General features: G+C 53.1%; 2 protein-coding genes and 1 long non-coding RNA gene across 7 annotated transcripts; 1 reads left to right on the top strand and 2 right to left on the bottom strand.

Moving 5' to 3' along the window:
* Positions 1-45,310: 45,310 nt before the first annotated feature.
* On the top strand, positions 45,311-238,275 carry CNKSR2 (connector enhancer of kinase suppressor of Ras 2). Of its 4 annotated transcripts, none has more exons than XM_061570244.1 (25): positions 45,311-46,440; positions 81,793-81,956; positions 123,982-124,343; positions 125,446-125,533; positions 140,318-140,362; positions 144,615-144,734; positions 157,990-158,049; positions 164,401-164,469; positions 173,331-173,477; positions 175,728-175,861; positions 176,329-176,585; positions 188,871-188,957; positions 195,632-196,020; positions 202,389-202,426; positions 214,304-214,352; positions 220,782-220,841; positions 227,018-227,054; positions 228,856-229,055; positions 230,197-230,270; positions 232,169-232,240; positions 233,685-233,746; positions 234,229-234,314; positions 235,944-236,679; positions 237,348-237,577; positions 238,125-238,275. In XM_061570244.1, exons 1-25 carry the CDS (start codon positions 46,389-46,391, stop codon positions 238,257-238,259), a joined length of 3,753 nt encoding a protein of 1,250 aa, XP_061426228.1. In that variant the 5' UTR covers positions 45,311-46,388; the 3' UTR covers positions 238,260-238,275. The 4 variants fall into 4 exon arrangements, with proteins under 4 accessions (XP_061426228.1, XP_061426225.1, XP_061426246.1 ...); XM_061570241.1 differs by having other exon boundaries at positions 228,853-229,055; XM_061570262.1 differs by lacking the exon at positions 188,871-188,957 and having other exon boundaries at positions 228,853-229,055.
* Positions 238,276-256,934: 18,659 nt separating this feature from the next.
* C6HXorf58 (chromosome 6 CXorf58 homolog) lies at positions 256,935-266,886 on the bottom strand. 2 transcript variants are annotated; one of them, XM_061570499.1, is made up of 8 exons: positions 265,865-266,886; positions 264,956-265,050; positions 264,226-264,337; positions 263,559-263,690; positions 262,524-262,711; positions 261,997-262,153; positions 261,690-261,850; positions 256,935-260,006 (listed from the first exon to the last, which is right to left on the bottom strand). In XM_061570499.1, the coding sequence occupies exons 2-8, from the start codon at positions 264,976-264,978 to the stop codon at positions 259,826-259,828; spliced, it is 954 nt and encodes a 317-aa protein (XP_061426483.1). In that variant the 5' UTR covers positions 264,979-265,050; positions 265,865-266,886; the 3' UTR covers positions 256,935-259,825. The 2 variants fall into 2 exon arrangements, with proteins under 2 accessions (XP_061426483.1, XP_061426493.1); XM_061570509.1 differs by having other exon boundaries at positions 261,783-261,850; positions 265,865-266,885.
* Positions 266,887-266,910: 24 nt separating this feature from the next.
* Positions 266,911-269,490, bottom strand: LOC133354034 (uncharacterized). The gene is made up of 3 exons (XR_009756532.1): positions 269,362-269,490; positions 267,937-268,099; positions 266,911-267,242 (listed from the first exon to the last, which is right to left on the bottom strand). It is a non-coding gene; the product is annotated as an uncharacterized LOC133354034 (long non-coding RNA).
* Positions 269,491-288,358: the final 18,868 nt, after the last annotated feature.

The following is a 288,358-nucleotide window of genomic DNA, read 5'->3' as shown; positions in this document are numbered from 1 at the left end:
GCGTACCGACGTCGCGACACACGAACTCGTGCGTGTGTGGGTACGTGTGCGTGCGCGTTTATAGGTGCTCGCTAACAGCACTTGCCCCTGCAGTCTGTTAAGGCTATACGGGGGACCTTTGTCTTCGTGTGTGTGTGTGCGTGCGTCCGTTTTTCTATGTTTGTGTGAATGTGCGTGTGTGCGTGTGGGGAGCGGTAGTGTAGTGGTTAGCTCGATTCTAGCTCACGATCAATAACAGTAACGATTGTTTGAACTGGTCCTGGTCCTCCTCCGGGTCGACTCAGCCTCAAATGAGTACTTGGTGCGATGCGTAAACATCGCCACTTAAGAGACAAAGGCGGCCGCGCGTGGTGCTGGCCACCCACCCCCTCGTGTGCTGTGCCGGCCTTCATAGGTGCTCGCTAACAGCACTTGCCCCAACAGTCTGTTAAGGCTACACGGGGGGTCTTTGTAGTTGGTGAAGAGAGACCGGCGGACATCAATGGAGATGTCTCCCATTAATTATCAACATTAAAGACCGCCTTCGTCGTATCGATTGGTGTTGTATCAGACCTCGATGGGCCTTGGGGTGAGAGGAAGGGGGGGAGGAGGGAGAGATGAGGGAACGAGAGGGGGGAGGAGGGGGGTAATGAGGAGGAGGAGGATGAGGATGAGATAGAGGTCGTTTAACATCAAAAGATATCGATCACGAGTTTTTGATCTGACAAAAGATGCGTGGAACGGCGCGGAGAGTGAACGGACAATCACACACACACACAAACATACGCGCGCATACACAGATACACAAATCCCCCGTGTCGCCTTTAACAGACTGTTGGGGCAAGTGCTGTTAGCGAGCACCTATGAAGATGCCGCAACAGCACACGCAGGGAGTGGTGTGGCCGCAACCACACCGCGCCAGGTACAAAGTTGTTTTTATTTATTACGGCTGAGTCAACCTCGGGCGGGCAGTAGACCAATTCGTATTTTCGCCACTGTTATTGGCCGCGAGTGAGAATCTCTGGGTTACTAGCGGAGTACCCTAGCCACTGGACTACCGCTTCCCACACAACAACAACAACAACCTTCGTTCACCACCAAGTTGGCCGTGATGTTACCCAGAGCTTGTGCCAGGCTTGGTTCAGTTTGATGCCACGTGAAGTGAACAAGGCTCGCTTCTGACCGAAGATAACGGAAGAGACCCAGGTGCCGTGGCTGACTGACAGAGGCGGCTGACAAATTCGCCACCTGTGCCACCCACTTTGCCAACAAGCAACGTTTTAGTCGCCCTGCGCTGCGCTCGTTGTTGTGAGCGTCGCTTCCGTGATTTCCGTTTGTTGCTGGAGGGCGACTACCCCCACTCTGCCCAGTAGCGTCCTTTGCGAGCCTCCTCCACATTGACCGATCTTGATACCGCTGGTACCGTTCATCTGCACGTCCACCCAGCTCCACATCCTTCTGTGCCGCACCAGCCCGATCTCTTGGCATTTGATCCTGAGTCTTCCTATGAATGAAAAAAATCCCAACAACTTCGAACAGACTCAGAAAACACTCACTTATCATTACCATAAACGTATATCCTGAAACATGTAACGATCATTCCTGGTAGTAATGTAATAACCTAAACGAATACACTTTTTTATTTGACCAGATAAGGCCCACTGAATTAAATGTAGCTCTTTTTAAATCATTTATAGTAAGTTCGCTTGCTTGCTTGCTTAGGACCGTGCAAATATTTCGGTCGTTTTTTAACCCACTTTCCGTGATCCAATCGAGCTGACATTTTGCACACAGACTCGTTGTGCGTGACAATGAATTTTCGTGAATTTTTTTTCTCCAAAATTTTACACTTTTTAGGGAATTTTTTAAAAATATTTATTTACCAATTGGTTAATGCTGGCACACAATCATCTGACCCATAGGTAGCAGCCATCTCAAGCCAGAGGACGAGAGGACTCTAGCCGCCCCGATGCCACGCATATAAAGGATTTATAGTGAAAAACTTTGTTTTTACGGGTTATTTTTTTCAGAAGCGACCTGGCCACACAATGATAGATCAATGAAATGGTTCATCACGTGCAAACGTATAGCAGCAAAACATGCTCTGAACGCGTGTTGTTGATTCTAAATGTCAAGGAAAAAATTGGAGGACCCGGAGAAAAATCCACGCGACCACGGGGAGAGAGAGAGAGACGTGCAAACTCCAAAGAGACGGCAGGCATCGTCAGGGTCGGGGTCGAACCCAGGTTTGTGCACCACTGCCAACGCAGCATCAGCAAGCGGCCTCGCCTAAAAAAATACTAAATATCGATTAGATATTTAAGCAAAAACTATCGACGATTATTGAGGAATTTGCAACGATTAAGCACTCGGTATTGCTTGATTGGCCGCACAATCGAGACTCCGTGTTGAATAGCGGCGTCTAACAGAGAGACAAATTGTGGTAACCTTGTGAGTTTAGAAAATAGGAAATTCGCAAAACCCAGACTGATGTTGTGTTATTGTTTACGGTGGCCCTGTATTCATGGCCATTTGTTTTAATCTGGCAGACGCGCGTTTGTGTGTGTGCGTGTCTTTGTCTTTGTGGCCTCAAGGTGCACATGGCCTGGCACAAGCGTCGTGGATGACGTCACCGCCACTTAGTGGCGAATGGCGGTTGTTGTTGTCTTTGTCTTTGTGTGCAGCGTGGCCTTGAGCGCGCTGTGCTACGAAACCCGGTGACTCGAGTTCGATTCCCGCTCACACGGCCAACACCGGTGACGATTATCTGAACCGGTCCAGAGCCTCCCCTAGGTTCGACTCAGCTTCAAATGAGTACCTGGTGCGGTGTGTAAATATCGCTACTGGGGAGACAAAGGAGGTCGGGCGTAGTGCTGCCCATCCACCCCCTCGCGTGCTGTGCCGACCTTCGTAGGTGCTCGCCAACAGCACTTGCCCCAACAGTTTGTTAAGGCTATACGGGGGATCTTTGTCTTTGTATACGTCTCTTGGAATCGTAGTTCGTCCCGCTTTGACGGCTGGCAGACAACATCAAAGCATTCCACAATTACAGATGCCTAAAAAACAACTTAGCAATAGCAATTATGTTGTAAAATTACGTCCACACTTAAACTCGAGTGATTTTAAGAGACAGAGTCGGTTTAACACGTGTAGGCTTTCGCGACCAATATTATTCATCATAAAGTTTTAGGGTTAGATCGCGTTATTTATAAAAGACAAATAGTTCACCAGCATCATCGGGCAATTCGCCAGAATTGTCAACGTGACACTTTTTTGCTGATTGGCCGTGTCGGGTGGTGGAGGGTTACGACACATTTATAAATAACGCGATCTAACCCAAAAACATTTATTATGAAAGACAGAGTCGTTTTTTTTATGAGGATAGTGATGGTGCATTGGCAAAGCTGTCAACCCCTTATCAGTCCCTAACTTATCACAGACTAATTCAGACCTTACTGGTCACGCTGCGCCCTTGTAAATATCAACGTTCATCATTAAAAGTCCCATCACCTTACATGGGAGAAACACAGAGAGAGAGACAATCACCACTGGTACACTCACCACTACACGCACCACTACACGCACCACTAAATAGCTTTCAAATCCCGATCAGTGCCTACGTTATTAAAGACCAATTCAAACATTATTGGTCACCCTATACCCTTATACATCTCAACGTTCATCCTACAAAATCTCATCACAAGGGAAACACGCAAACAAATAGAGAAAAACATCGTGTTTGCCCGTATTGAAACGGCTGTACGCTGTATGGACCTGAAAACTCAATTTTCCAGGACAATAATACGAGGAAAACCGTGTGGGCCGACACGGTATGCAGTGGAGATGCCAAGAGACTAAACCAGGGTGGTTCCAACATTGCCACAGCAGCAGCAGCAACGTTAAATGCTTTTTTGGTCCAAAATTGCCGTGCGAAATCTTGGAACTTTGAAGAGACACAAACCATTTACACTATGAGACCTCCTTTACCAGTGGCAAAATATAGTAATAGGTTTTTACCCTTTCGACTGGTACGCCTTTTGGCGTCATCTGGTCCAACACCAATGGAGACTAGGCTCTAAGAAAATCTGTCTCGGGTGTGGACCAATCAACTTCAGGGACAGTGCATATCATTATCATCATCAGAGTTGTTTTCTTTTTGTTTGCATTTTGACTGCTTGTGTTGTGGTTATTGCAAACATGATGCCTTGTATAAAGGTGTCAGTTTTTGTACCAGTTGAAAGGGTAAGAACCTATTACTACGAGACACAAACCAGTCGCAAGTCGATTGTCCGACAGTAATATTAATCCCAATTAGGTCAGACAAAACAGAGAGACATTTATACTGGCAAAAAAGTCAAATTTTGTAGCCACTCACTATAAATGATCTGATAGTGGCATTGTCTTGGTACTGTTCGCTTTTTGGCGTTCTCTGGCGTGACACTTGTGAGAGTGGGCCCTGAAGAAGGCTGCCGTCTCTGGTGCAGGCCGATCGAGTGTCAAAGACGATGCCCACACACTGTGAGAGCACGTTTGTTTGCATGTTCGCGACAAAGTGCGTGTGGTTAATGCTGCAGACACGATTCCTTGCAAAAGGTTTCGATTTGGTGTTTGGACATATTAACACCTCCTGTGTTATTGTCAGAAAGGAGTCAAAGCTATTCTTATTTTTTTTCATAAATGGACAGCATTGTCTACGGACAATAGTCTTGTAAATGAGAATAGCCCTGCTGTGAAAACAATAACTATTATCAATAAAATCCACTACTGGATGAAGCAGCCCCACACTCCGCTGGACGGTAGTGCGGGTTTGGTCAAAGGGTGGCCCACAAGCGGGTTAGACACGTACGGCATGAAATAAGTCCAAACGCACGTACACATATATATACACACATATATATGTGACTCGCAACTGATGTTAGACGTGCCAGAAGCGAGAAAGAGAGAGAGTGGCGAGATGGGAAGGAGAGTGGAGAGAGAGTGGAGGGGGTAGAGAGTGGGAGACGGGAGGGAGAGTGGAGAGAGAGTGGAGGGAGTAGAGAGTGGAGGGAGATGGGAGGGAGAGTAAAGAGAGAGTGGAGGGGGTAGAGAGTGGGGAGATGGGAGGGAGAGTGGAGAGAGAGTGGAGGGGGTAGAGAGTGGGAGATGGGAAGGAGAGTGGAGAGAGAGTGGAGGGGGTAGAGAGTGGGGAGATGGGAGGGAGAGTGAAGAGAGAGTGGAAGGGGTAGAGAGTGGGGAGATGGGAGGGAGAGTGAAGAGAGAGTGGAAGGGGTAGAGAGTGGGGAGATGGGAGGGAGAGTGGATAGAGAGTGGAGGGAGTAGAGAGTGGGAGACGGGAGGGAGAGTGGAGAGAGAGTGGAGGGAGTAGAGAGTGGGAGACGGGAGGGAGAGTGGAGAGAGAGTGGAGGGAGTGGAGAGTGGAGGGAGATGGGAGGGAGAGTAAAGAGAGAGTGGAGGGGGTAGAGAGTGGAGGGAGATGGGAGGGAGAGTAAAGAGAGAGTGGAGGGGGTAGAGAGTGGGGAGATGGGAGGGAGAGTGGAGAGAGAGTGGAGGGGGTAGAGAGTGGGAGATGGGAAGGAGAGTGGAGAGAGAGTGGAGGGGGTAGAGAGTGGGGAGATGGGAGGGAGAGTGAAGAGAGAGTGGAAGGGGTAGAGAGTGGGGAGATGGGAGAAAGAGTGAAGAGAGAGTGGAAGGGGTAGAGAGTGGGGAGATGGGAGGGAGAGTGGATAGAGAGTGGAGGGAGTAGAGAGTGGGGAGAGGAGAGGGAGAGTTAAGAGATAATGGAGGGGGTAGAGAGTGGGGAGATGGGAGGGAGAGTGGAGAGAGAGTGGAGGGGGTAGAGAGTGGGGAGATGGGAGGGAGAGTGGAGAAGGGAGAGTAAAGAAAGAGTGGAGGGGGTAGAGAGTGGGGAGATGGGAGGGAGAGTGGAGAGAGAGTGGATGGGATAGACAGTGGGGAGATGGGAGAGAGAGTGGAGGGAGTGAAGAGTGGGGAGACGGGAGGGAGAGTTAAGAGAGAGTGGAGGGGTAGAGAATGGGAGACGGGAGGAAGAGTGGAGATTTTTGATATTTAAACAACTTTTATTGCCGCCGGAAGCAAAAGCACTGGAGGCGATTTCAATATGGAATACACAAAGTCACCAGCAAACAAATAAAAACAAACGCTACAAATCGACGCGCTGTGGCGCTGAAAGCTCCGCGCACAATACAAAATAAAAGTCACGTGGTGGTGGTGGTGGTCATCGCGCACGCCACGGTGACGAGCGAGCGCTTCAGAAGGTGAACACGAGGGTGCCGTCCACGCTGGTACAGAGAGGGGCTTGTCTGGCTCCCCAGTGTTCGAAGAAGACGTGCACATCACCGACATGTGTGTGGTACGCGTGCTCGAGCCGGAGCCGCGCCTTGAGCAGGCCTCTGAACACTGGAAGCACAGAGCAGCCGTCAGTGTCACCTTGCAGCATATTTTTTCTCGTTCTATACACCGCCAACTTCGCCTGAGCACAGGCGAAGTTGGCGAGGTCATGGCGCTTGTTAGCCAGGTAAGGCACCACCCCATATACGAAGCTGCTGTTGTAGAAGGGTACCTTCAGTTTCCTGAAGATGTCCCCCAAAAGGCGGAACATTGGTTTGAGCCGCTGGCAGTGTAAGTACTGGTGGGGCAGGTCCTCCCTGGCACCGCAGGAAATGCACAAGTCTGTTACCCCCTGGCGAGATTCGGCTGAGCCACACGGCCGATGGCAACGTGCAGTGTACCAACCTCCACTGGAGGTCACCGCAGCGTTTTGCAACGGAAGACTTGTACATTTGTTTCCGCTGAGGGTGCGGCCAGAATGAGGGGAGAGAAATTGTCTCTCCATTTTGTGTCCGGTAGGTCGGCCAGGTCCCGGGGAATGCAGAGAGAGAGCGACGCACAGAGAGAGTGAGAGGTGGGAGTAGAGAGCGCGACAGAGGACGGAGAGAAAGACCGGCAAGACCAATAATTACAGGAGAGCGAGTGGATCTAGAAGGGATGCAGAATGGGTGGAGTAGAGATGAGAAGATGGTGACAACGCAGGCAGACAAAATGATAAATATTTGATGTGAAAGTGATGATGTCGATGGCGGCGATGATGATGATGATGACGATAACATTGATTCTGATGATGGCGATCATGACCCTGATGATGATGATGATGGTGGTGGTAGTGATGGTGGTGGAGGTCGCTGCTTTGTGCGTGTCTCTCCCCCATCCCACCCCCTCCCCCCCGGCATGAGCGAGTGAGTGGGTGAGCGACACGCAGCAGAAAGAATAAGTGTTACCAGGGCTGCCGATCTCGAGGTTCCGCGAGGCCTTGAGATTTTCATTTTAATGAAATTTACGGCACAATGAGAGGCACGGGGGGGGGGGGGGATGGGGAATGCGTTGGATGGAGGATGGAGGGGGGATACAAAGGCGGACGGGGATGGAGCGGGGTGGGTGGAGGCGGGAGTGGTAACAATAATGGCACGGCTGCTGGAGGGAAATTGATGAATAGAGGACGCGGCGCAGGTAAGCGTTAAATGGGGTGCCGTTTAAATACCGCTCACATTATCGCCGAGTCCCATTCAGGACGGAGGCGGCATTGACTTGCGATTTGAGAGACTGTGTGTGTGTGCTGTGTCATCGTGTGTGTGTGTGTGTGTATTATGGGGAGCGGTAGTGTAGGGGTTAGCGCTACGTCGTGCCATGAACCCTGCGTCCCGAGTTCGATTCCCGCTCACGGCTACCAACACTGGTGACGATTATCTGAACCGGTCCTGGGCCTCCCCTAGGTCGACTCAGCCTATAATTACTACCTGATGCGATGCGTAAATATTGTCACTTGGGAGACAAAAGGCGGTCGGGCGTGGTGCTGGCCACCAACCCCCTCGTGTGCCGTGCCGGCCTTTGTAGGTGTTCGCTAACAGCACTTGCCCCAACAGTCTGTTTAGGCTATACGGGGGATCTTTATCTGTTTTTATTGTGGGGAGCGGTCGTGGCAACGGTCAGCACGATGCGCTACGAACCCGGCGGCCCGAGTTCGATTCTCGCTCACGGCCAACACCATTGACGATTACCTGAATCGGTCCCGTGCCTCCCCTAGGTTGACTCAGCCTCAAATGAGTAACCTCGTGTGCAAACATCGCCGCTGGGGAGACAAAAACGGCCGGGCGTGGTGCTGGCTACCCACCCCCTGCTCGCGAACAGCACTTTCCCCAACAGTCTGTTTAGGCTACACGGGGACTCTTTGTATTGTTTGTATGTGTGTGGTGCTAGCCACGCATCACCCACTCGTCTGTCGTGTTGGCCTACATGTGTGCTAAGTGCAGTTGGCTCAACATCCTATAGGGCTACAGGAGGGTTCTTTGTCCTGTGTACGTGTATACGTGTACGTGTGTATATGTGCGTGTGCTCTGCTACAGCAGAGGTGTAGGGAATTCCAACAAGAGCTACGTCTCTGCTGCATTGACCTATTCAAGGTCAATGATACCATCAATGGGCAGTTCTTCGTGCTTTTGGCGTCCCTGACTCTGCTCACAATCATCGAGGGCCTTCGTGATGGTGAGAGGGCCTGGGTAAAGCTACATGGCCGGAGTAGGAGCCATTCCCTGTTCACCTTGGGTTGCGACGGGGATGTTCTCTGGCTCCCACATTATTTAACATCATCTTTGACCTCGTAGTTCGAGAAGCCTTCCATCGCTGTACCGGAGGAATTTCCATTTGGTACAGATACAACCGGTGGCTGATCGATGCCCGGATGCAGTCGAGGGATCGCTACTTATTGGTCAACCACGTTATGTATGCCGATGATCTGGTGATTGCTGCTCACTCAGAGGAAGAGTTGTAGGCGCTGCTGCTGAACCTGGAGTGTGCCTCTTGGAGGTGGGGCCCCCTCAGCTCCCCATTGGTGATGGAGCAGTTGTGGAGAGAGTGGAGATTTTCCTATACCTGGGCAGTGTGATTATGACCAGCTCCGGTTTGACAGCAGAGGTCTCACTCCGAATCAGTGGGGCGGCATTATCTCTTCACCGGCTGCGCAATGCTGTCTGGAACCTACCTGGTCTGTCGCTCCACACGACGATTCGGGTCTTCTCGGCCACAGTCATGCGCTCCCTTCTCCATGCTTGCGAAACGTGGACCCCCCTAATGGAACATCTGCGCCGGTTAGATACATTAAGGCTGGCATGCCTACGATCCATCCTGGGTTTAACCAGGCTAGATTGTGTGAGGAGCTCACAAATCCTTGAAAAATCTGGACACATTCCCGTCAGATGAGCTCCTCCGGCAGGCAAGACTGCGTTGGCTGGGTCATGTAGCCCGCATGCCCAGCCACCGCATGCCCAAGCAGCTTCTGTTTGGCCCGCATAGAGGGGGCTAAACAGGCACGACATGGGCTGGAGAAGAGATGGAGCTGATGCGGTACGGGATGATGTGGAGCTGAGTGGACTTGCCGACGACTGGTACCAGCGGTGTTAAGATCAGCCTCTATGGAGGCTCGTGAAGGATGCTGCTACTGGGCAGTTTGGAGGCAGTCGCCCTCCAGCAGCAACGGAGGGCGGAGGAGCGATGCTCACAACAATGAGCGGAGCGCCGGGCGGTTAACATGCAGCAAGGTGGCACAGGTGCTCGCAAACAGCACTTGCCCCAACAGTATGTTCGAGCTATACGGGATAGCTTTGTCTTTGTATGTCTACGACCGGGGGTGGTATTGGCCACCCACCCCCTTGTGCGCAGTGCCAGCCTTAATTGGTACTCGCAAACAGCACTTGTCCCAACAGAATGCCCAAGCTATACGGGGTAGCTTTGTCTTTGTATGTCTACGGCCCGGGCGTGGTGTTGGCTACCCCACCCCCTTGTGCGCCGTGCCGGCCTTCATTGGTGCTCGCAAACAGCACTTGCCCCAACAATATGCCCAGGCTATCCTGGAGGGCGACTCTTTGTCTTTGTCTTGAGTGCGAGGGCTCTGCTTGTTACATGATGGAACCGCAGACACTCACACACAATTGAACCCCACATCATTACGAGTTAAAAGGTTCAAATGACAATCTTTTTTTTTCCTCCCCCGGGGCTCGCGTCATCGCGGCTGCCACAAGGACTCTCTTGCCAGGGGTACTCTCGACTCTGAGTGCAACGCCGCTGGCTTCTGGGCTAGCAGCAGGAGGATAAAGAATAAGACAAACTAAAATAATAATAATGAACCGTTAACTTACGAGAGAGAATAACAGCGCGTCGTGTCCATTGTTCAACAATACTCGTGGAAGATTTATCAAATTTTGGATGTTTAACATTGTTGTTGTTGTTGTTTTGATTTAAAGCTTTCGTGACTGCAGGGATTCATATTCTTGGTTCTTTCGGTAAAGTCACGTAGACGGGAAATAATAAAGTAATAAAAACATAAAATAATCAATATATTGTAAAGCCAGGTAGAAGAGAAATAATAAAATAATAAAAATATAAAACAATATATTTATTGTTTTATGTTTTTATTATTATATTATTTATTTACTGAAAGAACCAAGAATATTGTTGTTGTTGTTGTTTTGGCGAATACACACACTGTGGGTTGTTTATTGTTGTTGAAGATATTAAATTGACAAATGGAATGTGAATGAACGAATGGATTGAGTCAGAAAGAGGCGAGGATGTGCGCGTGTCCGTCATCCAGCAGTGGATTGATCGAGGCTGCTGACGGTTAATGATGGATGATTAATGATTAATGATGGATGGTTGAATATGGATGATTAATGATTAATGATGGATGATTGATTAATAATGGTTGATTAATAGTGGATGATTGATAATGGATGATTTATTAATGATGGATGATTAATTATGGATGATTAATAATTAATGATGGATGATTGATTAATAATGGTTGATTAATGATGGATAATTAATAATGGATTATTAATGATGGATGATTGATTAATGATGGATGATTAATTATGGATGATTAATGATTAATGATAGATGATTGATTAATAATGGTTGATTAATGATGGATAATTAATAATGGATTATTAATGATGGATGATTGATTAATGATGGATGATTAATTATGGATGATTAATGATTAATGATGGATGATTGATTAATACTGGTTGATTAATGATGGATGATTGATTAATGATGGATGATTGATTAATACTGGTTGATTAATGATGGATGATTGATTAATGATGGATGATTAATGGTGGATGATTAATGGTGGATGATTGATGATGATTAATGATTAATGATTGATTAATAATGGATGATTAATGATGGATGATTGATAATGATGGATGATTAATGGTGGATGATTTATTAATGATGGATTCTTAATTATGGATGATTGATTAATGGCGTATGATTAATGATGGATGATTAATGATGATTGATTCATTATGGATTATTAATGATGGATGATTAATGATGGATGATTAATGATGGATGGATGACTGAATGGAGAGGTTCAGCAGAATTTCGCGCGAGGAATGTTCTGTGAACCCGGCCGATCTGAGTTAGATTCCCGGCTACGGCTAACGTCAGTGGCGAGTTATATCTGATTCCAGTTTTTATTCTCATTATTATACACAACGCTTTTGGGAAGATCATTTGGACAAATGTAATACTGTACGGAGTGGTGTGGGTGGGGTGGGGGGAGGCGGTGGTTAGAGCGGTGGTGCAGCAGTTAGCACACTGCGCTGGGAACCAGGGTCACATGAGTTCGATTCACACCAGCGATGGTGAAGTATGGTGAAAGGAACCCCCACTTTAGAATGTTTATGCCACGTAAGCGGGTGTCATTAACATTTTTTTTTATTAATTTCGCCCCCACCCTCCTCCCCCTCTCGCCCCCCACACTCCCCCCCTCGCCCCCACCCTCCCCACTCTCGACTTCTCACCAGTGACCGCTGTACCCCATAGAAATCTGCGGAAGCACGAATGCATTGAACGTGCACTCGAATCGAGCTCGTAGGATCCAGAGCATTTGGATTCATGTCAATTATATAATATAATAATAATAGTTCAATTTGTAACGCGCGCAAATTTGCAGACGTAGTGGCCGCAACTCAGAGGCGCGGAGCCAAGCTCAGAGTCGCTCAAAAGCATGATTGTAGAGGTGAGTTTTTAAGTCTCTCTTGAAGGAGGCGATTGAGGTGATGCTGCGAATGTGCAGAGGGATATCGTTCCAGACTGTTGGGGCTGCCACCGAGAAGCGGCGCATAGACACGATGACCATCCTGGATCTTGGTATCAAGAGGAGGTCGTGAGTCGCGCTGCGCAGGCATCTGCCGTGTGCTGAGCTGCAAGTTGTCAATAATGAAGAAAGGTACGGCGGGCAGGCGGATATGCACCATGATATGCTCATTATACACAATTTATACAAATGATACTCCTCCCGTTCCTACCGACGATTTGAATATCGCGGCATCAAGCGAGCCCATCACGTACACCACGTACGACTCTGGAAGGAGAGAGAGAAGAGAAAAAAGAACACGCACATACACACATATCGACAGCTTACAAATCGATAGCAAATCGATGCATCGATCCGTTGTTGTTTTGGTTGCCAAACTGCTTTTTTGGTGTTTAGTTTGCTGCCCGTGCACCGCACCTCCGATTGGGGCACGGTTGACTACGCACGGTGCGAAAGAAGTTCAACATACATACACACACGTGCGTTACGCCACTAATTGAGAAGCCTACGCGGATTTTTTTTCCGTCTTCCCTGATGATGAGCTTCCGCGGATTTCCAAACACGGGCTGCCCCGTGTTTGGAAAAGTTGACAGCCGCACCACGTGGTGAGTCTCACGGGCTCCACTTTGAACTTCACGCCGCGTGTGAGAGACGCAGAGGGGGGAGAGTGGGAGAGTTGGAGAGTGGGAGAGAGAGTTGGAGAGTGGGAGAGAGAGTTGGAGAGTTGGAGAGTGGGTGAGAGAGAGAGAGTGGGAGAGTGAGAGAGTTGGAGAGTGAGAGAGTTGGAGAGTGGGTGAGTGAGAGAGTGGGAGAGTTGGAGAGTGGGTGAGTGAGAGAGTGGGAGAGTTGGAGAGTGGGTGAGTGAGAGAGTGGGAGAGTTGGAGAGTGGGTGAGTGAGAGAGTGGGAGAGTTGGAGAGTGGGAGAGTGGGAGAGTTGGAGAGTGGGTGTTAGAGAGAGTGGGTGAGTGAGAGAATGGGAGAGTGAGAGAGTTGGAGAGTGGGAGAGTGAGAGAGAGAGAGTGGGAGAATGAGAGAGTTGGAGAGTGGGAGAGTTGGAGAGTGGGTGAGTGAGAGGGAAAGTTGGAGAGTGGGTGAGTGAGATAATGGGAGAGTGGGAGAGTTGGAGAGTGGGTGAGTGAGAGAGCGAGTGGGAGAGTTGTAGAGTGGGTGAGTGAGAGAGAGAGTTGGAGAGTGGGAGAGTGAGAGAGTTGGAGAGTGGGTGAGTGAGACTTGACTTTTAAACAACTTTTATTGCCGCCAGCAGCAACAGCACAGGAGGCGATTTCGAATCGAAATACACAAAGTCACCAGCAAACAAATGAAAACAAACGCTACAAATCGACGCGCTGTGGCGCTAAAAACCCGCGCACAATACAAAAGAAAAGCCACGTGGTTGTGGTGGTCATCGCGCACGCCACGGTGACGAGCGAGCGCTTCAGAAGGTGAACACGAGGGTGCCGTCCACGCTGGTACAGAGGGCTTTCCGGCTCCCCAGCGTTCGAAGAAGACGCGCACATCACCGACATGTGTGTGGTACATGGCGTGCTCCAGCATGAGCCGCGCCTTGAGCAGGCCTCTGAACACTGGAAGCACAGAGCAGCCGTCAGTGTCACCTTGCAGCATCTTTTTTCTCGTTCTGTACACCGCCATCTTCACCTGAGCACAGGCGAAGTTGGCGAGGTCATGGCGCTTGTTAGCCAGGTAAGGCACCCCATATACGAAGCTGCTGTTGTAGAAGGGCACCCCCAGTTTCCTGAAGATGTCCCCCAAAAGGCGGAACATTGGTTTGAGCCGCTTGCAGTGTAAGTACTGGTGGGGCAGATCCTCTCTGGCACCGCAGTAAATGCACAAGTCTGTTACCCCTGGCGAGATTCGGCTGAGCCACACGGCCGATGGCAACGTGCAGTGTGCCAACCTCCACTGGAGGTCACCGCAGAGAGAGAGCGCGCTAGAGAGTGGGTGAGTGTGAGAGGGCGACAGAGTGAGAAAGTGAGTTGGGTGAGAGCAATGGAAGGAGAATGAGTGAGATTGATGGAGAGAGTGAGAAAGTCGGAGAGTGACAGTAATAGTTATTTTATTTTATTTCTAATTATTTTAATATATATATTTAAAAAAATTGTAAATTATAATAATTATTTTATTTCTATTATTTCTTATACTATTTTTATTATTATTATTTTTATTATTATTATTTTCCCACGTGACTTTACCGAAAAGACCTAAGAGTATGAATCCTTGCAGTCACGAATGCTTCAAATCTAGAATGAGAGTAATAGTTTGAGAATGTGTGTTTTCTTTAAGAGAGTGGGGAGAGCGAGAGTCGTAGATAAAGCGAGAGCGTGAGGGAGTGTGCGAGAGGGAGAGTGAGAGGGCGAATTTGTATTCGAGTGAGAAAAAGAAAGTTTGGCGGAGTGAGAGAGTAGGGGGGGGGGAGAGTGAGAGCGAAAGTGAGAGGATAGCCACCCGCTGCAACCTATAGCACCTGTTTATGCACGGAGGATAGGGTTAAGGACTTGGAGATTGGGATGAGGTAGTGATGGGTGGGACACGTGGTGTGTAGGCTGGAGGGGGAGGGTCGGCCACCGAGACCGGCATTGGAAGGGCACCCAGAGGTCAGCGACTTTGGGGAAGAGAAGACCGAGAGCCAGACGGTGGTGGTGGTGATGGTGGTGGTGGTAGTGGTGGTGATGGTGGCGTTGAAGATGGTGGTGGTGGTGATGATGGTGATGGTGGTGAAGGTGGTGATGTTGGTGGTGGTGATAGTGGCGATAAAGATGGCGGTGGTGGTGATGGTGGTGATGTTGGTGGTGGTGATGGTGGCGATGAAGATGGTGGTGGTGGTGGTGAAGGTAGTGATGTTGGTGGTGGTGATAGTGGCGATGAAGATGGCGGTGGTGGTGATGGTGGTGTTGGTGATGGTGGTGATGTTGGTGGTGGTGATGATGGCGATGAAGATGGTGATGATGGTGGTGGTGAAGGTGGTGATGTTGGTGGTGAAGATGGTGGTGATGGTGATGATGATGGTGGTGATGATGGTGGTGGTGGCGATGAAGATGGTAGTGTTGGTGATGGTGGTGATGATGGTGGTGATGATGATGAGAACGTGAGAGCGGTCTTTCAAGGACACGCTGACTGATGCCGAGGTGCGTGAGCGTGTGCCAATGATAGGGTGAAATGTAACGGCGTTTTAGTTCGGTTTCCCAGGTGAGAACTCCAGCAGAGAGAAGTGACCTGGGGGCATTTATCATATCGAGGCACAGCTGTTGGTGACCTGAGCCCGACAATAATTCGCACTCGATAAGTATCCGTCTCAACAAAGCCCACACTGCCTCTGAAAGCCGATCCCAACACGCGCTAATTTGTCTCTTTCCCAAAGAGATTCGTTTTTCTGCCCACCCCTCCCCTCTACCCCCATCCCTCCCCCCTCGCCCCCCCCCCCGAAAAAAAACAAACGCCCTTTCTCTTTCACTGTTCTATTTAATTTTGCAACTCGTAACGCGCACAGAGACACTGCTCAAGATGTGCTGGGAAGCCAGTGGTGGCAGCCACGTGGTGAGCGGACGCCAAATTCCACCGACTGCCCCAACTCCCCATAAGCTCTGCGGTCCTCTATATATTAAGGTGGTATAGGGCCAATATATGCGTGTGTGTGTGTATATATAAGTTTTGTTTGCTCGGAAACAATGGAAGGAAGCGGAACGAGAGGAAGACCTAACGGAGAGTGGCTTGAGGAGGACATGATAAGAGATTGGTACCAGTGAGATGTGGCCCACGACTTGAGCATTAGTGGCTCAAAACAGAGAGGAAAGTGGAAACAAATGACGAAATGTGCATTGGAAAACTACGGCAGCTATCTGCTCGTGGATCGTGATGACGATACGCGTGGGAGGAAGCCGCAGCACCCGGAGAAAACTCACACGTGCGAGGGGGAAACACTCTATCCTTGTAAAGATGGAACAGGTGGCGTCCACGTTTGACTTCACAGCATTCGATACAGGGCACGGCGCTTCCTCGACGCTACACGTGGAAGGGAGTTTCACAACAACATCCGTGTGGTGATACACCGACCCTCCCTGCTGCTGCTGCTGCTGCCTCCACAGCGGTGGATTCCAGGCAGCAGCGTGCGCAGCCACCACCGCCATCATCAGCATCACCAAAAGACAAAGATCCCCCGTACAGCCTTAACAGACTGTTGGGGCAAGTGCTGTTAGCGAGCACCTATGAAGACCGCAACAGTGCACGAGGGGGTGGGTGACCAGCACCACGCTCGGCCGCCGTTGTCTCCCTCGTGGCGATGTTTACACACCGCACCAGGTACTCGTTTTAGGCTGAGTGGACCTAGGGAAGGCCCAGAGCCGGTTCAGATAATCGTCACTGAGTTCGTAGCGCAGCGCGCTAACCGCTGCGCCACCAATCCCACATCACCACCATCACCGCCATCACCATAAACGGTAGAGCAATTTTCCAAATCGATGTGGTGTGTTTCGACCGCGTCGCTCCTGGGCCCGACAACACGTCACGGTTCCCGCATCCTGCTATGAAGAAGGGCAAACGCCCGAAACGTCGCGCATTATATACATCGCGTGTCCACTGCTCCGTGAGCTCGATATGAGGTTAGCAGCAGACTGCTCCCGTCTGTAACGGGATCTGCACAGACGCTACCAAGCACTGCGCCACCAGTCTCCCCCTCCCCCCCCCGCCCTCTGGCCGGCCACTGAAATAATGAATGAAAGGAAAAGTGAAAAATAAAGTGAGTTCCACACGGGGGCTGTAACGTCCATTAGCGTCCCACCTGCCAGTACGAGCCCTCATTAAGACTGCGATTAGTCCGCCTAACGAAGGTCGTGATGTCAAAACTGTGGTTGGAGAGAAGTAGCATGCTTCTCCCTTACTCTCTCTTACTCTCTCTCTTACTCTCCCTCGTGCAGCATGCTTCTCCCTTACTCTCTCTTACTCTCTCACTTACTCTCCCTCGTGCAGCATGCTTCTCCCTTACTCTCTCTTACTCTCTCACTTACTCTCCCTCGTGCAGCATGCTTCTCCCTTACTCTCTCTTACTCTCTCACTTACTCTCCCTCGTGTAGCATGCCCCTCGCTTATTCTCTATTTCCCTCTCTCACTTACTCTGTCCCTTACTCTCCAGCATATAGCATGCTCCTCTCGCAGTCTCTGCCTCTCTCTCTCCCTTTCTTACTCTCTCTTACTCTCGTGTAGCATGCGGCTCTCAGTCTGTGTGTATCTCTCCCTTACTCTCCTTGTAGCTCTCTTATTCTGTTCATCTCCCTTCGTAGCACCTACTCTCCCTTCCTCCGTGTGATCCTCGATCTTACCATATCTTGAATATGCATCGATCTCTCCACTTATTTTCCTATCACTTTATTCAAGTGTTCAGGGGCCTGCTTAAGACGCGGCTCCGGCTGGAGCACGCGTACCACACACATGTCGGTGATGTGCACGTCTTCTTCGAACGCTGGGGAGCCGGAAAAGCCCCTCTCTGTACCAGCGTGGACGGCACCCTCGTGTTCACCTTCTGAAGCGCTCGCTCGTCACCGTGGCGTGCGCGATGACCACCACCACCACCACGTGACTTTTATTTCGTGTTGTGCGTGGTGCATTTAGCGCCACAGCGCGTGGATTTATAGCGTTTATTTATTTGTTTGCTGGTGACTTTGTGTATTTCATATCGGAATCGCCTCCAGTGCTGTTGCTGCTGGCGGCAATAAAAGTAGTTTAAAAGTCAAAAGTCTCCTTCTCTGGGTGCTGCACGCATGTGACGTATGATGGAACTAGCGCACACGGACTGACGACACCACGTGGACCAGGCCTCCATCCAACAGTGGTGTGGCAATTAAAGGGGCTGTACATATGCATCCTTGAAGAACAACAACATTTAATAACGTGAAGCCTTTTTTTGGTGCCAGCATCAAAGTCTGAAAACGTAAGAAGAGGTTTAAGCCTTTGTAAGAAAGCATGTCTGGATTAACCACGTGGAATTGTGGTGAACATGCAAACAAAAACATGCTCTGGTTATAATATTTGCATTGTCTTTGAAACTGATTGCTCTACACCAGAGACCACAACTTCATTATTTCGAATTTTTATTTATTTAATTTTCTATCTACATGACTTTACCGAAAGAACCAAGAATATGAATTCCTGCAGTCACGAAAGTTTTAAGTTAAAATGTAATGTTTTCAAACAACATTTAATGTTCAAAAAATGTATTCCCAAATAGTTTTTTTGTGGAATTCTTTGAAACGATCTCCTCCCACGTGGATGTGTCAACAAGTTTGTTTGTATACGTGACCTTTTCCATAACCTCAGGTCGCCCCCCCCTCCCGCGCATCGAAATAAATAAATAAATAAGTGCCCCACGTGGTTCAGTTTGGGTAAACGAGTCCAGTGGTTACCGAGACATGGGCGGAATTTCTATCCAGCAGTGGATAGATGAAAGTTTGACCCTTTACAAAACACAGTAAGGGACTTTTAAATCAGTCTCACGGCTGACACAAAGACAAAGACCCCCCCCCCCCACCCCCGTATAGCTCGAACAGACTGTAGGGGCAAGTGCTGTGAGCGAGCACCTATGAAGGCCGGCACGGCACACGAGGGGGTGGGTGGCCAACACCACGCCCGGCCGCCTTTGTCTCCCTAGCGGCGATCTTTACACATCACACCAGGTACTCATTTGAGGCTGAGTAGACCTAGGGGAGGCCCATGGCCGGTTCAGATGATCGTCACCGGTGTTCGCCGTGAGCGGGAATCGAACTCGGGTTGCCAGGTTTGTAGCGCAGCGTAGCGCTAACCGCTACACTACCGCTCCCCAACACTCACACACACTGACACACACACACTGACACACACACACTGACACACACACACTGATACACACACATTGACACACACACACATTGACACACACACACACACTGACACACACACTGACACGCACACACTGACACACGCGCACACACTGACACACACTGACACACACACTGACACGCACACACTGACACACGCGCACACACTGACACACACTGACACACACACACCCACACGCTTGGTGGTATCCATTTGAGGCTGAGTCGACCTAAGTCGAGACACTGACACGCGGACACTGCAACGCCTTCCCCGTCGGCACCCCCCGCGTCACTAAGTGTGGTGAGGCTCGAACGTCACACCGACTGCTGCTGTGCTCCCCACTGCGTCGCCTCGTGTCTCCGGCGCGGGCTTCCTTCCTTTACACTAATCCTTCTGTAGAAATCTTCCCACTACATCCCCTCCCTGCCCTTCCCCCCACCCCAGCCGCCTCTACCCCCTATCCCTCAACACCCACGGCCCACAGCCACCCTCTTGTTCCTGAACTCACCACCATGCTCACTCGCTCGCTCACCCAAGCACACAGCACGCCCTGCGCAAATCCTCGACCGTTCATCCACCACACCGCCCCACTCACACACACACACTCGCTCGCCTACCCACCAACTTGCTCACCGACTGAATCACTAACTTGACCAAGTCACTCACTCGCCCACTCACTCATTCGCATACTCACCAACCCACTCACTCATTCACCCTCCAACCCACTCACCTACCCACCAACCCAATCACTAACCCCACCAAACCACTGACCTACCCCACCAACCGACAATCACTCACTTGCCCACTCACTCACATACTCACCAACCCACTCACTCATCCACCCTCCAAGCCACTCACCTACTCACCAACCCACTCACTAACCCTCGAACCCACTCACCTACCTGCTCACCACTCCATCCATCCAGTCGATCTGTTCCCCTCCACGTCGTCCAGGCGCGACCTGTCTGTACGAGATGCGTTTCATCATCAATACTCATGAGTCATGGTCTATCAACTGCTGGATGAAGCTCTTTCCATTGCATATGTCTACCTCGGCTCATCCATAGATCCGCATCGGTTGATCCTCATTAGCACGCATCGGTGAATTAGATCTGTCATTGCCCAGCGCTGTCGTAAGTGCTTTCCAGAGTTATGTTGACCGCAGGCTAAGCATTGGGAGAAAGAAAAAAAAAACACTAAATCAGGCACTTTCTTGTGTTAATGAGGCAAGCCAATAGCCAAGGCGACATGCTGATGACTGCTACTCAGGGCGAAACCGCAGTGCATTTTTGCTTGGATGCCCTTGCTGTGGCCGAGCTGTACAAACAATGAATCCGCGTCCTCAGCCTCTGCGAGGTGGTGGTCGTCACGGAGCCGTGTGCCCAGAGTCAGCGCCAGAATTGAAATGTCATCTTGACGTGCAATGCATGCTGGTGTTCCACTTGTATACAAGGGCCATTGTTCGAAACGTTGCCTATTGTTTTTTTAATTCCTTTTTAAGACCACTCAGTGCTGTTGACGAATGTGTCGGGGATTTTTATTTTTTTGACGAATTTTCATAATTATCATTTGGTTTTCATCATCATCAGCCATACTCTTTGGTTCTTTCGCTAAAGTTACGTAGATATAAAATAAAATAAATCACGACGTTTCGGGCGCAACACAAGCGTCCGTCATCAGGTGGGAAAGCCTTTTTTTATTTTCTACCTACGTGACTTTACCGAAATAACCAAAGAGTATGGATTCCTGCAGTCACGAAAGCTTCAAATTATCATCAGCCATGTTCTATCCACTGCTGGATGAAGGCCTCCGTCACGGTCCTGCCATCATCCACCTCGCTCCTCCAGCCCGAGGAGATCTCCCCTTGCTCCGCCATCTCCCCGGTTTTCGTCCGGGCAATACATTCACGACGTGGAGCGGTGGTGCAGCGGTTAGCAGCGCACTGCGCTGTGAAACCCGGCACAAGCAGAGTTCGATTCCCGCTCACGGCTGCCATCAGTGGCGATTGATATTAGAACCGCCGCCCCTCCCCCGCCTTCACCAGCCCAGACTGAGCGAGACGGTGAAGTATGATTTAAAACAAAGACAGAAAAATCTTCTGTCCCCATTCCCAACGATGTATGGGGGGGGGGGGGGCGTTCATCCAGCGGTGGATTGAGAATGGCTGGAGCATGTTTTTTTAAATTTATTATATAAATAAAAAAGCAAAGAAATAAACTACTTCCGTTCCGTGTCTGCGCATCAATAAAACTGGACACATTGTTTAATCCACCGGCCCATGGGCCTGCTTTATCAATGGCTATTGTTGTCAAGAGCACTCCCTCCTCGCTCGACGACGGAACACAACAACAGCAGCAGCACCTCCTCGGGCTCCTAGAGACGCAGGGAGGATGCGAGCCCTGAACCGGAGAGGAAATAGAAATTCATTTTCTCTTCAAATTTCCTCTCTTCCTCCACAGCATCCTCCATCCTCCCCCCTGTACCCCCCCTGTCCATCCCCCTCCCACGCAACCCCCCCATGGGCCATCCTTCACTTCGTCCGGACGCTCACAATGGGTGACTGTCAGACCCCCGTCTCGTCTTGTTCGCTTGACAGTGGGCGACAAAACCATCGCAAGGACCCGGGACAGGATCCCAACAAGAAGGGGGTGGGCGGTGGCGGTGGCGGTGGTCGGAAGAAGGGCGGATGATTGTGATAATTTACTCCTCACCGGGACAAGGGAGATAGTGACACGGCGTGAACACGTGGTGGGGATTGACGCACGCACACAACAAACGGACGGACACCCACTATAGCCGTGTTGGGAGAAGTGAGTGTTGAAGGGTCGGCCACGGTCCACTAAACTTAAACTATTATAAGTTATTTTTTTTTATCAGGTCAGGCCCACTGGGCGATGTCGCTTTTTTCTTTCTTTCATTCTTTCAGAAGCGACCGTGCCATCAGCAAATGATAGCTCAAGGAAGTGGCTTATCACGTGGAAATGTACAGCATCCACAGGCTCTAAACGCGTGACGTTGATTCTTAGTGTGGAGGGAAAACCCGTAGAACCCAGAAAAAAATCTACGCGACCACCGGCAGAGAGAGACGCGCACACTCCATATATCAAGGCGTCAGGGTCGGGATCGAAGCTACGACCTCCTGTATACCGGGCGAGGTAGTTAACATCTCACTATGGGGAAGAAAGAGAGAGAGACGCAAACTCCAAATATACAGCAGCAGGCGTCAGGGTCGGGGTCCACCCCACGACCTCCTTTATACCAGGCGAGGTAGTTGACATCTCACCATGGGGAAGAGAGAGAGACACACACACACAAACTCCAAATATACAGCAGCAGGCGTCAGGATCGGGGTTCACCCCACGACCTCCTGTATACCAGGCGAGGTAGTTACCGTCTCACCATGGGGAAGAGAGAGAGACACACACACACACAAATTCCAAATATACAGCAGCAGGCGTCAGGGTCGGGGTCGACCCCACGACCTCCTGTATACCAGGCGAGGTAGTTCACATCTCACCATGGGGAAGAGAGACATACACACAAACTCAAAATATACAGCAGCAGGCGTCAGGGTCAGGATCGACCACCACGACTTCCTGTATACCAGGCGAGGTAGTTAACGTCTCACTATGGGGAAGAGAGAGAGACACACACACAAACTCCAAATATACAGCAGCAGGCGTCAGGGTCGGGGTCGACCCCACGACCTCCTGTATACCAGGCGAGGTAGTTAACATCTCACCATGGGGAAGAGAGAGAGACACACACACACAAACTCCAAATATACAGCAGCAGGCGTCAGGTTCGGGATCGAAACCAAGGCCTCCTGTATACCAGGCGAGGTAGTTAACATCTCCTAGCCACCGTGGTGATGATGACAGAGAGAGAAAGAGACGCCGCAAACTCCAGCTATACAGCAGCAGGTGTCAGGGTCGGAATCGAACCCACGACCTCCTGTATACCAGGCGAGGTAGTTAACATCTCACCATGGGGAAGAGAGAGAGAGAGACACACACAAACTCCAAATATACAGCAGCAGGCGTCAGGGTCGGGGTCGACCCCACGACCTCCTGTATACCAGGCGAGGTAGTTAACATCTCACCACGGGGAGAGAGAGATACACACACAAACTCCAAATATACAGCAGCAGACGTCAGGGTCGGGATCGACCCCACGACCTCCTGTATACCAGGCGAGGTAGTTAACATCTCACCATGGGGAAGAGAGACACACACACACACTCCAAATATACAGCAGCAGGCGTCAGGGTCGGGGTCGACCCCACGACCTCCTGTATACCAGGCGAGGTAGTTGACATCTCACCATGGGGAAGAGAGACACACACACACTCCAAATATACAGCAGCAGGCGTCAGGGTCGGGGTCGACCCCACGACCTCCTGTATACCAGGCGAGGTAGTTAACATCTCACCACTGTGGCGCCCCACACAACTCCGTCCATGCGATCGTGGTGTGACCAGAATCACGCCCGGCCGTCATTGTATCTCTCCCCAACACTGGCGGTTACATCCACAACGCGAGGCACTCCGATTTAAGGCCGAGTCTACCTAGGAGAGGCGCAGCACCGCCTCGGATAACCACTCGTGCCACTGGCGTCAGCCGTGACGAGGTAACATCGGCGGAGACAGGTGGGCCGGGTACCGTATCGCGACGCGCTAACCGCTGCGCCACCGCTCCCCGCGAAACGGACGCGCATTCAACTCAGATGACACGCGCGCGTGCCGCGGAGGATGCCGGCGCGTCAATCAGACGGACGCAACGCAGCAGCAACAATGACGACCACAAACAACGATCACACCAAAAACAACAACAACAATAGCGATCGTGACATGAGCACAGAGCGAGCGGGAAAGATCCCCGGGGGAATGGAACGCGGCTCCCCGCCGACTCCGAGACGGAGGCCGCGTTCCGCAAATGCTCGCGTCGCCTGCACACTCCGCGTGATTAAACCTGAGACGTCTAACGCAGTGTGAGATATTGTTGTTCTTGTGGTGGTGGTGGTGGTGGTCGTCGGTGGTGTTGCGGAGCTGCGTGCGCTCGGCATTGTGTGTTGGAGGAGTCTCTCATTCCTAGCGAGCCATGGATGACAGGGCCACACGGCGTTCATTGAGTAGGGGGGTTGTAGTAGGGAAAGGTGGCAGGCGGATGATGATGATGATGATGGGTGAATGAGTGGATGGGTGAGTGAGCGAGTAGATACGTCTGTGAGTGGATGAGTGCGTGGGTGAGCGAGTGGATGAGCGAGTGGATACGTCTGTGAGTTGATAAGGGGGTGAGCGAGTCGGTTAGCGAGTGAGTTAGTAGATAACTTCCCGTGTGGATGAATGAGTGGGTGAGCGGGTAGATACGTCTGTGAGCGTATGAGTTGGTGAGCGAGTCAAAAGAGTGAGTGCGTAAATGAGTGGGAGAGTGAGTAGATAAATTTCGATTTAAAGCTTTCGTGACTGCAGGGATTCATCTTCTTGGTTATTTCGGTAAAGTCACGTAGAAAGTGAGTAGATACATCTGTGAATGGGTGCATGTATGACTAGGTAGGTCTATAAGTGTGTGCGTGGATGAGTTGGTGAGCGAGTGGGTGGGTGAATGAGTGAATAGATAAGTTTGTGAATGGGTAAATCGCATCTCAGTCGTTGCTGAGTTGGAACCACAGACCAACAATTGCTCTGCAATTCTCTATTTATTAAGATGTTTCCAGGCCAATTAGGAGCGAGTGTTTGTGGCGACATGTTTGAGAAAACCCGAGCGCCCGGAGAAAACTGACGCGTGCGAGGGGGCAACGCTCGATCCCATCATTTAGAAGGGACACGTGACATCAGTCCACGCTTTGCTGCACTGCATTCTGACGGCGAGCCAAGGGTGTTTGACAGCCATCTCTGTGTGATCCACCAACCATCGCTGCTGGATTAACAGGCCACGCGCACAGGCACCACGTGCGTCCAGTATGCACCCACTACCTGAGTTCATGTCGAGGTTCGACCCATCCCGTCAGTAACATCAACTTGTGTTACGCGTCGGGTTATTTTGTGCCACTGTGTGTGAAGGCAACATTGGTTTGTCGTACCGAGCTGGATATATTTATTGTCATCTCTCTGACCATCATCATCACACCCACCACTCGCATACTCGTCATTGTCCTTATCATCTCTGTCATAATCATCATCGTTGCAATTATTGGTATCATCCATAACTACCGACATCGTCATCACTGCCATCATCGTAATTGATCATAATTCTTATCAACATCATTGGCTCCACCATCATGCACCATTAACATCACTGTATTTAGTACCATCATAAATGACGTCCTCATCGTCATCATCGTGAAGACGTCATCATGGTGATGGTGACATATCCCTGCGGTGGCGAGGAGATGTTAACTAACTCGCCTGGTATACTGGAGGTCTTGGGTTCGATCCCGACCCTGACGCCTGCTGCTGTATATCTGGAGTTTGCGGCGTCTCTCTCTCTCTGTCATCATCACCACGGTGGCTTCGAGATGTTAACTACCTCGCCTGGTATACAGGAGGTCGTGGGTTCGATCCCGACCATGACGCCTGCTGCTGTATATCTGGAGTTTGCGTGTCATCCCAGTGGTCGCTTTTCCTTCCAGATTTAGAACTATGCGTTTAGGGTATTTCGCTGCTGTAAATTTCCACCCGATGATAAGCAACTTCGTTGATCTATCATTTGTGATGTCCAGGTCGCTTCTGAAAAAGAGCTACATAGCTCAGTGGGCCTTACCTGGTAAAAAATTAACCCGTAAAAACAAAGTTTTTCACTATAAATACTTTATATGCGTGGCATCGGTTTTATTTTATTATTCATTTCTGTTTTTCTTGAGTAAGAGTTTCATTTTTTATCACATTGGTATTTTAAATTAAATATAATTACTTTTCCTAAAAAGTGGAAAATTTAGGATTTTTTTTCAGGAAAATAAATTGTCTCGCACAACGAGTCTGTGTGCAAAATGTCAGCTCGATTGGATCACGGGAAGTGGGTTAAAAAACGACCGAAAGATTTGCACGGTCGTAAGCGCGCAAGCAAGTGAACTTAATATAAAGGATTTTAAAAAAAAATAGGTTAGTTTATCGCCATCGTTATCATAATCACCATTAACATTTTCTTATTCTTTGGGTTTTTCGGTAAATCCACATAAATAGATCTCTCCCGCGATATTTCTCACCTGATGACGATTGCTTGTGTTGCGATCGAATCGTCGTGATATTGTTATTATTTTTAATTATGTTTTATTATTTTATTTATCTACGTGGCTTTACCGAAAGACCCAACGAATATGAATTCGTGCAGTCACGAAAGCTCTAAGTCAAGATTTAACCATTAACGATCTCGTTTTTGTCGCATTCATCATTACCACCACCACCACCATCATCACCATCATCACCCTCATCCCATCAATACCAGCCAAACAATCATCTGCCACTTAATGCGAAATCACCAGCCGTCCGTCTTTTGAAAACCCTGACCTCTGGCATAGTAATGTGGAATTCCCCCTCCCTCCCTCTCACCCACCCACCGGGCCCCCACCACAATGCACTGACACGCCCTCTGTATCCCTGACGCGCCAGGCATGTTGGAATTCGGTGCAAAAGACGAAATAAAACAACAATTGGACGCGAAGAATTTGATTTTGTCCGTGGAAGGAAGTTGACGGGAGCCATCTCTCGGCCTGCCCCCCCCCCCCTCTCTTTCGCCGTGGCTGAAAGAAACCAGCTGCGTGCTGGGCTTCCCCTGCCTCTCCGCCCCGCTCTCCTCGTCTTCCCCCCGTCTCTCTCTCTCTCTCTTCAGTCTCTTCTTCTCTCGCAGTGGCGGACACATGCCAATCATTCCTTTGGCTACTGGAGCGGCGTGTCCGGAGGATGGAGGAGGTGGTGGTGGCGCTGCTGCTGCTTCTGCTGCTGCTACTGCTGCTGGTGGTGGTTGGTTGGCACATTCCGATCCACGTTTGTTTCACTTTGCTCCGGGTCGAGATGCGAGGGTTTGGCGGGGGGGGGGGGGCGCGTGCAGGAGGGGGTCGGGGAGGGGGGTTGATCATGACGGCAGCTGGAAACACCGCGGTGCAACTGGGTTAGCACCAACAACCAACAATCACAGCCACAACCACAAATACTACCACCGCCAATACTACTACAACTATCAAGCACCGTGTCGTCTCGACCAGGCTGTTGGGGCAAGTGCAGTAAGCGAGTAGCAAGCATCTACATGAGGGCCGGCACGGCACGCGAGAGGGTGGATGGCCAGCACCATGCCCGGCCGCCTTTGTCTCCCCATTGCTAATCACTGCGCCACCGCTTCCCACATACAAAGACAAAGATCCCCCGTATAGCCTTAACAGACTGTTGGGGCAAGTGCTGTTAGCGAGCATCTACGAAAGCCGGCACGGCACACGAGGGGGGTGGGTGGCCAGCAACTACGCCCGGCCGCCTTTGTCTCCCCAGTGGCGATGTTTACACGCAGCACCGGGTACACATTTGAGGCCGAGTCGACCTAGGGGAGGCCCAGGACCGGTTCAGATAATCGTCATCGGTGTTGGCCGTGTGAGCGGGAATCGAACTCGAGTCACCGGGTTTCGTAGCGCAGCGTAGCGCTAACCACTATACCACCGCTCCCCGCAATACACAACACTACCGCTCCCCACGCAGACACATCACACACACACACACCTCCGTCAATACCAGCAATACCTGTAGCACTGGGGAGACAAAGGCGGCCGGGTGTGGTGCTGACCACCAAACCCCCTCGTGTACCGGCATGGCCTTAATAGGTGCTCGCTAACAGCCCTTGGCCACAAAGTTCATGCGGCTAAATGGGGCTCTTTGTACTGTACCGTGTCAGTGCGTGCGCACGTGCTCGCCGTGAATGTGTGTGTGTCGTTGTGTGTGTGTCTGTGTGTGTGTGCGTGTGTGTGTCTTTATGTGTGTGTCTTTGTGTGTGTGTCCGTGTGTGTGCGTATTTGTGTGTCTGTGTGTGTGTCTTTGTGTGTGTGTCTGTGTGTGTGTCTGCGTGTGTCCGTGTGTGTGTCTTGGTGTGTGTGTCTGCGTGTGTCCGTGTGTGTGTCTTTGTGTGTGTGTCTTTGTGTGTATGAACCTGGCGACCCGGATTCGATTCCCGCTCACGGCCAACACCAGTGACGATTATCTGAATCGGTCCTCGGCCTCACCTAGGTTGACTCAGCCTCGAATGAGTACCCGATGCGGTGTGTAAACATCGCCACTGGGGAGACAAAGGCGGCCGGACGTGGTTGCTGGCCACCCACCCCCTCGTGTGCCGTGCCTGCCTTCATAGGTGCTCGCTTACAGCACTTTCCCCAACAATCTGTGACTGCTACACGGGGGATCTTTGTCTTTGTATGCGTCTCCACGTGTCCGTGCATGTGGGCCCCCTCTGTGGAGAGCGGTGGCTCAGTGGTTCGCAGGCTGCACTACGAACCCGGTCAAACCGAGTTCGATTCCCGCTCACGGTCATCAACACCGATGACGATTGCCCGAACCGGTCCTGGGCCTCCCGTTGGCCGACTCAGCCTGAAATGAGTACCTGGCGCGGTGTGTAAACATCGCCACTGGGGAGACAAAGGCGGCCGGGCGTGGTTGCTGGCCACCCACCCCATCGTGTGCCGTGCCGGCCTTCATAGGTGCTCGCAAGCGGCGCTTGCCCCAACAGGCCGTTTGAGGCTACACGGGGGATCTTTGTCTTTTGTTCTCGCGTGTGTGTGTGCGTGCGTGCGCGCGCGTGTGTGTGAGTACACGTGCGTGAGTGTGTGAACCGCGCTGTTACTGCTGTCGCTGCTGTAGCTGCTGCTGCTGCTGTTACTGCTGCAGAGAGTGTGAATGCGAGCCAGTGTGCTCCGAGGCGAGCCACCTGTCACGAGGGCTATCATCGCCACGCACGGCTCTCTCCATACACAACACCCCCAACTCAACACCCCCCCCCCCCTTGCCACCCCCCCCCCCGCCCGCCTTGTGTGTGTAGGGGGGAGACAAAGGCGGCCGGGCGTGGTGTTGTACACCCACCCTCTCGTGTGCCATGCCGGCTCTCATTCGGAGTTCGTGAGCAGCACTTGCCCCAACAGTCCGTTTAGGCTATATGGGGGATCTTTATCTTTGTCGTGCGCCATTGCGGCCTCTATATTTTCCGGCACATTAATAGGCGCTCGCTAACTGCAATGGTCCTAGGCTGCTACACGGGGCATCTCGGGGGCCTGCGAGGTGAAGGCGCATCGATTAATCGACGAACGTCGATTATTTAAATTCACCATCATTAATCGATTCGTGTTTCTGATGAACCACGTTATTCAATTAATGTTCAATGTGTTTCGCGCAATGCAAAAAAACCCTCGACACATTCATCAGCCCGACTGTCTTAAGATGATATACAATCAGCAGAGCCGTCCCTAGGGTGTGCCTGCGAATCGGGGCGACTGCCCTGGGCCCCGCGCTTTGGGGGGCCCTGCACTTTGACGTCACGGTGTCAGATGTAATACTGCCGGTTTATTTTGAAGGCGTTGGCCCCCCACAAGGTGGGGTTTTCCTCGGGCCCCGCAACCACCCCCCCCCAACCCCTCCGCTATGGACGGCCCTATGGAATGTGACGTTTCGGGCACTAGCCCTTCATAGCACATAATTTACACAGACTCGCCTAATAATCAGTTGCACGTCGTGGGCTTGCGTGGCCACCCTCTGCAGCCACTGGAGGCGCTACGCTTACTATTCCAGTCAACGTACCAACGTTGCAGCAACGTTGGCATGTGGTTGAAAACGTTGGACAAACGTTTCCTCGGATCATGTACAAAACTATTTATTTGAAATTGTTTCTCAAGAGCTACTATTTGTGTATATTCATAAGCCTTTTCAACCAAACAGTTAATCAGAATTGTCTCTGTAATTCTCATCAGACCCACGCGGTGAAGTCTCACAACCCATCATTGCCCACTGTGTCTCTCTACTGACCTCGACATTTACGTGGTGTAAGGGAGGGTCATTGCCCCGAAACGTCGCGCATTTGTATCTTCAGGCCGCAGTTGATATGACTGACGAAAGTGTTGCGTTTGTTTTTGTTGTTGCAATTCGTCATTGTGCACTGCTGCCAACACAAACAGCAGAATTGCTAGATAATTAAAGTTCAAGTTAATTTATTTGGTATAGCCCTGTGAGCCTTTCGGCTCTTGAATCGGGTGCAACCGCAACAAACAAAAAACAAAAACATGAACAAGAAAACATCTTAAAGTGAATATGTGACTAAGTGTAAACAGAAAATCCAAGAAAAGACAGCAAAATATTGCAGAAAAACCACCGTACACCAACGCTGTGTGCAAAAATCTCAGTGGGATGCAAGTCAAACAACAACAACCACAAGACAACTTAGATTAAGGCCATCAGTCGTACTCCGTACTACAACAAACAAACATGGCCAAACCAGTAAACTTTCGAAATCACCAAAAGAAAGCAATGTAACAGTGATCATAGGAACTGTGGCGGAATTTCCACAATTAACGACATAAACAACATGTACTACAAAAACCCTGCAGCCATAGCTGGCTGCATGAGTCAATCCACAACAGCAGAAGCATCAATCGGAGTATTACAACTTTTCAATGCACCTTTAAGATCAGCACACTAAATCAAAACACAGATCATACTTTGTAGCGATCATCCGGAGCGAAACATTTTATTTTAGGCCACTGAATAACACTGGCAGCTAGGGGTGTACAACTCCTCTAGAGCAGTTTTGAGTGAAGATCTCATAGGTAGTGACTCAAGTTGCAGTTTATTACCAATAGCATTTCAGACCCTGGGGGCATCAATAACATTGGGTGGCGCTATAGCGGCCTCTAGTGGTAACAGTGGCGCCTGGCACCACGGGTCCACAAATGTCCGTATTTTAAGCACGCGTATTAAAACATGAATGACTACTTTGGCTGACATCTTAATACCCTTCTGCGAATATATATAGAACCGCAGATCTCGGGCAATCGTTGGCAGCGTCGGCTCACCACCGCATGCGTGCTGCTGCTGCCACCTCCCGGCTTTGTCTGCGTGGTTTCTCTCGGCGATTGTGAGAGATGGAAATGAACGGGAGGAGATGGAGGTGGACGGGAGGAGATGGAGATGAGATGCGGGAATGATGCTCACGCTCCGAATAATGTTCAACGCGATTAATTTTATTTTTTATAATGGCTAGCGGCTTTGGGGACAACATCCATGGTGTACATATGTACATTCTGCACAGCGACTGATATGCTTATATTCCACTAATTACCGACCAGGTTCGGATAATGGTCACACGGTTTGGCCGTGAGCAGCCACAACACACACCACACCACCCACTCACCACACACCACCCACACCACCCACACCCCACACACACACCCCACACCACACACACACACCACCCACACAACACACACACCACACACACACCACACAAACACACACACCACACACAACAGACGCAAAAACAAAGAATCCCCCCCCCCCCCCTCTGTATGCTGACGATGTAGTGCGGTTCGTGTGCGCCAGGTGGCGGGCGAACTCCCTCCGTTGATCATCGCGATTTTGTGGGGAAGTCACGCACGTGCGGCCTTGCTCGGAGTATAAACACTTGAGCAGACGGGCAGCCGCCGCGTCTCCTTCACGTGTCCGTCCCTCCAAAGCAAAACAACAACAACACAAATGCAGGTCGTTTTTCTTCATGCAAACCGTCGGCTCCCACGGCCTTGCACCACTCCCACTACGGCGGAGAGAGGGATGCGTGCGTGTGTGTTTGTGTTTTCGGGAGCTCAGCCTCGACTGAGTTTGAACCCTGGCTGTGGCTGCGATCCATGTTTGCTTGAGCCAAGCAAGGGTGAATCAAGCCGACGACGACGATGACACACAGACACCGTGTGTCAAAACCGGTGCAGCGTGCTTGCTTGGCTTGAATCGACGCTGCTGAAATGATGCGCTCCCAGAAGGCCGTGGGGCTGATGGGGTTTTGTAATAAATATAATTTTGATATTTACATGGTGCTTCAAAGAAAATGTTAATACGTATATGGGACAATCGTTTGTTTTAATGGAAAAAGAACGGATAATAGACTGTAACGTGATAACAAATGTATGTTTATAGCTTCAAAAAGTCAAAGAGTCTCACTTTAACGCCATCGTTGTCAACACGTGTCTGGAATCTTCTCGAGGTGGTCTCCAGAGCTCGGAGGCAGCACATTTCTCGTGGCATTGTTGCAAATTATCAGAATAAGTGTTAACATTTTGTTTCTAAAGCGCCCTGTATTTTGTTGACGTGGGTTGACGGCCACGTGAAGGAGACTGATGGTGTTGCTTCACCTTGTGGTTTTATAAACCGCCGTTCACACGGGGGCATCGCTCCCAGTAGCTTCCCAATAGCTCAAATGCTTCCTAGTCGACCAGCATTAGCCGGCCGCCTTTGTCTCTCCCCAACGGCGATATTTGCACACTACACCAGGTACTCGTTTGAGGCGGAGTCAACCTAGGGGAGGCCCAGGACCGATGCAGATGATCGTCACTGTGTGTTGGTGGCCCTGGGCGGGCCACCAACACACGCGTTCGTAGCGCAGCGCGCTAACCGTTGCACCACCGCTCCCCCGATTTCTGCGAAGTGATGTGGGCAATAGATAATGGGACATTGTTCACGGAGCGGGGGGTGGGGGGTTGGGGGAGGGGAGGGGGATCAGAGATGGGGGAAGAGGATGGAGGGTGATGGTTGCTTCGGAGAGATTTTGACAACGTGTGCTTTTCACTTCGTTCACTTATTTTGTCCAATTGTAATGATTATTTTCGTGGTGCATCATCAACCATGGTCGATCCAATGCTGGATGAAGGCTTCCCCCAATGAATCCCAGCAAGGCATTGGCAATGGCTCGCGCACTCGACTTGCAATCCAAAGGTCCCCTGTCTACCCAGCATGTTATATATATCGTTTATTGTTAAATCTAAATCACAGTTCCTAGGATTACTGTTGTTACATTGTTTTTATAGCGTTATTTTGGTGATTTGGAAAACATGGGTAATCTAAATTGGATTGTGGTTGTTATTGTTTGACTTGCATCACACTGGGATTTTTGCACACAGCGTTTTTTTGTGTGGAAGATTTGCTGGTTTATCCAGGATGTTTCTGTTGCGCGTCGTCGCTTTAAGATGTTCTCCGTTCATATTTTGTTTGTTGCGGTTGCACCCGATCTAAGAGCCGCATGGCTCACAGGGCTATACCAAATAAATAAAACTTGAAAACTTGAAACGGGGGTGCCACCACCAGTTACATCGATGGGAAGCTCGCGTACGGCGGGGTTGAAGCGTGGGTACTCCGATCTCTTCCAAGACGTAGGGAAAAAAAGCCCCAAAGACCTTCAGTGGAGGCTGTTCCGCTAGCAGTGGTGCGTGCAGTGGGAATTGCAGGGCTCCGCCTTTACCCACGCAGCCCTGGTGTCAGGCGTGCCCGGGCATGTTTGCGATCACCAGTTTTGGAATGTCCCAGATGGAAGGGGCGGGACAGATGCTATCGGCTTGGGCGTCAAGAGGTGACTACGTGGGTGAGCGGTGGTGCAATGGTCAGCGCGCTGCACCATCAACCCGGCGATCAGAGTTAGATTCCGGCTCACGGTTAACAATAATAGCAGCGAATAAATTAGCCGGGTCATGGGCCAACCCGAGCGTCGACTCAGCCTTAAAATGAGTACCTGGTCCATTGTGTAAAGATCACCGCTAGGGGAGGCAAAGGCGGCCGGGATCGGCACTGGGCACCCACCCCCTCGTGTGCCGTGTCGGCCGGCCTTCATAGGTGCTGTTCGCTAACAGCACTTGCCCCAACAGTCTATTAAGGCTATAACGGGGGATCTTTGTCTTTTATTATGAGCCGCGGGCTAAGACTTTGTCATCAGGACGGGAGGGGGGCGGGAGGTTTGGTGAATCTGCCACGGCGGGAGATCGATAAGCAGCAGCAGCACCATTGTTTGAGATGAAATCCTGGACCCAGGGAGAAGTCAACAGAGGCGATAATGAAACGTGTGCACAAAGTTACTGAGCACAAACAACGCGGAGGAGGAGGAGGGCAAACTCACACACGGATAGCCCTGCAGAGAGACACACAGAGATTAGGGGCCGTCCATAAATGACGTCACGCACCTAGGGGGGGGGGGTCAGACATTTGTGACGATGTGTGACGAGGGGGGGGGGGGTGAGAAATGTGACGTCACATCAAAATGCGCAACTTTAAATAAATATAGACAACACGTTCTACTTAATTAAATATACTTTTTAATAAATGTTTTCTCCGACATCAGAGTGCAGCGGCACATTAAATACGCACTACAATGACAATAGTTTAAAGCGATTTGAATCATGTTTTATTTTTTTTTGGGGGGGGGGGGTAGAGCTTTGTGACGTCATATTTGAGGGGGGGTCTGACTTTTTGTGACGCCGTGTGACGAGGGGGGGGGGTCAAAAATTGTCCAAAATCGCGTGACGTCATTTAGGAACGGCCCCTCATACGTAAATTACCTCCAATAATCACCCAGAAATGTCCGTCCGTTCCGCGCGTGACGTCACTCCACATGAGGCCCACCCCCCCGCGTGACGTCACTCCACAGGCCCACCCAACTCATTAATATTCATGAGCGGGTGGATTTTTACGCTAACGCAGAGGAAGGTCGAACTGAATTAAATAATTTATTGCGCAAAGTCGCTTCTAATGCGACGTTTCTTTACAGAAAATGACGGTAAAAAATAAATCTACGCAGCACAGTGCTACATCCGTGCGTGACGTCACTGCAAAAGAGCCCCCCCCTCCCCCTCATTAATATTCATTCCCGCGTGGAAATTTACACTTAACGCACAAGAAGGTCGGGCACTCCACATGCCGCACCCCTCCCCTCATTAATAATCATGAGCTGGTGACGTCACTCCACATGCCGCACCCCTCCCCTCATTAATAATCATGAGGGGTGACGTCACTCCACATGCCGCACCCCTCCCCAATAACCATTAGCGGGTGACGTCACTCCACATGCCGCACCCCTCCCCAATAACCATTAGCGGGTGACGTCACCCCACATGCCGCACCCCTCCCCAATAACCATTAGCGGGTGACGTCACTCCACATGGGGCAATCCTCCCCCCCCTCATTAATAACCATGAGCTGAACAATTTTTCTATTAAATATTTCAGACTTACTGCAAGAGACACCCGTCCTTGGACGGGCAAAAAAGCTAGTTATACACGATGTGTAAAATATACGGGCAAACGAATGAAAAAATAAAGCTTCTGGGTATGTAATTGTAAATACAGATTGTCAGTGGAGAGAAGGCGCGGATGGAGCGGGATTAGACGCCACGTGCGAACCGATTTGGTGTTGCGTGGCTACGAATTTAATTCCAATCTGATTCCCGCGTCGAGGCGAAGCATCCGCGGGAGAGGCCAGATTAATGGATTTAGTTTGGCAAATGAATAACAAATACATCACGCGGGGCTTCGCAACTTTAATCCACTGATCCCCTCGCACGCTTCACAACGCGCGAGCGAGGTAAGCGCGGCGCGGTCGGTGATGGCAGATGTTTTGCTCTTTTTGTTGCTATTTTGGGAAGACTGGGGGATGAAAGTAAAATTCACAATCATCACAATAATCATCATCACAGCTGGGACATTTGATTGTGTAAGTCAAATGTTTGTTTCTGTTACACGTTGGCTGTGTCAGGCGATGGTGGGTTAACGACACATTTATGCCATTGGAACCTCATTTGCCAGTAAAAATATGATAATTGGTTTTTTACCCTTCTATCTGGCAACAAAACTAACACCTTTTTTTACAAGAAGTCATGTTTGCATTGACCACAATACCTGCAGTCGGAATGCAAACAAAAACACAACTCTGATAATGATATGCACTGTCCTTGAAGTTGATTGGTCCACACCCGAGACAGCTTTCCTTAGAGCAGCGGTCGGGAACCTATGGCTCGCGAGCCATATATGGCTCTTCCAGTGACGGCATATGGCTCCCAGACAATTTTGAGTTGAAAAAAATAATAATAATGAAAAAACAAAAAATCAGTTTGGAACTGATTTTAAAATACTTGTGATATTGTTTAATAATACTGTGTCATTTTAAAGTAAACAGAAATTAGTTTTGAAGATAAATTTCACGGGTCACGCCTGCATGAAGCTCAACCTCACCACGTATGAACCAGACTACAAGGCCATCAGCAAAACCATGCAGCACCAGAAGTCGCATTAAAAATAAGACATTTAATTTATTAAACGTTAAAAATACTATATGGCTCTCAATGAAATATATTTAGAAATATTTGGCTTTTATGGCTCTCCCAGTCAAAAAGGTTCCCGACCCCTGGCTTAGAGCCTAGTCTCACAACGCCTTGTTGTCTCGGGTGTGGACCAATCAACTTGAAGGACAGTGCATATCATTATCAGAGTTGTGTTTTTTGTTTGCATTCCGACTGCAGGTATTGTGGTCAATGCAAACATGACTCTTTGTAAAAAAGGTGTCAGTTTTGTTGCCAGATAGAAGGGTAAAAAACCAATTATGACACATTTATGGTTACGCGATCAAACCCCCCTTCCCCCCAAAAAATATATTTTTTATGAATAAGTAAATCGTGTTGGTGATGCCGCTGATGCTCCGTTGGGAGTCGTGCATCTGTGAAAAGGAGCTTTAAAGCCCATCGGATTCCTCCAGTATAAATACCTTTTCTGATTCTGAAACAACAACAAACTCAACGCGCTCGTCAATAACAACACTCTCTGTGTAGCCTGAAACTGAACATATAAAATAGCCGACATTTCTAGCAATGGCCCTTCTTTCTGGCAAAAAAATAGAGGCCGGTAGATCGACAGAGTTGATAATTAGTTGGGGACTGGACTTATTTAGACCATGGATCCTCATATTAAACACATTCAAAATGATGAAGAGCCATTACCCGAAACGTCACATTTTTTTCAACTCATTGTTAGGGTTGCCACCCGTCCCGGTTTTCCCAGGATCATCCTTTTGTATTGGAGGAGGGTTTTGTTGTCCTGGGACATCTGTAAGTCGTCCCAGGTCAAATACATGACCTGGTTGTTGTTGTTTTTGTTGTCAGTTGCGTCAAAACAATAATATTGATGACCTCACTCGCCGCATGCTTCCGAGCGCACGTTAAAGATCCCTTCGGTAAAGTCACGTAGGTAAAACATGAAATAGAAATTAATAAAAGTAAAATAAAAATAAAAACTCACGACGTTTCGGAGGCAACACAAGCTTCCGTCTTCAGGTGAAACAGTCACAGCACCATAGCTGTATTTTTTTTTTACTTGATACAGCAATCGTGCTGTGACTGTTCCACCTGAAGACGGAAGCTTGTGTTGCCTCCGAAACGTCGTTATTTTTTATTTAACTTTTATTAATTTCAATTTTATTTTTTACCTACGTGACTTTACCGAAAAAACCGAAGAGTATGAATCCTTGCAGTTACGAAAACTTCAAATCTAGAATCCCTTCACGTCATTGGCACGAGTCGGCATTTGCGTGCCGGCGTCACGGTCTATAACTTGCCAGATTCGAAAATTATACCGCAGTTTTCCACAGCAATCATCGCCCCCTACTGGCAGACTAATGCACAGAGACAGCTGCCACAGGGGGTGCCCCCTGCTAGACCACCCAACAGCGATCGTCGCAGACGATTGCCCCAGGTCCACTCTTGCTCAACCGTCTCTCGGGTTCTCGCCCTGGTTCACGCAGAAATAAAATCTAAACTTGGGCGGTTCGATTCACAGCCCCTTCCGTCAACCACTGCGCTACCGCTCCCCACAATGTGTTGAGTAAAGGAAATGTGATTGAATCGCTTGTCTGTGGGCTGGTGCCGCTTTGGGTGGAGACTCGCCCGTTCGGAACACAGCTCGCCCGCCCAGCTTTGTTCTCGCCACGGACATTGTGGAGGTGGGCGGCTCGCAGGCCGACGGAGGTGCGTGCGGTTGCTCCGATCGGTTCGGTCAATGCCGTTGACGCCACCAGACCTCGTCACCGCTTCCGTTCCTTCTGCGAGGTCCCCACGGTTGTCGCGGAGTTGAGACCAGTGGCTCTCCAGAGCGGTCTCTGCGGTCTCGTCATCGTCATCTCGCTTCAAGGCTTCTCTTGCCATTCGTCGCATAACTCTTGAGTGGCCCTTTCACTGCTCGTCTCGGTGACCTCCTCCACCGCGCACACCACGCGTCCCACCCATCATTCCCTCCTCCCCCCGCTACTCCAAACCTCCAAGTTGCCTACCAAGTCCTCATCCTCCACCCTGCACACACCACGTGTCCCACCCATCACTCCCTCCTCCCCCCGCTACTCCAAATCTCCAAGTCGCCTACCCAGTCATCAAGCTCCACCCTGCACACACCACGTGTCCCACCCATCACTCCCTCCTCTCCGTGCTACTCCCAAACTCCAAGTTGCCTACCCAGTCATCAAGCTCCACCCTGCACACACCACGTGTCCCACCCATCACTCCCTCCTCCCCCCGCTACTCCAAATCTCTAAGTCGCCTACCCAGTCATCAAGCTCCACCCTGCACACACCACGTGTCCCACCCATCACTCCTTCCTCTCCGTGCTACTCCCAAACTCCAAGTTGCCTACCCAGGCATCATCCTCCACCCTGCACACACCACGTGTTCCACCCATCACTCCCTTCTCCCCCTGCTACTCCCAAACTCCAAGTTGCCTACCAAGTCCTCATCCTCCACCCTGCACGCACCACGCGTCCCTCCCATCACTCCCTTCTCCCCCTGCTACTCCCAAACTCCAAGTTGCCTACCAAGTCCTCATCCTCCACCCTGCACGCACCACGTGTCCCACCCATCACTCCCTCCTCTCCGTGCTACTCCCAAACTCCAAGTTGCCTACCCAGGCATCATCCTCCACCCTGCACGCACCACGCGTCCCTCCCGGCGCCGTGGTTGAGAACAATGGGAGGAGGTTTCCTAAATCTCCCCGCCTTGACCTTTCGAATTTGTACAACCGCAGTTATTAACTTTTGTCGCACAACCGTACGTAGCCAACCGTGCTAATCGGAGGTGTGTGGGCGAGTTGGTGAGTGGATGAGTTGGTGAGTGTGTGGGTGAGTGGGTGGGTGAGTGAGTGGGCAAGTGCGTGGGTATGTATGTTCAACTTCTTTTGCACCGTACGTATAGACAACCGTGCTAATCGGAGGTGTGTGGGCGAGTTGGTGAGTGGATGAGTTGGTGAGTGTGTGGGTGAGTGAGTGGGTGAGTGAGTGGGTAAGTGCGTGGGTATGTATGTTCAACTTCTTTTGCACCGTACGTATAGACAACCGTGCTAATCGGAGGTGTGTGGGCGAGTTGGTGAGTGGATGAGTTGGTGAGTGTGTGGGTGAGTGGGTGGGTGAGTGAGTGGGTAAGTGCGTGGGTATGTATGTTCAACTTCTTTTGCACCGTACGTATAGACAACCGTGCTAATCGGAGGTGTGTGGGCGAGTTGGTGAGTGGATGAGTTGGTGAGTGTGTGGGTGAGTGGGTGGGTGAGTGAGTGGGTAAGTGCGTGGGTATGTATGTTCAACTTCTTTTGCACCGTACGTATAGACAACCGTGCTAATCGGAGGTGTGTGGGCGAGTTGGTGAGTGGATGAGTTGGTGAGTGTGTGGGTGAGTGGGTGGGTGAGTGAGTGGGTAAGTGCGTGGGTATGTATGTTCAACTTCTTTTGCACCGTACGTATAGACAACCGTGCTAATCGGAGGTGTGTGGGCGAGTTGGTGAGTGGATGAGTTGGTGAGTGTGTGGGTGAGTGAGTGGGTAAGTGCGTGGGTATGTATGTTCAACTTCTTTTGCACCGTACGTATAGACAACCGTGCTAATCGGAGGTGTGTGGGCGAGTTGGTGAGTGGATGAGTTGGTGAGTGTGTGGGTGAGTGAGTGGGTGAGTGAGTGGGTAAGTGCGTGGGTATGTATGTTCAACTTCTTTTGCACCGTACGTATAGACAACCGTGCTAATCGGAGGTGTGTGGGCGAGTTGGTGAGTGGATGAGTTGGTGAGTGTGTGGGTGAGTGGGTGGGTGAGTGAGTGGGTAAGTGCGTGGGTATGTATGTTCAACTTCTTTTGCACCGTACGTATAGACAACCGTGCTAATCGGAGGTGTGTGGGCGAGTTGGTGAGTGGATGAGTTGGTGAGTGTGTGGGTGAGTGAGTGGGTGAGTGAGTGGGTAAGTGCGTGGGTATGTATGTTCAACTTCTTTTGCACCGTACGTATAGACAACCGTGCTAATCGGAGGTGTGTGGGCGAGTTGGTGAGTGGATGAGTTGGTGAGTGTGTGGGTGAGTGAGTGGGTGAGTGAGTGGGTAAGTGCGTGGGTATGTATGTTCAACTTCTTTTGCACCGTACGTATAGACAACCGTGCTAATCGGAGGTGTGTGGGCGAGTTGGTGAGTGGATGAGTTGGTGAGTGTGTGGGTGAGTGAGTGGGTAAGTGCGTGGGTATGTATGTTCAACTTCTTTTGCACCGTACGTATAGACAACCGTGCTAATCGGAGGTGTGTGGGCGAGTTGGTGAGTGGATGAGTTGGTGAGTGTGTGGGTGAGTGTGTGGGTGAGTGAGTGGGTAAGTGCGTGGGTATGTATGTTCAACTTCTTTTGCACCGTACGTATAGACAACCGTGCTAATCGGAGGTGTGTGGGCGAGTTGGTGAGTGGATGAGTTGGTGAGTGTGTGGGTGAGTGGGTGGGTGAGTGAGTGGGTAAGTGCGTGGGTATGTATGTTCAACTTCTTTTGCACCGTACGTATAGACAACCGTGCTAATCGGAGGTGCTACGACGGGAAGGTCGCGTGTGAGAGGAGGTGGGTACACCCCACCTCCTCTCAAACCACGTCCGGTCAGAGGAGGGATGTCAGGCAAAACCTATTGAGACTCCTCTAACGCTGTTATTACTGCGCCCAGAATTCCATCAAACACCGCGTTTGTTGGTAGTGCTTTACTCCTCAAGGACCCTGTCGGGACTCGTTCTCCGCAATATCGATGTTTGTCTCTCTGCATTGCTGCTGCTGCTGCTGTGTTCACGCAGCACCACGGATCTGCCGTGTAACACAGCCCGGCTGCTGGCTAAACGGAATCATCTGTGCAAAAAAAAAGGTCAAATCAACTTAAACTTAAAGCATCCGGTTCAACTCCATTTCCTTTATGCAAATACAAATATTATTGCTACCGTGTGACGATGAGAGTATTAATCAACAGCGCTGTGTATATCCACTGCTGGATGAAAACTGTGTCAGTCATGGGAAATTGCTATTTGACCATACTTCACCAGGCTGGTGAGTGCGGTGAGTGAAGGTGAGGATAGGGTCCTTGTGGGGTGGGTAGGATGACCGAGAGGGGCGGTAATGGAGCGGTCAGCGCACTGCTCTGTGGATCCTTTGACCCGAGTTCGATTCCTGTTCACGGCCAACACCAGTGACAATTATCTAAACCGGTCCTGGGACCCCCCTAGGTCGACTCAGCCTCAAATGAGTAGTACCTGGTGCGGCGTGTTAACATGGCCACTCGGGAGACAAAGGCGGTCGGGCGTGGTGCTGGCCCCCCCACCCCCTCGTGTGCCGTGCTGGCCTTCATCGATCCTCCCTAAGGGGGCGTCCATAAATGACGTCACGCGATTTTGAACGATTTTACACCCCCCCCCCCTCGTCACACGACGTCACAAAAAGTCTGACCCCCCCCTCGAATATGACGTCACAAAGCTCTGCCCCCCCCCCAAAAAGAAAACATGCTTCAAATCGCTTTAAACTATTGTCATTGTAGTGCGTATTTAATGTGGCGCTGCACTCTGATGTTGTAGGAGTGTTGTTATAACAATTATAGTGTTGTTATAACAATTATATATTTATTTAAAGTTGCGCATTTTGATGTAACGTCACAAATGTCTGACCCCCCCCCCCCCCCAGGTGCGTGACGTCATTTATGGACGGCCCCTAACATGATTTTCCCCGACAGTCTGTTCAGGCTACACGGAGGATGGTTATCGTTGGGATGACCCAGGACAAGTTCAGACATCACTGGCCAGCAGAGGTGTGGACTCGAGTCATGTGACTTGGACTCGAGTCAGACTCGAGTCATGAATTTGATGACTTGAGACTCGACTTGGACTTGCATAACAATGACTTTGTCCCACCTCTGAGGTGTGGACTCGAGTCATGTGACTTGGACTCGAGTCAGACTCGAGTCATGAATTTGATGACTTGAGACTCGACTTGGACTTGCATAACAATGACTTTGTCCCACCTCTGCTGGCCAGCCCTGATGTCATCCAGGGCTGGAAATTGAACGGAGCTCACCGGGTTCATAGTGCAGTGGCGCTTACCACCCCTTACTCACCCCTTTGACGTGGGCAATTTAAAGGGCGTTGTACCATGGACTCAACAATCACAACAACCACAGCAACAACGAACACGACTCACGGCTGTAACCGATAGCGTCACGGGGGGGGGGGGGTGGTGTGGGGTCATTTAAAGCGCTTTGAAGCACGACTGCCAGAGTCCGAAGTCGAACTCAGGTGCTTCCTGCAGCAAAGGCACAAGTGTTGAACCACTGCGCCACCACTTCTGATGATGATGATGATCCCACTGGGATTTTTGCACAGCGTTGGTGTACGGTGCTTTTTTTCTGGAAGACTTTGCAGTTTTTTCCTGGATTTTTCTGTTTGCGCATAGTCACTTTAAGATGTTTTATTGTTCGTGTTTTTGTTTTTTGTTTGTTGCGGTTGCACCCGATTCAAGAGCCGAATGGCTCACATGGCTTTACCAAATAAATGAAATGAAACTGAAACTGGATTTGATTGTTATGGGCAGGGGGTACTTCGCGCTTGTACCCCGATAATCCAGACTCCGAGTCAAAGTCAACCGAGCAGCGTTGCGGAATTTGTTCAGCGAGAGATTAAGCCCTGGGTATCAGGATAATAAACAAAAAACACCAATTTTGTATTGGCGACGTTTCGGGCATTGGCCCTCCTTCATAGCACACACACAGAGAGAGAGAGTCCGGTAGAGAGACAGAGTGGACAATACGAGTTGGGGACTGTGTAATAGACATCGTACACTCTTGGACAAAGGTGCGTCTCAACAACACGGTGGTGGGTGGGGGATGGGGGGGGGGTCACATCGCCTGGCAACACGGACCCATGGCCACCTCCACCACCACCACCCCCGTGGACGTCGCCGCTATTTATAGCGAAGGTGAACAACTGGGAAAGGGTAGAGAACAGCAGGCGCGCAGGGAGAGGGAGAGAGAAACCCGGCACTTAAACAGGGTGCACGAAAAACTATGCGCGCGAACACAGGTACAACAACCACACGCTCACGCGCGCAGAGAAACACCACGAGTTCGGATAATACAATCACGCGGAACGTTTCCCATGTGCCGCCGCTTGCTATCGGAAGTACGTATCCGACTAGCACTTTGGAAGTACGTATTCAACTAGCACCACAGAAGTACGTATTCAACTAGCGCTTCGGACAGTTGACGGTAAACTGGCAAGACAAAAATTTCATATTTGGCAAAGTCTTCACTTTTAGCGCTGGGTTTATTCTTCCATCGCCAAAATGACGTCTCGCGCGAACCCTTTAATGGGTGTGAGCCGGGTCTTGTCGTGTTCCCTCTCTCTCTCGGTCGACTAAGTCGTCCGCAACAGCGACACAAGTTTCGACGAAAGTCGCATTCACGTTGAATGGCCTTTGACCAGAATTCTCGTCAAAGGTGATCCAGCAGACGGACGCACGGACAGATGGACAGCGCTAACGCATTCTACTAAAACTAAACTTTTTATTTATTTTACCAGGTAAGGCCCCACTGAGCTATGCAGCTCACTTTTTTCAGAAGCGACCTGGCTATCACAGATGATAGCTCGGCGAAGTGACTTATCATCACAATGTGGACATTTATAGGAGCCAAACACTCTAAACGCACGTTTCTAAATGTGGAGGGGAAAACCGGAGAAGAATCAACGCAGACCACGGGGAGAGAGAGAGAGAACACACAAACGCCAAATATACAGCAGGTCGGGATCTAACCCACGACCTCCTGCATACCGGGCGAGTGAGTTAAGATCTCGCCACTGCAGCACCCTTGGCTGAACAGCAGGAGATAGAGGCCTTTATTGTAACTTGGGTGCCTCACTCACCAATTGACAGGCCCTTTGCCGATCCACTGCTGGATGAAGGGCCTCCCCACACCGCAACAGATCGTCACGGGGGGGGGGTGGGGGAGTGCGGTTATTTTCTGACCATACTTCCCCACGCTGGTCAGTGCGGGTTGGTGATGATGGCCTAGTGTCTTTGAAACCGATTGGGCCACGACAGAGACCGCAGCCTTCTTTGAGGGCCTCGTCTCACCGGTGTCAGACCAGAACGCCAAAAGGCGAACAGGTTAATGCAGTCGTAACTTGATTCCTCGCAGAAGCTGACTATTTTGTGCTTGAGCATCGTAACGCCTCCTGTTGTAATGCCAGAAAGGGTTAAAAAAAACACCCTATTCTAATTTTCTCAAAATACAATGAAAGAAAAAAAATGTCCAAAAATAACCAAACCTCGCCCAACGCGGTCGCTAAACAATGCGGTGTCGGTGCGTTTGGGGAGATGTAGTGTAGCGGTTAGCGCGCTGGGCTACGAACCTGGCGACCCGGGTTCAATTCCCCCGCTCACAATTATCTGAACTGGTCCTGGGCCTCCCATAGGTCGACTCAGCCTCAAATGAGTACCCGGTGCGGTGTGCAAACATCGCCACTGGGGAGACAAAGGCGATCGGACGTGGTGCTGGCCACCCACCCCCTCGTGTACCGTTCTGGCCTTCATAGGTGCTCGCTAACAGGACTTGCCCCTACAGTCTGCCAAGGCTACACGGAGTTATTTTGTGTTAGTTTATACAGGTACAATTGTATATATGCGGGCATATCGGTGTGTGCGCGTGTCAGATTAAGTACGATTGCCAAGTATTGCCTTGCGGCAGTTTGGCACAGAATATAATAACCATGCCCCTGCTGCCTTAAAACTCGCACAGCACAGACAGAGTGTCCTTGGCTTAAAACTAACTCACATTGTGGTCAATATTAGACGAAAACGTGTGGTGGCGCGCTTGCTTCGCGAGCTGCCACCCCTCTCCACGTCTCTGCATCTTCCCCTCCTCCATCGCTCTCCCCTCCCCCACCAAATCCCTCTTCCTCCTCCCTCATCTCGGCTTACCCCCTCCCCCACCCCAACAGCAGCAGCAGCAGCACCACCACCACCGTCATCACCGCAACCAGCCACCACCAACAAGGCAATGTCCGTTTCTGCGTTGAGTCACACTCGCATCATCGCGCACGTGTGCGGCCCCGTCATGCACAGCGGAGTGCGGTTCGCCTGCTGATGCTGCTACGACTGCTTCTGATGATGATGATGTTGTTGCCGCCGCTGCCGATGGTGATGCTGCTGCGCTTTTAAGTGGCGCCCTGCAACATCGAACCTCGTCGACCTCCGTCGGGGAAGCAACCTTCACAGCGCACGGCTTCATCGGAGAAAGGGGGGAATTGTTCAACCTTCGTTCCATCTCTCGCTCTCTACACCCCCCCCCCCCCGCATTCTTGCCGCCGCTCCTTTGGATGATCATCGTATTTTTGTTATCGATGTTGTTGCTGCGACTGCCGCTGTAGTTGCAGTTGGCTCCAAGCGATCTTCGATTTGGTGTGCTTGAAATCTCGGACGGCCCACTGAGAGAGACGAGAGAGAGAGGGCGAAGAGAGAGAGAGAGGCGAGAGAGAGAGAGAGGAGAGTTCAGTCGGTCGCCGTTCAAGGAAAGATAAAAACATCCGAACGGGCGCACGAGCGAAGACGCGCGGTGGACGATCACCGTAGTTGGTGATCTGCGTTCCTGCGGGCGACGTGGCGGCGAATTCTTGACGCGTGGTGCTCGCCAAGCCCCCCCACCCCCTCATCCCTCGCCGGAGAATCTTTGGTGATCGCAAGGACCGCGGTGGATTGAGCAAGCGAAGAGGTGGGACGCGCGGAAGACGAGGTTTAATAACGACGAGGAAATCAGGAAGAGGCGCAAGGAGGAAAGGGGGAGGCACGTTCGGACCCCCCCACCCACCGCCCCCTTCCCGGAGCAGAATTGTGAAAGGGACGAATCGAACCGCCGCCGCTACTTGAGCACCGATCCCATGGTGCAGTCGTCTTCGTCGATGTCGCGCTGATGGTGGCGCTGATGGTGGCGGTCGCGGTGATGTGATGACGGGCGCAGCCATCCTGTTCCACTGCCGACGGTGGTGATGTGAGAGTCGCTGATGTGATGTAAAGATTGGGAGCCCGACGCGGAGCAATGGAGCCTATCAGCAAGTGGTCACCTCGACAGGTGGTGGAATGGATGAAAGGTGAGAGCTGTTGTCCTCGTTCGTGCTGCTGCTGATGATGCTGATGATTGTTGCCGATGATGTTGCTCTGGCAGATACGTTCCATCTGCTGCGAAGGAGCTGGGTTGAAGCAAACATTGCCCATCCATGTGGTGATGTGGCTGATGCCGCCGCTGCTGCTGATGATGGCGTTGGTGTTGCCGTTGTTGTTGATGTTGTTGCTGCTGATGATGATGATGTGGATGTAACCTTCTACGAAACATTTTGAGCCTGGAGCTTGCAATGTGGGCGAGCGTCGGGGCCGGCCCAACAGGGTACCATAGGTTTCGGGGCTGATTCGTGGGCGCCAGAAGGCAACGCAGCGACATCCGCGCTTGTCCGTGGTGAAGTATGGTCAAAGCAAACCCCGCGGTATCACGCGGGCGTGGGAGGCGGTCATCCAGCAGTGGATTGACTGAAGGGCTTGTGCACGTGTATTTTATTGTGTGTGTGTGACGACTCTGCACATTGCTTAGAATCGGCTGCCGGGTCTTACTTGGTCCCATCATGGTCCCCCCCCTCCCTCCCCATTCATGGTCGATAAATTCGGTACCATTTTGTGTGAAGCCAAAATGCGGTTGTCCAGTGGATAGACTGGGGGGCATTAAGGTCGGACTGGTCTATTTCTTTTTTTTTAAATCCTGATTTATATAAAAACAACAGCAATTCAAGCTGTCGAGAGAAGTGCGACTTGGACAGGGACACGTGACGGCTGCAAGGGATGATGACGACGACGGACGATGGTCGAGGAGAATAACGGGGAGTGGCAGCCAAGGTTTAGAACGCACCCGAGACGAGGAGATGGAGCGACGAACTCGGCTCCGTGTGGAGAGAGAACAGCCGGTTGGTGGTAGATCGCTGCTGCGCGAGATCGCGAACGGTGTGGCGGCTTGGGGAAAGAGGCCTTCATCCAGCAGTGGATTGACCGAGGGTCGATGATTCTCAAGCAATGATACCGGAGTTTCTAGTGTAGAGGGCATTACATTGTGCGTCCGTGAGCCGGTCTTAATAGGTGCTCGCGAATCACTTTCCTCTTTATGTCTTTACCGAAGGAAGATGGGGGGCAGGGGGGGATGGGGTCCTTGCCTTGGCCGGCCTTTAATAGGTTCTCGCTACCCGCACTTCCCCCGACAGTCTGTCAAGACTATACGGGTGAGCTTTGTGTTTTTTTGTTAATGGTAAAGCAAGCACATCAAGTATGCCAGGTATGGAATGCGGTCATGGAAGCCCCCACTGTACGAGTTGGAACGCTCAAATCCACGCACACGTGGCCCGTGTTTACGCCAATTCGCGTCCTAGAAGGAACGTCCTGGGCCCTGCCATTGGAACGTGGAATGTTGCACCACGGCTGCAATGGAGTTAGTTTTGAGCCAAGGACACTGTGCTGTGCGAGTTTTAAGGCAGCAGGGCATGGTTATTATATTCTGTGCCAAACTGCCGCAAGGCAATACTTGGCAATCGTACTTAATCTGACACGAGCACACACCGATATGCCCACATATATACAATTGTACCTGTATAAACTAACACAAAATAACCTCGTGTAGCCGTAACAGACTGTAGGATAAAGTGCTATTAGCGAGCACCTATGAAGGCCGGCACGGCACACGAGGGAGTGGGTGGCCAGCACCACGCCCGGTCGCTTTTGTCTCCTGAGTGGCGACGTTTACTACACAGCACCAGGTGCTCGTTTGAGGCTGAGTCGACCTAGCGGAGGCCCAGGACCGGTTCAGATATTCGTCACTGGTGTTGGCCGTGATCGGGAATCGAACCCGGGTGGCCGCGTTTCTAGCGCAGCGCACTACCGCTCCCCATAATACACGCACACACACACGCACACAGACCTACAGAGACATACACACAGGCATGTATACACACGCACAGGCGTGTACAAAGACAAAGACCCCCCACCCCCCGTATAGACTTGCATACCCGCTGGGGCAAGTGTGTGCTATTAACGAGCGCCTTTGAAGGTCGGGGCGGCGCATGGGGCGTGGGGGGTGATGTGGCCAGAACCCCACGCTCGCTCGGCCGTCTTTGTCTCTCCCCCCCCACACACAGTTGCAGATGTTTACGCACAGAACCGAGTTCTGATTTTGAGGTTGATTCGACCCTATGGGGGGGGGGGGGGGGCTCGCCAACACACATTCAAAGTGTCACTCGCCACTGATGTTAGCCGTGACCGGGAGTCGAACTCGGGTCGCCCGCTTCGTAACGCGGTTGTGCCACCTTACGTGTACATACAAAACAAAGCCAAAGATCCCCCGTATGGACAGCCACCAACAGACTTATGATGGGGCAAGTGCTTTTAGCGAGCATCCGTTAAGGCCGGAAAAAGGCGACGCGAGGCGGTGGCCAACACTACGACCCGGCCGCCTTTGTCTCCCCATTACTGCTTTTTTCACACACCCCACCAGGTGCAAATTTAAGGCTGAGTTGACCTTAGGGGATGCCACTTTGTTATTGGTCGCAAGCGGGTCACCGAACCCGGGTGGCCGGGGATTGGAGCGCAGTGCGCTATCCACCGCGCCACCGCTCCTGAACCACACACACGCACACAACCGCGTAGAGATACACACACGCACAAGACCTTTGGAGTAAGTGCGCGCACCTATGAAAGCCTGCACGGCAAACGACGCGGGTGGCGGGAGAGGGGGGCAGCACTGGCCCGGCCGCCTTTGTCTCCCTAATGGCGATGTTTACACACCGAGGCCGATTCGAGACTCCCACACACACACACGCGCGCACGTGCAGAGGTGGCTTCTTGTCGTCCCACGATGTGTGGGTCTCTCCTAAAACAGACTCGCTGGGCCATCACCGGCTCGGAAAGGTCAACCGTGTATCTGATAATCAGACCATATGTGTCCTGTCGACCTAAACCCGTCTGCACGTCTATTATTACTCAATGGATAGAACCAAAGAGTATGGATTCCTGCAGTCACGAAAGCTTCAAATCAAGATAATTCAATGGACATTATCTAACCACCTGGCCCTCCTCGCTCCAACCTCTCTTTGTCGATTAATAAACTCGCGTCGGTCGGAATTGTCTGTTATCTGTGAAACATTCCATGTGTCTATCATGCAGTCCATCTCACGCAAAATCTAACCTTCTGCCTATCTCTCGTTCCATCTGTTTGTCTTTTTGTTTGTCTTTTAATCTACGAAATGTGTGCGCCCATACGACTGTCTATCCAATGTCTCTCGTTCTGTGTGTTAGTCTGTCAGTATGTCGACACATACCTCTCTCTAATGTGCGTTCCTACCTTATACATCTATCCGCCTTCTCAAACTCGATTACCATAATCACATTGCATGGCTCTGCCCCCCCCATAGTCCCCACTCCCACCCATAACGCGATACATACTTGTCTATTTACGAACATTCGACTTGTGAACAAACCTCTGGAACCTGCAGGATTCCCAGTTATTCACAATAACTTGGATCCGTTATTGGCGCCGTCCTTCTCGTATCGCACGGCTATCGTCACGAAGGACGCCGTGGTGGCTAGGAGATGGTAACTACCTCGCCTGATATGCAGTAGGTCGTGGGTTCGATCCCGACCCTGACGCCTACTGCTGTATATTTGGAGTTTGCGTGTCTCTCTTTCATCATCATCACGGTGGCTATGAGATGTTAACTACCTCGCCTGGTATACAGGAGGTCGTGGGTTCGATCCCGACCCTGACGCCTGCTGCTGTATATTTGGAGTTTGCGGTATCTCTCTCTTATCATCATCACGGTGGCTAGGGGATGTTAACTACCTCGCCTGGTGTACAGGAGGTCGTGGGTTCGATCCCGACCCTGACGCCTGATGCTGTATATTTGGAGTTTGCGTGTCTCTCTCTCTCTTATCATCATCACGGTGGCTAGGGGATGTTAACTACCTCGCCTGGTGTACAGGAGGTCGTGGGTTCGATCCCGACCCTGACGCCTGCTGCTGTATATTTGGAGTCTGCGTGTCTCTCTCCCCGTGGTCGCGTGGATTTTTCTCCAGGTCCTCCCCCCGTCCCCCCACATTTAAAATCGACGTCCCCGCGTTTAGAGTAATTGGCCGCTATAAATCTCCGCACGATGATGAGCCACTTGAGCTATCATTGCGTGTGCGGCTTCTGACAAAAAGACCTCTGTAGCTCAGCGGGGCCTTACTTTGTAAAATAAAAAAAATGTTGAATAGTTTAGTTGAAGGCAGGCACCGCTGTGTTTCCCAGCCTGCGGTGGCTTTCCAGGAGGAGGCGATGCTGCTGATGTTGCTGCTGCTGCTGCTGTGTCCTCGGGCCTAGGAGGAGGGGATTGAGGGGAACCCCCAGTGGCAGCTGCCCCTGTGTGGCAACAAGGCTGTCATCACTAACACCGCTGCGTTGTTTCAGACACAGGCTACAGTAGCTCCACAGTGGTGGGGCGGAGGAGCGGTGTTGCTGTGTGAGTGCGAGTAATCCCAATTGGGGAGCGGTAGTGTAGCGGTTAGCGCGCTGCGCTACGAACCCAGCGACCAGAGTTCGATTCCCGCTCCTCGGCCAACACCGGTGACGAATATCTGAAGCGGTCTTGGGCCTCCCCTACGTCGACTCGGCCTCAAACGAGTACCTGGTGTGTAAAAACATCGCCGCTGCGGAGACAAAGGCGATCGGGCGTGCTGTTGGCCACCGACCCCCTCATGTGCCACAGTGCCGGCCCTTCGTTGGTGCTGCTCGTTTAACAGCACTTTCCCCAGCAGTCTGTTGAGGCTATACCGGGGGGGGGATCTTTGTCTTTTTTGTAATCCCAATTGAATAATTAGTGGTGTCATTTTTTTTTCTAATTTGGCACACACACAAAAACACAATTGTGAGCATGACACCGGCACACGATGGCCGCCTCCTTCTTCCAACGATGCCTGGGGGTAGTTTTTTTTGGACACGTGCCGTGAGCGAAGCCAAAGTCGCGCATTATTTTTCACGGTTGTTACACCCCCGAAGGTAGTACTAATTATCCGTAATAAAGGTGTTTGGGTGAGGTCGCTTAAGTATAAATGCGTCGTAACGCTCCAACACCCACCCTGTTGTGGATTTACTCTCCAACACACCGGTGGGCTGAAGCAGTGACTAATTGGCGCGTTGTTTACACGATAAACCTTACTGGCTGTGCCGGGTGGTGGAAGGTTACGACACATTTATATTTACGCGATCTAACTCAAAAAACATTTTTTAGTAATAATATTCGTCGCGAAAGCCTACAACGTGTTAAACAGTAATAATAAAAATTAGTTTTTCATATAAATGCAGCGTCGTTCACGCTAAACTGCATCTCGCAAATGCTGCACAAGACAACGGTAATAAAAAACAACATTAATTGTATTTTAATGTTGCCCCCTCCAAAGAGACAAATGGCACTTCTGAACCGTGGTCAACTCAATTAAAGGCCGCAGTGTAAAAAAAACACACATTTTTTTGTTGTTCAAATGGGAACTTAAATAGTGGAAGGATCTGAATAACAAGGGCGGCCTGCCCAGATTCCAACGGGGCTCCTCTGCAACGAGTGGCGATCGTGGCTACTTCCAGGCCAAGTCACTGCCCGATGTCCCCCCCCCCCCCATGCACCCATCAATCTTTTCCCCCTCCGCTTTGTTGTCCTTCTGACGCACCTCCGACGAACACGGTTGGCTACGTACGTTGCGAAAGAAGTCCTACATGCGTGCATTTACAACTCTTATTTGGCGTGCCTCTGACTCTTCTCTCGCCATCACCACCCGGGACTTCCTCTCATTATCTTATCCCGCATCACACAGCCGTCACTGAGGACATCTCCTCCTCCCGTCACCAGCACCCCCACCACCTCATCCATCTCCCCTCCACTCGTCTCCATCTCAAAGGCCTCTTCACCCCCCGTCGTGTCCTGCACTCTGCGCGCCTCCTCAAGCACTGCCTAGGGTTGGAATTTAGGAGGGGGGGGGGGTGTTGGAATGGAGTGGGGGAAGGGTGAAGATAGGAGGGTGGAGGAGGAGGGTGGAGTAGGAGGAGGAGGGTGGAGTAGGAGGAGGAGGGTGGAGTAGGAGGAGGGGAGGAGGAGGAGGGTGGAGTAGGAGGAGGAGGGTGGAGTAGGAGGGAGGAGGGTGGAGTAGGAGGAGGAGGGTGGAGTAGGAGGAGGAGGGTGGAGTAGGAGGAGGAGGAGGAGGAGGAGGGTGGAGTAGGAGGAGGAGGGTGGAGTAGGAGGAGGAGGGTGGAGTAGGAGGAGGAGGGTGGAGTAGGAGGAGGAGGGTGGAGTAGGAGGAGGAGGGTGGAGTAGGAGGAGGAGGGTGGAGTAGGAGGAGGAGGGTGGAGTAGGAGGAGGAGGGTGGAGTAGGAGGAGGAGGGTGGAGTAGGAGGAGGAGGGTGGAGTAGGAGGAGGAGGGTGGAGTAGGAGGAGGAGGGTGGAGTAGGAGGAGGAGGGTGGAGTAGGAGGAGGAGGGTGGAGTAGGAGGAGGAGGGTGGAGTAGGAGGAGGAGGGTGGAGTAGGAGGAGGAGGGTGGAGTAGGAGGAGGAGGGTGGAGTAGGAGGAGGAGGGTGGAGTAGGAGGAGGAGGGTGGAGTAGGAGGAGGAGGGTGGAGTAGGAGGAGGAGGGTGGAGTAGGAGGAGGAGGGTGGAGTAGGAGGAGGAGGGTGGAGTAGGGTGGAGTAGGAGGAGGAGGGTGGAGTAGGAGGAGGAGGGTGGAGTAGGAGGAGGAGGGTCGAGTAGGAGGAGGAGGGTCGAGTAGGAGGAGGAGGGTCGAGTAGGAGGAGGAGGGTCGAGTAGGAGGAGGAGGGTCGAGTAGGAGGAGGAGGGTCGAGTAGGAGGAGGAGGGTCGAGTAGGAGGAGGAGGGTCGAGTAGGAGGAGGAGGGTCGAGTAGGAGGAGGAGGGTCGAGTAGGAGGAGGAGGGTCGAGTAGGAGGAGGAGGGTCGAGTAGGAGGAGGAGGGTCGAGTAGGAGGAGGAGGGTCGAGTAGGAGGAGGAGGGTCGAGTAGGAGGAGGAGGGTCGAGTAGGAGGAGGAGGGTCGAGTAGGAGGAGGAGGGTCGAGTAGGAGGAGGAGGGTCGAGTAGGAGGAGGAGGGTCGAGTAGGAGGAGGAGGGTCGAGTAGGAGGAGGAGGGTCGAGTAGGAGGAGGAGGGTCGAGTAGGAGGAGGAGGGTCGAGTAGGAGGAGGAGGGTCGAGTAGGAGGAGGAGGGTCGAGTAGGAGGAGGAGGGTCGAGTAGGAGGAGGAGGGTCGAGTAGGAGGAGGAGGGTGGAGTAGGAGGAGGAGGGTGGAGTAGGAGGAGGAGGGTGGAGTAGGAGGGTGGAGGGTGGAGTAGGAGGGTGGAGGAGGAGGAGAGAGGAGGTGGAAGGGAGGAGGTGAAAGGAGAGGAGGTGGAAGGGGGGAGTCACTGCAGTGGTGATGGTGATGACGACAACGATGTCATATCGAGAGGAATTGCAAACATTTTTGGTGTCCAGAACTTCTCAGGGTGATGGGGGAGTGCGTCTGTGGCGTGAGCCGTCCACACTGGGATGAACAACCGCCTGGAGAGCGGTACAAGTGAGGATCTCTCTCGTAGAGTCGATCCGATATGGACGACACTTGAGTGGTGTTGTGATTAGAGACTTGTCCCCGGATGACACCGGGCATATTGATCATGGCATATTGATCGCGTATTGATCACGTGTATTGGTCATGGCGTATTGGTCACGTATTGATCACCGCGTTTCCTGAAACTCGGATGCAGAAACCAGGGCTAAAGGTAAGATAGGCAAAGATGCACATCTTCCCTTTAGCCTTTATATTACCGTACGGCTAATAATACAATGTCTTAGTTCTCCAAAATCTGGCTATCGCCCGATGAAGCTAGTTGTAATTACTGGTGAAACGTCGAAATCAGATTGTAAATGTTGTGGCTTGGCTCTCCCAACACACCGGTGTGCTGTACTAGTGACGAATTGGCCACGTTCTGTTTACGTGACACAACCCTTACTAGTTGGCTGTGTCGATTGGTGGCAGGTTTAACGACACATTTATATATTTACGAGATCTAACCCAAAAAACTGTACAATTAATACTTTTTTTCGATTTAAAGCTTTCGTGACTGCAGGGATTCATCTTCTTGGTTCTTTCGGTAAAGTCACGTAGAAGGGAAATAATAAAATAAAATAAAACATAATAAAATAAAATACAATTCTCACGACGTTTCGGCCCTGTTCTGACGCTGTCTTTCCGACAACCATGTTCTTCGCCTGAGAACGGCTGCTTGCGTTGTGGCCGAAACGTCGTGAGAATTGTATTTTAGTATGTTTTATTTTTATTATTTTATTATTTCCCTTCTACGTGACTTTACCGAAAGAACCAAGAAAATGAATACTTTCTTAATAATAACTTAAGACTAATGATGATTTCAACTCGTAAAGCACCGCCACGCAGTAGTCCCTCGCTCTCTTGGAGAGACTGAGAGTGAGGATGACTCGAAGGTGGAGCGTGAGGACGACTCGAAGGTGGAGAATGAGGATGACTCAAAGGCTCCAGGTGGAGGAAGCACAGAGGAGCGGGGAGGCAGCAGCGGCCACGAGGTGGTGAGAAGTCTGTGCCAAATCCTCCCCTTCTCCAAGCTCTGCGTGTGAGCCACCAACCCTTGCTGCCTCCACAGTTGCCTCGACAGATCACAGGCCACGTGCGTAAAGCCACCGCCACCGCCACACCCCGGTTAAAGAAATGTATCCGATAACAAAACGCACCGTTGGTGAAAGCGTTGCGGCATGTCCGATGCGTGTGTATGGTTGTTCCTCCTGGGTCACGAGGGCAGCTGCTGCCTGGGCTGCCTGTGTGCTGCTGTGCCGGTGTGCTGCTGGGGTCAAGTTCAAAGTTAATTTATTAGGTATAGCCCTGTGAGCCATTCGGCTCTTGAATCGGGTGCAACCGCAACAAACAAAAAACAAAAACATGAACAAAAAACATCTTAAAGTGAATGTGTGACTAAGTGCAAAACAGATAATCCAAGAAAAGACAGCAAAATATTGCAGAAAAAAACACCGTACACCAACGCTGTGTGCAAAAATCCCAGTGGGATTCAAGTCAAACAACAACAACAACCACCACAAGACAACTTAGATTAAGGCCATCAGTCTAACTCTGTACTACAACAAACAAACATGGCTAAACCAATACACTTTTCGAAATCACCAAAATAAAGCCATGAAAGCAATGAAAAAGCAATCATGGGAACTGTGACGGAATTTTCACAATAAATGGCATAAACAACATGTACTACCAAAACCCTGCAGCCATAGCTGGCCGCATGAGTCGGAGGGTAGTGGCGGCTGATCGCGAGAGGCGAGGGAGAGGGGGGTGAGAGGCTTTCCGTGGCGCGTGAGAACTTCTCAGCTGAACCGTGTCGGTTTCAATTTTTCTCCCTTGAGAAATTATTTGTCGTTATTATTAAAGTTTTTTTTTTGCTGTTAATGAGCAGAAATCTCACGCGACTTGCCACCCTCCTCCGCCCCCGCCGCTCACCCCGCTCACCCCCACCATCCCCTCTAAATAAAAATATGGAGGAAAAAAATGTGGAAAAGAAATATCATCGCCACTTTCATTGCGTTGCATGGCTCTCAGCAGCAGCAGCTGCATTGGATTCCTAGACAATTTGAGAAGTCTGTGTTTGTACTTACATTGAGCTTCTTTCCCACCGTACGTAGCCAAGCCCGCTCATCGGAGGTGTTGTATCCCTGTGAAGCTCGGTGCACTCGCACACAAACATGTTACGTGCTATGAAAAAGGCCCATTGCCCGAAACGTCGCCTATTATATATCCGTTGTTTTTTTCAGGCAACACACACACACGCGCACACGCGCGCGCGGGGCGGTGTTGTCAGTGGGTGTATTTGATCTGAAGGCAGGCAGCTGTCTCCACCAGGGTAATTGATAGACGGACCCGCAACCACTCTCCTTGTTTACTTGGCAGCCTCTGTAATGATGTCGTTACGGGGGCGAGGCCGCATGGTTTTGGGATACCCCGAATCACCCCCCTCCCTCCCTCCCTCCCACCTCCACCCCCTCCACCGTTAATCACGAGCTGGGGCTGAACCCATCTCGACCACTCCGGAACGCTCTTCCCATAATGATATACTTTTTGTATGGCACAAAGCGACAGACTTGAAATCCATCCATCTCGCCTTTACTTTATCCTCCTCCGATTAGCACGGGTTGGCTACGTACGGGTGCGAAAGGAGTTCAACATACAGGGCATCCTCGCAATTGTTATGAATTTAACATGGGTTATAAAATATTATAGGATTATTACTATTACGGCTCGGCCTCTGATGGAATCCAAGTGGCATTGCCTTATGCCGAAAAGTGCCCAACTCCCAAGCCTGCCGGCCTATAGCAGCGTTCCAGAAATTATCGAGTGAGAAATTACGTCCTGGTAATAGGAGCTCGCTAACAGCACTTGTCCCAACAGATGATGTAGGCTACACGGGGGATCGTTGTCTTTTGGACGTCTATATATACACACACTGTATATGTGAGTGTGTGTGTGGGGAGCGGTAGTGTAGCGGTTAGCGCGCTGCGCTATGAACCTGGCGACCCGGGTTCGATTCCCGCTCACGGCCAACACCAGTGACGATTATCTGAACCGGTCCTGGGCCTCCCCTAGGTCGACTCGGCCTCAAATGAGTACCTGGTGCGGTGTGTAAACATCGCCACTGGGGAGACAAAGGCGGTCGGGCGTGGTGCTGGCCACACCCACCCCCTCGTGTACCGTTGCGGCCTTCATAGGTGCTCGCTAACAGGACTTGCCCCTACAGTCTGTTAAGGCTACACGGGGGATCTTTGTTTATATATGTAAGTGGGGAAAGAGCGATCTTGTAGCGGCGAGTGCTGTGCCTTTAACTTTCAACGCCTTGTCTGGGCCACGTGTAGACACTGGGACAGAGCCCCCCCCCCACAGTCTGATGAACTAAATCGTTATTTTGTTTCGTAATGTGAAACAGATCTTGTTCTGTTCATTCATTTGTTGCCTATCTGTGTATCAGCTGGACACAATGCCGCTTTCATGGAACACGAAGATTGGTTGGGTTGTGGTGGTGGTGGCTGCTTAGATTGAGGGGGAAGGGTTGGGTGAGTCGGAGGCCGAGTGGGAGGGAGTCTATCAGGGAGCGAGGGATGGAGGCGAAAAGGCTGAGAAAGAGGCATGGAGGGATGTTGGGAGGGAGGGGGTGGCTAAGGGAATGAAACTGAGAGGGAGACAGGGAGAGAGGCTGAGAGATCTGGAGAGGGAGACTGAGAGGGATAGAGGGGGGGCTAGGAGGGAGGAAGAGGACGAGGGGGGGGGGTGACACGCGTGGGTAGATTGGGGGTATGGGGAGCGAGGCCACCAGCAGTCGTGCGACGCTCAGCGAATATTCAGTGGCGCCACGCTTGCGACGTTTCCGTCTCCCCCCCCTACCCCAAGGGTCCAGGACTCGACGGGCAGCACCGCGCCGCTCATCACCCCCTCTCTCCCCTATCGCCTGTCCTGTACGGGGCGTTGCGATGAAACCGCACCACGGATTGGCACGGTTGGCTACGTACGGTGCAAAAGAAGTTCAACACATGTACACACACATACACGGAGGAAACAGGTTGAGCTCACAACCTGACAAACGTGCGCACGCTCGGAATCGCACGTGGATTGGAGAATAAAAGACAAAGACCCCCGTATAGCCTGAACAGACTGTTGGGGCAAGTGCTGTTAGCGAGCACCTATGAAGGCCGGCACGGCACACGAGGGGGTGGGTGGCTAGCACCACGCCCGACCGCCTTTGTCTCCCCGGCGGCGATGTTTACACACCACACACACCAGGTACTAATTTGAGGCTGAGTCGACCTAGGGGAGGCCCATGACCGGTTCAGATAATCGTCATTGCCGTGAGTGGATTGGAGAAGACACACACCCACACACGCAGACGCGCGCGCAGGTAAACAACGTAACAATTCACCAATCCACCCACTCGCTCAGTCCGTCCCCATGCAATCGTTGACTCGCACCACCCACTCACCCGTTAACTCACGATGCTCACTCGCCAATTCACCCACTCGCTCTCACCCTCTGTTCAAGACACGCCGTTGTGCTCTCTTTGTCTAGCACTCCACGACTTTGGTGATCGTATTGCCACGCTCGTTACTGGACACTTGCCGTCGTGGTTGAGTCCTTCTGGCCCCTGTGCCGAGCCAGCAGCTGCGTTTTAACTAAATCTCAACTCGGCTGTCACTAAGCAAAACGCGTAAACGGCACGTAGGCATAAATCTCTCTCTTTCTCTCTCGCTATGTGATGTACTATATGTTGAGCTTCTTTCGCACCGTACGTAGCCGACCGTGCTAATCAAAGGTGCGAGAGAAAGAGAACAAAACTAAAACACGAAAAAGAGTTTTCAATTTTAGATTTGAAGGTGGCAGAACTCCCACTGTCTTCCTGATAGCTCCAGTAGCTCACTCTGTGTGCGCGAGTCTGTGTGCATGTCTGTGTGTCTGTGTGCAGTGTCTGTGTGTCTGTGTGTCTGTGTGCGTGTCTGTGTGTCTGTGTGCGTGTCTGTGTGCGTGTCTGTGTGCGTGTCTGTGTGCGTGTCTGTGTGTGCGTGTCTGTGTGCGTGTCTGTGTGTCTGTGTGCGTGTCTGTGTGTGCGTGTCTGTCTGTGTGTGTGTCTGTTTGTGTGTGTGTGCGGTAGCGTAGCGGTTAGCACGCTGCACTACGAACCTGGCGACCCAGGTTCGATTCCCGCTCACGGCAAACACCAGTAACGATTATCTTAACCGGTCCTGGGCCTCCCCTCGGTCGACTCAGCCTCAAATGAGTACCTGGTGCGATGTATAAACATCGCCGCTTGGGAGACAAAGGCGGCCGGGCGTGGTGCTGGCCACCCCACAACCCTCGTGTGCCGTGCTGGCCTTTATCGGTGCTCGCTAACAGCACTTGCCCTTACAGTCTGTTAAGGCTACACGGGGGATCTTTGTCTTTGCGCGTGCGAGCCGAAACGATCGCTGAGACTGAGTCTCCACGCTCCTCCAACCTCGGTCACACACAAAGACAAAGATCCCCTCCGGTATAGCCTTCAATAGGCTGCTTGGGGCAAGGGCTGTTCGCGAGTAGCAGCACCAATGAAGGGAGGCACGCGAACGCGAGGTGGGGGTGGTGTGGTCAGCGCCACTCACGCCCCAGTGCCGATGTCTACAAACCGCCACCGGTTCACTCGCTTTTAAAGCCGAGTCGATCTAGGGGAGGCCCAGGACCGGTTCAAATATTCGCCACCGGTATATTTTATCGTCAGCGGGAACCGACCTGGGGTGGCCGGGTTCGTAGCGCCGTGCGCTCACCACTGCACCACCACTCCCTCCCATACACCGGTGGTGAGGGAGTGGGTGATGAGGGAGGGGGAGGGGAGGGGCGTGATGGGGAAGGGACGTGATGGGGGAGGGAGGGGCGTGATGAGGGAGGGGCGGTTAATAATTACAACTGTCAATCATCACTCATCGTCAATCCAGCACGGATCTGCAAGGGGGGTGGGGGTGGAGGTCAAAGGTTGATTGGACGTCTCATGGGGGTCAAACAGAAAGGTCACGGGGGGGAGGTTGGGAGTGGGGGTTGTGGGCTGCTGGATCATTGAGGACGCTGCCGGGCCAAGAGAGTACATCGTGACATTAATAATCCGGTAAATCAACGCGTGGGCGTTAATGAGGTGTCAATATATTCCGATGGTGGCTGTGAGTGCAGTAACGTTGGGGGGTGGGGGAAGGAAGGGGGGGAGGAGCAAGGGGTGGGGTGACGATGGCTGTTTGAGACACTCTGAGGGGGGTGGGGTTGGGGCGGGGGCAGCAGCTGATCGTAATAATCGTGATCGTCATCATCGTGATCATCGTCATAGTCGCCGTCGTGATGCCCCTCGGCAAGGGAGCGCGTGCCGTGTCATGCGCTGGGATGTCAGCGATATGCCAGCGCCTCTTAAAATCACGCATGGTTTACCAGTGGTGTCACGGTTTCTTATCATCATCATTATTATAAAAGTGCGAGAGAACTCGCTCGCTTTCGAGTAGAACTCCCTCCAAGCGGAGGCCGCTTCAACCAGCAGGGCCACGACCGAAGACATTGCAGGGCTGCGCCTTTAACCGTCCCAAATTGTGTTGCTGTGTGTGGGCGCAGCAGCAGCAGCAGCGGGAAGCGCTCACTGCGCTACGATCCGGGTGCCCTGAATTCGATTCCGGGCTCCGGATAACATCAGTGGCGATCGATATCTGAACTCTGCACCGGTGCTGTCGAATATTGGTGGTGATAGTTGTTTTTGGGGAGGGGTGGAGGGGTGGGCGTTACGGGTAGGGGAGGGGGTTTGGAGCGCGGTAGTGTAGCGGTGAATGTAGCAGCGCTACTAACTCGTTCAGCCGAGTTCGATTCCCGCTCACGGCCATCAACACCCGCGACGATTGCCCGAACCGGTTCTGGGCCTCCCCTTGGTCGACTCGGCCTCAAATGAGTATCCGGTGCGCCGTGTAAACAACGCCACTCGGGAGACAAAGGCGGTCGGGCGTGGTGCTGGACACCGCGCACAAACCTCGCATGCCTTGCCGGCCTTCGTAGGCGCTTCTCACGAACAGCACTTGCCCCAACAGTTCTGTTAAAGGTGATTGATACATGGAGTGGGGGGGGGAGATCCTTGCCTTCGGTGGGTGCGGGGGTAGATAGAGTGGACAGGGGGTGGAAGGATTACAAATATTCACCGGCACTTGCAAAATCAACATCATCTGCCGTAGCTCGACAAACCGCCGGGGCTGCTCGGCCCTTTGGCAGTCGGAGCGGGCCCCGTGATTTACATCGTGGTGACGCTGCGTTAAACGGGATCCCTTCAAACGGAACGACGGAGCAGTGAAACATAAAATTAAATCGGCGCGCGGGAGCGCCCGAGACGTTTTTGGAGAGAGGGAATTGAGGGAGGGTGGTACGGGGGGGGGGAATAAACGCTTCGACGTAAGGGAGAGAGATTTGTAAAGAGGGGGGCTGTAGAGTGGTGGTGGCGCGGCGGTAAGTGACGCTCGCAACCTCACAGCGATTAGGGGGGGCCTGGGTTCGATCCCTCCCCACCCACCACCACCTCCGAGTCAGACGCCGCCTTGTGAGAGAGCGTGAGTGTGTGTGTCTGTGTGTGTGTGTCACTGTGTGTGTGCGTCACTGTGTGTGTGCGTCACTGTGTGTGTCACTGTGTGTGTGCGCGTCACTTTGTGTGTCACTGTGTGTGTGCGTCACTTTGTGTGTCACTGTGTGTGTCCGTGTAGTGTAGCTGTTAGCGCGTTGCGCTACGAACCCGGCGACCAGAGTTCAATTCCCGCTCACGGCCAACACCCAGTGACGATTATCTGAACCGGTCCTGGGCCTCCCCTAGGTCGACTCGGTCTGAAACGAGTACCTGGTTCGGCGTCTAAACATCGCCACTGGGGAGACAAAGGCGGTCGGGCGTGGTGCTGGCCTTTGTGCGCCGTGCGGCCTTCATAGGCGCTCGATAACAGCACTTGCCCCAAAAATTGTGAATACTATATGGGAGATCTTTATCTTTCAGTGTGTGTGTGTGCGTATATGAGAAATTGCGGCTGATGGGATGCATACTAAAAATGATGTTTTTGTTCTTACCTGGAGTAACAGCTGCATGTGAGCGTCACCGCGTTTGTTGTTGTTAACTTCATTGCGCAATTGTCATCCCTGTGAACGATGAGTCTCCACAACAATGAGCCGAACAAATGTGTCACTGATAAGAGAACGGGGGGGGGGGGGGCGGGGTGGGGGGCGGTGTTGAGCGCGGGGCAGGGGGAGGGAGCCGATAAGGGGGTGAAGAATGACGCCGGCCGAGCGTGAAGTGCTGGCGCCCCAAACTTGGACCGCAAAGCCCCTTCTTGTCCCCACAGTGACACCTCCCGCGTACCCAGGGCGCGTACGTCTATAGGAGCGTGGGGGGGGGGGGGTTTGCGGAGCCTCAGGGGCTTACCCCACTGTGTGCCCCCCCCCCCCCCCCCACAATTACACTGTGCCCCCCCCCTCACAACCCCGACGCCTTAAAACTAGACCCTGCAGCGTTACGTCAGACACCGTGACATTGAAGCACGGCCCCCCTCTCTCCCAAAGCGCCGCCCCCCAAAGCGCGGGGCCCGGGGCGGTCGCTTCGATTCGCTGTACATCCTACGGCCGTACCTACTCAATGCAATCCTGTCCATCGGCGTCGCCACCATCGCCTTCCATACGATCTCACAGACAGGTGTCGCAGAGTTGACAACCCTAACCCACCGCGGTTCGCCTACTCGTACAATATCATTGCAATCGCGCCGCATGCGCATTTGCGTGGGATATAATGCCGGTGAATTGCAAGCGATATGCCATTGTCTTTGTTGTTGTTATTCGTTTCCCCATGACGATCGCTCTCAATCGACATCCTCATGAGCAGCAGGATACCGCACTCTCCAGAGCAGGTTCTTTCAGCGCTCCGTCTTGGCGGAGGTTCCTCTTCCGCACAGCAGTGACGTGGGCAGAGCACTTGCAGGGTTGCGCCTTTACCACATTGGTATCACAACAACCGGAAGTGTGGGAATAATTTTAAACGCAGCCCCCCACCCACCCACCCCACCATCGTCTGGCTCCGATCGTGGTGGATTATGGAGAGAGAGGGGAATAAGTATAACCCGTAAAAACAAAGTTTTTCACTCTAAATCCTTTATATGCGTGGCGGCTAGAGTCCTCTCGTCCTCTGGCTTGAGATGGCTGCCACCTATGGGTCAGATGATTGTCTGCCAGTATTAAGCAATTGGTAATTAAATATTTAATTTGTTTTCCCTAAACAGTGTAAAATTTTAGAAAACATTTTTCACGAACATTAATTGTCTCGCACAACGAGTCTGTGTGCAAAATGTCAGCTCGATTGGATCACGGGAAGTGGGTTAAAAAACGACCGAAGGATTTGCACGGTCGTAAGCAAGCACGCAAGCAAGCACGCAAGCAAGCAAGCGAACTTAATATAAAGGATTTAAAAAAGATCACGTGCTCGTTCGCGGACGTTCTTGTGGGGAGGGACCACGAGCTCCGGTTTTAATGAATTGAGTGTCGGTGGACACCTCAAATTAGCCACGAATTAGAGGCGATTGCGAACGCGAATAAGTTAATTACGGAAATCCTCGCGCTCTCCGAGCGGATGGGGATGCCTCTCGGGGGTTCGTGCCATCGTAGGACGAGAGAGCGAGAGAGCGAGCGAGTGTGTGCACGGTTTTTTTTTCTTCCCGGAATTGCTACGTGTGGTTCGGAGTCATTCCACACGCGGAGCAAGCTGCCAAGCCATGAATCACGCGTACAGAAATACTTGTATAAGATTCTGGTAGAGACCAACGTACTGATATAGAGACCGATAGACTTACATAAGAACCCATGTACTTACATAGACCCCATGACTTGCATAGAGACCCATATACTTACAGAGACCCATAGACTTACGTAGAGATCCATAGACTTACATATGGACCCATAGACTTACATAGGGACTCATAGACTTACATAGGGGACCTATAGACTTACATAAGGACATGTAACCATACATTACATATATACCATTGGGCAGTGCGCATTTATTTTGGCAGCCTTGAGCCAGTGGTGTAAATTCCATATTCCTATGGCAGGAGACCATTCTATATTTCAAGACAACCAATCTTGATTTCCCACAAGGCGGTACCTATTTTATCTACCCCCCCGCAAGAGATGATGATGAGCCAACTCGAGTCAGCTTTGCACAAAAGTGATTTCCTGCTCAAGTGAATAATGAGGACTCGGTGCTCACCTCCCGTTGACAACCTTGATCAAGCGGTGGAACTTCCACATTCTTATGGCAGAGGTCGAGTCTTTCCACACGTGACCAACCTCTGAACATGTATTAGCATTTTCGGGAGAGAGAGAGAGAAAATAAAACACGTTTTCTTTTTGCTTGGCTTGCTTCCAGGCACATCACATCGATCGGCGTCCAGGCAGAGAGAGAGAGATGGGGGGGGGCAAGAGAGAGGGAGAGAGACAGGGAGCGAGCGAGAGAGAGAGACGGGGAGAGGAGAGAGAGAGATGGGGGGGGGGGGGGGCAAGAGAGAGGGAGAGAGACAGGGAGCGAGCGAGAGAGAGAGAGAGACGGGGAGAGGAGAGAGAGAGAGATGGGGGGGGGGGAGCAAGAGAGAGGGAGAGAGACAGGGAGCGAGCGAGAGAGAGAGAGAGACGGGGAGAGGAGAGAGAGAGAGAGATAAGACGAGCGTGTGAATGAGTAAAGCGGCGCACAAGTCACGGTAAATCACCGGGCGGAGCGGATTACTTCCCCGGCCCATGCCAGAGCGGTGGTTGGGGTCGTTTAAGTGCGCCAGGGGCCCTCCATGTTTGAATTTGCTATCTCTGTATAGTGTAGCAGTGTGTAGTAGCGTATAGTGTAGCAGTGTATAGTGTGTAGTGTAAAGTAGTGTAGTGTATAGGAGTGTATTGTAGTGTATAGTGTAGCAGTGTATAGTAGCGTATGGTGTAGCAGTGTATAGTAGTGTATAGTGTAGCAGTGTGTAGCAGTGTATAGTGTAGCAGTGTAGCAGTGTATAGTGTAGCAGTGTATAGTAGTGTATAGTGTAGCAGTGTATAGTGTAGCAGTGTATAGTAGCGTATAGTGTAGTAGTGTATAGTAGTGTAGCAGTGTATAGTAGTGTATGGTGTAGTAGTGTATGGTAGTGTAGTGTATAGTAGTGTGTAGTGTAGCAGTGTATAGTAGTGTATAGTGTAGCAGTGTATAGTAGTGTATAGTGTGTAGTGTAAAGTAGTGTAGTGTATAGTAGTGTAGTGTATAGTAGTGTATGGTAGTGTAGTGTATAGGAGTGTATAGTAGTGTATAGTATAGTGTGGAATGTATAGTAGTGTAGTGTATAGTGTACTGTATAGTAGTGTAGGGTATATTAGTGTAGTTTATAGTGTAGTGTTTAGGAGTGTATAGGAGTGTAGTAGTGCTGGAGTCTGTCGCCAGGGAGAGGGAGGTGTGTACCGCCACTACTCAACACGCTGCTGTAGTGTATAGTGTAGTGTATAGTGTAGTGTATAGTAGTGTATAGTAGTGTATAGTGTAGTAGTGTATAGTAGTGTGTATAGTAGTGTATAGTAGTGTATAGTGTAGTAGTGTATAGTGTAGTGTATAGTGTAGTAGGGAGGTATGGACCGCCACGACTCAACACGCTGCCGCCGCGACCCTCAACCAGGACAATCGGACTGAGAAACGAAGGAAAACGAACTTCATGAAAATGTACGAGGGCCGCCACGTTGGGGCATTGTGGGTTTGTGACGGCAGCACGGTGGTGATGATGATGGTGTTGGTGGTGTTTTTACATGTTGCGTATTCTCGGGGGGCCGCACCTAAAGGCCACCTAGGGGGCCCCACCAGTGGCCTTGGAGTGAAGAGGACACCGCTTCTATGTGCGATGTGGGCAGCGGTGAATTATTATCCGAGCTCGTTGTGGAGGCTTCAATCTCGCCACAGGCGGCCGTGACCCCCCCACCCCCCCTCGCCCCCCCCCCCGCCCCCCTCGCCCCCCCCCCCGCCCCCCCTCGCCCCCCCCCCGTCCCCCTCGCCCCCCCCCGTCCCCCTCGCCCCCCCTCGCCCCCCTCGCCCCCCCCGCCCCCCCTCGCCCCCCCCGCCCCCCCCCGCCCCCCCCCGCCCCCTCGCCCCCCCCGCCCCCCCCGCCCCCCTCGCCCCCCCCCGCCCCCCTCGCCCCCCCCCGCCCCCCTCGCCCCCCCCCCGCCCCCCCTCGCCCCCCCCCGCCCCCCTCGCCCCCCCTCGCCCCCCCTCGCCCCCCTCGCCCCCCCCGCCCCCTCGCCCCCCCCCGCCCCCCCCGCCCCCCTCGCCCCCCCCCCCGCCCCCCTCGCCCCCCCCGCCCCCCTCGCCCCCCCCCGCCCCCCTCGCCCCCCTCGCCCCCCCCGCCCCCCTCGCCCCCCCCCGCCCCCCTCGCCCCCTCCCCGCCCCCCTCGCCCGCCCCCCTCGCCCCCCCCCCGCTAACAAATAAAATAGACCTCTCGCACCTGCAGACAGCACAGGTGTTAACCAGCCAGGTGCGCGCGGTGTGAATTGGGTGAGACAATTGTTCTGTAGCTTTGCAGTGGGGGGTGGGGGGGGAGGTGTGAATGAATTTCAGGACCGGTACAGACAATGGTCGCTGGTGTTGGCCGTGAGCGGGAATCGAACTCGTTTGGCTAAGTTTGTAGCGCAGTCCAGCGCTAACCACTGCGCCACCGCTCCCCGTACACACACGCGCACACGCTCACATACACACATACCAGCATAAAACTTCCAGACTGTGGAGCCCTTTGTCCCAGATTACGTAACTCTGCAACAAAGAGAGGCTAAAAGGGCAGCTCATTCGGGTCCTCTCCTCGCCTCCGGTTTACCCCGTGCCCTTCATGCCACTGGGTATCTCTGGGCACGTCTGAATTGCTGATGAGCACTCAAGAGCATAAATCCAATCTCGTATCAGCCAAGGAGCTGGCTTTTGGGTGCACGATTTGTGACCATTGCTTTTAACGTCTACCGCTGGGTGAAGGTCTCCCCCACACTCCCATTTCGGTGGTTGGGGTTTGTTTGACCATACTTCACCACGCTGGGCAGTGCGAGTTGCTGAAGAGTTGGGGGGGGGGGGGGGTTGCGTGTGGAAGGGTGTGGATGGGTTGCGGGGTCTTTTGCCCTAACATTTTTTTTGTACAAATATCTGTTTGACCTATCACTCTCTGTGGCAGGGCGGGTGAAAAACGTCTGACCAGTGCCCACTATAAGCGGGGGGAGGGTGGTTGACTGGTTAGTTGGTGGTGTTGAACACGGGCAGTTTTGCAGGCTGGGGCGAGGACGGCTGCTATGTGGTTTCATTTTTTTGGGCGGGGGGGGTGGTACCATGGGCGTCGCGTGGATATTTAAGCTCGGCTCGTGGGCTCAGTCCCGAGACTAAAGCGCCTTGGCGAGATCCGCCGTCTGTGGCTGGGACTTTGAGCGCCAGTCGTGCAACTCACGCGGCGAGCGTGGTGGTGGTGGTGGGGGAGGGGGGCTGGTTCACTCTGGAGCGCAGGGACTTATTAACGAATCGGTGCGAGCACGGCATACATGAAGCCACTACTACCACGGCTCAAGAATGCATGTTTGTTCCCTATGTTTGTTCCCACGTGTATGCCGGGAGGAATGGGGGATGCGGCGGCGGCGGCTATGGTTTTAGAATCCACAACGAGTTCCGCCACAGACTGCTGTTAAGCTGATTTAAAATGAATGTACGTTAGAGACGATGAGTTTTGGAATTTGAACAAATAAATGTATTTATCTGGGATTGGTTTGGATACATTTCCGATCGTTTTCACATATTTGTAACGACAAAAATATAAACAAACAATGTGTGTACCTTCACAAAACCGTCTCTCCACATAAAAATAGATTTGCTGAGTCGACATAGGGGAGGCCCAGGACCCGGTTCAGATATTCGTCAACGATGTTTGCGGTGAGCTGAAATTCTAAACAACAAGACCAACAAATTAAGGTCTCTACTCTAAGGACGCGTTCCCAATTTTCGTATTAATCTTGAATAATTGCAAATACGGATAGGGCCTGGTAGGTTTTGTACTTTCGGTACACACCTTTGAGCGTTGTTAAAGCTATTTGTTAACAACCCTGCGTTCGTGGGATTTCTCGTCATTTACAGAATTAAACAAAAGCGAGATTGCCTAGCGATGGCGTGAGAATTGGGTAGCTTGGGGGATGGTATTATCGTACAGCAGACCCTGGGACTCCACAGTCCACTGGACCGACAGCTGCTGATTAATCGTCGGCTGTAAATTCTAAAGCGATCGGCGCGCGGGTGTGGAGTGTTTACCTAGCGCTGGCTGCCTTTCTGTCGGGTGGTGAAGTGGTTGGTGACACAGCCGTTAGCGCACGGGAGGGGGGTGTGGGGTGCGAAATAAGTTCAACATTCGCGATTACATTTCGATTTAAAGCTTTCGTGACTGCAGGGATTCATATTCTTGGTTCTTTCGGTAAAGTCACGTAGAAGGGAAATAATAAAATAATAAAAATAAAACATAATAAAATAATGATTCATCTTCTTGGTTCTTTCGGTAAAGTCACGTAGAAGGGAAATAATAAACTAATAAAAATAAAACATAATAAAATAATGATTCATCTTCTTGGTTCTTTCGGTAAAGTCACGTAGAAGGAAAATAATAAAATCATAAAAATACAACATAACTAAATAATTCTCACGACGTTTCGGCCACAACGCAAGCAGCCGTCCTCCCCGACAGACCTGGTCTTCAGCATGAGGACGGCTGCTTGCGTTGTGGCCGAAACGTCGTGAGAATTATTTTATTATGTTTTATTTTTATTATTTTATTATTTCCCTTCTACGTGACTTTACCGAAAGAACCAAGAAGATTCGCGATTAACCTGCCGAACGACCGGTGCGTGTAGACCCCCCCCCCCCACTCTCTTTCCTCCCCTAATTATGTACATATGGGGCAGGGTGATTTTACAGATGGGTGAGCAGACAAATAATCATCTGGAGATTTAGTTTAAAGTGGGGGGGGGGGGGGGGCGAAAAAAATCAGCGGTGGTGGGAGGAAGGATCAGTGCCCAGGCTCAAAATGTAGTTGGAGGGCCGCAGGGACATGCTTCGCTAATTCTGTATGCCTTACTGCATGCCTCCCGTTCTATACCCGCCCCATCGCTTGCACCAGCGCGCCGTTCTTATGCAATATTTATTTAACTTAAAGTCCAATTACTGTTATCTCTACTTCTGTCCACGTGCTGCAGGCTACTGCTGGGCTATGACCACCGTTCAGTGTTAATGATTGCGCTTTGGGTCAAACTCGGCAGTGGCGTCCCGTGATTTATGGCTCCGAGCCACCTTAATGGGCGAGAAGGTGCAGTGGTGCTAGTGGAGAGGATGCTGATTGAGGGTTCTGGGTGAAATGTTGTGCTGGTGGAGAGTCGTGGGTACTGGGCAAAGTGTGCTGGTGGAGAGTTGTGGGTGCTGGGCAAAATGTGCTGGTGGAGAGTCGTGGGTGATGGACAAAGTGTGCTGGTGGAGAGTTGTGGGTGCTGGGCAAAGTGTGCTGGTGGAGAGTTGTGGGTGATGGACATTGTGCTGGTGGAGAGTCGTGGATGCTGCGCAAAGTGTGCTGGTGGAGAGTCGTGGGTGCTGGGCAAAGTGTGCTGGTGGAGAGTTGTGGGCGCCGGGCAAAGTGTCCTGGTGGAGAGTCGTGGGTGCTGGACAAAGTGTGCTGGTGGAGAGTCGTGGGTGATGGACAAAGTGTGCTGGTGGAGAGTTGTGGGTGCTGGGCAAAATGTGCTGGTGGAGAGTCGTGGGTGATGGACAAAGTGTGCTGGTGGAGAGTTGTGGGTGCTGGGCAAAGTGTGCTGGTGGAGAGTTGTGGGTGATGGACATTGTGCTGGTGGAGAGTCGTGGATGCTGCGCAAAGTGTGCTGGTGGAGAGTCGTGGGTGCTGGGCAAAGTGTGCTGGTGGAGAGTTGTGGGCGCCGGGCAAAGTGTCCTGGTGGAGAGTCGTGGGTGCTGGACAAAGTGTGCTGGTGGAGAGTCGTGGGTGATAGACAAAGTGTGCTGGTGGAGAGTTGTGGGTGATGGGCAAAGTTTGCTGGTGGAGAGTCGTGGGTGCTGGACAAAGTGTGCTGGTGGAGAGTCGTGGGTGCTGGACAAAGTGTGCTGGTGGAGAGTCGTGGGTGCTAGGCAAAGTGTGCTGGTGGAGAGAGTTCCGCCCTCATGCAGAGTGCTGGGTTGACGTGTACTGGTGGATAGTGGATGGTGTGGGATACTCGCGAATGATTCTGAGCAATAGCGGAGGCTGCTGGTGCTGGCAGGAGAGGGTGGATATGGTGCACAGTACTGGTGGAGAGTGATGAGCGCTGGTAGAGGGTGCTAGCTTTCTTGTGGAGAGTGCCGAGTGTAGGGTTCTGAGTGGAAATGGTTTGTGGAGAGTGCTGGGTAAAACCTTCTGGGTGGATGTTGCTGGTGGAGGGTTGGTAGGTCCTGGTGGAGAGTCCTGGGTACAAGTTGCTCAGTTTAAGTTCCTGGTAGAGGGTGCTGGGTGCAGGTGGCTGAGTGGAGGACGGTGATGCTGTTAATTTTGAAAACGGAGGTTGCATCTTTAAACTTGGCATTCAACCACTCGTAATCTCTTGGCAGTCATAAACGCTTGCAATAATAAGCCAGTGTCGGCGGCGGTGGCGGTGATGATGATGATGATTCTGGAGCAGAAAACATGTGGCCTGTCACGTTCCATTGAGCGATGGTGGAGAAATTTGAGAGCCGGGTAAATTGCAATACATTTCTATTTTTCCAGGATATTATTCGCACCTACGCCTTATGCAAACTCGCTCTCTAAGCCTTGGGCATTAATATTTAAGGCACTTAAAATATATGTATAAAATACGACGTGTGCGATTTTAATGCTCGTTCCATAATTGGTCTTTTCACACGGTAATGTGACTGCACCCACCGGACATAATTTCGCACAATTAATATATTTGGTGTCTGCACTTCAAAGGGGTGCCACTAACCAATGGATGATTTTACTACATTGTTGGGGGTGTATTATCTTGTTTCGGCTAGCGGTAGACTCTGCGTGATGGTTAGAAGGAGTAAATAAATAGAAGATTAAATTGCATTATTATGCTCCGTGCAAGCATTTTTGCCCGTGAGAATCTGTTATCACCAACTCGCATACAAACACACTAACATTCAGACGTATACATAAATGAGACAAAGATCCCCCGTATAGCCTTTACCACACTTGTGACAAGTGCTGTTCGCGAGCACCTTTGAAAGCCAAGACGGCGCGCGAGGTGGTCAAATCCGCGCCCGGCTGCCTTTATCTCCCCAGTGCTGATGCTTACTAAACCTCCGCGCCAGGTAGTCATTTAAGTCTGAGTCTACCTAGGCGATGCCCAGGTTCAAAATATTCGCCACTGTTTTTGGTCGTGAGTGGGGAAAAACGTACTTGGGTCGCCGGGTTCACAGTGCGGCGTGCTAACCACAACACTTCCACTTCCCACACATACAAAGACAAAGACCCCCTTATTGAGCCGTATAGACTGCTCGTGCAGTCGCTGTTAGCGATCACCCATTAAGGCCGACACAGCATAAAAGAACATGCACAGGTGATGTTTGCATCAGCATCACGCATGATCGACTTGCCTTCATCTCCCCAGTGAATAGGAGCGATAGATGTTTGTGTGATTACATCACATGTACAATAACCGACTCATCACAGCCGTCGTACAGGAAAAACGAGTTCTCTGTAAAATTGCCAAGCGTTCCAGTTTGGCTGGGACAGACGGGGGGCCGTGTTGGTGGTTTCAGAAAATGAAGAAAAAAATATTCTCTCGCTGTGCCGCACCGGGAGTTTGTCGATGGTTCGAAATGTTCTGCCTCCTGCACGACACGTGATTTCGGGTTGCCACGAGTCCCGGCTTTTTCCCAGGATCGTCATCGTGTTGATGAAGAGGCAGCTGCTGCCCTGGAAAGTCTTGTCACAGTCATCCTGGGGCATTAAAATCGTAAAAAAAAAGTTGTAATTCTCACTCCCACCTGAAGACGATTGCTTGAGTGGCGATCGAAACGTAGTGATCTATTATGATTTTTCTACCTACGTGACTTTACCGAAAGAACCAAAGAGTAATGAATAATACTTAAAATCAAGGTACATTTAAATGCAGTTCTCCCCTCTCCCACCATTGTGAGATAATTGTCATTGTCCTTGTGTTTTGTACCTTGGAGGTGGCAACCGAACACACAAGTGAGCAATAGGCAGGGCTACCATGAACAGTGGGCGGGGCTACTTGAGAAGTGGGCGGGGCTACTTGAGAAGTGGGCGGGGCTACTTGAGCAGTGGGCGGGGCTACTTGAGCAGTGGGCGGGGCTACTTGAGCAGTAGGCGGGGTCACTTGGGCAGTGGGCGGGCCACTTGGGCAGTGGGCGGGGCCAGAAACTTAGTGGGCGGGGCCACGTAAAAGTGGGTGGGGCTGACAGAGAAAGGGGGGGGGGCTGTCAGAACGTTGGACGCCTTTTGCAATGTCTCCCCAGATATTTGAACTTCATCCGCATTTTGCGCTGGCCGTGTTGAACTGTGGGCGATTTCAAGCCGTGACGGCCAGCTCCGTAAATGCGAACGGCGGGATTCCCCGTGGTGAAACAGCCGAAACGTACTCTTTGGTTCTTTCTGTAAAATCACGTAGGTATCAAATCAAATAAATCGCGACGTTTCGTGTGTAGCCGAAACGTGTGTAGCATCATCGCCCAGCCGATTTGATGTGCCCCTGCATCGGGGGTCATGAAGCAGGCCCATGTTCCCGCCAAAGGTCAAATGGAAAATAGAATTCGCCAAAAGCCTCTGGAATCGATCAGTGAACATTTTATGGAGAAAATTAAAGAGAGACAAAAGGAGGCAGGGAAAAGCTCCAGAGCTTTTGGTTATGGTTAATGCCTGGGTCTGTCTCGTTGGCTTGTGTGGGTTAGTTCCAGGGGTAGAGTGGTGGGCTAGTGTGGTTAGTGTTAGGTGTAGAGTAGTCGGCTAGTGTGGTTAGTGTTAGGTGTAGAGTGGTGGTATAGTGTGGTTAGTGTTAGGGGTAGAGTGGTAGGATCGTGTGGTTAGTGTTAGGGGTAGAGTGGTGGGCTGGTGTGGTTAGTGTTAGGGGTAGAGTGGTGGGCTGGTGTGGTTAGTGTTAGGGGTAGAGTGGTTGGGCTAGTGTGGTTAGTGTTAGGGGTAGAGTGGTGGGCTGGTGTGGTTAGTGTTAGGGGTAGAGTGGTGGGTTAGTGTGGTTAGTGTTAGGGGTAGAGTGGTGGGCTAGTGTGGTTAGTGCTAGGGGTAGAGTGGTGGGATAGTGTGGTTAGTGTTAGGGGTAGAGTGGTGGGCTAGTGTGGTTAGTGTTAGGGGTAGAGTGGTGGGCTGGTGTGGTTAGTGTTAGGGGTAGAGTGGTGGGATAGTGTGGTTAGTGTTAGGGGTAGAGTGGTGGGCTAGTGTGGTTAGTGTTAGGGGTAGAGTGGTGGGATAGTGTGGTTAGTGTTAGGGGTAGAGTGGTGGGCTAGTGTGGTTAGTGTTAGGGGTAGAGTGGTGGGCTAGTGTGGTTACTGCTAGGGGTAGAGTGGTAGGTTCATGTGGTTGGTGTTGGGGTAGGAATATTGTTGTTTCAGTGCAATTCCAAGCAAGCATCTCTCAATGCTACTTTTGCACACTTTTAATCCAATCTTTTATTCCATCTGTCTTTGGGCAGCAGTCCTCACCATGTACGAGTGTGCAATTTACAGCTCTGCTGTTGGCGAACACGCTTTCCTTTTCGTTCCGTAGATTTGATTGGCAAACCTTTGCCGATGCGTTGTTCACGTTGAACACGCCGGCGAAGCGCCACAGCCACGAGATTCGCTCTTTGTCGTTCAAGGTGAGGCCGAGAACAATTGATGACAGCAACAACAAAAACCACCCGCAAAGGCGTAGATCCACGGACCGCTAACATCGTCACCTTGAGCATCATCACTCGCAGCGGCAGTCCGTTAAAGGCCATCGGGAGGGATCTATTTTACTGGATAAGGCCCCCCACTTGAAGCGATGATAGTCCTCAAATGACAGCTCAACTAAAGTGTCTGCCCGCGTGGAAATGTATTGCAGCAAAGTGCTCTAAAGGCGGGATGTTGATTTTAAGCGTGTAGGGGAAAACTAAAAAAAATCACGAGACATGCACACCAAATATACAGCGTACCAGGCGTAGTAGTCAACATCTCTTTAAACTGACTAACTATTAAAATCACCAAAGTTGCAGTGTTAATGTAATTTTATAATTGTAGGGCAGTGTGCTAACTGCTGCGCTACCGCTCCACCTCTTGCGCGTAACGCAAATGTGTCGTGCACGTGTAGTGTGTCTGTTCGTCACTCTTTGACGTTTCATCATCATCAGCGGCCATGGTCTATCCATGCCGGAAACATGAACCCCCCCCCCCTCTCTTGCGCCGTTCTGGCTTTCATAGTCGCTCGCTAAAAAGCACTTGCCCCAACCAATGCCGGATGCAGCTCGTGCGGGGCCTGTAGCATATGTTATGAAGTGGCCCTAAATAAAATAAAAGCGTGACTAATAAAACATACAGTTTTAACTTACATAGTAGAGTAATTGTATTTTTTCATTTGCTATACAGCCAGATAATACGACTTCGCTAACCTTAAACACCCGGTCGTTCATACAAGTTGAAGGCAGTATAGTACTATCGTAATGTGCAGAATCGCTGAACCGGAATTGATTGTCACGTAGAATGTAAATAATAAAATAATAAAAAAATAGAACATAATAAAATAATAAAAATAAAACATCATAAAATAATTCTCACGACGTTTCGGCCACAACGCAAGCAGCCATCCTCAGGTGGAGAGCAGGTCTGTCGAGAAGACAGAGTCTGAATTCATTCAGACTCTGTCTTCTCGACAGACCTGCTGACTTTACCGAAAGAACCAAGAAGATGAATCGCTGCAGTCACGAAAGCTTTAAATCGAAATTTAACGGAATTGATAGCTTGAAAGCGTTTAGCATTTGTAGCTACTTGTGCTACGAGGATAATCCGGCACTGGCGCCAACAGTCTATGATGGCTACGGGGGAGGGGATCTTTGTCTTTGTGCGTGCGAATGAAAATGATGTGAGGTCGCCCAGAGCCACGCTTCCTGGAAGAGCCGAGGAATATCCCGCAGGGGACAGAGCACAGGAAGCGGCCGGGCGGGTTGGGCTGAGTTAGAGTGAGATGATGATGATGGGGAGGAGGAGGAGGAGATGGGATAGGAGACCTCCACTTCCGCTTATTGTGTAGGGGAAGCCCATCACCGACATCGGGCGTTGGTTGGGGATAATCGCCCAATACCGACTATCATTACCCAGGAATGTCCTTAACGCTCATGACGTCACTGCACATCGACTAGCCCCCCTCATTAATATTCATGAGCAGGTGACGTCCTCCAAATGGACACACCTCTCCCCCCATTCTCAATAATCATGAGCGGGTGACGTCACTCAATATGGAGTACTCTCCCCCCCTCCCTCATTAATAATCATGAACAAGTGACGTCACTCCACATCGAGCAGCCCACCTTAATCATGAGCAGGTGACGTCCTCCAAATGGACCCCCCTCCCCCATTATTACCGACTATAATGAGCCAAGAATGTCTGTGTGCAAGGATCGTGACGTCACTCCACGTCGACCAGCCCTCCTCATTAATAATCATGAGCAGGTGACGTCACTCTACATCGAACAGCCCCCCTGATCAATAATCATTATAAGATGACGTCCTCCAAATGGACACCCCCCCCCCCCCCAATTCATAATAATTAGCGGCTGACGTCACTCCACATGGGGGGCCAAGGGGCCTCCTCCCCCCTCCTCGGCGTCAACTCACAACCCTCACGACAAAGGCAGAACCCTCACGTCACGCGATCTCCGCAACGCTGTTGAGACATCAAAGTAAAAAGGACGTCACGACGAACAAGGGGTTATAACCTTAAAATGAAATAGCTCTGTGTCACCGCGCCCTTTACAAATTGTACGCGAATTGATGCAATGAATATATCACGTTGCGGGCTGCTTTTCGCTTGCAAGTTTCAGATTTACTGCAATACACCCGTCGTCCTTGGACGGGCAAAAGGCTCGTGTTGGTATGCTTATTGATTGATTAGAGGACATGCCTTACGTTGGGTGTTTACAAGCACAAATGAATTTAATGTGGCGATGCTGCTGCGTTGGCAGTGTTGTACAAGCAGTACCAACAACAACGACGCGGTGTGTGTGTGTGGCCTTGAGAGGGTAACGACAATTTACGATAGGCGACGTTTCGGGCTATGACCCTTCTTCCCTCCTTGGGGATTTTTTGCATGCGCCCTTGGTCTGCCCACTTGGATGAAGGCCTCCCCAAGACGCGTGCAACGAATGCGGCGCAACGGAGGGCGTTTGCACTTGGCATTACCTGGAGGGGCGGGGTGAGACGTGGGGGGTGGAGGGGCGGGGTGAGACGTGGGGGGTGGAGGGGCGGGGTGAGACGTGGGGGGTGGAGGGGCGGGGTGAGACGTGGGGGGTGGAGGGGCGGGGTGAGACGTGGGGGGTAGAGAGGCGGGGTGAGACGTGTGGGGTGGAGGGGCGGGGTGAGACGTGTGGGGTGGAGGGGCGGGGTGAGACGTGGGGGATGAAATTGGGCCAAAGCACCTCTGGCCATGGCTTGCGTCTCAAGGGAGCATCAGCGATCGCAGGTGGTGGTGATGGGATGGGAGGTGGTGGTGATGGAAGGGCAGGTGGTGGTGATGGGATGGGTGGTGGTGATGGGATGGGAGGTGGTAGTGATGGGATGGTGAGGTGGTGGTGATGGAAGGGCAGGTGGTGGTGATTGGATGGGAGGTGGTGGTGATGGGATGGGGAGGTGGCGGTGATGGGATGGGAGGTGGTGGTGATGGGATGGGTGGTGGTGATGGGATGGGAGGGGAGGTGGTGGTGATGGGATGGGAGGTGGTGGTGATGGGATGGGTGGTGGTGATGGGATGGGATGGGAGGTGGTGGTGATGGGATGGGAGGTGGTGGTGATGGGATGGGAGTTGGTGGTGATGGGAGGGGAGGTGGTGGTGATGGGATGGGGAGGTGGTGGTGATGGGATGGGAGGTGGTGGTGATGGTATGGGATGGGAGGTGGTGGTGATGGGATGGAGAGGTGGTGGTGATGGGAGGGGAGGTGGTGGTGATGGGATGGAGAGGTGGTGGTGATGGGATGGGAGGTGGTGGTGATGGGATGGGAGATGGTGGTGATGGGATGGGGAGGTGGTGGTGATGGGAGGGGGGGTGGTGGTGATGGGAGGGGAGGTGCTGCTGATGGGATGGGTGGTGGTGATGGGATGGGATGGGAGGTGGTGGTGATGGGAGGTGGTGGTGATGGGATGGGTGGTGGTGATGGGATGGGCGGGGAGGGGGTGGTGATGGGATGGGAGATGGTGGTGATGGGATGGGAGGTGGTGGTGATGGGAGGGGAGGTGGTGGGGATGGGAGGGGAGGTGGTGAGGATGGGAGGGGAGGTGGTGGTGATGGGATGGGAGGTGGTGGTGATGGGAGAGGAGGTGGTGGTGATGGGAGGTGGTGGTGGTGGTGATGGGAGGGGAGGCGGTGATGGGATGGGGAGGTGGTGGTGATGGGATGGGAGGTGGTGGTGATGGGAGGGGAGGTAGTGGTGATGGGAGGGGAGGTGGTGGTGATGGGAGGGGAGGCGGTGATGGGATGGGGAGGTGGTGGTGATGGGAGGGGAGGTGGTGGTGATGGGAGGGGAGGCGGTGATGGGATGGGGAGGTGGTGGTGATGGGATGTGGAGGTGGTGAGGATGGGAGAGGAGGTGGTGAGGATGGGAGAGGAGGTGGTGGTGATGGGATGTGGAGGTGGTGGTGATGGGATGGGAGGTGGTGGTGATGGGATGGGGAGGTGGTGGTGATGGGATGGGGAGGTGGTGATGATGGGATGGGAGGTGGTGGTGATGGGATGGGAGGTGGTGGTGATGGGATGGGAGGTGGTGATGAGAGGGGAGGTGGTGGTGATGGGATGGGAGGTGGTGGTGATGGGAGGGGAGGTGGTGATGAGAGGGGAGGTGGTGGTGATGGGATGGGGAGGTGGTGGTGATGGGATGGGAGGTGGTGATGAGAGGGGAGGTGGTAGTGATGGGATGGGGAGGTGGTGATGATGGGATGGGGAGGTGGTGGTGATGGGATGGGTGGTGGTGATGGGATGGGGAGGTGGTGCTGATGGGATGGAGGGGTAGCTGCATGCAGCTCTGGAGCTACAGGTTGCCAGCCCTACCACTACCCCTACCACTCCCCATACCCCTACCACTCCCACTACCACTACCCCTACCACTGCCGCTCCTGCTACTCCCTGCATCGCAGGCCTACCCCAACCCCTCCTTCACCACCCCCACCTGTCCTCCCGTCACCATAACAGCACCCACTCATTATTGGAACCACTATCATCGTAAGCACAATGGGATTATTGTTGGAAAGCGCCCTGCGCTACGGCGCTATATAAAACTACTTAAGATAAGTTGACGTGCAACAGTGCGGTTGTGCAGCTCCGCACCACTCCAGAGAATTCGTACCTCCCCCCACCTCCCCATCCCATTACCCCCCACCTCCCCATCCCATCACCACCCCTCCCCACCTCCCCATCCCATCACCACCACATTTTGCAATTTTTTCCTGGATTTTTCTGTTTGCGCATAGTCACTTTCTAAGATGTTTTCTTGTTCATGTTTTTGTTTGTTGCGGTTGCGGTTGCACCCGATTCAAGAGCCGAATGGCTCACAGGGCTATACCAAATAAATGAAACTGAAACTCTTCTCGGCTGTAGGAGAACCACCCACCCACATCTGTGCGCGCTATCTGATGGCGGGGAGCGGTAGCGTCAGCGGTTAGCGCTTTGCAATACCCGAGGTATCGATTCCCGCCCACTGCCAACATCGGTGACGATGATCTGAACCGGTCCTGGGCCTGTCCTAGGTCGACTCGACCTCAAATGAGTATCCGGTGTAACCATCGCCACTTGAGAGACAAAGACGGCCGGGCGTGGTGTTGTCCACTCCCTCGTGCGCCGTGCCGACCTTCATGTGTGCTCGCTAACAGCACCTGCCCCAACAGTCTGTCAAGGCTATACGGGGTGGATCTTTGTCTTTGCTGTCTAATTGATGCACCACGCGGGGATGGGCGAGGGAGAGAGGCAATCGGTGAGCGGTAACACTCGCCCCCACCCCTCTCTCTGTGTGTGTGTGTGTGCGGTAATTATACAGGAAGCGCGTGTTTACGGCCCACCGTAATGCATATTTTATAACGGCTTAATTGAAATCAAACGCGCGGTGATGGCTTTACGTTGGACGCGCTGAACACACAGATCCATAACGATGCATAGACACCCCACCCCTCACCCCCACCCTCTTTGGTCGATCCGCTGCTGAATGAGGACGTCTTGCCCGTGCCTTCGTTTCATTCACGGGGGCGGGGTTTGGGGAGGGGGGCTCTTTGACCATACTTTACCACACTGGTCAGTCCGGGATGGTTTTTGGGAGGTGGCGGTGGGGGGGGTTACATGGTTGGGACAAAGGCAGAGACACGGAGGGGTCCGACTCCGCTGAGAACCTGGGGAACCAATCTGGGGTTCAGGTGGGGGTCTCAAGAGCCGCGAGATGAGGGTCTCAGCCCGGTCACTGTGTGGGGGTAAGTTTGGGGGAGAGTGTGGGAGAGAGAGTGGGAGAGAGAGTGTGGGGGGGGGGAGAGAGTGTGTGGGGGGGGGAAGAGTGTGGGGGGGGGGGAGCGAGTGTGGGGGGGGGAGAGCGAGTGTGGGGGAGAGAGAGAGAGTGTGGGGGGGGGGGGGAGAGAGTGTGGGGGGGGGGGAGAGAGAGTGTGGGGGAGAGAGAGAGAGTGTGGGGGAGAGAGAGAGAGTGTGGGGGGGGGGGGGGGGAGAGAGTGTGGGGGGGGGGGGAGAGAGTGTGGGGGGGGGGAGAGAGTGTGGGGGAGAGAGAGAGTGTGGGGGAGAGAGAGAGTGTGGGGGGGGGAGAGAGAGTGTGGGGGAGAGAGAGAGTGTGGGGGGGGGAGAGAGAGTGTGGGGGGGGAGAGAGAGTGTGGGGGGGGGGAGAGAGAGAGTGTGGGGGGGGGAGAGAGAGAGAGTGTGGGGGGGGGGAGAGTGTGGTGGGGGGGGAGAGAGAGTGTGGTGGGGGGGGGAGAGAGAGAGTGTGGTGGGGGGGAGAGAGAGTGTGGTGGGGGGGGAGAGCGAGTGTGGTGGGGGGGGAGAGCGAGTGTGGTGGGGGGGAGAGCGAGTGTGGTGGGGGGGGAGAGAGAGTGTGGGGGGGGGGGGAGAGAGAGTGTGGTGCGGGGGAGAGAGAGTGTGGTGCGGGGGAGAGAGAGTGTGGTGCGGGGGAGAGAGAGTGTGGGGGGGGGAGAGAGAGAGTGTGGTGGGGGGGAGCGAGAGTGTGGTGGGGGGGAGAGAGAGTGTGGTGGGGGGAGGAGAGGTGTGGGGGAGAGAGAGTGTGGTGGGGGGGAGAGAGAGTGTGGTGGGGGGGAGAGAGAGTGTGGTGGGGGGGAGAGAGAGTGTGGTGGGGGGGAGAGAGAGTGTGGTGGGGGGGAGAGAGAGTGTGGTGGGGGGGGAGAGAGAGAGTGTGGTGGGGGGGGAGAGAGAGAGTGTGGTGGGGGGGGATAGAGAGAGTGTGGTGGGGGGGGAGAGAGTGTGGGGGGGGAGAGAGAGTGTGGTGGGGGGGGAGAGCGAGTGTGGTGGGGGGGAAAGAGAGTGTGGTGGGGGGGAGAGAGAGTGTGGTGGGGGGGAGAGCGAGTGTGGTGGGGGGGGAGAGAGAGTGTGGTGGGGGGAAGAGAGAGTGTGGGGGGGTAGAGAGAGTGTGGTGGGGGGGAGAGAGAGTGTGGTGGGGGGGAGAGAGAGTGTGGTGGGGGGGAGAGAGAGTGTGGTGGGGGGGAGAGAGAGTGTGGTGGGGGGGGAGAGAGAGAGTGTGGTGGGGGGGGAGAGAGAGTGTGGGGAGTTTGGGGTCGTGAGAGAGAGTGTGGAGTGCGGGGGGAGTCTGTGGGGAGTGCGAGGGAGTGGAGGACGTGGCAAGGATTTACAGGGGAGGAGGTCACAGCTTCAGCCGCGAGGCTTAATAAATATTCATGTATGTACCGCGGAGATGCATGTATGCATATGTATGTGCGTGTGTGCAGGTAGCAGAGGGCGACGTGTGAGTGTGCGTGTGTGCTGAGCAGTGGTTAGCGCGCTGTGCTACGAACCCAGGTACCCGAGTTCAATGCCCGCTCACGGCTAATGTCAGTGGCGAGCAATTTCTGAACCGGTCCTGGGCCTCCCCCAAGGTCAACTCAATGAGTGTCTGGTATGATGTGTAAAAACATCGGCACTGGGAAGACAAAGGCAGCCAGGCGTGGTGCTTCCATGTGCCTCCCTGCATCTCCATACTCTCGTGTGTCTCACTGCGTCTCCCCGTGTGTCACTGTATTTCCCCGTGTCTCACCGCAACTCACCGTGTGTCACTGCATTTCTCCACATTTCACCGCATCTCTGTGTCTCACTGTGTCTCACCGTGTCTCGCTATGTCTCACCGCATCTCCCCATGGGTCACTGCATTTCTCCACGTTTCACCGCATCTCTGTGTCTCACTGTGTCTCACTGCATCTCACTGCATCTCTCTGTCTCACAGCGTCTCCCCGTGTTTACCCACGTCTCCCCACGTCTCCCCACGTCTCCCCTTATCTCGCCGCGTCTCCTCACCCCACCGCGTCGTCTCTCCGTGTCACCCGGCAGGCCTGGACGACTCCCTGCAGGAGTACGTGGGGCGTGTGGAGAGCGAGAAGGTGGACGGGGAGCAGCTCCTCGCCGTGTCGCACCAGGAGCTCGAGGAGCTCGGCGTGGCGCGCATCGGCCACCAGGAGCTCATCCTCGAGGCCGTGGACCTCCTCTGTGCCCTGGTGAGCGGAAGCAGTGGCGTGGGGGTGAGGAGGAGCGGTCGACCGATGAGAGATAGTCGATGTGGGGGCTTTGGTTGTGGAGTGCGGCGCAGATTGAGGATCTCTGTCGTGGTGAAGAGGTGTGACGCTTCTGTGTGACGTTGAGGATGTGAAGGCTTCTGTCGTGGTGAGGGGTGAGGACCTGTGGCATGGTGAGGAGGTCAAGTCCAGGGTCATGGTGAGGAGGTGCGGTCCAGGGTCATGGTGAGGACCTGTGGTATGGGTGAGGAGGTCAAGCCCAGGGTCATGGTGAGGGGTGAGGACCTGTGGCATGGTGAGGAGTTGAGGTTCAGGGTCATGGTGAGATGGTGAGGTCCAGGGTCATGGTGAGGACGTGAGGATCTGTGGTATCGGTGAGGAGGTCAAGTCCAGGGTCATGGTGAGGGGTGAGGACATGTCTAAGGAGGGTGGTGATTTGAGAAACCTGCCCCATGTTTTTTATCTCCCTCATCGGGATATGGAGTCGAACTCGCAGCCTCTGGTTTGCTAGTCTAGTGTGCTGGGTGTTGTTACTCCGGTGTCGCAGAGATAGACACCGGGACATGTGAAGAGAAACAAAGAGAGATATAAATAAGAAATGTAATAAGTGTTGCCCGCCACTTGTTATTGTTACGCTCGGAGGATCTGGGGAATTGCTGTGTTAATGTTTCCGTGTGTGTGTGGCGTCGAAATCCTGCCCTTCTGTTGCAGATTCTTTGTTTAATCCCACACGAAGTTTAATGTTTATACTTGCGTGTAAGTGCACTGTGTGGGTGTTTTGAGTAGTGGGGAGCGGTAGTGTAAGGGTTGGCGCATTGCGCTCTAAAACCCAGCGAGCCGAGTTCGATTCCCAATTGTGGCCAACACCCGTGACGATTATTTGAACCGGTCCTGGGCCTCCCCTGGATCGACTCGGCCTCAAATAAGCACCTGGTGCGGTGTGTAATCATCGTCACTAGAAAGACAAAGGCGGTCGGGCGTGGTGCTGGCCACCCACCCCCTCGTGTGCTGTGCCGGCCTTCATAGGTGCTCGCTAACAGCACTTGCCCCAACAGTCTGTTAAGGCTACACGAGTGATCTTTGTCTTTGGACGTAGTGGGGAGCAGTGGGGCGCGGTGGGGTCAACCCTCTGACTCCAGCTCACGACTTCCAATAAAAGTGGCGAATATTTGATCGGCTCCTGGGTCTTCCATCCCAAAGGTTGACTCGGACTTAAACATCAATAGCTAACGCGGCGTGGCCGTGCTGGCCTTAATAGGTGCTCGCTAACAACACTGGGCCCAATAATCTGTTAAGGGTGACACGGAGAATCTTTGTATTTGGTATGAAATGTCAATGGTGTGGGGTCCTGTGTGTTTTGCACAGACATCCGGGGTCTCAATGCGAGCTGTTTTTTTGTGTGTCACCGGAGTTCGCGTTGCCATACTTCACCGCAACGGCGGGTGAAGTGAAGCAGGCATCATCCTCGGCCACGTGTCGCTCGCCCCGAGGTTTCCCGCCATCGGGGGTGGGAGCCAAAGTTTGGGGTGGCGATTAAAGAATTTCGTTGACCGCGTGCAAAAAGGAAAAATGTCGGACGTGCGAAATATCTTGCGAGAAACAACAACAACTACAACTCCATCGGGCTTGGTCCGTTAATCGGTCCGAGCGGATGGATGTGCGCAATTGAGCTGTAAACAAACATGAAAGGAACGAAACGAGAGAAGTGGTGGCGGTGTTGGTGGCCGTGGGAACGCAGTGAAATAGTGCGAGCGACAGAGTCCAGTAGGAGGAGAGAGCGACCGAGCAGGCGAGAGGGACAGAAGGTGTTTGTTGTATTTTTTTATCTCATTTAATTTCTGTCCGGAGAGGCACAGAGTGAGTGCGGCTTTACTGTGGCCACAGAGAAAGAGATCGAGACATGGAGACCCCCCCCCCCCCCCCGCGCTCTCTCTCCCTCTCCGTACGCTGGTGTCCTGTGATTGTCACTGACCCCCCTCCGCTCCACCCCCCCCCTGTCGTTTGTTCTTGCTTTGCACTGGCTCGGCCACATATAGCCTCCACCCCCCCCCCCCCTTTACACCCCCCACCCCCCCCTTGGGGCAAGATCGGATGTGGACTCACATGTGGGAGTGAGGAAAGGGGAGCGCATAGAGAGAATTGATTGTGTGCAGCAGGAGGAGGGTGCGTGGGTGAGTGTGCGTACGTGCGAGTGATGCTGCCCACCCACCACCTCATCACGCGGGGAGCGGTGGTGTAGTGGTTAGCGCTATGCCGCGCTACGAACCCGGCTACCCGAGTTCGATTCCCGTGCAGAGGCCAACACCGGTGACGATTATTTGAACCGGTCCTGGGTCTCCTTCTCTCGTTTGTACCCGATGCGGTGTGTAAACATCGCCACTAGAGAGACAAAGGCGGCCGGGCGTGGTGCTGGCCACCCACCAAACCCCCCTCGCGTGCCGTGCCGGCCTTCAAAGGGGCTGTTCACGAAGAGCACTTGCCCCAAACAGCCTGTTGAGGCTATCAGGGTATATTTGTCTTTGTGGTGCCGGCCACCCAACCCCCTCGTGTGCCCTGCGTGCCTTGTAATAGGGAGCTGCTCGCTACAGGCACTTGCCCCAAACAGCCCGGCGAGGCTACCTGGGGGATCTTTGGCTGTGTACAAATATCCAGGCTCGATATAGCCGGGGGGGAGGGGGGGTATCATGCTCGTGTGTGCCGTGCCGGGCTCCATAGACGTGCTCGCTGACAGCACTTGCCCCAACAGTCTGGTAAAGGCTTAACAGGGAGGATCTTTGTCTTTGTAGAGAAACGGTAGTGGAGCGCTTACCGCGCTGCGCTCCTAACCCCGGCGACACGAGTTCGATTCGGTACCCGCTCAAGGAGGCCACCAACATCCAGCGACGCTGATCTGAACGGGTCCTGGGCCTCCCCTAGGTCGACTCAGCCCAAAATGAGTACCTGCTGCGGGGTGGGTCTGGCTACCCCCCCCCACCCCGCGCGTCGTGCGTCATAGGTGCTGCTGGTCCGCTCACGGCACTTGCCCCAGCAGCCCGCGTCGGCTACACGGGATAGCTTTGTCTTTGTTGTGCACGCGTGGGGTTCCCGATGGGAGGGAGGAGTGGGTGGCTGGAGGGGCGGGGGTTGGGGGGGGGGCTTGGCAGACAGGTTTCCTGCCTGGTTCAAGAAAAACAAAGGCAAACATCACCCTCTCCCGCCCCGTGTCGCCTCCACAGGCGGGGGGGGCGGGCAAGTGTTGTCGGACCCTCCCCTAGGTCGACTCGGCCTCAAATGGGTAACTTGGTGCGGATGTGTAACAAATAAGAATGGGTTTTACAACTTTGTGGCAATGCGACAGGGTGTTAAGATGTTCGCACACCAGGCAAGGTACGGTCTGCATTGACCCACGCGCCACTTGTGGCGAGCATGCAATTAGTGCGGATGTGTGGAAAATCAATCGGCACTGGGGGGAGACAAAGGCGGCCGGGGTTGTGGTGCTTCCCCACCTCTGCACCCCCTGGCCTCGTGGGCCTTGCAGCACTTGCCCTCAATAGTCTAGAAGGCTATACGGGGCGTCTTTATGAATGTATACAGTGCCTGCGTGCTGTTGGCACAGCAGGGAGAGGGAGTTGGCTGTTGCATTTGCTGTCAGCCTGGGAATATTAACCCGGAACATCTGGGTCTCTCCCATAACCTCACAGCTCGCATTCACCACCCACTCCACGTGCGCCTAAGCGCGAACCTAGCCTGGCACAATCGGTGACGTCACCGCCGACGCACGAGTGGTGAATGACGGATGTTGTGATGAACAAAGTTCCACCATAATTGTGTGTCAATAAGTAGAACAACAGGCTGCGATTTAGCCAGGACAGCCTCACGGAGTCTCAAGGCGCTGTTGACTGGAGGGTCTTGCCACTGCAATTGTGGATGGGGTGCCGCGGTGGCTATGAGACGTTAACTACGTCGCCTGGCATACAGGAGGTCGTGGGTTCGATCCCGACCCTGACGCCTGTTGTATATTTGGAGTTTGCGTGTCTCCCCGTGGTCGTGTTGATTTTTCTTTCTCCGTGTTTTCCGTTTTTTTCTCTCCACATTTAGAATCGTCGTGCGTCTAGAGCATCTGGCTGCATTACATTTCCACGTCATAAGCCACTTCGTTGAACTATCACTTGTGGCCAGGTCACTTCAGCGACAACAACAAAAAGCACTACATAGGTCAGTGGGCCTTACCTGGTAAAATAAAAAAGTATAGTTTCGTATAGTATACGAGTGGGGGGTGGACATTCAAAAAGCTCCACACAGATGGACTCGATAATCCATTGCTGTTACTGCCACCTTTGCACATGCAATTAAATCAACTGTTTTATATAAATATTATTTTATTATTTCTAGATTTGAAGCTTTCGTGACTGCAAGGATTCATATTCTTAGGTTTTTTAGGTAAAGTCACGTAGGTAAAAATTGTAAATTAATAAAAGTAAAATAAAACAATAAAAATAAAAAATCACGACGTTTCGGAAGCAACACAAGCCTCCGTCTTCAGGAGGCTTGTGTTGCTTCCGAAACGTCGTGATTCCGAAACGTCGTGATTTTTTATTTTGTTTTATTTTACTTTTATTAATTTACATTTTTTACCTACGTGACTTTACCGAAAAAACCTAAGAATATTTTATTATTTCCCTTCTACGTGACTTTACCGAAAGAACCAAGAATATAAATCAACTGTGTTTGCAAACATTCACACACAAGCGCGCGCGCGCTAATTCGCAGAGATTCAATACACGGGCGACGATTCGGAGAGACGATACAATGCTGGATGTCGTTTGCGAATCTCTCAAGTCTTTGTGGCGAATGCTCAGCGCCTCTAGTGGTTGCGGAGGCTTCCGTGAACCCATCGCGGTCACACGGACCTTGTTCCGAGTCATCCACATGTGCTGTGCGACAGATCGCCGAACTTTGGAATCGATGAACCATCGCATCGCTGCCCCCTCTGCCATTGTGGCCACGGGTGCTCTATAACTGCGCTCTGCTCTGCTACTTCGTCTGATGCTGTGCGCCGTGGTTTGTTCACGTGAATGCCTGTGACGGCAGTTTTAGACACCGTTGTTGATTTGCTTGTCTTACGCCGTTTGTTGTTTATCCCGACTGCAGTGAGTTCTGGGGTGGGTTTTCGTGTAAATAATTTTTTTGCTTTTTTCTTGGCACGTCACCCTCCAGCCTGCAGTGTCCACGGCCCTTGACCTGTGGAGTTGGCCCAACACCCCGATGTAGGATCACAGAACTCGGGCAATTGTTGGCGGCACCCGTTCTGGCTGCACTTCTTGCTTGTCCGTGATTTCCCACTCCTCCCGAATCGTTCACGCCCTCTCTCGTTCTTTGTCTCGCCCCGAGAGCGGACGAAAATATGTGTGGGTGTCACAAATTCTACCGAACGAAACGTTGATATTTTTTTCCCCCAAAGCGACGGTTTTCAGATGCATTCGTTGAAGCAGGGAGCCTTGGAACTTGACCTATTCAACTCCAGGAGAGCGCATCAGTGGTTTTTATTTTTGTTATTGTCACGTACGGTTGTGTGTGTGCGTGTGCAGGATCCGTCAATACTCCTGTGTACGTATGCTGTTTGTTGTGTGTGTACGTTCAGGTGCGTGCGTGTTTGTGCACAGGTTCTTGTAAAGTGGAGCGGAGTGATTAGCGAACCGCACCACGAATACGGCAACCCGAGTTCGATTCCCGCTCACGGCCATCACCAACATTCAACACCGGTGACGATTATCAGAACCGGTCCTGAGCCTCCCCGAGGTAACTGGTGCAGTGTGTAAATATCGCCACTTGGGAGGCAAAGGCGTGGTTGCTGGCCACCCACCCCCTCGTGTGCCGTGCCGACCTTCATAGGTGCTCGCTAACAGCACTTGCTCCTACAGTCTGTTAAAGGCTATACGGTGGATTTGTATCTTTGTTCCTGCGGTGTGGTGGTGAAGTGGTTAGCTAGCTCACTGCCCTGTAACAAACATGACGGGGCCACCTGATTTTGATTCCCAATCACGGCGGACATTAAAAACAAAACAAAAAACTATCTTTATTTTATTGTACCAGGTGGGGCCCCACTGAGCTATGCAGCTCTTTTTCAGAAGCGACCTGGCCACAAATGATAGCTCAACGAAGTGGATTATCATCACGTGGACACGTGTAGCAGCCAAGTAACCTGAATGCATGTTGATTATAAATGAGGAGGTAAAAACCAAGAGGACCCAGAGAAAAATCCATGCCACCACGGGCAGAACACGCTACTCCAAATATACAGGGGTCAGGGTCGGGATTGAACCCACGACGTCCAGTGACCCTTAAACGTGGGAATGTAATCGATTTCTTAGGGGGAGTCGGTGGTGATGGTCGATTGTCAGGATTTGTCCTCGAATCCGTTGCCGGCGTGTGGGTTGCAGTCGTCGTGAGCTGCGCCGGGCCGCTCTCTCGACCTAGCGGGGTAGGGGTCCTCACGGTTTGAACACAGGGCCACGGCGTTCACACACCTGTACAAACACAGGCCCTCCAAGTCAAACATGGAACACCTGCTGAGGTGGACATACGGTGGCGGGGGTCAGGCTAAGTAAGGGAAGCAAGAGGGGGGGGGTGGAAGGGAGTTCTCTTTCACTCCCCGGCTCTTCCCACTTTGCGTGGATGGGGGTGATGCAAGCGGACTGAACCATTTCGAGTCCGCACGTTTGTTTGTGTTGCAACTCGAGCGTGAGCTGATGCCTCTGTCACACGCAAGCAGCGTAGTAAACGGGTCAACACCACCACCGTCAGTCAGTCGCGTTTGATCGAATAAAGTGTGGGAAGTTGCCGCCTCTTGTCCTGGCCAGTGTGGAAGAGTAGACCAAATACCCTTCTGCCAGCAGTGGCAACAAGCAAGTAATTGCAGGGCTGCGCATTTGGAAAGTTTTAAAGTGCGAATGAAGATGTAAATGTCCTTCCAAGCAATGTGTCCTGCTCGCAAAACAGGATAGCAACGTGACGCGTCCTGTGCGTTTACGACGACGCAGCAAATTCGTTTTTAAGTCAAAATAAGACCCACGTGACGGATTCCGTCCAATCGCGGATGGTTGTGATCGGGATGTTGCTGCGATTAAAGAAACCCAAATTATGTCAGCGGTGGCCGCTATAAGAGACACAAACCCTAAGGAGTTATTCCGAATTTTATTAATGTAAGCCGTGAAAGATTTGGATTGTATATTTTTTAGGTAAGCCCCCTTTTGTTATTACACTGCTGGCGGAAGGCCTCCTCACGCCGCATCGGTCTTGAGAGCTGTTTGACCATACTTCACCATGCTGGGTTAGTGCGGGTTGGCGAAAGGGGGCGGGGGGGTCACTCCTTGATCCGGTTCTGAAATCACCCACCCGTGGTGATGGCAATGGGTCGGGAATCGAACTCAAGCTGGGGTTAGTTATTTTTTTTCGAAACTAAACTTTTAACTTTACCGGGTAAGGCCCACTGAGTTATGTAGCTCTCTTTCAGAAGTGACCTGGCCACAAATGACCCAATTAAGTTGCTTATCATGTCGACATTTATAGCAGCCGAATTAAATGCATTAAACGCATGTAGACTTTTAAATGTGGAGGGAAAACCCAGAGGACCCGGGTGAAAATCTACGCGACCACGGGGAGAACATGCATACGCCAAATATACAGGCATCAGGGTCGGGATTGAACCCTCGACCTCCTGTATACGAGGCGAGGTAGTTAACATCTTGCCACCGTAACGTGGTACGCGAACCCGCAGCACCGCTTTATTTGAATAACCGGTGAGGTTTACTTCACCGACTCCTGCAATGTAAACCCAGTGATGATTACACACACACACACTTGGCCGTTCTCTGTCCTCCTTCAGTGCTGCCCCCTCTCTAATTTCCCATCAGTCCTTGCAACAGCCAATGCCGTTGGCCGCCAACTGTCAGTTGGCTTTTTTTTTGCCCGTTTAGCGCGGTTGGGTACGTACGGCGCGAAATAAGTTCTACGTACATGTACATACAGAGAGATTCCCTCTAGAGGAGGCTAAGGCGCAGCCCCTGCAATTCCCTGCTCACGACACTGCTGGCGGAAAGCACCTCCGCTCGACGGAAGTATGAACAGGTCCTCCACGCTAGCACAAGCTTAGTTATGGGCCTGCTGCTCCATGCTGGCCGCTACGTCTTGGAATAGGTGAGTGTTAGCCACACTCTACCCCACGCCACTCGTGCCGTGGTCGTGTACTCGTTCCCCTGGGTGAGACAGAAGCAGCGGCACGGGGGGTGGTGGGATTTCAGCAGCTCGCTCTGTTGTTTTTCAATTGCCGTGCCAGGAGATGGAATCGAACCGGCGACATCCGGATTGCGAGCCCAGCGTGCTGACGATATGCAGAGTTTTTGTGTGTGGATATATTTTGTAAATTATTAATTTCATCTCAACTTTATCTTTCCAGGAAATTCTCGTCCGCATAAAAGCGGTCCGTGTTTACTCAGAAAACCGATTTGATGACTGACAGGTCGGTGGTTGGGTGGGGGGGGAAACCTCGCTCTCAGAGTTAGAGGCTTTGTGGGTATTTTGTTTTTATATCCGGGCTTGGCTTTATACAAACACTTCAGGAATGTTACTCTGCTGTGTAACTCACGAGACGACCCCCGGCAACACCACGGCATTGGCAATCGCGTGGCTGCCCCTTTTCAGACTTGGCATGAAACATTTACAGAACCTCCTCTCACTCGTCGATGTGCCCCGTGACCATGCGCGGTGGTTGATAATTATGAGTTGACGTACGCACGTATGATGAACTTTCTTTCGTGACGTAGCCAACCGTGCTAATCGGAGGTGCGTGGGGAAGGACAAGGTGTATGTACGTTGAAGCAGTAGAGTGACTCCATAATAGATGTTTTCTGAAGTTAGAGCGCGTAAATATTAATGTGTCATTAAACCCGCCACCACCCGGCACGGCAAATCAATAAGGTTTGTCACATTTCGATAAAAAGCTTTCGTGACTGCAGGGATTCATATTCTTGGTTCTTTCGGTACAGTCACGTAGAAGGGAAATAATAAAAATAAAACATACTAAAAGAAAAGGTTTGTCACGTAAATGAAACGTGCCATTTCGGTACTAGTACAGCACACCGGTGTGTTGGAGAGTAAACCCATAACATTTACAATTCGAGTACGACTTTTCACCAGTAATTACAACCAGCCTCATCAGGTGACAGCCAGAGTTGCGGAGAAATCCTTCTGTTTCGGTCTTAGAGTAAGACTGTTGTAATTATTGAAGAAGGCTTTGTCTCTTAGCCAATAGCTACTATGAGTGTATGTGTGTATGTAGCCAACTGCGCTAATCGGAGTTGCGGGGGAAGGACAACAAACTAAACACATGGCTAGCCAAAAGCAGCTGCTGCTGCGAAGATGATGATTTATGCTTGTGACTATTCATAGGCCAAATTAAAGTAAAATGGTCATCAGAAATTTTTTTCCGTAATTCTCATCAGGCCCTCGTGGTGTAAAAGTACAACCTCCTCCTCTTGTTACCCACTCTCTCTCTGGCCTATGAGGGCGTGAGAACTCTGCTCACCGCACAGGATTTGCCCCCTGCAATCAGATAAAGACTTCACCTAGCCAAACGCGAAACAATGTCGGCGTGATTTTATACAAAGTCAGAGCTGAGGTTTTGAAATACGATCCGGCAGATGTCAAAATATCCGCCAGGTATTTGACCACTCTGGCATCTGTATGCGCTGTGAAGAATGGCCATGGCTGGAAACGTCACCAATTGCATGTTTTGTATTCTGTTCTGGCCACGGTGTTGTTAAAAAAACGTGACGGGTCACATGTATGTAACTGGCATGCGTTGCCGACATTGGAGGTCATCCGAAAAATCCCAATGTCGGGCCGAGATGCGAAATTTTGGAGGATCCAAAAATCCGTGACGTCACCGAAAGTGACGTTACTTCCGTCAGCATGGCCGTGGCGTTACGTTTATTGCACCCGGACGCTTACGCGATCTGAAAGTCGGGTTCGGATATTGGGCCTCCGTTGTTCGCCGCGGCCCGCAATTGAACTCGACATTTACCAGGTCCATGGCGCTCGTCCATTGGTGTTGGCTATGCACGGAAACCGATAATCGGGTCGTCGGTTTCGTCGTGCAGCGCGCTGACCACCGCACCACCGCTCGCCCACGCGTGCGCACCCGTGTGCACGCGCTGTCATTTGATGGATGTGACAGCCAAGAGCGACAGCCAACAGCTCACACACGGAGTCCGTCAGAGCCGATTCATCACTGCGGGAGCGAGTCGGTCATGGGGGGGGGGGGGAGGCGGGGGGATACGCGTGCACGTGCGTGCCGTTTCATATCCGTGCAGCGCAGTGCGCACACCACTTCTGTTGTTGTCACCGTCTGTTTCGAGTGACCTTATCCTTTTTCACGTGACCTTGGCCGTGTCACGTGACCTCGTCTGGCCGACAGACCGATGAGCCAGCAACAAGAGGGGTGAGACGCATGCTCGACCGTCTCTCTCGAGATCCGTAATTGATTTTTGAGTTAGGCCAGTCGAGCAAATAAGGATGGTTCTGGCCCACGTGTCCGTCGCGTTAACCCCCTCCACCGCCCGGCCCAGGAGGCCAACGCAAATTTGAAATTATGATGTGGGCACGCGGGCGTTGTAAACAAGCACGCGCCGATCGCTGTCGGTTAGCACGGCTGGCTACGTGCAGCGCACATACCGTACCCACAGACGCACGTCGGCTGACCGGTAAAAATCCGGAGGAACGCATTGTCACAACCAAGCCAATAGCCTCGGCGAATATTATGTCATTAGTTAATCATTGTTTTAATCGCTCGACGCACACGCTCGCGGTAGGCAACGAGCCAACTTGAACCGTTAATACCCAGTGATGCTGATAGCTGCTCGTTAATAACATTACGTCCGTTGTTAATAATCGCTATCCATCATCACCACCACCACCGCTCATAGTCCATCGTGTAATACCCATTAACCCTTCGCCGGTGCTAATTGACCAGCCCCAATCCTCCCCCTTAACCACGGCTCCGGCGCTGTCCTTGGTTAAACCTCGCTGGCGGTAATTAAAGCTCGTTAGCGATCATTAGTGGCCATTGACCGTCGTCAAAACGATCCCGGCAGCACGCACGCGCGCGCACGCCAATTGGGCGTAATTTGTTGACGCGAGATCCCGTAAATTATTTGTTAACGCGTGAGCCGTCGAAGATTCACCGCCTCGTTTTACCGACAATCTCGCTAAGTCACGTGTTTGGCGGGCAGTGTTGATGCGCACGTCTCGATCTCGAGGGGTTGTTGATGGACTTGTTAACTCCCTCGCCTGGGGTACAGGAGGTCGTGGGTTGAGAGTATCACATTGCTACCCGATCAGCGACTTTGTTTGAGCTTATTATTTGTGGACCAGGTCGCTTCTGAAAAAGAGCTGCCATCGCTCAGTGGTGTGCCCTTGCCCGGTAAAATAGACAATAGTTTTCGATTTAAAGCTTTCGTGACTGCAGGGATTAATCTTCTTGGTTCTTTTGGTAAAGTCACGTAGAAGGGAAATAATAAAATAATAAAATAAAACATAAATATACGCTGCCAAGCCTGGTGGTGCCCATTCAGACGCTGTCTTTCCGACAGACCTGTTCTTCACCTGAGGACGGCTGCTTGCGTTGTGGGCGAAACGTCGTGAGAATTGTATTTTATTATGTTTTATTTTTATTATTTTATTATTTCCCTTCTACGTGACTTTACCGAAAGAACCAAGAAGATAGACAATAGTCGAGTGTAAGTTTTCGTTTGGCCGCAAGGTTTGCGAAGGCCTTCGGGCGCCTCTGTGGAGGGGGTGAGTGGATGTGTTCGGTGGTGATGCCGGCGGGATGGCGGATAGAGCGGTCGATGGTGTTGCTGCGGTGGTCGTGGTGCTGATTGCTCTTCGCGTCCGTCAACGGCAAGGGGGGGACGACACGTGACGGCTCGCATCTGCCATGGCCACTGTTCCGCAGCAGTTCAGAGCTGACCGCTTTCACAGAATCGGAATGTTGATTTATCCTGGAAGAATCCGATGAGCTATGAAGCTCTTTTTCACAGATTTCCAGCAGGGGCACGGGGTCAGAACGTGACAACAACAATATAAAAGCACAATAGGAAGTGCTTCGTTTAGGAAAGGTAAACAACTCGCTTAAAATAAATAGAACTAAAACTAAACTCTTTGCCAGGTAAGGCCCACTGAACTATTAGATATTTTTTTCAGAAGCAACCTGGCCACAAATGATAGCCCAACGAAGTGGCTTATCGTGTGGACATTCATAGCAAAAAAATTATGGAAATAATGTGGCCAGGAGTCGAGCCACATGGAGTTCTTGTGTGGACTCGCTATGTTAGGTTTGAATAGCGATATTGATGGACTTTAATGGAAGGGTTGCGCTCCTTATTTTCTGAAAAAAAAATCCGAAAATCAGGCCGCGAGACATCGACGTTTTTTGAACGGCGTCGTTTCTGAGTTGTCGTTTCGGATTGGAGTGTGACGTCACGTATGTGGAAGCACGTGGCGTCGGGTGACGTCACTGTCGTAAGCGTCAAGACGTTCACCGTTGGTAAATAAACGCAATAAACGCAAAAATCTGAAAAAAATTCAATCGTTTCACAAAAAAAATCCATAATTTGACACTTTTTCAAACCAAAAGTCATCCCGATTTATAGTTTCTTTATAATCTGGAGACTTGAACCGTCTGCATGTGTGTGTATAAACATTTGTACCTATGTATATTTGTCTGCCGGACCAATCCCATCTGTCTGTAAATCTGTCTGCTTATACCGTATGTCTGTATAAGTGCGTGTCTGTCCGTCTTGTTTATACCTCTGTGTCCCACAACACCCCCTTGAAAACTCGCCACGCCACAGTGCGCGGGGTCCACACACCAAGCCTCGATCAACATTATATCTGCGCCGTGACCAGAGCGGGCTGAATGGAAAACAAAAAAACACCGAGACACGGCTTCTGATCGAAAAACAGGCGGGGGAAATCAGAAAGCATCGCCACCCCAACCCTCGCTGGCGAATCCCTGAGGCAGTCCGTTATCCCGGTGGCTGATGGGTAAAAGACACAAGGACACGCTCAGTGCACAAACCTTGAGCTCGGAACGAATGCAAACATTACCTCCCCCGTGTGTGTCCCCCGTTCTTCCCCTTGCACGCCATTGCCCCTAGTCAACTGCCACCCGTCACCCCCCCCCTCCTTCTGATCCTCCTCATTTACCTTCTCCCTATGCCCTTTCCTTCATCCCTTCATCCTCATCCTAACGCCACCTCTTCTTCCTTACCCCACCTCCCACCTCCTGCCCGTGTGTCTCATCCTGGTCCTCCCCCTCCTCCTCCTCCTATCGCACTCTCCTGCTGCTATCTCATCCTCCTCATCCTCATCTGCCGTGGTTGCCGTGACGACAGGCCGCGCCAGCCGATTGGCCGCGGCGTCGGTTGCCGTGGCAATGCCACGCACTGCGCGCGCGCAGCACTTGAAAACGGCGTGCGCGTTATTTATTGGCACGCGCAAGGGCAAATCGTAGCGCAATAGCAACATTCTCACCGGCGGTAGCATCGTCATCGGTGACATTGTCACCAACGCCATCGACGTCGTCATCGGCGACGTTGTCACCAGTAACATCAGCATTAGCAGCAGCAGCAGTCGTGGTCAATCCGCTGCTGGATTAAGGCCTCCCTCGAATCAAAATTATAACGAGATATTCACTTTGATATGATCTAGACTGAAAACTCATATCTTCAGAACTGATTTTTGTGTTTAGTTTGTTGTCCATCCTCCTGCACCTTCGATTAGAGCGGCTGGCTACGTACGGTGTGAAAGAAGTTCAACGTGCATCCACACATTCAATGCAAAACAAAGTTTCGTATCCAAATGCCAAACGCGACAGTGCAAAGAACGTAATGGCTTGTTTTGCTGCATATGTTCCATACCGACAGCGTGCATACATCTTTAAAAGCGTGTTCGTCACGGCTTTGTCGTTACGAGTATTGAAGCTCCTTTCTCCATCGAGCGAGCCTAAATATGACAAAGCCATTCATTTGAGCACCATTCAAAAGTCGTTACATTTGCTTACGACAAACGACGTGGTTCACGCAAACGCGCTACGAGCCCGGCGGGCCGAGTTCGATTCCCGCTCACGGCTAACACCGGTGACGATTATCCAATCCGGTCTTCGGCATCCTCTAGGTCGACTCAGCCTCAAATGAGTACCTGGTGCGGTGTGTCAACATTGCTACCGGGCGTGGTGCTGGCCACCCCCCACCACCTCGTGTACTGTGCTCTTTAACAGTCTGTTTATGGCTATATGGGTCGGTGGCTGTTTTTGTATTTGTCTATATACACAATGAGCATGTATAGCCGGTCTATAATGATTCGCCACCATTGATTCCATCAGTCACTTCATCGAACGTCGCTCCCATCGGGCGCACGAGAGTATTTCTCCGCTCCATCTACGCGGCGGACGCCCTCTCGGCTGCGTTACTTTTGCCAACGACAACACGCTCAGGTGCGTGCCACCGACTCACCGTGGCAGCAACCCAACCACCTCCGCTTTTGTCACGGACTTGCGCCATCGGTTGACCATAACACCCAAACGTAGGACCGCAGAGCTTGGGAAATAGCAGTGGCAGCGCCGGGCTCTGGCTGCCTTCATTCGCTCGGCTGTGGTTTCCCCTAGCGCCTCCGTGCGAAAAACGTTGCCCGGCGTAACAAAATCCACTCCAGTAAAATATCGATCTGCATTTCACTCCTTTTGACTGCCATTCCCATCGTTAGTCTTTACCGCTGGCCATCATCGTCCGTTCTCGTCACGGGTCCTCTGATTAACGGTCAAGATGACGTCTCGAACTTGGCGTGCACTCTCTAAGCCACGTGTTCCTCGTTGTGGGTGTTCCTCGTTCTGAGCGCCGCGGTGGCGAGATGTTAACTACCTCGCCCGGTATACAGGAGGTTCCTAGGTTCGATCTCGACCCTGATGATACCTGTATATATGGAGTTTGCATGTTCTCTCTCTCTCTGTGGTCACGTGGATTTTTCTCCGGGACCTCTGGGTTTCCCCCCCCCCCCCACATATTTAGACTCGACAACGTGTGTTTAGAGAGGTTTTTTTTGGGCTGCTATAAATGTCCATGTGATGATCAACCACTTGGTTGGGCTATGATTTGTGTTGGCCAAGTCACTTCTAAAAATATAGCTGTAGAGCTCCTGTTCATGTTCTTGGTTCTTTCGGTAAAGTCACGTAGAAGGGAAAAATAATAATAATAAAAACAATGAAAATTCTCACGACGTTTCGACTGCAACACAAGCAATCATCAGGTGTGAAATCCACGGCAAGAAAATTTGTTAGGAAAAACCTCCACTTTTTTTTCCTAACGTTAGGAAAAACCGCCACTTTTTTATTTCCTTGCTGTGCATTTCACACCTGATGATTGATTGCTTGTGTTGCAGTCGAAACGTCGTGAGAATTTTTATTGTTTTATATTTTTATTATTTCCCTTCTACGTGACTTACGAAAGAACCAAGAATATGAATCCCTGCAGTCACGAAAGCTTTAAATCAATATATAGCTCCTGTTAAATAACAGATAGTTCAGTCATCATTAAGTTTAGTGTCATTCCAACAGTGACCCCCCCCCCCCCTTCCTTGGCGCACTCTTAATCGTTTTGCTCCATATTAGTCTCCAGCGTCCATGGTTTGCGGTGGTTACGTCACGGCAAGACATTCCTCGGGACGGTTATTGAAGGTGGAGGGCGATCAATATGTTTGTAATGACGGACACAGCCGCCCTTCATGATATTTGAACACGAGGGAAAGCGTGCAGTGATGTTGTGTGTGTGTGTGTGGGGAGCGGTAGTGTAGTGGTTAGTGCGCTGCGCTACGAACCTGGCGACCCGAATTGGATTCCCACTCACGGCCAACACCAGCCGTGACGATTATCTGAACCGGTCCTGGGCCTCCCCTAGGTTGACTCGGTCTTAAATGAGTACCTGGTGCAGTGTGTAAACATCGCCACTTGGGAGACAAAGGCGGCCAGGCGTAGTGTTGGCGACCCACCCTCTCGCGTGCCGTGCCGGCCTTCATAGGTGCTCACTAGCAGCAATTGCCCCTACAGTCTGTTCAGGCTATACGGCTGATTTTTGTCTTCGTGTATAAATGAGAAAAAAATTACATCGCAACATGTCTAAGCTCCTCAGAGTAAATTGCGAACATCAAACGAGAAATAAATACAAATATACTGCAGAGCAGCCTCTGCGGACTTCAATGAAGATGTTATTGAACCAGATTGTGTTGTATTGTGTACCAAAGGAATCCAATTACGTTACCATTCCCGCATTTAATTTCGTTCAAGCCGACCCTTCTCACGGTGGTGGGGCGGGGGAGGCGAGTTAGGCCGTCGCCGGGGTCATGTTGGGGTAAATTGTGAGTAGAGTAAAACCTTGGATTGCGAGCATAATTCGTTCCGGAAACGTGTTTGTAATCCAAAGCGCTCGTACATCAAAGCACCCGTATATCAGTTGTGATCACGTGACGCTCGGCAGACAAAGCGTATACACGTACTACTCGTATGGCAAGACCTCGCTCGTTTATTAAGTTAATATTTATTTTAAAATTTAGCTCGTCTTGCAAAACACTTGCAGATCAAGTTACTCGCAATCCGAGGTTTTACTGTACTCCGATCGAGAGAGAGAGGGGGCCTCTCTCGGGGGTCCTTCTGGTGTCTGCTGGAGGCCCTCTCCTCCGCCAGCCAGCGGTGGTGCGAGAAAGCAAATTGCAGGACTGCTGCTGCAACTTTACCTTTGCATGTGATGATGGTGATGATGATGTTGACAATGCTGCATGACCAGGGTTTGAACTTACCCGTTTCTGAGTGCGGGTCAAGGACGTTGTTCCCGAAGCCAAGTTAACTCTTTTGAGTTTTTTTTTTTTGGTTAAACAAATTATTCGGTGCTGCTGATGCTGCCGCCCACTGCTGCAGTTGGCAGTGGGACAAAATCAGAATCAACGGCGACTCTGCAACATTCGTCATTAACACCGTGCGGCCCTAAAGATAAATTAAATATGTAATGGGCGACGTTTTGGGCAACGGGCCTTTGCCATGTGCCATAAAGAAGGGCTATTCTCTCAAACGTCACCTATTTGTTTACATTTCGCTTTCCATCCTTGTATCTCAACATACAAATCAAACGTGGGTTCAGTCCACCATCCTGTCAGCCTATTGATCTACTGACCTACTGACCTATTGACCTATTGACATTGCGAGCTTCACTTTTAGACCATCGGCGTTTGATTCGGCCGTATGAAATCTCTGAACAGGTATTTTTCCCCATTTTGGGCTCATCAGCAGCGTCAGCCATGCTCAACAAATACTTTCATCATCATCATCACCACCGCCATCATCACCACGATCATCATCAACATCATCGTCGATCCGCTGCTGGATAAAGAACTCCCCCAAGCCGTCGCCTCCACGCACGATCACATGACGCAACAGCGATCCTGCCCAGCAGCCACCCTCACCGCTCCATCTCCCCTCGCGTGCACTCCATCGCCGGCCTATAAGACGTTGTTGGTTCGAGCCCTCCCTCCGCACCCATGGTGTGTTCGACTACGGTGTAGTGATAGGAGGAGTAATACTAATAATACTAACAACAACGCGTATTTTATTTGTCTTGTTTGCTTTATAACCCGGCGTGTATTTGTGTTATGGCCGTTCCTTGTTCAACACCAGTGATTTAATGCGGGGACATTTTTCTTCCAGTATCGATCCGAGATTGGAGGAGGAAGGGGGAAAAAATGAGAAAGGGGGGAGGAGGAGGAACCCAGTTAACATTGAACATGGGCCAATGTTGGTCCAACCACATACCAACGTTGAGGCAGCGTTGGCCCAACGTTGGGTCAACTTTGGGTCAACCACTTGCCAACGTTTGCCCAAGGAGGACGGAGGAGGGAGGAGGAGGAGACGCCGGTGCCCTTGCGCGCATTGAGCGACGCGATAGTTGATAAATATTGACGCTGTTATCTCCGCGTCGCGCCGTTATTAAAAAGGGGGCTTCGCATCGACCGCGCGCCAGCGAGCCCGGCGTGGGCGTGCTGGCGCGGCAGCGCACAACGGTTTAGACGGCACCCCTCCTACGAGCACCCCGGAGACCAGAGTTCGATTCCCGGCCATAGTTACGGCCACTCGACGACCGATATCTGAATTCGACAGTGAAACCTCCCTTCCTCTCCACCCCCAATCTGCCCAGCCCCTTGCCCTGCCCCTCCCCTGCCTCTCCCCAAAGATACTGTGCAGAAGCACGTTATGCTACCGATTATTGCTTAGATTAATCGGCTAGGCCACGATAAAACACCCAAGACATGTACAGTGGCGTTACCGACCCACATCCAAGTACCATGGAGAGCTCCTGGCAAGGCGACGCATGCAAATATCCAGTGGTTAGTAAGACAGCTTATTGGGACAAGTGTTGTTCGCACACAATGGGGTGGGTCAGTGGGTGACCAGCACCACGCCCGGCCGCATTTGACTCCCTCGTGGCGACGAGTCGCACGCCTACCCACCCAGACACCTACCCACTCGCGCACCTACCCGCTCGCGCACCTACCCACTCGCGCACCTACCCACTCGCGCACCTACCCACTCGCGCACCTACCCACTCGCACATCCTACCCACTCACACACCTACCCACATACATACACACAAGCACACACGCACACACCTACTCAGCTGCGAGTATAGACACCTCCACCCACGCACAGACACGGCAAGGGCTCCCCGTGGTTCACACTCGCCACCCGACTTGCTCCTCAGAGCTTGTAAATATCTAATGCACATGAATTTATGGATGTCTGTGTGTGTGTTTGCGTGTGTGATGCGTATAGCTGTCCGTGTGCACAGAATCTCAAAAAAGTCCACGTGCCGTATCTGTGCTTATTCGGGCACTGGCTGGCCAAGTGGTGGGAAATTCCACATTACTATGATGGGGTCCTCGCTCACCAACTCGCTCGACTACCCTCACTTACCCACTCACTAAACCCACACTCAGCCACCCACCCACACACTCGCACACTCACACACTCACCCACTCGCTCACCCACTCGCTCACCAACTCGCTCGACCACACTCACTCACCCACTCACTAAACCCACACTCAGCCACCCACACACCCACTCACCCACTCACCCACTCATCCGCTCATCCACTCGCTTCACATTCACACATGGCGTTGTACGAAGCTCCGCCGTCCGTAGTTTGCCGTCCGCAGCCACAGTCGCAGCACGCGGGAGCAGAGCGAGAGGAGAGCGAAGAGAGCGGGAGTCTCCCATTCTGCATCTGGCATCCACCACCCTCTGCGGGTTCTGTACGGCTCCGCTTGAGCGCGTGTGACGACGGTGGCTGCCACGACAGATCCTGAGCTGCGGGGGAGGAGGCGGGGGGGGGGGGGGGGGGCTCGCGTTTAGCATGCGCGCCACGGCACCCCCCGCTCCATAGGATATCCTTCTCTCCCTCTCGGTCTCTCAAGTGTCCGTCCGTGGGTCCGTGGGTCCGTGGGTCCGTCCATCCACGTGTTTGTTTCCTGCCCTCCTGTCCCGTCTGTCCACGCGTTGTCCGTCCGCCCCACGCGAGCGGCCGCGTCTCTCCGGACGCCCGAGATGCGAGGAGGAAGAGGCCGAGCCCGTTGGCGGACAGGCTGCCTCCAACCTCGTTGCTCCGTGGGACGACGTTCCTGGAACGTGTGGGGGTAGTGGGGTAGGGGGGGGGGGCTAGGAGGGTGGGGGGCTAGGAGGGGGGGCTTAGGAAGGGGGGGTTCTCGAAGTCGGCCGAGTCCTGGGTCCCCCCCCCCCCCCCCCCCGTCTCAAGCGGTTTTATTCTCACTCGCGTACCGCACCTCTGTGTGTGCCTAGATCACGCACCTCATGCACCCTGTAGTTTTATCCACTGTTGCTTGCACAGGGTTTCATCGCGTTAAGCGTTTCATTCAGTTTTCCCCATTGAGTGTTTGTCGAGGGCCGGGTTATATTATTGCGCGTGACGCGCCGCGTAAAAGCCACGCTTTGGAGGGGGGGGGGGTACGGGGGGGGGGGGTCGGTTGGGTCTCTGGCTGTCGGCGTCACTGCGCGGCCGCCCTCTCTTTCCCCGCCGCGTTTACCGAACCCGGCGAGCGCGGTGAATGAGGAGCGAATGCTTGCAAAGTGCCTCCGCGTCGTCGCCGCCATCGTGAGCTTTGGTCTGTCCACTGCTAGATGAAGGCCTCCGCGAAAGCCGTCGCCACCAGCTTCACGGTGGATGTCCCCCCTCCCCCCTCAGGCTTGTTTCCCTCCGTGAGCTGCCACTCAGTTGTTAGTCTCCACCGCTGGAGATCATCCCCTCTGGCCGTGGCTTGTGCTGCCCATGCTCACATAGACCCACATGGAGACCCATAGACTCGCATAGAAACCCAAAAACTCGCACATAGTCCCCATAGACTAGCACAGACCCATAGACTCACAGAGACCCATCGACCCTCACGTAGACCCATAGGCGCACATAGAGACCCAAAGACTCGCACAGAGACCCGTAGACTCACAGAGACCCATCGACCCCCACGGAGACCCATAGACGCACATAGAGACCCAAAGACTCGCACAGAGACCCAAAGACTCGCACAGAGACCCGTAGACTCACATAGAGACCCATAGACTCACTTAGACACCGATATATTCACACAAAGACGCATAGACTCGCACAGAGACCCATATACTCATACAGAGACCCATAGACTCGCACATAGACCCATAGTCTCACATAGAAACCCATTGACACACACAGAGGTCCATAGACTCATAGAAACCCATAGACCTGCATAGAGACTGAGTTGTGATAAAACCGAGTTCTCAAGTGCAGTGAGTTGATGGTCTTAACCCTGTTACAAATGACGCAAAAAACCCATCTCGTTAAACTTGGTTCTGCGCTTAATGTGGCATACGATTTCCATAATAAACGTTCTTGGGTTAGATCGCGTTATTTATAAATGTGTCGTAACCCTCCACCACCCGACACGGCCAATCAGCAAAAAAGTGTCTTGTTGACAAAAGACAAATAGTTCACTACTTTAGCCCCCACCGGTGTGTTGAAGAGTGAAACCACAACATTTTCAATTTTTGAGTACGACGTTTCGCTGGTAATTGCATCCAGCATCATTTCCACTCGAGGAATTACGTACGCACCCGAGGTGGCTCGCAAGGAGCATCTCGGAGGTAGCTCCGTGGCATCCGCTTCTGTGGGCTGCGCTCCAGCGAGGAGTGCGGCTGCACTGCTCCGCGATCGTTTCGTCTCGTGCCGTGACGTCGATACTGCGATCAGGATGAAATTGTGTGTGTGGGGGGGGGGGGGTTTAGGGGAGGGTGGGGGGGGTAGACGTCACCGCCGCCCACCGTCATACAATATTAATGTCCCAAAGAATCCAATTCCGCCGTGAGATTACGGGGCCCCCAACTTTACTGTTTAATTTTTATCTCTCCGACGCGCGGCGTTTGGCCACATAATTCACCCGTGCGCCGGCTCCTCGCCCGAGCGGGGGCGGAGGAGCGGTGCGGGCGCCGCCAACGCTCTCCGCCAGTGTCGCCGCTGCTGCCACCGCTGCTGCCACTACATTGCACACGTGGGCATCGTATTTCAACCGCTGCCCGCGAAACGACCAGCGCTGGTTAAACTAAACAAAAAAATTAGATTTTATGTCTACTTCCCCCCCCCCCCCACCCCACCGATGTGATCCGTGCGGAATTCGCAACTCGGTCAACGTGCGTCTGCAGGTTAATATACGAGTCTGTGGGTCTCTTGGAGTCTATGGGTTTCTTTGCGAGTCAATGGTTTTTAATACGAGTCTGCGAGTTTCTGTTTAAGTCTATGGGTCTATATGTGAATCTATGGGTGTCTTTGTGAGTCTATGGGTCGCTTTGTGAGTCTATGGGTCGTTTTGTGAGTCTATGGGTCGCTTTGTGAGTCTATGGGTCGCTTTGTGAGTCTATGGGTCGCTTTGTGAGTCTATGGGTCGCTTTGTGAGTCTATGGGTCGCTTTGTGAGTCTATGGGTCTCTTTGTGAGTCTATGGGCCTCTTTGTGAGTCTCTGGGTCTCTGTGACTCTGTGGGTCTTTCTGTAGGTCAATAGGTCTCTATGTAGGTATATGGAACTCTGTAGGTGTATTGGGTTGCTTAAGGGAGTCACCGGTGACCGGGCTGAGACCACCAACTGATCTGCTACGCTTAAGAACCCGGTTTAATCGCAAACAGGAAGTGGCTGTGACCCGGATTCGAACCTAGGCTCTGAGGAGTGGCCGGCTCAGCGTCTCTCCGACCCCTGGCACCACCTGGCAGGCCTCCTCCCAGTGTTTGACTCGAATCGAATCTCAGCTTTGCCCGAGCGACTGTGAGAGGGAGATGGAATAGAGAAGGAGATGGAGGGAGAGAGCGAGGGAATGGGGAGATAGGAGAAAGAGGGAGTTAAGAGAGAGAGAGGGAGATTGCCGAGAAAATATCTGCCGGCTGTCGCGAGACAGGACAATTAAAGAAGGGGACGGCATTTGAATTGATTTGACCGCTCGCGCATTGAGATTCTAAGAGGCAGTCATAGCGGAGCCAGCGTGAGTGACGCAATGCTCGCAACCCCGGTGCGATTCCAGTGAGCGAGTCTCTTGGGAAAAAAACGTAACGAAAATATGTATATTTTTTTCAGCGGCGAGTGTTTTTATCTCTCTATCGCTCTATCTCTCTTGGTGCGCGCGGAATTTTCTGGAATGGGTTTTAATTGATGTCGTGAAGCGCTTCGAATTTCCGCATGGGCAATTTTCGCAAATTGCACGAGCGAATCGTATTTAAAATCGAGTCTTTTATACATTTTTTTTTTTTAGACAGAGACTGTGGGGAGAGCTTTCCGCTGCGTTGGAGGAGAAACGGCTCTCGGCTCGCCGAGTCAAATGGTTCCCTTTGACAAGTCGAGTTAATTTGGCGCTTTTCAGAAACTCAAGCATCCCCCCCTCCATTTACTTTTCATAACTGGTCGACGCAGGGTGCCGTTTGTTACATAATACGACCGTGATTACAGCGGAGGGATAAATAAACACGTTGGGACGTTGTGTGGTATTGTCACGGGGCACAAGGGAAAGCGCTGCTGTGTTCCGCAGACGACGCGCGCCGCTGTGAATTTTAACGCGTGGGCTTACGCGACCAACGTCATTCGCGACGAAGGTTTTTGGCCGTCGTTGATTTTGTTTGTTGGATCCCGTAAACGCGATGAGGCTGCTTTTCGTGGCAATCGCCGGCGGAAACGTCATGGTGCTCGCATTGTGAATGCTGTGGGTTTACACTCCAACGCACTGCGCGGTGTGCGCGAAGTCGTCACTCGTTGGCACGTTCTGTTCACGTGGTGGCGGGTTAACGGGGCACGCTGCGGTCGTTTTGGCGGTCGGCGCGGCGACGATCGCTCGCCTCGCTTCATCCCGATTGGGTCGTTAGCAGCGATGACATCTCAACTTTGGTCTATTTGGACCACGGCGGCATGCACTGCGGCACGCACGGCGGCACACACGGTGGCTTAGCTCGTTTGCGAATGACGTGCCATCCGGTGGGGGGGGATTAACGTCCGCTGTGTGAGCGACGCAGGTGGGGCGCGTTTAGTGTTTGGCGGTTAATGTTAACCAGGGTCTGCCTGTGGGGGGTTCGAACCGTGAGCCTCTCCGCAGCCAAGTGGCGAATGCGCCATGACCACCGCCACCACCACCGTCACCACCACCGCCACCACCACCATCACGACCACCGCCACCGTCTTGACCACCGCCACCACCACCGTCTCGACCACCGCCACCACAACCGCCACCACCACCGTCTCGACCACCGCCACCACAACCGCCACCACCACCGTCTTGACCACCGCCACCACCACCGTCTCGACCACCGCCACCACAACCGCCACCACCACCGTCTCGACCACCGCCACCACAACCGCCACCACCACCGTCTTGACCACCGCCACCACCACCACCACTGCCACCACCACCGTCTCGACCACCACCACCTGCCACCACCACCACCGTCTCGACCACCATCAGTGGGCGAAGCGCTGTGCGAGCTGGTGCCGGGCTTCTCCCGTGCCCCATTCACCTGCCCGTAGCCACCTTCAAGGTGAAGTATGTTCAAACAAGCCCCCCCCCCCCCCCAAGACGAAACACGGCGACGTGGAAGGAGGGGGGGGCGGGAGAAGGGGCTCGGGGGGAGGGGCGAGGGGGTGGAGGTGGGGAGGACTGACAGAAGGGCTTGTACAAATGTCAGCGTCTCTGTTTGTGCGTTGCCACCGCGGTGGTGTCGTCTTTTGCAGCGCACTACGGGACTTTGCGGTTCAGAGGTCGCCGGTTCGATTGCATCTCCTCGCGCTGCGGTTGAAACGGCGGAGTGAGTCTTTTATCCATGTTTTCCTTTTTGGGTTTAGATCGCATCAATGTTAATGTTTGGTTAAACCCGTCATCACCTTACACAGCTGATTAGTAATCTTGATGTTGTTGTTGTTGTTGTTTTGATCCCAGCTGTATAAATGGGTTCCACCGTAGTTAGTCGATGGCCAGGCCGTGTACGGTGGGGTAAAATGTGGCTGCTCTTTAGCCGCTCCGAGTGCGGAGGAGGAGCAGACCGAATTGCCCTCCAAGAGGCCCCCGTCCACCAGCGGTTGCGAGAGCGTGAAATTGCCGGGCTGCAACTTTGCCTTTGTTTTGGTGAAATCATCACTCGTGGAGATTCGGGCCGAGGAAGGATCGCTCCCCTCCCTCCCCTTCATCTCCCTCCCTCCCACCCGCCTCAGCTCCCATCGTCTCCGTCTCTCCCCAAGCCTCACCCCACTCCCCCGGGGGTTGGGGGGGGGTTCAAGAGGTCGTGATGAAGTCATGTGACCCAGCGGTCAGGTAACTGCTGATAGAGGGCCCCGGGACAGGCTCCGTCAATCTTATTGATGGACCTTTCTTCTCTTTTCTTTTTTGTTTATCGCCTCGGCAGCCACCTCCCCCCCCGCCCCCCTCTCCCACATCGACCATACCTCACCTCTCTCACCCCCCTCACCTCTCTCACCCCCCCCTCCCCAACCAAAAACAATCACGGAGTGTTAGGTCAGATTCACCCATTTGGGCGAAATGCCGATTTTCCACAGAGCTTTTCCGTACCGTGTTGATATTTTTTTATTATTATTTTTGGTTTGTGCCGGTTTATATACGTTCGTTGTCTGGCGCTCGGTTCCGGAAGAAGCTCACTTTTTACTTTAGTTGATAAAAACGAAGTTTGCTGCTCCGTTCAGATTTTTTGTTGTTGTAATATTTGAACCATCTTCAATTTCGACACGGACGAGAATGGCTGTCCGGACGAACGGACGAATCCGAGAGGGGAACCACTGAGGACATCCAGCACAACAGACACGGACGATCACATTAATTCTTTGGATCAAATATCTTCCACGATCACCCCCCCCCTGCCCACCCCCACTCCCCAGTAATAATTCATTAAAATCACACTCATTATTGCATAATTAGTCAACGTTTCTGGGAGTTCACAGAAGACGGCTGTGAGCGAATGCCCCCCCCCCCGCCCCACCAAGTTTTGTGGCAGGCGCGGTTCACCCTGGAGGTAGCAGAGAGCGGGCGGTGGTGGTGAGGTGTGGTGAGCGGTAGCGCTACAAACCCGGGCGGCTTGAGTTCGATTCCCGCTCACGGCCACCACCGGTGACGATTATCTCAATCCCTCCCAAAGGTCGACTCGGCCTCAAATGACGACCTGGTGCTGGTCACCCCATCCCCTCGTGTGCCCCATGCTGGCCTTCATAGGTGCAACTCGCTAACAACAGTCCATTATAGGCTACGCGTGGGGATCTTTTAACCACTTTGTGTTATGCGCAATGCCAACATTGTTTTGGTGGATTTTTTTTTTCCCAACCTAATCGGTCATCGATTTTCGCGAGCGCTTGGCGTGCACCGTTTGCACATGCCCCAAAGGAGAGAACTTTACTTGGCGATGCTTTGTGCGATGCAAGGATTTATGTTTTATATATAATATTATTCATGTATTATGTATCAGGCCATGCCTTTGTAATACTTTAATGGGACTTGCTCGAGGGAAGGGAACTCGGCGGGCGAGATGGTTAGATTCCTCCTGCCTCTTTTTACTTTTCATCATCGTCATCATCGTCAACAACAGCAGCAGCAGCCGTGGTCAATCCACTGCTGAATGAAGGCCTCCCTGAGCTTCCGCCATGACCGCCACTTCTCTCGCTGTCCTTTCCGCGCAGCAATCCAGGATGTTTCAGAATCCAAAATAGAATGTTTATCTATTTACGCAAGGAGGAGTAATCTCACATCCACACAGCCACCAGCACATGAACTGATTTCACCGCTCCGTCTCTCTTTTCGGGCGTCCTCCCGGATGCGTTCCGTTCCATTCCATCATCATCATTATTCTTCGTGACAATAGTCCCCTTCTACGCGAATTCTGTCCGAGGAAACCCCCCCCCCCCCCCCCCCCAGCTCACTTTTCTTAGCGGCTTGAGCGATTGCTGTTGACCCCACATGTTTGCGTGCGTTCACCAAAAAGCCATGCCGCTCCCTCCTTTTCCTTCCTTCTGTAATTCCAAGCGTGCGTCTCGCTCCACGCGTCTTTGATTCGTGCAACAAAGGAAGCCGCGGGTAACATTTGGAGACATTGTGCCTTGGCCCGGGCGTGATGGGTGGTAGGGGGGGCAGGAGCGGGTGGAGGTGGGGGGGGGTCGAGAGGGGAGACCAAATCCGTGCAACTTCACGGGAATGTTCTGGTCTGAATCTAATTTAGATTAAAAAAATTTTTTCAGGGGGATGGGGATTTGTTGGAATCCCCACGCTACCTTTCCCACAATCTCGGCTCCGTTCCGTGAGCACTGGGACCTAATTCGCCCTGAGAATAAATAAATAAAGAAACACCCTCTGCCCCCCCCCTCCCCATCCACCCCGACGTCCCCCCCCCCTCTCCCTCAAGTCATTGGTCTTTTGTCACCACGGCATCTCAGCACCTGAGCGATACATCACGCCTAACCGACCGACCGACCGACTTGAGTGACGACTGCCCATTGACTGAAGATCTTAACTGCCTAGGACCTAGCTGGGGGAAAGAAAGGAGATTCCTTGGCACGGCAGGGAAGACGCTAGGCAGGGAAGACGCTAGGCAGGGAAGATGCAGGGAAGATGGAGACGGGGGAAGATGCAGACGGGGGAGAGACGCAGGTGACTGATGCAAAATCGGTGGATTCCATCGGTCAAGCCTCCCATCGTCGTAGCGGTGGCGGTCACTCCTAAAAAGGGAATAATTACTCCGCGAACGGTCGATCAATAGGCGGGCGCGCTGATCGTCTCGTGATGCCTCCTCGCTCCCTTCCGTCAGCCACGCACGGGACAACTACGGGGGGGGGGGGGTAAGGGGAGACTAAAAGGGGGGGGGGGGGGGGGTGTACAGAGGTTGCCAAATGGCACGCGAACGGCTGAGCCAAAACAAAAAAAGACTTTTCAACTATTTTTGTATTTTACCAGGTAAGGCCTACTGAGCTGTGTAGCTCTTTTGCAGAAGTGACCTGGCCACAAATGAGAGCTCAACTAAGTGGCTTATCGCGTGGAAATTTGCAGCAGCGAAATACTCTAAACTCGTGATGTTGATTCTAAATGTGCAGAAAAATCCACGGGAGAGAGACACGCAGTCTTCAAATATACAGCAGACGTCAGGGGTCAGGATGGAACCCATGATCTCCTGCATACCAGGCGATGTAGTTAACATCTCCTGGCCACCGCGGCACAACAAAGGGGATCAGTCTCACGGTGGCCGGGTGGCTCGCGAGGTCGAAACGCGCTGATCCAGCACCAACGTGAGATCCTGGGGTTCCATTCCCCCAGGTTTCAGCCCCTTTCAGTAGTCAGACCGGCTTGTCGAGTATGGGGAGCTGCTTGAGATGGCTCGCGAGCTCACGGTCGCTGAGTTTGGCACTGCTGAGACCCCACGTGCGTGTGTGTGTGTTTTTTTCATTTGGCCCCCTGGGGATGAACCGGGTTCCCAAGGGTGGCAGTGTTGATGGCGATGACTAAACGATGTTGCTTCTGTTGATGGTGTCAACAGTGATGGCGATGATTGTATATCGATTCTGCTGCTGCTTGTAATTCGAGTGAATTATTCTTGTTATTATACGCAAATCTATAAGGGGACAAACAGAGCGGAGGCTGCGGTGGCCCAGGACGCTCGCGGGACACCGAGCCATTGACGCGTATGATGCCGAGTTCGAATCTGGGTGCATGCCTCTCGACCGCTACGCGCCACCCAGATTCAAAATCGGAATAATTATTCATACTTCAGGAGGAATCCGATGGGCCGTGAAGCTCGTTTTCACGCACATTCCCCACCCCGCGAGTTGCAGGGCTCAGTCGGCCCCCGGTTCGTCCGATGGATTGCGCACGCAGCAAAACCCGATTTGCCGTTGCATTCGACAAATTGTCTCGTCGACGTCGCCGCTTGCCGCTGTTGGTGTGTTTGCTCGGTGCACCGGTAGCAAGGAAACAACCTCTCGACGCGTTGGCCAGGAGCGCCGCGTGTGCGTGCGCGAGCGAGCATGGCCTCGAAAGTAAAAAATAAAAATTAAATTCGTAGCACACGGAGGCCAGAAAGGGTCGGAAGCCCCTCGGGGTTTCGATGAAATCGGAATAGGTTTTTTACAGCCGTCTTCAACAATTAAATAAACCCACCTCTCTGGGTTCTCTCTCTTTTGTGTGCGATGAAGAAGGACCATTGCCCGAAGCGTCGCCTACTTGTATTCACTTTTTTTTTTACTTTTAAGGCCGCTTGGCGGTTTTGACGAATGCTCTTTTGAGTGACGTCCAATGTTTTTTTTTGCATTTAGTTTGGCGGCTGTTGTTGTTGTTGCTGTATAAGCAACAGCAGCAGCAACAAAACATCGTCTCAAATTCCAGCTCTAATGAAACGAACGTGCACGCGCGATGGTGAACCGAGCCGCGGCGTTCACCGCACGGCAAACGCCGCGGCGAAGGGAGCCCGCGCCAACGGCCTCCGCCCGTGGGTTTTTTTTTATCTTTTGTTGGGCAAAAGAAGAAAAATCCACATTTTTATCTTCGGATGACTTAGGCTAACCCAAGCAGTACGGCAAACTTTATTCAGAATGAAAGGCACGATTACAATCTCTTCCGATCCTGGAGGGCTTTGAGAGGAGAGGGAGGGTGGTGAGCGAGAGAGAGAGCGTGTGTGTGCGTGTGTGTGTGTGCGTGTGTATGTGGTGGCGGGTGTACGGGAGGGGGTGGAGGTCACGCGGCCGTCTCGTGGCTCTGGATGGATGCCGTGACCGGCACTGCTCGCCGTCAGATGTCTCCGGCAGTTGTGGAAGGCTGTGGAAAGCCGTAGCCCACGGTCCCCCAATCCTCCCCCATCCTTCCCCCATCACCACATAGTCACGATTTCGACTTGGAGCACGCCGCCACCACACAGGGATTGGCTCGCTCTCGTTGAGAGCGGGGGCCAGGAGGAACTACAGACAAGCGGCGGTAGCGACAGTAACAATTGCCCAAGCTCTGTGGCTCTCTACATTTATTGAGGTGTCATCGGGCCAATTAATCAGTGTTTATACGTGTGGGAGGAAACCGGAGTACCTGGAGAAAACCCACCCACGCGTCTGTAAGGGAAAGAGAAGCACTATTTCCCCGTACCGATGGAACAGGCGGAGTCCACGTGTTTTGTTGCACTGCAGTGTCCTGGTCATGGTCAATCCACTGCTGGATTAAGCCCCCCCTCCCTACCCACCCTCAACACGGCAATGTGGAATTTTCACCGCTGGCTCGGCAGTGGCTGTAAACAGGAGATGAGCAACCGACGATGTCTCAACGGTGCAAGGCAATCACCGTGACGTTTGATTCTCCAGTCGAGTAACCCAGGTACTATAGGCACTCGAGTCTCTTCGGACCTCTCCCTCCCCCCCCCGACAGGCCTCCTGTGACCCCCCCCCCCTTCTCTGATGCAAGGCAGTGCTCTAGTGGAGAAGAACCTGCCATTTCACAGACACTGAACTTCTCATACGGGATTTACCGCTCAACATAAACATGACTCACGACGCCACTGCCGACGCCGCCGCTCGGATGTTTTTATTATCGATTGAAAACACCGGGGGGCTGGCGGAGACGGGCCGGGTGAAACCGCCAGCCACGCTCCCCATCGGCGCTTCTCGCTAACAGCGCAAAGACGGCGGTCGCCGCATTATCGCGCGGCGCTTTCAGATGCGCTTCCGTGGCCGTCTGGAACGCTCTTCCTTCCAATATTTGAAAACCATGCAGCCCATTTCTTTAGAACTGCTTTGTGTGTTTAGTTTCTTGTCCTTCCCTCCTTCGGCTCTTCTTCGCCATTTATAATTTGTGCATTAATATTTTTTTCAATTCCAGATCAACAAAAGACAATCTACATTTTTAACAAGAGCACGGTTGGCTCCATACACTGCGAAAGAAGTTCAACGTACATATATACTCGCCCCCAACCAGTCTGTTAAAGGCTATACGTGGAATCTTTGTCTTTGGTGGTGGAGGAACAGGAAGGATCAGGGCGGGTGACGGAGCAGCGGGGGTGGGGGGATGGCGGGGACCTTGGTGGTCCGAGCCAAATTAATTTTCTTCAGAAGCGAATCCCAACGTGCCTGCCGGAGGAGCTCGCGCGATGCCCGGCCCCGCAAGCCGTGGCTCGCCCGCTAAATAAGTGCTCCCGCAACCGAACGCGTAATTAAACACGGTGGCCACGGCGTCCCGGCATGCGTGCCCCCCCCCCCCCCGCTACTCCCCCCCCCCCGTGCCCCTTCGCCCCCCCCCGCTCCCCGCTGGAGAAGACTGCTGGCGGTGCGAGTCGATCCGCGTCGCTCAATAAAAGCGACGTTGGCCCCCGCGGTCGCGGCACGGATACCGAGTCGGCGAGATGGCTCAGCGAGGTGGCTCGACACGTGACGATGGTTTATCGAACTACTTTCTGAGGTCACTTCCAACAGGCGTCTGAACCCCCCGGGGTGGGGGGGGGGTGTGTCTCTTTCCCCAACCCACGCTGACCAGCTTGGTGAAGTATAGTCAAACACAATCACCCCCCCCCCCCCCACATATCCCCCACCGTGACTGACATGGCGTGGCTGGGTGGTTGCCCTTTGTCCAAGCAGCGATGTTCGTTTTTTTTTGTTAGAAGTTATTTGAAAGAAAAAAAAGTCTTTCTTCCTCTGGAATTCTCTTCCAATTAGCGCGGATTTGCGATAACCTTTCAGCGCTCGCCGAGATGAAGACGGCAGGAACCCTCGGCCACTGCCGCCGCTTGTTTTTTTTTCTTTCAAAAGGGGCTTCAAAACAAGTGGAATTCAAAAGCGGCGAGATAATTTTGTAATTTCACCTTCCGTGAAAAAATAGACAATCGGCTCCACATCGGGCGATTCCGAGAATTTCGCCGATAACATTTTGACGGTACGTTAGCAAGTGTCCTTCCGCCAAAATGGAGAAGTTGCGGGCATTAGCACGGTGGCGCATCATAACCACAAGCAATTCTACAAGCCATCTGCTTCGCTGTGGACGGCACAGATCCCGTGATGTTATTCGAAAAAAGTATGGCCATGCGTGTGTGCTGTGTGCGTCTGTGCCAATGGAGGGTGGTGGTCACGGTGGTGAAGTGCACTTTGCGCGACGACCCCCCGGCGAACCGAGTTCGATTCCCGCTCGTGGCCAACATCGGTGATGAATATCTGAACTGGTCGCGGGCCTCCGCCATGGTCAACGCAGCCTTAAATTAGTCCTTGGTGCGGTGTGTGAACATCAGCACTGGGGAGGCAAAGGCAGCCGGGCATGGTGTTGCCACCACCCCCACCCCCTCTCCACCACCCCCCTCGTGAGCCGTGCCGGCCTTCACTACCAGCGCTTGTGCCAACAGTCTGCTGAAGGCTCTCTGGAGAATCTTTGTGCTGGCATCACGGTGGCATTTTTGTTCCAGATAAAAAAAATTACACCGCAACAAAAATGATTTTAATCAGGAAGCTGCCCCCCCCCCCCCCCCCAACTGTAAAACTTGGCAGGACCCTCTCGACGGAGTCTAAAGACTCGGCGAGGCTTTGCTGGTTTCAGTCGACGTAGTAGTAATAATGAAAAACATAAAAGTGGAACGGAAGTATTGTGAAATGGTTTTATTTTTCTCTTTAAAAAAAAAACCCAGCCTCGATAATACAGGCGAAACCACAGGCAGGCGGGAAGTGCAGCCAACCACCGGCGCTACCAACAATCTCCCAAGCTCTGTGACTCCGCAGTGGGATGTTTGGTCGACTACATTAATGAGCAAACGACCACAAAATATAACAACAGCACCATTGCCGATTGCAATCGGTTGAAATGTATTGCAATCGGTTGCAAGCGACTTCAAATCCACTCTATTTCTTAAACTTACAATGACCATGCCCCCCCACGTGGGTCCCTACCTGTTGGCGTGACTACCCCACCAACACCCCCCCCCCCCCAAAACTGATCGTGCGCTTTATCTTCTTTTAAAAAAAAAATCAATAAAATACTTCCGGTCCGGTAACAATCAAATAAATCAGCCTGGCCGTCCCCTGCACAAGCGGCAACGCTTTCATGGCCACGGAGCCGCCACGTACAAATCCACGTACAAATGTTTGCGCGCCCCTGACTTTGAACGTTCCCTATGCCGGCTCTGTCGGTCGACCAGGGGGAGAAAGGAGGGGGGGGGGAGGAACCGCAAATAAACCTGTGATGTTTCGAGCTAATTACACGACAATTAGTAAAATTACCGTGTCACCAAATCAGGGAGGTGTCTTGATGCGAAGGCGAGACGCTCGCAGACAACAACAACAAGGATGACGGCAACGACCAGGCAAGGTGGCGCCTGTGTTGTGCCCACGTGTTCACGTGACCGCCCCGTCACAATCCACTGCTGGATGAGTTTCTACACAAACCACTGCTGGGGCGCCGCGGTGGCTAGGAGATGTTAACTACCTCGCCTGGTATGCAGGAGGTCGTGGGTTCGACCCCGACCCTGACGCCTGCTGCTGTATATTTTGAGTTTGCATGGTGGCGAGATGTTAACTACCTCGCCTTGTATGCAGGAGGTCGTGGGTTCGATCCCGACCCTGACGCCTGCTGTATATTTTGAGTTTGCATGAGGCTAGGAGATGTTAACTACCTCGCTTTGTATGCAGGAGGTCGTGGGTTCGATCCTAACCCTGGCTCCTGCTGTATATTTTGCGTTTGCATGGTGGCGAGATGTTAACTACCTCAGCCTTGTATGCAGGAGGTCGTGGGTTCGATCCCGACCCTGACGCCTGCTGTATATTTTGAGTTTGCATGGTGGCGATATGTTAACTACCTCGCCTTGTATGCAGGAGGTCGTTGGTTTCATTCTCGACCCTGACGCTGCTTTATTTTTGGAGTATGCATGTCTCTCTCCCCGTGGTCGCGTGGATTTTTTTTCCGGGTACACCAGTTTTTTCCTTCCACATTTAGAATCAACGTGCATGCAGGGTATTTGGCTGCTATAAATTGCCACGTGATGATGATGAGCCGATTTGTTGCGCTATCATTTGTGGCCAGGTTGCTCCTAAAAAGAGCACTCGGTGGGCCTTACCTGGTAGAGTAAAATAAATTGTGTATAGTTTAATAGTTGTATACACCGTGCAGGTTATTTGAACATACTTCACCGCACTGGTCGACAGCGGGTTGCTGAACGCGTTGGAGGAGTAGTGGGGAGACAGATTAGATGCACTGTCCTCTGCCGAGCACAATGCAACCCCCGCAGCAGCCTATAGCACCTTTTATGCATGGCGGTCGCTCATCCAAGCGCTAGCCGGGCTCGTCAACGCTGCTCAGCTTCCGAGATCTCACGAGACGGGGCGCCTTGCCAAGTGACTCGGTGGTAGACGGGGCTTTAATTTCTCGTGGAAGAATTTCCAGAGCCCCCTCCCCCCCCCCCCAACCCACCAGCACCCCCACGACAACCTCCAACCCCACCAGACCATCGCCAATTGCCGTTCCCACGGCTCACCGACAGCAAGTGATGGGAGGTGGGGAGATGGGGGGGTTGGGACATATTACCTGCAGCTCGGTCGCAGACAGCTCCGGCGTATGTCACAAAGGGCATTTGGTTGGTGACTGGGCTGTTGGAGATTCGGAAAGGACATTTTTGGAGGGGATCTCGGAGTCGGGTCAACCCATGGCACCTGGGTCTGTCCCGTGACCTCCTGTCGGCGAGCCTTCGGCACTTAACGCGAAAGCCTCAAGGGGCACCTGGCCTGGCGCAGGTGCCGTGGTGACGTCACAGTCACTTAAGTGGCCAATGGCCAGGTATTGGTATTGATCGTCGTCGACACGTTAAGCTCTCCCGGCGCGATGCGCTATCCTCCTCCGAGAGTGTTTAACGTCTCCTCCTCCTCCGTCGTGCGGCGATTGCCGATCTCGGATGGTACGTGAGTGCCTGGCGCGGGAGCCCCTTCCATAATCGACTGCGCCTAATTCTCTCTGTCTCTCTCCTGCTGGCAGACCTGTCACAACATTCGCCTGTGCCAGCGATGGGCCCTCTGCTCCCGGAGTCTGGGAATCCACGCACACAAAGAAGACAATGATAAAGGTCCCCCGTATAGCCTTGACCAGTCTGCTGGGGCAAGTGCTGTTAGCGAGGTAGCATCTTTGAAGGCCGGTACAGCACACTATGGGGTGGGTGGCCAACACTGCACCCAGCCACCTTTATATCCCGAATGCTGATGTTTGTATACAGTACCAGGTACTCATTTGAGGCTGAGTCGACCTAGGGGAGGTCCACGACTAGCTCACTGATGTTTGCCAGTGAGAGGTATTCGAACTTGGGTCGCTAGGTCGGTAGTGCAGTATGGAAGTGCGGGGGAAGGACAACAAACTAAACACAAACAGCAGTTGTAAAGAAATGAGTTTTCAGTCTAGATGATTTAAGGTGCCTAGCATTAGCGGCTTCCTAATATCGGACGGCTGCAGAAGTGCATTTGAAAGTGCGTGATGCGGTGACCATTACTGTCCTAAGGGCCAGCCAAAAGCCTCTGCGAGGATGAGGACCGGAGTCCGCGTGACGGTGGTTCATGCTCCTCGACGCGATCAGCGAGGTGTTGTGGTTCATTTGTTGGCAAGCACTTTGTATGTGACGAGTGCGAACGCAAGCCAACGCAGCACAGGCGAGCACTGGACCGACACGGTCGGATCTCGCAGCACCCGTCGCGACACGCGCCAGCTAATGTTGTGCCCGCTGCAGCTTGCCGTCAACGGTGTGGCTCGCTCGGCAAGTGCAAGGCTCTGGGGGGGGGGGGGAGGGGAAGTGAGGGGTGAGGGCTGGTGATGAGATAATTTTATAATTATAAGAACAATCGATGTTTCGTACACACGGTTCGCGCAAATTGCATCTCTCGCAAATCGCTGACGGGAAGCTTCGGACGCGAGCTGGAAGGCAGCCAGCCAGGGGGCGGCGAGGAGCCGGCGCTCACAACAATTTCCCGAGCTCTGCGGTCCTACACGTACGGCGTGAAGATTCGTTTTTTCTTTATTGCCAGCCAATTAATGAGCAGTTTATAAATAACGACAATTGGTGGGAGAGGGTGATTCGTTACCCAGGGTGTTGCCTAGGTAATTGGCTTTCCTGCTGCTGCTGCTGCTGCTATATATATAGGGGCTGTGGACGCCAGAGTGGGTGGGGGAGGAGAGGCAGGAGGTTTTTGGCTGTAACATTAATAACAATAACGTTAATGCGATTCGTAACGCGCACAGTATTTCTCGGACATAACGACCGTGACTCTTGAGGTGCGAAGCCAAGTGCGGTGTCGCTGGAATGCCGCGCTAAAGAGGAGGTGTGATGCCTTTAAGAAAGAGGTGCTGAATATTGCTTCTACTGAGGCCGTTGCAGTTGCTGCTGCAGCTGATGACGATGATGCTAGCGATGATGCTAAGTATGATGATGGTGATGATGATGCTCGGTATGATGACGGTGACGATACAACATTCGATGACGATGATGCCCTTGCGGTCCTGCGAGTCGTGGAAAGACGCCGTTGGCGGAGGGCACGCAAAGAGAGAGGGTCAAGGTGACGAAGGCGAGCCGACGAAAGGAGACCAGGTCTCCCGAGATTTCCATCGGCGATCCTCGTCACAGACCGCCACCACCACCCCGCCCGCGTTGCTCATGAGCGGACATCGCAATCTGAATCTTTATGTATCCTGGGAGGGAGAATTCGACGAGCGACGAGGCTCTTTTTTGTCACAGATGTCGGAGCGCGTTAGGCGGAGGGGGGGCGGCAGCATTTCGCTCGCACGCGCGGAGTCGCACATTTTGATGTCGGCTTTGGGAAATGTTCCACGCGTCCGGGCCGTGAGCCCATCTGCCGTCGCGCCCAGGCAGAGCGGGCGGGCGTTCGTCATTAGCGAGCTCCCGTTATGGCAGGGCTCTGTCCTCCATCCCTGCCTGTCTGCCTGCCCACTCGTCTTTCAGGAGCCCACCCCCCCCCCGGGACCCCCCCCACCCCCTGTCGCCTCCCTCGTGATTCCGTGCGCTCTGCCGCGCGGCTCTGGCTCCCTGGGGCACGAGATGTTCCATCTCGGGGTTAAAGACGATCGTCGGAATTGTGACGAGCCAATGCTGTATTTGGCCTTGGGTCATCACCACCACCATCATCATTGTCGACGGCAGACATGCTCAATCCACTGCTGGATGAAGGCTTGCCCATAAGCCGCTGACATTCCTCAAGATCCTGCGATGTACTAATCCACCCGGCTGATTTCATCGCTCCATACCCTCGACGGACGTGCTTTTTTTTTTCTTCCCCGACGCGTTCCATGCCCTCGGCTGCCACTTTTATTGCTGACCATCGGCCACCATCGCGCCTTCTAGCCATGCCACGTCCTGCCCCAAGCCCGACTTTTAATGTCGCTCATAGTTTGGATGATGTCATTGAACCTGCACGTGTCCCCCGTGTGTAGGACTAGCGTAAGGGCAGAGCGGTGATCAAAATTGGGATTTATAAAAGTTGACAAACGGTAGAGCCCAACGCAGCAAGCAGCAGCAGCACTAAGTAATACTCCGTTTAATCTCAAATCGACTCACGAGTACTGTACCCATCGCTCCATGCGTAACATCGCAAATATAATATTTGTGCACGCCGCTCGATGCGTTCGTGTCGAGACTGGATGGGGGCGGTTTAGCGGGTGCCGTGTGAAGTTAAATGAATGAATGGGCGCTTGGTTTTCACGATGACGCGCGAAGCAGGTGGTCTCATTAAACGATGATAATAAAAATACATAATGATCCCCAAATTGGCCGTGATCTGCTTAAACCAGAACCCCTTTCTTGCGGGAAACTGCCATATTTAAATAGTACGTTTAAAAAAGTCAAGGTTCAGCCCTGGAACGTGCCCGCCTAAGCCAACCGCTGCCGGAAGGGCCCTCCACTCGAGGGAGCTCTTAAGAGAGCAACTCACGGTGGGATTTGGCCTACTCTTCCATGCCGGCTGGATTTACAGAATCGGAATATTCATTTATGCTGGGGAAATCCGATGAGTTATGAAGCTCTTGTTACCACGGGTGGCCAGCATATTTTGGAAGAGTCGTGAGCGCCCACACTTTTGCCCCACCACGCGTTGACCTGCCAATTGACGAGCTAGTAACTGGCGATGCGCACATTTGCAATGCTGGAAGGCCGGAAATCGGTGCAAACAGGCTGCCTCCGCATTGCAAGTCAGCCATAGGCGGTAAATGTTAAAACCGATATCTGAAGCGCCATCTCTTTCCACACACACATACGACAAAGACCCCTCCCCCCCATCCACCCCCCCCCCCTATTATTAGTTGCATTAATAGACTTTGGGGGGCAAGGGCTGTAAGCGAGCACCTATGAAGGCCAGCACAACGCCCGACCGCCTTTAAACGCACACACAAAGACAAAGATCACCCACTGTCCTGCCTGAACAGACTGTTGAGGCAAGCGCTGTTAGTGAGCATCTGTGGCGGTCGGCACTGGACACGAGAGGGTGAATGGCCAACACCAAATGGCTCAACGCAAGGAAACTGGACGGGTTTCGATGTCCCATGTCTCATCAGCAGAATCAGGCTCGCTTGAGTCACAGTGGTTCAACGCAAGCAAACTCTGGACGGGTTTTGACACGCAGTGGTCTCATCAGCAGAGTCAGGCTCGCTTGAACCACGACGATTTAACACTCGCAATCCAAGGGAGCGGCGGTTTTTCCCGAGCGGCTGTCAGAACCGCCGGCTTCCCCTCCCCGGGCTGGAGTCGCGGGAGCGCGGCGCGGATGATGACTGTGTGTGTTTTCATGTCGTGGCAGGGAAAACGAGGTTTGATTAAGGCTCCCAGGTTTGATTAGCTTCTGCTGGCGGTGGCCGTAATGACGGGAATTTGTCACTGTCTGCTCGGGAGACCGAGCGAGCGAGCGGGTGGGCGAGGGAGCGATGGAACGAGCGGCTGTAGGGAGAAAGGGGGAGGAGGAGGTTTTAACGTGTAGTGGTTTACATTTTTTTTGTCCTTGTGTGACTTAACGGCTGAGCCGTGCCCACCCGGCCGTGCCTCCCAAGTCGCTGTCCTCGCCCTCGTCGCCATCGGCGGCCGCGATCTCTCCGCTGCCGGATGGACTGCCTCCGCAAGCATTCGATCGCGATTCCCCGACGCGCCGAACCGGCCAAGCGCCTGCGCAGAGTCACGGATGTACCGCGCGGGGACAGAGAGAGAGAGAGGGACGGGAGAGCGGAGGGGGAAGGAATGGGGAATGAGAGGAAAGGGATGGAGAATGAGTGGAGGAACGGGAGCAGAAGGGCGAGGAGAGGCGAGGAGAGGGAGGAAGAAGACGCCGCCGCTGCTGCTGCTACTGCACGGAGCAGCGTCTGTTTTCACAGTGGGCGGCAGTGGGGAGAGAGAGAGGGGGGGGCGGTCAGAATGGGGGTGGCCACGCAAGAGCCACGTGATTTACGGGAGGCTTGAGCTGATTTAGACACGCTGCAGTTGTATCATTTACTAAACTTACGGGAATAAAGAGTGGGTTATTTTTTTGTATTTCAAATAAGTAGCTTCTCCTTCGTGTTAATGGGAACTCATTGCGTAATTGTGGCTTTGGCTGTGGATGTGATACTGTGCACGTGCCAGCGTGTGTGTGTGTACCAGCGTGCGTGCGTGTGTGTGTGCGCGCGCATCTGTGTGTGTGGTTTTGTGTGTGCGGTGAGCGGTGCCAACCTGCGCCGTGAACCGTGGAGCACCTGTGTTCGATACGCAGCCACGCCTAACAGTCGTGCCGAGCCGTGTCTAAACGTACTATGGTCTTCCCGTAGATCGACTCAGCCATAAGTGGGTACCTGCTGTGCCCTGTGGGTGTGGTTCTGGCCAAGCCACCCCTTGTGCGCATGCCAGGTTTAATAGGTGCTCACTAACAGCACTTACCCCAACATAGTCTATAAGGCTACGATACAGAGGGGGATCATCTTTGTCTTTTGTGTGTGAATGTCGGCGAAGTGGTTGCCGCGTCAGGTACAACGATCCCGATGGCCTGGGTATTGATCCCCAGGCCATGCCCAAGATTGTTGAACCTGCCCTGGGCCTTCCCCGGACCTTGCCAAGGTCCACTCAACTCTGGGAGGCCTTCATCCAGCAGTGGGCTCGCAAATAACTATCTATGTGTTATTATTCTATCATTATTTCTTACCTCGAAATACTGGGCGCTGTGGTGTTAACTACCTTGCCTGGTATACAGGAGGTCGTAGCTTCGATCCCGACCCTGACGCCTTGATTTCGTGTTCTCTCTCCCCATGGTCACATGGATTTTTCTCCGGGTTCTCCAGCTTTTCCTTGCACATTAGAATCAGCATCACGCGTTCTCAGAGTATTTTGCAGCCATACATTTTCATGTGATAGCTATCCAGCTCGGGGTGCCTTACCTGGTAAAATAAAAAATAAACAGTTTCGCTTTTTAGTTTACTGGCTAGACAAAGGCGGCTTGACCGCAGCTTCCACTCGCGTATCAATTCCACCCTCAAACGGCATCCTGCCACCGACACTCGCTCCAACACACGGTCTCACCGGAGGTGATCTTTGTTGTTGTTCTTGTTGTGGTGTGCGGGCGTGCGGGCGGGCGCGAAGTGGGTGCCTGGGCCATTAATGCCCGGGGCCCTGTCCGGCGTTTCACCAAGACACTGGGGAATAGGAGGAGGAGGAGACGTCTGCCTTGACTCGTGGCAAGAACCGCCACTTCCCTTTGTTTGTCGTCCGCAGGAGAGAGCCGGCCGAATGTCTCTTGAGGGCTTTTTACAGGAGCCTACTTGTCGTGCCATCGCGATCACTGTCACTTCAATGACACCCCCCCCCCCACGCCTGGGGGGGGGGGGGGGTGGTTTGGGGATGCTGTAGGGGGCTGGGGTGGAGGCAGAGGAGCGTGCAAAGGGAGTCTCGTAAAAACTCACACAGGACAGGGGAAGCATTAATTTATGTACGTTGAACTTCTTTCGCACCGTACGTAGCCAGCCGTGCTAATCAGAGATGTAGGGTGAGGACAAGAAACGAACACAAAAAGCAGTTCTAAAGAAATGAGTTTTCAATCCGGATGTAACAGTGGCATAGCTCTAGTGGCTTCTGAAAATCGGCAGCAAGAGCGTTCCAGACGGCCGCAGAAGCTCAATCTGAAAGCGCAGCACGACGCGGTGACCGCCGTCTTTGTTTGACGGCTGAGCTAAAAGCCGCTGCTGCTGCTGCTGCGAGGAGGAGGATGACCGTCCGACCAGGACCCATTCCTCGTGTAAAAAGAAGGCCCTTGCCTGAAATCGTCGGGCAGTTCACCGCCATTATTTTGCATGAGCCTGACACTGCTGCCGTTGAGACACTGAATGGCAAATGCGGCCCAGAGGTTTTTGCTCGTGTCCGACCAACGCTGCTGGCTGTGCAAGCTGGTGGATTGTGAAAAGAAAATGCAGAATTTTGTATCTGGAGAGACAAACAGGGGACTGATGTATTATTCATGCTTTTTATTTATTTTTTAAAATCAGCGCTTGGATCACCCGGTGTGACAAATCGCGGGCAGGAGATGGCAGGGAGGTTATCGCTAATTCGGCACGCCCTGACAACACGCAGGCAAGCAGGGGGTGGTGGTAGTGTTAGTGGTTGCTAATGGTGGTGGCGATAGTGTAGCTGTTACTTTCCTGTGCTGCAAACCTCGCGGCCAGGGTTCAATTGCCGCTCACGGCCAAGACCAGTAGCTGAACTGGTCCTGGGCCTCCCCTAAGTATACTCTGCCTCAAATGAGTACCTGGTGTTGTGTATAAACATGGCCACTGTAGGGAGACAAAGGCAGCCAGGCGTGGTGCTGGCTAGGTGTTCACTAACAGCACTTGCCACAACAGTCTGCTAAGTTGCCCCCCCGCCCCCCGCCTTAATGAAGCCCCGTTCCTTGCACTGCTCCCGACGCGGATTCAAGGCCGGTTTCGTTAACGGCTGTGGGTTGTGTTGCTCGGGGTAGTCGTTACGAACCCGGCGACCCAAGTGAGTTCAATTCCCGCTCACGGCCGATAATTGCGGGGAAATATCTGAACCCATCTTGGGCCTGCCCTAGGTCGACTCGGCAACCTCAGTCTAATAGCTGCTGCGGTCTGTAAACATCAACACTGGGGAGACAAAGACGGTCGGGTGTGGTGGTCCTGCTGGCCACCAGCACCCCCTCGTGCGCTGTGCCGGCCTTCATCGGTGCTGCTCGGATGAGTGGCTGCTTTTTGGGTGGCTCGCCCAGTCACTTGTGAGATGTTCGATGGTTTTTAAGTCATGAGCAGTGAGGTCAGATGTGACTTGAAACGAATTTGGGAGCAAATCGCAAATGCAGGGCTTGGGGCTGTGTGATTTTAATATTCATCGCCGCTCCCACCCTCCGTCTCTCACCCTCTCCGCAGAACTACGGGCTGGAGACTGAGAGCTTGCGCTCGCTGTCGCAGAAACTCACGGCCTCCGCCAAGAACCTGCAGAACCTCGTGTCAGGACGCGGGCGAGATGGCTGCGGCGGCTGCAGCGGCAGCGGTGGCGGCGGTCCCGTGGGGTCAGGAGCCGGTGGCGGCGGTGGCGGCGGCGTTGTCGTGGGGGGCCGGTGGCGTGAGGACGGAGCGGACGGGTTGTGCGGAGGGGGGGCCACGGGCCTGGGGGGCCCGGGCTGCATAGCGTCGCCGGGCGGCGGAGCCGGCAAGCTGCCCAACCACGTCCTCACCGCGGTGGTGGAGCTCATCGGGGCCGCCAAGGCCTTCCTCGCCTGGCTGGACAAGTACGCGCGACGGTCCCCGCACCACCACCACCACCACCACCGCCGCCTTCTGACCGACGAGGAACTTTTAGTCGTTTATTGAGACGTTTGCGCTGTGGTCCAGCACCGGCGTTCGTTTCCACGCCGCGTGGTGCTTATTGCGGTCGGAGGCCTGGTGTATTTACGACAGAGTCTACCGACTTCCCGGAGACGCCTGGCGCGGTTTTAAAAGCGAAGTAGCGTGATTTGATTGGCCGTGAGAATTTTTTTGGCAAGATCGTCGAATGGCCTGACCCAAAAGTCAGTCGGGAAGCACGATTTTGGCTGCGAAAAGCCGGACACGTCGTTCATATCCTAGTCTAATTGAGAAACAGCCGGTGGAATTCGCGTCGAGGATTAGTCTGTGGGTTTTTATTTGCTCATTCCCTTAGTCTGGTGCAACGGAGTCAGCACGCTGGACTTGCAATCCAGAGGTCGCCGGTTTGTTTCCCTCTCCCGGCATGGACATTCGAATAATCGTGCAAATTTCTTAAATCAGAATCAGAGAGGGTTTTATTCGCCAAGAAAGTTCTCACAGACAAGGAATTTACTTTGGCCGGAAGGTGCATACATTCAACATTTAGGAATCTTAAATCTTAAATAAGTGGTTTACAAGTCTAACTATACTAAAGGTAAAATGCCCCCCCCCCCCCCCCACCTGTGTCCACCCGGTGGTATAAGTGGGTACACGACAGCCGTTCGATCGGCAGGTTCGCGTGCGCTGGGGTACTCCCACCTCTGCCAAGCCGTCTTGTCAGCGCGGAAGAGTAGACCCAAAACGCCATCCAGGATGTGGTCTTTCGAGCTCCATTCGATTGCAAGGCCCCTTCTGACTGAATTGGCGCGAGCTGGCAATTTCAGCGCCGCGCTTTTACCTTCATTATGCTTGTATTTGCTTGCGGTACTGATCGAAATCGCAATTGATGATCAAATTTTATATATCGTGAGTCCATGAGTCTGTGAGCTCGTGAGCTCGTGAGCCATGAGCCATGAACCCGTGAGCCCGTGAGCCAGTCCGTGGAACCCCCCCGGAGCTAGCGCTGCTGCTGGCTCGCCCCGTGACGCTGGCTCGCTCTCGCTGCAGGTCGTCCTTTGCGGGCGTGAGCGACACGTCCACCCGGAGGAACGACATCATCCGCCTGTGCCTGGAGCTCACGGCCATCGTTCAGCAGGTAGGAGCGCCGTCGTCGTCGTCCGCCTATGCCCCCCCCCCCCTCGGCCCCCCCACCCCCTCCTTTGCCCCCCTCCCCCCCCCCCGCAGATTTAAAAACGCCGACGGGGGTTTGGTGGGTGGGGGGAGATCCCTGCACCGGCTGCGTTTGGGAGCCGTCTCTTGTACGCAGTGAGGTCGGGCCGGGGGTTAAAAGAAGCTGACGCACCAATTAACCCATCCCCCACACCGCTACCAGATGCGCGCAGCCAGTGCGACCGAAATTAACCCCCTTCCAGCGATGGGCCGAGCGAGCGGAAGCGATCGGGGAGGCTGGCTTTTTTTTATTTTCTTTGCTCGAGGCGTTGCGATTTCGTGGTCCGGCGAAGTCGCGTTTCGCTGGTCGTTTCCAACGGTCCGCGGGTTTGCGATTCGACGGCGCAACGCGGCGCAGCTCACGAATCAACCCGGCTCTCAGAGCGGTGCCGATTGAACAATTTTATGCGTCGCCCGTTTTTGAATATTTGACGGTTCGTTATGGAAGCGACGTTAATTTGGCGTTCGGGACATCCTCACGGCGCTGAGGCTCACCACGGAGGCGTTATCGTTCGGTGCAGCATTGCACAGTCCAGGCGTGTAGCTGTGCGTGTAAATCCCCACTGAGCAATTTGCGGCGCGATGCTTTCTATAAACGCTGGCACGTTGGAGCACACTCATCGAATGAATCCGAATCGGAATCTTTCGTTATCCTGGAAGAGGAGGAGGAATCCGATAAGCTCCGAAGCTCTTTGTCAGTCAGGGCAGGGGGGGGGGTGGTCGGTGCATTGCATCGACAAGCAATGCAAATGACGATATAAGGGCAAGATAAAATAAATGACGCCGCCGTATCGCCATAGCTTCCACAGCGAGGAAAGACGGTGCGTGTTTGACCGTGGAACCGCCTGCCGTATTTACCGGGGCGTTTACGCTGGATTCAAACTGCCAGACTCTGCAAGGAGTGGCAGCAAACGTCCTTACTGAGGTGGCCGGGACCCTCTCCCCCCCCCACCAACAAAGACAAATATCCCCCGTATAGCCTGAACAGATTGTTGGGGCAAGTGCTATTAGCAAGAACCTATGAAGGCCGGCGCAGCACAAGAAGGGGTGGCCAACACCATGCCCGGCTGCCTTTGTCTCCCCAGCGGTGATGTTTCACACACCATACCAGGGTATACGTTTTAAAATCCGAGTCGACGTGGGGGAGGCCCAAGAACGGTTCAGATAATCGTCACTGGTGTTGACCGTTAGCGGGAATCGAACTCGGTCACGTGGTTCGTAGTGCAGCGCACTAACCACTACACCCCCCCCCCCCCCCAACAACACCACCCCACCACCCCTACCCCCTTATTTATATCTGCAAGCCGCATCTTCTCGCAGAGAGTTTTGAAGCGTGTCGTTATCCCGGCTAACAAACAAAAAACATCTCCTTGGCCTCCGCGACAAAACTTTGGCATCCAGTGCGGAAGCGGTGGGGGGTGGGGGGGGGGGTTGGGGCGGGGGGGTGGGGGTGGCGCCGGTGGAAATCGGAGCACGCCGCGTGTGGTTCGTTTGGTTTTTCTTTCCGTCCGCTCGGCCTTAAAACCGGCGTGGCCCGTTGGGAACGTTTTCCCGAGTTCTGTTGGTGAGCACCTATTAAGGGCCGGCAACAGCACGGCACACGAGTTGGGGGGGGAGGGGGGGGCGGGGGGCTGCGACGCACTCGCCGGCCGCCGTCGGCGGCGACGATCGTTTTACGTCACCTCAATGTTTAAACGACGCGCAGAGGGGGGGGGGGGGGGGGTCTTGGGAAGGAAAGTAAAAAAAATACTATTAATATCCCGGCATGGTGGAGAAAGGTGGGGTGGCGTGGGGTGGGTAGGGGAGGGGTTTGTGTTGTGGGTTCGGAGAGGGAGAGGGGGGGGGAGGTAGCCGGGGCAGTCTTTTTCCAACGTGCATTTTATTTCGAGCCCCCCCCCGCCCCCCGAGCAATTTTGTCGTGAAATACTGGAAACATCGCGGAAGCAGCCTCGCTGATTTACTCTGCCAGCCGCGCTCACGCTGGCAAGCTCGCGAGAGCGGGAATATTTATCTCCGCCGGGTGCTCCAGAGCCACGCGCAACTCCCAATGAAAACGTCTCGCCACTGTTACACCCGCCCTCCCTCGCCCCTCTCTCGCGCTCTGCATCTCGCCCCATCGCCATCGACTTCGCTTTACTACCGGCCCGATGAGACGGCGCTGGAATTCCAATTAATTTGCGTGCGGTCGCGCCGGCGCGAGGCTGGGCACAGCGGTAGCACTCGCAACGGCGCGCGAGGGGCTTTGAACGCGGGGAGCGGTAGCGTCGCGGTTAACCCTTAAGTTTGATTCCCCGCTCACGGCCGATGCCAAGGACGATTATCTGAACAGTTCCAGGTCCTATCCGAGGTCATTGTGTGAAGAACTACGCTCGACCATCGCCGATTGGTGCGGAAACTTGACGGGGCATTGATAGGATTTGCACAAGCACGCAGATCCCCCGTACAGCCTTCAATAGGCTGTTGGGGCAAGTGCTGTTCACGAGCACCTATCAAGGTCGGCACTCAGTGGTGTGGCAAAAAACACCACGCCCGGCCACCTTTGTCCCCTAGGTCGACTCAGTCTCAAATGAGTACCCGGTGCGATGTGTTCAACATCTCCCCTAGGTAGACAAAGACGGCCAGGCATGGTGCTGGCCACCACCACCTCCTCGTGTGCCGTGCCGGCCTTTATAGCGGCTCGCTATAACAGCACTTGCCCTAACAGTCTGTCTTTGGAGTGTATCCCTTATCTCCCTGCTCTGTGGAGTGTGTGAGAGAGCGAGCGGGGAGTGGTGGCATAGCGGTTAGCGTGCTGCGCTCCGAACCCGGCGATCGCCGTTAGATCCCCGGGTAGTCCCACATAGACTGTTCACGCAAGTACTGTTAGCGGGCACCTATTAAGTTCGGCACGGCACACGAGTGAGTGGCCAGTACCATGCCCCAATGCTGATGTTTTACACACCATACCAAGGTATTCATTTTTAAATCTGAGTCGACCTAGTGGGGGACCGGGAGCTGTCGCTGGTGTTGGCCGTGGGCGAGAACCAAACTCGGGTCACCGGGTTCGTCACACGGTGCGCTAACCACTGCGCCGCCGCTCCACAACAACAACAACAACCGCCATTCGCCACTAAGTGGCGGTGACGTCACCACGACGCTTGTGCCAGGCCATGTGCACCTTGAGGCCACGTGAAGTGTCGAACGCCCGCTGGCAGGAGGTTACGGGGCAGACCCAGCAGGTGCCGCGGGTCGACTGACTGAGATGACTGGCTGATGCACCACCTGTGCCCCCTACTGTGCCAACTTGCTGTGCTTTAGCCACCCGGCACTCTGCTCGTTGTTGTGAGCGTCGCTCCTCCGCCCTCCGTTGTTGTTGGAGGGCGACTGCCTCCACACACACACGCGCGTAGAGACGCACACACACACACACCTACGCACTTCTTTCCAGCACAGTGTTATTTTGTTTAATCTGCCTTCCCGTATAAAATATGAGCAGAGAGCAAATTAATCAGAAGCAGCTTAATTTATTGACGTGCTACATTACGAAGCAATGTTCCTGTGTTTTTTAATATCATAATTTTTGTTCTTTCCTGGAGGCTGTGAGCGACAATTTATTAAGCGGATTAATCGAGAAGAGCAGTAGCGCTTTATTCCTCCCAGCGCCGGAAGTTTAACGAAAATGATTTTGGCCCCGGTGTGATTCATACATTCATTAATTCATTCATGTATCCATTCATCCATCCATTTCTTTCTTCATTCTTACATTCATTAATCCATCAATCCATCCTTTACTCTATCCATCCATTCATCCATCGATCCATCAATAGATCTTTACATCAATCTATTCATCCATACATCCACCTATCCATTCATTCCTTCATTCATCCATTCATACATTAATCTGTAGATCCATAATGTTTTTTACATCCATTTAATTTATCCATCCAATTATCCATCAATCCATCCTTTCATCCATTCCACTCATCAATCCACCCATCCATCCACCCATTCACCCATCCACCCATCCACCCACCCATCCACCCATTCACCCATCCACCCATTCACCCATCCATCCACCCACCCATCCATCCACCCACCCATCCATCCACCCATCCACCCATCCACCCATCCACCCATCCACCCATCCATCCACCCATCCACCCATCTATCCACCCATCCATCCACCCATCCATCCTCCCACCCATCCCACCCATCTATCCATCCACCCATCCACCCACCCATCCTCCCACCCATCCATCCACCCATCCACCCATCCATCACCCGTCCATCCAGGACGCTGCGTGTGCTCAAGCAGCACGTTTGGACCGCTGAGTACATAGGTCATCGGCCGGTGACGGCCCCTTGAGTGATGATTTTTTTCCATTTTTTTGTGCCGTTCGTGAATTCTAATCTCGCTCCGCCAGTCAGCCACGGTATCCCCCCCCCCTCACCCCACCGTGCTTTGTGATGTGTCAAATTATCTCCGGATATGCTAATTTGCACTACGCGGCGCCCCCTTACCGCTGAACAGATTTGAAATGCTCGGTCAAATTGTATACAGCAGCCCCTGTGTAATAGATGTTGGTTCTCTCTCTCTCGCTTTAGACAGAAATAATAATAATGAAATCATAGATAAAGGCGCTGCTCCGCAGTTTGCTTGCTAACGCCGCTGCTGCCAGAAGGGTCGCCGCTAACCTAGCCAGAGGGTAGCACAAGAGAGCCCCCTCTCATGAGAGCGTATTTGGCCAACTCTTCCCTTCCATGCTGGCCACGTACGTATGAATGTATGTTGAACTTCTTTTGCACAGTACGTAGCCAACCGTGCTAATCGGAGGCCAGACCCTCTTGTCGGAAGGGGTGAGAGTACCCGCGCTTTACCCCCCGCCGCCACACCGCAAGCTTGCGGGCAACTTACCGGTCGTACATTATTGTGTTCCGACTTAGCGAAGCCGTTCGACTTGAGAACGGCTGTCGAGAACGGAACCCGTTCGTAAGTCGGGGGACTACCCGTATATAGATGGGAGATTGAATGTGAATATAGAGATTATTCAGCACACATCCTCATTTACTTGCAAAGCTCTTTGTCAGTCCGCTGTCAGTCAAAGGCGGTTATCTGACCGTACTTCACCAAGCTGGTCGGAGCAGGTCGAAGGTGGTTTGGATGTTGGTGGTTTGGTTGGGAATGCAACTTGCCAGGGTCCGTCACGAGAGCGTACTAACCACTGCGCCGCCGTGTACGAATATTCCGAATGATTCACACACGTCTCATACAGATGGTTCTGAGTGACTGAGTGACTGAGTGATGTCAATTACAGCGATGTTCTCAGAGGGATGGGAGGACGTGGGTTTGGCACAGCTGTCGTCAAGTCTGTGCTTATAATTGGTAAAAAATCTGAACGCTGACATTCATAAGATCTAATGACTATTTTTTGTTACTTTTTATCTCTTGATGTCACGCCTATTAACGTCTTGCATTTAGGGAATTTAAATCAGTATAATCAGCCACAGATCTGTCCACTGCTGGATTAAGCCAATGGGCCTTCTTTCACGGCCACACAGAACAGGGCCATTGCCTGGAACGTCATCTCGTATATCAATATATCTACACACGCGTTTTCTTTGTAAGGCCACAGCGTTAGGTTATTATTATTCAAATTATTATCGCACGCAGGGAGCACACGGCACCGCACCGCACCCTCGCGCACACAGGGAGCACACCGCCCCGCTCACACACGGAGGAATGGCTGATTTCAGGGAGATTGGCAAACTGCCCTGCGGTGGTGGTGCATTGTGCTGCGTGTGTTAGCGGTGCTGTGAGCCCCTGCCTGTGAGTGAGTAGTGCGGTGCGGTGAGCTCCCTGTGTGAGTGAGCGGTGCGGTGCGGTGAGCTCTGTGAGTGTGCGTGCGGTGCGGTGAGCTCTGTGAGTGTGCGTGCGGTGCGGTGCGCTCCCTCGCTCTCCGCCGTTGACGCTGGAGCGAGACCGACAGAGACAGCTGTGCTGAGCGCTTTCACGCCCTCGCACCACCCCAGGCTCACTGCGCTCAATACATCTTGCGCCGGCTTGCAGAAAAATACATGTACAGTACGGTACACGCATGTGCGTGTACAGTACAAGCATAGGGATGTTGCCGCCGTGCTGACGGGGGCATACTGCAAAGAGGGGATTCCGTTTTCTCTTGTTTTCACGCTGACCCTGACGTCCAGGGCGAGGTTACATTTGGCCCACACTTCACCCCCACCGCGTGCTGACCTGCCCCCCGGTGCTACGAGCGGCCGCGGTTACCCAGAGGTCGCCGGTTCGACTCCCATCTCCCGTCACGAGTTTGTTAAATCCGCCACCCGCCACCACACCGCTGTTGCCTCTGTCCACCCCCAGCGGCGGAATCAATCGCCACAGTTTGCCTCCGAGCGGCAAGTCGCGTTTTGTGGTGGGGTGAAGTGTGGGTACTCCCACTCGACTAGCTTCGGAGCACCCATTTGTATTGCCGAGTGGATGGCAACGGGGGTGGGGTGGTGTGTGGGAGCAGCCAGGGTGGTGCGATTGGAAAAAAAACTCGCACCGTTTCAATTCGTCTGCCGCTGCGGCAGATTGAACCCGGCGCGCCGCGGGGTGCGCTCAGCCGGTGCGGGAGAGAGGGCGAGCGGCCGGCGGGCGTTTGAGCGCACGGCGCTGTGCGAAGGGCTAAGTGAATTCATTTCTAGCCCTGTCACATCCGCTCCACGGCGACATTAGCCGCCCCCCCCACCCCACCCCCTGTTAAATGCCACGGCGCGTGAGACGCGGCGCAATTCGGTCGCAGCGGAGTGCGCCGAGCGGTCGCGTGAATTGCGAGCGGAGGGATGCGAGCGTCGTGGCAGCGCAAGTCACGGCGGTAAACGGCTTCCGTGGTGCGACGTTGTACTTTTCGTACGTCCTAATGAAGAGCTATCCGCGTGGCCTATAAACTTTGAGAGTATTTCGGTGAATTAGCTACCCACCTTCTCACTCACCCATCCACCCACTCGTTCAGCCATCCACCCACCCACCCACTCACCCATCCACCCACTCGCTCATCCATCCACCCACCCACTCACCAATCCACCCACTCGCTCACCCATCCACCCACTCGCTCACCCATCCACCCACTCGCCCACCCATCCACTCACCCATCCACCCACTCGCTCACCCATCCATCCACCCACTCGCTCACCCATCCACCCACTTGCTCACCCAATCCACCCACTAACCAACTCGCCCACCCACGAGCCCATCCACTCACCCATCTACCCACCCATCCACCCGCTCGCCCGGTGTGCAGAACTAATGATGGGAGTCGCGAGAGCCATACTGGATGGGGTGTTTACCAGGTGAAAAAATATTTTCTGGGTCGCTGGCTTACATTAATCCCTGGAGATGGGCCCACCCACGTCCACCGATATGGGGGGGGGGAGGGGGGTGTGGATCAGTGTCAATGATTTGGAGGGTCGGTGCTGACGGCGGGGGGTGAGGGTGGGGGTAGATGGAAGCGATTGGTGGGATGATGGAATCGATTTAGGGCTTGTGACCCAGAAACAGATTTCCACGCCCAATAAATACCACACCCAGTGTATGATACCTCTACAGCTGTGGTCGTGGTGGCTACTCGTCACATGCCGACCACCGCAGTGCACACGGCAGCCTGGAGAAATCTGTCTGCATCTGGCTCACCACATCCATTATACCTCCGTCTCTATGATTCGCGGACGCTGGTAACGACGTGCCCCTGCCTGCTACTTCCAGTCTAACACAGCAATCCGGAAGATATCCGGTGAGAATTTAAGCACTGCGATCGATCGATGATATAGCCTCTTTTGTTTGTTGACGCTGCGATGTACCGCATCTTCCAGCGGGCGTTTCTTTTTAAAATGTTTATATTTGTTGGTATCCTCCACCACTGGTGGAACTTTCACCCTCTAGGGCACATCGAGGCGCAGCGCTTCGTGGGGAGAGGTGGGGGCACGGAAATAAAATAACAACGAACATCTCACGGGGCAAAATTAATTATCGAGCAAAAGGGGGGCGACTGGCCTGCGCCGATTGGTTCACGGGATGTCCTGATTTTGAACGTCGTCTTCCGTAGAATTTATTGCGCGTTAAATTTCGATTTAAAGCTTTCGTGACTGCAGGGATTCATCTTCTTGGTTCTTTCGGTAAAGTCACGTAGAAGGGAAGTAATAAAATAATAAAAATAAAACATAATAATTCAGACGCTGTCTCCCCGACAGACCTGGTCTTCACCTGAGGACGGCTGCTTGCGTTGTGGCCGAAACGTCGTGAGAATAATATTTTATTATGTTTTATTTTTTATTATTTTATTATTTCCCTTCTACGTGACTTTACCGAAAGAACCAAGAAGATTATTGCGGGTTGTTTTTATTCCAATAAGGGGGATGACAGTGGGCGACTGCTCGGGGGGGGTTCTTTTTTTGCAGATGCGTTGCTTTGCTCTGGGCCTCTCCTAGGTCGACTCAGCCTCAAATGAGTACAGTGCCCGGTGTGGTGTGCAAACGTCGCTCTTATGGGAGCCAAAGGTGGCCGCGCGGGCGTGGTGTTGGCCAACCACCCCCTCGTGCACCGTTCTGGCCTCCAAAGGCGCAACTCGCTGACAGCACTTGCCCCAACAGTCTGTTCAAGGCTCTACGGGGTGGGGGGGGATCTTTGTCTTTGTGTACGTGAGAGCCCTTCTGCGAGACGCATGCACGCTGCACGTGGTCAAGGGGGTTGCAACTCTGTCGCAGATTTTGCGGATGTTGGGAGCCAACCCCAGAACCGCGTGACAGCTGCCGCATCCGCTCTGACCCCGAAGCCAAAGAGACGCTCGCAGACGATTTGTACACCAACTCGAGCGCGGGCACATTTTGATCGTTGAGCTTGTTTGCTAATGGAGCCATTATTTAATTTATTCATTAACTTTTAATTGAGCGCAGATGGCTAACGGGGAGAGAGCGAGCTAAAGACAGAGAGAGAGATAGAGGGATTACAGTGTTAACAGGGCCGCTGTGCATGCGAGCGAGTGAATGAGTGAGCCATGGAGCGAGTGAGCGAGCGATTGAGCGAGTGAGCGAGCAATGGAGCGAATGAGTGATGGAGTGATGGAGATAATGAGTGATGGAGTGAATGAGTGATGGAGCGTGTGAGTGAGCGATGGAGCGTGTAAGTGAGCGATGGAGCGTGTGAGTGAGCGATGGCGCGAGTGAGTGAGCGAGCGAGTGAGCAATGGAGTGATGTTGTGAGGGAGGATGGAGTGATGCAGCGAGCGAAGGGATGAGAGGGCGATGGAGTGAGCGAGGGAGTGAGGGAGCGATGGAGCTCTAAGAATCTGAAAGGCAGCGTTCGGAATACGGATTTACCTGAGACCTCCAGAATAAATCCATCGACAGAGGCGAGCGTGGCGCTAGAGAGAGAGAGCGAGCGATGTTCTGACTGCAGGGCCGGGACATTTCCTCCATCCACCCGGCAGCGGCATGGATCAGAATCGCAATTTAGACTTTATTTTTCCTGGAGGAATCCCATGAGCTTTGAAGCTCTTTTTTCACACATGTCCAGTCAACGGGTCGGCCACGGCTAGTCGAGCGGCAGCTGGCCGCGTGCGGCGGGGTGAAGCGTGGGTGGCTCTCACCTCCTCGCCCAACGGACGTCCGGTTGTCACATGCGCGGTGGCCCTCGACATCGAACCCGGCCGTCTTTGTCTCCCCAGATGCCCGTCCCCTAGGGGGGTACGGCTAACCGGGGGCGACCGCCCCGGGGGTCATGCGCTTTGCAGGGCCGCTCGCGCTCCGACGTCACGGTGTCAGATGCAGCACTCGCCGCTTTAGGTTGAAGGCGCTGGATGGCCCTGCCAGCGGTAATTCACCAAGTTCCGGTACGCGTTGTTTGTTGTTTACACGCGTTGCACGGCAGCTTGGCGCAGTGCCGGATTAAGCTAGTGCGGGGCCTGTAGCATATGTTATGAAGGGGTCCTGAATTTAAAAAACGCCTAAATCTTTAAACACAAACTTTTTTCTTGCATACTACGACAAATCGCTAACCTTGAACACCCAGTCGTTCGTGAAAGTTGAAGGCAGTATAGTACTATGGTGTGGAATCACTGAATGGGAATGGATAGCTTGAAAGCATGTAGCGCGGCACCCTTGAAAGTGCGGGGTCCGTAGCATATATCGGTACTTTTGGTGCAAGGATAATTCGGCACTGCCGCCCGGTTCGGTTCGGTTATATTGCCGCCCGTCGGAGCATCATGTGCGGGTTTTGCTCGTTCGCGGGAGTGAGGGAGTGAGCCTTGCTGGAAAGCAGCAGGAGACTTTTTGGGTACGTTTGTGTTCACCGGGAGAATCTCTCTCGCTCTGCCGAGCCGATTCCAGTTTCCAAAATATTGCGGTGAAGCATCCGCTTGGCTTTGTCGCGGTGCGTGCGTGTGTGCTCGTGTGTGCCCTGCCGGCCTTCATAGGTGTTGCTCGCTAACAGCACTTGCCGCGATAAGCTGTTGAGGCTATACTGGGGAGCTTTGTCATTGGGGAGCGGTAGTGTTGTGGTTAGCGTCGTCCTGCTATGAACCCGGCGGCCCGAGCTCGAATCCGGCTTACGGCCACCAACAGCAGTGACGATGATCTGAACTGGTCTAGGGCCCTGCCCTAGGTCGACTCAGCCTCAAATGAGTAGCTGGTGCGGTGTGTAAACATTGCCACTGGAGAGATAAAGGCGGTCGGGCATGGTGGTGGCCACCCACCCCCTCGTGTGCCGTGCCGGCCTTCATAGGTGCTCGCTGTCAGCACTTGCCCCGACAGTCTGTTAAGGCTATACGGAGCAATCTTTTTCTGTGTGTCTGTGTACGTGTCCGTGTGTCTGTTTGTGTGTGTCTGTGTGTCTGTGTGTGTTTGTGCGTCTGTGTGCCCATGTGTCCGTGTCTCTGTGTGTGTCCGTGTGTTGGTGTGCATGTCTGTGTGAGTCAGTGTGTCCGTGTGTATGTGTCCGTATGTCTGTGTGGTGTGTCCGTGTTTCTGTGTGTCTGTATGTGTCCGTATGTCTGTGTGTGTCCATGCATCTGTGTGTTTCCGTGTGTCGGTGTGCCTGTGTGTGTGTGTCCGAATGTGTGTGTGTGTGTGCACGCGTTGTTTTTTTGTTGTTGCGCGTGACAGGGGCAGCGCATTACACTGCCGCTTGGTGGCCCGGTGATTGAGCGCAGCGCTTGCTCGAGGGACATTACCGGGGCGGCGGCGGCGGCGGCAAAGTGAAATGCGACCTCACGCTTCCGGCTACTGTCACCAAATCTGCCATTGTGACCCGACTACCCTGGGGGGCGGGGAGTGCGGGGGGGGGGGCACGTGGCTGAGCGTGTCGGTGATTGTGACGTTTTGTTGTTTGAAATACATTTCAGACTCGGGGGTGGGGGGGGGGGGGCAGTGTTTTGTTGGTGTGGGTCATTTGACCTTTTTCCCCTCCCCTCGTGTCCTGACCCCGCCCCGTGGTGGAGCTCCTCATCAAGACGGCGTCGGTGAAAAGTTGCCACTGTTAGCGAGCACCTATTATTGCTACTCACCCTTCCGATGACGTACTCGCGCCGTATCGGCCCCAACAGAGCCTCCACACAGGTGCTCGCCAACAGCACTCCCCCCCCCCCCAACACCTTGCGGAGAGAGGGGGGTCCTTTGTCTTTGAACGCGTGCGTGCGTGCGTGCCCGTCCTGCGTTCTGCGATAATTGCCGTCCAGATTAACGACCGCGGTGTGTGGGTGGCGGATGGTGGGGGGGGGGGGGTGCGGGAGCTGGGGGGCTGTGGGGACCGACTCTGGGCCGGCGTTTGTTGTCGGATGCGGAAACGAACGCGAGCGCAACGTTGCAGCGGTGCGCACCGCACGCTCCGATTCCCACCACGTTGCTCGCGCGCCGCCGTTTTCAAAGAATCCCGCCCCCCCCCCACGTGCCCCCACCTTAAAAACGTCTCACGATATCTTCTTGGTTCTTTCGGTAAAGTCACGTAGAATGGAAATAATAAAATAATTCTCACCACGTTTCGGGCCACAACGCAAGCAGCCGTTCTCAGGTGGAGAGCAGGTCTGTCGAGTAGACAGTCTGAATGGTTCTTCTCGACAGACCTGCTCTCCACCTGACGACGGCTGCTTGCGTTGTGGCCGAAACGTCGTGAGAATTATTTTATTACGTTTTATGTTTATTATTTTATTATTTCCATTCTACGTGACTTTTCCCGAAAGAACCAAGAAGATGAATCCTTGCAGTCACGAAAGCTTTAAATCGAAATCGTCTCATGATACGTAAATAAATAAATAGTTGATTTGGAATTGGATTGGGAGCCAGTGGTGGAGGTATTGGAGTAATGGGGGGGGGGGTGGTAACGTGGCCTCGTTTGCAGGGGGGTGGATGGGGGGCACGCGAGAGCCGTTTAATTGGCACGACGTGCATGGACGTGCTTGAGATTGGCGCATCGCAGCGTGAGCCTTCGCCGTCCTCAAAACCACCACCCCCCAGTTCCGTATGTCCCGCAGCATGTTGCCCGCCAGCCCACGTCTGTCTCTCCGCCCGGCACTCCTCATGCGGCGCTTTGATCTGAATTTTTCGCATCCCCGATGCCTCCTCCGCTCCATCGTGGGATTCCAAGATTAAAAGGCGTTTTTTTTCTCCCCGCGTTTCGCAGCGCGCGCGTGCGTGCGTGTGGCTCCCCTAGGTCGACTCGGCATCAAATGAGTACCTGGTTGCGGTATGTAAACATCACCGCTGGGGAGACAAAGGCGGCCGGGCGCGGTGTTGCCCATCCAACGTCTCTCGCGTGCCATGCCGGCTATCATTCGGTGCTCGCGATCAGCACTGGCCCCAACTATCTGTTGAATGCTATGTGGGGGGAATCTTTGTCTTTGTCTGTGTGCACGCGTTGTCGGCCGAGCGGGTAGCGCGTTTGCCGCCCGTTGCAAAGGTTCGCGGTTCTAGCCCAGCGGCCGCCCTGGTTAATCACGAAGTCAAAGTGATTTCACTCTCAAACGAGCGGAGAGAGGCAGTGCTCGTATCCTTTCCACAGCCCTGAGCCAGTTGTGGGAAAATCCACATTTATATGGTGATGATGGATTTGACCTCCTGACATCCCGCTGGGCCACGTGTGCACTTCAGCCAGGATGGATCTTTCCATCGCACGGCATGATGGGAGGTGTGGTGCTGGTGGCTTGGGGCAGCGGAGGGAGGGAGGGAGGGAGGGGGGGTGGAGGGAGAGGCCTTCATTCAGCGGCGGATAGACCAAAGCTAATGACGAGCGGAGTTGTCATTCAGCGTGGCGGCTGGCGTGTAATGGGCTTGCGTGCGTGCCTGTTTCGTCTTGGCCGCGCTCGATGTGATAAGTGGAGTGAGATGGTGAGGGCGGCGCACGTCCCCAATGTGTTACGTCGGTCGTCGGCGGCGGTGACGCACGTACACCCGCACGCGCAATGGTGAAGATCCCCCGTGTAGCCTTCCAACAGACTGTTGGGGCAAGTGCTGTAGCAGCACCTGTGAGGCTGGCACGGCACACGAGGAGGCGGTGGGTGCGGACAGGACCGTGCCCGATCGCCTTTGTCTCCCGAGCGGCAATGTTCGCACACCGCACCGGGTACTCGTTTGAGGCCGAGTCGACCAATGGAACGAAGGCGTGCCGTGCCGTGCCATGCTGTGATTTCATAGATGCACGTTAACAGCACTTGCCCCAACAGCATGTTGAGGGCTATACGGCGGGGGGGGGAATCTTTGTCTTTGTGTGCATCGTGTCCTGCCGAGTTTCCGCACCAATCGGCAATGGGTCGCTCCTCGTTATTCTGAGGTCACCCGGATCTTTAATGTTCGCTGTGAAGCGGACGGCGCGTGGTATTATACTACATGTGGTTTTATACTACAGTTAGTTTAATACGACATGTAGTAAAATACTATGGTTAGTACGGGACCATAGTACTCGTGATTTTCTGGCTTTCGAGACATCAGACTCGGTGAAGCCAATGGCATATGGGGTCCCGCGGTGGCGAGATGTTAACTACCTCGCCTGGTGTACAGGAGGTCCTGGGTTCGATCTCGATCCTGACGCCTGCATATTTAAAGTCTGCCTATTCTCCCCGTGGTCGCGAGGATTTTTCCTCCGGGTCTTCCACATTTAGAATCAACGTGCGTTTTAGAGTATTTGGCTGCTATAGATTTCCAAGTGATGAGCCGCCAGGTTGGTTCTGCAACAAAAAAATCGACGTAGCTAAGGGGGCCTTTACCTGCTGAAATTAAAAATTAAAATCAATAGTTTAATATTTTTTTACACGGACTAGGTGGTGTGTCTTCGATCGCGAGGCTCATCAATCTCTCTCTGCCTTCTTGGTTCTTTTGGTAAAGTCACGTAGAAGGGAAGTAATAAAATAATAAAAATACAACATAATAAAATAATTCTCATGACGTTTCGGCCACAATGCAAGCAGCCGTCCTCAGGTGAAGAATGAAACACCACCAAGCTTGGAGCGTATATTTAAGCTGGGTTGGAGGGGGGGGAGGTGGGAAGAAGAGCGCCTTGACAAAGTTATGTTTTTATTTTTATTTTATTATGTTATGTTTTATTATGTTATGTTTTATTATGTTATGTTTTATTTTTATTATTTTATTACTTCCCTTCTACGTGACTTTACCGAAAGAACCAAGAAGATGAATCCCTGCAGTCACAAAAGTTTTAAATCGAAATCTCTCTCTGCCCGCTTTGTTGTTGTTTCAGGAGTCGTCCCCTCTGTTGGACACCGAGGCACAGATCCTGCAAGTGGTGAGTTCCAGTTCCTCCTCTTTCCGCTCTCGCTCCGTCTCTCCCGGCGCCGGCTGGAGTCTGGCACGTGAGCGCGACGACGCGACGTGCAGCGGCGGTGCGGTGGAGCGGCACGCCCGAATCGTGCAGTCCGGAGGTTCACCGGCTCCATTCCATCTTCCCGGCCTGCGGCAGATGAAACAATGGGGCTGCTTTCTTAACCCCTCCCTCCCTCCCTCGTTTATCCTCCCCCACCCACCCCACCCACCACCACCACCACCACTGCCACCACCGCCACCACCTATCTGTGTAATCGTGTACACCACCGTGAGCCAATGGATAGGCCGTGGGTGGCGGGGTGAAGTGTGGGGTAGTCCCACGTCTTCCAACACGTCTGGGGTATCGGCACATATTCCGAGATGCCTTGCGACCGTGGAAGAGGAGGCCAAATGCCTCCCTGGAGGGGCTTTGCAGAGCTCCCTCGAGTGGAGGCGCTTCTGCCAGAAGTGGAGAGAGCAGGGAATTTCACGGCTGTACCTTTATTTTATTTTTTCCTTTTTATAACATCGCTCGTCTAAGCCGTCTCATATCTACTCGGGGCAATTGATTGACCACACCCGGTCCAGAATTTGTGTATTTGAGTTGGCCTATCATTTGTGGCCAGGTCGCTTCTGAAAGATAGCTATGTAGCTCAGTGGGCCTTAACTGTTAAAATAAAAAAGTATGGAATTTAGCTGCCATTACATATCAGAGTTTACTTGTCAACGTGATTTCCTGCAGCTCAGCATGACCTTAGAGGTATCGGTGCTCATCTCATGTTTAGAGCCATGCAAAGCCCATGGGTGGAAATTCCACGTTCCTTTGGCAGGAAGTGAGTTCTCTCCGTAGGACAGTCGTTGTTGAATTCCCCCAATGAGCGGTACTCGTTTTATTGGCCGTGGAGCGATGATGGGTTGAATGTGAACTAAAAACTAAACTACACTATTTTTATTTTACCAGGTAAGGCCCACTGAGCTATTATGTAGCTCAACAAAGTGGCTTGTCACGTGGACATTTATAACAGCAGCCAAAGACTCTAAGCACACACGTTGATTCTAAATGTGCAGGGAAAAACCGGAGGACCCGGAGAAAAATCCACGTGACCACGGGGAGAGAGACATGCAAACTCCGAATATACAGCAGGCGTCAGGGTTGGGATCGAACCCACAACCTCCTGCGTACCAGGCGAGGTAGTTAACATCTCGTCGATGTGAACTGGCGACGCTCTGATTGCGAGACACCCTCTCTGGACGACCACTTCTCACGTAACAATCGCGCCGTGCTAATGAGAGTAGCGCATCCCCCTCCCCCTGCCCCCCATCCGCCCCCATCACCCCCTCCGCCCAATCACCCCCTCTCATCCAGCAATTGTTCACGCGCTAACGCACGCGCGGCGCCAACGCACGCGCGCGGCGCCAATTACGGGCGCCCGCTCGTGCGTGCCCGCGCTTAGTTAAAGGCGAAGGCGCAGCCCTGCAATTGCCTCCCTCTCGCCACTGCTGGCAGAAGGGCCTCCGCTAGGGCCAGTAGGTCGTGCGGTCGGTGTTGCCCACACTTTGCCCCCACTGCACGTGACCCGTCGATCGACACACGGTGCCGCGTCCATCTACATCGTTGGGTGGACAGTGGTTCGGTAGGTGGGGGTGGCGGGGGTGCGTTCGGGCACGCGGAGGGGGTTGGAAGTGGGGGGGGATTCAAGAAACTTGCCCCCATTGCTTCAACTACCTGCAGCGCCGGGAGAGGGAGTCGATCCGGCGACCTGTGGACTGCCTAGCACCCGGCGGGACTGCTCGCCGTGCCACCGGTGTTAAATACGCCGCGGCGCTTTTGGTTTATGCCGCTGAAGATTTCTGCTTCGCGCCGACGCGGCGTTTAATTATTTTCGCGGCAATCGCCGCGGGCTCGGCCCGGCGGCCGCTCGTTCCGTCACGCGGCGCGATATTTACTGCGTCGTGCCATGTTTATACCGCGCGGGATCTTTTCCCGCCGCCGCCGCCCCCACCCCTCCACCCCCCACCACGTGCGCCGTCTGTCTCGTCTCGTGATTTAACCGCTGCGGCTCCCGCCCAACGCCGCCGCTCCCTTCCTCCAACAAACGAAGGCGCCCTCCGTCTCCGGCTCTACGGGGATTAAAACCTCGGAGCGTTCATCGATCGTGCGCACTCAGACGGGGGACAACAAAACTACGGGCGACGAAAGTTTCTACCCCTGGGGTGGGGGAGGGGGGGGGCCGGGGCCTAAAACGGACTTAGCGCTCGTGACGTCGTCGCGGCTCTGAGCTGGCCAACGGCCCCTCGATGGCCCCGCGATGGCCCCTTGGCGAGTGGCCCCGGCGAAGGAGATTGCGCGGCGCCGACGAAAGATCGTGACCGGGAGATGGCACCGAGAGGCAGGGAGAGGGACACGTGATTTTGAGAACATCGAGAGAGACACGTCGCGCTGACCCGCCGGGAAAAGCCGGCGCACGGTCTGGCCGGTGGGGAACGCGTCCCGGCTCCCGAGGCGACGAAGGAGAGCGACAGCAGCCAAGGGAGACGTCGGTATTCCGATCCCAAAAATCTATCGTGGCTGGTAACCGTTAGCTGCAAAAAGCGTGCGTGTTAAGTCTCGGCAATTTGCAAGCGTGCGTAACGAACGGTTCGTTTACAATTTGCGCCAAAGGGGTGCGCTCGCATCTTGCATTCGCTCCGTCCGTTGCTCATCACCGTACGACAAGCGCGCGGCACCCCCATCGTGATGAGGGACGTTGTTAACGCGATGAACCGGAGCCCCACGCGGGCAGAGCCGGCGATAATTTAGTCGGCTCGTTAAATCCGGCGTCCTCGCATCTGGTGGAGTGAGCTGCAACACGCCCGTACCCCCGCCACACACGCGCTGCGGCCTCGTTTCATGTAAGCTTGCGTCACACTGAAACCGGAGGGCGGCCCCGGGTTAGGGTCAGATAGGTCGAGGGGCACGCTGAGCCACGGTTCACCGCTGAGAGACACCCGGGTTCGAATCCAGTTCTTCGAAAAACGGCTTCACGAGTGGCGAATTGATGGTCGCTGCCCGGTCACTATTTGACATTTTTAAGCAACTGCAGCCCAAAAGTTGAGTCTCGTTGACAACAACCCATGCAGTGTTAGTTGTTGCGGTCCGTGAGCTTGATGTAGCAATTTTCGTAGTCCAGGCTTCAGCAACCTGCGACTCTGGAGCTCTCTAAGGCTGAAGTGCAGCTCTTGAAATTCGAAAAAAATGGCTGCTCTTGTTATTTGGGTTGCTTACCCCTGAGCATGGAAGTCCAGTTCACCGTGGAAGTACAGTTCACCATGGAAGTCCAGTTCACCAGTGTGAGTCCAGTTCACCGTGTGAGTCAAGTTCACCGTGAAAGTCCAGTTCACCATGGAATTCCAGTTAACCGTGGAAGTCCAGTTTACCGTGGAAGTCCAGTTTACCGTGGAAGTCCAGTTCACCATGGAAGTCCAGTTCACCGTGGAAGTCTAGTTCACCATGGAAGTTGAGTTCACCCTAGAAGTCCAGTTTACCGTGGGAAAGGGGCGGCAACCCCGTGGCTCCAGAGCCACGTGTGGCTCAGTAAAGACCGCTGCTTCGCGACGTTGTTTATGATTGCATTGCGGCTTTTGAAATATTGAGTGATTTTTTTTTTACGAAATTTGCTAAATAATTTCTCCCCTTGTTGTTTTAGTTGCCGAGCCCCCTGTCCTAGTCGAGCAGGCTGTGGCAGTGAAGCAGTTAGTTGTGTGTTTTGGCCGTGGGTGCACAAATAACAGTCGAGCAGTGCGTCACTAACATGGTTGACTTGAAAGGAAAAATACGATATAAGAGGGTGGTGTTCTCCACCAACGGCACTATCCACATATTTGCTCTTCGTCAAAACCAATTTTCAATTGCAGGATCGCAAAAAAAAACGTGGCGGTGGGGGGAGTGGAGTTGGAATGAAAATGTGAAGGAGAAAAAGTTGATGGGTATCATGTCATCGGCAAATTTAATGCGCAAAAAAATGTACGCTGAATTCGTAATGTTCTCTCTTCGTTGGGGTCGGCCCACGCAACGATCTGGTCAGATTTATGTCGTGTAAGAATCCCTGCACCACCCGACACGGCCAAACTAATTAAATTGTCATGCGCCCAAGCGTTTAGCGAGGCAGTCATTATTACTTGTTTCCGCCCCCTCGACGCCAACTGTGTGTGTGCGGACGCTCTCTCCCCCCCCCCCCCCCCCCCCCCCGGAGCAGTGCAAGACGCTGCTCGTCACCTGCGAGCACATGGGCACCGTGACCTCTGACCCCCTCATGTCCCAGTCGGCCCACCTGGAGGTCGTGCACCTGACGCACATCAACCCCTGCGAGGGCCTGGTGAGTAGCGCGAACACGCACAAATAACAAACCCCAGCGTGTAGCCTTAACAGACTGTTGAGGCAAGTGCTGTTAGCGAGCACCTATGAAGGCTGGCACGGTGCACGATGCAGTGGGTGGCCAGCACCACACCCAGCTGCATTTGTCTCCCTGGTGGTGATGTTTGCACATCCCACCAGGTACTCATTTGAGACGGAGTCGACCTTGGGAAGTCCCATGACCGATTCAGATAATCGTCACTGGTGGTGACCGTGAACGGAAATCGAACTCTCTTCACTACCGCTCCCCACGCACGCACACACACACACATGTATACACATCTGGCTGCACCTTGCTGATGCTACTCAGACATGTCGATTTTTACAAACTATTATTGCGATTTTTTTTTTGTTTGCTTAACCCGGAAAGCCACACCGAGTCTCAAGACTCTTTTTTTCAGGAAGGTCCTCCCAAGTTTTTTGCAGTAGGGGTGGTGTTTCAGCTGCTGCTGCTGCTCCTGCTATGTGTGATCCAAATTGAGTGATTTGCAGAGTAATTTTTCAACTCCTGGGATGTTTTGGCCTATATCCGGTTACATTCTGTGGAGACCAGAGAACACGGAAGAAAACCCATGCAGAGCAGGGGGAGAACATACAAACTCCACTCAGAAGGGCACCCGAGTCAGGAATCGAACCCAGGCCCTTGTTGCCACGAGGGGTGAACTTTACCGCTGCACCGCCACCGTACCGCCCATGCACCCGGTCGCCTGGCCACCCGAGTTCGATTCTGAGGCCACGTCTCTCATCAGTGGCCAGTGATATCTGAACGGGGTCCTGACTCCCCAACTTTAACAATAACGTGTGCCGAGCAGCGTGGTGAAGTATGGTGAAATAACCCACGTGACTGCCACGGCGCCGCAGTGGCGAGATGCCAACTACCTCGCCTGATATACAGGAGGTCATGGGTTCGATCCCGACCCCTGATGGCTGCTGTACATTTGGAGTTTGCGTGTCTCTCTCTCAGTGGTTTGCACAGATTTTTACCCAGGTCATCAGGGTTTTCCCCTCTATATTTATAAATAACATGCATTCAAAGTATTTGGCTGCTATAAATGTCCAAATGATGATGAGCTACTTCCTTGAGCAATCATTTGTGGCCAGGTCGCTTCTGAATAAGAGCTATATACTGTAGCTCAGTGAGCCTTACCTGGTAAAATAAAAAAAAAAGTTTTTTTGATAGTTTATGGGGAAGCCTTCATCCAGCAGTGGATTGACAAAAAGCATAATTTTGTCATTGCTATTACGTACGCACAAACTGTATCCATCTATCTTTGCGTTAGTACACACACGTAAACACACACGTACATTCTGCAAAGTGCTATGTACACACATGCATTATGCAATCTGTACAATCAAACACACATACATTATAGATGGTACATACACACACATACATGCATAGGGCTTTGATACACACCTACATTATTTATAGAATAATCTTGTGTATTTGTTTTTGTCATATCTTAAATTTGCTTTTGGTACCCAGTTCCCCCTTGAATAAGAGACGTGGCCCTACCTGGTTAAAAATAGATTATTTTCGACCTACAGTACCCATAAAAACAAAGATGTCCCGTGTAGCCATTTAGAGTGTTGGGGAAAGTGCTGTTAGTGAGCATCTATTTAGGCCATCACAAAGCACAGGGGGGATGATGTGGCCAGCACCACTCCCAGGTACCTTTGTCTTCCGAGTGCTGATGTTTACAAACCACCCCAGGTACTAATCTGCGGCTGAGTTGACCTAGGCGAGGTCAAGGACTGGTTCAGATAATCGTCACTGGGTGTTGGCCATGAGCGGGAATCGAACCCGTGTCGCCAGGTTCAGAGAGTGGAGCACGCTAACCACTACTGCTCCCTATACGCAGACACACAGACGTTGGGAGGCACATAGACAAAGACCCACGCTTGGAGTTAGACACCGACTCGCAGACACCGAGACACACGCGTAGAGATGGACACAGACACAAAGAGAGACGGACATCGATCGGCGCAGACACAGAGACGCACAGAGAGACATAGAGACGTACGGAGATAGCCACAGGGAGACAAGAGAAGATGGGCACGGAGACGCACATGGGATCGGCGGACAGCGATGGAGCGGCCCCTCTCTCTCGCACTAAGTGACGGGCACCCTCGCACTGACCGTTGATTGGTGGACAGCGACGGAGCGACCCCTCTCTCTCGCGCTGAGTGACGGGCACCCTCGCACTGACCGTTGATTGGTGGACAGCGACGGAGCGACCCCTCTCTCTCGCGCTGAGTGACGGGCACCCTCGCACTGACCGTTGATTGGTGGACAGCGACGGAGCGACCCCTCTCTCTCGCGCTGAGTGACGGGCACCCTCGCACTGACCGTTGATTGGTGGACAGCGACGGAGCGACCCCTCTCTCTCGCGCTGAGTGACGGGCACCCTCGCACTGACCGTTGATTGGCGGACAGCGATGGAGCGGCCGCTCTCTCTTTCTCACTTGCGCTGAGTGACGGGCCGGCCTTGGAGCGCGGCTGACGAAGGCTCCTCGTAAATCATGATGAGCCCTAACTCACCCGCTGCCTCGACAGCCTCAGTTATCCCTGAGCTACGGCCTCCTGGGGTCATCAGCGTCACTCTGCCAGCAGCGGTAGTGGTGTTGCTGACGGTGGTGGTGGTGGTGGTGTTGATGGTGGTGTTGGTGGTGGTATCGCTGACAGTGGTGGTGTTCATGGGGTGGTGTTGATGGGGTGGTGGTGCTGGAATGGGGAGCGGTAGCGGTTAGTGCACTGCGTTGCAAACACGGCAACCCGAGTTCGATTCCTGCTCGTGGTCGACAACATTGACCATTATATGAACCGGTCCTGGGCCTCCCCTAGGTCGACTCAGCCTCAAATGAGTAATTGGTGCAGTATGTACATGTCGCCACTAGGAAGAGAAAGGCGGCCGGGCGTGGTGCCGGCCTTCATAGGTGCTCGCCAACAGCACTTGCTCTTACAGTCTGTTGAAGGCTGCACGGGAGATCTTTGTCTTTGTATCTAGGGGTTGCTGGTGGCGGTATACATTCATAATACATGTATTTATTGCTTTGTGTTGTTCGTCTGTGATGTACTCATTGAGTCTTGTTCCATGAGATCAAACAATTTTCTCTAAAGCCTCCTGCTGCTGCTGTCTCTTTCACGCTGGTCAACTACTGATGATCAGGGGTGGGAATTGAACATAGGTCGGCGGGTGTAGACACAGTGAAATTTGTCCACGTTGTTCCTGCTGTAGCTCATATCTCACGGCGCGTACAAGCAGAATCCGAATATTTTGTTTAGACGGGAAGAATTCAACGAGTCTACGAAGCTCTTGTTTCACGGACGTCCAAACCCCGCCATGGGAACGTGGAATTTCCAGCGGCAGCAGCGGTGACCTTGACTCAACTGCTGTGACAACGCGAACGACCGATAAACGTCACCCTAAATCGAGACGCTCGGGGTGGTGTGGAGGGGGGGGAGGGAAATTGGAGCCCCCCACCCTCCCACCTCCTCCCATGCCCCAACGCCACGATCAATAGGATCGTGCCACGGGGGGGTGGTGGGGTGGGGGGGGGGCGTGGGGGGGGGGTGTCAGTGGCGTGTGGTCGCGAGGGTTCGACTGCGAGGGAATTGGCGCGGCGATTAGAGCGCGGCGGGGAGATAGAGAGGGGAAGAGTAAGAAAGGGAAATGAAACCGGGCAATTGTGGGGAAATTGATAGAGTGTCGCCTCTTCTCCTCCCGCTTGATAAAAACGGTGTTTCTTTTGTTAAGCCTCCACGGGGCTTTTCTCCGCTGGCGTAAAAGATTAGCCTGCCACAGCTGCCGCTGCCGCGTCCTTTCGCCAGACAACGTTTTGGTGACCCGCCGGGGTCTTGGTCGTCGCTCCCTTCTTCCGATAAGGGTTCCACGTGCGCGCCGGTTAAACGCTCGTGCATCGCGGGCAAGAATAATGGGGGGCCTGGGTTCGATTGCCAACCCGGGAGCCCCCCTTCTGTGTGGAGTTTGGAAGTTTTCCCTCTCGTTCTGCGTGGGTTTTCCTCGTTGTTCCCTCCTCGGAGTCAGAATCTTTATTGATACTGGAAGAGGAAACCGATGAGCTATGAAGCTCTTTTGCACAGATGTCCACGATGGGAGCAGGTGGGTCAGAAAGTTACAACGACAAACAAATAAACAACATGGTAGGAGTGCAAAGTATGGGGAAAAATCACACGCACAAAAAAACACTATTTAAAATTTTACCAGGTAAAACCCACTGAGCTATTGGTTTCTTTTTTCAGAGCGAGTGAGTGGAGGTTGCTTGCAGCTGACAGATCTCTTACGCAGGGTCACAGCCACGCTGTGGATGTTGGTGATGGGAGGAGGCAGGGAGGGGGCTTTGTTGATGCGAATGGCTGCCCCGTGGTGACTGGTTGAGATTACAGATGGGATCCATGACTCAGTGCTGAGCCTGCTGATCCCATCTGTGTATTTATAATAATTATTATTATTATCTGTGTATTCAGAGGTTCCGTCATCGGCATACATAATCAGCACTCGTGTCACCTTTGTTAAAGGCAATAGAGGAATGTGACCATCAAACCCTGCAATATTTATTTAGCCACTCTGCAGCAATGCTGCGAGGGTAATGCGTTTGCGCGCGATGACTTTGTGTGCCGTATTGCTTCTCCCGTTGCACCGGGGCACCGTGGATTTGATCGATGACGCCTTGGTGAATACGGCAGCATTTTGTCTCGTGAGCTGCTTCGTTCTGCTGATGGGACCCAGACGGGCGAAACAGGTCCACATTTTGCTTGCTTAAACAATCAGCACTTTGTAATATTTTTGCTTGGATAGCCGATAGTCTGACAGACTAAAAACATACTTTCATATTTACGTGGAACCACGGTGGAGTTATGCTTATATCAGCAACACAAACCAAGATTAGATTTTCTTTTTTGTTCAAAACAATGTGGGTGTCTCTTTGCCAAATATCTAAACTAAACAGTTTTTTTTTTTATTTTGCCAGATAAGACCAACTGAGCTTTCTAGCTCCTTATCTGAAGCGACCTGGCCACAAATGATTGCTCAACGAAGTGGCTTATCACGTGGACATTTACAGCAGCCAAAAAACTCTTTAAGTGCATGTTGAGTCGAAATGTGTGAAGGAAAATCCGGAGAAGAATCCACGTGACCACGGGGAGAGCATGCAAATATAGAGGCGCCCGGGTTGGGATGGAACCCACGACCTACTGCATACCAGGCGAGAGAGAGATAAAATCCCGTCGCAAACATCTTGGGGCTGGGGTGGTTGGGAGTGCCTAGACCCCCATGGTGGCTATACCCCTGGCCGCCCCCCCCCCCCTTCACCCAGGAGGAGTGTTGATCCCAGCGTCCCTTAGGGGATGTGCAATCATCATCTCACAATCAGAATATATATTTATTTATACTGGAGACATCCGATGAGCTTTGATGTTCTTTTTCACAGACGTTCCGTAGGGGAAACGGGGTCAGAACGTTGAGATGGGCATCACCGAGACTCCCAGAGGGCTCTGCGTGGCCACGTTCATTCATTCGGTGATTGTGTCACGATTGTATTGATGGGTCGGTCCTACAAGGTGCGCTGGGGTGGGTTGTCGGTCAAGGTGCAGCCCCCGCAATTGCTCGCTCACTCCGACCGCTGGAGGTGGAGACCGCCACTGTGAGAGAGAGTTCCAGGGAGGCCCTTCCCACAGTTCTTTTTTGGCCGACTCTTCTTCCAGACAATCTCATCTTTTTCTTATATATCCGTAGATTTATGGCAAGGCGCTTTATTCGATTCACTTCGGAAAAGCGGGCCAATATTGATTGAGTATATAAGGTGATAGTGGTTGAGATAATAAGGAGTGGGGTTTGTTATGAAAAGTGGTGGTGTTGTTATGGTGATAAGAGAACAAGCGGGAGAGGTTAAGGGTTACAGTGTGGGTAGTGATCGGGATAGGGGTAGTGATCGGGATAGGGGTAGTGATCGGGATAGAGGTAGTGATAGGGGATGGGGTAGTGATTGGGGATGGGGTAGGCCTGGTCGTAGCTGGGGGGGCATGTAGTGAGATGAGCAGCAGGATGATGATGATGGGCTCGTGTAGAAGAGATGGGAGTTGTTTTAACGGAGGAACGGAAGAGGTGAAATCACCCACACTTTACCCAACTGCACTCAACCTGCCGATCGACTGGACATCTGTAAAATAAAAAAAGCTTCATAGCTCATCGGATTCCTCCAGGATAAATACTGATGTAAGCGGTGATGTAAATCATGGAAGACGCGCTGGAGATAAATTGAAAAATATATATATATTTACAAAAAGCCCCAAAAATTGCCACCGAAACGAATTTATCCAACGAGCTTTGACCCCAAACCGCCGGAAATGCGTCGTGAATTATTAAACGCACGAGTGGAGAAATGCTTTTCGGTGGGGGAGTGCAATTTTAAACCCGTGAAGCCAATTTGGAGTGTAGAAAACACTCGTTTAGAGTATTTGGCTGCTGCTTTAGATGTGGACGTGACAAGCCACTTGGTCCGTTGAGCCATCATTTTTAAATGGCCAGGTCGCATCTGAAAAAATAGCGAACAGTTTAAATACAAAAGAGCTCAGTGAAGAAAACGGAATCCACAGGGCAGTCCACCTACCCATCACCGCAGTCAGCCGATGACATCACTCTATCTTGGCGAACGAAACAACAACAACAACAACAATATCGACAACAACAACATCGGTCTGCCGACGTCACAGACGCTGAACTAATCGTCAACCCCCAGCAGCAGGAGCCGACAACGCCGTATAGTCGAGGAAGAAAGTGAGCGGACTCAACGATAACTGCGTAGCACCTTTTCTACCCCCATTGCTTGCGGTTTTTTTGTTGTTGTTGTAAATGGGGGGAATATTGCATTCTTGGTTCTTTCGGTAAAGTCACGTAGAAGGTAAATAATAAAATAATAAAAATATAAAATATTGTTCCATTAAAAACAACAACGACGCAAAAAAAATCCCGGCGAAGCTCCCGGCACTTGGTGGCGAAACGTCGGCGCACGCACGCGGCGCAACCCGCGAGTCGTGCACGTCGGGAGAGAGCGAGAGAGAGAGAGAGGGGGTAAGAGAGAGAGGGGGGGTAAGAGAGAGAGAGAGGGTAAGAGAGAGAGGGGGGTAAGAGAGAGAGGGGGGGTAAGAGAGAGAGGGGGTAAGAGAGAGAGAGGGGGTAAGAGAGAGAGAGGGGGTAAGAGAGAGAGGGGGGGTAAGAGAGAGGGGGGGTAAGAGAGAGAGGGGGGGTAAGAGAGAGAGGGGGTAAGAGAGAGAGAGGGGGTAAGAGAGAGAGGGGGTAAGAGAGAGAGGGGGGTAAGAGAGAGAGAGGGGGTAAGAGAGAGGGGGGGTAAGAGAGAGAGGGGGGTAAGAGAGAGAGGGGGTAAGAGAGAGAGGGGGGTAAGAGAGAGAGAGGGGTAAGAGAGAGAGGGGGTTAAAAGAGAGAGGGGGGTAAGATGAGAGAGAGAGGGGTAAGGAGAGAGAGGGGGGGTAAGAGAGAGAGGGGGGTAAGAGGAGGAGAGGGGGGTAGAGAGAGAGAGGGGGTAAGGAGAGAGGAGGGGTAAGAGAGCAGAGGGGTCAAGAGAGGAGGGGGGTAAAGAGAGGAGGGGGGTAAGAGAGAGAGAGAGGGGTAAGAGAGAGATGGGGGTAAGAGAGGTGAAGAGGGGGGTAAAAGAGAGAGAGTGGGGGGTAAGGAGGAGATGAGGGGGTAAGAGAGAGAGAGAGGGTAAGAGAGAGAGGGGGGTAAGAGAGGAGGGGGTAGAGAAGAGAGAGGGGGGGAGAGAGAGAGGGGGGGTAAGAGAGAGAGAGGGGGGGTAAAGAGAGAGAGGGGTAAGAGAGAGGAGAGGGTGTAAGAAGAGGGGTAGAGAGAGGGGGGTATATGAGAGAGGAGGGTGGGTAAGAGAGAGAGGGGGTAGAGAGAGAGGGGGGTAAGAGAGAGAGGGGGGGTAAGGAGAGAGGGGGTAAGAGAGAGAGGGTAAGAGAGAGAGGGGGGGGTAAGAGAGAGGGGTAGAGAGAGGGGGGGTAGAGAGAGAGGGGGGGTAAGAGAGAGAGGTAAGAGAGAGAGGGGGGGTAAGAGAGAGAGAGGGGGTAAGGAGAGAGAGGGTAAGAGAGAGGGGGGGGTAAGAGAGAGAGAGAGGGGGTAAGAGAGAGAGGGTAGAGAGAGAGGGGGGGGTTAAGAGAGAGAGGGTAAGAGAGAGAGGGGGGGTAAGAGAGAGAGAGGGGGTAAGAGAGAGAGAGGGGTAGTAAGAGAGAGGGGGGGGGGTAAGAGAGAGAGAGGGGGAGAGAGAGAGGGGGGGTAAGAGAGAGGGGGGTAGAGAGAGAGAGGGGGTAAGAGAGAGGGGGTAAGAGAGAGAGAGGGGGTAAGAGAGAGAGGGGGGTAAGAGAGAGGGGGGGTAAGAGAGAGAGAGGGGGTAGAGAGGAGGGGGTAAGAGAGAGAGGGGGTAAGAGAGGGAGGAGAGGGGGTAAGAGAGAGGGGGGGGTAAGAGAGAGAGAGGGGGTAAGAGAGAGAGGGGGTAAGAGAGAGGGGGGTAAGAGGAGAGGGGGGGTAAGAGAGAGGGGGGTAAGAGAGAGGGGGGGTAAGCGGATGAGGAGGGGTAAGAGAGAGAGGAGGGGGTAAGAGAGAGGGGGGGTAAGAGAGAGAGGGGGTAAGCGAGAGAGGGGGTAGAAGAGAGAGGGGGGTAAGAGAGAGAGGGGGTGTAAGAGAGCGAGAGACGGGGGTAAGAGAGAGAGGGGGGTAAGAGCGAGAGGGGGGGTAAGAGAGAGAGGGGGGTAAGAGAGAGAGGGGGGTAAGAGCGAGAGGGGGGTAAGAGAGAGAGGGGGGGGTATAGAGAGAGAGGGGGTAAGAGATGAGAGGGGGGGTAAGAGAGAGAGGGGGGTAAGAGAGAGAGGGGGTAAGAGAGAGAGGGGGGGGTAAGAGAGAGAGGGGGTAAGAGGAGAGGGGGTAAGAGAGAGAGGGGGGGGGTAGACAGAGAGAGGGGGTAAGAGAGAGAGGGGGGGTAAGAGAGAGAGGGGTAAGAGAGAGAGGGGGTAAGAGAGAGAGAGGGGGTAAGAGAGAGAGGGGGTAAGAGAGAGAGGGGGGGGGGGTAGAGAGAGAGGGGGTAGAGAGAGAGGGGGGGTAAGAGAGAGAGGGGGGTAGAGAGAGAGGGGGTAAGAGAGAGGGGGGGTAAGAGAGAGAGGGGTAGAGAGAGAGGGGGGTAAGAGAGAGAGGGGGTAGAGAGAGAGGGGGGTAAGAGAGAGAGGGGGGTAGAGAGAGGGGGGTAAGAGAGAGAGGGGGTAAGAGAGAGAGGGGGTAGAGAGAGAGGGGGGTAGAGAGAGAGGGGGGTAAGAGAGAGAGGGTAGAGAGAGAGGGGGTAACAGAGAGGGGGGTGTAGAGAGAGAGGGGGGTAAGAGAGAGAGGGGGTAGAGAGAGGGGGGGGAAGATAGAGAGGGGGGGTAGAGAGAGAGGGGGTAAGAGAGAGAGAGGGGGTAAGAGAGAGGGGGGGTAGAGGAGAGGGGGGTAAGAGAGAGGGGGGTAACAGAGAGAGAGAGTAAGAGAGAGAGAGAGGGGGTAAGAGAGAGAGGGGGTAAGAGAGAGAGAGAGGGGGTAGAGGAGGGGGGTAAGAGAGAGAGAGAGGGGGGTGAGAGAGAGAGAGGGGGTAGAGAGAGAGAGAGAGGGGGGTAGGAGAGAGGGGGGGTAGAGAGAGAGGGGGAAGAGAGAGGGGGGGTAGAGAGAGAGGGGGTAGAGAGAGGAGAGAGGGGGGGTAGAGAGAGAGGGGGGTAGAGAGAGAGGGGGTAAGAGAGAGGGGGGTAGAGAGAGAGGGGGTAGAGAGAGAGGGGGGTAGAGAGGGAGAGGGGGTAGAGAGAGAGGGGTAAGAGAGAGAGGGGGTACAGAGAGGGGGGGTAGAGAGAGAGGGGGGTAAAGAGAGAGGAGGGGGTAGAGAGAGGGGGGGTAAGAGAGAGGGGGGGTAAGAGAGGAGAGAGGGGGTAAGAGAGATGAGAGGGGGTAAGAGAGAGAGGGGGGGTAAGAGAGAGAGGGGGTAAGAGAGAGAGGGGGTAACAGAGAGAGAGATTAAGCGAGAGAGAGAGGGGGTAAGAGAGAGAGGGGGTAAGACTAAGCGAGAGAGAGAGGGGGTTAAGAGAGAGAGGGGGGTAAGAGAGAGAGAGGGGGGGTAAGAGAGAGAGCGAGGGGTGTGAGAGAGAGAGAGGGGGTAAGAGAGAGAGGGGGTAAGAGAGAGCGGGGGGTAAGAGAGAGAGGGGGTAAGAGAGAGAGGGGGGTAAGAGAGAGAGGGGGTAAGAGAGAGAGGGGGGGTAAGAGCGAGAGGGGGGTAAGAGAGAGAGGGGGGTAAGACGAGAGAGGGGGTAAGAGAGAGAGGGGGTAAGGAGAGAGAGAGGGGGTAAGAGAGAGGGGGGGGTAAGAGAGAGAGGGGGTAAGAGAGAGAGGGGGTAACAGAGAGAGAGAGTAAGAGAGAGCGCGAGGGGGGGGGGTAGTAAGAGAGAGGGGGTAGAGAGAGAGGGGGTTAGAGAGAGAGGAGGGGGTAAGAGAGAGAGGGGGTAAGAGAGAGAGAGGGGGTAAGAGAGAGAGGGGGGTAAGAGAGAGAGGGGGTAAGAGAGAGAGGGGGTAAGAGAGAGGGGGGTAAGAGGAGAGAGGGGGTAGAGAGAGAGGGGGGGTAAGAGAGAGGGGGTAACAGAGAGAGGGGGTAACAGAGAGGGGGTAAGAGAGAGAGAGAGGGGGGTAGAGAGAGAGAGAGGGGGTAAGAGAGAGGGGGGTAAGAGGAGAGGGGGTAAGAGAGAGAGGGGGTAGAGAGAGAGAGAGGGGGGTAAAGAGAGAGGGGGTAACAGAGAGGGGGTAACAGAGAGGGGGTAAGAGAGAGAGAGGGGGGTAGAGAGAGAGAGAGGGGGTAAGAGAGAGGGGGGGTAAGAGAGAGAGGGGGTAGAGAGAGAGAGGGGGTAAGAGAGAGGGGGGTAGAGAGAGAGAGAGAGAGGGGTAAGAGAGAGAGTGGGGTAAGAGGCGAGAGAGAGGGGTAAGAGAGAGAGGGGGTAAGAGAGAGAGAGGGGTTTCAGCGAGAGAGAGGGGGTAAGGAGAGAGAGAGGGGGTAAGAGAGAAGAGAGGGGGTTGGTAAGAGAGAGAGCGGGGTAAGAGGCGGAGAGGGGTTAAGAGATGAGAGAGGGGTAAGAGAGAGAGGGGGTGTATATAAGGAGAGAGGGGGTAAGAGAATGAGAGGGGGTAACAGAGAGGGGTAACAGAGAGGGGGTCAGTACGAGAGGAGAGAGGGGGGTTCAAGATAGAGAGAGAGGGGGTAAGAGATGAGGAGAGGGGGTAAGAGAGGAGAGGGGGTTTAAGAGAGAGGAGAGGGGGGTTGTTCAGACGAAGAGAGAGGGGGATAAAGCGATGAGAGGGTGGGGGTAAGAGAGAGAGGGGGGGTAAGAGAGAGAGGGGTAAGAGTAAGAGAGCTAGAGGGGGTTAAGTACGAGCGAGGGGGGGTAAGAGAGAGAGGGGGTAAGAGAGAGAGGGGGTAAGAGAGAGAGCGCGAGAGAGGGTGAGAGAGAGAGAGAAAGGGTGAGAGGGTGCTGACAAACCACCAAAAAAAAAATGCCTAAACTCGACACGACGTCCACCGATCTCTCGGCAGATGTTCACTCGGCTTGCCCACGAGCCTGGCAAGGGCAGACGCATTTTGTTCCACGAATACATTTTCTCGGTAGTGACAGGGACAATGTTCCCCCCCCCCCCCTAATATAAATGTACGTACATATTTAAAAGAATGTGCGCAGAATACAGAGGGGGCCCCGTGCAACGCTTCCCATTTTTTTAAATTTTCTATTCTCTCCCAACCCAACCCTCCACTTGCCCCCCACCCGCCTCCCCCCACCTCCCCCCACCTCCCCCCACCTCCCCACCTCCCCCACCTCCCCCCACCTCCCCCCACCTCCGAACAACTAATTGTGCAATTACGGTTGTGACCATCCCGGACGGACGGTAACGCCGCTGTAATGGGGGGCCTGTGGCCTTGCTGGGCCCTTTATGGCTTAATTAGACCCGGCCGCGAGATCTCAACCCATGCTGAACGGCGGCGATTTGGTCTTTGGGATTCGATCGCAATTGTAGTTAAGGAGATATTTGCTCACGATCCAAAAAGAATAACAATAATGCTGCTGCTGCTGCTGCTGCTGATGATGATGATGGCGAGAAAGCATTTAAAGCCATCGGACCATAAAACGGTGCTCGGGAAGAAATAATAATAATATCTCGTCCGCGTGTTATTGCATCGCTAGATTAAATTACGACGTGCCGCCGCCCGCGCGATGTTTGCAGTGAGAGAGTTTTCTCTTAACGCTCGCTTAATCTCCTCGCCCCGTGAAGAAGGATCGGGGGGAATTACGTGTTTGACGTGAAAGCTCTGCGCCTAATTTGTTTCAAGGTTTTTGTTTTGTTGCCTCCGTGCTCCGTCGTGAACGCTTGAGCGCGCTTTGTGGCTTTTGCAGTCCTTTAATTCTCACTTTAACGACCACTTCCGGACGACAAAACGAACGCGGGACTTCTCCGAGGCAGAGCGCCCGTCGATGTCCGACGTTTCGATCCGCCTGTTTGCCGGCGGGTTTTTATTCGCGAGCCGAACTCGGCCCGCCCGTCGTCTTAATTCTCCGAGCGCGCCGCCGGCGTGTGCACTTAAACGGCGACGTGGTTTTGTACGCATGTACGTACAGTGAGGAAAAAAAGTATTTGATCCCCTGCTGATTTTGTACGTTTGCCCACTGACAAAGAAATGATCGGTCTGTAATTTTAATGGTAGGTTTATTTTAACAGTGAGAGACAGAATAACAACAAAAAAATCCAGAAAAACGCATGTCAAAAATGTTATAAATTGATTTGCATTTTAATGAGGGAAATAAGTATTTGACCCCTCTCAATCAGAAAGATTTCTGGCTCCCAGGTGTCTTTTATGAAGGTAACGAGCTGAGATTAGGAGCACACTCTTAAAGGGAGTGCTCCTAATCTCAGCTTGTTACCTGTATAAAAGACACCTGTTCACAGAAGCAATCAATCAATCAGATTTCAAACTCTCCACCATGGCCAAGACCAAAGAGCTTTTATTTTTCGCGCCGTACATAGCCGACCGCGCTCGTCGGAGATGCTGCGGCAATAACCGAGCGGCGTGCGTGTAACTGCTCCTCTGTCCTTTGTCTTCTCCCCCCACACCACCACCCCCCCCTTCCTCCGCAGGGCCTGTACATCAAGTCGACGTACGATGGGCTCCACGTCATCACGGGCACCATGGAGAACGTGAGTGATCCCACGTGTGTGTTAGCCTCGTGGGCCACGTTAGTGACGATGATGTGTGGTGGAAAATCACCGAGCGTGATGACGGTGCTGATGACGATGATGCCGGTGGGTGGTGGTGGTGGTGATGGTGATGACTGCGGCTGACTGATGAGACGAAGTGAACGGAACCTGAACGCAGAGGCAGGCTGGGAGATCATTCGGCAGCGTTGTTCAGAGACAGCGGTGCGCAGAGGAAGACCAACAGTGTCAATGGCTGTGTGTATCCGTGTGTGGGGGGGAACGGTAGTGCAGCGGTTTAACGAGCTGCGCTACGAACCCGGCTACCCGTCTCCCGCTTATAGCCACAAACCTGAACCGGTCCTGGACCTCCCCTAGGTCGACTCAGCCTCAAATGAGTACCTGGTGCGGTGTGTAAACATTCGCCACTGCGGAGACAAAGGTGGCTGGGCGTAGTGCCAGCAACCCACCCCCTCGTGTGCCCTGCCAGCCTTCATAGGTGCTACTTGTTAACAGCACTTACCCCAACAGTCTGTTAAGGCTCTTGGAAGGAGGAGGGGGATCTTTGTCTTGGGAGACAGCCTCTCAGGGGAGTCTGGTTGCACAGGTGGCATGTGGCCATACTCGTTTCACCACCTCCAGGGAAACTTAAGCAGCATCAGCAGAGGTCAGAGTTAATAAATAATTGGATTTCACACCCCACCACCCACCCATACTCCGCTGCCGTGCTGAAGCAAGGCTCGCGTTGCTTTAAACCCGACACGGCCTGCCAGTCACGGCGCCGTCGACCGCCACCTTTATCGTTCGACGGCGGCGGCGGCGGCGGCGAGCGTTTCCCTCTTGAGCGAGGCTCGTATTTCACCGTCTCTCTCTCTCTTGCTCGCTCGCGTTGCCGGGGTTGCTCAGCGTGGCTCTCTGCACGAGAATCGCGTGCGTGCGTGCGTCCACCGAACTGCCGCCGATTCATTAATTCCGAAGCCGTCGCACAGTCGACGCGGTCACGGTGGCGGTTGAGGAACCGTCTTTTATCTTGCCATGTGCAAGGCCCCATTGCTGAGCTGCGTGAGCTCTCCTTTTTTTTAGCAGAAGCGACCTGGCCACACGGGATGATGGCTCGACGAAGTGGCTTATCGTCGCGCGGACATTTATAGCAGCCGATAATCTCAAACGCGTGACGTTGATTCTAATTGCGGAGGGAGAAACCCGGACGAACCCGGAGCAAAATCTACGCGGCCACGGAGGGGGAAAACACGCAAACCCCAAATATACAGCAGCAGGCGTCAGGGTCAGGATCGAACCCACGATCTCCTGCATACCAGGCGAGGTAGTTAACATCTCGCCCGCGATGGTGAACGTGCATATTCCACCGCCGGTGGCCCTGGCGGTGTAAATCGCGTCGGTAATGGCGAGCGAAGCGAAACGGGTTGGCGGTGTTAATGATCGAGGCGGGCGCGGTTCAGTCTCGACATGGAGAGAGACGCGAGGCCTCTTCCCCCACTCGGTGCGTCGCGCAGATGGCACGGTTTGGAAAATTGGGGACTGAAAATTAAGGGGGGACCGGTGCAGCAGGATTACTACACAAGCAGGGTGACGACGGGAGGGGGGGGGGTAAGAGTAAGTGGGGGAGGGATAGATGGAGGGAAGTGCAGATCAGTGGAGGGAGTCGAGGATGGGGAGGCCATTGGGAGGTAAGGAGAGATACAGGCAAGGTAGGGAAGCAGGGAGGTGAAGATTGAGTGAAGGGAGGGAGAGATGGAGGTAGCGAGCGAGTGGTGAAAGGGAGGGACGGAAGGAGATGGTGAGAGATGGAGGGAGGAGGTAGGGAAGAGATGGAGAGGGGTGAAGATTGAAGGGATGAAGAGGGAGCGCGAGTGGAAGGAAGGAGGGATGAAAGGAGGTGGTGAGAGATGGAAGGGCGGTGAAGACTGAGTGAAGGGAGTGAAAGATAAGAATGCAGAGAGACAGCGAGCGGAAGGGGGGAGGGAGAGGCAAGGTGGGAGGGCGGCGGCTCCACTTCACGCCGAATACCAATGGCGACCGCTCTCGCCCCTAACAAGCTCGTAACGCGCAAATAAATAAAGCGCGATGGCAAACATTGGCTCGGCGATATCACGCTGCTTACGGAATCCTAAACACCTGCCACCTCCTCCGCAGCCACCGCCTGCCCGCCTCCGAGCCATATTTATGGGCGGTCGTTATTTTAACAGATGCCGTGTTCCCGGGCGGATTAGGGCGAGCGATGGAGGGGCCCACGGCACGATGGTTAGCGCCGTGGAGCCCGACCGACCGCACGCACGTGGCGGCGGCGGTGGTGGCGGCGCGCCGTGGCGTTAAATTCGCGCGTTTCGCTCCCACCCCCGCCCTCCCGCCCCCGCCCGTCTCTGCGCCCTTTTCGCCGGGGCTGGGTCGTTAAGCCGAAAAAAGGCGATAATGCTTCTTACTTACGGCCCATTACTCGCTCAAAATGCGTGCGGATGAGAGGGAGGAAGAGGGAAATAATAGGAATATGAGCAGCACGTTCTATTTTTTTTCAGGTGGGGGGGAGGGCTTGCGGTAAAGATGTTTCCGCAGCATGAATAGTTTAATGGAGGTCACTGTTGCTTCTGGCACGTCTGCTCCCCCGATTGTCTGGAGCTTCCCACCGCCGCCACCACCCAGCCGCCCGTGCTGTTGGCTCCCTGCCCCTGTTCAAATCTAGGTTCCAGACTGTATCGCGTTGCTCGTGACTGCGGGACCGCCTCCCTCCGTGTGTGAAAATACGCTCGCTGTTTCTGTCGAGCTGTCAAGGGATGCGGCTGCTATTTAGACGGACATCGTGATGTAAATCCGCATCATTTTATTGTATAGACCCATAGACTCGCAAGGAGATCCATAGACTCACACGGAGATGCATAGACTCACACGGAGATCTATAGACTCACGCGGAAACCCATAGACTCACACGGAGACCCATAGACTCACGCGGAAACCCATAGACTAATGCGGAGACCCATATACTCACACGGAGACCCAGAGACTCACACGGAGACCCATAGACTCGCACGGAGACCCAGAGACTCACACGGAGACCCATAGACTCACGCGGAAACCCATAGACTAATGCGGAGACCCATATACTCACACGGAGACCCAGAGACTCACACGGAGACCCATAGACTCGCACGGTGACCCATAGACTCACACGGAGACCCAGAGACTCACACGGAGACCCATAGACTCACACGGAGACCAATAGACTCAAACGGAGACCCATAGACTCACAGAGACCCATAGACTCACATTGAGACCCATAGACTCATGCGGAAACCCATAGACTCACACGGAGACCCAGAGACTCACACTGAGACCCATAGACTAATGCGGAGACCCATATACTCACACGGAGACCAGACTCACACTGAGACCCAGAGACTCACACTGAGACCCATAGACTCACACGGAGACCCATAGACTCACGCGGAAACCCATAGACTCACACGGTGACCCATATACTCACACGGAGACCCATAGACTCACACGGAGACCCATAGACTCACGCGGAAACCCATAGACTCACACGGAGACCCATAGACTCACACCGTGACCCATAGACTCACACAGAGACCCATAGACTCACGCGGAAACCCATAGACTCACACAGTAACCCATAGACTCACACGGAGACCCATAGACTCACGCGGAAACCCATAGACTCACACGGAGACCCAGAGACTCACACAGTGATCCATAGACTCACGCGGAAACCCATAGACTAACACGGAGACCCATAGGCTCACATATGGAGACCCATCTCGTGCTGGCATCATGGTCAGAAATTTGCGACAATTAATAAATTAAACTAAACTATTTAAAGCTAGAATCCATATTTTTTTTATTTTACCAGGTAAGGCCCACTGAGCTATATAGCTCTTTTTCAGAAGGATCCTGGCCACAAATGACAGCTCAATTAATTAGCTCATCATCATGTGGCAATTTATGGCAACCAAATTCTCTAAACGCATCTTGATTCTAAATGTGGAGGGAAAAACCGTGAGACCCGGAGAAAAATCCACGCGACCACGGGGAGAGAGAGAGACACGCAAACTCCAAATATGCAGGCGTCAGGGTCAGGATCGAGCCCCTGACCTCCTGTAAAGCAGGCAAAGGTGGCTAACATCTCGCTACTGTGGCACCTTCAAATCGCTCAACTGGCATTCCACGCAGCAGCAGCAATCACAGCCACCTCCTGCAAAAACTTGGCAGCACCCACCCGAAGACAAGACTTGAGACTCCGCGAGGCTTTCCCCCGCAGGGTAAACAAGCAGAATTAAACGTAATAATTGTTGTAACTTTTTTTGTTCACGCATTCCTGAATCGATTTCTTGAATCCGAACTCGTTTTGGAGCACATCGGTGGAAAGTTTTTGCTGAAATCATTTCCATCCCTGGCTCTCGCCACTTCCCCAAGCAGCCGGTCCGCCTCTCCCGCTCCGCCAAATGGCACGCCAGGCGAGGCGGGAGTGTAGGCAGGGCGCTATTGTTAGACGCGGGCCGTGGGATGATTTTGCTCAGGTTTTTTTTTTATTTTGATCTCGCGGATAATGCGTCTGTGCGGGCACACGCGATAACAATAAACAAAACACCCGCTCAACAAATCACTCCATAGTCATACCCCTAACCCCCCTTTTTAAAACGTGCCATCGTCATGGACTCAACAATTCATCGGTACCCCCCCCCCCCACCCCATCGTCGACACAGCAGCGTTCCTCTCCGGATCAGCAGGACAGATAGCTTCTCTGTAACTCCGTCTGTCGCTGTGGCGGCACTGGCTCTGAAAGACCTGCGCCACTTGTCTCTTTAAACACAGAGGGCCCGCTTGTTCCTCCGTGTGTGTCGTCATCCCCCCCCCCCTATTGCTCCACAAGGGCCCTAGGGCGGGGGGGACATCGTGGGGGGAAGTGTGAGTGGGAGTGGGGTGGGTGGTTATCGTATCGCGCACGAGATAGGCCTTTCACCGTGCGTCTGCCACATCCACGTGCAGAAGGGGTTTCATTGTCCGCCGATATATTGCCCGAGACGTTGAAAACACGGCGCTGGTGGGGGTGCGCGAGGAAAGGTCGCGGGGTCGTGGGGGTCGGGTCACCTACCTGCGCTTTGCGTCTGACCTCTCGCCTTTTGGGGGGGGGGGGGGGGGTTCTCACACACAACCAGAAAACACCTCGGGGGGGGGGAAAGGGAGCGGGGTGGTGTGGACTGCAAATGAGCCTCCACTACAGCCAGACTCCGAATACGTCAGCTCGGAGGGCACGCACCGGGCTTGCGAGCCTGCGAGCGCCGAGATTTTTGGATGCGAGGGTTGACGGGGGAAAACCGGTGGACCCGGAGAAAAAACCCACACGACCGCAGGGAGAGAGACACACAAACTCCAAATACACAGCAGGCGTCAGGGTCAGGATTGCACCCACGACCTCTTGCATACCAGGCGAGGTAGTTAACATCTCCTAGCCACCAATGGCGCGCTCCCTATGACTGAGCGTGGAAGGAGTGCTCCCGCCTGCCAGCAGCGGCGTGAGCGAGAAGTTGCAGCGGTGTCTGCGCCTCCATGTTGAGAAACGCAGCTTCTGCCCACGTGGTGCGGTCGCCTGGCCCCAAAAAACGCGACGAATAAACAGAACGGAGGGTTTAGTTGGTGGTGGTGGTGGGGGGGTGGGGGGTGGAGATGGTGACGACCTTCGTCCAACAGTGGATAGATCATGGATGCTGCTGTGGATGTTGATGATGATGATGACTTGCAGGTGCTGAGCGGCAGCTGATGTAACAGCTCGTGGAGGAGTGGGGCTTGAGGGGTGGAAGTGTTGGTCGGGGCGGTTATACGATCCCCACGGCAGCTGTGGCTTGCCTGCGCGTGCGTGGGATGGAGGTTTTGTGTGCACGGGTATCTCGTGGTGGTGGTGGCTGGGCTGGGTGGGGGTGTGGGGGTAAGTCTTGGGGCAGCCCCCGAGGATGTTAGGCAGCTGGATTAATTGTTGTGTCGATCAGATGAGTAATCATCATCATCACCGCCTATATAGTTATCCAGGCAAACATCCTCGTCAGCATGTTATAAATAATTTTTATATCATCAGCAGCAGCAGTGTCATCACTGCTCTTCTGGAATCTTGTGCGTTGTCTCCACCGTTACCGAAGTCGTTCTTTATTGTTAATTTTTTAAAGTAAAAAATCGTCGTCTTCTGTCATCTTCACCACGCGGCCTTCCTGATTTGCGAGCAGCCGCTCGCTCTGCCGCCGAGCCCAGCCGGCCGCCTGTTGCAATTTGTTTTGTTTCTTTAAAGCCGAAACCTGACTTTCCGCCCATCCCTCTCCCTCCCTCCCACAGTCCCCTGCCGATCGTTGCAAGAAAATTCATGCGGGCGATGAAGTCATCCAAGTGAACGGACAGACGGTGGTACGTCATAGCCACCCCCGACACCGCGCGCTCGCTCACTCGCTCGCTCGCTGGAACAGGAACTTTGTAATGTTACAACAAAAACAGATGCGATCAGCGTCCACTGCAATCGCCCGCTGACGCCCACCGCTGGCTGGAACAGGGAGGCCCTCCACTCGACAAGCGGGAGAAAGAGCGAGCTTGAGAGAGAGGGTATTTGGTCTTCTCTTCCACTAAGCGTGGCGCCCCATCCCACTAGAGAGGGCGCTCTCACTCTCCTCACTCTCAAGTGGGGGGGGGAGTCCTTCCGGCAGCAGCGGGCGTCAGCGAGAAGTTGCAGGGGGTCGCCGTTCAGCCGACGCAAGCGAGGGATGCAATGGCGTGTGCCGTGCCCTCCCCGCGTGCCCTCATCGCGTGCCCTCCCAGCGTGTAAAATTGGCTTTCATCTCGGGCCTGTCCTTCTCTCGCACTCCTCTCCCAATTGTTTCCCCCGCCCCCCTCCCCGCTCCCCCCTATTAATTGACGGCGATGAATGCCAGCCTCGGGTAACTCCCCCCCCCCCCCCCATTCATCATCAATACGGCGGGCGGGGAGGGGGGGGAGGGGGGGGAGGGGCGCATTCCGAACAGTCGCCGCTGACGCCACGCGACCCAAGTTACTGGGAAGCAAAACGCCGAATGCGCGAGAATCAAAGTCACCGCGTCCCTGCACTCCTCACCCCCCCGCTCGCCCCCCTCCCCCCGCTCGCCCCCTGCGCTCCCCTCCCCCCGCACCCACCCGGCCGACTGCTCATCCCCACGGAGGGAGGCTTGGAGCCACAGCGATGGAAATTCCACATTTCTCACGGCTGGGGGGTGCACGCGGGATGGTCGGTCCATAACACCATAAAACAACCATGTGTGGACTCCCCCCCCCCCCGCTAATGCGAGCGTTGTGTTACTGTGTTTGAAAGGAAGAACAAAAGCCTGTCTCGAGGTTTGAACTCGCAACTTCGCGATTGCGAACCAGCCGAGCTGGGCTTGTTTTAAGTGTGAATGTGAAGATTTTTTGAGACTGTAAAAGGCCCACGGCACGTTTTGCGTGGCCCATTGTTCTCCAACGCAGCAGAATGCAAATGACGACTTTGGAAGTTCACCGCCAATCTCTGCAAGCCGTCGCCATCCCTCGCAGCGCACGCATCCATCGAGCTCCCTCCCCCACGCAACGAGCCGATCTCTGGGTGCTCCATCTGCGCGGCGGGTGTGATCTCTCTCTCTCTCGGGGGAGAGTGTCCATTCCCTCCTTTTGGCCACCACTTACGCGTCACGAACGGCCTGCAAGCCCTGCTGGTTGCTAGTCGCGGTGCGTCCTGCCCCCCACCCACCGCCTCCGGGGCCGTGCACTTTCCTTTTCCTTGACGGTGGAGACGGCGGTGCCTCGAGCCGGCGGTCCGCTCTCCGATCCGCGTGTTTCTGAGTTTAATTCGTCTCGCGCCGGTTGTTGATTTCGCAAGCGCATCCAGCGGCGCCGGCGGATAAATTGAATTAGCGGCCGCGGAGTGGATGGGACCGCCAGGCGCGGTGCGCGATGCCCCATCGCCACGCAGCTCCGCTAATTGATAGTGGCGACGTTAATTGGCGGGACGACTTTTGCGCCGCGTCAAAGAGCGGCGCAGGGATTAATTCGCCGGCGCGCGATGGGCCACCGTGGGCGGCGGTGACGGCTCGTCACGCTCGGCGGTGGTCACGTGATGGGTCCATTGATGGTGGCGGTGACGATGCGGTGGTCACGTGACGGGCCCATTGATGGTGGTGGTGGTGACGATGCGGTGGTGATGAGCTGTTACCGGTGGTGGCGATGGGCCGTCGCAGGCAGTGGCATCAGCTGCCGTCACCTCCTTCCGTATGTTCTTCCAGTGATGAAGCTCCTTCACCCACTGGTCGTTTTGCTCTCCCCGTTTTGCGCTCCCATGTGCCCCTCCAGAATTTTGCATCGAACGGCGAGGGTCCCTTGCCTGTAAGATGGGCGGTTCACCAGCATTGACTCAAGTCTTACTCTACCCATGAGACATTGCATGTCGAGACATTGCATGTCGAAACGGGTGCAGAGTTTGCTTGTCTGCAAACAATGCTACCAAAAATGATGCACTCCCAGAAGGCCGTGCGGCTGATAGTTTGCGTAACAATTTTTTTTTTATACGTGGAGACACGGATATGCGAAGGACACATATCGCCCGCTTAGTTTTGCTATTTATAACCGCGGCAATGACGCTCATGGTCATTTTGATGTGACAAACAGGGTGATCCATTCATCGATACTTCACTGAGATATCAGTGTGACATCAGCTGACTCGGCGTTGGGTGTTTGCAAGCAGATCAGACTGGCTGTGATTTAATAAGGGCGGCGGGGGGGGGGGGGGGTCGAGACTGGTTGGGACACGCGCAGTGGCTTGGAATTGAAACGTCGCTTTCCCTGTAATTTATAACCGATGGGGTGGCTCAGCGGTAGAGCGAGGGGATCGCAGCCGGACGGTTGTGAGTTCAGATCCTGGTTTTGGGGCCACCCCAGGGGGTCGATAAAATATGCACCGATTTGGCGGGAAGAGCACTTGTCCCATGGATAGACTTGCCCTTTGCCATGCGAACGTGGAACTTCCGCCGCTGGCTCAGGGCTGTAAATAGGGGGTGAGCGCCAATGCCTGGATGCTCATTTGAGCGGTAGGTAATCACCTTCAAAGATGATTTTCTCCCTACGATTCTGGTTGGGCACCTGTCAAATGCGTGGTGGTGCCGATCACCCACCCCCTCGTGTGCCGCGCCGGCCTTCACAGGGTGCCGCTCGCTACTAAAACGGCACTTGCCCCGACAGAGCGTTCGAGGCTCGACGGCCAATCTTTATCAGCTTTGGTGAGTAAATCTTCCGTGTGGTTTAGTGGAAGAGACATTTGTTCAATTTTTTTTTTTACTTCCAATCTGTTTCTGCTTGGGCACCCATGGCTGAGTATGGTTGAGTTACGTTCAGTCCAGGGCCAGCAGTCCGTCAGAGTGCTTCTGCAACTCCATAGTTATGTGGCACCACCTCGCACTTGTTTTATTGCCTCTGCTATGTGTGAGAGTACGTGTGTACGTACTCTGTGTGTGTGTGTGTGAGATGGAGGGGAGCGGTAGTGTAGCGGTTAGCGCCCAGCGCCTCCCGCTCACAGCCAACACCGGTGACGACTCGGCCTCAAATGAGTACCTAGTGCGGTGTGTAAACATCACTGCTGGGGAGACAAAGGCGGCCGGGCGTGGTGCTGACCACCCACCCCCTCGCGCGCCGTGCCGCACTTAATAGCTGCTCGCTAACAGCACTTGCCCCAACAGTGCGCGAAGGCTATCCGGGGGACCTTTGCCTTTGTGGCGTTCGGAGTAATTGCACCATTCTGTCGCCAGGTGGAGGAGATGCGAGGTGGGCTCCGAGTGGGCGAGTGGGTGGGGGTGGAGCGACGTCACGGAAATAGAGTCGGCGTGGAAATCAATGAGCTCACTCACTGGTGCAGAGGGAATGTGGTTGGTTGGTGGTGGTGGTTGGTGGCAGTGGTGGTGGTGGTGGGAATGTGGTGGTGGGAAAGGGTCAATTGGGGTGTTGGGCGGTAACGTGATCTTTCTGCTGCCCCCCCCTGCCCCACACTCCCTCCTGCGTCTGTACATCCACACAAGGACAAAGAACACCACCTACCCCCCCCTTGTATAAGCCTCACACAAATCGTTCGAGCACGTGCTGTGAGCGAGCACCTATTAATGCTGGCGGTGGTGTGGCCACCACACCGTGCCCGTTTGGTTGCCTCGTTCACACACCAATGCACATCTTTGCACATCGCTCCGGGTACTTATTTAAGGCTGAGTTGACCCAGCCGAGGCCTGGCACCCGTTCCGACGTGGCTTGCCACTGGTGTTGGCTTAGCCGTGGCCGGGAATCAAAGTCGCGTTGCTACCGCTCTACGCGCTGATACACAAAGACAAAGATCCCCCGTATATCCTTAACAGACTGTTGGGGCAAGTGCTGTGAGGGGCCAGGCACGGCACATTTAGGGGGTGGGTGGCTAGCACCACGCCAGGACCGCCTTTGTCTCCCCCGGTGGGGATGTTTTTAGATACCACAGCCAGCTACTCATTTGAGGTCGAGTCGACCTAGGGAAGGCCCAGGGCCGGTTCAGATAATCGTCACTGGTTTTGGCTGTGAACACGAATAGAACTCGTGTCACCAGGTTCGTAGCGCAGCGACGCAAACCACTACACAACCGCTCGCCAGAGCACCATGCCCGTACACACACACACATTTCTAGATACCCAATCAGAATCGTAGGGCGAAATTATCTTTCCAAGTGACTCAGCCTGTACACTGACGCATGCTCACACAAGCACGTCTTTATCATCAAACCCAACCACAAACTCACTCACCCAACCACCCACGTGTACTCTACTAGCATACAAAGGCAAAGACACCCCCCCCCCATCCGCCACTATAGCCCACAAAGGCTCTTGGGGCAAGTGCTGTTAGCGATCGACTGTGGATGCCGGGACGACATCAGATCCCTTCATTGTGCTGCGGCTGACGCGTCCTTCGGGGGCTGCTCCCGCTGCCTCCTCTCTCTACCTTCTGTCGATAGAGTGCTCGCCCGTGTCGAGACGGAAGAGAAAACAAATCGAGGGGACGAAAGGGAGTCGTGTTTCACAAAGAACAGCCCCAAGGCAGCGTGGCCATGACGATTGAGAGAGAGGGGGGGGGGGGTACCACAACCGGCAGGTCCCCTGTGGTAGGGTAAAGTGTGGGCACTCCCGACTCTTTCCGAGACCTAAAACTTGACTACTTTTAAATCCTTTATATTAAGTTCACTTGCTTGCTTGCTTGCGCGCTTACGACCGTGCAAATCTTTCGGTGGTTTTTTAACCCACTTCCCGTGATCCAATCAAGCTGACATTTTGCACACAGACTCGTTGTGCGTGACAATTTATTTTCGTGAAAAAATGTTCCAAAATTTTACACTTTTTAGGAAAAAGTAAATTATATTTAATAACCAATTGCTTAATGGTGGCAGGCAATCATCTGAGCCAATAGGTGGCAGCCATCTCAAGCCAGAGGACGAGAGGACTCTAGCCGCCACGCATATAAAGGATTACGGGTTAATTTTTTACATTGCCATGTAAGGCCCACGTAGCTATGCAGCTCTTTAGTAAGTAGCGGCCTGACCCATAACTGATAGCTCAGCGACGTGGCTTACCACGTGGGAATTTGTAGCAGCCAAATGCTCTCTAGACGCACGTTGATTCTAAACGTGGAAGGAAAAAATCGGAGGAGAGAAATCCACACGACCACGCGGAGAGAGACATGCAAACTCTAAATATACAGCAGCAGGCGTTGGGCTCGAACCCACGACCTCCTGCATACCAGGCAAGGTAGTTAACATCTCGCCACAGTGATGATGAGAGAGAGACATGCAAACTCTAAATATACAGCAGCAGGCGTCAGGCTCGAACCCACGATCTCCTGCATACCAGGCGAGGTAGTTAACATCTCGCCACAGTGATGATGAGAGAGAGACATGCAAACTCTAAATATACAGCAGCAGGCGTCAGGCTCGAACCCACGATCTCCTGCATACCAGGCGAGGTAGTTAACATCTAGCCACAGTGATGATGAGAGAGAGGCATGCAAACTCCAAATATACAGCAGCAGGCGTCAGGCTCGAACCAACGACCTCCTGCATACCAGGCGAGGTAGTTAACATTTCCTAGCCACTATGACGCCCCCTACGAGCAAGCGTGGAAGGAGGCGATCCCAAACAACCCCCCACTCGAGAGTTCCATCAGCCATCAGCTGCGTGAGCAAGCAGTTGCAGGGGCTGCGCCGCGATGTTTTGGAACGCGGTTTCTGCCGACGGTGGTGCGGGTCGCCCGATGGCCGTCGCCTGGCGCAAACCGCGCCGGCTCAAAAGCATGACGAATAAACACGTGGTGGGGGACAGGTGGGGGGCGGGACATGTGGAGACGGAGCCGCAAAATCGGCTCGCGTGCAGCTGCCGAGATGGATCGGTTCGGTCAAGGTCGCCTTGATCCAACGGTGGAGAGGTCACGGGCGATGTTGGTCGACGATGACGACGCGCACGGCGTGCCCCGTGATTGCGACGGGGCGCGCATGATGAAGCGCGGCGCTTTGTGAACGTAGCGAATTAGATCAGCCGTGGAAGGAACCCAGCGGGAATTGTTTTTATCGTGAAACAAAAAAAAACAAGTAAAAAGTCTGGGAAGCCGTGTTATTTTACACCCCCCCCCCCCTACTCTTTATCCCATAATCCTTCAGGGGGCTAAGATCAAAGGTTCTGTGGGGGGGGGGGGGGGGGGGGGGGGAGCAGCATTGGAGCTTGAGAGTTTTGCATTGTAGAATGTCTCCTGTTCGCCCCCCCCTCGCCGCCCCCCCTCGCCCCCCCCCCCTCTCCCCCCCCCCTCTCCCCCATTGCCCCCTCTCCCCCATTGCCCCCTCTCCCCCATTACCCCCTCTCCCCCATTACTCCCTCTCCCCCATTGCCCCCTCTCCCCCATTGCCCCTCTCCCCCATTGCCCCCTCTCCCCCATTGCCCCCTCTCCCCCATTGCCCCCTCTCCCCCATTGCCCCCTCTCCCCCATTACCCCCTCTCCCCCATTGCCCCCTCTCCCCCATTACCCCCTCTCCCCCATTGCCCCCTCTCCCCCATTGCCCCCTCTCCCCCATTACCCCCTCTCCCCCATTGCCCCCTCTCCCCCATTGCCCCCTCTCCAGTCTAGTATCACGGTGGTGTGACTCGGCCTAATCCTGTAGCTCTGAACCTTTTTTGCTTTTAGTGTTTTAGAATAAATACGTAAAAAATTGAGGCCACCCATCCTGCCCACCCTGTCTCCAGCTCCCAGTCAAGATCTCCGACGCTTAAAAAAATCGTGTTTGACGTGCGTGATTGCTCGCCCCGCGCTCCTCACGAGTGGTAACACTCAGCCTCTTAGCGCGCAGTTGACAATTCAATTCCCATCGGAGCAACTTTGTAAATCACGCGGAGTCGGACGCCAAAGTGATTTCCCGTCGCTCAAATGAGAATTGAAGCGGCGTTGCTCGTCTCTCGTTCACGGCCTCTGCAGAAGCCATCGATGGAAATTCCGCATTGCACTGGACAGCAACCACTGTTGACTTGCCCACAAAGTGGTGCCTGTTTTATCGACCCCGATTGGAGGGATGATGATGATGGGCTGAGTCGACTTTCCACTACTCCTTCCCCCGCGCCATCCAGCCAGACCAGGAGTTGAACTCGCGACCTTCCGGTTGCGAGCCGCTCACTCCACTGCCACCGAGGCACACGACCGATATCAAATAAATATACGGTTATTATGTTAAGAATAAATAAATAAAAACACCCAGCTTGGCACGTTTACAATTCCACCAGACAAACGGGAGCCAGAGGGGTGGGGGAGAGAACACAACAATATATAAATCTAACAAGTAAAACTACCCAAATAACATCGCCCTCTTTCCGAGCCAACGGAAGGAGGGCCAATTTGCGCGTAATTGAAATCACTCATCCGTAATAGCTGGCGATTAACGAGCTGTTATAATAATACGCCGGCGTGCATCCGAAGGCGGTTATTTACGCACGACGAACGGTCGGGGATGAACGTCAGGGCACGGGTGCGGCAGTCGGACGCTGCCGGCGGATTGACTATAACGGGGCCTCGCTGTCACGATACAATCGCAGCCGTGGAGGAGGAGGAGGTGGCGGTGGCGGTGGTAGTTGATGGGGTAGGCTGGTTGTTTTGTGCTTCCGTTGGTGGAATGTTTTAAGCGTAATTATTCGTCGCAGCTGGAAGTTCCTAGTTGAAGAGTGGGTGGCGGGGGGTAAAGATAGATGCGGAGGGGGAAGTCGCAGAGTAAAGAGTTTTTGCTGCAGGGTCTCCCGGCGTCGCCGCTGTCTGTCGGCGTATTAATCAGGAAAATTGTGATCTGCCCCATAAAAAATAATACAAATTTTTTTCAGTAGTTTTTTTTTTCACGTGCACTCTCTCTTAATACGGGCAGCTAATAATTTGCAGTGTTTTCCACAATAAAGCGTGGTCGTAAATCGTGTTTACACGGACCCCGCTAATAGGCACGATAAAGTATCCCGTTACTGTTTTTCTTATATTTTTTATTGCCAGTTTTCCCACAGTTCCCCCTCCGCCTCCCTCCCACCACGACCCTGCCCCCTGCCCCGCCGAGAGAAGTGGTGTCTGGCTGAAGAGTGGTGGATGAGATGGAGGTGGCGGGGGGGAGGGGGAGGACGCTGTTGGGGGTGGGGGGGAGGCGAAAAGCTCTGGCCAGTTGGAGACGATGCCGATATGCACCCGCTCGAAACACACAATTTTAACCGCGAACTAAAACCCAAGCTGCCTCGCAGGTTCGGCGAGTCAATGGCCTCGGCCCCCGGTAGTTACAGCCAGCGTCAACCGGTCGATTGCAGGAACTGTGAAAATCTCCTCCACTCTTGCCCCCCCCCCCCCCCCCCAGAGGTGTCCACCAGACCTCGCACACATCACACACCTCCTATTCATTGCCCAAAGACCGGAGGAGAAATGTCGCGCACAATCGTCAAACGGTGTTGTGGATTTCTCTCCCAACACTGCCGGCGGAGTGCGTGTCGAAACAAGAATGCGTCGGCGCGACGTTTGCCCACCTTGTGCTGTGCGAGGCGGAGGAGAGGGTACGCGACACGACATTGGGTCGTGAAAGGCCGCGCGTTTTAAATTCCGCAGATGTCACCACGTCGTCCGCGATCTCCCCCTCCGACAGATCCACGCCTCGATGCCACGTTTTTACGCTCACCCTCCTCCCTCTCTCGTTTCGACCTCCGACCCTTCCCTCCCCAGGTGGGTTGGCAGCTGCGGAACCTGGTGAACGCGCTGCGCCACGACCCCAGCGGAGTGACCATCACGCTCAAGAAGAGGCCGCAGTGCACTCTCAACTCGGACCCTGCGCCACTCAAGAACATGCGCTGGAAGCCGCTGGCGCTGCAGGTGGGGAGGGGCAAGGAGAGCGAGCGGCGAGCCCCCTCGAGCGCGATTGGATGAATTGTCATGATTTCTAGGGTTCATGGTTAGCAATCGTGGTTTTGGACCATGTTCTCTTTTGGGGTGTCACGAATCGTGACGTGGCGAATCGTCGCGATCCGGGGTTAACGTCCCGTCAAAGGAATGGCGACTGTCGGAGCAAGAAAGTGAGTTTGTAAACTCCGGCAAGTGGAGTGCAACGTCTTCCCCATAAAGGAATTGGACGGACATCCCAGGAGGTAAAGGCGCAGTCCTGCAATTGCTTGCTCGTGCCACTGCTGGCAGAAGGGCATCCGCCAGATGGGGCTCCAGACAGGCGATTTGGCTGACGACTCCATGCCGGGAGGCATGAGTGGTAGCACCCACACGTTACCCCACCACCACCACCACCACGTGGCTTGCTGATCCATTAATCCTTTCCCGTTCCGAGACGTCTGCATGTTGCAGGGTGGGGCTCCCATTCACTACGGTTAGGGCGAGCGCCATTATATTTAAAGATATTGTACTCACCGCAGAGAACTGCAGCGACACGACCGCAATCTACGATAGCCGGCGCCAAACTGTGCCACACGCCCTCCCGCATGGCCTTGTGGGAGTCTCGGTACTGATAAAAGTTGTTTAATTTAAATGTTTCTTCCGGTTTCGGAATGGAATCGGAAGAAAAACTGATGACGTACATTAAAGTACGTCATCGATACGGGAAAGGGTTGACTTGGGATGGACAGAGGTGGTTGGGGGGAGTGGGGGATGGGGGCAAATTTGAGAAGCTGGTTCCGTTGTTTCAGCTGCCGCTCCAGGAGATGGAATCGAACTGGCGACCTCTGTATTGGCAATGCCGGTGTGCTGCTCACCACCACACAACCGTGGCAATGTCGGGCAAATAAATAATTGGCGTTATTTATTTTCTATAATTAGTTGGCTCGTGTGTTAGAAAACAAAGATTAAGATGCAACTGTTGGCACGCAGTCGCCTTGGTGTTGGTCTGCCCCGAACTAACAACGGGATTAAAAATGTTTGTTTTAAAACCTCGTCTCTTTAATTACAACTCCACGCCTTGCGGAGGGGTGGACGGAGAGCATTGGAATGATTGCTTCGCACCCAGGCAATCCGCACGGACGGGGGGGGTGGGGTAAACGTGGGTAACCTTACATAGCAGTGGAGTTCTGTCGGCCAAACTCCAGGCCAATCCCTGGATGGAGCCACAATCCCAGAGCAGCGAGCAGCATCGCTAATTGCGATTGGCTTGTTGGCGGGGGGGGGGCAGGGGGGGTGCATAGCGGATCCAAAGCGCCTATGGTTGTGAGCACGCTGTCCCACGCGTATCGGATGAATTACGCACCACCACGGCTATTGTTTGGGTTCCGTCCCCCCCCCCTCCATCCACCGCCCCCCCTCCATCCACCGCCCCCCCCTCCTCCCTCACCCCAAGAGAGCGGATGCCTTAATTAGGCCGTTATTCCTCTAAGTATATGTTTGGCTGAACAACGATCGCAGTGCGGAGCACAGTGGTGTAATGAATAGTTGATTAAAGGTCAAAATTATAATTATTATGAATCGCGTAACGTGACAATAGCTTATTTGTTATTTAGGCAAGGCGTATGCAAATCATATGCCATGTTGTTACTCCCGGGCTCATTATTCATTGCACAGAGAGAGAGGATCATACGAGACAGACAAGACGCACTGAACACGTTCGTCATTAACACTACGTGTGGCCTTAGCAGGGTAATACATTTATTATAGGCAACGTTTCGGGCAATGGCCCTTCTTAATAGCACACGAATTGAACGTAAATCTTGATTTATGTGCTTCTGATGTAGAAGGGCCATGATGATGCTGCTGCTGCTACGACTGATACTGCTGATGATGATGATGCTGCGGATGCTGCTGATGATGATGATGCTGCTGATGATCATACTGCGGATGCTGCTGATGTTGATGATGCTGCAGATGCTGCTGATGATGATGATGCTGCTGATGATTATGATGTTGCTACTGATGATGATGATGCTGCTGATGATTATGATGCTGCTACTGATGATGATTCTGCTGAATGATTATGTTGCTGCTACTGATGATGCCGCTGCTACTGATAATGATGATGTTGCTGCGGATGCTGATGATGATGATTATGATGCTACTACTGATGATGATGCTGCTGCCTGGTGATGATGATAACCCTCCCCCATCTCTTCCACCCCAACCCCCACCCCCCAGGGTCTGGCGGGCGTGAGTCCCGTGCACAACCCATGCTCCCCGGTGAGGGTCGTCGAAACGCCCTCCAAGCGACCCAAGTCGGCCCTCCTCAACCTCTTCATCCCCCCTCCCCCCAACGAGCCGTACACGCCACGGTGAGACTGCTCACGGACACACAAAGCTCCGCAAGGGATCCGTTAGCGGACGTTTGGGACAAGTGGTGTTTGCGAATAGCGAGCTATTAGTAGCACCTCCTGTGATGGCTTTAGGACTTGTTTTTGTGTTTGGTTTTGTTGTCCATCCCCCGCACCTCCGATTAGCTCGGTCGGCTGCGAACGGTGCGAACTTAGCTCAACACGCAGTACGCTCATACCACCATCACCGTCATCATCATCATCACAAAGTGGTTGTTGTTGTTGTGGTTGTTTTGTTGTTGTCGGCCTATAATTTCCCTCCTGTCCCTCGTTAACCCTTGAAATCTTCGATTACGTTACCGCTGCCATCGCCTTCACTCTCAAGCGCCGTATAACAACATTCGCGAGGCGCGTTTCATCGGATAAACGCCGCAAATCATCTAAAAAAATATCTTCTCATTTTCGTTTCTCCGCCTCTCTATCGCCAGCGACCGCGAGGCGAAGCCCGAGCAGTGCGGCCCGGCGCCGCTTGCGGCCGGGGTGGAGGCCCTGTCGCTGGCGCGTCGCAGCGAGTCGCCCAACTCGTGCCTCGACCAGCAGTACCGCAAGCGCCTGGTGCGCGTCGCCGACGGGGGACGCACCCTGCTGCCCTGCTACCACGGCAACGGCGAGCTCGGCCAATCGGCCGCCGGCAGGGGCGGCGGAGGCCCGGGATCGGAGCGCCGGCCGCGTCCCTCGTCTTACGGTGAGACCACCCCGGGGGGAGAGGTCAGGGGTCACGGAGAGAACAGTGCTGGCCAGTCGTGTGACGGTTGCGTAATATTCATATCGGTGCTGTGATTGGACAGCTCGGGGTGGGTCATTAGCAGCAGGGCAGCCAACCCTGGTGAGTTCCTTCCAGTGCTCACCTGAGATGGGAGATGCCGACCTTTAGATTGTCTTATTATTTAACGAAAAATCATCATCGGCGTCCTAGAGGAGAAGGAGCATGGTGACAAGTAATGAAATTAAGCAGCCAGGAATTACGCCCCCTTTTCCTTACCTATCAACTATCACATATGTTTGTTTTGAATAATTTGTACGAGTAATGTTTTTTATTTTACACCCCATTGGTCACACAGCCTTCTGGGAGTGACTTTACAACGGCGCCTGGTGTCATACTAAGCCAGGGGTCGGCAACCAAAATAACAAGAAGAGCCATTTCTTTCCAATTCGGTACAAAATTCAGTATTTCAAGAGCCGCAATGCATCTGAGTACATACTGTACATACGTACATATCGTCAAGAAGCAGCCCGTAAAGAGCCGCATGCGGCTCCGGAGCCGTAGGTTGCCGACCCCTGTACTAAGCAAACACTGGACTGGCTTCGACATTCACGTGTCTCATCGGCAGGTTCAGTCTCGGCGAGACCAATGATCGTTTACTGTTGGACGTGAATAGGCAAGGACGCCCAGAAAAGCCTCAAAAGATCCATGTTTTTTAGGATGGGTTTGGATCCCAAATTAGTCACTTTTGGGGTATTTGTATCTCGACAGTCGTGGGGTCAGACATCGTGAGCTTGCAGCTTGCAAATCAGAAGGGCTCTTCCGAGTTCAAATCCAGGTTGTGGGTTGACTCAAACCCATCATGCCTCGTCATCCCTCCGGGGTCGATAAAGTGAGTTCTGCTCTGTGGGTGAAGTTAAAACACCAAGTCTTTGTCCTCAGGAGATACTCACCCCGCCCACCATAGGAATGTGGAATTTCCACCACTGGCTTCTTTGCAGGGCTGTAAACGGGAGATGCACGTCAAATGCCTCAATGCTCATTCGACGAGGACATCACTCTCGTCCTGTCTTACGCTGTGTGTCAAATCAAATACGTTCCGGTCTGACTCAACCCAAAACAATATATATATTTAACAAAAAGCCCATCAACCGATTTGTCATTCCACAGCAACGTTATCAACACCGTCCAGCATCTCGCAAATTCGTCGTTGGCATCCGTGCGGCACCCGGAGCCAGCCGAGTTTTCCCACGCGTGTGAAATATTAACGAGAGGAGAGCTCTCGGTGGATTTGATGTTATTTCGTGGCGGAGAAGTGCTCCAGGAAAGCCCCCCGGCTGTCGTTCCGAGAGAGAGCTGTGTCTGTCCCAGGCTTGCAATGTCCCTGGGTGTGAGGGGTGCGCGTGGGTGGGGGGGTGGTGGTGTCGTTTCTTGTGGAGACCCCCCCCCCCCCCCCCACCGTGAGGACTTCAAGAGAAGTGGGGAAGTGGAAACGACTTGTAGGTGACAGGGCCACGAGAGCAAACGGAGGCTTTTATTGGCGTTTGTTGTGGAATTAAAACGCGGTTGGCTCCGGGAGTAGACACTTGGGGCAGGCCCCACTGAGTCTCGTATTCTTCAGCTGCGGTCAATCCAGGACACCCCACCCCCGTCACCCCCAAGTCGTCGCCATCTCTCACGATCCTGCGATGTCATAAAATCCAGCGAGCACCTGCGCCACCACGTGATGTTTTTGATAGCTCCATCTCCCAAGCGCTGGACTTCCTGTCGGACACGCTTTCATTGCTTGGTCGACACTCCATTGTTGTTTTTGTTATTGGCCTGACCGTCGGCCATCGTCGTACAATCTAGTCGTCACGTCTCCTCCCCATGCTCCAATTGTATTTTTCTTTTCAATTAATTATCTGCTGCTGCTGCTGCTGCATTGGCAGTGGTGTGGTGTACAGGCATCGAACCGGGACACGTTTGGCTAAGGATCGATTCTTAGGCTTGCGACGGCATGCTTTGGATCGCACAGGTCGGATCGCACGGGTTTTGTATTCGAGACGTTTTGCAGCTGGCTTCGGTAATAGCTTGGGAACAATAGAGTCACGGAGACACTTCGACCCAGCCGCCTCCGATTTAAGCCGATAATAATATGAAGATTACTTGGCGGTGATGCCTGTTGCTGCTGCTGCTGCATTGGCAGCGGTGCGCACGAGAACAATTAAAATCACAACAAAATACCCAACACGTTCGTCAATAACAACACTGTGGCCATAAATATAAGCAAATGTATAAAATGTGACACTTCAGACAATGGGCCGTCTTCACAGCACGTACACGAACACGGGGGATACGTTCATCCAGACGACACGATGGTTGGGTCAGCGATGAGACATACGATTACTATTTATTTTTATTTTACCAGTTAAGGCCCACTGAGCTATCTAGATATATTTCAGAAGCGACACCTGGCCACAAATTAGCCAAATAACCTCAACGCACGTTTCCACATGTGAAGGGAAAAAACCGAAGGACCCGGTGAAAAAATCCACGCGACCACGGGGAGAGAGACATGCAAACTCCAAATATACAGCAGGTGTCAGGGTCGACATCTAGGTGACAAATTTGGACCATGACGCCCTGCACACAATGGCCTGCTCTAGCGAACGACCTCACGAGTTGGTGTGGCCCCACTCTGCCCGCTGGGCGTGAGGCCTCCAACCTTGGCAGCACTCTACAGGCAGCTTCGACGGCCAGGTTTGACGAGAGGATGAGAGGTCCCAGGCCCAAAACCGTGAGTGGAGAGTTTGGTTCCAAGGCCTCTTTGTTTCCTGAATGTTTCCACGTTCTTTTTCTGCAGCTCACGGGTGGCTTTGAGACCAAACCTCCACTCCGGGGAGGGGGGAGGAGAAGGTTGGCATCAGTGGACCTCTCCAATCCTCTTGTCAAGCCTGTGGGTCGAACAGCCTGTTGGTCACGCTGACCCTGGAGGTCGCTAGCAAGAGCAGGCCATTGTGTTTGTGCTAGGTCGGCGGCTCAAATTTTGCCAAATAAAACCAATAATTACACCGCAGATTACTCGCACACCCCTGCTGCGAAAATTGGCAGAACACGTGGTGATAATGATGATAATAATAATTTTACAAATATCATCACCATCATCACCAGCAGCAGCTATGGATAAAATATGAACAGCGTTCGTCCCCGAATGAAAATGAAAACCAAATTAAGAGAGATCTGGCAGGTTTATGGCTGATGCCGATTCTGGAGGTCCCGTCGGGAATTGAATTACAAAAACAAAAGGCAGCGTAATGAGACGGTGACGACGGAGCGTTGCTCACAAGCCTCGGAGTGGCAGAGTGGGCTCGTGCGTGCGCGTGCGTGTGCGTGCCCGCCCGCCCGCCCTCCCGCACGCGTGCGCTCGCGCTTTGTTTGTTTTGATTCGTGAAACATGGACGGACGTCAGGAAGAGGACAGCCACGATTTATTTTTTCCACCCTTCCGGCCTCCCCCATCGCACCGCACGCACGCACGCGTTAAAAACACAAAACCCCATTATATTTTGGGAAGTACACTTAATGCCAGCGTGATTAAAGTGTGTCTGCTGAGATGAGATTTTGCTGCCCCCCCCCCTCCTTCCCAACCCTCCCCCCCCCCCCCGTGTTTGTAAGAGGTGGGAGGATTCTGATTCTTCCAGTGGCTTGTGGCCACCACCGCCGTACCTCCAAATCGCATTCTCGATCTCTCCTCCCCCCACCTCCCAGTGACCTTTGTGTGTTAACCGGTGCCTGATGGCTCGGCGATCAGAAGGTTTTCCCCGAGTTCAATTCCTCGTTGGGGTGGGGTGGTGGATAACCGAGAGGGGAGGGGGGAGGGCGTCGATTCTGCCCATCTTCCTCTCTCATCATCCCTTGGGGTCGGTGACTTTAATGAGCACCAACTTTGTGGGCGAGTCGACCACCACAGTCGTTGTAGAGTACACAGTGCGACTCATGATATGGTGATGCGGCTGCCGAGTTGTCAGTGGGTGCACAGGGACAGACAGGATGTGGCGTGCCGACCCAGACGGGGGGACGCCCTGCGGAGGTTAAGCTCCAATTTTTACGCTGATCCTCTGGCGGGACGGGCAGTCCACGCGGCTCCCGTGTCGTGCCAGGCCCGCGCGGTGATTAGCGCGATTAAACGGAATTCCTAATCGGACGATCGGCCTTGCACGGCCGTAATTAGCAGGTCTAGTGGATCCTCATCACCTTCAGCATCATCTTCATCATCGTTGCCATGACCGCTAGCCGCCTTGTGAAATGTTACCATTCCGTTTAGCTGACCCACTCCCCCACCTTCGTTTGTCGCCAAGCCAAAGTGAGCTCACGATTTTTGCGGTTGCGACGACGGTCACCGTCAACCGCTATCGATCCGCTGCCGGATGAAGGCCTTGCCGAGCCATCGCCAAACCCCTCGCGGCCGGTTGAGCGACGTGACGATCCAATCCAGCTCCTGCGCGTGAGCCAATGCGGTCGTCGCTCCATCTCCTCGGTAGCAGACGTCCATCCTCACGTGGATGAAGGCCCCCAATCCGCACGTTCACGAGGTGCGACGATCCGCATCACGTGATCAAATGCAGTCATCGCGGACGTGCCCGCGGTTGCGTTGCTCCCTCCTCGAGCTGTCGCTGGCGAAGTCAGCCTCGACCGCCGGCCATCGTCCCTCACATCCGGTACGACGACGACGCCTCCGGCCGCCGGGGGAGGGCCCCCCTTTCCTTGCGGCAAACTCAACGCCGGCGCGGAGCGAGAGGGCGCGCGCAGACACGGATCCGAAGGTGGTAACGATTCCACGGCCAGTCGATGGAAAAATCATCGCTCCCCAGTGAGAGATGCCGAATTGTAAACTGGGGTCGGAAAAAAACACGGAAAAAAAACTCGTACCGGCGATGGCAAAATGGGAAGGCGACGCGGGAGCCCTGAATGAAGGTCGGATCGATTTGGGAAAAGCGTCGGCAGGCAAATTTCCGCCTGCGTGCCAGGCAGGTTATGGGAAGACGTGCGGGGGGGGGGGGGGAGGGTTTAAATCTTGTCAAAATATGAATGTGCTCTTGTGTTCGCCGTTGCTGTATCTACGCGAACGTCGCCACCGATTTCGTGAATATATTATCCGCGAGACCGGCTGCGCTGTAACACGTGTAAATTGTTCGCAGAATCACTCCCGGTATGATTTAATTAAAAACGCGATTTATAATGTGGGGGGGGGGGGGGGGGGGAGGTGGTGGGAGCTTTGTGGGGGCAGTGGGTGGCACAGCAGTTAGCGCGCTCGCACCACGAGAGCGCACCGGTGACTTCGGTTCACGGCCACGGCAAACGCCGGCGGAGAGCGAGGCCGTTTGCCAACCCGTGCCGACCGGCGCGGTGAAGTATGGTCAAACGACCCCCATGACTCTCTTTGGCTCAAACCGCCTCCACGCTGTCCCCATCCTGAGCTCTCTTCTGCTGCTCACTGGCTTCAAGTCGTCACGAGAAGTACCGGAGTGGATGTCTGTATGTATGTTGAACTTCTATGACCCCCTACGGAGCCAACCGGCTCGCAGTCAAAAGGTTGCGAGTTTGAATCCTAGTCGAGGGGGGGATTCATTAAATCGGCTCATCATCCCTCCCTCCGTGGTCGATAAAATAATGACCACCTTGTGGGGATAGCAACAGCAGTTGTCTTATTTGGATAGGCTCGTCCCTCCCCGCCATAGGAATGTGGAATTTCCACCGCACTGGTTCTGCAGGGCTGCAAACAGGAGATGAGTATCAATGATCGTCTGAGCGGGAAATTGCTCCGATTGTGTTTGACTGACTCGGCTCTTGGCGCGGGGCAACATCAGCAGCATGATCCTGTCTGGAGATGATGTGCAGTAGAAGTTATATTATTATTTGTCGTTAGATTAATGCCTCGCCATGGGTGACGTGTTAATAAAACGCGACTGATCGGAAATCTGAGACGCTAATCATTCTGGCGACGCTCGCAGCTCCGGTGTCGTGCAAATCCCATCTCATTTACTTGATCGTTAGCGTGTTTATTAATTAAACGTTTAATAAATTATTTTACACGGTGATGTCGAATTTATAATATATATATAATTTTTTGCCGCGCATCATGTGCGACCACCACCACCACCGCGGCGGTTTGGTCGCCGCGCGAGCCGACTCGCCGAAGGGGCGGCACGGGCAGAGACGTTCTAGATTTGAAGCTTTCGTGACCGCAAGGATTCATACGCTTAGTTTTTTCGGTAAAGTCACGTAGGTAAAAAATTAAATTAAAATTTATAAAAATAAAATAAGAAAAATCACGACGTTTCGGAGGCAACACAAGTCTCCGTAATCAGGTGGGACCGTCACAGCCAGATTTGCTGTATCAAGAGACGCAAGGCGGGAAGGGCATCAATTCAACTCCCACGCGGCGCATAGACGATGCGCGATTAACAAGGGCCAGGGTGGTGTCATTGACGATTGCGTTGAGGGTTTTTTGCTTGCTTAATCTTGCTTGTGCAGCACTGCCAACCATCGCGGCAGCGGCAGCGGCAGCGGCAGGAGCAGCGGCAGCATCGACAAATAATCTCAATCTTATTATAACGGGCGAGTGGAGCCCACACCGAACCCGTCAGGCCGTTCTCCAGAGCCGGGGTGCCATGGTCCCACATTTGTCAGCTGCACAGGATGAGCTCCGTGGTCCCTCACTGAATGTGTCATCGCCGACCGATCCCATCGAACACCGCCTGGACGAGCGTGACCCACGTCTTCACGTGTGTGCGCTGTGACGACGGCCCATTGCCCGAAATGTTGCCTTTTCTACTTTTTTTTCCACTTAAGGCCACTGCATTGTTCTTGACGATAGTGTTGATTTGTGTTTTTGTTGTAGTTAATTGTGTTTGTGCGCACCACTGCCAACACAGCAGCAGCATCACCGCCAAATCATCTTCTTATTTTAAGCTTAAATCGGTGGTTGGGTTGAAGTGTCTCCGCGATTCTTCTGTCCCTGAGCTGTTACTGAAGCCAGCTGCCAAACGTCTTTGTGTCTAAAACCGAGCGATCTGACGTATGTCATCGCGAGCCTAGGAAAATTGATCCTCCGCCAAAACGTGTCGCGGTTCGATCCCGGCTGAGCGGACGCGCGAGTGCCACACGATCACTGGACCGCAGCGCCTCGACACGCCGAAGGGGGAGAAGGAGGAGGAGAGGGAGAGGAAAAAGAATATCCTACCGACGTCGGCATCTGTGATGAATAGCGCGGCCTCTATGCAGGAGGCTCGCGAAAGATGCTACTGGGCAGCTGGGGGCAGTTCCTCTCCAACAACAACTGGAGGCAGAGGAGCAACGCTCACAACAATGAGCAGAGCGCCGGGTGGATAAAATACAGCAAGTTGGCACAGTAGGGGGAACAGCTGGTGCATCTGCCAGTCATCTCGGACAGCCAACCAATGGCACCTGGGTCTGTCCTGTGACCTCCCGTCAGCGAGCCTTCGACACTTCATGTGGTCTCAAAGTGCACCTTGCCTGGCACAGGCGACGTGGTGATGCCACCGTCACTTAGTGGCGAATGGCGGTTGTATTAGTATTGGTCTCGGCTTTTTCCACGGCTCCACGGTGCGATTATCCAGTGACTCTCCCACGGAACGCAGGGAAGGGAAAACAATAAATTAAAGAAAAACCAGGTAGCCCTAAGCGGGGCTTTTGAAGCGGAGTCAGCGCTGTTGAAATAATAATAATCGCCTGTAGCACCGCCATGGCCGCTGCCACCGCCATCGCCGCTACCGCCACCGCACGATGTGTGGCACGCTTTTCTGAGCGCCCGTCGATCGATGCGAGGTTTGAGCCGAACTGAATGAAAGTTGAGCGCATAGTCGGGAGTGTTCCGGGGGTTAATGTCAGCTCACACTTGTGTTCATCCTCGTCATCATTGTCATCATCGTCGGCCACGCTTAATCCACCGCTGGATGAAGTTCCCCCCCCATCCCCCCAGCCACCACCATCTGTCACGATCCCACGATGTAGCAATCCGCCTAACACCTTCGCCGCCGCCCGACTTGCTATCACTTTATCGATCCATCTCCGTGGCGGACGTTCGTGCCCTCCCTTTAGTCAGTGGGGAGACAGCAGTGGCAGTGTAGGCGAGCAATTGCAGGGCTGGGCCTTTACTTAACAATCCCGGTGGTGGCGGCCGCGGCATCGGCGTGAGCGTTGGACTCTTTGTTTGCGTCTTCGTTGGCCGTGGGCCGGTTGGAATTGGAAGGCGACGCGCGTCGTCACGGCCTGAGCCCAGCCGGGGGAGGCGCGCTGTGCGCGCACCGCAAGATGACGGCTCCCGAAACCCCCGGAGTGTTTCATCGCGAAATTGGCCGATGGTCGAGACGGCAACAAGCGCGGAGATGGGGGAGGGGGGGGGCTACGAGCGCCACGCTTGCGGCGACGATTTCACTTCTCCGGCTCAGTGGGTTTTCACGCGGTGTATCATCACCAGTGTGCGAGCCTGGCCAGGCCTACAGATGAGCGCGCTGTTGCCGAGTCACCGATGCGCGGGTGCCGCTTGCGCGCGGGCTCTTTAACGATCGTTTGGGTATCTTCGGAAGTATAGGTTTGCGCTTAACAACCATTGCAGCTTCTGTTTGGGTGTACTATCCTGCAATCGGACGTTGTTGCTGCTTCTGTCGGAAGGGGGGGGGAGGAGGTGGGGGTAAGGGGGGGGGGTGTGGGGTGGCAGCTGTTGAACGATGGGCTGGGGTAGCAAAACGATGAGACTCTGAAGAGGCGCGCGAGATAGAGAGAGAGAGACGGACGCTTTTGGAGATGTGACTTTAACGACGGGAAAGCAACTCGTCACTGTGCCCAAAGCAGCGAGTTTTTAGTCAGTGCACGTTGCCAGATTCGCCGTGAACTTCTGGAATCGAACCGGTGACCTCTGCATCGCAACCGGTGACTTCAACTTCAGCGTGCATTGACCATTACCCCACCAACCGCGACAGCTCCTAGATTCTATTCATCGTCATTATTATTAATTATTTATTGCATTTAATTAATTTCGCTTCGGCTGCTGCTGCTGGTGGTGTTGTCGGCGTCGAGCGATCTGGGCCATTCCCTTTTCGGGTCGAAGCGCCCGTCAGAGGTCGTAACCGGGTACCCGATACCCGTACCCTAGCCGATACCCGTTTGCGACCCTGGTGCGGCCGGGTACGGGTACGGGTAGACTGTGAGTCACTGGTGAGTAACTGTTTGTCACTCATTTCCCAACATCTTGTCTCTTCTCACAATTCAAGTTCCTAGAATCAACCCACCCGCACCTGCAACATGGCTTCATCCCAGCGGTCGCAATCAGGTACCCAATACCCGTACCCTACCCGTACCCGGCCGGGTACGGGTAGGGTACGGGTACAGGTACCCATTTGCGACCCTGGTGCGGCCGGGTACGGGTACGGAATCAAAACCCGTTTGCGACCTCTGGCGCCCGTCCTGTCGGTGCCGTTCCGGCAAAATCCCCCACGTGCCACGGCACGTGCTACGCCGCCTAGCCGGGTCAAGCCGGGCCGCTCATGGTTAATAACGCTCGGCAGCGGCGGTGGCGGCGGCTACAATAGCACCTTTGATCGGGGGTTTGCTCGCCGGGTCAGGAGGTCGCGGGCCAGGGGGTCAAGAGCGACTTCTCAAATCCTTTAAGTCCCGCGTGCGATTATAAAACGTTCCCCCTCTGCGCATCCTTTTTTTGCCGTCCGTCTCCCATCAATAACCGGGTGTCGTGACGTTCCACGGCGCAAGCGTTTCGTTCTCGCGCCGCAGCCGTTGGCGGTTTTTTTCTTTTCTTTCCTTTTCCTCCGCCATCATCGTGCTGGCCGGCGTGCTGGCCGTTTCGCGTAGTGCTGTGGGGTTTTTTTCTTCGCTTTTGTTTTCGACGAGTGGTCGCGACCGCGCTGGGGTTTCGTTGACCGTGAGCCGCATGGCCGCCGGCCGTGACCACGTCTCACCACCCCGCACCACCCCCGCCCGCCGCCCCCCCACCCCCGGTCTCATCGTATTTCGCAAACTAAGTGGGGTTGTCGGCACTCGCTGACGACGACGGTGAGGTATGGAAAAATATGCCTCGTGGGCCCCGCACGGCGTGGGGTGGCCACCCTGTCTTTTATTTGGATGAGCGACCGGCACCACCAGCACCGCCTACAGGGCTTGCCAGGTGTTGTAGGCGTGGGGGCAGCAGCGCGGTGCTGCTGGGCTGTCTCCGGGGTTCCCTGGTTCCCTCCTCCCGCACACACGAAGCTAAAACTCTCATCGCCGACAACGGAATTCACGGGCCAAACATCTCCCCTGGTAGCAACACCCTCCTGAAAACAGTTCTTGAGATGTCGGTCTTCCTCAGTCGTAAATCATCGTGATCGTTTTTGTGATCGCCGTTTAACCCACTGCGTCTCGTGGTGTCACCACGATGCACGTTCGGAAAAAATAATCGTATTCCACGGTCGACTCGGCCCATCATCATCATCATCATCCATTCCTGCGTCTAAAACACTGGTAGCACATTGTCTAAATTCAGCAGTCATCGGTATCAGTTAGCCCAGCAAACTTACCGATACTGATTCCGGATGAAGTTCTGCTTCCTGGTGACAGTTTTGACGCCATCTTCCACACAACAACACGTTTCCTGAGCGACGCTTTGCTTCTGGGCGATGCTTTGCTTCCGGGTGACGCTTTGCTTCTGGGCGACGCTTTGCTTCTGGACGACGCTCTGCTTCTGGGCGATGCTTTGCTTCCGGGTGACGATCTGCTTCCGGGCGACGCTTTGCTTCTGGGCGACGCTTTGCTTCTGGGCGATGCTCTGCTTCTGGGCGATGCTCTGCTTCTGGGCGATGCTCTGCTTCTGGGCGACGCTTTGCTTCTGGGTGAGGCTTTGCTTCTGGGCGATGCTCTGCTTCTGGGTGAGGCTTTGCTTCTGGGCGATGCTCTGCTTCTGGGCGATGCTCTGCTTCTGGGCGATGCTCTGCTTCTGGGCGATGCTCTGCTTCTGGGCGATGCTCTGCTTCTGGGCGACGCTTTGCTTCTGGACGATGCTCTGCTTCTGGGTGACGCTTTGCTTCTGGGCGACGCTTTGCTTCTGGGCGACGCTTTGCTTCTGGACGACGCTCTGCTTCTGGGTGATGCTCTGCTTCTGGGCGACGCTTTGCTTCTGGGCGACGCTTTGCTTCTGGGCGACGCTTTGCTTCTGGACGACGCTTTGCTTCTGGGCGATGCTCTGCTTCTGGACGACGCTTTGCTTCTGGGTGATGCTCTGCTTCTGGGCGACGCTTTGCTTCTGGGCGACGCTTTGCTTCTGGACGACGCTTTGCTTCTGGGCGATGCTCTGCTTCTGGGCGACGCTTTGCTTCTGGGTGATGCTCTGCTTCTGGGCGACGCTTTGCTTCTGGGCGACGCTTTGCTTCTGGGCGACGCTCTGCTTCTGGACGACGCTCTGCTTCTGGGTGATGCTCTGCTTCTGGGCGATGCTCTGCTTCTGGGCGATGCTCTGCTTCTGGGCGACGCTTTGCTTCTGGGCGATGCTCTGCTGGTGGACGACGCTTTGCTTCTGGGCGATGCTCTGCTTCTGGGTGATGCTCTGCTTCTGGGCGACGCTTTGCTTCTGGGCGACACTCTGCTTCCGGGTGTCGTCGTGTTCCATCTCTGGTGGTGATGCATTTCGGGGTCACCACCTTTTCCCGCTCCGGGCCAAACCAGGACGCATTTAAATCCCGGCCTAGATCCGAACTCTGCGGTGACCCGTGGTAACGTTGAGCAAACGACCACCACCGCCGGATCTCAATGCAAATCTGTTCCGGACACCGACTGCCGCACCGCGTCGACCCCGCACGGCGCTTCTCTCGTGGCCGCCGCTTAGCTTCCCGGCGACGCTTTCGCTCACCGCGTCCCTCGTTGGCTTCCCGGCGACTGTTTGACTGCCGGATTGGACGGGCCTCAGCTTGGCGCCGTTGCTTTTACCTCTGCGGCAAACTTGCTTCCGGTGCTGGCGCTTCCGCACCCGGTGTCGCTTTTCTTGCTTCCCTGTGTCGCTTCGCTTCGCCTCGCCCCCCCCCCCCCGCCCCCCGACCTGCTGGGTGACGCCTCGCTTCCAACGCCCGACTCGGGCGTTGCGCTTCGCTTGTGGCCGGCGCTCGGGACTTCTCTACCCCGCCCACCACCACCCCCCTGACACCGGGGAAGTGGCGGGCTTCTGGGCGACGACAGTGACGGTGACGTTGGCCCTCTGTGTCCCCGTGGCCCCCTCGCGCAGGCAAGCCTCGGCCCGTCTCCATGCCCGTGCTGGACTGTGAGTGGTCGCCCGAGCACGTGCCCGCGGCCCGGAGAGACAAAAACAAGGGTGAGTGTCGCGTCGGTGGAGGGCCGGTTCTCTCGGCGTCGGTACACAGCTGCTGTTGTTGACGTTGTTTGTTGTTTTCTCATCGTACAACTGAGTCGCGCCGCTACAGTGGAAGGAACTGGAGAGGGAGGAAGACCTCTAACAGAGAATGGCTTGACGACGACATCATTAGAGATCGGCGCCAGAAACAAATGGGCAGCACTTGAGCATATTGGCACGAGGCAGAGGAAAGTGGAAACAAATGGCGAAATGTGCAGTGGACACCCCAGCGGGGCTATCTGCCCATGGATCAGCGATGGCGACAAGCGAGCCGTGCCTTTGTAGAAGCACGAGCCACGCCGCTGATGTCGCACGCAGACGACGCACGCAGACGACGCGGCAACACCGTGACCACCCCCCTCCCCCCCAACGGTGCACCAACTGACGCGCCACATGACGAACGCGTCGTTAGCCTCGCCCCCTGACCCTGCTTGGCCCCCCCCCACCCCTCCCCGAGTCAGATTCGGATGCCTTCCGAGACCGGCGTACATCGCCGTTTGATTCTGGCTCTGCAGGGCGAATAGCCAGTGGTGATACCACACCCGTACCGTGACAGCCCTGCCCTGGCTCGGCTCGGATGTGGCAGTGGAAAAAGGGGGGTACCAGTCGAGGGGGGGGGCCGCACACGGCTGTGGCAAAAGAGGGTAAAGGTGCAGCCCCACAACTGCCCGCTCATGTCGCTACTGGCGGAAGGGTCTCGACTAAAGGGAGCTATGGAGAGCCCCGACACTGGATATGTTGGCCTCTTCTTCCACTCAGGTCAAACATCTTAGGAAGATGTGGTGGGTAACCCGTTCACGCCGCTGAGTGGACAGGGATTGGGAGATTTGGGAGAACCTGCCCCACCCCCCCTCCCCCCCCGTTGCTTGAACGTCCGCACACGGAGATGGAATCGAACCTGCAGGTCCACGAGTGCGCTGACCATTACTCCACCGTGGCAGAAGCATCATCTTCATTATCATCGTCCAGATTGACTGCGCCCAAATATCTACTCCTGGGTGTGAGTGACTCCAGCACTGGGGAGACAGAGATAGCTGGATTTGTGTTGTTGAGTATCACCACGCCTGTGTGTGCCGTGACATCTTTAATGAAAGTAAAGTCAAATTGATTTCCGGTATACAAGCCAACGTTGCTTCAACATCACCACGTTTACCGGATAGGCTGCGCGCACATCTACTGTGCTGGATATTCCACATTCCTATGGCGGGGGTCAAGTCTTTCCGTCGGACAACCACTGTGTTTGATTTCCACACAAAGCAGTACTTGTTTCATGTCAACTCCGGAGGGAGGGATGGATGATGGGCTGTGTCAACCACCCACCCCCTACCCAGGATGTGAACTAGTGACCTTCCGCTCGAGTACGGAGCCACTCGACCACGCTCGATGCTGTCCACAATCGTCTGCAATCGGTGGTCGGCAAACAGCGATCATTCCAGGCCATGCGAGTGCCTTTAACTTATATCTAACAAAAAACTAAACTAAACAACAATTTTTATTTTTTATTTTAACAGCTCTCAAAGCCCACTGAGCTAAAGAGCTCTCTTTCGGAAGCGACCTGGCAATCACAAATGAGAACTCAACAAAGTGGCTTATCTTTTGATTTAAAGCTTTCGTGACTGCAGGGATTCATATTCTTGGTTCTTTCGGTAAAGTCACGTAGAAGGGAAATAATAAAATAATAAAAATATTAAACAATAAAATTTAGTTAATTGTTTTATATTTTTACTATTTTATTATTTCCCTTCTACGTGACTTTCCCGAAAGAACCAAGAATATAAAGTGGCTTTTCGTCACGTGGAAATGTTTGTCCTGCCAAAATACTCTGAATCCGTGATGTTGATTCTAAATGTGGAGGGGTTAAAACCAGAGGTACCCGGATAAAAACAAATCCACGGGGTCAGAACATGCAAACTCCAGATGTACAGGTGGCTGAGTCGGGATCGAACCCACGAGCTCCTGCATACCATGCGAGGGAGTTAACATCTCGCCACCGTGGCGCCCATACCGCCTTTATCTGGTCGCTCTAACGAATACACGATGGTTATTACTATGACTGCTACTACTAATAATGATAAGAGTAATTACATTCTTTTATTACGTCCCACATTTTAGCGTAAGCTCGGGGGCACGAGATATTGAACGGCAGCAAATTATATCGTAATGATGAACAATGCTCGCGTGTTTACCCTGACCTCCCACTCTGCACCCCTCTCTATTGAGTTCTACCATCATTTCCTGGCGTTCTTATCCATCGATCGCTAATCACGACGTTGGAGCAAATGGACGGCCGCGTGCAACGATGCCACTGAACGTTCGGAGGCAGCCGTGTGTAGGGACACAACTGGGGAAATGCAGAGTGTGTGTGTATACCGCCTCAAGGTGCACATGGCCTGGCACAAGCGTCGTGGTGACGTCACCGCCACTTAGTGGCGAATGGCGATTGTTGTTGTATACCGCAAGCGGTGTATCTACCGGTAGTGTGGCCATTGGAGCTCTGCCCTACGAACCCGGGGACATGAGTTCGATTCCCGCTCACGGCTAACACCAGTGACGATTGTCTGAACCGGTCTTGGACCTCGTCTAGTTCGACTCAGGCCTCAAATTAGTACCTGGTGTGGTGTGTAAACATCGTGCACTGGGGAGACAAAGGCGGCTGGGCATGGTGCTGGCCACCCACCCCCTCATGTGCCGTGCCGGCCTTTTATAGGTGCTCGCTTACAGCACTTGCCCCAACAGTCAGTTAAGGCTATACGGGGGATCTTTGTCTTTTTTGTATACTGCGACAACAAGCGGAGCACCGGGTGGCTAAAACGCAGCAAGCTGGCACAGTACAGGGCACAAGTGGTGCGTCTGCCAGTCATCTGAGTCAGTAAACCCATGGGACCAGGGTCTCTCCCATGACCTCCTGCCAGTTGAGCCTTCGACACTTCACGTGGGCTCAAGGTGCACCTAGCCTGGCACAGCGGTTGTTGTTATTTGTTGTTTGTCATTACACCCAGTGTAGTTATTCGAAGGCGGAGCGGGAACTCAGGCCCAGACCTATCAGCCGGTAGGCCCGTGCGGTCGTCGGCGGTTGAGACTCAGAGTGGAATAGCAGCCCAAGGACGTAACGCACCGGGGAGGGCATCCACCATGGAGATGGAGCGATGGAATCGGCTCACGCGGAGGTGCTTGTGTGCTGCACGATCGATTGCTGCATCGTAGGACCGTGAGAGATGGGAACGGTTTGGGGAGAGGGCCCAGCGGTGGATTGATCATGGCTCATGATGATATTGATGACGACAACGATCATGATGATCATGATCGATGCATAAAGGCACGGTAATGGAACAAGACAGACCCCCCCCCCCCCTCTTGCCTAGCATCTTAATAAGAACCATTCTGAAGGCGCCAGGGTGAAATAAGGTTCTTTAAAATGTCAGGTGGCCTGGTGGCCGAGATGTGAGCACCGAGATGGCACCGCCGCGAGCCTGGGTTCGAATCCGGGGTTTCAGTCACTGCCAGTGTTTAAACCGGGTTCCCAAGTCCAGCGCGTTGATGGCCTCGGCCCGATCACCGATGACTTGCAAAAAGACCCAGGGACTCGCATCGAGACCCATAGACTCACAGAGAGACCCGTAGACTCTCATGAACCCATAGGCTCACAGAGGCTGAGTTGTTATTAATCTGGGTTCTCAAATTTAGTGAGTTAATGGTCTCAACCCGGTCACCAATAACCGCGTGAAAATAAATTACATTAAACTTGATTCCGCGCTTAGTTTGGCTCCATTCCAGCTATGAGAAATGAAAAGCTTCAATGTGGCTGTCACGTGAGAAATATTGCGCTCACGTGGTAGGACTGGGTAGGAAAGTGCTGCCCCCTACTGTTTGGACCAGTGGTCACTCAAAACGAACTTTCAGGAGGTAGCTCTGCGGGATCCGCTTCCGCGCGGCCGTTCTCTAACACGGACGAAGGGGTCCGCGCTGCGCGAGAATATTCCGAACGGATTCGTTCGTCTCGTGACGACGCGAAGATGATGGCTCAAAGAAGAAGAAAATAATAATCGGTCAAACATACACGTTTGTGTCCGAGACAGGGTCGCTCACGGAACTTGACTACGCGCCCAGCGCGGAACATTCGAGGGCTCACAGAGTATCCCAGACGGACGGTCCTCAAACGCTCTCTCGCTTAGTTACCGCTCGTCATCGCAACGCGCGAAAGTCCGCGCCGTCAGTCTACTCTCGCTCGGCCGTTAAAATTCATCACGAAGTCAATTCACCGTTACGGCGGTGCCCCGCTCTCCCTGTTCCCCGCCCGCCCGCCCGTCCGTCCGTCCGCCCACTCGCTCCCCCCGCCCCACCACCAACCCCACCGCCCCGCGTCCCGTTCATTATGAATCGCACTAAAAGTGACAGCAACGTTGGCCCTGGGCGTTCATCTGTTTAACTTCCAGATGCTTAGGCTCGCGACGGTGACCCCTCAAAGCAGATTAATCGTAACGAGGGCCCAGAAATAATCCGGGTCGAGACCCTACCCGAGCCCCGCAGGGTTCCTAATTGAACTCGTTTTCCTCCCCATCGAACCGCGCCAGCGTCGCCGCGCTCGTAGAGGCGCAAGCGCTACAACTGGCTCACTCGCTCGCCTAACTGCCCGACGGAAGAGACTCCCTTCCGCTGCAGAGGGAATTTCAGAGAACACCCCCACGACATAGTCCTTTGGCCTACTCTTACATGGTGATGTTGAGCAACCGGTGCTCGCGTGACATGCCCTGGCACGCCTGATGCTGGGGGGGGGGGGGGTGTCGGGGTAAAGGCGCCGGCCCTGCAATTCCCCGCTCACGCCCACTGCTGCCGGAAGAGTCTCCACGCGAGGGAACATCTCGAGCAAGCCCTTCTAGAAGCTATTTGGGCCTTTTCTTGCGCGTCTAGGATATAGAGTTTGGGGCACCCACACTTTACCCCACCATACGCGACCCGCTCACCGGCTTCATTGCGGTGAAGTCGTTTACACCGCTTGGTGTAACCGGCTTCATTGCGGAGAGGAGGAATTTGAGAAACTTGTACCACGGTGTCAAAGGCTGCGGGGGAGATGGAATCGAACCGGTGACCTATGCAGCGCAAGCCCAGCACGTGCTGCCAGTTACATCGCTGTGGCAGCGTTCTGCCTCTGTGTGTGTGTGTGGGGAGCGGTGGTGCAGTGGTTAGCGCGTTGCGCTACGAACCCGGCGACACGATTTCGATTGTCTGCTCAGGGCCAACATCGATTATAATATCTGAATCGGTTCTGGGCCTCCCCCAGGTCGACTCGGCCTCAAATGAGTACTTGGTGCAGTGTATAAACAACGCTACTGGGGAGACAAAGGCGGTCGGGCGTGGTGCTAGCCACCCACGCAGATAGCACTTTCCCCAAAATTATGTTACGGCTATAAAGGGGATATTTGTCTGTGTGTGTGCATGTATCTGTGTGTAAGGTGCATTGAGGTTCTGGGGAATTTACGTGCCCTTTGAATGCAAATAATTATGAAATCGTTATTTTTATATAAATTTTTTATGGAGTGGAACAGCAGCTCAGTGGTTAGTGTTATAAAAACCGTCGACCTGAGTTAGGCTCCCGGTCATGTCGGACATCAGTAGGGCGAGCGATATCCTCTACACCAGGCCGGCCCTGACAATCGTGGCGAAGTATGGTCAAACAACTCCGTGGTGGGGGAGACCTTAACCCAGCAGCCCGTTCATCATCCAGAGTGCTGCTGCGAGAATGAGATTGTCCGTGTGAATCTGAGATTGTTCGTGTGAATCTTTATTTACTTTTATTTTATTTTTGTTTTCATTTCAACTCGACGTGAGCTTGGCACAGACCACCGATCGCAGAACAAAGGCATAAATTCTGCAAACAATTTCCGAGATCGTCGCATAGGGCCTTGGTGTAGGGGTGGGGGGAGGGGCATTGGGCTCACTGCCCCATCCAGGTCTTTCAGTTTCATTTATTTGGTATAGCCCTGTGAGTCATTCGGCTCTTGAATCGGGTGCAACCGCAACAAACAAAAACATGAACAAGAAAACATCTTAAAGTGACTACGCGCAAACAGAAAAATCCAGGAAAAAACAGCAAAGTTTTCCAGGAAAAGCACCGTTTATCAACTCTGGGTGCAAAAATCCAAGTGGGATGCAAGTCAAACAATAACAACCATAAGATAATTTAGAGTAAAGTTATCAGTCTAACTCTGTACTACAACAAACAAACATGGCTAAACCAAAAGTTTTCGACATCACCACAGTAAAGCTATAAAAGCAATGTAACAGTGATCATAGGAACTGTGATTGAAATTTTACAATAAACGATTGCCATAACATGTACGACCAAACTTTGCAGCCATAACTGGCTGCATGAGTCACTCCATAACAGCAGGAGTATCAGTAGGAGTATCAACATTTTTCAATGCACCTTTAAGATCGGCACACTATAATCAAAACACAAGATCATACTTTGCAGCGGTCATCGGGAGCGAAACATTTGATTTCAGGCCACTGAATAGCAGTGGCAGCTAGGGCTGTACAACTCCTCTAGAGCAGTTTTGAGTGAAGATCTCACAGGGTGGAACGTCCGCGCGGATCTTAACGCCACTCTTGTTTTCTCCGCCCTTCCCCACGCGCAGACTCCTCGCTCCTCAAGCACCTGAGCGACGAGCGCATCAGCCCGATCAACGAAGAGGAGCTGGCCCACTGCGGCCAGGCCTCATGGGGGCCGTCGTGGGCCACAGGACGTAGCGGCGGCGCCGGCGGCGGCGGCGCCGGCGGCGGTGGGGCGCGTGTGCGAGCCACCAGCTGCGAACGCCCGCGCCAGACCCTCTCGGGCGCCAACGGTTCGGCCGATGGGGATGGAGACCGGCGCCACCGGGAGAGGGAGGAGGCCCACAGGAGGAGGCGAGGCGGCGGTGTCGGTGGGGCCCGCTCGGACCGGGAGGCCAGCCCGGGGCCCCTGTTCTCGCCAGGACGTCCCACGGCTCGCAGCGGCGTGGAAGCCAGCACCATGCCGCTGTTCCACGTGAGTAGCGGCCGCGTCGCTCGCGATGACGGACGAGCGAATCGAGGTGGTGCCCCCCCCCCCCCCCCATGGGTCACTGAGCTCGTGTTGGGGACTTGTGGTCTCAGCCTGGTTCCGTGACCCCTGCGGCCACTAGAGGCGGTTCCACGTGAGCGGTAGTGCCGGCTCCGTTTCCGATCTTAAAGCGGCGATGATCCGTGCAAATTTCTGCTCCGCGGCCGAAATAGGCAGTCGTGCCTTGTGAGCCGAGAAATCTCGGTTCCGAATCTGGGATCCGGCTGCTCCGCGGTGAATCCCGATGGTCGCGAGCTGACGGCGTTTTGTGTGATTTTTTTTAATCCGTGGCAAACGCCGCCGTGCCTCAACCGGGTGTGGGACTTCACTGGTAAAATAACAAAAAAAAATTGGGTTAATGTGAACGGATCGCACAGCATATGACGGACAGATGAACGGACGGGAGTCGTGGTTTCCGACGGGGGGGGGGGTGGGGGGGGGTCACGCCCCCGGGAGCTTCCGTCGAGAACTGCGTGCCACGTGGGCGACGCGGTTTCCCGGTGGAAGCTCCCGCAGCGGGCGTGGAAGCGAAACGTGGTGAGGCGGCCACGGCACCGCCACGTCCACCGCCGTAGGAGACCCCCCCCCCCCCCCATAGGTTCGCAGCCACAAGAGAAGAGCCGTTTGTTTTCATCCGCTAGCCAACCGAGTGGGGTTGGCGGGGGGAGGGCGGCACGAGCGACTCTCGCTTCCACATCTGTCATCGCGCGAGCGGCAATTAAATTAATTGGTCCACCATGTGATGGATCGCCGCGGTTTCCGGCTAACGACTGAAGGCCCCCGCGTCGTCTCATCGATGGCTGTTGTGGGGAGCAGGGGGGTGGGGGGGGAAGGCAGCGGGGTGAGGTGGGGTGAGGACGAAGGAAAATAAGACGAGAGCGCGGCGCCGTTTGCGGATTTATTCACCGTTACCGGTGAATCAATCGGCCGGGATCAAGCGCGATGCTTGAAGGTTGCCTAGATTATTGTGGTGCTAGAAATGTCCAAATGATAGGCCACTTTGTTGAGCTATCATTTGTGGACAGGAACACTTCTGGAAAATAAGTTAATGCCTTTAGCGGGCTTTGTCTGGTAGGATGGGAATGTTTTAGTTTTGTATTTGTGTCTATGTTGGGTGATTTGTTTACCTTTCATATACTTTGCACTACCATCGTGTTTTTGTATTGTTCGTTGTTGTAACGTTCTCACCCGCCCCGACATCGGTGAAAAAAAGCTTTATAGCTCACCGGATTCTTCCAGTATAAATAAATAAATATCCCCGATTGTGATTCTGACTTTGGGCTGCCAAGTTTGCATCGCCCGTCCGACCGATTTTTTTCAACCCCACCGCCAGCTCGAGCTGGGCGTGCGAGTCAACGGCAACAGATCGCCGCCCTGGTGAATGGCGATGCGGCGCGATCGCCTCTCGAATTACTACCCCCCCCGGGTTACTACTGCGGGTGGTTTTGACCATAACAAAAAAAGTATAAATACTCACCGACTTGCCGCGCCTCCCCGTTGGCAGCGGACGCTCGAAGTCCTGGTTCGTTATTCGCAAGAAAGAGCCGGGGGCGGTGCGTGCCGGCGTCACCGGTTCACGTTTGGCGAGTTTGACGAATCGCTCGCAAAGCACCCGACCGGGGGAAGAGTAAAAAAATCAAAACCACCACGTGGCAACACCGCCCCCGACTGCGACGCCTCTACAAGCCTGCGAGACGTAGCGCGTCACTCTCGCTTTGCATTGCAAGGTCGGCGAGAATACCAAATGCGTTGTCCCCTTTTGTGAAGTCTCGAATCTAAATCGCTTTGTGTAATTGGTGTCGTTACGTCAACTCCCCCGGATGGGGTGAATTTTTCAAGTTATGAAATTTTTTTTTTGCTCAGCTTCATTTGGCCACTCTCTTATAACCCCCTCTCTCGCAACGCCAACAACACCCTCTTATGTGTGCCGCCCCTCCCCATCATCCCCGCCACCCGCAGCCCCCACACCCCCATCCACGTGGCCGGAACGACCACCGCTAACGAACGCTGCTCTCATCGCCACGGCGCGTCACGTCCCATCAACTTAATGCAGCGTCAGCCGTCAAATTAAAGTTTTATTTTGGAGTGGAAACGCGAGCCTGGCGGCGCAGCGGCGCCTTGCCTGTCAAAATAATATAGCGGCCAAAGGCGCGTTAGAAGCTTCGCTCAGCAAATTCATTTAATCCATATTTGTTATTTTACATGTACGATATATGTGCATTCATATAAATAATATTATTTCGCAATAGAAATATTTCGGTCATTATCCGCGGTAAGTTTCCGGGCTCGCGCGCTTGCTCGCGAAATTCGGGTTGCGGAACGAAGGGGCGGTGAAGGAGGTGGCAGATGATGAGGAGGAAGGAGGTGGTGGTGGAGGCGACGGGGGAGGTGGAGGAGATGGAGGAGGTGGAGGAGGTGGAGGAGGAGTTTGAGGACGTGGTGAGAGAATGTCGCTGGCGTTGGTCGAGTAGGGATGATGAGTGATTCTCTCGGCGAGTTGTTTCGTGGGAGTGCAAATACCTACAATCGGCATCGTAAAAAAAAAAAAATCGGCATCAACAGCAAGACCGGGTGCCCAAAGCAATTCCCGACATCGCGATGCTCACTGGGGCCACGCGACTCCACAGCCCAGCGGGAAGCTCTCATCTAACGCGCCGTTAAGGGCATCGTGTTTTTTTGCCGAGAGATAATTCCACACTTTGGTGAGATGGTTATAAGCGACGTGCAGGCTCAGGATTTGTAACACGCAATTTGCTGTTTCTCCCCCACCTCCCCTCCTCCTCTTTGGAATCTACTTTGTGTTCTGGGTCCTTGATTTACGATAAAAAAACGACACCTGCAGAACTCTAATGCAGACGACGGCGGAGAGAAAACCGCAAAAGTCCGAGCGGATCTGCGTGTGCGTGCGTGATACCGTGAACTCTCCCAGCCCGGATTCTGTCGGCCGGCCTCGACTTCATCCTACCACCTCATCCTGCCAACCTCATCAGCCCCATCTCCTCAAATGAACGATACATCTCACCCCGTGGCTCACGCCTACAAACGTGTCGTCGTCCGTCCGTCTGTGTGTCCATTTATTCGTTCATCCGTAAGTCCATCTGTGCAATTGTCCGACTATTCATACATACATTTTACCCTCTGTCTGTCTATTTGTCCATGTGTCCATCCGTCTGTCTTTCCATCTGCTTGTCCTTCATCCATTCATCGTATTTGTCCAACCATCTGTCCATCCGTCCACTTGTCGGTGTGTCCGTCCGACCGTTTTTCACCGTCCATCCATCTGTCCATCTATCTGTACTTTGATGTCTGTTGGTTCGTCCATTCGTCCGTCCGTGCATCCGTCTGTTCATTCGTCGGCCATATCCACGCGTCCGTCCGTCCATCTGCCTTCTCTCGCTCTCGCCCGTGTTTTAATTAACTGCGCATGTCGGCGCTTAGGAGAAGGGTTTTGTTGTCACAGGAGCCAATTTTCTTGACCTATTGTGCCGCGTTTCCAATGCAGTTAAGTGCACAGGACTCGGCCTTCCGCGCTTTAAAACACTATTGAATCTGATTAGCCTTTGCGCAGCAAAACGAACGGTCTGTTCCTTAATAAGCGTGCGTGCCTCCGCGACCCGGACGGAGGTCGTGTGCCTCACCTACGCTGGGCGGGCGGGCGGGCGGCCTGCTGCGTACCAGATGCCACCGGTGTTAATTTCACAAATGATTTTTGTTGAAGTCAAAAATGTATTTCCCGCTCTACATGTGAGCATTGTGTTTACAGCCCTGAGCCATCGGTGGAAATACCACATTCCTATCGCGGGGGGGGGGGGAGGGGCAAGTCTCTCCATATTACAGCATTGTTGACTTCCCTACAAATTAGTTTATAGTTGTATCGACCCCAGAGGTATTATGGGCTGAGTCAACCCCCACAAACAGGATTTGAACTTGCGACCTTCCGATTGCGAGCCGCCCGCCCGCTGGGCCATTCAACACAATGGGCGACGGTAAAAATCGTCAACAAAGAGTTTTTTATTGGATTTGACAAGGGCGAGGTGAGACCGCCCGTGACGAGGTGCATGCTCATGGTTCGAAAGAGGTGGACGCTCACGTTCCAAATGAGGTGGACGCTCACGGTCCGAACGAGGTGGACGCGGACCAAGATCATTCAGTGACGTCGTCCGAGACTGCAGTGCGCCGAGGAAGACAGCGCGTGCCTTATATTTTATTGTTCCTGTTAAGTCAGCACAGTGTGTGTTGGTCTCGTTAACTGCGCTTGTGCGTTGCTGCCAACTCAGTGGCGGCAGCGGCGGCAGCGCCCGGCACCAAATCAAATTTATAACATCGGTTTGGCGGCAGCTGCGCCGCCACTCGCGCCGACGTTTAGCAGCGCTGAGCGCTTGACCGATCGTTCGACTGCGTTGGGCGAGCCAGACTTAAGGGGACGCCTCGAGGCTCGACTTCAAATCGGCGGAGGCTGCTGTCGACTTGGCTCGGAGCGCGGCAAAAACACAGAGCCCTAATTGCACCGCACGCGACCCCTGAGCATGGGTCGCAGTGCGCCGGGTTAATCCCCGCGCCCCGCGCCGACGGCACGCGCCAAACACGGTCGTGGCCTCTCGTTTGTGCCCAGTGCACGTTTGTCCTTGTCTCACTTGCAACAGGGCTAGCTTGTCGTGAGCTCGCTTGCAACAGGCCATGCTTGTTGTGAGCTCCCTTGCAACAGGCCAGGCTGGTCGTGAGCTCGCTTGCAACAGGCCAGGCTTGTCGTGAGCTCGCTTGCAACAGGCCAGGCTTGTCGCGAGCTCGCTTGCAACAGGCCAGGCTTGTTGTGAGCTCGCTTGCAACAGGCCAGGCTTGTCGTGAGCTCACTTGCAACAGGCAAGGCTTGTTGTGAGCTCGCTTGCAACAGGGAACACTTGTGAGCTCGCTTGCAACAGGCCAGGCTTGTCGTGAGCTCGCTTGCAACAGGCCAGGCTTGTCGTGAGCTCGCTTGCAACAGGCCAGGCTTATCGTGAGCTCGCTTGCAACAGGCCAGGCTTATCGTGAGCTCGCTTGCAACAGGGCAGGCTTATCGTGAGCTCGTTTGCAACAGGCCAGGCTTGTCGTGAGCTCGCTTGCAACAGGCCAGGCTTGTTGTGAGCTCGCTTGCAACAGGCCAGGCTTGTCGTGAGCTCACTTGCAACAGGCAAGGCTTGTTGTGAGCTCGCTTGCAACAGGGAACACTTGTGAGCTCGCTTGCAACAGGCCAGGCTTGTCGTGAGCTCGCTTGCAACAGGCCAGGCTTGTCGTGAGCTCGCTTGCAACAGGCCAGGCTTGTCGTGAGCTCGCTTGCAACAGGCCAGGCTTGTCGTGAGCTCGCTTGCAACAGGCCAGGCTTGTCGTGAGCTCGCTTGCAACAGGGCAGGCTTGCCGTGAGCTCGCTTGCAACAGGCCAGGCTTATCGTGTGCTTGCTTGCAACAGGCCAGGCTTGTCGTGAGCTCGCTTGCAACAGGGAACACTTATTGTAAGCTCGCTTTGCAACAGGCAAGTCTGAAAGTAATTGCAACAGGCAGTATGACATTTCCGTGATCGATTAATTATTTTACTTACGGAAAACGACTAAGTAGATGTTAATTCATTATTATAATGGTGACTGAAGCTCGTTTGTGGCTTTTCGGCGTAAAAGCAGCTACACGCAAATGTGCGTGCACACACACACAGAGAACTTGAAACTCAATTAAAGACACGATCGAAAATGAAGCAATTGCTCAAGTGCACGCCGTCATTTATTAAATGCCCTGCCCTCTCCCCGTGGCGGTGGCGCTGTAACGCAGCATGTGTCTGTCCATCGTCCGTCGGTCATATATCATCCATCGTCTGTATGTCCGTCCGTCATCACGTATGTCCGACCGTTGTCCATACGCCCGTCCTTCAACCGTCCGTTCTCCATCCGTCTGTCCATCATCTGTCCGTTGTCCGTTCGTCTGTACGTCCGTCCTGGCGGCACGGCCAGGACGCTGCTGCTGTTCCAGGGACCGCGTTACGGAGCCGACGCGCGTCCAGCGGCGCGTATCCGCCTGCCCTAAACGCGAGACCGTGTATTTCTCCGAGTTAATGGACGGCAACCTACTCACCTCCCCCACCCAGCTTTGGGGTAATTTCAAAATGAACAAAGAAAATAAATGTAATCGACGACGTTTGCCCGGGCGAGATGCGACGCGGGGCGAAAAGCGCCGGGCGAGTGTGTGCCCACGGTGAGCGTTGGAGCGTTGTCACCGTAAGTCGTCGGACTCCATTATTGATGAGACTCTCACTTCTCGTCTCCCCTTTCCCTTGTTGGTTTTGTTCTCAGAGAGGACCCGTGGACCAAGTGCCGGAGGAGCGAGACAGGTAGGCTGCTCCATGCCCCGTTCGATTTTTCAAACGCGTTCCAAGTCACCAGGGTTGCTTTTGCTCTGTCCGTCCGCCCGTCCGTCTGTTTGTCGCAGTGGGGGGGGGGAGGGAGGGCGTACGTTCACTCTCGTAGCGTTGATCCAATACGAACAATGCTCTCAAGTGTGAAGTTGCTTTGCTATCTGAGAGAAGACCAGCCACATGGACCTCCCCCCCTCCAGCCCTGACACGGCTTCATCGTCTCATCGCGGCCCAGGCGCGAGCGCTACCGTTAATTGTCGCCAGCGTCTCGTAATCCACGCGTGTCTGTGCGTGATTCTTCTTCCTTGTTAATTCGTTGAGGCGCCCGGCCGCCTCCGAGTTCCGAGAGGCCGTGCGGGCACCACCCGAGTTTCCTGGGTTTCATCCCGGGTCTGAGACACCCGCACGGGCCACAGCGATTCTATAAACTATTTAAACTATTTTTTTTATCTTACCAGGTAAGGCCCACTGGGCTACACAGCCTTTTTTTTCATAAGCGACCTACTATCACAAATAATAGCTCGACGAAGTGACTCGTCACGTGGAAATTTAAAAGCGGCCAAATACTCGTAAACGTGTGATGTCGATTCTAGAATGCGGAGGAAAAAACCCGAGGACTCGGAGAAAAATTCACATGACCACGAGGAGAGAGACATGCAAACTCCAAATATACAGCAGGCGTCAGTGTCGAGATCAAACCCACGACCTCCTGTATACTAGGCGAGGCAGATTCAACCAGGGTCTCAGCCGAGGGTCCCAGCCTGGTCCACGCGATGCCTGTAGCCACTAGGGCGCTACAATGCACCAACGATAGTCGGATAGCTTAGGGGTGAGAGGCTGAACCTGTTCGACTGAAACCCTGGGTTGGATTCTGGGTTCTCAGCTACTGCCTGTGGTTCATCCGGGTCCCCCCCGCCCCCCCCCCCGGTGAGCAGATCGTCTCCGGCCGGTCACTGATGACCGTGCAAAAAAATCTAACCGTCGCGTGAAGTTTGGCTAAATTCCCGCCCTGAGAGTTAAACGTCCCTCCAACCGCCCTCTGCGACGAAGACTTTTCTCCGTGGCAGGGCGAGTGGGAATGCAGGCCCCGAGTGTGCGGAGGATAGAGGCAGTAAGGGAGATAAATGAGAAACGGATTGGGGCTGAACGATGTGGCGATACCGGCTAAAGAATGAGAACCGTGATGGGGGATTCATTCGGGCCCCCATCATCGCTAATGATTTGACGGATGATGGCGATGATGGGAGAGGTTTTGTCATCATTACCGCTCATCAGCACAGTCTCACGGTCTTTACCCACGGCCTCTTGAAGGGACACAATATGATGATGAGTGTGCGGATGATAACAGGTTGTTCCATCTTTATTGCCACTCATCAGTGGTGTGTAGTCATCGTCATTATTGACGCTCTTCGGCAACAGTTCTCATCAGGTAGCATGGCCAGCCATCGAACAAAAGATGCTCACTGAATCACTTCTGCGGCCGTCTGGAATGCTCTTCCCCCCCGACATTAGTGAGCCACTGGAGCTATGCCACTTTAAAATAATCCGGATTGAAAACTCATTCCTTTGGAACTGCTTTTGTGTTTAGTTCCTTGTCCTTCCCCCGCGCCACCGATTAGCACGGTTGGCTACGTGCAGTGCAAAAGAAGTTCAACATACATACGTACGTACAATGCACAAGGCAAATTGAATAAGCGCGCAGTGCAAACGCGTGTCGAGGCGCGGGCCTGTAATTGCACGCAATCATGCCGCCCGTCGGCAGGCGGCGAGTGCTTCTGCGCACTGGACTGCATCGTCACAGATAAAGGTGCAGACCCCGCGATTGCCTTGCTCACGCCACCGCTGGCAGAAGAGCCTTGGCTACTGCCACCGCGTGCTTCCTTAGGGTGGCCTGTACCGAACAGGCCTTCCCCTGAGCCGACACGAACAGGGGGGGCGGAGGGGGCGGAAATTATCGTCGCCCGCGGGCCCCCCTTCTCCCGATTCCCACGAGCGACCACCCGCCGGCCGGTAACCTAGGAACACCGCGTCTCACTTGCCGGGCTCGGCTTGTCGGCCTCGGGGGGCCGTGGGGGCCGGGGGGGGGGGGCCAGGGGGGGCCACTGACGGTTAGGAATCAAGCAGAGGCACGTTCGCTGGCAAGAGATTTGCGAAGTCGGCGAGTGGCGGCTTCTTCCCAAGAGCTAAAGCACGACGGGATGAGGCCGGGCGGGGGGGGGTTAGTGGGTCGTGGCGACCCGGGAGGGGCGGGGGGGGGGGGTCCAATCGACGTGCTCCGGGAGAACCCTGCTGCCTGCTCGCTTGGCTCACGAGATTCCAGCGATCGCGGAGCGAGAGACGGTAATGGGGGCAATAAATAACACGGCGATAATTATTATTATCGCCGTTTATAACTCGTAAAGCGCCTCAATGTCGACTGCAGCGTCTCGAGACGCCGTACAAACGTAGGGGGCAAAAGGGTAAAGTAAACGAGGTGGGGGGAGCGGGCGGGGGGAGGAGGCGACGAGGTCACGGTCACGAGAGTGAGATGGGGATAGTTTTGCCGAGAGCGCGATTGGAATTAAACTGTTGGGGCAAGTGCTGTTAGTGAGAACCTATGGAGGTTGGCAGGGCACACGATTGGTTGGGTGGCCAACACCACGTCCGGCCGCCTTTGCCTCTCCAGTGCTGATGCTCTTATACATCGCGTTAGGTACTTATTTCGGGAGCTAACCTCAGTAAGGCCCAAGACCGGTTCAGATAAATCGCCACTTTTATTCGTCACGAGCTTGAGTCAAACTCGTGTCTCTGGGTTTTCACCCTCCCTACTGGTCAGACACACATCTACCGTGTTTCAAGTCACACTCCCAACTTTTCCTTTCAACTACAGGGTTAAAAATTACGCCCTAGAAAGCCGGAGAATTTGGTATCAGTGAACACACGGTTTAACTCCAGGCAGCTGAAATCCGGACTGCAACCCAGGTTTTATTGCTCGGCTGGCTCTGACCCCGGCCTCTTCCATCCTCCAACCTCCTCCTGGCGTTAACCGCCGGGGCGTGCAGGGCGGCGGGCAATTTGAGACATCGCTCGTTGCGACGCAAGCAATGACGGCGGCGCGTCGCCCCTCCGCCGGCACCATCGGTCGCGCTCCAGAGGGCGTTCCGTCTCCGCGTACGCACCCCACGATCACGGTCGCACCTCCCCACCGCCCCCTCCCCCACCAAGAACCCCCTTCCCTGCCTTGCCGCTCTCTTATCGGCGAATATTTATGGATGACTGATTAGTGCTGCGGGTCCGATCGATCGCGCGGAATAGAATTATGGCCGGAGAGCCGGGGCGGGATTTATATTTGTCGGGCCGGGGCACGCCTTCGGCTTTTTATCGCCGGAACGAAGGGGGTCGATGAGTTTTAGTAAATTACGCTTTTCATTTACTGGATCCGCGGCGCACCAAGCCCGAGTCGATACCGCATCATCCTCCCGATCACCCGGCAGGCGCCGTCGTCAAAGGCGGACGGGTGCTACAGGCGTGGATTTTTTGTTTTGTTTTTACTACATAAATGATCGCGATCCCGCAGGTTCGCTCACCCTCCGTCCAATTTGCGATTATTATAAAAAAAAAATACTACCGGGGCTGTTACCACGTCGTTCAGCAAGATGTCCGACGTTTCACTCCGCGTGTTGTGGGAGCTTCTTCAGGAGCTGAGAAGGACGTAGGACGGACCCGAAAACACTTCACGGCGGCGGCGCTAGACAGGGAGTCTGTCTCGACGCGTTAAATATAGCGTTACACCCGTCGGTCGATCGCTCTTCCCCCGATCAATGTTGTCGAGCAGGACTCGTTAAATCGGGCAAACTTTGAGCCGGCTTCAACCTTCGTAGGCTCATCAGCATAATCAGGCCTCTTTACTCGGTGCAGCAAGGAGATTCCTTGGTCAGCGTTATCTTCTCGAGGGCTCGTGGGTTTTCTCCGAGCGAATCGGTTTCCTGCACTGCATGCCTGTAAAAAATTATAATGAGTTATTGCGCCGCGTGCCGTTTTGACGCGACGTCCGACGTTTTGCGGGGGAGCCTCCTCGGGCAACTGGATTCAGTTGGGCCACCTCCCGAAATCGAGCTCCACACATTCATCAACACCACCATGCAAACATTTTTAATTGGTGACATTTCAGGCAATCGCCGATTTTATAAAATATTTCTTTTTTAAACGTATAAGGCCACACATGGTGTTGTTATTGACGAATGTGAGTTTGTTGTTGCTGCCTTGTGCACCATTGCCAACGTATCGATGGGCAACTGAGCTGTTTCCCACGTAGTCCTCAGACTTTGGAACTCTCTTTTCCTCTCTCTCTCCCCACGAGATCTCAGAAATTCTGAGTCTGTGGACTTAAACAAAAAAAACTGGTCTGAAGAAAACTTTTTATACACTTTATAGAATTCTAGCAATAATTCAGCCGAATTTTTGTTTTTAGGTCCATGGTTTTTTGCCATGCCGAGCATCTGTTGCCCGCCATGTCTTCTCCACCACGCATTTGGACCCTTGCTGAATGATTGTTCTTCGTAGCGTGATTATAATTCGTTGCGCCCAAAAGCAACCACCATCGGAGAGCCCAGCTAACACCACACCCGCGAAAACCGGCGCCGCCGCCGCAGCCGGCGCCATCGCGAGCGGAGACACGGGGCACCTCTGAAGTGTCCGCGCCCCAGAACACTTCGGAGCACCAGGAGAAAACCCATCGCTCGCTGGCGTGCAGAGAGCGAGGGAGGCATCGCGATGCGCTCGGGCAAAGCGCCGCCCACGGTGCCGGCGGCCTCGTCCGTCACCGGCACGCCCCCCACCTCTTCGTCCGCGCATCCCGCCGCCGGCCAGTTAGTCAGCTCTTACGTTTTTACTCTCTGCCCCGGGGAAGTTCGGACTCGATCGATCGATTCGGCAACTCTTCCCCCCCCTCGTCCTCCCGACCCCTTCCCAAATGCCTCCCACCCACCCGCCCCTCTCTGCCTACCCTCGCCGCTTGATAACAGCGGTGCAGGTTCGGCGCTCTGCTTTACGATCGGTGGTCGAGGTCGTAACTGAGCGGAAACCCCCGCGGCGAGGGTGGCGAACGTGGCGGAGGGTGGTCCAGAAGTTGAAGGTGCTGTGGAAAAAGCTTGACAAGCCACGAGAGGTGGTCGTTTGGAACCTAAGGGAGCGAGCGGTGAGGTCAGCCCCAACGCTTGGCCACCTTTGTCTACCCAATGCTGAACTTGACACCACCGCACCAATTTGAGGCTAATTCGATCTAGTGGGAGGCCCCGGACCGGTTCAGATAATCGTCTCAACTCGGCTCAGCGCGCTAACCACTGCGCCGCCGCTCCTCCGTACACGTTCACGTACACCCACCACGGTCCGTGGGTAGGCGCGTGCGCGAGTGTACGAGCGTGTGCGCGGTCGTATATATCAGCATTGTTCCCACGTGTCGATACTGTCAATAACGCAGCGTGGCCGGGGACCGTTTCACTTGAGGGAGGCGGGAGAGACGTGGAGCGCGTTGTTTGTTTCCTAGGCACTCCCCCCCCCCCCACCCCCACCCATTCTGCAGCAATTAGCCCCCCCCCCCCCCATATCGACAGCCTGCTCACCTGTCATTTGAGAGTGAGGGGCGCGGAGTGCTGGCGAGCGGGTTGCACACGTGGGTCCCCACCGGTTCGCGGCGATCACGAGGCCCCAATCGTGGGGGGGGGGGGTGTAATGAGGGAGCCCCTGAGATGCTGGGCCGTGTGTGGGCCCAGGATTCATTGCTTTGTTTTGGCCAATTCTTTAACAAGAGAGAAAGTTTGGTGTACATTTATTTTTCGTTTTTCGGCGAGTCTGCTCTGCGGTAAAAATCTTGTCTCGTTTTTTTTGTCTTCCAGCCCCCCCCCCTCCGACCAACCGCACTCCCCCCCCCTCCAAATTTTTTTATTCTACATATTTTTTTCTCTCTATCAGTTAGTGTTGAGGTTTCTTTCGTCTTAGCCGCGGTGACTCATCCCCTCGTCGGTAGACAAGTGTGACCCCTCTCGCGTTGTTACGTGTCTTGTGCCGAGAGTATCCGTCGGAAACGCTCGCACGGTGGTGCAAACCCCTCCTTGTTAGACAACAGCCCGCGGAAAAGGGCGAGTAATTAATTACTTATTTTCAACTGGTACCACGCTGCTGCTGCCGCCGAGCAATGCATTGTTCGTTAACTCGTTGAGAGCGAGAGAATGACTCGGCAGGAACCGCTGATTAGCGCGGTTGGCTACGTACGGTGCGAAAGAAGTTCAACACAACCAGACGGACGGACAGGGAGGCAGAGCTGAGTTGCCGGCGCCAACAATCGCTCCAAGTTCTGCGTTCCACATCGAGGTGCTGTCGGGCAATCGAAATAGCTCTGCCGGAATGTAGACAAGTTCAGAACCACTTCCCCTCCATACATCTGCGTATGTAAGGTGCGTGCGTGCGGAGCGTTAATTCGCACGCCGCGCTACGGACCTGGCGACCCAAGTTTGATTCCTGCCCTCGGCTAATATCGTTTGCGAGCAATATCCAAAGCTCCGCTGTATCAAATCGGCATCGTACGAATATCAGCACTGGGAAGACAAAGGCGGCTGGGTATATTTCTTAACATACCACCCCATCGTGCATTGTGCAGGCGTGAAATAGAAGCTAACAGCACTTGCCCCATCAGTCTAGAAAGGCTACCCAGGGGTTAATTATCTTTGCATGTGCGTGTGTTTCACCATGCATGTTTCAAACCTACCCATGCTGCATGAGAATAGTGGCTGACCCTGCCGTATCAGATAATTGGAGCCTACACTTCATAAAAAATCAATTTCCCAGCACTAATGATTATAGAGATTTTTAATTCAGTATTTTAATGTCAACGATGTGAGTGGATAGCTATTGTATACATACTCGTCCTTGTTATTGAACTGGGCCTGGTCGCTCCTCCACCACCGCCCCCTCCTTCCCCCTTTCTTTCAAGCCACTTCACCAAACCATGATGACCAGCGTGGTGAAGTATGCAACGGCAACAAAAAGCCCCACGACCAACTCGGCAACCCGAAATGGCATCGGAGAGCTGCCCAGTCCAACCGCATGCCACCGACGCAAGTAGCTAGTTATTTTTTTTGCGTGCGTTTAGTGTTGTTGTCCTTCCCCCGCGCACATCCGATTAGCACGGTTGGCTGCGTACGGTGCGATAGAAGTTCAACAAGGACAAAGATCCCCTGTATAGCCTTAACATACTGTAGGGGCAAGTGCTGTTAGTGAGCACCTATAAAAGCCGGCACGCGAGGGTGTGGGTGGCCAACACTACGCCTGGCCGCCTTTGTCTCCCGAGTGGCGATGTTTCTACACCACACCGGGTACTCATTTGAGGCTGAGTCGACCTAGGTGAGGCCCAGGACCGGTTCAGATATTCGTCACTGGTGTTGGCCATAACGACACATGCACACACACAGATACGTGTGATGTCATCGGCACGGCACGGCTTCTGCAGTGGGACAAAAAAATAAAACGCGTTACCTTTCCGAGCTACGCCGGGCCTATTTGGAATGGCCCCGGCACGGCTCGGTTGCGCAGTGGAAAATAAAAAATGTGACACCGGCTGGCGTTTGACGCCTTGGAGCGAGACGGGGCGTGCCGTGGCCCGAGGCGCCGTGCGAGTCTTTTATCTTTCTGCGGAGAGAACCGGCAGAACCTTTGCCTGGCTCCGTTCCATAAATCTGCGTCAGGCAAACGAGCCACAGCCCCGGCCTTATCCGCTCGCGTGAAGTTTTTGTTTTTGTTGGTGGGGAGAGCTTTTTGCGGGGAACGTCCGAAGCGGAGGAGGAACGCCGCCACCACCACCGCCGCCGCCTCCGTGATGGATGTCGTAAAAACGGCGCCGCGAGCGCTCGTGCCGCTGCCCAGCCCCCCGCGCGTGTTTACTTTTGCCGCTTGTTCATCGCTCGGTCCGCCCACGTGGCTCGGCAGCAGAGCGAGCGGCTCGCCAAGCGGACGATCGCGACCTGGTAGGGGGACGGTTTTACTCGGCCCATCATCATCATCATCATCATCCCTCAGAGGGGGTCAATAAAATAAGCACCGCTTTGTGGGGACGTCAACAGCGGGGTTTCCCTGTGGATAGACTCGCCTCCCCCACGGGCTCTGCAGTGGTGTAAAAACGGAAGATGAGCACCCAATGCCTCCGACGTTCATCTCAGGAGGAAATTTCGAGTGACTTGAAGTATACTAAAAACCAATCGCCAAGGCTGGGAAACACAAAGGCTCAGTCCCAATGTATATAAAAACAACAACAATGGACTTTTATTTATTTGGGCAAGTCTCACCGAGTCTCACCGAGTCTCTCACGCTTCATTTAAGGTTGGGCCCTTCCACTAGTGGAATGTTTTGCCAATTATATAACTCGTGGGGTGTTTTGGCGTTTTATTAATGGCATTGGCTCACTGGGCCTGCCCGGTTCAAGTGCTGAGCCAGCACAAGTGTCGGTGGTCATGGATTAATCTGGCATTAATATTTCACGGGGTGTTGGACGTTGAGATTTAAGTTGGTGTCCAGGAGGTTGTGAGGTCGATCCCGACCCTGACGCCTGTGGTATATTTGGAGTTTGCATGCTCTCTCTCCCCGTGGTCGTGTGGATTTTCCTCTGGGTCCTCCGTTTTTTCCCCCTCCACATTTAGAATCAACGTCACGCGTTTAGAGTATTTGGCTGCTGTACATTTTCACCTGATGAGCCACTTCGTTGAGCTATCATTTGTGATAGCCACGTCGCTTCTAAAAAAATTGCTCAGTGGGCATTACCTAGTAAAATAAAAAATAGTCAGGGTTCTTTGTGTCAACTGCACATAGCCTTGTCTGTTTTCGTATTGGCAGAGAGCGGTGTGGAGTGGCCAGGGATACTGCAACACAAAGACAAAGATCCCCCGAGTAGCCTTAACAGACTGTTGGGACAAGTACTGTTCGTGAGCACCTATGAAGGCCAGAAATCACGCCCAGCCACCTTTGTTTTCCAATCGGTGATGTTTACAACACACCGCACCAGGTACTCATTTGAGACTGAGTCGACCTAGGGGAGGCCCAAAACCGGTTCAGATAACAATCATCACTGGTGTTGGCCGTGAGCGGGAATCGAACTCGGGTCGCCGGGTTCGGAGCGCAGCGTAGCGCCGACCGCTACACCACCACAGGGATGCTGCAGCACACACGCACAGACACACCGAGGAGAGGGATAAGGTGGCAAGCTGAGCCACACTGCATCAGAGAGAGAGTGCGAGCGAGCAATTGCTCTTGGCAGGAGATACACAGTGGGGGGTTGAGGTGACGGTTGCCTGCTCTCCCACCGATAGACTTGTACTCTGGAATGAATCTGACTGTTCATTGCCCGCGACAGGCAGGGAGATGAACTTGATTTAACCGTACAAGAGCCGGCCACCGCAATGGTTTAGTTTTAAGTGCAGTCGACCCGAACGGAAGCGCGCGGAGCGTTGGAGAATAGAACTCTACACAACGCAGGACGCACGGGCGAAATGTGAACACGCACGCACGCGCACACACACACACATCCACGCGCGCAATCACCACAGCAGCAGCTGCTGCCATTCGCCAATAAGTGGAAGTGACCGTCGCCGCAGCACTTGTGCCAGGCTGGGTGCACTTTGAGGATGTCGCGTGAAGTGTCGAAGGTTGGGCCGCTGGCAGGGGGTCACGGAGCAGACCCCAGGGAGTTATGGGTTGACTGAGGAGATGGCTGTCAGTGTGTGTGTGTGTCAATGTGATTGCTCCTTCTGTCCGGAGGCCATCACTTTGACACACACACATCCAGATTCAAACTCACACACACACACACCAACACATATCCAGATTCACACAAAGACAAAGATCCCCCGTGTAGCCTTAACAGACTGTAGGGGCAAGTGCTGTTAGCGAGCACCTATGGAGGCCGGAACGGCACACGAGGGGGTGGGTGGCCAGCACCACGCCCGACCGCCTTTGTCTTCTCAGTGGCGATGTTTACACACCACACCAGGTACTCAGAGGCTGAGTCGGCCTAGGGGAGGCCCAGGACCGGTTCAGTTAATCGTCACCGGTGGTGGCCGTGAGCGGGAATTGAACCCGGGTCGCTGGGTTCGTAGCGCAGCTTGCTAACCGCTGCACTACCGCTCCCCACAATTTGCTGACACACACACATACAGATTGACGCATGCACATGCACGCACACACTCGCGCGCACGCTTACATTTTCAGACACTTACCCTTCTAGACACACAAAGACAAAGGTCCACCCTTAGAGCCATACAGACTGCGGAGGCAAGTGCTATCCATGAGCGCCTATTATGACCAGCACGGCGCACCAGGAGGTGATGTGGCCAACGCCAAGCCCCCCTGACCACCTTCATCTCTCTGGCCCTGGTGTTCACACACCGCACCGGGCACTCGTTTCAAGGCCGAGTCAGCCTAGGGTAGGCGCAGGACCGCTGCGGATAAATCGGCCACCGACGTTGGCCGTGAGTGCCGATCGGACTCGGGGACGCGGACTTCTCAGGGCGGCAAGCGTTCACCAAATCTACCGAAGCAGAACTCTCGGCGTCGAGAGCCCTGGTACGTGCACGAGGCATCGGCCAATTGTCCCGATGCCGCAGCGGCCGCAGCAGCTGGCGGGAGGGGGGGGTCACCCTTCCCGCTCTGGTGAAGAATCTCGGACCGGGCGGAGAGACCTTTCCTGCCGGAGTAAAAACAAACGGCGACGAAAGGACTCATCTTTCATCGCCCCCCCACCGCTCGTGCGCCGATCACCACCCCCCCCCCCCTTTACAACTGTGGCGGCGGCGGCGGAGAGATGATCCGCGGAATCATAATTAGGCCCCTCGGTCGTCCCTGCACGGGTGATGCCGGGCTGAGCCGGCGGGCGATAAGAGGCAATTAATATGCGGCTCGGGTGTAAATCACGCGGCGCCGGCATTGGGGGGATCGGTGGGTGGGTGGGTGGGGGCGGCGCGGCGATGCCTTTGCCATGCCGCGTGGCAGCCCCTCCGATATACGTCGTTCCATGGTTTTGTTTTATAATTGTAATAAGACCAACGTGTACAGCCTCGTTGGCCTGGGTTTCGAAATCGTAGTCTTAATTCATCCTGGAGAAATCCGATGAGTGCGTCTGGCTCGATGAAACGGACGCTGCTGGGTTACCAGATGTCAATTGGCCCTGTTCAGCGCGAAAACCGGATTTGAATCCGGGTTTTAGCCACTGCCTGTGTTTAAGGCGGGTTCTCAAGCGTAGCGAGTTGATGATCTCGGCCCGGTCACCCATGGTTGCGCATTAAATTTTCTTCTTGCGCATAATTCGATTCAGTTTTAAAATAAATATATATCAGTTTAACCGCGCTGAACATTTCTCCCCATGGTACTGCCGCCGGGAAGTGCAGCCCCTGCTGCGTGAAACAGAGACCACTTGAATCATACCTCGGAAGTAGTTCTGTGACATCGTCCTCCTTCCAATGGGCCCATCTCCTGTCATGGGAGGTGGTTGCGCTGCCCTCTGGGAGTTCCGCCAACGTGGCGGCGCGGCTCGGGAGGCGCCCGGTTTTCTTTTTCCACTGCAGGAGCCAAAGCCGCGCCAGCGATGCCACGCACAGCGAACGAGTCCGATGGGCACGTAGGCGACAGCGTCAGCTACGTCGTAGCGACGCCATCTTTAAGTCGCGTCACTCACTGAAGTTGAGTGGAAGGTGGCAGCCTTCGGATGTGCCAGGGGGAAAGTGGCACGAACTGGACGATGGTGACGGGGCGAATCGGATGTTGTTTGGCGAGTGCGGTGACGGAGTCCGAGGCCCAGTAACCGATCGACCGTTCCGCGTGTGCTGTCGATTGCAGGCTGACGGCGCAAATCATGGACCGCTGTGGAGTGTCCCCTGCTCGCAAGGTAAATCCGCCACCACCGCTGCTACTCGTAATAATCCTCTTCGTCTTTCGTTTGGCTGATGTCGATGCAGGGCAATGGATACAATTCCGCTTAGCGTTGTTGTTGCCGCGTCGACGCCATTCGTCGCGATTTCTCACTTAACAGTGGGGCCACGTGAAGGCCGCCATCCTCCACTCCACTGATGATGATGTTGATAATAACAATGATAATACAACGGTGCCACCGTTGAACATTTCAGCGACACTAATACTCGTCGGTCATTAACAGTAACGTTTCGAATTAATTAATTGTCCGCAATGCAGGAGCACACCGATGTTGCAAGGTGAGCGTGTGAGTACAGTCGCTGCACGTGGACACAAAGCAGTCGAGCTGATTGATGGCCCCATCACTCGCCGATTCGCTCGCTCACTCGCTCAGTCGCTCGCTCAAAGGCGGTAGAAAAATCGCCTCCTTGTCTCTGCTACCCCTACTGCCGTGTCTTTGCCAATGGGCATTTTACTTTGTTAATTAACAGAATAACGGAGCCATTTGTTGGTAAAAATTATCAATGATCGTCCCGGCCCCAGACAGTCCCAGAGAGAGCATTGACTGCAGGGGAGGGTATGTGACTCACAGCCACAGCCGTAGCGAAAGTTGGTACACATTGGATGTGGTGTGCCGGATGGTGAAATGCACTACGAGGTCGCGGACCCAGATAAACACGGCTGAAAATGAAGAAAATGAATTGCTGATTTTACGTGTGGATTTTCGCGGAAAAATGTTACGATTCGTAATTGATTTTTGGGGGTAGGCCTCCACGTTATGATCTGGCCATGGTTGTGTTGTCAAGACCCTCCGCCACTCAGCAGAGCCACACAATTGAATCGCCACGCGTGGTATAAAATCGTTTAACACGCCAACTCGGGTTGGTTGACCGGTTAAGTTGAAGAAAGATTCCCACGCCCATATTTAGCAGTGAAATGTTTACGTTTTGCTTGAAGCTATGCCAAGCAGCAAGAAGGACGTAGGTCCGATACCTAACCCATGCCATCTATCTGCATTGTATTCTCTCCCCCTGTTCTGCATGGGTCTCCTGCAGATTCCTCCCGTAGCTAAACACAGACAGTGTCATTGACGTTGGCCAAACATTCAAATGTAGCGGGATCCCCCCAGAGAAAAACGAGTCTTCGTACTCAGTGTTGCTTTCCTGGGTAAAAAAAACTAATTATTGTTATGATTACAACGTTAATTAATCCCTGCGACGGCTCTATTGTGCTCTCTCCCTCTCTCCCTCTCTCTCTCTCTGTCTTCTTCCCTCCCTCCCTCTCTCTATCTTTCCCTCTCTCTGCGCGCCGCCCGTCCCTCTCGTTTTCTGTTCCTCCTGGGGCTCTCGTCTTGATTCCGCCTTCACACCCCCACGAGCCCCCCCCCCCCCCCCCCCGCCACTTGGTTTCGCGCCTCCCGTGCCCGGCACCGCCGCTCGTTGCGATGCCTCGTGCCACCCCCCCCCTTGACCCCCACTACCACCACCACGTTCTGCCCCTCCCCCTGTACCGCCAAATTACCGCGGCTTGTAAACACGCACGCGGGACCCCCCCCCTTCCCACCCCCCTCCACCAACCGTCACGGGGCTCTGACTGGCCGAGAAGTGGGGGGGGGGGGGGGGGCTTATCTGGGCCCGCTCGTTAAATTGACGGTAATTACTCCCGCCCCCCCCCCCCCCCCACGAGACGCGATGACAACCACCACAGCAGCCGAGAAACATAAACCCGACATGAAGGAGCGCAGGTGCGGAGCCGACTGCGTCGTCTACAGAGACCCATAGATTTACATAGAGACCCGCAGACTCGCAGAAGGAGCGAGCGACTCACGCAGAGACCCATAGATTTACATAGAGACCTGCGGACTCGCAGAGGGAGCGAGCGACTCACGCAGAGACCCATAGATTTACATAGAGACCCGCGGACTCGCAGAGGGAACGGAGGACACGTGCAGAGACCCACGGGCAAATGTTGTTGTCGTCGGGCGGCTATAATCTTGCATTGCTGGGTAAAGGCCTTCCCCATTTTATTCCATTCATGGCTTTCTTTGGACTCGCATTGAGACCCAAAGACTTCCACAGATCAATAGACTCCAATAGAGACCTACAGACTCACATCGACTCCAATAGACCCATAGACTCCCATACATCCATTGGCACCAATAGAGAGACCCATAGACTCCCATAGATTCATAGTCTCCAATAGAGACCCATAGACTCCAATAGAGAACCACGGACTCGAATAGAGACCCATAGACTCCAATAGAGAACCATGAACTCCAATAGAGACCCATAGACTCCCAAAGATCGATTGACTCAAATAGGGACCCATAGACTCCAATAGAGACCCATAGACTCCAATAGAGATTTATGAACTCCAATAGAGACCCATAGACTTCCAGTCACATGTTCAAGAAGTCCTGGCTCGAGGCCTTTCTCTTCTCGTCTGCCTATGACAGACTGCTCCCCCACCCACCTCTCTCTCTCCCTATCTCTGTATAAATATAAAGACACACGAACAATAAACGTGCCCACCATTTATCTACCGCATCTCGAAATGCGGTCACGTGTAGACACTGCCGTAGGCATTGTAACGCGTATGCTTCCGCGACCAGTTTTGTCCATAATCGAGGTGTTTGGCTGTTGCCCGATGAGGCTGGTTGTAATTACTGGCGAAACGTAACGGTACTCGAAGGTACATGTAGTGGGTTTACCCTCCAATACACCGGTGTGCTGTGCTAGTAACGAATTGGCACGTTCTGTTCATGTGGCAAACCATACTAATTGGCTGTGTCGGGTGGTGGCGGGTTCAACGACACATTTATATTTACGCGACCTAACCCAAAACACCTCTATTATGCACCCTGCATTGTGTTGCAAGCATTGCAACTTGTGTGCGAGTCCGTGCCAGGTTTAGGCACGTACCACCAACCGCACGCACCCCCCCCGCCCGCCCGCCCCCAGCACTGGATACGGGCATCCTGCTTTGTCCTCCTTTCGCCTCCTATCGCTCGCCGGATGCCGATTACATCGCCCAGACGGCAGATCGTAAACACGGGGGTGAAGATGGTGGCGGAGGTGTGAGGTGGGTGGGGGAGGACGGGGGAGTGGGGAACAACATCCGAAGGAGCATTCCGCTTTCAAAGGGACAAAAAAAAACTAATTGAAAACACAAACAGCGGCCGGGAAATCGATGAGTGGGTGGGATGCGGCGGCGACGACGGGCAATCTCCTCGGCCCACGGTTGCCAGCGTGGCCACCGGTCTCGCACCGCAAAGCGCTCGGCAAACACCGCTGCCCGCATCGATCAAAGTCGCCGGCACCGTTTCCCGTCTTCACCGGGTGTGTGTTTGTTTGTGTGCGTGATTCATTGAGACCCATATGAGTCTGTTGGTCTCTTTGTGAGTCTATGAATCTCCAATGCGAGTCTATGGGTCTCAATGCGAGTCTATGGGGTCTCTTGTACTTTGGATATCTAGGTGAGTCTGTAGACCACTATGCTAGTCCGTGGGTCTCTATGCAAATCCATGGAAGTCTATGGGTCTCGAGCGAGTAGATGGGGTGTTTCTCTTGAAACTACACCTGGCGTCTTCTGGACAACATTCACGAAGTGAGGATAAAATCTTGGAAGTCGGAATCAACGTTTCTTATCGACTTCCCACTGTACAGAAGAAGGAGGGAGAGGGGGAGAGAGAGAAAGGAGGAGAGAGGGGAGAGAGAGAGAAAGGGAGAGAGAGAGAAGCTCTTCGTAGGAGACGGGCCGTGTCTCGTTTGGCGGGCGGGCGATGTGACGGGCGTTCCAACGGCGGTTGCGCGTAAGAGTCGCGGAAACGGTGAACCACGCGCGCTCTCGCTGTAAGGCAATCAGCTGGCTCGGCGCATGATTGCTGCACCCTCTGTCTGAGCCACTCAATTTTCCGGCTGGTTAATTTCTGCGAGATTCCTTTTCCTGCGCGTGTGCGGGCCGCTTATTTATTTAATGTTCCCGGCAGTGGTGGTGGTGGTTCCCGATTTTGACGATCGTGCTGTTGCTGCTGGTCGTTATTCTGGTGCGGCTGGTGGTGGTGTTGCTTGTGGTTGTTTTTACCGTTCGCTTGAAACACACCGGATGTGGCGGAACTCTCTGGAGTGAGATTGATTGGCGAGGACAAGCACCCGATGTGTGATGAGCTCCGCGCAATTCCCCCCTCGCTTGCCTGGTCGTGCCGAGCGGCACGCGGCACGCGGCATAAGCCCCCCCAAACTCATCGCAGAGCCAGCAGTGGTTTTTTACTTCTGTTGGATGGGGGAATGGAAGCTGTCTCAGTAGGGAGACGCAACAACGCACAGAGAGGTGGAGAGGGAGAGAGAGAGAGAGACCACTGTTAAGGAAACGGTCAGGCTGCGATTGGCCAGAAAGGCCCAGAAAGGCCAAGCGACGATGAGATAAAGATTAGACTGTGGCCAATTCCACAATGACAGAATTAGAGTCTGATCATTGATCAAAACATTTCACTTAACCATAATTTTGAGATTTTATATTTTCCAAATATCACGGCCACATTAATGGTAACTTGGATTATTTTATAGAGCTCTGCCCTCCTTTACGCCAGAGCGAATTCAGAGAAAGCATTGCACGCGATAAGCGACTTGCATCACATTTCATCATCTCAACACTTTTGAAAGGGGCACCCCCCGTGGCAGCTGTCCCTGTGCGGCATAAGGTGATTCGGTATCTGGTCTTCGAGCGGGCATCAGTCTGCCAGTAGAAGGCAAGTGGCTGATATGTGTAATCCCAATTGAGTCATTGGAGTAATTCTGCAGAGTGCAATATTTCTGATTTGACAATTTTGGACCTTGACACCACCGGCACACCACAAAACGGTCTCCATGTTTCGAACGATGTCTCGGCATCTTCCAACAACAACTGCGAAGCAGATAGCGCAAGACGTTTTACGGTGAATACACCTGCAGTTATAACCAGGGCGGTCTCCCGGATTCAAACCTCTGCAACAAAGCGGTGAATGCATGACCACCCGGGCCACATCCACAGCCCTATTGGTGTCTTACACTTTCTTTAACTGTGAGATCAAATATTTATATTTTACCAGTTAAGGCCCACTGAGCTACTTAGTTCTTTTTCATCAGACGCCACCTGGCCACAAATGGTAGCTCAACGAAGTGGCTTATCACGTGGAAATTTCTAGCAGTAGCCAAATATTCTAAACACGTGACGTCGATTCTAAATGTGGAGGGGAAAACCGTGGAACCCGGAGAACAATCCACACGACCACGGGGAGAGAGACACCGCAAACTGCAACATATATATCAGGCGTCAAGGTCGGGATCAAAACTACGACCTCCTGTATACCAGGCAAGGGAGATTACTTCTCGCCACCGTGCGTTCCCCCTACCCCCCCCCCCCCCCCCCCCCCCCCACCGTGCATCGATTCTATCGTCTTCATGTCAATCAATGCGATTGTGGGGAGTGTGCGAGTGAGAAACCTTGCAGCTCGGTGGCACAGGGGGATTTCTTACTGTGGGAATATTGGATTTGTTTTTTAATAGCTTGTCCGATTTGTAAAATCGTTTGTCAAATTGATGCTCGTAAAAATTGGTCTTCCCAAATGGGTTGTCATTTTCAAACGTTTTGGTCATCATATTTGTTTTCGTAGCGTATGCAAATTAATTTCGCCCGTGCAACACGAGCCAATCTTAACGAGGAATTGGCCAACCATGCCGATTCAAATCGGTGCAGGGAAATATATAAAATGGCTTTGTCGCATGTATTGAAAATGTTCCAACAGGACCTCTGGATCAGCATGAGCTATATAAACCGTGGGATTTTTTTTTTATTCGGGGATAACATTCGTCTTTTTTGCGGCTGCTTCTGCTGCTGTTTTATACATTTTTATTATTATTCATCCATTTGTTTACCCAGGAAAGCCTCGCCAAGCCTCGAAATTGTGTCACGAGGTGTGCCGCTACCCACTGGGATGCTCGGTCGATTCCTCGCCAAGATCGCTGCGTTTAACCTCGCCCAATTCGAGCAAACGTGTTTTAACCCTCGTTATCTGTTGACGCCCTCGAGTGTGCCGTTTGCTGCTGGCCGCATGGCGTTTTCGGGCCACGTGGGGCCTGTTGCTCAGCCTCATGGCGCCACAGCATGATGACAACCACCGCACCCACCATACGATATGTATAAATGTTAAATATATTTACGCTCAACAGCATCTCACGTGCGTGCGTGTGCGGGTCCCAACTCGCCCGAGTTGATTGAGAGAGCGCGCGCGCGCTCCCATCGCGTGCGCGCGCTCCCATCGCGTGCCACCCAGCCACGTGCGAGTGCCCGCGCGTCGTCCATTCGTCCTCATTCCACTTATAATTTGAAGTGTTTTGTCGTTGTTGTTTTTGTTTTATTTTGCCGTTAGTCATCCACGCCTCCTCCTCCTCCTCCTCATCCTCCATCGGAATCGCCGTCCGCCCTCGATGTAAGTGGGAGCGCACGCGCGCGTGTCTACGTGCGTGTGTTTGCGTGTGCGCGTCCATGTATGTGTATGTGTCAGCAAATTGTGGGGAGCGGTAGTGCAACGGTTAGCGCGCTGAGCTACAAACCCGGCGACCCGAGTTCGATTCCCGCTCACGGCCAACACCGGTGGCGATTATCTGAACTGGTCCTGGGCCTCCCCTAGGTCGACTCGGCCTAAAATGAGTACCTGGTGTGGTGTACGACCACCAGGGTTGGTAAGATTAAGGTGGTCGGGGGTGGTGCTGGCCACCCACCCCCTCATGCGCCATTGCCGGCCCTCGTAGCTGCTCGCTAACAGCACTTGCCCCAACGGCCTGTTAAGGCTACACGGGGGGGGGGGGGTTCTTTGTCTTTATTTGTTAGTCAGCAAATCTCACCATGTTTCATAATCCACGGGTCGAGAGTCAGGGGTTACGGGTTCAGGGGTCGAGGGTCGACAGACGTCATCTCTACGAATCGCGCCGCTGCACTGAGCGATGGCCGCTTAAATCCTCCATCGCCTCGAGGGAACACTTTTGCCGGCTGCTTGGCATTTTGGACCTCTGCTCAGTAGTGACCTTGATTCAGATAACGAAAACATGCAAATACAAATCGCCCTGGATGCGAGCAATCTCGGTGTATTGCTCGGATGGGTTGTCTGCCTGGGAATGCCAGGTGTTATAGGCTTGGCGATGCAAGGTGGCGATGAGATAACGGTACAGCGATAGGTTCCCGAATCTGGATGTGCGTACATTGCAGGGCTATTACCGCATTTGTGTGGTATGTTTCCTCTGGCTTCTACGGATTCCTCCTCCCATAGCTCAAAACAAAACCCACGTGCAATGTAAAACTTGTATTGGCTGCAACCCCTGCTGCAAAAACCCTGGCAGGACGCTCTTGAAAAAAGAGTCTTGAGACTCGGACTTTCCTGCGTGAAAGAAGGATAATAATCGACAGACATTCTGCTGCCAGAAGTTGCGTGGACCCCAGCGGCCTCTATTATGGAGGCGGCGTGGGAACAATAAACATTATGGCTTTTTAGTTAATGAAATGGCAGCAAGGTTTACATTTAGAGGTTATAGAGGGTGGCAGTGCCCTGGCTCGAGTATTGTAGGGAGGAAACCTGTCGAGACTCAATTTATTTGTTTTGGTAAATAAAGCCTTCATATTAAACCAAACTCAACTGCGAGTGGGGAAACTAATTTGAGAATGCGGTCGTTTTAAAACATTGCGAGATTAACGAGCTGTTCCGGGTGCCTCGGGTACTGGTAACCCGTATCCTACCCGGCCTGGTATGGGTACGGGTAACCCGTATCCTACCCGGCCTGGTATGGGTATGGGTACGGGTAACCCGTATCCTACCCGGCTTGGTATGGGTATGGGTACGGGTAACCCGTATCCTACCCGGCCTGGTATGGGTACGGGTACGGGTAACCCGTATCCTACCCGGCCTGGTACGGGTACCCATTTGCGACCCTGGTGCGGCCGGGTACGGGTAAGGAATCAAAACCCGTTTGCGACCTCTGGTCCTGCTGTGTCGGTGAAAACCAAAGGCAGGTTCCCGAGGTTGCAACCCCACGGCCGCCTGCCGTGAAAGTGGTCGGCAAGACGGGAGTCCATCCCGGCTCACCGACTGTGAGTGAACAGGGCACCCCCCCCCCCCTCCCCACCAGGGTTGGCAGCCCAGTACCAGGAGACACTTGGTAATGCATGGGCATTCATATTAGCAAACCCCCCCATGGGCAGCATCAAAGAGCATTGGAGAGGCGAGGCTCTGTGCTACACCCTCAAATACATGGGGGGGGGGGGGGGGTGGGGGCGTGTTTGGAAAAAAAGGCGCGTGACTTGAAAGGATAAAATTAAAGAGAAGCCGTGAGCGAGTTTCCGACTCTCGCCGTGCGTGCAACCGACGCTGCCGCTGCTGCCGCCGCCGCTGCTGCTGCAGGGGGCATCGGAGGCGTTTGTAGGAGCCGGGATCGTGGTTTCGGCTCGCGGAGGGATCGCCGAGCCGAGAGGTCGCTCGGGCGACGAGTGGTGCCGACGAGCGCGAGAGAGACGATAGGACGAGGGAGAGATGAGATCAGCCAACCAACTGGTCCTTGCTGTGAGAAAGCAAGAGGCGCAGCCCTTCAATTATTATCTTGGCTCCTGTTGGCCGGAGAGGCTCACCCGATCAGAGAAGTCTCTCTGCAGGATATTTGGCCTACTAGCCCACGTTGGCCACGCACATAGGAAAAATCTTGGAGTAGAAATAGGTAACTCATTTGTTCATTTGGCTGTCATTGTTCATGTTTTTGTTTTACATTTTACTTATTACACTCATTAACCACCACTTGCCGCTGATGTTAGCCGTGTCTGGGATACGAGCTCCGGTCGCAGGTCAGTGCGCACGTGTATAATTCGTGCTGTATCTACAAAAATACCAGGCCATATATATCGATTCAGAAAAGTTCATCCGAGCCCCACGTCGCTTGCAGGAGGCTCCTGTTGTATCGCCACGTTCGGCCAAATTCATTTCATGTTTGGCTTGTGTAGGGGAAGCCAGAGAAAACCCCGCCAGGCGCGCAGGATATAAACATCCGTCGCTGTACTGCTATAAACGTGGTCACCTCGCAGTCCAAGCCGCTATAAAACACCTGGTAATCCCAGGCTCCACCCATCCAAGTAGTGTATCAAGCAGGAGAAACCCTCCGTGCCAAATGTGTTTAGTAGCTGATAGGCTCCGGCCTTACCTCCCCCAGTGTGTTACACGAAACGCTATTCGACATTTTTGCTCCACATGCTGAGAGGAGGGGGATGGAGGGGGGGGGGGGGGAGTCGTCGTGGCGGGATGTTAACATCCTCTCCTGGTATGCAGGAGGTCGTGGGTTCGTTCCCGACCCTGACGCCTGCTGTATATTTGGAGTTTGCATGGTGGCGAGATGTTAACATCCTTGCCTGGTATGCAGGAGGTCGTGGGTTCGATCCCGATCCTGACGCCTGCTGTATATTTGGAGTTTGTATGGTGGCGAGATGTTAACATCCTCTCCTGGTATGCAGGAGGTTGTGGGTTCGATCCCGATCCTGCCGCCTGCTGTCTATTTGGAGTTTGCATGTTCTCCCTGTGGTCGCGTGGATTTTTCTCCTCCACGTTTAGAATCAACATCACGCATTTAAAGTTTTTAGCTGCTATAAATTCGTTGAGGCGTCATTTGTGGCCAGGTCGCTTCTCAAACAAAGAGCTCAGTGGGCCTGACCTTGTAAAATACACGTAGTTTTCGGGTGGGGGGGGTGGAAACTTCGAACATCGTGCCGAACGTTGTACGGCGCAACCGGGGAGCACATCAGAGAGTCGTACAGCAGCACGACAGCATAGCCACTAATACCCCCCCCCCCCCCCGTGGGACGCCGAGTTGTTACATCAACACATTCGCAGTCGTCTTCGTTCGATCATTTTCACAAGGTTGGTTTAAAAACAATTGGAGGAGCGACGGTGCTTATTGTAGCAGGTGGAAGTAGAAGAAGAATAAGAATTTAAAACGTCCCGGAGCTGTGGTAGAGCGTGGATTTGAAGGGAATAATCGGTGGGGGTGGCAGGTGGACCCTGTGGGCCAAGTAGGAAGAGGAGGAGGAGGGTCACGTGGGATTGTTTCCAGGCGGGGGAACGATCAAAGGGCTTTGTTCTCTCGTTGTAATTTCGTGGGGGTGACTGCGGGTGTGCGGAGGGTCACTGCGGTGTGCACGTGCCACCGAAAACCAATTATGCACACCGCATGCCTCAGGCTTTCTGTGTCACATGTTCTTTCCTCGGGCGTTAATAATTGTTTTAATCAAATCGCCCGTCGATATATGTTATGGAACGCTTTCAGGTTCACTTCGTCTCGACGCCGTCAAATTTTTCAAATTCGACCACCTCCAATGGCCAAGATCTTTTCTTTGAGGCAGCGGTCCAATCGGCCTCACCGTACCTGTTACTTGGGGCAGTATCGAGGCGTGTAACTGGTCAGCGAGTTGTTGTTTGAAACGAAGGTCATGCATGGTACAAGGTGGCTGGGAATCGGATGAAATGTTTTGTGTGGTAACTACGATGGCCGTGGTACATCAACGCACAAATACAGAAGTCCAACGCAACCTAGGTATTTAGAGTTGCGCGTTTATAAATGTTCTTGCTTAATAACACTGTGTTGTGGGCCTCGAAAGGAAAGAAAATATGTAATGGGTGAGATTTTTTGGCAACGGCCCTTCTTTATAGCACGTAAACAGGCCATTATAGCACATAAACAGGCCAGAGAGACTGAGTGAATAACAGTTGGAGACTGCACCATACAAAATACTGTAAACACCATGCAGCCCTGACAGAAATGTAACAATAGGAGTTTTTTTTCCAGATTGGCAGTGGTAAATGTGGCATTCGAACAGAATCCGAGATCAACTTTGCACTTTTCCCTACTGAGAGTCGTTGGCGAGAAAGCGTCTTCAACATCAGGGGCTCATTGTCGATGGGGGTTTGATAATTACCTTCAGAAATCATCGTTGCGAGTTCGGAATATTCGCGTAGCGGTTCGCACGCATCATCTTGCATCCGAGACATCTACCTGTAGGGTTGTGTGGCGGTCAGGGGGTGGCAGTAAAAAAAAAATAGGGAAGGCATCACGAGCTGCCAGGAAGTCCGTTGTGACAAATATATATAACGAACGGGCAGGAACGTTCATTGAGATTACAGACGGTGATCCATTTATAGATGCCCTACCAAAATAGTGTGCAGGAATTACAGAGAAAACGTTGAGGCCCCCTGCCCATTAAATATGGAACGCTGGTGCTAGGGTTCCGACGCATAACCACAACGTTGGCCCAACGTCGCATGCTGCACTGGGTACATGTTTCCCACCGGTCTTGAATGCGCACTTATTAAATCCTTAAAACTCACCCCCCGTACACTTTGTCACGCGCACAGACGCGCGCACAGTGCGCGCCTGCATGCACACACAAAACAGTCTTTGATGTAACGCCACAACGAGAGAGTATCCAGTGGGGTTATATCAGGCGAACGCAGGGGCCATGCAATTGTTCCACCCTGGCCAATCCAACACATACATGAAACAAATAATTTGATGCTGCGGCTGCTGCTGTGGCTTCTGCTGCTGCTGCTGCGGCAGTGGTAAACAATAACACATAGCAAAACAATAACACATTCGTCAATAATGGTCCTGTAACAAAAAGTCTTTGTTTATTTAAACTAAACTATTTTTTTATTTTACCAGGTAAGGCTCACTGAGCTATGTAGCTCTTTTTCAGAAACGACCTGGCCAACAGATGATAGCTCAACGAACGAAGTGGCTTATCACGTGCAAATGTATAGCAGCCAAATACTCTAAACGCACGTTGATTCTAAATGCGGAGGGAAAATCGGAGTCTCCAGAGAAAAATCCACGCGACCACGGGGAGAACACGCAAACTCCAAATATGCAGGTGTCAGGGTCGGGATCGAACCCACGACCTCCTGTATACCAGGCGAGGTAGTTAACATTGCGCCACTGTGGCTATATTATAGGTGACGTTTCAGGCAATGGCCCTACTTCAAAGCGCACGGACAAGCCAGGTGGTGGATAAATAAGAATTGAACATCATGGGGGCCTGGTGGGAATTACATGTTTCAAATGTTTCCTGATGAGCAGTTGTTTTAAATAAGCGCACGCAAAACGAAACTATTAGAGTAGCTACTCATTTGTGAAAATTCCATTCGTCTTCATCCGTCGGTTTTCTGGACACCACGGCCCAATCTTGAAGCAGGCAAACTCTTGAGTCGGCTTTTTGACCTCCAAAAGTCTCATCGGCAAGACTGAAGGCCATTTATCCAGTACACAAAATGTCAATATATTTTTCAGTGTGTAAAAAAAAAAAACTCTTTCCGAAATGGCACTAAAAAATAATTTTTACATTTGTCAAACATTTTACGCAAGAAGCCTGATAAGGGTAAAAAAAAACAATTATATATTTTTTCTTCCACATGTGCGAATGACTATTATTATTCTGTCAAAGTAAATGTCATCTCTGGGCTGACAGAATTGCCGGCAGAGTGGCGGGATCGTTCTCTCGCGATTGTCTGGCTCGTGACGACGTTCCACACCCCCCCCCAACTCCTCTCCTGTTTTATGCCATTTCCTCCCCACCCTCTCTCAGCTCTCCGCAAGACAGAAAGCGCGGCTGGCCGTTAAAGGTGATTATTCCTTTGTTTCGATTTCCTCTTTGGCGATGCCGGCAGCCGCTGCTACTGCTGCTACCTTTTATTTGATTTTTTTTTTAAGGAATGTACTTCCAAGTGTGTGTGTAGGTGCTCGTTAACAGCTGGGGAGCAGTCGTGTAGCGGTTAGCGCGCTGCGCTACGAACCCAGTGTCCCGTGTTCAATTCCCGCTCATGGCCAAAACCAGTGACGATTATCTGCACCGCTCCTGGGCCCTCCCCTAGTTCGACTCGGCCTCAAATGAGTACCTGGTGTGGTGTGTAAACATCGCCACTAGGGAGACATAGGCGGCTGCCCACCCCCTGGTGTGCCGTGCCGGCCTTGATAGGTGCTCGCTAATAGCTCTTGCCCCAACAATCTGTTCAGGCTATATGGGGGATCTTTGTTTTTGTCGTAAACAGCACTTGCCCCAACAGTCTATTAAAGGCTATACGGGGGATCTTTGTGTGTGTGTTTATGGGTCTGGTAGCATAGCTTAGCGCTCTGCGCAACGAACCTGGCCAACAGAGTTTGATTCCTGTTCACGGCCAACTCCAGTGACGATTATTTGAACCTGTCCTGGGCCCTCCCCTAGGTTGACTCGGCCTCAAATGAGTACCTGGTGCGGTTTGTAACCATTGCCACGTGGCAAAGGCGGTCGGGTGTGGTCTTGGCCACCCATCAGCACCTCGTGTGCCGTGCCAACCTTAATAGGTGCTCGGTAACAGTCATCTCCCCGACAGCCTGTTCAGGCTATGCGGGTGACCCTTTGTCTTTTGTGCGTGTCGACCATTGTGAGCAAGTGTGGTCGTGTATAATTAATTGCACGTGCCATGCGTATACGAGGATACGGTTTCAGAGATGGCTAAAAATAGGTGGGTCGTCTCTGTTGACCACCCTGACGAGCCCGTAGAGGACATTCCACATTCATATGGCCCGGGGTCCAGTTGGCCCACAGCCACAACCCACTGTTGTCAAACAACATTTTATTGTCTTCAAAAATATTATTTTGTCTTTTCCCCCCGATCACATTTGTTTTAGAGAACGGGCCGAAAATGATGAGCCGCACAGAACCGTTCTCTAAACAATCCCTTCACAGGTCATTTATGTTGCAAAATCGTTTCCTTTCTTGTCGGTCGGTTTCATATTTCATGATCTGCAATTGAGCCAAATTTTAAGTGGCAAACTGAATTTAAACCACGGGGCTTTTGTGCGCAGTCAAATTACTACATTCGGAGAATCCAGGTTTAATGTAACATATGCGACATGTGAATATAACAGCGAATGCATTCTCGCAGGCACGCTTCAAGGAAAGTAAAAATGTATTTTAATAATGAGTTTAATCGATACATCCAACATACCTATAATTTTCTACATGTGAAGGAAGGGTTAAAAACTCCCGGATCAGATGATATAAACCGCGGACATAAAAAAAACCCGGGACCAACAATCTGGGCAACAGTTGCCAAACTTGTTCACTTAAATATTTACACGCAAATGAAACGCTGCAATCGTGGAACTAATGCTTCGGGTCATTCTTAGAATTCCAAAGTGGGTGTTAATGTACGGAATCTGAAATGTGAAACAAATAGCAACAATCCTAACATTTAAGTAATAATAATTTTTTTTTAAACATGCCATCCGTCGTGATATACTCGCTCCGCATGCACCACCACCGCAGCAGCAGACGACGAATTACGAACGTTGACCATCTTCCCAACCTTCTTTCCCTCTCCCCCTCCCCTCCCTCCCTCCCTCCCCTCCCTCCCCTCCCTCCTGTCGCGGTGGCGGCAGCAGCGGCCGCGGTCGCTGCCAGCGTGGCGGGCGGTGACGGCGGCCCCAGCCGGCGCACCGTGCCGTGCGTGGAGCTGGGCAGGCCCGACTGCGACGGGTGGCTCTGGAAGAAGCGCGAGTCCAAGGGGCTGCTCACGCCCAAGTGGAAGAAGCACTGGTTTGTCCTGAAGGACGGTGCCCTCTACTGGTACACGCAGCACAATGTGAGTACTCGCCCTCATCACCCCCCCCCCCGGCTTCTCGGCGATGTAAATGGGGGGGAATATTTAAAAAAAAGAAGTGGCATAGCTCTCAATGGCTTCCTAACATCGGAAGGAAGAGCGTTCCAGACGGCCGCGGATACGCAACCAAAGGCGTGCGATGTATGAAAAACGTCGGATAAATCGATTTTAGGATGTACATGGATGTATGTACGTAGGAATGTTGAACTTTTTTCGCATTGTACCTAGCCAAGACGTGCGAATCGGAGGTGTGGGCGGGGGGGATCAAGAAACTAAACACAAAGCAGTTCTAAAGAAACGAGTTTTCAATCTCGATTTTAAAGGACGAGGGACCTAGGGAATGATGAAGCCCTGGGGACGGATGCGAGTAAATATAACACCGTTGGGCCAACATTGGCACGTGGTCGGAACTGCTGGACCAACGTTAGCCCAGCCACATGCACGTTTACTGGGCCGGAGAAGGACGACTGCACAGTCGGAGTTGGGCCTTGAGAAGGATGAGGGCCTTGGAAGGATGAGCACCGTTTAAATGATAAGGACTTTAGGGAAGGGGAGAATTCGCATCATTAGGTTGCCATAGCACGTGAAAGTGCTGCCCAGGGGAGGGCATTTAGACTTCAAACCGAGTCAGGTTGCTCGTATAAAACAAGGCAGCGGACCCAATGGGCTCTCACCTGCCTCTATTTTTCTTTTTTGTTGCCTACTTTTTGTTGCGTTTCAAAACCTAACGGAATTTTCTTTTCTTTTATCGTCATACAAACTGGAGAGTTCTTTCAAACTGGGAATTGTGCTGTGGATTATGAAGGAGGGTAGTTCGGAAGATGGAGCAAGCCAAAAGGATGTAATGAATTTGGAATTCTCATCATTTTTGGTAGGGTCATGTTAACTATGCGTGTGTAACAACTAGCTCTCATCTTGCTTCAATGAATTGTCATGATTCCTGAATGGAATTCAAACCCCTCCCCACCCAAATCGCGCGACAAAGTATCGAATTGCTGAATCGTTGCGAGGCCTAGCCGGTTAAACAATCACGCGCTCGACATTGTGTGGTCATCATCAATACCGAGAAGTGTGGCTGTGTCACATCTCTCTCTCTCTCCGTGTCCACGTTTCCCCTTGGCAGGAGATCAAGGCGGAGGGCTACATCAGCCTGCCCGAGTTCACCATCGCCCCTGCCACTGAGTGCAAGCGCAAACAGTGAGTGATTACCGTCCTCCCCGACTTGGCCACAGACGTGGGGGGCTGAGCATACCTGGACAAAGACAAAGTGCCGTATAGCCTGTAACAGACTGCCGTTAGCGAGCACCTATAAAGGCCTGCACGACACGAGAGGGGGTTGGATGGCCAACACCACGCCCGTCCGCCTTTGTCTTCCTCGTGGCAATGTTTACACACCGCACTAGGTACACATTTGAGGCCGAGTTGACCCAGGGGAGGTCCGGGACCGGTTCAGATAATTGTCACAGGTCTTGGCCGTGAGCAGGAATCGAACTCGCGTTGCCAGGTTTCGTAGCGCTAACCGCTGTACTACCACTCCGCCATACCTGGACACACACGCACACACACGTGGGTGTGCAGGGAAACCTCAGCTAGAGACAAGAGTGTATCAAAATCGGCATCTTTATTTATACCGGAGAAATCCGATGAGCCATATGAAGCTCTTTTTCACAGATGTCCCACACCTGTTAACCCATACGGTTTACCCGTATTGTTGTACAGCGAAATTGAGTTCAGATCCAGACGGCATACAGCTGTTTCAATACGGGCAAAACAATTAATTGTGTTTCTCCCTTATGATGAGACTTCGTACGATGAACGTTGCAATTTATAAGGGTACGGGGTGACCATTAAGGTCTGAATTGATCGGTAATAAGGTAGGGGGCACCAAGGTCTCCCCCCAATATTCAAATATGCTCAAAATGTCCCCCCCAATATATTGCTATAAAATATATAAAAATGTAATATTAATTGCTATGCTATGTAAATAAAAACAACAATTTGCTAAACCTGGGCCACAATATCTGGACTTGTTTTCATATAAATCAATGCATAGATTGCTGTTTATATGATTGTGGTTATGGTTGTACTTTATTAATCAATAATCTCTACCATTGCATACATTGAAACAAGAAATGGTAAAAAAAAAAGTAAAAACATAGCAATGTAATACAATACACTATTAGAAATATAAAAAATTATAATAAAAAATAAAAAGTCCATCCCATGTGTTAGTAAATTTTTTAATATTTTTAGGCAGGAAATTAGTTTTCAAATTTAGATATTTTTCTGGGTTGGGACTCCCAGACACCCTGGAAGATTTGGTCCCCCCCAATGTTGACTCCATGGCTATGGCCTTAGGGGGCACTGATAAGGGGTTGACAGGCATAATGTCCAGAAGGGGGGTGGGGTGGGTCAGAAAGTTACAACAAGAATATAGAAGTCATGGAGTTTACACCCACACAGTAAGTTGCGCGAATGTGGATGACATCACCGGAATTTTGACACCACCACCATGGATATATCAACTCGAAGATGTCATGATGATGTAATTCTAGCTCCTAATTGCAGCCAGGTGTCACCGAGGTCCCCACAGTGATGCTGTCCACTCCAAAGTCTCTCACCAGATATTTGCTGGGGATTTGGCAGTCAGGGTCATACGCTGTAGGAAACGTGCTGCTAAAATTAGAATAATACATTGGAAGTATTTTGATCTGCTCTAACGACGCGTGACTACGGCGCCACAAACACCGGAAGAGGAGAGCGGCTGCTGCTTCAGTGTTCCACCCAGAGCCTCTCCCCAGGGGTAGGGCGAATCTGGGCGACTGTCCTGGGCCCCGTGCTTTGGGGGGCGCCCCGTGCTTCGGCGAGACCGTGTCAAATGTAACGCTTATCGCTTTAGTTTGAAAGCGTCGGAGGAGGCACCCCACACCGTGTGATTTGCCCCGGTTCCCACACCCACCTAAGGATGGCCCTGGTTTCACCTGCCACCAACCCCGTCCGTCCGCACGGTTCAAATGATGACGGCTTCCCCGCTTTGCCCTTTTTCCTCCCCCCCCCCCCCCACCCCGTAAAAAAATAAAATTCCACCCACCAAGTGCCTTCAAAGCGTCGCACCCCAAGCTGAAGCCGTTTTACTTCGCGGCCGAAAACAACGACGAGATGAACAGGTGAGTGAGCGGTGGAGCAATTAGCGCGGAGCGTGTCGTGGGTGGAGAGGGAATGCGGTGGTGGCGGCGGCGGTGGTGGTGGCGGCAGTGGGCGGTGGCGGCGGCGGTGGTGGTGGTGGTGGCGGCGGCGGCATCCTCGCGAGATCTGCGATTGGCCTATCGACTCGCCGATTTCGCGTGCAAAAACGAGCGTTCTATTCGGTTTCGTGGAATTAACCGACGAAAATATTTCGCCGGTTTTAGCGTCGACCACGAAGTGGGGGGGGGGGGGGGGGGGGGGGAAATCGGAACGTGGCGATGTTGACTGCGACTTGTGTTGCCCACCAGAGACCAGAGGCTCAGCGGTGGGTGACGACGAGACGAAATTAATGAGTCCGAACGAAGGAGACGCAGATTGAGATAATTTAGCAGGGTTATTAAGAGACTGCTGTGCCATGAGGGATAACAAAAATGGTAATTGGCTATTTGTAAGTGTAAAAAAAAAAAAAACCTCGCTTCATTCGTCAGTAACAGTGTGTGGCCTTAAAAGATAATATATAGTACGCGACATTTCAGGTGATGTCTCTCTTCTTCACAGCACATTGACCAAGTTCACTGATTGGGTGACTTGACTTAATACATTAAGTGTTTGACTACATCATTTTTGCCGATGCAGTCGACTGGGCGGATTATAATTTTGGAAATTGAATCCACAAACGCTTTGAAGATTTGGCAAAAAATCCACGTGTTGCCGTCAACTAGACCGAGACTGACTCTTGAAATAAAAACAATGTTTACCTAATTTACAAACACTGCAGATGGACAGTTGACATTTCCTGGGGCCAGACTGCTCTGCGCTTTGCCACAACAACAACAATAACTCATTGCCTTTTACAGCAAGTCCTTAGGTCTATTACACCAGTAATATAAAATGTGTTTTACGTCCCAGGAAAGCCTCACTGAATTTCTTCACCGCAGGCTCCACGTGACGGCAAACTTATTTTGAAAACCCTGCTCGATTCGGCTAGAACTTCCAATCTTTGGTGCTAAAGAAATATGGAAGTGAAGTCTGCAAGGGAATTTTTAACTGCAAGGAATTTGATTTCAGCCGCAGGACTCCAGCGTTGGGTTTCATGTGTGGCTAAGTGATGATTTTATTCATACCTGTGCTTTAAATACAGGGTGCCACAAAAAGTTCAAGTTTTAACAGAGAAAGTGTCACTTTTTTATCACCGTTGTTTGGCAGTTGTTTTGTGAATAGTTTTGACAACGTTTGGCACTTTTCCCCAATCGTGTATCTCGATTGCGTTATCGGCATTGTGTCAAAGGTGAATCCATTCGGAGCTTTTTGTGTTAGAGAATGGCCATCGGCAACCGGTTCAGACAAAGGCATCGGAGCCTTAATCGCTGCTCGCAAACTGAAGACTCGCCTTGGCCCTGTCTGTGTTGTCATCGGGTCCCCCAGGTGGATGAACAGGCTGAGTCAGGCAACGTCAGCGCACGAGGGGGCACGGAGGGGAGATGAAGGTACGAAGATAAAGACACCCCGCCATAGCCTCACCAGACTGTTAGCGAGTGCCTATGAAGACCCACACGGCACACGGAGGGGGTGGGTGGCCAGCACTACGCCTGGCCACCTTTGCCTCCAAAGTGGCGATGTTTACACATTCATTTGAAGCTGGAGTCGACCTAGGGGAGGCCAGGGACCGGTTCAGATATTTGTCACTGGTGTTGGCCATAAGCGGGAATCGAACTCGGATCGCCGGGTCCCTAGCGCAGCGTGCTAACGGCTACACCCCCCCCCACACACACACACGGATAGACACACAGACAGACCACTGTGAACACGTTTGTGAGTGCGTGCCCCCTGCCGCTGTGTCTGGAGTTCGTGGACAGCCCTCACCTGCACACACGCGGTATACGCACGCGGTTTGCAGCCTGCGCGTGCCACAGAATCTGAACCTGCCTCCCTGCTGTACCCCCCCCCCCCCCCCCGCTTGCACATGCAGATTACTGGAGCGAGAGTGACGGGGAGGAGGGAGAGGTGAGGGAGAGCCCCCCACCCCCGTACGACACCTTTCCTCGGCCGCCCTCCGTGAGTTCCGAACGTCTCACCGCAACGATCCCTCCGCCCCCCCCCCCACTAACCCTCTCCGTTATCCCTGTCACCCCATGTCAACAGCTCAATTCTAGCCCAGCGGCTGCCAATTCCTTCCACGCTCACAGCTGAGCGCAACACAATTAAGAGCGGGACAGCTCTATAACACTTCCCAAGGAAGATTGAAAGAGTTGCTGCGTCGGCCCTGTCCATCTGTAACGGGGGGTGGGGGAGGGTTGTGTAGAGCATGTATGTAGAACTTATTTTGCACCATATGCAACCAAAATTGCTAATCTGAGGTGCGGGTTTGGGGGAGGAAGACAGGAGTGGGGGGCCGTGGGGGTAAGGAGGGGGCGGGGGGGCGGGACACTAACTCGTGAAGACGAACCGATTTTACGTGGAACGTCCGTGTGAAGTTACGGTCACGATCATCGAAAGGGGGGGGGGTGGTTGCACCCAACTACAGATGCGAACCGACGCTAAAGGTTCATGAGGGGGGGGGGGGGGGGGCGGTGCGCCGTCTCGGAAACTTCGTCCCACGCTCCTCGAGCCGTGTTGTCATCTATGCGCGAGCGTAATTTTTTTGTGTGTCTTACTTGCAATATGACGGTGCGTGTTTTGTCGGTGCCCGGGTTTGGCGAGGCCGTTGGGGGAAAAAATGTAAATTAAATTGGCCAGAATTGGAACATTTTGATTTATCCCATTGTACCCCCCCCCCCCCCCGGTGCTCGCTCGCTTAGGTTGCAATTTTCATCAGAGGAAAATAAACTAGCAAAAATAAATTGCCGAGCCTTGCAGAAAAAAAATGTCGGGAGTTGCCAGATGAGTGAGAGAAAACCACGGAGGCGAAGCAATGCGGTGCAATGTTTGCAGGGAACAGCAGCTTGATGAATATGTAAGGGAGAGAGAGAGCGAGCTGTGTTGGTTTGCTTACGCATTCAATTCACGTACAGACGGGCAGACGGATAGCTGCAGAGATGCAAGCGTTGCTTAGACTGATAATTGAATATATTTTTTGGATGCGGCTTGATTTTTGGGTTTAGGACACGTCACGATCTGAACAAATGTTGCGTTAAGACCCTCCGCCACCGTCCGACGTAGCCCAACTAATTTAATTGTCACGTGGTGCATCCTCTTTGGTTCTCTCGGTAAAGTCACGTAGGTATAAAAATAAAATAAAATATATCACGATGTTTCGGGCGCAACACAAACGTCTGTCATCAGGTGGGAAAGCATGGCCTGCTGCTGATGCAGACTGTTTTAAAGGTTTGAAATGGGTGTAGGCCAAGGGTTATAAAGGAGTGGCTGGGTCTAGTGATGTTAAAGTGAAAATTAGCATGGAACTGGTGCTCGGGCTTTAAAACAAACATGCCAATTACGATCGTTTCCGCTCACCTCACCGGTGAGTCGAGTAACAAAATCTCAGCGGTTAGGCATATATATGTGCGATGTTTCGCTTGAAACTGCGCCACGCAGTGTCCGTTCATGAAAACAGGAAGTCCGAACAATTGCGTCACCTGTCCTGGCCGCTGAAGCAGGCATCGTGACGTCACGAGTTCACGACAGTGACGTTGACGACAACGACGCTGACGTCACCGACGAAGTGAACCCCTGTCGTCCCCACAGAACAACTCGTCGTCCGGCTCCTACACGGAGGCGAAGCACGGGCGCCAGTCCTCGCTCGACACGGTCAGCTCCCGCGGCTTCGCCGAGCGCCAGTCATGGCAGGACATGATCGGGTCACCCGGCGGACTCAACGCTCCCGCCGCCACCACCACCACCGGCACCGCCGCCGGCACCGCCGCCATCTCCTCCTCCGCCTACGCCGGCGCGCGCAACCACTCGGCCTCGCCGGCGCGAGGATCGGCTTACGGCGGCGCCGGAAACCCAGCGACGCCGGCGGCGGGCGGGCAGGCGTATGGGAGCGGCGGCAATAACAACCGCGCGCGAGCCGCGTCGCCCAACGCGTACGGCGCCACCGGCGCCTTCCCGCCGCCGCCGTCGCCACCCAACCGTGCCCAGCCATACTGCCGGCCCGTCGCCACCTCCAGCTGGCGCCGCACGCCCAACGCGGTGGCGGCGTCGGCGGTGTCCACCGGACCCCGCCTCTTGTCGGTGGCACCCAACGACGACTACGACGTGGTGGCGGAGGACATCGCCAGGGTGGACGACGGAGGACGAGGAGGTGGAGTAGCAGCAGGGGACGAGGACGGAGATGCCGGCACGGAGAGGCCGGCCATATACGTGCCGCGGAACTACGCGGTGGTGAGCGGCAAGCCCGTTCCGGCGGGGCGCTTCCTCATCCGCGTGCCGCAGGGAGGGGGGCGGCCCCCGGCGACGGACCAGGACGCCCGCGTGCAGGGTAACGCTCGCGACGCCGCCGCCACTGTACGCCCAGCATCGTCGTTGTCGTCGGCATTCCAGTCCCTCTGGTCGATAAGCAGGCGGCGAACATTTTTCGTCGCCGCCGAGATGTGCGGATTTTGTTTGTTCGCTGGAAAACACCGGCTAAGTTAATGCTGCACGACCGTGCCATGAACACCTCCACTAACCGCTGACCCCTCGCCGCGCTGTGCCGCCGGTTGGGTGGTGACGTCTTACAATGATGCGCTGATAAAAAGTTGATTCCTGTGCCCTCAGTGTCCAATGCACGGTGCCGGATGAGGCATTGATGCTCATCTTCTGTTTACAGCCCTAAGGCAGTGATGTAAATTCCACGTTCCAACGGCTGGGGCGAATCCATCCATTAGACAATCGCCGTTTCCTTCTCCACAGAGCTAACTCGTTTTTACCAACCCCCCGATGAATTACGAGCCAAAATCACCTTGGGCCCATAGGAACAGCTGCCACTTGGGGGGGTGCCCCTTTCCAACGTGTTGAGTTGAGTCGTGATGCGTGACCTTTAAAGCTGACGTTTGTAAGAGTGCGGCTCTATCAAAAAACAAAACATTATTATTACTACCATGGGCCCACGCTCTCCGTATCACGTGTGACCCCCCCCCCATCCCCCGCGTGGTGACGCTGCCGCAGGATGGACGCTGGGAGTGGGCGATCACGGCGCGGTATACGGGGACTACGGTGGCGGCGGCGGTGGTGGCGACGACTTCCCATCGTCGGACGCCTTCTCACCACCGCTGTCCCCCATCGAGCGGTCGTCGCCCGGCCCGACACCAGCCACGCACCGGCCGCACCAGCAGCAGCAGCAGCAGCACCACCACCAGCCGGCCAACCACACCCCTCCGCACGGCCACGTGCACAAGGTGTGGCGTGTGGCCGGGACTCTCTCGTCGGTCTTTAGGGATGGAGAGGCCGGCTGATGGTGACGCACGTCAAAACGGTTTCCGCTTTAGTAGGTGAGGGTGCTCGTTAGGTCAGAGAATCGAGCTGGCACGGCCGCTGCGATCCTAGGTTTGTAATCTGGGTCTCGGTTGCCTAACCTTGGCTTGAGACCGGGGGGGGGGGGGGGGGGGGGACTCAATGGTGGTCAAGCAACTGCGCAGGAGTTCAAATTCCACCTCCTTGGAGAATTGAAACGATACATTGTTTTGGTTGACGACCACGCCACAAGCGCGTATGCCGAGCAGGGCGTGTGCGGATTTAAAGCTGTCACAGCTGAGAGATCTCAGAAGTAGTTCCCTGTTAGCTACTTCCACAGGCCAGTGTCGAACACGGTGATGGACGCGTTATTGCGAGATTCCCAGACGGATATTCGTTTTGTGTCGTGAATTAGGGAAGACTGGGAGAGAGAGGAGGGAGGGGAGGGGGGGTGAAATAAAACCAACCATTTTGTTGCCAATGTGTCTCCAGGGCCAGATGATGACTACAGTCGCGTGCGAGCAGTCGCCCCCGGCGACGCCATGTGACGTCATCTGCAATCAGGACCCCCCGCGGGCGCCCAAGGCGTCCAATCATCTGCCTGCGTTCGTCGAGACACATGTCTGAGGCCAAAAAAATTAACGAGACGACGACGACGGTGAACGCTTCGACGGCCGGAGAACGGGACTAAAAACTCTTCCCCGAACGGCGGCTTCGGCCGCAAAGGACAACGGCGGACAACCGGCAAGACGGACAACTGCAGGGACCCGCGGCGCCGGGAGATGGGAATGTTGTTGGCCCAACAGCCAAGAGATGCGAAAAATCGTTATTTTTCTTTGTTCCTCCCGCCCAATGATTTCTTTTTTGGATTGCGCTAACGATTTGGAATCGAGCGGAACACTGCGACTCTGTCGCCCGTGATGAGAAGGGTCCCGGAACAGCAGTGGAGAGGAATTTACCGCGTGGTGGTGATGGGGATGGAGGGGGGGGGGGATTGGAGATCCAGGGATGTACCATGTATTGTGTATTTGCAAGGGGTAGGGAGAAAATCGGCTACCACACCAAGGACACATTTGTTGGGAGTTTGCCAGCAAAGGTAGCGGCGGTGGACGAGCAGTGCCATCAAGCCAGCGGGGCCGTTGTGCTTCACGAAAAGATGCAATAAAGTGTGTGCGTGCGAGAGACAGAAGCTGTCCCAAGCCAGAGTTGGGGGGGGGGGGGGTGGAAGAAGCCAGAGCCAGTAAGGGGGATGTGGGGCAGCTCAGGTGCCGGCAGCCAACGTCCACCCTGGCTGCCCGGCGCTGCGACTTCGGAGGGCGGCACAAGTGCGCCGTGCCGCCATGCACCCCACCGTTTCCGCCGAGTCGAAGGTGCAATAAGCGAGGGCTCGGCACCATCGCGCGCACGGGGGATGTTGGGAGGCGCGCACCCATCGGGACGTTTGCGCGAAAGCCGATCGCTCCGGCGACGCCAAAACGATGCCAAAATATCGTCCTCCGCGTCGGTGTCGCGAGCGCTTCGGGACGCGCACGCACGCGCGTTACGTAGCGTCAAGACGGCGCGCGTCGGAATCGACGTCGTGTCGAGCAAACGATATGCAAGGGCGACGCGCAGACGCTGCGGCGAGGCTAACGAACGGAAGCGGCAAAATAACGAGAGACAACTCGAGTGGGATTGTCTCCTCGCGCGGGGTTGTGTGCCGCGTGTTCGCTCAACAGCGGCGTGCCTTGCGCAGCGCGGCGTCTTCAGCGTCCCAAGCGCGTGGATTTGACCGAATTGTTGGACCGCTACGGGCGTTGCGTGGCGCAACTACGGAAAAAGCACCGGAGAGACGTATGGCACAACAACGAAAAGAATTATCTACGCGGTTGTAACGCCGACAAGACGTTTTTAACATAAGTAGAAGGATGTTGCATCGGTTTAGAAAAATCGGAGCGCTTGCACCATGGTGCGTCTTGGCAGATGAGATGGTGGCAAATGCTCCGAATCAGATTGTGGGAATTATCGCTGAATAAAATATGAAGCGGCCGCCCCGAAGATCCGCATGACGCTCGCGTATCGAGCAAACGAAGGTTTTGTTTTCATTTGTTAACTTTCTTTTGAACTCATTATTAACCAATAAATAATAAAAATTCACTTTTTAAACGGTTGTCCAAAAATGAAATATTAAAAAAGTGTGTGTTGTGCCAGGCAGGATTCGCTTGCCAAGATCCGCGTTTGTCAGCATCATTTAGCAGGACACATTCATTCATTCTCCAGCTGGTCATTTCTTTTTTACTTTACCCACCCGGAAGAAGCACCCGGGACGTGCAAGCGAAACGTCGGACACCGTTGCGAACAACGCGCCGGCGACAGAGGTGTTCATTACCACTCCGCACACGGCACAACCACGCCAAACCTAGAGGAATATTTTACGAAAAAATCTCGTGTCACCCCGCGGGACCGCCTTTGTTGCACCGTCGGTGCCGTCGTTTCTGTTTGGGGGGTGACGTCGTTGAGACGTCACGGATGGTGGTGGCGGTGGGGGGACACGACGAAAGGCGCGTTACAGCTAAGGCAGGAGGATGATACTCAGCAGGGTGTGGAGTTACAATTAAAACTAAAACACGCAGGCTGTTATTTATTATTCCTTGTGTTCGCTGCATGCACTGCTGCTGTTGTTTGTACAGAAATAATAATGGCTGTGTATATAAGGAGGGCTGCCTTAAGTTACCGCATTTTTATTACAACAACAACAACAAAATGTAACGTTTGTTTCTTCGGGGCGGATCGTTCGTTATATATATAAATACAAACTAAAGTGCTCTCCCCCGAGGGCAATCACTTGGGCGAGATGTAAAAAAAAACCCGCAGACCAAAATGCAGTTCCCGGCGCTTTAGAGGGAATAAGAAGTAAATAAAAAAGAACTTTGATCTACCGCATATATATTTTTTAAAACGGCTGCTAACGTAACGGGAGCCTCGATCTATGTCTCTGTTGTGTTCTCGACGTCTCCGTCTGCAACGCGCGAGAGCTCGGCGTGGCGGGGGAACAACACGCACAATTGTTCCAATCACGGATCGCCCCACGCGCCTCCGTTGTAGTTGTTCGTTGATTTCACGGTGGGGGTAAAAATTATGAGCTATGAGATGACGTCCGGCCAGTCTGAAAGAGTAGTCAAAGTTACTGCGGGGGGGGGGGCGGAGGGTCTCAATCTCTCCCAGAGGTCGCAAACGGGTTTTGATTCCTTACCCGTACCCGGCCGCACCAGGGTCGCAAATGGGTACCCGTACCCGGCCGTACCCGTACCCTACCCGTACCCGGCCGGGTACCTGATTGCGACCTCTGGGATGAAGCCATGTTGCAGGTGCGGGTGGGTTGATTCTAGGAACTCGAATTGTGAGAAGAGACAAGACGTTGGGAAATGAGTGACAAACAGTTACTCACCAGTGACTCACGGCCTACCCGTACTCGGCCGCACCAGAGTCACAAACGGGTACCGCACCAGAGTTGCAAAAGCCGGGTATCGGGTATGGTACAGGTATCGGGTACCCGGTTGCGACCTCTGATCTCTCCCCCTCTCTTTCGAGCCACCTTCTAGCCGAGTTGGAGGGCTCTTCCTCCAGCAGCGCAGCGGGCGAGCAATTGGCGGCGCTGCTCGTATGGTTTGGGGGTAGGGATCGAGTTCCTGTTTTTGATCGTATTGGGTACGTACGGTTTCGAGGTAGTGTTAGGGTTCCGGTGGAATTGTTTGGTGGAGGAGTGAAGATCTGGGGTTGGTTTGGTTAGTGCGGTTAAGCTCAGAGGTTTCGTTTAAGGTCTGGTTAAGCTGGATTGAATTAGGTGTGACTAGGGGATGGTGGTGGAGTTGGAGTTATGGTTGGCTAGGATCAGTGCTGGGGTCTGGGTTGATCAGTGCGGTAGGGGACATGATATTGGGTCTGGTGTGGCTAGGGGATGGTGGTGAGTTGGGGTTATGGTTGGCTAGGATCAGTGCTGGGGTCTGGGTTGATCAGTGCGGTAGGGGACATGATATTGGGTCTGGTGTAGCTCGGGGATGGTGGTGGAGTTGGGGTTATGGTTGTCTAGGATCAGTGCTGGGGTCTGGGTTGATCAGTGCGGTAGGGGACATAATATTGGGTCTGGTGTGGCTAGGGGATGGTGGTGGAGTTGGGGTTATGGTTGGCGAGGATCAGTGCTGGGGTCTGGGTTGATCAGTGCGGTAGGGGACATCTGGGTCTCGTTGGCTCGCAACTTCGCGATCCCAAGTGTGTCAATTCTCGCCCCCTTTTGGCACCGCGAGCTTCACGGCCATGCGCACCCAAAAACAGGTAACGCGGGGACCCCCGTCCCCCCGTCCCCCCCCCCCCCCGTCCCCCGCCCCCCCCCCCCCCCCGTCCCCCGCCCCCCCCCCCCGTCCCCCGCCCCCCCCCCCCGTCCCCCACCCCCCGTCTCCCGCTCCCCCCCCCGTCCCCCCCCGTCCCCCACCCCCCCCCCCCGTCCCCCGCCCCCCGTCCCCCACCTTGGCGATTTGATTTGCCCCGCATTTTTGCGCGGCCTGCGAACGCCGCCCGAAAATAAAAACAAAATCGGGCAAAAATGAACAATCGCCAAAACGAAATGCGCGCGCGACATTTAGACGGAACCCGGTGGGAGTCGTCGCGGAGCTGTGCTGCGACACGGAATCCTGCAAAAACAACACCGGCACACGCAATTGGACTCCTCGGTCTGAGCCCCCACACACGCACGTGTGTGCGTGTGTGCACGCGCGCGCGGTCAAAACCCGTCGTTGTTCGGTCGTATCGAGGTCTCCCGCTGTAAAACGGACAAATTGTGTTTATTTTTTTATACTGTAATACAAAAGGAGACGACTTTGGACGAGACGTTGTGGCTTCGTCTCGCATCAGTCGGGAGGGCACGAGTGTCTCCTAGCTGACATCCACCCCCCCCCCACACTTGTCAATAAATTACAAAAACACGTCTGCTTGGAACTTCGGAGCGCCGCCCGTCTGGTTTCATCGCCGAGGTTATAACGACGACGACCGCTGGCGATGCTCTTTACCAATAAAAAGCTTCGCCGAGTTCTCGCAAGACTTTTTTTTGGGGGGGGGGGGGGAGGTCATGTGTTGGGGATATTTGGGCCCCGTGTCGGGCACGTGACGGAGAGAAACCGGAGCAAGACCCCACCGGGCACACGAACACCGGATACGGTCAAAGGCTCCGCACAGATGATCCATTCCAATCAGCCATCCGACTGCTTCGCCTCGCAGTGCGAGCCGACTCCACCGTGCGTATATACTCTTAGTTGTTTCGGTAAAGTCACGTAGGTGAAAAATGAAATTAAAATTAATAAAAATAAAACAATAAAATCACGACGTTTCGGAGGCAACACAAGTCTCCGCTGTGACGGTCCCATCTGATGACGGAGACTTGTGTTGCCTCCGACACGTCGCGATTTTATTTTTTATAAATTTTTATTTCATTTTTTACCTACGTGACTTTACCGAAAGAACTAAGAGTATGAATCCTTGCAGTCACGAAAGCTTCAAATCTAGAATCCACCGTGCGTGCATTCTAAGTCGACCCACTGCTGTATGAGAGCCTCCCTCCTGCGCACCTAATGCGGGTCACGAGAGCCAATCTTGATATCTCACCACGCAGGTCAGTGTGGGTTGCCGGTAAGACGCGGCGGCATAGGCACGGAAGCATAGAAGTACAGCACAACAATGGATTTCGCTGCACTGCCCTCTACTGCTCATCTCGTGGCTACGCGAGCCCTATGGCAACGTGTTTGTGGATGGTGGTCACCCGTGCAAGCACTGTCCAGGGTTCAACTCTGCTTAGCTTCCTACATACGATTGTCGTAAGAGAGGGGATATTGATAATGTAAAGCACTGCCCCTCCCCCATCAATCTCCTGTTGCCATTACCGATGCCCCAAGTCACACTTGTCCTGGTCTCTGAGTTCCCACCTGGTACAAAATCAACTTGATCATAGTAACTACGATCCCTTGAACCTCACTCATTCATTTCTCTTCCAGCCGTGTTCAGGACTCGGCTCCACCAAACCGATGGTGTCGTCTCATCCACACGGTTCAACCACCGCACCGCGGATCACAACGCCACACTCACTCACCCACGTACAGACTCAACACCGCATGTAACCACACCACACTCACTCATCCACCCACTCACTCACTCATCCACCCACTCACTCACTCATCCACCCACATACAGACTCTACACCGCAGGTTACCACACCACACTCACTCATCCACCCACCCACTCACTCATCCACCCACATACAGACTCTACACCGCAGGTTACCACACCACACTCACTCATCCACCCACCCACTCACTCATCCACCCACATACAGACTCTACACCGCAGGTTACCACACCACACTCACTCATCCACCCATCCACTCACTCATCCACCCACATACAGACTCTACACCGCAGGTTACCACACCACACTCACTCATCCACCCATCCACTCACTCATCCACCCACATACAGACTCTACACCGCAGGTTACAACACCACACTCATCCACCCACCCACTCACCCACCCACCCACTCACCCACCCACATACAGACTCTACACCGCAGGTTACAACACCACACTTACCCACCCACCCACCCACTCACCCACTCACCCACCCACTCATCCACATACAGACTCTACACCGCAGATAACCACACCACACTCACAAGCGCACTCACCACTTCACCACACCATAGGTCACAACGCCACACTCACCCAACCCACCCCGCAGTTCACAAATCCTGCCCCCCCCCCCAACCTCTTCTAACAATAACCTTGCCCAAATTCAAGAAGCACGCCGACTCTTATCTAAAGCACAACGTGGACGGAGCGGCTTGTTGCTGGATGGTCGACGGACGTTCCAGGATCCGTGTGCTCGGCAACCGCGATTAACAGAAAAAAGTATCCCTTAAAAAATCGCCACCTTCGCAAACGGCAGAAAATCTGGTCGTTGCCGACCACCGAATGTGGCGAGGGGATGGGGGGGATGGATGGGGGGGGGGGTGGATGGGGGGGATGGGGTGGGTCGCGCAGTCATCGCCTTGTTCCGCACGGTTGTCCTAGGACGTCTCGACGAGTTCGGAGCCAGCGCCCCCCCCCCCCCCCTGCATTCGTTGAGCAGATAACCCGAGGAGGAGGAGCGAGGTGGGGGTGGTGAGGTGGAGGGTGGTAGCCGCGCTCTGCACGGTCAATCGGCGGTGGCGGTGGCACAACGATTTCCCCCCGTCCAAGCAGTTGCGTGCCGAGCGTCTGACGCGTTTGTAAGGCTCTCCCCGGCGAGTTTAACTTGTTTTTAAGAGTTGCGAAAACTCCCCAACAACTCCGTTGGGTGCCGCGAGATTTGAGTCCAACGTCAAATATTTTTTTTAAAAAAAGTGGTCGAACAAAAGTGTAATATACACACGAGCAGGTACGGTCACGCTTTCTTTTCGGTTAATCAAAATAAATTGTTTACGCCCGCGGCGTAGCGGCTCGCGCCTACCCACCCACCCAACACTTGGGAGGAACATTGTTGGTGGATCACGTGGACATTTGTTATGGCCATGGCATGGCAGTACAACAGTAAGGTTGCAAACACCCGAGCCGTGGGAGCTTAGAGTGTCAATCGCTCATTTTCTTGCGATGGGTTTTCCCCGGGCGAATCGGTTTCTTCTCGCGCGTGAACACTCGCTCCTTCCAGCGGAATTGACCTTTGGAGGTGGGCAAGGGTGGCTCAGAGGATCCTGGGTTCGAGCCCTGGGGTCTGGGTGTCTCTCGCATAGTGGCACTGTCAGGAGACACCAAGCCGGCACCACTGACGTCCCCGGTTTCGAATCCAGGTTTCAAATCGCTTGGGATGAAACAACCGGGTTGTCAAGCGCAGTTGAGATGTTTGATGGGATTTCTGGTCTTCAGGTGGCTGCCCACAAGAACCGCCGTTAAATTTTGATTTAAAGCTTTCGTGACTGCAGGGATTCATCTTCTTGGTTCTTTCGGTAAAGTCACGTAGAAGGGAAGTAATAAAATAATAAAAAACATAATACAATTATTTTTAAATTGTATTATGTTTTATTTTTATTATTTTATTACTTCCCTTCTACGTGACTTTACCGAAAGAACCAAAAAGAAAAACCGCCGTTAAATTTGGTTCGATGGTCGCCCTCGCTGTCACCTTTGGCAGAGCGGTGAGAACGCGATGCCCACCCTATTGGAGGAACAAGGAGGTCACCACGAGGCCCTCCACCGGACATCGTCCTGCGACACAAACACCGCCCCGAGGTTCCATTTGGACCCCTTCCTGGTCTCGCGTGATGCCTCGAAGCGCATTCAGAATGAGATCTTTGAAGAAGGCAAAATGGGAATAAAACATGAATTGGCCTAACATCCGATGATAACGATACATTAGAAAAAAATAACGTTTATAAAAGTGCCTCTCCACAAGGTATAATAATAATAATACTCAAGGGCACCGTAACATCGCAAGTAAAATAAATCGTTGGCCAAGGAAGGGAGGACAAAGGGAGGGAGTATCGAGGCCAAGTGAGCGAACCCAAAGCGAGTGGACAAATAAAATAATCCGATGAGCTATACATATCATTTCCACAGATGTCAAGTGCAAAAAAAACGATAGGAGTGCAAAGTATCTGAAAAGGTAAGCAAAACACTAAGAATAATATACAAATAAAAAACTAAACTATATTTTACTTTACCAAGTATAACCCAATGAGCAGCTTCTTCAGAAGCTGCTCGTTCCACCTCCGTGCAGGTGGGCGAGGTGGGTTGGAGGGGGGGGTGGCATCAGCAAGGACCACCCCCATATGTGCGAACCCTCCCGACACAACAACAAAAACTTGGACTCGTAGGAGGTAACTCAACGGAGGCTTTCCAGAATAAACCACCACAAAAAAACAACTCACATTGGGGGGCAGGAGGGAGTGACAGCCCCCCCCCCCTCCTTTGGATACCCGCGCCAAATGAAACACGTGGGGCCCCACCCCGCCAAGCCACCGTGGCAACGTGCACTGCGTCATCGTCAACAGCAAAGCCACCCAAGGGGATTTGATAAGCGGCCGTGACTCAGGGATTCATATTGTTAGGTTTTTTCGGAAAAGTCACGTAGGTAAAAAAATTTAAATTAATAAAAGTAAAATAAAAAATAAAATAAATCACGACGTTTCGGAGGCAACACAAGCTTCCTTCTTCAGGTGGAATCGTCACAGCACGATAGCTGCATCAACCTGAAGACGGAAGCTTGTGTTGCCCCCGAAACGTCGTGATTTTTAGTTTATTTTTATTTTACTTTTATTAATTTAAATGTTTTACCTTCGTGACTTTACCGAAAAAACCTAAGAATATGAATCCTTGCAGTCACGAAAGCTTCAAATCTAGAAGTGAGTCAAGCGGTGGTGGTGGTGGCAGCAGCAGCAGCAGGAGCAGGCGGGGACCCTGGCAACACTCTTGCATGTCGAACCCACGCCCGTCGCGATCGCGGGCGGTGCCGGGCTTGCGGGCGGTGCCGGGCTTGCGAGCGGACCGAGCGAGAAATCGAAGCCGAGACCGCTGAAATCGATAACAGCCGAGGACTGCGTTGTGACGAGAGGACGGATTGGTTTTTACAAAAACACGCCAACAACGATAACGACGACGACGACGATCAACAACAACCTCGTTCGCGGTTGCGCGAAACTCGACTCCAATCCGATTGGCAGTTGTCCATATTCCAGCTGCCCGCTTGGCGAGATGAAGCAAGCTCTCTCTCTCTCACACATACACGTCCCCATCGAGATTTTCAAAATTATTCTAATCTCTTCACAATGGGAATTGACCCGACCTTGAATTGCTCGCCGTGACTTCCGGCAAACAAAATGCATAATAAGAGGGCTTTTTTTGTGGGTTAGATCGCGTAAATGTGTCGTTAAACCCGCCACCACCCGGCACAGCTGATTAGTAAGGTTTGTCGCGGAAACTAAAACGTGCCAATAAGTTTACTAGTTCAGCACACTGGTGGGTTGGAGAGTAAACTCACAGCATTTACGTTTCGAGTACGACGTTTCGCCGGTAATAACATCCAGCCTCAACAGGCGACAGCCAAAATTGTGACCAAATCCACCCGTTTCGGTCTTAATTACCGGCGAAACAGCCACGGTACCTGAATTGTAAATGTTGTGGGTTTACTCTCCAACACACCGGTGTGCTGTACTCGTCACGCATTGGCACATTTTGTTCACGTGACACACCTTACCGAGTGGCTGCAGTCGGGTAGTGGCCGGTTTCAGGGCACCATTTACGCGATGTAGCCCAAAGAAACCTATTATGGATCATATTAGTCGCGAAAAGCCCTACTACAACGCGTCCAACTGGCACTCCAAGCCGGTGGGGAGATTTGCCCCACAAATTCGGGTGCTGCTCAGAATTCAAGTTCGTTGTTAACTGCACGCACCCTGGGGTTTTATTAAATTTGCCCGTTAAACTGAAGCCACTGAGAGTTGAGACACCCCTCCCACCTCCCAAATGTTATCGGTTGCTCAGAGTTGACATTCGTTACGGGTCAATACACACGGAGTCCGTGTAAGGGGCAGACTTAGAAGAGGGGTGTGGATCATAAGCAACCTCTAACTATTCCTGCATTCACGAAAGCTCCAAATCAAGTTGCAACCTCTAACCGTGAACAGGTTACATTGAGATTCTTAGCTGTCAACTCTTTTTCGCAAAAAAGTTGCAAATTTAGTATGCGGATCCAAGAAAACTGGAAAATGTACTTTGTCATACGTGTAGCGAGTGGCATCCCAACACACGCAACAGACACTTCATATGAACTGGCTACATTTCACAATTTAGAACGTTAGGCGGCGCACGCCTGTAATCCAGACATTTGGACACGATGGGAATGTGTGAATCGTACCGATTTTTTTTTTACTCCCAAGATTCTTGAATCCCAAGCCTCCGGAATTTCATAGAATTTTGGAAGCCAACCAGATTGTGCCTGGTGAGACTTGGGGATTAAAAATTTAACCCGTGAAAAACAAAGTTTTTCACTAGAAATCCTTTATATGCGTGGCGGCTAGAGTCCTCTCGTCCTCTGGCTTGAGATGGCTGCCACCTATGGGTCAGATGATTGCCTGCCACCATTAAGCAATTGGTAATTACATATAAAAAAAAATTCCTAAAAAGTGTAAAATTTTGGGGAAAAAAATTCACGAAAATTAATTGTCACGCACAACGAGTCCGTGTGCAAAATGTCAGCTCGAATGGATCACGGGAAGTGGGTAAAAAAACGACCAAAAGATTTGCACGGTCGTAAGCACGCAAGCAAGCAAGCAAGTGAACTTAATATAAAGGATTTAAAAAGGGCATTGAAGGCGTGGGCTGTGAGGTGGTCAGGAGATGGCAGTACAGCCATGGATTATTTACTTAATCCGTGCAGAGCTTTTGAGTGCCATCCCCCCATGTGTAGGAGGTTCTCTCCGGGCACTACAAGGTTTCTTCCCACGTGCAAAAAACTAAAAAAAACGCTCGTTTGATGGCGTTGGACAAATATCTCAATGTAGCTGAACCGTCCTCATACGAGTAATGAGACTCGGTGAGTCTGATGGATAAATAAAAAGGGCTTTCCTGTGGTGTTGTAATTCTTATCCGGGACTAGTGGCAGTAGTGCAGCGCACAAATCAGAAACATTTGCCACAGTCATCGCAAATGCTTCCCTGTGACAGAAAGAAAATATACCAGACGAACCACTACTCTACGTCTTAGCCGGTTTATATAATTTTATTTTACAAGGCAAGTAATAATTATGAATGTGGCCACGTCTTTATGGACAGATATCATTCTTCAAAATATGCAATTTCACCAAAAAAACGATATATATTAGCTGCGTATAAAACTACCAACTTGGCAGGCAGCGAGGGCACAGCGAGTGCTATCCGTGCCTCGTAGGATGACGTTTCCCGCTGGCGGATTGCGCATCCCAAAAAGAACGTGACACTCCTAGGAGGGCAGGAAGGAGTTAAACAAATCCAGCCCGAATTTAATACGATTATTGTTAAAGCCCACTCGGATGGGTCGCCGCAAAAACTAAACAAAACGGACCAACTTTCCCCCCCACATGGCATGGACCAGGTGCGGGCAAGGCTCTCTTGTCGGGGAGGGTTTTTGTTTTCCTTCTTCTGTAAACGTCAACCGCAGTCATCACCGTGCTCATTTAGCCCAGTCCACGACGTGATGGCCGCAATGAGCCAGAGCCCGTTTCATCGCTAAGCAAAAGGACCCTCCGTTGGACAGACAGGGTGTAATGGAGGACTGGTGGTCACCATTTGACAGGTGTTTGCCCCAGTTTTCATTCCTCGTGTGTGTGTGTGTGTGCGAGTGTGAGATCGGGGAATCTCTTGCATTTCGGGATTGGCGGCTTCACAACCCCCCCAGAGGTTTCCAATGCTAAGTGAGACAGACAGCGGGGCAGGGGGCGGTGGTGTGGTGGCGGTGGGGGGCGACGCGTCAGAAATAACACCCCACAAATCCCCGCCGGAGATAGAATCGTTGTAACGAGAAACATTGACACAAATAAATGAAAAAATTATTTTCCACCGCGTTGGATTTTTCATTTATCTACGCGAATTAAAAACAAAAGGCTAACGGAGGAGAATTAGGAGGCGCTTTTTGCCGAGCGGTGATGTCAAGCGTCAATGATAAGCAGCAGCATCTGCATATTTCCGTGTAATTAACCAAATTACTAAATTGCCCTTTTAGAGTCGGGGGGGGGGCCACGCTGGGCCAAGCGGGAGATCGCTCTGCGCCAAAGACCGTGCTGGCCGCTCGCGCGCGTGCTTTGTCATGCGTCTGGCTGGCAAAGCTGGGGAGCTCTCAAAGACTTTGCCTTTAAGTAAAATGAGAATTTATAAACAAGTAAATAATATGAAAATCCGTTTCACGGTACTGCGCTAGGATTTCCGTCGTTGTGGCTGCGCAGCTCCTCCGATGGTGTTTTTCGGGTCGTTCCGCGCAGTGTCCGACGTTTCGCAGCACGTGCTTCGTCGGGAATTGCGATTCGAACCGCTCGTTTTTAAATCCTTTATATTAAGTTCACTTGCTTGCTTGCTTAGGACCGTGCAAATCTTTCGGTCGTTTATTAACCCACTTCCCGTGATCCAATCGAGCTGACATTTTGCACACAGACTCGTTGTGCGAGACAATTAATGTTCGTGAAAATTTTTTTAATTTTTTTTACACTTTTTAGGACTAAAATATTATATTTAATTACCAATTGCTTAATGCTGCCATGCAATCATCTGACCCATAGGTGGCAGCCATCTCAAGCCAGAGGACGAGAGGACTCTAGCCGCCACGCATATAAAGGATTTATAGTGAAAAACTTTGTTTTTACGGGTTATACTTGTTTTTTCCCCTCGGTTATAGGGCGTCAACAAAATGCTGCTGCTGCTGCTGGCTGTTGCTCTTAAGTGCCATCTCTGTCGAGGTATTTACAGAGGCGCGGTGGTGAACAGGCAACAGCACGGACAGCAACAACTACGAACACATCATCAACGGCCTTCGTTGGAGAGCCGAGCCCAGTGGCCAATACCAGCGCGGCCTTGGAACTCGACAAGAATCGAGGAACAAAGTGATCGGCTCCCCATCAACAACCCCAGAAGGAGCTCGCGCAGCACGTGGGGCCGAAACGTCGGACGTCGGGAGAGCTCCGTCCGTTCTTGCTGCGGGTTGGCGGCCACGCATCCAGTCAATGTGCTCGGACGCCGATTAAAAATAGAATAAATAAATTTCGATTTAAAGCTTTCGTGACTGCAGGGATTCATCTTCTTGGTTCTTTCGGTAAAGTCACGTAGAAGGGAAATAATAAAAGAATAAAAATAAAAACATAATAAAATAATTCTCACGACGTTTCGGCCACAACGCAAGCAGCCGTCCTCAGGTGAAGAGCAGGTCTGTGGGAAAGACTACGATTCCGCGCGGGCCTTTGGGAGGAGGCCAGCATGCGACGCAACGGCACCCGCTTGCAAAGTCGCAACCACGTCCGTCCGCTCCGCGTGTACACATGTCCATCCGTCCGTTTAACTGATTACCGTACAATGTGCGTTAGAGCACGGCGCGGCCTGCTTTTCAGAACATGAGCAACGAAATCAACAAAGGCACAACGAGTGACTCGTCGCCTCGACGCTCCGTTACTCATCTCGGTTTCGCGCGTGGGATGGGGACCGATTTGGTTTTAGTGGCCCAGTTATTTTGTGCCAATCTTGGGGGGTGGTGGTGGGGGCGGGGGGTCGCTGCTCATCACGGGTAAGTACGTGGGGCTAGGCACGTGGCTACGCAACGTGGCAGTTGTTCATCCACCGCTGCGGAAGCAGCAGCAGCGAGGGTTTGGTGGGTCATCGCACGCGTTGTCGTGAAATTCCCCTTCGCGTGGGCGCGCGTGTCGAGGAGCCATAACTCCGGGGCTCGCTGGATGGCGGTACAACAAGTGTGGACTAATCGCCATCTATTAAATGGGGAGAGAGTGTGGCGGTTCGCTTTCACACGTGGAAGAACCGCTTTATAGCGAAAACGCGTGGCGTGTGAACGCCACGCGTTGTTAAGCGATGGTTTTGCCGTATCGTACACACACACACACACGTGCTGGTTGAGCCGGTGTTGGCAGTAATAGCTGGTGACAGGGCACGTGTTAGCAGTCACGCGGCTGGTGTAGGCTGTGAGTCTGCGCGCCGCGTTATAATTCGAACGCTTCGGCTTTCACCGCCAAAAATAACGATTCTTGATGCATTTTTTGAGCGAGGCCGCGTAAATGTAATAATTGGTGGACAATTGCTGCCAAATGTTGGCCGTGAGAATGGTGCGGCTACTGTCACCGGGCGAAGTTGGATGACCGGGTTCCTGCTCAACTTAAGCGCTGGGTCTACCCACGGCAGAGGCGTAGCTAGGGGGGGGGGCAGGGGGGTACATGTGTCCCCGGGCGCCACGGTAAAGGGGCGCCAAAATTAGGCTTACAACGTGACATTATAACTTATTGCGGCGGGCGCGGCAGCCTGAAACTACTGCACAAATCTACACCTCAACCTAAAAGTGTATATATCCCGCCACACACAGCCTACATGTCATGCAATTACATTTTGGTATGTGATTAAACGGGGGGGGGGGGGGGGGGCGCCAATTTTATAGTTCGTCCCCGGGCGCAAAATATCCTAGCTACGCCACTGACCCACGGCCGCCGTGGTGAGATGTTAACTGTCTCGCCTGGTACACATGAGGTCGTGACTTCGATCCAGACACTAACGCCTGCTGCTGTATATTTGGAGTTTGCGCGTCTCTCCCCGTCGTCGCTTTAATTTTTACCCGGGTCCTCCGGTTCACCCCCCCCCCCCCCTCTACATTTTGAATCAACACCACGCGCGTTTAGAGTTTTTGGTAGCTGCTATCAATTTCCACGCGATAAGCCACTTCGTTGAGCTATCATTTACGACAGCCCAGGGCACTTCTGAAAATAACTAGAGCTACGTGGGCCTTAGGGGCCGTCCATAAATGACGTCACGCACCTAGGGGGGTTGGGGGGGGGGTCAGACATTTGTGACGATGTGTGACAAGTTGGGGGTTGAGAAATGTGACGTCACGTAAAAATGCGCAACTTTAAATAAATATAGACAACACGTTCTACTAAATTAAATAGACTTTTAAATAAATGTTTTCTCCTACAACATCAGAGTGCAGCCCCACATTAAATACGCACTACAATGACAATAGTTTAAAGCGATTTGAAGCATGTTTTATATTTTTTGGGGGGCAGGGCGGAAGATCTTTGTGACGTCATATTTGAGGGGGGGGTCTGACTTTTGTGACGCCATGTGACGAAGGGGGGGGGGGGGGTCAAAAATCGTCCAAAATCGCGTGACGTCATTTATGGCCGGCCTCTTACTTGGTAAAATAAAATATATATCATCTTGATTTGAAGCTTTCGTGACTGCAGGAATCCATACTCGTTGGTTCTTTCGGTAAAGTCACGTAGGTAGAAAAAAATAGAATGTTTACTTTAGCTGCGAGTTGCCGTGACGGCACGTGGCTTTGGGTGTCAAAACAACACCACGGAGCCGGGTCGTCTGTATCAGTGTAGCAACTGCGCCCTCTGATGGCAATTTCACGCGTGGTGTCGCAATGGGCATTAACAAAAAACATTACACGTTTCAAATCCAGCCTGGAAGTTTTAAATGTCGGATTTGTCGCCAAAGGTTCCCTTCCCGAGGTGGCGATGTATACACAAACCAGGTACTATTTTTTTGGAGGCCGAGTTGACCTACGGGAGGCCCAGGGATCGGTTCAGATACTCGTCACCTGGAGTTGCCCGTGAACGGGATTGGAACTCTGATCTCTGGGCCACTAGCATAGCAGGCAAACCACTGCGCCACTGCTCCCCATACATAACACTCGTCAACACACTTTTTTGGCACAAGGTATTCCAACGGTTGTAAGGTAATTTTTTCGGTGCTGATTCCAAATCTGGCATCAGTTTTTGTCTATCACATCAGGTTTTTCAGATATCAAATATTGCATTTTCAATTAAAACTGCAGAAGAAAAATATTAAATAAATATGGATATCTACATAAAATTATATTATAAACACACTATCCTAAAAATACAGCACCATTATTTACCACTAAAGCAGTCACTGACTCGCAACAACTTGCAATCATAAGTGACAGAGTTAATTTCGGGTAAAATCAATGAAAATGGGGTATGCCGATAGCATAAAAATGAGATGTGATAGAGCAAATCTGAGATCACATGTGGAATCAGCACCCTGAAATTAGTCTAGAACAGCTGCAAAAGTCCAGGCCAGAAAAAAATGTAGTTTTTTTGTTGACCAGTGTTATACACACACGAGAGCGGCATCCGTGTAACAAAGTTCACCGAATTATTAGGCAAGCAGCATTGTTTAAAAAAGAAAAACAGGCCAACGCTGCATTGGCTTCAACATTAAGTGCGCGCGCGTAGTGGTGGGCCCGGCAGGTGTGGTAGCTCGAACGGTGGGAACGAGTCAAAACAACCGGACTGATAGACAGACCCCAGTCCTCCAAAACCTGTGGAAGTTCGTGGGAAGACTCAGCGAGCTGCAATTCACCCGGCAACTACCGATAACACGCGAATCGCAATCCGATCTTGTCAACGTCGCATCATTCGTGGGCCGGGGTGGACCCAACCCGCGTCTCTCAAAAGCTCCAGGCCCTTCCTCCACCAAAGCGATATGGGGCCGTCCATAAATGACGTCACGCGATTTTGGATGATTTTTGAACCGCCCCCCCCCCTCGTCACACGGCGTCGCAAAAAGTCAGAACCCCCTCAAATATGACGTCACAAAGCTCTGCCCCCCCCCAAAACCATATTTCCATTTAGAAAATAAAACATGCTTCAAATCGCTTTAAACTATTGTCATTGTAGCGCGTATTTAATGTGGCTCTGAACTGTGATGTTGTAGCAGTGTTGTTATAACAATTCTATATTTATTTAAAGTTGCGCATTTTGATGTGACCCCCCCCCTCGTCACACATCGTCACAAATGTCTGACCCCCCCCCCCCCTAGGTGCGTGACGTCATTTATGGACGGCCCCTATCCGCTTCACCAGACTGGCAATGCGGGTGAATGCTGATAAAGGTTGCAGCAACACAGAGGGGCAACACCGTTGGGTATCAGGGCTTCGGAGTTTATTATCCCCTGCAGCCGGACATTTAGAGAATCGACACACTCGTTACATGTTCTTGGTTCTTTCGGTAAAGTCACGTAGAAGGGAAATAATAAAATAATAAAAATAAAACATAATAAAATAATCCTCACGACGTTTCGGCCACAACGCAAGTAGCCGTCTTCAGGTGAAGAATGAAACACTGCCAAGCTTGGAGCGTATATATAAGCTGGGTTGGAGGTGGAATAATTATTTTATTATGTTTTATTTTTATTGTTTTATTACTTCCCTTCTACGTGACTTTACCGAAAGAACCAAGAAGATGAATCCCTGCAGTCACGAAAGCTTTAAATCGAAACTCGTTACATGGTTTGCCTCCCATTACCCCCCCCCCCCCCCCCACCATGGCAAAGCTATGACCACGTATTAGTGCAAATAGGTTCAGGAAAGCGTCCACTTACCCTGGGGTTCCCGACAAATCTAGAAGAGTAAATCGTGTAATCCGCGACAGAATTAAAGGATAAACAATGTTCACGATTTCGGATGCTCATGGTCGCCAGTAGTCCATGCTAACACATGGCCACCAGCGGACTTTGAGCCACAAATCGTCATGCGGTCGAGCTATGATCGAACATTAGAACAAACAACACAGTGTAGAATTCATTCTGCTGCGGATTTATATCACGTTACAGCGCATGGGTGCGCAAGTCGCCTTAGCAGCGCCATTGTGAACGGATGGCTACGTACGGTGCGAAAGAAGCTCAATATGCATACAGACATTTCGAGACTGGGCATTTGACCACAACGGAGCTCCCGAGTGTTCACAGCCTCCACCTGCGTCTCACGGGATCTCGCTGCGTCCGTGGAAGACGAATTCTATCAAACTGGCACTTAACAATCAAGATTGGCACTTACAGTTCAGGAAGACTCATCCCCTCCTCGCTGAAGTTCGGTTCGGCTGGAGGGTGCTGACTGGCTGGAGGTTCCCGGCTGGCTGGAGGTTTCCAGCTGGCTGGCTGGAGGTTTTCAGCTGGCTGGCTGACTGGCTGAAGGGTGCTGACTGGCTGGCTAGAAGGTGCTGGCTGACTGGCTGGAGGTGGCAAGCGCTCTGGTGGTTTGCCTCCTCTGCCTCACCTGGCATGGCAAGATTTTCTATCCTGGCTCCCGACCACACCAAAGGCCTCTCCCACCTCCCCCATTTAGCTAAATCAGTTCCAGCTACAGCCGCCTTTTACATGCAAATGTAATCACTAATCAGGTGTGCATTTTCTGGTGGTTCCCCTCCCCCAGGAGGTGGATTGCAGACGCGAGGGTTTCAAAAACGGTGTACACTTCGTGAGAATTTAATTATTGTGCTAGTTTAAATTTGCCGTTTCACCACGCACAGCGGAAGCCGGAGCGAGTCGCCAAAAGCCGGCTCCGAACGGCTGGGTTCCTTCATGTGCAAGTTGTAGGTAAAGACAAGTCTCAATTACGAAACAGAAGCAATGAGATTGAGACCCAAAAAAAAACACAGACAAGAAGGGTGTCACAATTCACACGATTTGGACTTTTTAATTATAAGATGCTAGATACATCGAAATTAAAATCACAATCAAAGCAATTGACGTAATAAAATCATTTAGATACGTGTGTATATATAGAGACGCGCTGTTGGTTATAAAAAAAAAAACTTGATGAATTGCCGTCGAAAGAGGACAACTAAAATCAAACATTGATGACTTAAATTACGGTTTCAATCCGTACAAATATTGTACATCATGGGCCATGTTCAATTCACCGCTCGATGAAATCTTCTTTTACACGATTATAATCTCTGTGTGTACAGATAAAATAACACGGTTAACGTCTCGCTCCAATCTTCCCCTGGATCCTGTCCTGGGATTGAGCGTTGCCCCCTCACTTGCCGCAGTTTCAATCTAAACCTCCTTGTCTTGCTGCTAACTCTGTACACCACGTGACAATTTCATTTGCCTGGCCCGTGCGAGTTTGCTGGAGGACCGCACCGACACAAATTTGGCCATATCATTAGGGGCCGTCCATAAATGACGTCACGCACCGGGGGGGGGGGGGGGGTCAGACATTTGTGACGATGTGTGACGAGGGGAAGGGGGGTTGGAGAAATGTGACGTCACATCAAAAACGCAACTTTAAATTAATATAGACAACACGTTCAACTTAATTATACTTTTTTATGTTTTCTCCGACATCAGAGTGCAGCGCCACATTAAATACGCACTACAATGACAATAGTTTACAACGATTTGAAACATCTTCTTGGTTCTTTCGTTAAAGTCACGTAGAATGGAAATAAAAAAAAATTAAACAATAAAATAATTCTCACGACGTTTATGCCACAACGCAAGCAGCCGTCCTCAGGTGAAGAACAGGTCTGTCGAGAAGACAGACTCTGTCTTCTCGACAGACCTGTTCTTCAGCTATTAATTAGTGGGGGGGGGGGGGGGTGTTGCCTATGTGGAATGACGTCACCCGCTAATGATTATTGTGGAGGGGTGCAGCATGTGGAGTGACGTCACCTCCTCATTGTTATTGTGGAGTGATGTCACGCGGGAGATGTGCTTCATGTGGAGTGACGTCACGCGCGGGACACACACACATTCTTGGCTTATTATGATCATAAAATAATTTACGGTGACGCCGTTCACTGCGTGGGAAGGATAGGGTGATGGGTGGCCAGACTGGGGTGTGGGGCATTGCTCCACGCTCCGGAAAATCTACGCGGTGGCCCCGTTAAAGCTGAGGTCGCCACGGTAGCGGAGAACGAATCTCACAGTCGTTGATCGTGTAATGCGGTGGCTCGGCGATGTTAACTACCTCGCCCGGTGTGCAGGAGGTCGTGGGTTCGATCCAGACCCTGACGCCTGCTGTATATTTGGAGTTTTCGTGTTTCTCTCTCTCAGCGTGGTCGCGTGGATTTGTCTCCGGGTCCCCCGGTTTTTTCCCTCCACATTTAGAATCATCATCACGCGTTTAGAGTATTTGGCTGCTATATATTTCCACGTGATAAGCCACTTCTTTGATCTGTCATTTGTGGCCAGGTAGCTTCTGAAACAGAGCTACACAGCTCAGTGGGGCTTAGCTGGTAAAATAAAAAAAAATAAAAAAAATTCCGTATGCGTTAATCTAAAACTATTTACCCATAATTAATGTGACGATAAAGTTTGGCGAGATACGATGTAGTACCATGCACACGCAGTGAGATGGCAGAACAAATAACTGAGGGTACGCCGCCGCGTTACTGTATCACTCCGCGTACCGGATCGCACCGCTCAGCCGCGCAGCTCAAGAAAGTAGTTCTTGACCGCTGTGAAACCGCGTTATGCTAACCGTACAGAGACATTTCAAGAGATTTCTTGCTCAAATGAGCGACCTTGGCAGCGCTCTTCCACCGCTTACAGCGCCGAGCCATTCCTATGGCAGCGGTGGGCATAGCCCGAGGAAAATACACCGCTGACTTCGCCACAAAATGGTACCAACTTTATCGACCTCCGGGAGGATGATGGCCAATCCATTTTGTGGCCACACCCAAAATCACTTATCAATCGGACACGAGTTTGTTTGAAATATATAATGGACAGGCAAAAAATAAATTTTCCAAATGAACACACATTTTTGTCCATATTATAATGATAATAAGAAAGTAGCCGGACAATGCGCGGGCGCTAACAATTGCCCAAGCTCTGCAGTCCCCTACAACTTCAGATGTTTCCAGGCAGTTAATCAGTTTAAAATGTGGGAGAAAAGCAAAGCACGGGCAGGAAACCCACACGAGTGAGCCAACTTTTTGCGGTACCACCTTCTCCACGAGTCGGGGTTTAAGGCACCTCATCGATCGCCCACGGAAAGGGAGCTTCGCAACGCTTGTGCGATCCACCAATCCTCGCCTCCAAGTGCTCGATAACCGGCGTGCGTAGCCACCATCTTCCGACGGCTCTTTCCGGATCAGCCTTATGCGCAAGAAAATTCTGGACCGGTTTTGGCCTTCGTAATAATGATTATTGCTTTATCGAGAGCGTTTATGCAACACTGCATCGCACAACGCTGTATAAGACAGTAATAACAATCCCAAAAAAAACATTTGCCTCCCGCAAGACACGTAGCACACCAGGTCTCATCGTGCAAAACGGAGCTCCGTTTAGCCCCAAATTCACTGAATCGATAACAACAAACCGTGCAAATCTCGATTTAAAGCTTTCGTGACTGCAGGGTTTCATCTTCTTGGTTCTTTCGGTAAAGTCACGTAGAAGAAAAATAATAAAATTTAAAAAATAAAACAATAAAAAATAATTATTATTTTATTTTTAAAATATATTTTTTAATCATGTTACATTTTTATTATTTTATTATTTCCCTTCTACGTGACTTCACCGAAAGAACCAAGAAGACGTGCAAATCTCGCTGTGCGTTGTTGGCAGAAGGACGCCGCGCGCGCGTGCGTGTGCCCACGCTTCCACGGGTTTTTTGTTGTCGTCGCCGTCGTCAGCGACGGCTCAGCCGAGCTCCTGGTCGGCGTAGAAGTCGAGGCTTTCGAGGGAGAGATCTCGGGCCCAGGCAAACAGGAGCTCCGCCTCCTCCTCCCACGCCTCCTCGGCCCACCGGCCGCACTCCGCCGCGGTCGCACGCGGGCGACGCTCGTCCGCCGTTGCGTCCGCGCGGCCAGGAGGCTCGTCGCTGGAAAATAAAATTACCCGATTTAAAGCTTTCGTGACTGCAGGGATTCATCTTCTTGGTTCTTTCGGTAAAGTCACGTAGAATGGAAACAATAAAAATTATAAAATTAAATATAATAGTCCTGCATAATGCACGGGTATAAGTAGTACTAATCACATACCTGCATTTCCCATGAATATGCCCATAAATATGCTAGATTCCTCTTGAGATGCAAATTCTTTTGTCAAGGCGCCATTCCCCCCCCCTCCTTCCAACCCAGCTTAAATATACGCTTCAAGCATGGTGCTGTTTCATTCAGACGCTGTCTCCCCGACAGACCTGGTCTTCACCTGAGGACGGCTGCTTGCATTGTGGCCGAAACGTCGTGAGAATTATTTTATTATGTTTTATTTTATTATTTGTATTGTTTCCATTCTACGTGACTTTGCCGAAAGAACCAAGAAGATAAAACGACCCACTAAAAAAAAGGCCGGCGTGGACAGGCGCAGATGCAAGGACTTCATTTCGAATGCTTATTTAAAAGCACCCTGCATCACATCTCAAGGTTTAGCTTTGTGTTTCTCTCGCCCAGGGAGGCCCCGCTTGAGTGGAAGCTGTCCCTGTGGTGGCACCAGGCATCGGTCCGTCGGTAGGAGGATTGGGTTTCTTTCAATTGCGTACTGCCGTGTCCGCCGCACGTTCAGTGTCTCGACGTGTGGTTACATTCAGGTGAGAGAGCTAAGACTTAAAAATTATAATCGACTGCCTTTTCTGTGGCCGGTTACTCAGGGCTCCTGAATATAAAAAAAAACCCGCGGCTTCCACCACATCCTGCCGTCCGAAGGCAGGAAACCCCCCAACAAGCCTAGCCTGTCACCTCCCGTCCGAGCGGCACGCATGGAGAGAGAGAGAGAGAGGTGGGTGGGACGTTGCCAAATATTTCGATGTCGTCTGGTTAGTCGAGTAATCGAACCGATAACCGGTAATCGATTACTTACATAATATAATAGCCGAGCTCTACATTCCTATGCCTCTTTTCCTTACAACAACCTTGCTCAATTCAGGAAACAAATGAACGCCTTAACGATTCCAGCGTTAGTCGTGCCGTTGGTTGCTGGCCGCGTGGCATTTTGGGCCCCTTTTGCTCGGCAATCGTGATTTAAAGTAAATAAGTATAACCCGTAAAAACAAAGTTTTTCACTATAAATCCTTTATATGCGTGGCGGCTAGAGTCCTCTCGTCCTCTGGCTTGAGATGGCTGCCACCTATGGGTCAGATGATTGTCTGCCAGTATTAAGCAATTGGTAATTAAATATTTAATTTGTTTTCCCTAAACAGTGTACAATTTTGGGAATTTTTTTTTCACGAACATTAATTGTCTCGCACAACGAGTCTGTGTGGAAAATGTCAGCTCGATTGGATCACGGGAAGTGGGTTAAAAAACGACCGAAAGATTTTCACGGTCTTAAGCAAGCAAGCAAGCACGCAAGCACGCAAGCAAGCAAGCAAGCATGCGAACTTAATATAAAGGATTTAAAAAAGCCAGACTCCATTTGCATATTCGACTGCGCAGCACTGCCAACGAGCACGCCCGATGTATCGGCGGCGCGATCGGAACCGACGGTGAAGGGGCGCGGCGGACGGAACCGCGAGATGACTCCGGAGCGACAAACGCACGAGCAGCCCCCCCCCATCCAAACCCACCTCCAACCGATTCTCAACAATCGAGGGTGGAGGAGCAGTGGAGGGGAGGGATTGGGGAACGTTCTGTTCTGCCAAACTGTGCCGAACACCGACCTCACGCCGGGGAGGACGGAGGCTTCCCGGTCACGATCGCCCATCCCGGCGTCACCTTCTTCGTCGCCCTGTGAGTTGGGGCAAAGCAAGCAACACGGGGGGGGGGGGGGGGCGGGTTTATTCACGGCAGCGGCAAATTGATGATATAGTTATATACATTAAATATAATACGTATAAATATATCGTTATCGTCCTCCCTCGTGCGAGTCCCCACTCGTGCAGAGGGAGGAGGCGCGAGGCCGTAGTCGCGGCGCAAGCGGTCCAGACGGAGCAGAGCCTGCCTGGACCGCCAGCGTCGCCTTGACGACGACGAGGAGAAGGAGGCATCTTGCGTCGGGTGTCGAGCGACCTCCGGAGGACCCGAGGACAACCTGGGAGCACGCAAGCAGCAACAAGGAAGAAAAATCGTGCGCACGCATGGATTTTGTGACGCTTCCCGGCGCGTTTTTTTTCTTATTATTAGTGATCACAACTTATACGTTCCACGCTGCGAGGTATCGGCATTATAGGATCGCAGAGCTTGGGCGAATCGTTTGAATTACCTCTGGCTGCCTTTTGGCTCGTCTGGTTTCCTGCGCCTCTGAATCAACAACATCTGTGCGAGTAACAAACCATAAACTATTAGCAATTATTAAATTGCAATGTTTTTATTCTTACTATCGGCTTGCGCACATTTCGCTCGGTCCATCCTCACAAACACACGTTATATCCATCCAGACGCGGCACCGCACCGTGCCTCACCGGCCGCCCGGCCGGGCGTCCCGGTGGGAGCGACGATCCCCGACGACGGGGGCGAGCGGTGGCGAGGGAGCGGCGGCCGCGACCTGCCGCCCCCTGTCGCCGCGGGGCAGCTCGGCCAGGCTCAGCGTCCGCCACCTGTTGCCCCGTCCTCCCAGACGAGCTTCCGTCTCATCCAGGTAGCTCGCGTACTGCGGGGGGAGGGGGGGCGGAACGAGGCGGGGGCCACGCATCGAGGTGGAGCGAGCGAGCGAGCGGGCGGTGGTCCAGACATCGCCGCTTCCATCGGCTCTCCCGGCGCGGCGAGTTTAAACGACCGGACGACGCTTCATGTATCGACCCCCCCCCCCCGCCCTCCCCCCGTGTGGTGGGGTAAAGCGTGGGCATGCCCAACTGTTTCAAGACGTCTGGCCACAGTGGAAGAGCGGCAGTCCTCTCGAGGGGTCCTCTTCTGCCTAAAGACTCTTGTTCGGTGAGGTCCTAAATTGGGGTGGTGTAGTCAGAACCGTGCCCGGCCGCCTTTGTCTCCCCCAGCGCTGACGCTTACACACCACAAGAGGCACTCGTTCGTTTCAGATGTCTGCTGGCCGCGAGCGCGAATCGAACTCGGGTCCGCCGGGTACGCGACGCGCTAACCCACTACGCCACAACAAAGACAAAGATCCCCCATATAGACATAACAGACTGTTGGGGCAAGTGCACGGCGCGCTAACCCACTTCGCCACCGCTACCCACAAAGACAAAGATCCCCCATATAGACATACACAGACTGTTGGGGCAAGTGCACGGCGCGCTAACCCACTTCGCCACTGCTCCCCACAAAGACAAAGATCCCCCATATAGCCATACACAGATTGTTAGGGCAAGTGCTGTTAGTGAGCAGCACCTATGAAGGCCAGCACGGCACACGAGGGGGTGGGTGGCCAGCACCACGCCCGGCCGCCTTTGTCTTCCCAGCGCGGACGTTCCACACTACAACAGGCGGCGATGTTCCCTACACCCCGGCACCAGGGAGTCAAAGGTGGCCGCTCCCCACACCTGCATGTAGTCCTTGCCAGTGGTGACGTCCACCTCGCCCGTCACTCTTGCCCTCTCGTGAAGTTGAGCATCGAGCGTGATCTGCTTGCAGAAGCTGCGGGTGCCCATCATGTGATGCGCGTCCTTGGCTGCCTAGACAAAGACAAAGATAGATCCCCCCCCCCCCATATAGCCTTTAGCAGTATGTTGGGGCAAGTGCTGTGAGCAAACACTTGATTACGGGCAACACGGTGATACGAGCAGGCGATGTTTTGCACAACGCACCAGGCATGTGTAGTGACGACTTGACACACTTCTCTTTAGATGGCACTTTATTGAAGACACATTCACCTGACATTAGGCGGAGACCCCCACTGCAACAGCCCCAGGTCTCCCGCGCATCTCTCCCTTATATCTCAGCACGAGGCCACGCCCCCCTTCTCGATCATTCTCGCTGACTCTGGACGCTCGCTCAAACCGGCAGACTCCACCGTCCTCTTCCGTCACCTGACCACGCTCCCTTCTCGAACATGATGCGGCGGCCAATCCCACAATATGGGCACCACCCCCCTCACCTTCCCCGACGCCTTCAACCTAAACCGGAAGTATAACACCCCCCAAAGTACGGGGCCCGGGACGGGAGCCCCGATTCGCCGTACCCTTAAGGGACGGCTCTGCCCACGGTCACCTGGCTGGCCGGCTGGATCAGGCGGCGGCCGCTCATGTAAGTGCTGCTCGTCGCGCCGGGCCGGCTGAAGATCTTGAAGACGACTCGGGGTGGAAATTGGTCGCCCGCCAGCCTGCAATATGGTTGACAGCACCGCCATCACTGTCGTCGACACGCAAAGCATGCTGGGAGTTGCTGCCACGCTGCTGTGCAATGCGCTGGTCACATGACAAGCAGGCCAGGCATGCTGGGAGTCGTGTCATCCTGCTGTGCAATGCACTGGTCACGTGACAAGCACGCAAGGCATGCTGGGAGTCGTGCCACCCTGCTGTGCAATGACTGGACACCTGACAAGCACGCAAGGCATGCTGGGAGTCGTGCCACCTTGCTGTGCAATGCGCTGGTCACGTGACAAACAGGCCAGGCATGCTGGGAGTCGTGCCACCCTGCAGTGCAATGACTGGTCACCTGACAAGCACGCAAGACATACTGGGAGTCGTGTCATCCTGCTGTGCAATGCGCTGGTCATGTGACTCGCACACAAGGCATGCTGGGAGTCGTGTCACTCTGCTGTGCAATGCGCTGGTCACGTGACAAGCACGCAAGGCATGCTGGGAGTCGTGCCACTCTGCTGTGCAATGCGCTGGTCACGTGACATTCAACTTGGTGTTGTTCGTAGTTGTGGCGTTTGGGCCGCGGTGCTCGGCAAACTGCGATGTTTAAAAAAGAAGAAACCCGAAGACCGTCTCACCGAAGACGCACGCGGCACTGCATGCTGGGATCTCTCAGGAGCTCCGCCTCTTTTGGGCTCACTCTCCTCAGGAGGTCGTAGGTCAGGCACTTCTCCTGGGTGGGGTGGGCGATGACATCGGATGAGTGAGCAGACGATGGCGCGGTGTTCGTTCGTACAAAGCCTGCTCGATTTCTACAAAGCCTCGAGATAGTGACGCTGTATATACACACACACACATCATCCACCAAGGGGTAGGGGCGCGTCTGCCGCTCGTTGCAGAGGCTCGCGGTTCTAATCCAATAGCCGCCCTGGTAAATGAAATACAAAAATACATTTTGGCTTCATATAGCGTCGTCATCCATGTATATTGCATCTCACATAATCGCTGAGTAGGGATCGCACATGGGCTGGAAGGCTGACAGGCGGATGAGCAGGCGCAAAAAATATTGCTCTGCAATTCTCTATGTATTAAGATGTTTCAGAGATGTTACATATATATAGGAGGAAACCAGAGCCAAATACGCTAATCGCGTGATGTTGATTCTAAATGTGGATGGGAAATCCAGGGGACCCGGAGAAAAATGCATGCGACCACAGGGAAGAGAGAAAGACATGCAGACTCCACATATACAGGCGTCAGGGTGGGGATCGAACCCACGACTTCCGGCATATCAGGCGAGGGAGTTAACATCTCGCCACTGCGGCGCCCCCACATTTATCCCCCCCGTCTAACCGCGGGCTCTTGAGCGTTATCCTTTCTGTGTGACCCCCACGACGCTTCCGTTTCCCGACCGTGGCGCGAAACAAACAAGTGACAACCGAACCGTTGGTCCGTTCGTCGCTGGACAGCGCTGAGCAGCGTGGTAAAGTATGGTCAACCTCCCCCCCCTGCCCTGCCCCCATCGTATCGCATTGGGCTCTTCTCACCGCGAGGTGGAGGGCGTCTCGGAGCCGGAGGAAGAGTAGCCGCCCGTTGTGAGACCTCCACCAGCGCTGGATGCAGGCCGCCGCCGCCGCCTGCTCGTGTGGCCCTAAAGACCGAAGACAAAGATCACCCCAACACGGAATGGCCCTAAAGGGACCGTCGGGGGGGCGAAGCGAGCGGCCACGGTGCGCCACCAAGAGGTCGTGTGGCCAAGAGACCCGGCCGACCAGCGTGGTGAAGTATGGTCATTGCAACTTGGGACGCGCCGCGATTCGCTCACTTTTGTAGAGCGGGACAACGAATCAGGACGACTCGGAGACAAGCAGGAGGGCGGCCACGCGGTGAGCCGGCGCCAACAATTCCCCAAGCTCTGCCGTCCTCGCTATGTGAAGGTGTTATCGGCCTATTAATGAGCGCTAACGACATGTGGGAGGAAACCGCAGCGCCCGGGGAAAATACACGCGTGCGAGGGGGAAACACTCTATCCCATACAGACGGAACGCTCAGTGCCATACGGACAGAACAGGTGGAAGTCCACGTGTTTTGCTCTGCCGCCTTCTCGTGGCGAGTCAGGGTACAGCGCTGGATTAGAGGCCACGTGCAGCAGAGCCAACTGCGACGCCCCCAACTTCTGGGGGCGTCGCCAGAACCAGAAGAGTTCGTCCCGAGTAAAGGATCACTGAGCTAAGAATCTATTTTTGAAGGGGCCGGGAGACACCATCAAACTTTCTCCAAATTACAGATTACAACAGACACGCTTCATGAAAAATAGCAATCACCCAGCAGTGGATTGGCAAAGGCGATGCACGTTTATATCGTCATTGTCGTCATCATCATCATCGTCGTCGTCACCTCTTCACAGCAGGTCCGGAGTGGAAGATGGCAGCCCCACGCACTCTCTAAAGTTATACAAAAAAATCACGACGAACACTATCAACGGGGCGATCGAACATCGACGATCATCATCGACGATCGTCATCGATTCCCAGAGCAACAACGGCACAGCAGCCCCCCCCCCGCCCACCCGGGGGGGCCCTACGGTCCCACCTGTGCAGATTGGACGTCGCGACAAATTGTTGTGCCGGTGCGTGGGCCCGACCAGGTTGCGTGGCGGCCTCATCGCCGGGAGCCGCTGGGGCCCGCGTCTCGCGTTCACCCTGGGCCACGCGGCTCTCCGAGGCCGACCTCCTCCTCCTGCTGCTGCTGATGATGTTGTTGTTGCTGCTGCTGCTGCTCGTCCGGCCGCCGCGGTCGCTGCCGCCGGAGCTGTGAGCGATCCGGCTGCTCCCGCGACTTTCCAGCCCCCCGCGGGGCACCGTCACGGTGATGTGTCTCCGCATGTCCGTCCCCCACAGGACCATCACGGGGTCACCGGCAAGCCTTAGGGGCACAGCGATTGTCGTCGTCGTTATCATCATCATCATCGCCGTCGTCATCATCTTTATCATTCCGCACCTCCGATAAGCATGGTCGACTACGTACGGTGCGAAAGAAGTTCAACGTACGTACAATAATTCTTATTGTATATTGTATTGTATCTTATTCGTGTATGGATGTCTGTTCAGCTATTCGTATATGAGCATAAATTTGCTGTTTTTATTGAAAATGCAATATTTGAGATCTCAAGAACCTGATGTGATAGACAAAAAACTGATGCCGGATTTGGAATCAGCACCCCAAAATTACCAGTGTAATCGTACACCGTCATCATCATCATTATCCCACAGGCCAGGGAAGATGCGGCCCCTTAGCAAGTGGCACGAGAGGAGCAGCACAAATTGTGACTGTGGCCACCACCCAAGGCAGACGATCGCCCCCACGAACCGAACTCATTGACCCTGAGAGATCCATTTTCCGATGGGCATCGCGACCACTCGCACTCCTTCTCACCCGAAGACGCTAACCTCGACTTTAAAACTCTAACTGCTTCGCCCAGCCGTACGAAGAATAAAAAAATAAGCAAATCTGCCACGGTGGCGCTTCAACCTTTGCCTCCAACCGACCCCGTGGATCGCTTCTATTTAAGTTGCCTGTATGTTCGTTGTACATTTCAGGAACGCATCGTCCGCGTTACCGTGTAAGTTTCCGTGCGGTGTTCACAGATGCGCTTCGTGATTCATCAGGCCACGCATGAGGGCTGCTCAGCGGAGCTTCTTGTTGAATGCGAGCGAGACGACAGCAAGGTCACGTGCTCCGAGTTGACATGAACGAATTGAAGGCATCTGTCGGAGAGGACGCTATTGGGAAGCACATCACAGCATGAATGACCCAGGGTAGCTACTGAAGGAAACGCCAGGATCAGGTTTAGTGGAGCGCTTTTTGAAAGGAAGAAATAAAAAAATATCCGAGTCTGTATTCCGAGTTAAAAAAATAATTTAAACTGCTACCCGTCCAATAAACAAATTAAAACATTGATTTGAAACACGAGCAATATTTCAAAAGACAGACTTTGATGATGGCAAACAAAACCAGATCAATGGATGGAAACATTGAATTAAAAACGGATGAGAGCCCGTTTGAGAATCAAAGTCTCTTTTATATCAAGGTATGATCTCGATCACCAACAAAGCAAAACCCCCGTCACCAGATGAGTACAGAACACAAGACTAATCATTGAGCGTCGTTGTGGAGAATGCGAACAGCACGAAAACACCCTCCTCCTTACTCTTAGTTTTTTCGGTGAAGTCACGTAGGTAAAAAATGAAATTAAAATTAATAAAAATAAAATAATAATAATAAAAATCCTTCTTCCCATACATGTCCCCTCCACATCATACAATGTTATGAACTCCTGCCAGCCAGCCAACAACACTTTTCTTTTGCAAATAATATATACAGTATGATGTCTAAATCCCCATCTGCCTCGTGGACTTCTGAGATTGAACCCGATCAGCAGCATTGGTGTAATGCAAGCAAACCGTGAACCGGTTTCGACATTAATTCAACTCATCAGCAGTCAGACTTGCTTGAAGCAATGCTGGCCAAATGTTTCCATGGCAAGGACTCTCTCGAAATAAGCCAAATGGGTGCGTAGTTCTACACACACTGGACACAGCATCAACAACAAAGCAATGACGCGTGCAATGCCAGTGTTCAAACAGAAACGTGGATAAATGTGGATCTTGGCTCGACGAAAAACTACAAACTACACAACAAAAACCTATTCTTAGGTATTTTCGGTAAAGTCACGTAGGTAAAAAATTTAAATTAATAAAAGTAAAATAAAAATCACGACGTTTCGGAGGCAACACAAGCATCCGTCTTCAGGTGGAACCGTCACGGCACGATAGTTGTATCTCTTACTTGATACAACTATTTTTTACTTTTATTAATTTAAATTTTTTACCTACGTGACTTTTACCGAAAAAGACCTAAGAATATGAATCCTTGCAGTCACGAAAGCTTCAAATCTAGAACAACAAAAACAACTGATGACGTGGATGTGACAGCATAGAAGAGCTGTACCAACGACGGATTATCCGAACGTGATGATACAAACCTCGGATGGAGTCCAGCCAGAGTTGATGTTTGTGTTTCTCTCTCTCTCGGTGGTTAAATATTCATGGTTAATAGAGCCGTAACATTGTCAAGCAGTGGAGGCAACTGGGAAGGAGGAAGTGGTGGAGGTGGTTGGTAACCACGGAGACGAAAATCAACAATCCCGTCTCCATGAAGACTCGAATCATCCCCGCCCTGAGTCTGGGCTCTACTGCGCCCCCTTGCGAACACACAAAGACAAAGATCCCCCGTAAGGTGTGAACAGGCTGTTGGGGCAAGTGCTGTTAGCGAGTAGCACCTATGATGGATGGCCTGCACGGCACACGAGGAGGTGGGTGGTCAGAACCACGCCCGGTCGCCTTTGTCTCCCTAGTGGCGATGTTTACACCCCCTACACCAGGTACTCATTTGAGGCTGAGTCGATCTCATATACACACTGAAACTAAACTTTTAAACTATTTTTTTTTATTTTACCAGATAAGGCCCACTGATGTGTGTAGCTCTTTTTCAGAAGCGACCTGGCCACAAATGATAGGTCAACTAAAGTGGCTAGAGTGGTGGGCTAGTGTGGTTAGTGTTAGGGGTAGAGTGGTGGGCCAGTGTGGTTAGTGTTAGGGGTAGAGTGGTGGGCTAGTGTGGTTAGTGTTAGGGGTAGAGTGGTGGGCTAGTGTGGTTAGTGTTAGGGGTAGAGTGGTGGGCTAGTGTGGTTAGTGTTAGGGGTAGAGTGGTGGGCTAGTGTGGTTAGTGTTAGGGGTAGAGTGGTGGGCTAGTGTGGTTAGTGTTAGGGGTAGAGTGGTGGGCTAGTGTGGTTAGTGTTAGGGGTAGAGTGGTGGGCTAGTGTGGTTAGTGTTAGGGGTAGAGTGGTGGGCTAGTGTGGTTAGTGTTAGGGGTAGAGTGGTGGGCTAGTGTGGTTAGTGTTAGGGGTAGAGTGGTGGGCTAGTGTGGTTAGTGTTAGGGGTAGAGTGGTGGGCTAGTGTGGTTAGTGTTAGGGGTAGAGTGGTGGGCTAGTGTGGTTAGTGTTAGGGATAGAGTGGTGGGCTAGTGTGGTTAGTGTTAGGGGTAGAGTGGTGGGCTAGTGTGGTTAGTGTTAGGGGTAGAGTGGTGGGCTAGTGTGGTTAGTGTTAGGGGTAGAGTCGTGGGCTAGTGTGGTTAGTGTTAGGGTAGAGTGGTGGGCTATTGTGGTTAGTGTTAGGGGTAGAGTGGGTGGGCTAGTGTGGTTAGTGTTAGGGGTAGAGTGGTGGGCTAGTGTGGTTAGTGTTAGCGGTAGAGTGGTGGGCTAGTGTGGTTAGTGTTAGCGGTAGAGTGGTGGGTTAGTGTGGTTAGTGTTAGGAGTAGAGTGGTGGGCTAGTGTGGTTAGTGTTAGGGGTAGAGTGGTGGGCTAGTATTGGTTAGTGTTAGGGGTAGAGTGGTGGGCTAGTGTGGGTTAGTGTTAGGGGTAGAGTGGGGGGTTAGTGTGGTTAGTGTTAGGAGTAGAGTGGTGGGCTAGTGTGGTTAGTGTTAGGAGTAGAGTGGTGGGCTAGTGTGGTTAGTGCTAGGGGGTAGAGTGGTGGGCTAGTGTGGTTAGTGTTAGGGTAGAGTGGTGGGCTAGTGTGGTTAGTGTTAGGGGTAGAGTGGTGGGCTAGTGGGTTAGTGTTGGGGTAGAGTGGTGGGCTAGTGTGGTTAGTGTTAGGGGTAGAGTGGTGGGCTAGTGTGGTTAGTGTTAGGGGTAGAGTGGTGGGCTAGTGTGGTTAGTGTTAGGGGTAGAGTGGTGGGCTAGTGTGGTTAGTGTTAGGGGTAGAGTGGTGGGCTAGTGTGGTTAGTGTTAGGGGTAGAGTGGTGGGCTAGTGTGGTTAGTGTTAGGGGTAGAGTGGTGGGCTAGTGTGGTTAGTGTTAGGGGTAGAGTGGTGGGCTAGTGTGGTTAGTGTTAGGGGTAGAGTGGTGGGCTAGTGTGGTTAGTGTTAGGGGTAGAGTGGTGGGCTAGTGTGGTTAGTGTTAGGGGTAGAGTGGTGGGCTAGTGTGGTTAGTGTTAGGGGTAGAGTGGTGGGCTAGTGTGGTTAGTGTTAGGGGTAGAGTGGTGGGCTAGTGTGGTTAGTGTTAGGGGTAGAGTGGTGGGCTAGTGTGGTTAGTGTTAGGGGTAGAGTGGTGGGCTAGTGTGGTTAGTGTTAGGGGTAGAGTGGTGGGCTAGTGTGGTTAGTGTTAGGGGTAGAGTGGTGGGCTAGTGTGGTTAGTGTTAGGGGTAGAGTGGTGGGCTAGTGTGGTTAGTGTTAGGGGTAGAGTGGTGGGCTAGTGTGGTTAGTGTTAGGGGTAGAGTGGTGGGCTAGTGTGGTTAGTGTTAGGGGTAGAGTGGTGGGCTAGTGTGGTTAGTGTTAGGGGTAGAGTGGTGGGCTAGTGTGGTTAGTGTTAGCGGTAGAGTGGTGGGCTAGTGTGGTTAGTGTTAGCGGTAGAGTGGTGGGTTAGTGTGGTTAGTGTTAGGAGTAGAGTGGTGGGCTAGTGTGGTTAGTGTTAGGGGTAGAGTGGTGGGCTAGTGTGGTTAGTGTTAGGGGTAGAGTGGTGGGCTAGTGTGGTTAGTGTTAGGGGTAGAGTGGTGGGTTAGTGTGGTTAGTGTTAGGAGTTGAGTGGTGGGCTAGTGTGGTTAGTGTTAGGAGTAGAGTGGTGGGCTAGTGTGGTTAGTGCTAGGGGTAGAGTGGTGGGTTAGTGTGGTTAGTGTTAGGGGTAGAGTGGTGGGCTAGTGTGGTTAGTGTTAGGAGTAGAGTGGTGGGATAGTGTGGTTAGTGTTAGGGGTAGAGTGGTGGGTTAGTGTGGTTAGTGCTAGGGGTAGAGTGGTGGGCTAGTGTGGTTAGTGTTAGGGGTAGGGTGGTTGGGCAAGTGTGGTTAGTGTTAGGGGTAGAGTGGTGGGCTCGTGTGGTTAGTGTTAGGGGTAGAGTGGTGGGTTAGTGTGGTTAGTGCTAGGGGTAGAGTGGTGGGCTAGTGTGGTTAGTGTTAGGGGTAGAGTGGTGGGCTAGTGTGGTTAGTGTTAGGGGTAGAGTGGTGGGTTAGTGTGGTTAGTGCTAGGGGTAGAGTGGTGGGCTAGTGTGGTTAGTGCTAGGGGTAGAGTGGTGGGCTAGTGTGGTTAGTGTTAGGGGTAGAGTGGTGGGTTAGTGTGGTTAGTGCTAGGGGTAGAGTGGTAGGCGAGTGTGGTTAGTGTTAGGGGTAGAGTGGTGGGCTAGTGTGGTTAGTGCTAGGGGTAGAGTGGTGGGTTAGTGTGGTTAGTGCTAGGGGTAGAGTGGTGGGCTAGTGTGGTTAGGGGTAGTGGTGGGCTAGTGTGGTTAGTGTTAGGGGTAGAGTGGTGGGCTAGTGTGGTTAGTGTTAGGGGTAGAGTGGTGGGTTAGTGTGGTTAGTGCTAGGGGTAGAGTGGTGGGTTAGTGTGGTTAGTGTTAGGGGTAGAGTGGTGGGTTAGTGTGGTTAGTGTTAGGGGTAGAGTGGTGGGCTAGTGTGGTTAGTGTTAGGGGTAGAGTGGTGGGCTAGTGTGGTTAGTGTTAGGGGTAGAGTGGTGGGCTAGTGTGGTTAGTGTTAGGGGTAGAGTGGTGGGTTAGTGTGGTTAGTGCTAGGGGTAGAGTGGTGGGCTAGTGTGGTTAGTGCTAGGGGTAGAGTGGTGGGCTAGTGTGGTTAGTGCTAGGGGTAGAGTGGTGGGCTAGTGTGGTTAGTGCTAGGGGTAGAGTGGTAGGCGAGTGTGGTTAGTGTTAGGGGTAGAGTGGTGGGCTAGTGTGGTTAGTGTTAGGGGTAGAGTGGTGGGCTAGTGTGTTAGTGCTAGGTTAGTGTCTATTTAGACTGCTCATGCGCTCGCTGTATTCACGTTCCCCTTCCTTGTCCGCCTTCTCGACCCTCGCCACACGAGGGTGCTGTGATTCCGCGTGGCGGAGTTCACTCCCGACGCCCGGCAAACAGCTCTCAAAAACCCCCCTCCTTACCCCCCTTCCCTCTCGTGATCCCCCAAACCCAGCAGATGAGACCACCCAAGGCGGAACACGAAGGCTCGCGGGGTCGAGTGTCGCCTTGTGCCCAGAGCCCCCCACCTCACACCACCTTCTCCATCCCCTCCATCCCCTCTAACCCCCCCGCGCTCCCCAGGGGGTGCCATTAATGACTGCTTCATAGACGAGTCAAGAATTCGAGCGCTGAGATGAATGTTGCGTCTGTGTGTGTGAACGCGTGTGTCTCTGTGTGTGCGAACGCGTGTGTGTGTCTGTGTGTGAACGCGTGTGTGTCTGTGTGTGTGTGAGCGCGTGTGTGTGTCTCTCTGTGTGTGTCTGTGTTTGTGTGTCTGTGTGTGTGAGCGCGTGTGTGTGAGCGCGTGTGTGTCTCTGTGTGTGCGAGCGCGTGTGTGTGTCTGTGTGTGAGCGCGTGTGTGTCTGTGTGTGTGTGAGCGCGTGTGTGTGTCTCTCTGTGTGTGTCTGTGTGTGTGTCTGTGTGTGTGTGTGAGCGCGTGTGTGTCTGTGTGTGTGTCTGTGAGCGCGTGTGTGTGTGTCTGTGTGTGTATCTGTGTGTGTGTGTCTGTGTGTGTGTCTGTGTGTGTGTGAGCGCGTGTGTGTCTGTGTGTGTGTCTGTAAGCGCGTGTGTGTGTGTGTGTCTATGTGTGTATCTGTGGGCGTATATCGGACCTGGCGACCCGAGTTGGATTCCCGCTCACGGCCAATACCCGTGACGATTATTTATCTGAACCGGTCCTGGGCCTCCCCTAGATCGACTCAGCCTCAAATGAGTACCTGGTCGCGGTGTGTAAACATCGCCACTAGGGAGACAAAGCCGGCTACCCACTCCCTCGTGTGCCGTGCCGGCCTTATAGGTGCACGCTAACAGCACTTGCCCCAACAGTCTGTTCAGGCTATACGGGGGATCTTTGTATTTTTGTGTACGTGAGAATTGGTGGAGCGGTGGCTAGCGCGCTGCACTACGAGCGTGGCGACCCGAGTTCAATTCCCCCTTCACGGCCAACATCAGTGGCGAATATCTGAATCGCTACTGGGCCTCCCCTAGGTCGACTCAACCTCAAACGACTGCACACACACACACACAAAGGACAAATGTTTTCCCTTGTCGCATTTGACGGCCTGTGGCGGGCACGTGCTGTTAGCGAGCAGCGCCGATGCAGGCCGGCGAGGTGGTGTGGCCAGCACCACCTTTGCCTCCCCAGTGTTGATATTTACAGACTGCGCCAGGTACCGTGGTCATGTTACACCCGAGTCCACTTACAGCAGGGGTGGGGAACGTCCGGCCCGCGGGCCGTATAAGGCCCCGCGAAATCATTTGGGTCTGGCCCTGCCAAGGTAACCGCAGGCGGGACTCGAAATTCAATAAATCTCTAGGAGCAAACCTGGAAAAGCAGTTGCGAGTAGCAACATCATCAATACCAGCTAACATCACGCGCCTCGCCAAAGAGAAACAGTTCCAGCCCATCGCATTAGGGGGTGAGTTAATTCAACGTTTGACCAAATATAACGGGCTAATTTTTAAGTCTATAATTTTGTATGGCCCGCGAATCATGTTCTAAATATCCAAATGGCTCTTGGCAGAAAAAAGGTTCCCCGCCCCTGGCCTTGGGGAAGCCCAGGTGGCGATTTAGACATCACTCGCCACCGCGCAGACCGCGGCCGAGAATCTAACTCCAGCAGCTGGATTCGTAGCGCAATGGTGCAAACCACTGCGCCACCTCTCCCACTCCCACCACATACACACCCCACACACATTAGACACGTGAAGGTATCAGCAGAGCAGGACCCACAGTGCACCACGAGATATTTGTCCCAAAACAGGAACCTGACCTCTGACCTTGAAGAAGCTTGATGAGGAACCATGGGACTGACATACTCCCCCCCCCCTCCTCCTTCTCCTCGAGCCATTAGGCCACGACTCTCTTCTCAATCCACACCAAACCCCCCCCCCCCCGCCCCCCCACAGCGCGCACAACTCTCTCCAGGAATAAAGGTCACTTCCAAAACAAGTGCTGAAATCCCCAATACTGAATCGGAGGCTTCGAAATCTGCGGCTCCTGAACCGCATACGGTGGGCTCTTTAAAGGGCCCGTTGCTTCGTGACGTTACGTTTTAAGGGACCCACCACCACCACCGTCTCGTGCTCGCCACATTGCATTGCGACTCTTGAAATATTGGATTGGAATTGTTTTGTTTGACCGAATTAGAAAAAAATGTGGTTCTTCTTGTTATCGCTTTGTTTGCCGACTGCTGCTCCGAACTGTTGCGGGTACCAGCAGGCGTACCGCGCGTGTATTTGTTCTGTGAGCACAAGGTTCCACAGGCCCAACACGACAAGCGGGCAGCATCAAACAGCACCGGTTATTAAAGTTGTACCATATACCAATGAGAGTTGTTGTTATTATTATTGTAAGGGGTTGTGGGGAGGGGGGAGACGGTGATGATGATGATGATGGTGGGAGGAGGAGGAGGAGGGAATTCCAAAGTGGAGCAGCTCGAGGGAAAAGCAGAACGAGAAGCAGTGTGACCTGCGGTGTGGTGAGTGGGTGAGTGAGTGGGTGACTGAGTGATGTGTTGGGTGAGTGGGTGAGCGAGTGAGTGAGTGGGCGGGTGAGTGGGTGACTGAGTGATGTGTTGGGTGAGTGGGTGGGCGAGTGAGTTAATTAGTGGGTGGGTGAGTGGGTGGCTGAGTGATGTGTTGGGTGAGTGGGCGAGTGACTGAATTGGTGGGCAAGTGAGTGAGTGAGTGAATTAGTGGGTGAGTGGGTGACTGAGTGAATTGGTGGGTGGGTGGGCAAGTGAGTTAATTGGTGGGTGAGTGGGTGACTGAGTGAATTGGTGGGTGGGTGGGCGAGTGAGTGAATTGGTGGGTGAGTGAGTGAATTAGTGGGTGGGTGAGTGGGTTGGTGAGTGAGTGAATTGGTGGGTGGGTGAGTGGGTGGGTAAATTAGTGGGTGACTGAGTGAATTGGTGGGTGGGTGACTGAGTGAATTGGTGGATGGGTGGGCAAGTGAGTGAATTGGTGGGTGAGTGGGTGACTGAGTGCATTGGTGAGTGGGTGGGCGAGTGGGTAAATTAGTGGGTGACTGAGTGAATTGGTGTGCGAGTAGGTGCATGAGTGGATGAGTGGGCGTGTTGCTGTGGTGAGCGGTAGTGTGGCGGTCAGCGCGCTGCCCTACAAACCCAGCGACCCTAGTTCGATTCCCGCTCGTGGCCAACACCAGTGACGATTCTCCGCACCGGTCCTGGACCTCCTTCCCTAGGTTGACTCAACCTCAAATGAGTACCTGATGCGGTGTGTAAACATCGCGATTGGGGAGACAAAGGCGATCGGGCGTGGTGCTGGCCACCCACCCCCTCGTGTACCGTTCCGGCCTACAGTATATAGGTGCTCGCTAACAGCACTTGCCCAAACAGTCTATTAAGGTTACGCGGTGTATCTCTGTCTTTGTTTGTTGTGACCTGCAGTGTGGTGGCTAAGCACAGTGTGGATGAGACTTCACGATCAGTCCTCCTCAACGCGGATGGAGGCAGAGCCGTCCCTAGGGCTACGCAAAATCGGAGGCGACCGCCCTGGGCCCCACACTTTGGGGGGGGGGGGGTGGGTGGGTGAGGGGGCACTTCCACGTCACGGCATCAGATGGAATACGTCAGATTAATAGGCCGTGTTGATATTATTATTCATGTACCATGTCACCACACCTGTGTGTGTGTTATGGCCTTAATAGCTTCTCGCTAACAGCACTTACCCTCGCAGCATGCTGTAGGCTATACGGGGGCGGGTGGGGGTATGATCGTTGTCTTTGTATTGGGGAGCAGTGGCGCATTGGGTCACACAGAGCGCTCCAAACCCAGTGACCTGAATTCGATTCCCAGTCAGTGGCAAAGTGACGCAGTGTCTGGACATGAAGCGAGGGCGGTGTCTAAGCATGAGCGCTGGGGAGATCAAGGCGGCCGGGTGTAATGCTAACCACGTCACACCACCTCGTGTGCGTTCAAGCCTTAATAGGTGCTCACTTAGAGCACTCACCCAGACAGTCTATTCACGACTGTGTCGGGAATTTTCACCTATACGCATGTGTAAAGGAATAATTAATTAGCGAGTTAATGAGTTAATGATGACGTCACCCTGCTGCTGCTCTATATAAGAACGGGAGATACAGCAGAGCCTCGCCATTCTGGCGAATTGCCCGATGATGCTGGATGCAATTACCAGCGAAACGTCGTACTCAAATTGTAAATGTTGTGGCTTCAACACACCGGTGGGCTAAAGCAGTGAACTATTTGTCTTTGTCAACGTGACACATTTTTACTGATTGGCCGTGTCGGGTGGTGGAGGGTTACGACACATTTATAAATAACGCGATCTAAACCCAAAAACGTTGATTATGAATAGCGAGACATGATATGCGTGTGTATGTTGAACTTCTTTCGCGCCGTACGTCGCCAACGGTGTTAATCGGAGGTGCCCTTATCAGCACGACCGCTGCCACTATCACCACTATCACCATCATCACAACCACCACCACCACCACCTCGACCACCACCTTCGCCACCACCACCATCAACGCCAGCCGCCCCCTCTCTCTAACCCTGCCTCCCCTCCATCCCCCCCCCCCGACACCCAGACGGCCACAGCTCGCCCCCCCCCCCTGGCCCCGCAGGGATCTGTGAATGCACCGACTAATAAACTCATGGCACAGCTGTCAAGAGCTGCCTGGGTGGCTGGGTGGGTGGGCGGGTGTTTGTGTGGGTGGCTGAGTGACTGGCTGGGTTTGCTAAGTGGTTGAGTGGTTTGTCGCCTGGGTGGTTGGCTGGGTGCTGGAAGGGTGGTTGGCTGGGTGCTGGAAGGGTGGTTGGCTGGGTGCTGGAAGGGTGGTTGGCTGCGTGCTGGAAGGGTGGTTGGCTGGGTGCACATGGGTAGGTGAGTGACTGATTGAGTAGCTGAGTGCATGGTTGGTAGAGCGGCCGAATAGTTGACTATGTGTGCTGCGTAGCTGAGTGGCCGGGTGGGTGGTAGACTCTTTAAATTAATGCAGAATCTGGGATGTCTATTTTTTAAACGGTGTAGTCATATTGCTGAAATTAGAGGTCTACTTCTCTGCACTTGTGCTTACAATCACATGTGTGTGTGTGTGCATGTGTGTGTGCGTGTTTGTGTAGGTGGGGAGCGGTAGTGTAGCGGCTAACGCGCTGCGCTACGAACCTGGCGACCCGGGTTCCATTCCCGCTCACGGCCAACACCGCTGACGATTATCTGAACCGGTCCTGGGCCTCCCCTAGGTCGACTCAGCTTAAAATTATTACCTGGTGCGGTGTGTACACATCGCCACTGGGTAGACAAAGGCGGCCGGGCATGGTGCTGGCCACCCACCCCATCACGTGCCGTTCCAGCCTTTATAGGTGCTCGCTAACAGCACTTGCTCCTCCAGTCTGTTAAGGCTATACGGCGGATCTTTGTCTTTGCACGTGTATGTGTGCGTGTGTGCGTGTGTGCGTGCTCACGACAAACACCAGTGACAATTATCTGAACCGGTCCTGGGCCTCGCCACTGGGGAGACAAAGGCGGCCGTGCGTGGCGGCAGGCCACCCACCCCCTCGTGTTGCCGTGCCGGGCCTTCACAGGTGCTGCTGCTCGCTAACTGCACTTGCCCCTAGAGTATGTTCAGGCCAGGGGGAATTTTGTCTTTGTCTTTGTATGTGTGGTGTGTGTGTGGTGTGTGTGTGGTGTGTGTGTGTGGTGTATGTGGTGGTGTGTGTGTGTGGTGTGTGGTGTATGTGTGCAGTGTATGTGTGTGCAGTGTATGTGTGGTGTGTGTGTGGTGTACGTGTGCAGTGTATGTGTGTGCAGTGTATGTGTGTGCAGTGTATGTGTGGTGTGTGTGTGTGGTCCACCCCTTGCTGATGAGGCCTCGTGTTTCTCCCCGGACGCGCCTGTTTTGGAGTTTCGCTGCTTCTGTGTGTGAGGACTCCCAAACACTCCCCACGCACCCCACCCACCCCACACCCCCATGGCCTCATTGCGCTCGTCTCTTAATTAACCTTCCTTCAAACGACTCCCTGCAGCCGCGCCGCTGCCGCCCAGGGACCCATCGGGACGCTGCTCACAGCGGTGGAGTTTAGCGGCGTCCGATGTGGAAGCGGACGTCTCGCAATGGGAAAGGGTCGTGAGTTCAACTCCTGGTTTGGGGCAGAGATGGGGTGGGGGGGGGGGCTTGGGTGTATGTACGTGAATGTGTGTAAGCTATTTAAGTTAATGTCATCATATACATCTCTACGTAGGTATTGTGTTCGTATATTGGTCTCGATTAAGTAAAAGGGCCTCTGTATAAGTCACTGGGGTCGCTATGTCCGTTCAGGCACTTTCGCTCTTCTTACTTATCCCCAGATCTGCCACGGAAGATTCGCTAACACCTGAACATAATCAGAACCCCGTCTCTCTGATTCGTCTTCATTACATTAATGTGTCTCTCCGGGCCTATACCAGGCTACACGAGAAGCTCAATTGGTGTCTTTCACTCTGGCGTCTTACTTTCAGCCGGGGGGGGGAGAGGAGGAGGAGGATGGGGCGGGGGGCTCGGGGAAGCAAAGTGTCGCGTGTGCCATTCCACATTAGCCTGGCGTGAATTCTGCCACACCGTACATGGCGATGATGGTTTAGCCTGCCCTGTTTAGACTTTAATAGATCGACTCTGGCAGCGAAAGCCACGAGGTTTCATGTGACACCCATCAGCAGTGTCACGTGGCGACGGGGGTCATAGACACGCGCGCGCACACATACACACGCGCGCGCGCGTGCAGGCAAAGATAAAGATCCCCCGTATAGCCGTGCAAGACTTTGAGGGCAAGTGTTGTCGTTGTTGTTGTGGTTGTTGATGGGGCGCTCCTCCGCCCTTCGTTGTTGCTGGAGGACGACTGCCTGCCCTGGAGCGTCTTTCACGAACCCCCACAGAGGCCAATCTTGACACCGCTGGTCACCAACCATCGGCAAGTCCACATCGTTCTCTCCGGCCAAACAGAAGCTACCTGTGCACGCGGTAGCTGGGCTTTCTGGGCTCCATGGCCCAGCCATCGCAGCCTCGCCTACACATTTGTACATAGATACAGAAAAAGATCCCCCGTATAGCCTTAACAGACTGTTTGGGGCAAGTGCTGTGAGCGAGCACCTATGAAGGAAGACGCAAAAAAAACAAAGACAAAGATCCCCCGTATAGCCTTAACAGACTGTTTGGGGCAAGTGCTGTGAGCGAGCACCTATGAAGGAAGACACAAAAAAAAGTCAAATATCCCCCGTATAGCCTTAACAGACTGTTTGGGGCAAGTGCTGTTAGCGAACACCTATGAAGGAAGACACAAAAAACCAAAGACAAAGATCCCCCGTATAGCCTTAACAGACTGTTTGGGCAAGTGCTGTTAGCGAGCACCTATGAAGGAAGGCACAAAAAACCAAAGTCAAAAATCCCCCGTATAGCCTTAACAGACTGTTTGGGGCAAGTGCTGTTAGCGAACACCTATGAAGGAAGGCACAAAAAACCTAAGTCAAAGATCCCCCGTATAGCATTAACAGACTGTTTTGGGCAAGTGCTGTGAGCGAGCACCTATGAAGGAAGACGCAAAAAAACCAAAGACAAAGATCCCCCGTATAGCCTTAACAGACTGTTTGGGGCAAGTGCTGTGAGCCAGCAACTCTTAAGGAAGACATAAAAAAACAAAGACAAAGATCCCCCGTATAGTCTTAGCAGACTGTTTGGGGCAAGTGCTGTTAGCGAGCACCTATGAAGGAAGACGTGCCCGTTACCAGCAGCACGCGCGACGCCTCGACCCCCACGCGTACTCTGTGCGGGCATCCAAGGGGAGGCGGTCTCACCCCCGCGGCTTGTTTGCGCGGTTTATTTGAGTGAAATATGTTAAGAGCGGGAATGAGACGTCTTATGGACATTCGATACGCGGGGGTGGCGGGTGCTCGTGGTGGTGGTGGTGATGGGTTGGGTATGAATATCGGCGGTGTGTGGAGCGGTTCGCACAACTATTCGAGTTTCGTTCCCACTCACGACCAATTGCCCCTCGGTGGCGCGGTGTTGACGACCTCGCCTGGTGTACAGGAGGTTGTGGAGTTTGATCACGACCCTGACGCCTGCCTCTGCTGCTGTATATTTGGGGCTTGCGCGTGTCTCTCTTTCTTTCCCCGTGGTCGCGTGGATTTTTCTCCTGGTCCTCCCAGTTATTTTTCCCTCCACATTTAGAAACACTCGTTTCGGAGCATTTGGCCGCTATAAATTTCCGCACGACGCTTAAGCCACTTCGTCGGCCGATCCTTTTTCGACAGCCAGGTAGCTTCTGAAAATAAAAATAAAAGATCTATACAGCTCAGTGGGCCTTACCTGCTAAAGTTAACCATTTTTTTTATTAGTTTAGTTTAAATAACGGTGACGGGCGAACATCTCCACCGGTCCCTGGAGCTTTTCGCTGGCTCTCCGGGAGAAGGCGGTCTAGCAAGTGGACTGATGGCCATCTGTTTATTCCATCAGTACAGGGAGGGAGAGGGTGGGAGGCGGTGTTACCCCCTCGCGGAAGGCGTGGGGTTTTCTCCAGGTGCTCCGGTTTCATCTCTCCCCCCCACCCCATCCCACCCCCGGCGCGTGTATAATAATAGTAAACACAACTCATCATCAACTGGCTGATGAGCACCTTCACAAAGTAACCCCCCCCCCTCCCCTCCCCACCCGTGACAGGCAAAAGTTTCAAAACGCAGCACGGGCATCAGTCGTTTGGTCAACAAGTGACTCTGACCGGTGGTGTGCCAACAGGTTAGACCGTAGCGGCACAGGTTTTGCCAAATCTATCGTCCTTGCGACACCACCACCACCACCACCGCGTTTGCCAATGTACTCCTCCCCCATTCAAATACTCATTAACAACGTCCCACGCTGCACGCGCCCGATGGTTGTTGCACAAGTCCCACGTGACGCGCTAAGCAATTAACGCTGCTACGTGGAACACGTGTACAGGCACACACACACCGAGATCTCAGTCTTAATTCGAATCGGCCCTCTGTTAGCGCAGGCGGCGTTAATTGCTTAGCGCGTCACGTGGGACGTGTTTAACGATCGCAGGACAATTGGCGAAGTTGATGGGACAATGGGAGACGTTGGTGGGACAATGGGAGAAGTTGGTGAACAATGGGAGAAGTTGGTGAACAATGGGAGACGTTGGAAGGACAATGGGAGACGTTGGATGGACAATGGGAGACGTTGGATGGACAATGGGAGACGTTGGTGAACAATGGGAGACGTTGGATGGACAATGGGAGACGTTGGATGGACAATGGGAGACGTTGGTGAACAATGGGAGACGTTGGTGGGACAATGGGAGACGTTGGTGGGACAATGGGAGGAGTTGGTGGGACAATCGGAGACGTTGGTGAGACAATGGGAGACGTTGGAGGGACAATGGGAGACGTTGGTGGGACAATGGGAGGAGTTGGTGGGACAATGGGGGACGTTGGTGAACAATGGGAGACGTTGGTGGGACAATGGGAGACGTTGGTGGGACAATGGGAGACGTTGGTGGGACAATGGGAGAAGTTGGTGGGACAATGGGAGAAGTTGGTGAACAATGGGAGACGTTGGTGAACAATGGGAGAAGTTGGTGAACAATGGGAGAAGTTGGTGAACAATGGGAGACGTTGGTGGGACAATGGGAGAAGTTGGTGAACAATGGGAGACGTTGGTGGGACAATGGGAGAAGTTGGTGAACAATGGGAGACGTTGGTGGAAACGTTGTATGAAAGCCAATGACGAACGCAAACGGTGTAAAACATCCTCCATGCTCATCAACTCTCAGTCAGCTGTCAGGAGGAGGGCACGACGAGATTTTTCATTATCGACGTTCACCAAAATCCTCCAATTCCTCAAAAATATGAACGCGTGGATTCGCCATGTCCGCGAGTGAAACTCAAACGCACTGAATTCTGGTCTCGGGCCTTGCGATCAGGCCATCTCCTCCCCCCCCCCCACCGACCCCAACCCTCGGCGTCCCAAGCCGTCCCGACCTCCAGGCCCCCCTCCTGTTATCACCGCAGCGGCTGCAGTTGTCTGTCATCGCCCGCGTCGGGTTTTATGAGGCGAAGCTCCTCTTCTCAGTTGGCCACTCCACCTCCTCTCACCCTGCTCCCCTATCCATTACCCTCCTACTCCTCCTCCTCCGGCTGCTGCTCTACGCTCGACGACGAGGAGGGCGAGGGGAGGATGGCGATGACGATGATCGTGCGTGCGTGTGTACGTCTACATAGAAGTGCTCGCTAACAGCACTTGCCCCAACAGTCTGCGAAGGCTATACGGGGGATCTTTGTCTTGTGTGTGAGTGTGTGAGTGTGTCTGTGCGGTTGTTGGCTTGCTTGAGGGGTTGTTTACTGGATTATGTGCCGACTAATTGGACAGATTTTCTCCGGATTAGTTGTATGGCTAATTGTCTGGATTAATTTCTGATTTGTTTACCGGATTAATTTCTGACTAATTGGATGTATTAATGTCTGGTTTAGCTAGTGTATTAATATCTGACTAATTGTTTGGATTAATATATGATTTCTTCACTGGATTATTTTAATGACTGATTGTCTGGATTAACATCTGATTTGTTTCGTGGATCAAATTCCGACGAATTGTCCGAATAAAATTCTGATTTGCTTAGTGGATGCATTTTTGACTCATTTACTGGATTCATCTGTGACTCGTAGTCTGGATTATTTGGCGGATCATTTATTTTGTTCTTTTCTTGGTTTGTTTTTTCATCATCATCATCATCAGCAGCAGCAGCAACTGCTGCCATGGTCAATCCACCGCTGAATGATCTAGCGACGTAAACACGTTCCGCAATTATTTTGCGAGATCATTATTATTATTTCCAGGATTATTTTCACGTTGTCTCGATCGCGTGCGGTTCGTTGATTGAACACGCTCAAGCAAACAAACACATCGCCTGTTTATTTGCGCAGTTTGACGAGATTAGGAACGAGTCGAAAATCGAAGGCTTAAAGAGTTTAGGGTCTAGGGAGATCTTTACTTTGTGGTGTCCAATTCGCATCGAAAAACCACTTTGGGCCGACGTTTAGCAAACTAACCCAGGGTGGTTTTGGGGGGCTTCGAGTAATAAGCCCATAGCGGTGGCCGCACGCCTCGAGCGATCCAAGAGGTTGGTGGATCAGGGAGAGATTTCGTCAAGCCGCCTGTCGTGCTTTCGAAGTTTTGATTTTTTTGTTTTGTTGAAATCATTGCGTTCCGTTCGCTTCCCGAAGACGACGCTGCCAGCGGCACGTGGAGCGAAACGTCGGGCATCGTGCCCAACAGCACGCGCTACGACTGTAGGAGCGTCTACAGCGGAGACGGAGCGATTACATCGGGTCGTGGGCAGGGAGCTGGAATGGATTGTTGCATCACGTGGCCGTGAGAGATGGCAGACGACCAGCAGTGGATTGACCACGATTGCTGTTGATGACGATGGTGAAATACAAAATGCATCTCTCGCCACGGATCCATTTGTGTTGTCGAGAAACACGTGGTGTGTAGAGAGACACGTGGTGTGTAGAGAGACACGTGGTGTGTGTAGAGAGACACGTGGTGTGTGTAGAGAGACAGGTGGTGTGTGTAGAGAGACACGTGGTGTGTGTAGAGAGACACGTGGTGTGTGTAGAGAGACACGTGGTGTGTAGAGAGACACGTGGTGTGTGTAGAGAGACACGTGGTGTGTGTAGAGACACGTGGTGTGTGTAGAGAGACACGTGGTGTGTGTAGAGAGACACGTGGTGTGTGTAGAGACACGTGGTGTGTGTAGAGAGACACGTGGTGTGTGTAGAGACACACGTGGTGTGTGGAGAGACACGTGGTGTGTAGAGAGACACGTGGTGTGTAGAGAGACACGTGGTGTGTGTAGAGAGACACGTGGTGTGTGTAGAGAGACACGTGGTGTGTGTAGAGAGACACGTGGTGTGTGTAGAGAGACACGTGGTGTGTGTAGAGACACGTGGTGTGTGGAGAGACACGTGGTGTGTAGAGAGACACGTGGTGTGTAGAGAGACACGTGGTGTGTGTAGAGAGACACGTGGTGTGTGTAGAGAGACACGTGGTGTGTGTAGAGAGACACGTGGTGTGTAGAGAGACACGTGGTGTGTGTGTAGAGACACGTGGTGTGTGTAGAGAGACACGTGGTGTGTGTAGAGACACGTGGTGTGTGTGTAGAGACACGTGGTGTGTGTAGAGAGACACGTGGTGTGTGTAGAGACACGTGGTGTGTGTGTAGAGACACGTGGTGTGTGTAGAGAGACACGTGGTGTGTGTAGAGAGACACGTGGTGTGTGTAGAGACACACGTGGTGTGTGGAGAGACACGTGGTGTGTAGAGAGACACGTGGTGTGTAGAGAGACACGTGGTGTGTAGAGAGACACGTGGTGTGGAGAGAGACACGTGGTGTGTGTAGAGAGACACGTGGTGTGTGTAGAGACACACGTGGTGTGTGGAGAGACACGTGGTGTGTAGAGAGACACGTGGTGTGTAGGAGAGACACGTGGTGTGTGTAGAGACACACGTGGTGTGTAGAGAGACACGTGGTGTGTGTAGAGAGACACGTGGTGTGTGGAGAGACACGTGGTGTGTAGAGAGACACGTGGTGTGTGTAGAGAGACACGTGGTGTGTGGAGAGACACGTGGTGTGTAGAGACACCACGTGGTGTGTGTGTAGAAACACGTGGTGTGTGTAGAGAGACACGTGGTGTGTAGCGAGACACGTGGTCTGTGTAGAGAGACACGTGGTCTGTGTAGAGACACACGTGGTGTGTGGAGAGACACGTGGTGTGTGTAGAGACACGTGGTGTGTGTAGAGAGACACGTGGTGTGCAGAGAGACACGTGGTGTGTGTAGAGAGACACGTGGTGTGTGTAGAGAGACACGTGGTGTGTGGAGAGACACGTGGTGTGTGTGTAGAGACACGTGGTGTGTGTAGAGAGACACGTGGTGTGTAGAGAGACACGTAGTGTGTGTAGAGACACGTGGTGTGTGTGTAGAGACACGTGGTGTGTGTAGAGAGACACGTGGTGTGTAGAGACACGTGGTGTGTAGAAAGACACGTGGTGTGTGTAGAGAGACACGTGGTGTGTGTAGAGACACGTGGTGTGTAGAGAGACACGTGGTGTGTGTAGAGACACGTGGTGTGTGTAGCGAGACACGTGGTGTGTAGAGACACGTGGTGTGTGTAGCGAGACACGTGGTGTGTAGAGACACGTGGTGTGTAGAGAAACACGTGGTGTGTGTAGAGAGACACGTGGTGTGTGTAGAGAGACACGTGGTGTGTGTAGAGACACGTGGTGTGTGTAGAGAGACACGTGGTGTGTGTAGAGACACGTGGTGTGTAGAGAGACACGTGGTGTGTAGAGAGACACACGTGGTGTGTAGAGACACGTGGTGTGTAGAGAGACACGTGGTGTGTAGAGACACGTGGTGTGTAGAAAGACACGTGGTGTGTGTAGAGAGACACGTGGTGTGTGTAGAGACACGTTGTGTGTGTAGAGAGACACGTGGTGTGTAGAGACACGTGGTGTGTAGCGAGACACGTGGTGTGTAGAGACACGTGGTGTGTAGCGAGACACGTGGTGTGTAGAGACACGTGGTGTGTAGAAAGACACGTGGTGTGTGTAGAGAGACACGTGGTGTGTGTAGAGACACGTTGTGTGTGTAGAGAGACACGTGGTGTGTAGAGACACGTGGTGTGTGTAGAGAGACACGTGGTGTGTGTAGAGACACCACGTGGTGTGTGTAGAGACACGTGGTGTGTAGAGAGACACACCACGTGTTTCGCATGGACTGGCAATTCCACTTTGGTGTCGACAGGTGGCACCGCGCGTGTTGCTGACCGCACAGCCGACTGGGGGAGCGGTGGCGCAGCGGTTAGCGCGCTAACGATTGTTGCAATCGGTTCACTGGGGCCTCTCTTAGGTCGTGTGCCGTGCCGGCCTCAATAGGTGCTCGCTAACAGCACTTGCCCCTACAGTCTGTGAAGCTTACAAGGAGGGATCTTTGTCCGCACAGCGAATGGTTTTCTGGCCCAGAGCCTTCAGGTAGATGTCACCCCCAAGGCCCCCTCGTGTAGCCTACATGGGCTGTTGGGGCTGTTAGCGAGCATCTATTAAGACCAGACAGGACCGCAAGTAGAGGGGTCGGTGTGGTCATAACCACCTTCGGCCGCCTTTGTCTCACCAGTGGCGATGTTTGCCCATCGCGCTAGGTACTCATTTGAGGCTGAGTCGACCTAGTTGGTGCCAGAATAAGTTCTGGTCACCCACCAAGTTGATGCTGGAAATTCCACGTTCCTATGGCAAGCCCCGGGTCTGCCCACTGCTGGCCTATCACAATGTGTTAAAACGAAGTTTTTGTTGTCATACCTGAAAGGCAGAGATGCTGGTTCGCGGAGAAGTAACGCAGGGGGAGTTGATGTGGGTGATGTACTCGGGCAGGGACCGACGCTGGGCGTGAGGTCGGAGTGACGCCGAGTTATTTGAGGAGTTTGTACGGATTCTCTGTTCTTGCAGGGAGTGAGACTCGGTGCAATAATCATGCAAGGAGTTGCACCGGGCCCTGTGGATGGAGTGAGGCCGGGTTTCCCTGCTGCTGCAGGGAGTCGGGAGGCTGGGTTCTGTCTTCCTGCATGGAGTGTGGAGGCTGGGCGCCAGCCTGTGGCAGGCGCTGCGAGGGAGATGACAGTCCCAGCAGACTCGATGAGGGTCGCGCTCGCCTGGCCATCGCGTTGAAATGCCCCCCTGCAACGCGCAGTGAGTGATGAGCGGGGAAATGCACCGAGTCTGAAAAACAAGAAAAGACACGGGGTGCGTAGCTCGCGCGTGCTCGTGTGTGTGTGTGCGTGTGTGTGCGCGTGTGCGTGCGTGTGTGTGCGTGTGTGCGTGTGTGCGTGTGTGCGTGCGTGTGTGGTGCGTGTGTGTGCGTGTGTGCGTTGTGTGTGCGTTAGGGGAGCGGCAGTGTAGCGGTTAGCACGCTGCGCTACGAACCT

Source organism: Lethenteron reissneri, chromosome 6, assembly GCF_015708825.2.
Source record: "Lethenteron reissneri isolate LAM-NWPU_2019-01 chromosome 6, ASM1570882v1, whole genome shotgun sequence".
In the NCBI taxonomy this organism is placed as follows: Eukaryota; Metazoa; Chordata; class Hyperoartia; order Petromyzontiformes; family Petromyzontidae; genus Lethenteron; species Lethenteron reissneri.
Note: the sequence above shows the minus strand (reverse complement) of the source record. Positions and strands in the feature narration are given on the sequence as shown.

Coding starts and splice junctions, on each gene's coding strand:
- CNKSR2 (XM_061570241.1), top strand. CDS start 46,389: ATGGAGCCTATCAGCAAGTGGTCACCTCGACAGGTGGTGGAATGGATG. Junction 232,241..233,684: donor AACAACGACGAGATGAACAG/GTGAGTGAGCGG, acceptor CGGGTCCCCCAG/GTGGATGAACAGGCTGAGTC. Junction 234,315..235,943: donor CCTTTCCTCGGCCGCCCTCC/GTGAGTTCCGAA, acceptor TCGTCCCCACAG/AACAACTCGTCGTCCGGCTC.
- C6HXorf58 (XM_061570499.1), bottom strand. CDS start 264,978: ATGCAGTGCCGCGTGCGTCTTCG. Junction 263,691..264,225: donor TGATCCAGCCGGCCAGCCAG/GTGACCGTGGGC, acceptor GTCTTTGTCTAG/GCAGCCAAGGACGCGCATCA. Junction 262,154..262,523: donor GACGCCCGGCCGGGCGGCCG/GTGAGGCACGGT, acceptor GCGTGCTCCCAG/GTTGTCCTCGGGTCCTCCGG.